Source organism: Sciurus carolinensis, chromosome 5, assembly GCF_902686445.1.
Source record: "Sciurus carolinensis chromosome 5, mSciCar1.2, whole genome shotgun sequence".
NCBI lineage: Eukaryota > Metazoa > Chordata > Mammalia > Rodentia > Sciuridae > Sciurus > Sciurus carolinensis.
The window spans coordinates 123,816,647-124,092,950 of NC_062217.1; the positions used below are offsets into that span (position 1 = coordinate 123,816,647).

Here is a 276,304-nt window from a genome sequence, read left to right on the forward strand (position 1 = left end):
GGTACCCAAAAAAGTCTTGAGCAAATGTTAAAAGTGGCCTTCTAAACTTTTTTGACTTATGTTTTTATTCATTTAATCAAATCAACTATTTATTAAACATATTTATTAATTAAGAAACTAATATCTCAGGGCTTCTTTTCTTCCACATACTCATCCTGGGTGGTATTGTCCACTCCTATGACCTCAGTTACCAACAATCTGTATGCTGATGACTCCCACATCTATTTCTAGAGCCTGGATGTCCTTCAGAGACTTAGAGTCAAACATCTAACTGCCTGATGAGTATTGTTGCTCAGATATCTCAAGGCACCTGATAAACAATATTTTAAAACCTAACTCATCCTCTTTCTCTAACAAATCATTTCTTTCCTCTTCTTTCCTCTTTCAGTGTATGACATCCACCCAGTTGCCCAAGCAAAACACCTAGAAATCTTCCTCTATACTTTACTCTCTTTCATCTACTCCCCCACCATATCCTCATCAATCACCAATACCTTTTTTTTAGTTGACAGATAAAAATCATATGTCTTTATCAGGCACAACATGATGTTTTGAAGTATATATAGTGTAGGATGGCTTGATTTAGATAATCAACCTATGTATTACCTCACATATTTTTGTGGTTAGAACACATACCATCCACTCTGTATTTTCAAAAGTACAATATATTGTTATTAACTATAGTCAGTGTGTTGATCAGTAATACCTTTTGATCCAACTTCGTACATACAATATCTCTCAAATGATTCTATTCTTTATTTTCCCTTAGCCAATACTACAACCCATACCAGGGGCATTTCATGCCTAGATTTCCTCATTGCTCTCTCTCTGCCTTTAGTTTTTGCAGTCGCCAGTCTAATATCTCCGTTTTATAAGACCCTTTAAGACTTCTCTTTGGGTAAAGTTCAGATTCCTTAATATAATCCTGTATAACCTATTCCTGTTGCATCTCTGGTATCACAACTCAGAAGGTTCCCTTGCCATTTACTCCTGATGGTTCAGCTCTTGACAAATATTGCTTGCCTGGAGGTGATTTCCCTGATCCTCATTTCTCAGTTAAGTGCCCTCCAGCTTCTCTAATCTCTTATTGTCACATGTTAAGCTGTAATAATGAAATAATGAATTTACTTTCTCTCTCTCTCTCTCTCTCTCTCTTTTTTTTTTTTTTTTTTTTTTTTTTGGTGTGGTACTAAGAATTGAACCCAGGGCCTTGTACATACTAGGCAGGCATTTTACCCCCTAGCTACATCTCCAACCCTTTTTATTTTGAGACAGGCATCTACTAAGTTGCCCTTACTGGTCTTAAACTTCTGGGCTCAGTGATCCTTCTTCCTCACTCTCCCTAGTAGTAGGACTATAAGTATGCACCACCACACCCAGCTTCAAATCTTTATAATCTTTCTCACATCCTCTTAATTTGGTTCTATATTATGGGATGTAATAATAATGGTATTTCCAAAATAATTCAGCATTCTGTTAGGACAGTGTCATATGCTATCTTGGCTTTAGAATCCAGTGGTTTTATGTGAAAATTTTCTCTTCTTGACAGTAAACAAAGGTTTTGATTGAATAGACTACTTCTATTGAACATGCCTAATTGCTTTGGGGCCTTAAAGTAATGGCATCTATAGATGCCATAACTCCACTTAAATTTTGTCATCCTATTGGGTTATTCCCCCAATGCTGACTAACCCTAAGAACCTGATTTAACCTAAGATATACATTTTAATGAAGCAAGATATGAAAAAAGTAGCACAATGTCTTTTTATAATTCCCTAGGACTGAAGTTTAGTTGACACTCTAGACGGTGAATTATCTAGAAACTATTTAAATAGAATTGTACCCTATTACATCTTCTTAGTAATGTTGGATGGGGTAATTATTACATTGGTAGATGTTTAAAATTTATGTTAATTCTCAGAGATTACTCAAGGGAGCTTTCATCCTTTTAAATTGTATATAAATGTTGGTTCATAAAGTTATAGGAAAATTTGATTCCTTTTTTTTTTTTTTTTGGTACTGGGGATTGAACCCAGGAAAACTCTACCTCTGAGCTACACCCCCAACCCTTTTTAAACCTTTTTTAAAATTTTGAGACAGGGTCTCACTAAGTTACTGAGCTGGTCTTAAACTTGTGATCCTCCTGTCTCAACCTCCTAAGTCACAGAAATTACAGGTGTGCACCACAACATCCAGTAGATTGATTTCATTTCAAGGTCAGGGTTAGGATGGTTAAATAAATGTTTCAGAAAAAGAAATACATATTATAGGGAATGCAAGTTTTGGAAAATTCCTCCTGTCATGTATTGCCTGGTACCTACTAAGCTACCTACTAAGCATTCAATATATTTTTTAAAATTGTGTGAATGAATGAATGAATTGTATTCACCTATGTTTTGTCCTACTCATCCAAATTCTAAATTAATAATAATTATTTCTGAGCCTCCACTCAAATTTTAGATAAGTTTGCTCCAAGTTTTGGCAGCTGAATGGCTCTTAAAGTGCTTAATTAAGAACAATTTGTTAATGATTATCATCTCTGAATAATTTCTTCCTCTTTCATTCCTCAAGCTGTCTTTACACTTTCCATATCTTAGGCTAGTTTTATTAAATAAAAGAGAACAAAGCTTTTTTTTCTTTCTGTCTTTTAATAAATAGGACCCTTTCTATCATTCTTTCTTTGATCCTTTCCAAATCAGCAGTGGTTGCCGTAAGTGACGGCTGAGAGACAAGATGCCAAGTGCAGTGGCTAAATTTAAAGAGCAATGTTCGCACCTGTTGTTAACTGGCAATGACCAATCTCCCGCCCACAGTTTCCTCCACCCCTGCCTCCCGCCAACTGCAACCCATATCCCATAATCCCTATGTGTTCATGTGTAAATAAGTACTGATGAAGCATCTATAAAAATATTGAGAACCTATATAGCATTTTGACAGTAAATTAGCTTGGTTTCAGAGGAGCTGAAATTTGGGCCCAGTTTAGCATAATATAAAGATGTATCTGACCTTGAAGTAGGCAGACTCACGTGGCTAGGTATCACCTCAAAATTATTCTTTTTAGATTGCCATACTTTGTGAAATTCTTCTATATGTCAGCATCAGAGGTTCCTATAAATGTCTGTATTGTGCAAAAGAGATAATCTAAGGAATAATTGACATAATCTAGAGTTAGCTTCAATTTTTTGCCAAATTGGTAATTCTAACCTAGAAGAGCTCTGTAGGAGAAAGACAGTAACATAAATAATACACTTGGAGTCTTGAGAGAAGGGAGCTGTGGCCCAGCCCACCAAATTAGGCTGATCAAATAGGTCTAATAATAATCATAGAATGGGACAGATCTCACAGACTGGCTTAGATACAGTAACAAACAACTCTGATGGAAAGTCAAACAACAAATTACCAGAGCATGGGAGGAAAGTTTAATTGTATCTGGACACTGATCACAGAGGAGACTGAGCTGGTATTCAAAGGCAGAGTAGGACAGATGGTTATAGGGCAGTAAGGAGCAAAAAGTTTGAGGTTGTCAGTTCTGGGGGATGTTTGGGGTATGGAGAATAGAAATCTAGCAAGGAGATTGATGAGAAAGGTGAAGTACTTTACCGATTTGAAATTCTGTTATAGTCCAGTCCTGTTAGGGAAAGTTCTTATTGTCTCTTGGCACTTTTGAATACTCTGGAATGGGTTGGTGTTGGGTTCCATAAGAATGGAGTTGAATTCCTATGCACTTAGGAGGTATAGTTTGAGTGCAAAATTAGTGTCCTGACTCTTTGGATCACTTCAGATAGTGACAAAAGACTTTCTAGAACCAAAATCCAATAGATAGCAAAGGCCATACAGGTTTGCTGCTACCACCTTTCAGATCTGTAAATACATGAACAAAGACAATCCTACTTAAACAAGCCCCGCCCTTCCCAACTTAACTTCTGCTCTTTACAGAAAAGACTTACAGATTGGATGTTCCTGACCTAAACTGATATTAGATTGTAAGGTCATTGGGTTATAAGATGAACATGGAATCAGTCATCCTTGGGAAAACCAGACATGTACCTCTTGTAACACAAAAAGTTTTAAAGGGAAAATGTAAATGTATCTCTGATCTCAAGTGTTAAGAGAAAATGAGAGTGTTGGAGGAAGAAAAAAAGAGAAATAAAAACGAGGAAGGAAAAAATGAGTGCATGTTTGTGTATTTCATGAAGTGAGAATAGATAAAGATATAAATAGGAAAAGATATGTAGTGGGGTTTAAGAGTAGCTGAGGGTTGAGGTTGTGGTTCAGTGGTAGAGTGCTTGCCTAGCATGCGTGAGGCACTGGGTTTGAGCCCCAGCACCACATTAAAAAAAAAAAAAAAAAACCTAAATAAACAAAATAAAGGTATTGTGTCCATCTGCAGCTAAAAATATATTAAAAAAAAAAGAGTACTTGAATTCTTCTCAGTTTCTCAGCCTAGAAATGTTTGTGATGCAGAAAAGCTGACAGAAAAGAGCACAGGAACTAGGAAGTCATGGGAACATGAATGGTAATGATGGAGAGATGGTTGTAGATGGGTAGGTGTAGAGAAATGGGAATAATGACATCTGGAGAAAGAGTGAAGGAAGAATAGCCAGCAAACAGGCATAGGCTGTGGCTCACCATAAATATTTGAAAGCTATACCCTTTCCATTTACCTTCCCCACTCATACACTTTTTTCTTCTTTAAGAACCATTGATCTCACTTGAAGAATAATTCACATTATCGGTAAACCATGAAACACAGCCCCCAGACCTCTGAGCAAATTCCTTCATGCTTTTTTGCTCACGTCAATGAATTGTGTGCATCACCTACACACCCTAGCTATTCTGGAATGCTTAGGCAAATACTCCATTGAGTTGAGTCATACTTGAGAGCTGACTTCAGTGTACATTTTAGAAGGGAAACTAGTTAAGGTTTCATGCTCCAGGAAATCTTCTCTGATTAGTTTTAGCTTACTTGTGTGTGTGAGAGAGTGCTGGGAATCAAACCCGGAGCTTTGTGCATGCTAGGCAAGTACTCACTTGAACTATAGCCCCAGCCCTGAGCAATCTGTTTTTGGTTTGTTTGGTACCAGGGATTGAAACCAGAAGTGCTTAACCTCTAAGTCACATCCCAGCCCTTTATTTAGTTTTTATTTTGAGACAGGGTCTCACCAAGTTGCTTAGGTCCTTGCTAAGTTGCTGAGGCTGACTTTGAACTTGTCATCCTCCTGTTTCAGCCTCCGAAGCCACTGGAATTACAGGCATGCGCCACTGCGCCTGTTGCAAACTGTTTTTAAGAATGGGCTCAGAAACAATTATGCAACCATGTGAGTTTTACTGATCATATTTTTATAACCATAAAAATAATATGTAGATAGGAATAATTTAAACCATTCAAGAGGGTAGTGATCCCTTAAAGCTTCCCAGAGATAACATGTTTTCCTATTAATTCTTCCAGAAATCACTATCTAAATTATATATTTGTATATACATGCACACACAAATATAATATGAATGAAGTAAGAATAAATATAGATAGCAATAGGAAACCATATATAGTGGGATTTAAGAGTAGTTGAGCCCTTCTTAGTTATAATGACTAGAAATATTTGTGATCCAGAAAAACTGAGAAAAAGGACAGAAAAGATCACAAGAACTAGGCAAATACAATATATGTATATGTATACACACACACACACACACATATGTATATACATCTATATATGCTAAGTTGGTGAGGGTTTTGCTAAGTTGCTGAGACTGGTCTTGAACTTGCAATCTTCCTGCCTCAAGTTCCTGAGTTGCTGGGATTACAGGCATGTACCACTGAACCTGGTGGATAGTTCCTTTTTAAATGGTTGAATAATAAAACAATTATTTTTAAAATTTTTTTGTGTTTTATTACTTTGTCATTCTTTATGAATATGAATATATTATCTCTAGAATGATCGGTATGTCTGTGGCACATAAATTCCATACTTGGAAAAACAGGAGAAAGACAATTACGGTAAAATTTCTCAAAGCACAAAGTAGGGTTGGAGGGAACAATCTTGGTTCATAACCAGATTCGACAAAGGCACAGAAGACAAAAACAAAATTAAAATCCCTGATGATCTTAGTAAGAAGGTGTGAAGGGGTGAGAGAGAAGGAAAAAATGGCACAGCATGGACAAATACATAGAATGCAGTTGGGATAAAAATAGATAGGTGGAAAATGTAACTGAAATTGCTCCAGGAATGTCAAGGATTTCTAACATGGGGTGGAGCGGAGAGAGGGTGTTATTCTGTGCAGCTGTTGAATGGGGTGATCATTCCTGAGTTTTCAGTTTCCACTTGTTGGGCAGTAAAGCTTTTTGGGTGAGTGGCATGATAGTTTCACCCAGAGAAGTCAATCATTTTACTGTTCTAGGACTGGGCTTAAGAATAAAAGGGAAAGTTCCACTTTATTATTTGGTTATTCATTTTTTTAATTTTTTTTTTTTTTAGTTGTCAATGGACCTTTATTTTATTTATTTATATGTGGTGCTGAGAATCAAACCCAGTGCTTCACACATGCTAGGCAAGCGCTCTACCACCCAGCTATAACCCCAGCCCTATTTGGTTATTCTTTTTTAAAAAATATTTTTTAGTTGTAGATGGACACAATATCTTTTTTTTTAATTTTATTTTTATGTGGTGCTGAGGATTGAACCCAGTGCCTTGCACGTTGGGGGTAAGCAGTCTACCACTAAGCTATAACCCCAGTCCCCTATTTGGTTATTCTTGACCAAGAAATTACCATTTAGGAAAAACTTTAAAGAATATTATTAGAACAAGTGGTAAAATTTTCTTTGTGTGCTTTTGTTGCTAGTTGTTTGGTTTTAATTTCACCTAAGGCTATTTTACAAATTAGTTTTCCAAAATTTAGGATAATACTTGTATTTGCTTTCATAACTGTTTTTGTTTCAGATTTTAAAAGGAGGTATGATAATTAACCAGATCATAATAATAAGCAGATAGCAAGGAAGTCTCTTCTGAGGAAATTCTGAGTCCATATTATGAACTTGTTTCTTGTGGAAGGAAATATTTTCAAGAGAAAGTGATTAGGAGTTATTCCAAAGACCATCTTAGCAGAATTATGAAACTCCATTTAAAAATCTTTACATGGTTTTTAATACATTATCAACTGGTCCTTTCTATAGTTTAAAAAATGCACACTGGGTCAAGTACGTGAGATACAGAGTGCTGCTTCTGGAGAGTGTGAGAATATCAGTATAAGGATGCTGTAAAACAAACTGAGTATTCGAAGTGTATGTAGTCTGTTGGCATGTACTTATTCTGGGACTTCCGTATTGAAATCATTCTATTCCTCCTGTATTATGCTACACATCACAGTCATCAGACCATTTTATGCTGTAAAGTTAATTTCAGTATATCCAAATACAACCAATTATGAATTCTAACTCTGGGCATGTCGATGAGAGTTACAGCATACCCAGTTAGTGGTTATCAATTTGGTACCTATTTGCTAACTTTGGAAGACTCACAACTCAACTTGGAACAAAGCTTTGCATAGATATCTATTTCCCTAGTTACCCTTATCCTAGCTCTATCTTGGTGAACATTAGCCAAATCGAACATGTCATCTCTTATGGCTCTATTATGAGGGGCTCGGGTGCCAATTACCGATTCCCTAGAATTTGCCTGTAATTGACTATGTCCCACAATAGGTAACTCTGGAAGTGACAGGCAGCCTCAAGTGTGGTTCTCCCGCCAGTCCATTGGGCTTTGCAGGAAGCCCCGCCTCATCAACTCAGTCTAGGGTGGTAGTTGGCCCGGGGTCGGTGAGTGGCGGGTCTTAGCTCCGCCCCAGCCGTCCGCTGCGCTGCCTGGGTCGGCGCCGTTTCCAGTTGAGAGATGGCGGCCGCCGCAGGTAGATCGCTCCTGCTGCTCCTCTCCTCCCGGGGCGGCGGCGGGGGCGCCGGCGGCTGCGGGGCGCTGACTGCCGGCTGCTTCCCCGGGCTGGCGGTCAGCCGCCACCGGCAGCAGCAGCACCACCGGACGGTGAGCGAGCGCGCCGGGCGGCTCCGGGGAGGGCGGGGCGGCGCTGGCGTGTCGGAGCCGCTGGCGGGCAGGCCGCCGGGGCAGCGGGCGAGTTACCTCAACTCCCGGCCGTTCCCGAGGTTGCAGGGCACAGTGGAGCCGCCGTGCCCTTCAGGCGCCTGCGGCGGCGACCAGGAAGGGAGGGCGGGCGGGAGGAAGCCAGGAGGAGGAGGAGGGGCGACGGCGGGGATGTTCCCGCAGGACTGGGGACACCAGGGCGGGGAAGGGACGGGACTTGAACCTCTCCCTGACCCGCCTCCGTTCTCGGTCCCTCCTCTCTTCTTTCTTAAGAGCTCTGCCCCAATGCTCCTAACTGAGCCCCATGCAAGTTGTCCCCTTCCCTCCTCCTCTTGGCGGGTTGGGGTGCCCTAAGTTGCCGCGGCTGCCTTGTGTATGTGTCAGAAGAGTGGCAGTGCCATGCTGCTGGAAACTGTCCCCGGAGAGCAACCCAGGACCCCAGCGGGGCTGCTCACTCGTCCTCTCTCGGCCCTAGGGGAACGACCAAGAAGGAAAATCAAACTTTATCCCCCTCTCTGACTTCCTGCATATGTGTGTGCACGGGGACCAGCTTCCTCGAGATGGATGCTGCATTGCTTCAGGAGACAAGCTACATCCCCTCGGGTCCTTAAAGGTCCTCAGTGATTCTTTCCGAGGGCTGGTTTTTAAGCTTCAGGAGTGCCTGAAGAAGGAAGGATGGGCAGCCGGCACAGGGGAAGAGAATATGACAAGTTGTTCCAGAGGCAGAGATTTGGTGGTTGTATTAACCAGTTATTGCTGGGTTTCATTGGCTGGCAATGAAAGGGCGTTTCTATTTGAACAGCCTTGGGGTGTGTGCCGGGAGGGATGGGTAGGAGGGAGAGGGTGAGAGATTTCTGTTTTCATTTGCAAGAGATCAACTTGGCATGGAGTTCATGACCTAACAAGTCAGCAGGTTCCCTTCCTTTGGACTTTCTAGACCCATATGTGTTGGGCTCTGGCCAACTCTGAGAGAATGAGTGTAGATTTTATGTCCTAGGGCTAAGTTGTGTAGTGTGGTAGTTAAAAAAGAACATCACTGCAGACAGCTTAATGGGAGGAACTAGTGCCTTCAGCTCTCAACAAACACATCACCTGTCTTGTTCTGATCACATAGCTCTTAAGAGGACAAAACTGGATGTTTTCAAAGAGGAAATCCTTAGACCCACGATAGTATAAATTGTCTGAAAGAGCTATGAAAAGAACTGATGCTCTGCAAATGCAAGAGAGTATTGCCATTATTAGTCATAGTTATGGACCCTATCTTCATTCCTGTGAGAAAATTGCACTTTTTCATGTTTGGCATACAGGCATATTGCTTTGCTGAAGCTTTTGGGTGAGAGCCGAGCTTTTTCTTTAGTTCAGTTTAGATTTGCGTGTTTCATAGCCTTGAATTATGTGTTTTGTTCTCTTAAAAACATAAGGCTGCCCCAAAATCTGATTGCATTCCTCTCTCTCCCAAACTATTTAAAGACTTCCCAAGTTGTCTTTCTCTCTGTTTTTTGATAAGATATCTTCTGACTTTGCACCGTTTGTTTTTAATACTGTTTGGGTGTGGTATTCACGTAGCCTTTTAAAATTGTGCCTCATGGATTTTCTACTGTCTGAATCCGTCAGGCTGTGAGTGTCTTCCTTGTGGGGATACTTCATGAAAGTGTTCTTCTGTGCTATTCTGGGGTGGGTAAAACTGATGTGCTGAATTTGTAACTGAAAGTACATTTACAATGAAGTGTTATTTCTGAAGGACAGAAGTGTTGTCATGGGAATGGTGACTTGTAAATGAACTTAGAATTCTAAGATTTTGAAAAAAGTTGAACCTTTTTAAAATGTGTAAATGGATTTTTAATTTTTCTGTACTTGCTCTGAAATCGTGTGACCAGTTGTCTCCATCTATTCTACGATTCCTCACAAGACAATTTGAGAAGTATCTGTTAGAGATTAAATTTTTGGTATTTCTTGCCTGAAATTGAGATCCAGAAAGGCTAGAAACTTGGCCAAGATTAACATAGCTGACATATAACAGTTTTAGGACTCCTACTCACTCCAGATATTATGACCTCCTTGTTGTGTTTTTTAATATGACTGCAATTGCTCCTTTCCATCTCTGACCTCTGTTCTAAGATTAACTAATTGTTTGTTACAAAATTATTGGTATTTCGAAGTCCCATGAGTGGGAATTCTGTTAGTAGGTGTGATTTGAGGCACATGTGTTAAGTGAATTTGGGAATAAACAACTTTCTAGAAAGAATAGATGTTCTTATAAAGGTACATGAGAGACACTAAGGTTGATTCTTGCACAGGAGACATCCTGTGTGTGTGCAGCAGATGGCACTCTGCATTGGCCTGGATCACAAGTCCAACTTGTGCCACTTTTGTTCTGCCGTAGTAGGTATGGTAAATTAGAGCAGGGGGACATAATCGATTATAGTACTGCTTACTTTTTTGTCATCCTTTTGGAAATACATCTTTTCTAAGTTTGGAGAATGAGTTCAAAGCAATATAGTAGTTCAGCTAGTTGGTAAATGCAGTTGTAAAGTTAGAAACATAATTTACCTTCTCCCAACCTTCATTAAAACATCTTTTAAATTTATTTTTCCAGTACTGGGAATTTTACCCAGGGTGCTCTATAACTCAGCGATACCTGTGCCCTTTTGTTTTTTATTTTGAGACAAATCTTGATAAGTTATCTGGGCTGGTCTTGAATTTGTGATTCTTCTGCCTCAGCCTCCTGAGTAGATGGGATTATTGGTTAGTAGCTGGGATTACAGGTGTGTGTCACCATGCCTGGCCTTTTTTTTTTTTTTTTTTTTTTTTTTTTTTTTTTTTTGAGGTGGTGTCCATTAGATGTTTGAGTTGTTGCCCATGCTGGCCTCAAACTCCTGGGCCCAAGAGATTCACCTCCCTCCGACTCCCAAGTAGCTGTGACTGTAGGTATGTGCCACTGTATCCAACTTTAAAAAAACCTTTCAATTGAGTACAGTGACTTTTTCAATATTTTTAGCACCATCTAGTGTAATTTTCTCCTTCCTGTGTGAAGAACCTGTTATTGCTGTCCACATTTTGACTGTAACTGAGACTGATATAAAATGTTTGCTGTTTGCCTGTCTGTATGGTAAGTGAAGGTGGCTGCTGTTTTCAAGGGAAACTGCCTTTCATTGTAGGCTGAAAATTCTTTGCTAAATCAAACTGTCTCATCTCTGATTATGACAGTGTGACCATTGGCATTTCCTAGTGATCCACTGCTGTGTGTATTACTAAATCTCTTACTTAAGTCTGTCATTGTACTGTTACAGTTTGTTGCTGTCCTCTACTCTTTGCGGTTTTTTGACAGTGATACTGTTTCAGTTTAGACTGAAAGTTTTAATGAGTTTATGTTGCCTGACACCAATCCGAGTTCTTTATTGCGTTTTCGATGGTCTGGCCCAATCGACCTCTGCAGCACAGATCCTCCACTGTACTCAAGCCAATCTCTGCACTGTCCCTTACGTTCATACTAACAGTTTATGTAGTTTCTGTAGCTTAATTTCAGTCTTCATCACTCTTAATCTCTCCTCAAACCTCTAATGTCTATTTTAGGGTAGAGACTCTGACCTGCAAATTCTATTTTGGTTTGTTTTGAGACAGTCTATGTAATTTATTTTGTCCAGACTGGCCTTGATCGTCCTGCTTCAGCCTACTGAGTAGCTGGGACTACAGGTATGCACCTAGATTACAACTCCTTTCAAATCTAACATTTTCGCTAATCCCGTTAGGTTATGTTTGTGGTTCAAAACAGCTAGGACTAAAATTCCTTTAAGTAGAGGTGGGTTCACAGTTCTAGTCTGAATCTTTATTTGTGTGATTCCTGGCTCTTTTTTTTTTTAATCTTTGGTACTGGGGATTAAACTCAAGAGTGCTTTTACGTCTGGGCTATATTCCCAGCCTTTTTATTTTTTATTTTGAGACAGGTTCTTACTAAATTGTCGAGGCCGGCCTGGTATTTGTATCCTCCTGCCTCAGGCTCCTGAGTAGCTAGGATTACAGGTGTGCACCATCAGGCCCAGTGATTCCTGCCTCTTAATTCCTTTTTTTTCCTGTTCTGTCTTCTCTGAATTCTGATGGGATTTATTATCTTCAGGACACAGATTGACACTGTCGTGTTCTCTCTTGGCATCTTATCTTAGTGGGGAGATAAAACAAAGATTTGTATCTTACCCCTCTCCCCAACTTGTTTAATAGTCTTTTGCTTAGGTAGCCAAATTTTGATAATTGCTTTAAGCTTGGTATTGCCAGTGCTATCTTTGGTTGTATATTATACTTCTTTAGGTTGAATTGGTGGAAAGAGGTGGTACCATTGGATTAGTTTTATAGTGTTCACAAATTTTCTGTCTGTACTCAGCAAAAGTATGATAATTACCCAGGTTATTATAAATATATACTTGAATCAAATTCCAAATTTGTAATAGGATTTTGAGGGCTGAGGTTGTGGCTTAGTGGTAGAGCATTTGCCTAGCATGTCTGAGGTCCTGGATTCAATCCTCAGCACCACATATAAATAAATAAATGAAATTAAGGCATAAAAAAACAGTAACTACAAAAAATATTTTGAGGGTCAAGATAAATGTTTAATACATTTTTTTAAAGAAGCAAACATCTTTTTATTCATCTTAAAGTCTTGAAAATATTTGAGTGAATGAACTTGGATACATTCAACAAATTCTGATTATTTGAAGTTTTCTGAGTCTTAAAGGACGCCTATGCTTTTTATGGAACTCTAATGGGAAACCTAAATAGAAAATCCAGGACTGGAGTTGTGGTTCAGTGGTAGAGTGCTTGCCTGGCATGTGTGAGGCCCTGGGTTTGATACTCAATACCACATATAAATAAATAAAAAATAAAAGATCCATTGACAACTTAATATATATATATGTATATATACACATATATAATATGTATATATACATATAAAAAAAAAAGAAAACAGCAGCAAGAATAGTGTAATTAACTAGACATGTTGGCACATGCCTATAATCTCAGCAGTTCAGGAGACCTAGGCAGGAGGATTGCAAGGTCAAGGCCAACTTCAGCAACTTAGCAAGACCCTTTCTCAAAATTAAAAATAATGAAGGACTGGGGCTATATCTCAGTTGTAGAAGGCCCCTGGGTTCAATTCTCAGTACCCGGACAAACAGACCCAAACAAACAATGGTATATTGGAAATTGGGCATTGTGGTGTGCTTCTGTAATCCCAACTATTTGAGGCTGAGAAGGAGGAGGATCACAAGTTGAAGGCCTGGGTAATTTAGTGAGACTGTTTTAAAAAAAAAAAAAAAAAAAAGGTTGGAGAGTGCTTAGCTAGCATATGCAGGGCCTTGGGTTCAATCCCCAGTACTACAAAAACAAACCCAATAACAGTACATTGACAGCCAATCGTTTTCTGTTTTGGGGACTGCCTCCCTGTTTAAATCAAAGCTTTCTACAAGATCTTCATTAATGCCATTTTAAGAGTAACTTCTGGGATGCTGTTTTTATTCCTTTTTGCATTCTAGCTTTGTGCCCCTACAGGTTTTCTTAAAAATTGTTTTTCTGTGATTAAGGTTAAGATTACTTTTTAATATCTTGGAATATCTTCTCAGTCTCAGGTTTTGAATCCTTTATTCAACTGATTAATGTCCCACCAGGGTTCAGGGAATGTATTAGAATTACTAGAATAACATGTTGTGAGGAGGGGCTGGGACTGTGACTCAGTGGTAGAGCGCTTGCCTCTCATGTGTGAGGCACTGGGTACAATCCTCATCACCACATACAAATAAATAAATAAAAGAAAGGTATTGTGTCCATACACAACTGAAAATATTTTTTTAAAAAGAATAACGTCCTGAGGAAAAGGAAGATGTTACTGTGGAGAATGTCTACAAAATTCTAGAATTAGAGCTCAGTGACTTTTGAGGAAATGAGTGCAAGTGTGATGAGATGGCTTCTAGTGGAGCTGAAAACGGACCATACATCTGGTTTTCTCAGTTATTTTCTTACTAAATTACACAATACTGGGTTTAAAAAGAAAATTTTAAAAGTCAAGTTCTTAGAGTAAGTACCCGTGTTAGTCAGCTTTCCATTGCTTTGACAAAATACCTGAGAAAACCAACCTAAAGGAGGAAGCGTTTATTTTGACCCGTGGTTGCAGCCCTTGTTTACTTGTCTCCATTGTTTCTGGGACTGTGGTGAGACAGTACATCATGGTGGCAGAAAAGGGGGGATAAAATATATAGCCAGTAATTCACTAAGCCCCACCTTCTTAAGTTTCCATTGCCTCCCAGTAGCCCATCGAGGTATAAATTCATCCAAGAATTCAGCCATCGGTGAAATTAGAGCCACCATGATCCAGTCATCTCCCTGAAGGCTCTACTGCTGCTCTGGGGGCCAAGGATTCAACACACAAACCCTTTGGGGAACATTTCATATCCAAACATTTCACCTGTGTACCTAAACTCAAACTCAGTCTTGATAAGTATTTTCTGAATTAGATCAAGCTGACTGACACCTGTTTAAAAAAAAAAATCTGCCCTCTGCAGGTTGAAAACAAAAGGTAAACAATTCATGTATTTCATTGCACTTTGTTAAATGCTTGCAGTGAGACAGCCTGTTTGAAATGAAAGTTGACTTCAAGCAAATTAATTTAAATTAGTGAATTATTGACCCACAAACCATGTATAGGCTTGACTCTTTTATGTTGATGAAAATATAACTTGGTAAATTTTGTCACCAACTGGGCCTAATAGCATGCTAAAGCTAAACTTTTTCTGATACAGTTCTGGAATAACTGGATAATATGACATTGCATTATGCCACCTCTCTTAAAAATAGTCTTTTCCAAAGTTTTTTTTAACAACATCAGTCATATTTATTAACTTGAAAGAGTGGAGTGTTTACTTTTCATGCTTTCTTACTTAAGTTTTCAGTTTTTACATGTTTTTTTAAACTTGTTATTTATCATCCTTTTTGAGGAATTCTTGTAAATCACTGGAAAATTGCTGAGGAGTCCATTAGGTATATGGTGTTGTCCAGAGGACAGTCAAAAATGTGCAGTCCTGAACTATATTGCCTTACAGCTAACAAGATCCTTTAAAAATTCCTTTTTCACCTTCTAAGACAGATCTTCGTGTGCTTCTTACTTAATCTGCAGTAAGTAATGTTACAGGATATTTAAGAGGATTAATGTCTGCTTTAAATTTTAGTTCAGAGAAAGTTAATGTGACTGATAATTTGTCAGATAAGAAGAGAGCAAATTTGTTAGCTTGAACTACCTGATCTCTATAAACACAGGCACATTGAAGAAAGCATCTAAGATCTGAGGGCATTATTCTTTTAATTCTCATCATAACCTTAGGACAGGTATTATTATCTTCTTTTTATAGATGAGGAAATTGAGGATGATACAGATTCACTTGTTCCTAAGTATCATGAGCTGTTCTAGTGCCAGGATGCAAAGATGGACAGGACAAATGGCTTTGGATTTAAGCCAAGGTCTGGCAAGAACTAAAGCTATACCATACTGAGTGTCAGTGTGAGTCCTCCTTCCTCTTCATCTGCTCCTTCACCCTCGTTTCTTTTTCAGGTATCTACTGCAGTTTTCTTCCAAGAGATATCCATGTACTGACTACATTTCTTTAATCTCTTTCCTCATCCTCCCTTGGAGAGTGGGGGGTCTAAAGTATTTCCCTCCTGGGGATCCTGGTAGTTAAGTTTGGAATACTAAGCAGTCCCAGTAAACCTGTATTGCTTGAACACCAAACATTTTTTTTAAAATCACTTCTAGTGTATTTCACAATCCCTTAGGCAAAATACTGCTCTTGTACAGATGAACAATGAAGACCTAGAAAGGTCCAGTAACCTGGAGTTACTCATTCAGAAAGTATTCATGGAACTCATCCTTTTATGAGACATTGTGCTAGGCACTGGTACCATAAGACTTCACAGTTTAGCCAGGGGACATTGTGAATCAGTGTAACTGTATTGCTGAATTTTTTTTTTCCTGATGGAGGCTCTTGGGGAGCATTCAGAGGGCCCTGTTGGAGCTGTGGAAGGACTCAGAGGAAATATTGCTTGAGCTGAAACATGAGAAAATACAGCACGTGACAGACTGGAAAAGTGTGGTTGGCATGAAGGAGTAAGATGTATTTGAGAAGCAGTCAGTAGTTTGTTACATGCAACCAGATTATGGGCAAGAATAGTTGGAGATTAGGCTGGATGGTAGTAATGATATCAGTGATAGTTAATATTTATCAAGTACACAATGTGCCAAGCTCTTTACATTGGTTATCTCCCTTAATCCTTGCCTTCCCCTATGGCATGGGTGTTGTTATTATTCTCATTTTACCTCAGATTGTTTAAGTGATGTGTGTAGGATCGCAGCTGGTAAGTGACACACAGTAAATTACTTGTCCAGGATCACACAGCTAGTAAATAGCACATCTGACATATTAACCCAAAGAGTCTGACTCCAGAGTCTGACAATTCACCCCTGTACTGAGGGGGAGGGATCAGACTGTGATAGTGAAGGAACTTGTAAAGCAGTTGAAATTTTGTGTGATGTGTCAGTTTTTCAAGCCACATAGAAGTACATTTTGCATTTTACATTAGGACCCATTATGTGTGCACATTGTGTGTAGGTAAAACTAAAGAAAAGTCTCAAGAAAGTATGCATGAAGCATATATAGATTCTGTTTTATTGAAGAAATACTGGTGGGGCTGCCCCCTAAATTGATTTTACAACTTAATCTACCATCTGAAAAAAATACCTCTTGTCAGTAGATGAGCTGTTGAAGATTTTAAGTAGGAGAATCACTTGATTTAGGTTTGTACTTTTAGGTAGGTCACTCTGTCAACAGGTGTGAGGGTGGGCGGAAAGGATGGGACCAAAGAGGCAGAAGAGAGCAGTAAGGGGCAGCTCAATGGATCAGGTAAGAGATGCCTGAATTAGGACTGTAGCATTGGGGGTAGTGAAAAGGGAATAGAAAAGAGAGAGTTTTCAGAAATAGAATTGATAGAACTTGATAATTGGATATGGACTAGCTCTTAGCTAGTACCAGGGAGAAGGGCAATTCAGTTTAAGATCTGACTTTATTACTCGGGCTCTGAAACTTTATTTCTTGACCTTCTTTGAAGTATTCCTTTTTATAGTAATGTTAAAATGCTTTATTATTTTCTCTGTGCCTCTAATTTTATATTTTAAAATGTACTGTTGTGCTTTAGTTATATTTAAGAGATTTAAAAATTTATGTATCAAATCAGATGCCCACCTTATTCTCATGTTCCCACCTCCTCTCCGTTTCCCCATAGAATTTGGAAGATTTGCACAGCAGTGAGAAAAGGTACACAACATGAAAAGCACTCAGCAGATCATCATTGAAGGAGTGCATTATACATCACAGTCTTCAAAGCTTGTGTAGTAGTTCTTAATATTATGTTCATTGACTAGAGGAATGCTTTTGAGTAATTGACTTTGTTCTTGTTATTCTCCATTTTTGTAATATATGAGTTGATAAAGAGCTCTAATTGCCTTGTTTTGATTCACTTTAGGAAATATTGACCTTTTTTTTCCTTTTTAATTTGTTTAATTGACACATAAAATTATAATATTAATGGGGCACTATGTGATGCTTTGATCCATGTATACGTTGTGTAATGTTCAAATTAATGTAAAAACATCCATCTCTTCAAACATTTATTCTATGTGGCAAAAACATTCCAATATTGTACAATATTTATCTACAGTCACCCTACTTTGTAATAGGACACCATTTCTTTCTTATTTTAAGTAGATTTTCCTAAGTATGCAACCTTTTCTTCCTAAAAATGTATCCATCTTCATTTCCACATTAGAAATGTAAATATATGAGATTCCTATTGCTTCTGCCATCCCCGTCTCTTAAGAGGTATAAACATTAAAATAAAATGATTTGGAGTGATTCTTTAGCATTTTAATTGACTAGGTACCTTACTGGATTGGTTTATTTAGAAGGCATAAATTCTTAGTCCTCTAGGCAGTATAATACAAAAATAGCTGTTTCTTTGATAACCATGAGTTTTTAAGAGACATTGCAGTATCTGCTCTACCAGAAGAGGTTATATTTGCAATTTAGTTGGTGAACCTTTTGGAATCTTATGAGTAAAGGATTGCTGTACCATCACAGAAAATTTTTGTTAGTTCTAAAATAGATAAATAAATGAAGAGGTGATAGTTGTGAGTGGGGTGTGTGTGTGTGTGTGTGTGTGTGTGTGTGTAATTGAATAAAACAAAAGTAATTGAAGAGGATTAGGTGACATATGGTATAATAAATAGTCAGGAATCTGAGTTCTGTTCCTCTCTCTTCCATTAACTTGGTATTTGATCTTGGGGGCTGGGGTATAATTCAGTATTAGAGCGCTTGCCTAGCATGTGCAAGGCCCTGGGTTCAATTCCCAGTACCACAACAAAAATAAAACAAAAAGAGGCTATTTGATCTTGGGTGAGTCACTTAACCTTTTTGGGCCTTATTATTTTTGTCAGTTAAATAAGGATGCTTGATTAGGTGAACGTAAAGAACTTACTTCTTCAATTTCAAGTTACCTTTCATTTTTTATAATGCTTTATAAGTATCTTTTATATTATTTAATTGGGTGGCTTGCATGAAGTCATAAACCCGGATATCATGTATTTGCTTATTTGTACAAGGATCAAGAACTTGAAGAAAGATAAATAGCCTTCCAGTTCCTTTTCAGGACATTCTCCTTAATTGCTTCTGATTCCTTGATGAACAGTTTATCCTGTATTCATTCACCTTTAAATGGTTCATAATCCTTTAGTCCCATCTTTTTTTCTTTGTCCCAAACTACTAAAGGAGTGGAGGAAGAGGTGAAAATGTGAGTTGGGAGAAGAGACAAAGGAGTTATGGTTGGAGTGTTGAAGTGAGATTGCATTGTATCGATAAATTAATTGAGTTGTGGCTTACCAGACTGAAGTAGAAAATGTTTCTGTTTTCTTTTGTAGTTATGCTATTGGAATTCTCAGGGTAAAACCTTAGTAAGTGGTTAGTTGCCCCTAGTACCTTACAGGCATAAATCATTCAGCTCCATGGAGCCCAGTACAGTGTCAGCTTGTAGACACTATCAGTGTTGGATGGTTTATCAGAATTGATGAGTTAAACAGTCCTAGATACCACTGTCTAAATCCTTCAACTCTTGGGAAAATACAGCTGTAAATCATATTGTTCTCTGAGCCCAGACACTACAATGGCAGAGATGATAGAAATGTCAAGAAGGAATAACCTTTGTCATTCACACAGCAGCTAGTAGTTTTTTAAAAACAGTTCACATAATGCTGAAACAAGCTGGACTACATAAAAAGCCTAAGTAACAGTAGTCATGAGAAATTATTATAAAGTGGTTATTTAAAGGCAGGCTAGGGATGTAGCTTAGTGGTAGTGTGCTTGGCTAGCATGTGCAAGGCCCTAGATTCAATCCCTAGCACTGCAAAGAAAAACCAACAAGCAAACAAAAATTGAAAGCAATTTAAGGAATGATAGAATAACATATACCTGGTATGTATTGGTGGGGGTTGGGCAGTGCTGGACACTACAAGAGAGAGAAAGGAACTATTTGAAAATAGTACTGCCAACTCCAGATTCTTTACATATATATAGTTCCAAAGATGACAGATTTTTGGAGGTGTTTATTTTCTTTCTTTCTTTCTTTCCTTACTTGCTTACTTATTTTTTAAATGTGGTGCTAAGGATCAAACCCAGTGCCTCACAGGTGCTAGGAGAGCACTCTACCGCTGAGCCACAACTCCCCCCCCCCCCCCCATGGAGGTGTTTATTTATTTATTTAATTTTTTTTTTTGTTTTTTTTTTTTAAGTTGTCAGTGGACCTTTATTTTACTTATTTATATGTGGTGCTGAGAATTGAACCCAGCGCCTCACACATGCTAGATAAGCACTCCACCACTGAACTACAACCCCAGCCCGGAGGTGTTTATTTTTTATTTTTTTATCTAACCTTCTGAATTTCCATTCTGCCATTACTGTATTCTGTATCTTGTACTGCCAGAATTCTGCTCACTGCCATGAAGCAGTGCTGTGGTAAGTGACATTACATGTGTACATATTATGTACATATTAGTACTTTGGCTTGCTTCTTTATTTTATGCCTTTTTTTTTTTTTTTTTTTTTTTTTTTTTAGTATTGGGAATAGAACCCAGGAATACTCTACCACTGAGCTACATCCCAAGCTACACACCAGCTGTTTTTTATCTTGAGACAGTGTCTTGCTAAGTTGCTGAGGCTGACCTTGAACTTGTGATCCTCCTGTCTCAGACTCCTCAGTAGCTGGGATTTCAGATGTTGGCCATCACATTTTATTCTTTTTTTTTTAACACCCCCCCAAAATGAAATATTAAACAAAAATTTAAAAATTTCAGTTCTGACTTAAGCATCAAAGCAATTGTTTAAGCACAGTTGAGATTATAAAACAGTAATTTAGTATATCATGGTATTATAGAGTTTTGGAAAATTCATTTATTTTATAGAGAGCCAACTCTAGTCAGTGCTTTCTTTAGTTTTACTATCTCATTCTATATTGGTCTTTGATTCAGAATGAATTCAGGTTTTTAGTATGACCAAGTGCCACAAAGTTGGATGAGCTTTAAATGTATAATGACTTTCTTTTTAATGATTGCTAGAGCTGTTAGCAGTAAAAGGAGAATGAAAGGGAACTATAATAGATTTCTTGTCTAAAATGAGTATTCTGGGTGGATTAAAAGCAGAGAAGCTGTGGCTCTGAGTTATGGATCTGAAGGTCACATCACAGCCAGGATCAGAAAATCATGGCATGGGCTGGGGATATAGCTCAGCTGGTAGAGTGCTTGCCTCACGAGCACAAGGCCCTGGGTTCAATCCCCAGCACCGCAAAAGAAAAAAAAAAAAAGAAAAAAGACAATCATGGCACTAGTGGAAGAAAAGACGGAAGAAAAAAAGACAATCATGGCACTAGTGGAAGAAAAGACGGAAGAAACTGCTGATGAGCATGCTCTCAAAGGAGAGCACTTGGAAAGGCCATTCTATTACCGGAGGGTTTTTTTTTTTTTTTTTTTTTCTTTTAGGGGTGGAAAGGAAATGACATTGTGTACAGATAAACATACAAGGGGAAAAGTTGTCTTTTTAAATTATAAAGTATATCGTGTATAAAAACAAGTGGAGTAAGATAACGTATGTCCTCTAGCTTGAGAAACACCGTAATTGTGTCCCCAAGTACTCTTCCTTAGTCCTCTTTCCTGTCCTCTTTCCCAAAGTAACATTCTCTTAAACTTGGTGTTTACCCTCCATGTATGTATTTTTCCTTTTGCTGTATATGTTTGTATCCATAAGTCTTTATATAGTATTGTAAACATGTTTTACAACTTTATTTAGAAGATATTATACTATGTATCCTTCTGTAGTTTATTCTTTTTGCTTAATATTTAAAATATAGTTGATACATGTGGTTCTGGTTCATTCATTTTTAACTACTTTGTGGCATTTCTGTTTCTATTCCATGTATTTAATCATTATCCTGTTGTCTGAATGTATTTTTAGCTGAATATTTTGAGGGACAGGAAAGGGAAATCTATTATATCATTTTTTAAGTTGGATAAGGAATGTTGTTTTGACTTTGAGAAAAGCCAATTTCCATTTTTGGTGTGCAGTCCCGTTTATCAGAATCCTGGGAAAACCCTTTGTACTTCCCCCAGAGGAGGCAGAGAAGGGTAATGTTTCATTACACAGATGAATATGTCTTGCACAAAATGCAGAAGAGCATCTGCTATAATACAGCAAGCTCATGAGGGATTGAGCTGCTGCAGCAAAAGCTTGGTTTACTCCACTAAAATCCTCAGATTTTTCAAATCAGACAAGCTGTGAATGGAAACTTGTTGGCATTAATTCATTGTTTCTGAGTGTTTGGAATTATCTGCTATTTGGATACTATCTGCTTAGTTTGTAAAAGGATATGTGCCTATTATGGTAAAAAGATTGTTCTTGAATTGTGTTATAGTTTTATGGAGCAAGCCAGAGGAAAAATGAGGTCTAGGAAAGAGGAGAGATAGTTGGTGTGAAATAAATATTTGTTTTAATAATAAACATATATTAATCCATGTTTATTCTTACTTTGTAGTTATTGTTTTAAAAAGACAATCTCTGATAAATTTTATCTTCTTGATTTTATGCTGTTGTCTTTCTTTTGCAGCATCCTTGATAATGGTTTAAGCATTTTTACAGAATACATAGTGCAGAGGTTCATTCAGGTTGTCCCGCCAAATGATTTGCTATATTGTGCATTAACCAGAAATGCTGAGGCAGCTAGGGAAACACTAATAAATGGGATGCTTTCCAGGCATGGTAGCTAAGGCAAAGCAAACACAAGCCAAAAGTAAGAAGAAAATGTTTCTTAGGCATTCAAACTGTAGTCTGGCCAGATATGCCATTAACACTGAATATCTTCTTCTAATTAAATTAATTGGGACCTGGGCAGTTTGAAATACCAGATTGTCTGTTAAAAAGAGTGGCCAGTTTTAAGCATATTAGAATTATGGATCATGCAAGAATAGTCTTTTGGTTAAAACTTACTGAGAATGAAAAATTGTCTTTGACTTTTTTTTGATAGATTCTGGAGCCTCAAGAATGATTAAACTCAGGGACCTATTTGTTTCTTCCATAGTTTTGAGAGAAAGAGTACTGAATGCACCTGCAGCAAAGGAAGAGTCTTTTTTTGGTTGTTGTTTTTGTTTGTTTTGTAGGAATGATTACATGGAGGAGAATGATTAAGAATTAAGAATGATTTTTTTTTTTTTACTGTTGTTTTTCTTGCTAATCACACTTTTTTTTTTTTTTTTATAACCCATGCATAGTGTAAGTGTGAAGAAAGGAGACAGTGGTATGGGAAAGATGTCTTTTATTTTTGTTCTTGTTTTGGAATGATCTCCAGTCTTTTCAAACAGAACCCCTATTCTACAGAGTTGTAATGATTAGGCAAGTAAATTGGATTTTTTTCTTTTTAATGCACCAAGATTTCTCTTGGAGCTTCTCTGGTTTGTAAATGAATTTGAATAGCCCAAGGGCTTCTGTTGTCAAAATTCCTTTTACTTAAAATTTTTTTTTTCCTTTGTTCCTCAACATTTATTAGAGTTCCATCTTTTTTTTTTTTTTTTTTTTTTTTTTTTTTGTAGATAGGGTGAATTTTTTTTCAAGGGTTGGAAATATAGATCAATGGTAAAGCACTTGCCTAGTGTGCATGAGGCCCTGGATTCCATACCCAGCACTGCAAAAATAAAAACAAAAACAAAGCAACAAAAAAGCTAGTTAAGATATTTCTAAAAGTATTAGTTTATGTACTCACTTTGGCAACACACATATACTAAAATTGGAACAATACAGAGAAGATTAGCATGACCCCTGTGCAAGGATGACATGCAAATTTGTGACGTGTTCATATTAAAAAAAGAAGAGAAAAAAAGTATTTATGAATTGTTGTTCTCAATTTTTACATTTGCTTGGGTTTACCATGTGATAATTTTGAGAAATAAAGTGTATAACAGTTTCTCATAATCAATCTGGATTAATTCTAGGTTACAGTTTATCTTCTTTTAGAAGTACCCTCTTGTCCTAAGGGTCACTGTAATAACTGGTAGCTAAGAATAACCTAAACAAGGTTTTTCAGATTTTCTTTTCTTATCTGGCATTATATGCTTTGGTACCCATGTTAGCAGGCTCAAGAGGGCCTTTACCTTTGACATTGACTTTACTTTTTTCTGTTCTTTTAGGTCTTTCACTACCATTCCTACAGTGGTTGGCAAGATATCGTTTCCACCTCACTCTCCATGTACCATGCCAGTGACATCTTAGCTGCTAGAGTGTGGAGCTGGCCTGTGGGAGTCAAGTAAGTGCCTTTTTTACTATTTGGCATGGTTTTTGCTTACTTTGCAAAGCCATGTAGAGACATTTCTTAAGATTAGTTTTTAAAAAGGCACTTGCTTGATCCTTGTGGGTTGGCTCTTTGCTCCAGCCTGCTGTTGAACACCTGGTAGCTAACTTGGAGCTAAGTTTAGTGTGGTGACTATTGCAGAATGGAACATTTTTGCTAAGGTATACCTGAATGGATGATAGATATGATCTTGGATTGAACATTCATACTATGAACAGCCCCATTCCAGAATAAATCAGAACTGTTAGCTTAAATAGTTAGTTACTCTGGCCTCCTGGAAGTTTAACAGGTTATGAATGAACAAGAGTCTGTTGACCTAAACCAACTGGGTTGTATGAAAACAGAATAGCTCTTCCAGGAAGCCAATGACCTTGATATTTATCTTAATTATCTGGCTCAATATATGGAAGAAGTCATAGTTAATTAATCAGGTTTGTGTTTCTGTGTTTGTTGCTAAAGTTGCTAAAACCTGGTATTTTACTTTTGCAGGTCATCTTGTAAATTTTGCCTATATAAATTAACACATCCCCTGTTATATCATAACAACCATGTAAGGGAGAGTGTTTTCCTGCTCTGTCTTAGGTATTGGTGATGTGACCTGTTCATGCAGGGGAAACTTGAACATTTGCAGGTATGTGAAGATCATAATTCATAAGCATTTTCTTCCAGCAAAAAAACAAAAACAAAACAAAAAAGTTTATTTTAGTGTGAACTTATGATGTGGTTTTACAAAAACTGTCTTTCCAGTTGATTTTCCTGCCCCCTTTGAGTGTAGTACTGAGATTGGCAAATGATAGCTTAGACTGCTGCTTGTTTTTGTAAATAAGCTTTGATTGAAACACAGGTTCATTCAATTTCATTGTCTGTGGCCTTCCTTGTATTACAACAGAGCAGAATTGTTGCCACAGAGATCGTATGGTCTCTAAAGCCTAAATATTTATTATCTGACTCTTTAATAAAGTTTGTCAACTCAACTGTAGAAGAACCAAATGTCCAATTTTTTTTAAATATAAACTTGCTAGAATCACAGTTGAATAGGCTTCTCGGACCTATGTCAAAATGCTGTTGACTAGCAAATAGATATTTTCATAGTGGTATGATTACTAATACATTCAAAAGCTATGATGCAGCTGAGCTTATCTTTCATTCATTATATTCTCTCTTTATTGGCATTCAGTGGTAGGGTATTGTTTTTTACATCCTTTAAAGGTTTTGTAGAATAGAAAAGGATAAAAGATTTAACTAGGATATTTGGTATGGCCAAGAAGTGATAATGGAAGGACCTTCTAATTCATTTTAGACTTATTATACTTAAAATAGATATGCAGTCTTGGATATTGAGGACCAGAGGTGTTTAAGGATCACAGAGTAAATCAGTGGTAGAGCTGAAACTACAGTCAAAGTTGCCTGCCTTCTTGCTCATGTTCTTTCTATTAGGTCCCACATCATATTAGTGGCTGCTTGTTTTCTTTACTAGCTGAAAGGCACAATCTATTTCTTTTCCTTTATTTCCCCTGAAGTAAAAGCAGACTTGATAATTTAAACCACAAAGTTAGGACTGTTGAAATGTTGACCTTATTTGGAATTTGGATGATTTTATTTTATTGTTTGAAGATTACTGGAGGATTTCTTCTTAATGAATCATTAAATGCTTTTAGTGTATACTCAGAAAGCTTAGATTAGATGGCATAAAAAAGGAATTCTGAGCCTTCTTCATAATTTTATAGTTAGGTAGGTGCAAACCTTAAATTGCTTAGATAGAATGTTCCATATATTTATCTATGTATCTAAGCCTATAGATGGAAAGTGTGTGTGTATGTGTGTGTGTGTGTGTGTGTGTGAGAGAGAGAGAGAGAGAGAGAGAGAGAGAGAGAGAGAGAGAGAGAGAGAGTTATAAAGTTCATATGGATTGCATTCTGAACAAGTTTAGCAGGTGCCTTGCAATCTTCAGTTTGTGTTGCATGGTTTAAATGGACATTTAAAAATAAATTTTGTTTTAGAACAGTTTTAGACTTACAGATAGCAAAGTAGAACACAGTTTCTATACCCGCCTATCTTTCCTGTTATTAGCATCTCACATTGCTATCGCATATTTATCACAATTAATGAACCAATCTTGATATATTATTTTTATTAACTAAAGTGCATACTTTACTCAGATTACTTCAGATTGCCTTTCCCAATTCCAGGGTTAAATGATTTCCTCCTTTCTTTCCTTTTGGGATTGATAAATCAATTTTTATTAGCATGTTCATTGAGGTAGAAAGCATTTATTTGATCACTTGAAGGTTAGATTAATTCTGAAGTTTACTTCAGTTTCTAAGATTTGGTTTAAAAAGAGTACAGCCTTAACTACTGCAAAGTTCTGACTTGTAACATTTATATTCTCCTGCAACATGATCTAAAGTTGTTACTTTACCTTATTGATAGTAATGGCTCTTCAGTTGTTTGTTTCTAAATTTTAGCATCATCAGTTCCAGAAAAGACAAGATAAGCTTGGTTACTTCTGTTATTAAATGTCATAGGATAAACTGCTGGTAGAAATATTCTAAGTAAATTGCCTCCTTTGGGAACCATGTAGATCAACTATTCTACTTCAGTGTGCATTTCTTCCTTCTGAAGAATCATTAGTCATTCACATTTCACTATAAAGTTCTTAAAATATTTCTTTCTTAAATGTTCTTTAGTTATTTACTAAAGTTGAACACATGCGTGCCCTATGACTCAGCAGTTCCATTCTTAGATTTATATACAACAGAATTGTGTGTACATAGTCACCAAAAAACATGGATAAACGTGTTCATGGAAGAACTAATAGTCCAAACTGGAATTCTCCAAATGCTTATCAACAGTAGGATGGGTCAATAAGTTGTGACATAATCACACAAGGAATACTAAACAACGACTAGAATGAACAAACTACAGTTACATATAAAAATGGGTGAATCTTACAGATATAATGAACAAAAGAAGCTAGATACTAATAGTGCATACTCTGCAATTCCATTCACATCAGTTTCAGAAAAAGGGTAAAAGTAATCTCTGTTATCAGAAGTCAGAAGATTGATTATCCTTGTGAGGTTTGGGGAAGTGTTTGGAATGGGGTATGAGGGAGTTGCTGGGATGCTAATAATTTTGTGTTTTTTGATTTAGGTACTAGTTACATAGGTGTTTTCATCTTGTGAAAAATAAGCTTATATACTTTTTTTCCCACTTTTTAAATTGTGCATTATAATTGTACATACTGATGGGATTTGTTGTTACATGTTGGTACATGAACACAATATCCAGTATAACAATGTTATTTGGACAATATTACAAGTGTATATACTTTTCATGTGCATGTTATTCATCACAGAAAAAAAATACACAAAAATATTAGAGTATTAGTAATTATAAAAACCACAAAATTTCACTGTGAACATTTAAGGGATGTATAGAGAACAAGTTAAACAAATTAATCTTATGTCTTAGAATAAATGGGGACAGAATTATGAATTATGAATGGTACCATTGTATTACTGAAGCTGTTCCAGCCCTATTTGTGTTATAAGATAAATAAAGTAGGTAGTGTTTATGGCTTTTTAAAAATTCTTCTTGTTCTCGGGTTTTTGATGCTTCAGAAGAGGACTTCTTTTCTTCTTGGTCTGTGTTAAGTAGAGTCACCAAGTAACAATGTCCATCCACTCTTTTACTACAGTAAAATCTGATACGTCAGGTAGTTGTGACTTAGGTGTGTTAGTATGTACATGCATGGTGGGGTGATCTCCTTCCTGCTGATTGTCTTTGTTATATCAGTGAGTGAGCTTCAGTCTTGCCCCTGTGTATATTTTAAATGTTCTTTTGACTTACGGCATCACTTCACACCTCACAGAATATAGAGTCCTTTTTCTAAAGGGAGCTCTTTATGACTTTCTTACTGGTGCCTTTGGTTTTCCCAGTTATTGGAGTTAAAATTAATTTTAGCATTTCCATTTTCCTTTGTAATCTTTTCATACGCCTTCTTTTAAAATTGTGGTAAAATAATATAACATTTACTATCGCTATTTTTTAAATGTTCCGTTCAGTATCTCACCCTTCGATTTAGTAACTATATCCTTGTCTGTTTTTCTTCTCATTTATCTTGCATTTTGCTTTCTGATTATCAATACTCTCCCCATGTTAAGTTTTTTTTTTTTTTGGTGTGTGTGTATGTGGTACTGGAGGTTGAACCCAGGAGTGCTCTACCACTGAGCTACATTCCCAGCCCTTTTTATTTTTTGAGACAGACTCTCATGGAGTTGCCCAGTCTGGCCTCAAACTTGGAATCCTCCTGCCTCAGCCTCCTGAGTTACTGAAATTACAGGTGTGTGCCACCACTCCCAGCTCCTCTTGTTTAGATTCTTACCATGTGTCTAGACTGTTGCTTAAATAGGATCCCAACACTCAGTGTTTCTTCTGTAATCATCCTGCCAGATTTATCTGAAACCTCACTTAAAAAGGACTTGGAGTATAGCTCAGTGATAGTTCACTTACTTAGCATGCCTAAGGCTGTGGATTTAATCCCCCAGCACCACACACACAAAATAAAAAAGTAAAACCCCACTCACTATCTCATTTCTCCACACAAAACTATGGCTCTACTACCTGTAGAACTTAATGTAAATTCTTCCTTAGTCTGATATTCAAGGCTTTCTGTAATTGAATTCCAATCCATTTCCATCTTTCATAGTAAAGATTATGTTTTCGATAAGCAATGACTGCTTGTTAACTTCCAAGCTGATGTGGCAATGTAAATGTATGATTTTATTTATCTGTTTATCTATTTATTTATTTGGAATGCAAGAACTTTGCTGAAAGAAAAGTGCAGTGAAACTTGTCAAGAGCTCAAAAGAACAGGGGAACTTAGACACCTCCCCTCAAGCGCAGGACCAAATGCAGAGGGGACTCCTTGTGGATGTTGTCATCAGACGGTGTGCCTGCTTCCAGCTGTTTGCCGGCAAAGATCAACCTCTGCTGGTGGTAGGGGAGTGCCTTCCTGTCTTGGATCTTTGCCTTGACATTCTCAATGGTGTCACTGAGCTCCACCTCCAGGGCGATGGTCTTGCCAGTTAAGGTTTTCACAAAGACCAGCATTGTCGGCGGATACAGCATTCTGTAGCAGAGCAGCAACAAAACATCCAGCCTCGATGGAACTAATTTTATTTATTTTGAAGAGCAGTCTTTTAAAAATTTTTTTTTATTTGTTCTTTTTAGTTATATATAACAGTAAAATGTATACATGGAGTATAACTTCCCATTCTTGTAGTTGTGCATGATGTGGAGTTACACTGGTCGTGTGTTCTTTTATGAACAGAGGAACTTTATGTCTGATTCATTCTACTTTCTTTCGCATTCCCATTCCCATTTCCTCCCTTCCCTTCCCTTCCCTTCATTCCCCTTTGTGAATAGCCATCTTTTAAGGTAGGTATTATAATTACTACTACTAAGGAAACAGAGGCAAGAGCGTTCTAAATAACTTGCCCAGGCTAGTAAGTGGTAGAATTAGGGGTTCAAGTATATGTGTACATACTCCTCAGTTGTAAACTGATCCTCTCATGGTCTTGGGGTGTTGGGGATCCAATCTAGCGTCTCCCACATGCGGGGCAAGTGCTCTACCACTGAGCTATGTACCTCCAGCCCTGCCTTTTTTCCTTTTCTCTCCCCGTCTCTTTTTCTTGAGATTTTATGTCAGTACTCAAAATCCTCCTGCCTTAGCCTCCTGTACAGCTGGATTACAGGAGGCACACCCGCACCTCCCCATGCTCGAGTGCCTCATGTAGGGCGCTCCTTTACCCCAGACGCACTCTCACCTGTATCTTAGCTCCTGCACTCTGCAGATCCACTGCCTAGTAGGCCTGCCCTTGTTCCTTTCTTCCCTCTTAAATTCTCACTTTCTTCATCCTTGAAGATATAACTGAAGTCCCGTATGGACAGTTTTTTGTCCCTCCCTCTCCAATTTACAGAATACTCATTGACCTTCCCACACATTTTTTTTTTTCATTGTCTCAATTGTGCATTTTTTAAAAAATATATGGATGATTTACCTTAGATTTTTATAGGAACCTCCTTGAGGAAAGGGTTTGGGCTACAGATTTTTTTCCCCATCTTCTGCAGGGCTTTATATGTAGAAGCTGTTAAAGAAATGCATGTATTTCTCAGTTGAAATGATAATAGAACCCTTAAATAACTAAAGAGACAATGTACTTCAAAGACTCTTGGTTCTTTGAGTATTTTTCTCCTCCTCCTTCTCCTTCTTTTCCTCCTCCTCCTCCTCTTCCTCCTCCTCTCTCCTCCTCTTCCTCCTCTTTTCTTCTACCATTACTAGACTACTACTGCTAGCAGCAGGAATTGAACCCAGGGACGCTTAACCACTGAGCCACATCCCCAGCCCTTTTCTTATTTTTATTTTTTAAATTTTGAGACAGGGACTCACTAGGTTGCTTAGACCCTCACGAAGTTGTTGAGGTTGGCTGCAAACTTGCAATCCTGTCGCCTCTGCCTCCGGAGCTGCTGGGATTACAAGCGTGTACCACTGTGCCTGGCATTATTGTCATCTTTTTGAAACAGGATTTCACCTCAGTGCCCAGTTTTCTGTCCTTGAGCCTGTGACTCTTGTCTTACCCTCCTGAGTAGTAGGGATTATAAATTTGTACTGCCACACATTTGGGCTTCTTGAAGTATGAGTCCAGCTATCCATCTTATTTTAGAACCAGGACTGAGATGCTGAGGTGAGATGATGATAATAACAAGTATTATTATTAATAGTTTTTAATATTAATGTAACTATTATTATTGTCATTTTTTGAGATAGTGTCTCACCATGCTGCTCAGGCTGGCCATGAACTTTTGGGCTCAAAAAGTCTTCCTGCCTCAGTCTCCCAAGAAGCTGGAACCACCTTGTCTGGCTAAAGTTAGATATTACTGATTTGTAGACATAAAGCTTTTTAATTATTGCCATATACTGATTCAACTCAAAATATCTTTTTATATCTGGAGTTTGATTACATCTCACTATCTCACCACAAGCACTTTGGTTCTAGGTACCAATATATTTTACCTTGTTATTTTAACAACTTTCAAATTAGTTGCTCTGCTTTGTTCCTTTTTCCTGATGGTCAAAATGCAGTGGTGGTGCCAGGCAAAAGACCCTTCCAACAACTTTGATCTCACTCAGAATGAAAGACAAAATTCTTAAAGTGACTTATATGTAGCAACGATAAGCTGATTTTCTGGGGCAGGCAAAGCCTCTAATTTATAGCATGTTCTTCTTTTCCTAGTATGATTACTCCCACACTGACTGATTCAAAGTTCTAGAATGTACAACAGTCTGCTCTCCAACCATTGTCAGCTTCAGCACACCACTGCGGAACATTTGGCTCTCTGACTCCCATCTGCCGCCACTCTTCCTCATACTCACTCTGTTCTTGCAATGCTGACCCCCTTGCTGTTCCTCAAACATGCTTCACATGCACCTACCTCACAGGATCTTCGCATTAGCAGTTTCCTGTAATTAAAATACTCTTGTCTTAAACACACGTAGGTTTGCTTATTTCCTAGCTCCCTCAAGTTTTTGTTCAAATACCATATTCTCAGTAAGGTGACCTTTCTGTATGAAAATTTTATTTTACTGGTTGGTCTGAGATGATTTCTAATATATACCTCAGTGTTTTTGTACCTGCCTAATGTCTTCCTGTAGTGATGCATTATTGCTCTTTCTAGGCAGTGTTATCTATAGGTGGGGATAATATTTGTATTTGCTGTTGAGGCTGAAAAGAAGCTTTTCATTTTTGTTGAAATGAAAATATCTGTGATGCATATAAATAGTTTGGGCCTGTTATTGTTATTCAACTTTAAATTTCTTTTTTCTTTTTTTAAAATATTTTTCAGTCATTGATAGACCTTTATTTTTAATTTTATTTGTGTGTGGTGCTAAGATCGAACCCAGTGCCTCACGCATGCTAGGCAAGCTCTCTACCACTGAGCCACAGCCCAGCCCCTTTTCCTTCCCTCTTAAGTATTTTTTACAAGTAAACTCTAACCAAAGTTGAAAACATGATAGCCAGAGTTACTTTTTAAAAACTTAATCTTTAAAGCATAATCAGAATAAATTGTTTCTGTTTTAGATTTGATTAACAGAGGTCAGAGAAGAGAGTAGCTTGAACTAAAAGTTGTCACTTCTGCCCAAGAAGTAATTAAGAAATAGAGAAAAAGTCTGTTTCTTTCTTTTTGGGGGTTAGTGGTGCTGTGGATGGAACTGAGGGACTTGCACATACTAGGTGAGCACTCTACCACTGAGCCACATTCCCTCCAAGTGTCTCTCTTTCTCTCTCTTAATGAAAGATTTGTGTTATTGTTAACTAAAGTTTTCTTTATTTCTTCCCTCAAAGCAATAGAACACTGGAGAAAAAATATTCTTCCCATATCAAAGATTAATTGACTTATCTATTTTTAAAAACTTTTTTTCCTTATTATAAAAGAAATACTATAGAAAAATTAAGAGGTACAGAGAAATAGAAGGGAGAAGAAAAACATTTCTTGGAGATCACCATTGTTAACATTATTGTGTATTTCCCCCCAGACCTCTTTTTATGAAGTTTATTTAACTTTTGAGTTTTGGTTTTATGTAAATAAATATAAATATGAACTATATAAAACCAAGTAAGTGTATTTTGCTTCCTTTGCTTAGCATTGTCCAAATATTTGATAAATCTGTTGTACACATTTAATGGCAGCATAATATTCCAAGAAGTGACTATATCACTGTTTGTGTTTGTAACATACTTTTCAAAAGAGGTTTTGTGGGGCGGGAGGTGTAGCTTAGTGGTAGAGCCTATGCTTAGTGTGAACAGACCTTGAGTTCAATCTCCAGCACCAGAAAACAAAAACTAAACAAAATAGACTTTGTTTTTATCTGTACATTTGAAAATGATAAAGATGGACATTCTTTCCCTATATTTGCTTGATGATACTTTTATTTTATTACTGTGTAAATGGAACTAGCTACTGCCCTGACAATGTTTTTATGCACTCATAAGTGACAGGCACAAATCACAGTAAAGGTGTTCACGGCATCATCAACAGTTCATCCACTCGAGATGCCATTCTTGAGAACTCTTCCATTTCAATGAAAACTGTGGGAGTCTTCTAAGGCTTTTGGAAAGCCCATCCTCCGTCTGTAGATTTAGTAACTAAGAATATTAAGAAAGAAGCTTATGATTCTTTCCTATAGGTGTGTGGATACACAAGTTGAGTTTCCTACTCCAAAAATCTGAAATCCTAAATTCTCCAATATGAAACTTTTTTGAGCACTGACATGCTGGAATGGAAAATCCCACTCCTGATCTAATGTGACAAATTCCAAGTATACACATGCATTAAATATATGTAAAATTGAGTTGAGGTTGTTCTTTGAACTCCTACCAGTACCACCCAGATGGCCTCCCCATACTGTGACCCTGCTGCCACCAGTATCTTTGCTGCTTATAGAGAAACTGAGCTAGTGGGGTTGCTGCCTGGGGCCTTATGAACAGGAGGCTACAGCAGGAGTTGATGACCCTCATAATGTCTGGTGACAAAGGAATTTCTGTCTTCCTTGAACCGGATAACCCTTCCAATTGGATAAGGACCAACCATGGAGCAGCTGGCATAGTATGTGAAGACATGAAAATACTCTTTCCCTAGAGTTCCTCAGTGGCTACCCTTATACTGTGCCTATGGTGAAGTTTCTCACACCCAGCTACCACCCCAGTGAGGACACCCAGGGTACCATCTGAAGGATAATTATCTGCCTTATATGTGTCAGGACTATCATGCTGTTAGGATAACTCATCATCCATAGCCCTTTGTTTGTTTTTTGAGGTACTGGAGATTGAACCCGGGAGTGCTTTACCACTTAGATACATTCCCAGCCCTTTTTATTTTGAGACAAGGTCTTGCTAAGTTACCCAGGCTAGCCTTGAACTTTTTTCTTGCCTTAGCCTCCACCCACTGGGTTGACTGGTGTGTGCCACCATGTGTAGCAGCCTTTAACTATTAACCAGTTACCCATACAGTATGTGAATTTCTTCCAGCTAGTTCCTGAGCACATATTTGCTTAGCAGGAGAAAATGTTTTTCTTGAGTATCTCTTGTATGTGAAGTGCTAAATACTGGGTTTATAGGAATAAACAAGATATACAGTGTCTCTGTCCTCATGGAGTATATATTCTTGTGGGGAGAGTTGACCAATAAATGAAATAATTAACAAGACAATATCACATAGTAAGAAGCTCATGAAAAATTTTATGCCAATTCTTTGTGTTTTGAGTTGCAATCTTTTTCAAGTTTGTCATTTTTTAACATTGTAAGTCCTTTATGTCTGAATCTACACATACAACTCTTGGATGCATTTTAAGGGCTGTATTATATATGAAAGTAGGGAACAATGTATAGTGTTAGTGAATATTAGTCCTGGAAATATCTGAAGATAGCTGTTTAGATGAAGTTCGATTTAATTCATTCCTTCCCTTTATGAAGAAGCATATTCAGCTAAATATGTGGAAGAATTTTCTTTCATTGGATTATCCCTCGTAATTGATGGATTTTTTGTTAATAGATCTGTAATTGGAAAGGAGATTCCAACCCTTTTCCCAGTTCATTACACAAAATAGGCACTATTCAGTGGTGTTGAATAAATGAATCTCTGGATCATTTAGAAAGTTGAATAAACTGGTTTCTAAGAACTCTTATTTTCATATTTGTATTTAAAAATATTAATTTCTATATGTACATATGACTTTTATATAACTGAATTTTCTTTCTGTATCTTGCTTAATTACCTCTCCCTCTTTCCAACTTGTTCAAAGATAACTGTGATATATATATATATATATATATATATATATTTCCCCTATACTTAAATATTTTCCCCTATACTTAAATAATGATCTTACCTATTTTTTGTCTGCCTGTCAACACACTTCTTCAGGCACATGTTATATATATTGTTTATAGTTTTATAAAACTGAATATATTCTGCATTCTGTTCTGCATATGGTTTTTCTCAAATAGTAATAAGTAGCAGAGCTTTATGTAATCCAATAATAGCTCTAAGTTATTCATTTAGTGACTGTGTAACATGCCATTATGTATGGGATTATGCCATGCTATGACTTTACCCTTATTTGACAGATTCTTTACTAATTTACTTTTTAAAAATTTTTTAAAAAATTTTTATGTGTTCTAGTTAGTTGTTCATGACAGTAGACTGCATTTATACATTTTGATAGATCATACATAAGTAGAGTGTAATCTCTCTACCAATTTACTTTGTTTCCCATTTTGTCACTGTGTACATCATAGTAAGTACCTTGTTCATATCCTTATATACTAGTACATTTATTTTATGACAGTCACAAGTGGGATTACTGTTTCAAAGGATATATACATATGCACATTTAATAATTACTGCCAGATTGCTTTCTAAGACCAACTTAATCCATTAAGTCCCAAGTTTTCAGTTCTGAGAATACATCAAAATTGACACAGATACATTAAAATAGGTTGGAAATCATAATCTAGAGCTCATATATATGTAAGTATATTAAAATTATATCAAAAATTATATTACTATATAATTATATTTTTATTTAATTATACTACATATTATATAATTTTGCGTTATATACTATATTTAAGTTTTATAGGTATTCCACATCTTGTATGATGGGACAAAATAGGTTAAGAATCTTTCTAAGGTCCCTTCGGTTCAATGTAAGACCATAAAATATAATTATATAGCCTTTTAATGGTTGTTAGTTATAAGAATTGTTGGATTCTTAAAAGAATATAAAGTGTTCAGTTATAAAATTGATCATCTTTCTGTGTTTGGAGTGGTCATGTTACTTTAAGCAAAATAAAAATTATTTTGTCAAAACTCTAGTTTACATCCTTGGAACCAATGTAATATTCTGATAGACTAAAAGGTAAATGGAGTTAAGAGAAATTTTAAAATTTGACTTTGAGGATGGGGTTTGGGAAATAAAGGTCATTTTGGTAATAGATTTTTATTTTTAAATTGAGTATTAGCCTGGTTGTAAGAGAATTAATTATAAGAATCTCTTTCTCTAGTAGTCTCTCAGCTTGAACAGATAAATATAGAGCATCAATGTTCAGAGAGGGAACTCCATAGAAAATGTGTGGGTAGCTGTTGTAGTTTTACACAGCAGATAACATCTAGAATAAAGAACAGATGAAAATACTCATTGAGGATTAGTGTTCTTGAAAAATCATCATACAACATTCCCCAGGTCTAGCGTTCAGGGCCATTTATAATCTTGCTCATCGTGCATGTCTGTTATTTCCTACTAAGCCCAGGACTTTCCCCTAATCCTGTATTTCTCTGTTTGCCACACTCATTCTTGGTGCCATGCTTTAGTTTTTGTCCCTTGGAAGGCATGTATCCTTCTTTTTACACCCCTGATTGCAGTCATCTTTTCAGTATTCCATGCAAGTGTCAACTCCTTCATAAAGCCAGTTTGACTTCTCTGGTCTACACTGTTGCTTTTTATCTCTTAATTCCTTTAGCACTGATGTTTTGAATTTCTTCCATCTGGTTCCTGAGCATATCTTTGGCATAGCAGTAGAAAATTTGAGTTTTTTCATGAGTATCTTTTGTATGTGAAGTACTAATCCTAAATACTGGATTTACGGGAATAAACAAGATACACAATGTCCCTGTCCTCATGAAGTATATATTCTTGTGTGGAGGGACCACCAATAGATGAAATTATTAACAAGACAATAGTATGTAGTAAGAAGTGGATAAAAAAATTTATGGTAGGTGCAGTGGTGTGTACCTGTAATCCCAGTTACTGGGGAGATGGAGGAAGGAAGACCACAGTTCAAGGCCATCCTAGGCAACTTAAAACTATCTTTAAAAAAAAAAAAAAAAAAAAAACCTGGGAAGAATATAGCTCAATGGTAGAGTTCTTGCCTAACATGTATAAGGCCCTGGGTTCAATTGCCAGTATTGCAAAAAGAAAGAAAGGAATGAAGGAAGGAAGAATCAGAGCTCATTGTAAATGGTTGAACCCACTCACCCCACTCTAGTTAATGTAAGCAGGAAAAAAAAAATATACACACACACACACACACACACACACACACAAACACATTTTTTCTTAAAATAAAAATATTTTTAAGAAAAAAAATATTTTTCTAATCATGTTAGATAGCTGGCAGAGTCTTCAGAGAAACCAGAGAATTAGTCTTATAGTCTGCTTATCCAGAAACAATGTCCAAATTATACCACTGGACTAAAACATTGGAGGCTCTACTGCTTTTGCCCCTGGGAATAGGTTCTAGAACTTACTCTCTCTGCTAAGCATGAGATGCAATTGCCAGAATCTCTGCCATTTTTGCTTCTGAAAGAGAGCTGTTATCACTCTGAAATGTTCTTCAGAATGGATTCCTCATGATGGCTCTGTTATATCATTTTGTTTCCTAATTGAAAGATCATGTCAGTGTGTTTGGCAAAACACAGACCACATACATGCTTCTTGTTTGCAAAAGAGGCTGCTGGGAAAGTGGATTTTTGACTTCTATCTTGGGGACCAGGCTTTATGAAATGAGAAATTCTCCAAACAAGGAAGGCTATTTAAAGGTACTGAGTACTTAAAAACCATGGGAAATTTGATATAATAGAAAGTGATTGGATTTAGATTTAGTAGTCGGACAAGGCTTCTCTAAGGACAAGTGATTTAAGCTGACCAATGACAAGGAAGGTTATGAATGAAGAATATTATCAGCGGAGGAAACAAGTGAAAAGCCCTGGTTTGGAATTGGGGTGATGCATAGGATGTTATATGAGCTTGGTCTGTTGGAGGAAGAGCAGGTTGGCTGGTGTACTGTGGCTGCAGTGTGAGTGTGAGGAAGTTAGGAAGGAACACAGGAAGGAAGGTTTGATGAGCGTTTGAGGACCCTCACTTCTTTTTTCTTTCTCTGAGATGCCCCCCATTGAGAGTAGGGATGTAATAATAGGTGTAGTGACAAGAAAGGCTGTTGGATGCCCTGGAGTGACCGAAATTATTTATATATTATTCAGGAGGAGAACAGCATGAGGGGATCTAGAAAAAATAATACTAGAAAGATTGTGGCTAGTGAGTAGGGGTATAAAGCCTTCTGCTTTTATTCCAGTGTGTTATCCTGGTGGGCCTTGAAAGAACTCTCTTCGTTTTTCTTTCTTGATGTCTGGAAACAGTGTATTGTGGTTGCAGTTACTTGTACTGTGCTAATTCTCATGACTGTATCTCAAAAGACTTCAGCCCCAATGTATACTGATAAATCTTTCCTATTAAAGCATCGCATTATATAGTTGAAAGCACCCAGAAACCACTTCAGACGTGAAAACTCAAGGAATAGATTTTATTAAGCAAACAGGCAGAGTTTCTCCCTGCAGGGAGAAAGAGAGAGAAAATGAGAGGAAAAGAGAGAGAGAGAGAGCGTGTGCACGCAAGAGAGAGAGAGTGAGAGCCAGGAGGAGAGAGCATGAAAGCGAGGAGGAGAGAGAGAGAAAATGGCGGGGGAACTATTCTTAAGTAGTTTGTAGGCTAATAACAGACCAATGACTGAAGAGAATGTTCACAGGCTGACAATCTGGACCAGTGACTGCTAAGAATGTTCACAGACTGATGAGTGGACCAATGACTGGCTAGGATGTTCACAGGCTGACAATCTGGACATGACTGCCAAGAATGTTCACAAGCTGATGAGTGGACCAATAGCTGGTTGGGATGTTCACAGACTGACAATCTGGGTTATAAAATGGTGTGGGGGAGGGAGAATAATAACAGATCTGATGCCAACAATAGTGAAGTAAAAAAGAAATCAATTCCACAATCAAATGAGTTAATTTTATCTTTGGAATGCAGAACAATTATCACTCTGAATATAGGGGACTCTGCTTCTTCCTCACTCTCTTCTACTTGTGAAACTCTGCTTCTAACACTAGAACACACAGTCCAGGTTTATCTTAGTCTCATATTGCCAAGTGGTATTTACCTTAGGTGGCAATAGTTACTCATTCTTGGCTCTGCAAATATTTTGTGTCAGATAATTATTTGTGCTTGGGAGCCTCTCTTGTGTATTGCAACATGCTTAGCAACATCCCTGACTTCTACTCAGTAGGTGCCTAGCTTGTTCCTCTCCAGCTGTGATAACCAAAAATGTCTTTAGACCATTGCCAAAGATCACCTGTGTTTGAGAACCAAAGAGACTGTATCTCTTTGGCCTTCTTTCAAAACTTACTCTTCTGTTTATCCTTTGTAATGATATCTGATGACTATACCCTGTAAATGCAGAAAATGACTCCATGTGAACACTTTCTGAGTATGACCTCTCTGTCCTACCGTTTCATTGTTGTTTTCTTTTGAGAGGTGGGATTGGGGAGGACAGAGCTTGCTATGTTGCTCAGGCTGGTCTTGAACTCCTGGGCTTAAGTGATTCTCCTACTTCAGACTCTGGATAACTGGAACTATAGGTGCACACTGCTGCCCCTGGCTCCAAAAACTTTAAAATGTTTTAAAATGAGAAGACAAGGGTTGGGGATGTAACTCAGTGGTAGATCACTTGCCTCACATGTATAATGCCTGGGTTTAATTCCCAATACCACAAAAAGAATAAATAAAATGAGAAGACAAAACCCCATTTTATTATGTATGTATCACTTAGAATTTTCCAGTAATACTTTTGTAAGCTCAAATAAGATAACCTATGCAAGAGTGCACTGTGGGTGATGTAATGAATAAAATGGTTAATTCTGGAAAAACTATTTAGCCTTGTCTCCATTGTGCAGCAGCCACATGGTTTCTGACTTTGACCCTAGCCTCTTGCGTAAGGTTTCATTAGCTAAGCCAGTCAGGTTGAATGGATACAACCTATTAAAGGATCATAAAATCAATTTATTATAGTGGCAACCAACAATTTTAATAAGTAATATTAAAAATATCAGAGTTCATTGTGTTAAGTGTTAACTATCACAAGGGTAAGTGTTGTTTCACAGAACATGCACTTCTCTGCATTTGTGTGTGTGCTGAGTCTTGTAACAGTTATATACTGTATAACAATATTTTGGTCTGTGACCAATTTCATGTACAGTGGTGGCCCCATAAGATTGTAGTGACATTGTAGCTGTCTTAGTTTGTGTAAATACACTCTGTGATGTTCACACAACAATGAAATCACCTAACTTCAATTCTCAGAATGTATACCCATCATTAAGCAGTGCATGACTGTTTATTCTTATTGTGACTTTCAGTTGAAAAAGAAAATCATTGGTCTAAGCTAATCATGATAATTCCATGCTTGCCAGTGATTGATTCAGGAGCCCAAATAGAAGCCAATCTGTACATGGAATTCCCTTAGTGCAGTTATTGATTCTGGAATGGGCATATGATCTAAGCCTAGTCAACCTGAAAGAAAGGACTTAGGGCAAAGGAACATCCATTCTGCTTAATTTGTACAGAGAAACTGGTAAACCCAGGTCTGCTGGTTTCCACCTTAAAACCACAAGAAAGAAATAGCTGATGATGTTAACCATGAATGTAACTTGGGCAATCCAGAGGCAATTTGGAACTGCTATGTTCACTAGCTTTAAAGCCTACCCCTTCTTGTCTTCCAGAGACATTTTCATAGTGTTTCAACTGCTTCTGAGATTTTTTTCTGTTTGTAACTTAAGAAGTACTGATTGATGGGTATAAAGGAGGGTAGTGGTGTTTTGGAATAATTGCTGAAACTTTTCTGTTTTACACCCTGGATTAAAATCATACTTGATCCTCTTTTCTCATCCAATATTTGGACTTGGCAGTGAGTTACTTCAGATCTCATTTAAGACAGCTGTGTTGAATGCAATATTTAATATTTGTAGAAAGTGCTACTTTATGAATCCTGAACATATTATATATAAAATCTCATTTTAAGGACTCTATTAGCCATACGGTTTTTGTTTTTTTCCTATCATTTATTGGGTTTGAAACTCCATCTCTAAAATTTCCTTTTCATTTGTTCTCAGAAATGCTTTTGTTTTCTGAGCTCAAAAGAGCTATACTTTTCTTTTACTGGTGTGTTTGCATTTATTTCTCTGCAGAATATTCAAAAGGAAAAACTCATTTGCCTCAATATTTTTAAAGGACCTCCCTCCACCCAAAAAAAAAAAAAAAAGAGAAGAGAAAAGAAAAAGTTAAGGATATATAAATAACAACCAGTGAGAAACTTAAAAACACTCTCTTTGTTCAGATTTAGGGCCTTTAATCCTTTCTTGTCAGTGCGCACACAAGAAGTGGATATTGGAAAGCTGTAACTTGTCACAGGTTCACAATCTTTTTTTTTTTTTTTTTTTTTTTTTTTTTGTGGTGCTGGGGATTGAACTCAGGGCCTTGTGCTTCCGAGGCAAGCACTCTACCAGCTGAGCTATCTCCCCAGCCCTCACAATCTTTTTTTTTTTTTTGGAGGTGCTGGGGAATCGAACCCAGGGCCTCGGGCTTGCAAGGCAAGCACTCTACCAACTGAGCTATCTCCCCAGCCCCTCAATCTTTTTTTTAACAGCAGTTTTATTGAGGGTTAATTCATTACAGTATAACATTTACCCTTGTGTAAAGTATGCAACTCAGTGGTTTTAAAGATACTTAGAGTTCTGCAGTCATCACCATTATTTAATTCCAGAACATTTTCATCACCACAGAAAGAAACCCCCCTGCCCAATAGCATTCACTCTCCCTTCTCCACTCCATCCAGCCCTTGGCAAAAACTAATCGATCATATTTCTATGGATTTTCTTCTTTTGGTCATTTCATTTGAATGGAATCATAATATACTGGCTTCTTTCATTTAATGTAATGTTTACAGGGTTCATTCATGTAGAATGTTTGGCACTTCCTTCTTGTTTCCTGCTAAATGATATGTCATTGTACGGTTATATACATTTTGTACTCACATTGTACGTGATCATGACATCAACTGCTGTCATGTTCATCAGTTGATGGACATTTGGGTCATTTCCTATTTTTTGTTATGAATAATGTTGCTGAGAACATTTGTGTACACATTTTTTGTGGACATGATTTCATTTTTCTTAGGTGTATACCTAGGAGTGGGATTGCTGAGTCACAGGGTTATTCTGTGCTTAGCTTTGTGAGGAACTTAGGAACTATTTCACAAAATGTTTGCATCATTTTTTTTAATCCTACCAACAACGTATGAGAGTTCTAGTTTCCTTATATCCTCATCAACACACTCATGCTTGTCTTTTAATTAGTCCTCATAGTGGATGTGAAATGGTATCTCACTGTGTTTTGTTTTGTTGTGGTCCTGGGATAAACCTAGTGCTTTGCATATGCTAATGAGCACTCTTTCTGCCACCCGTCAGTGTGGTTTTGATTTGCATTTTCCTAGTGACTAATGATGTTGAACTTACTCATGTGCGCAACTTGTAGCTAGTAAAAATATACCTACTTAAAACCTTAGCCCATTTTAAAATCAGATTGTCTTTCTATTGTTGAGTTGTAAGAGTAAGGATGTCTTTTTTAAGCTTCCTTTTATTTCACTATGAATCTAGCATCCATTCATTTATTTGAACTGATAACCCATAAAATCTTTTTTTAAAGAAGGCAGTTGTGTGTCCTTTTCATCTCATTCATATTTTTTGAATGCTTATCACCAAGATAGTGGCATAATTTTAAAAAATTGAAATGAAGATTATTGAGGTGCAAAGACAGGTAAGTAGAAGAAATGATAAAGCACTGCTAACATAGTTCAAACTAATAATATAAATCCCCTGATTGAGCAGGGAATGGCTGCTGAATGACCAGACAGCTGTTGTTGGTCTCTGGCATACTCTTTAACCCATTAAGTTCCAAGTTTTCAATTCTGTGAATATTTCAACAAAAGTGATACAGGTGCATTAATATAGCTTATATATTATTATATTAATTAATATTAATTTTTTTTGTTGTAGATAGGCACCATACCTTTATTTTATTTATTTATTTTTATGTGGTTCTGAGGATCGAACCCAGTGCCTCTCAGGGGCTAGGCAATTGCTCTATCACTGAGCTGCGGGTAAACTTGGTAATCCTCCTGATGCCAGCCTCTTTATCTGCTGGGATTACAGATGTGCACCACTATGCCTGGCTAGGTTTTATAGGTGTTCCACATCTGAGTTGATGGGAAAAATGGGTTTTAAGCATGTTCCTTCTCAGGAATATAAGAAATGCCTGTACCTAGTATTGCAAGGTTTTGTGCACAACAGTTTGTGTGTTTGTTCTACCTTCTGCCATTAGGAATGTGGATATTTAAATAATTCATAATTGGTTTAATGAGATCATGAGAATGGTTTACATAGCCATCATAATTCCAACTCTTATGGTAGCAAATGTAGGCTATTGATTGGCTTGATTAAACTGTAGAAGAGAGCATCTATGAGACCAAAACGACCCTTATGAATGCTTTTTCTATGTGTAGTGGTGTTAGTATGGTTTATACTTTCTGTAAGAGTATTTATGCCTGATTAATATATTAAATGGAAAAAAAACTATGTAAGAAGAGTATGTGGCGTATATGTAAGAAGTGCTGAAGGAAAAGTAGAGTGGGTTGGAAAGAGCACAGGCTTTGGTGCCAGACTGGGTTTCAAATCCTAACTCTCTTATTTCCCTGTAGGTGACCTTGGTGAGTCATTTTAATCTCTCAGATCTTTAGTTTTGTCATTTATAAAATGGAATGGATAAAATCTATCTTGAAAAATTGTGAAGGTAAAACAAGGCTTGTATGAAAAGCATTTAGGCTAGTGCCTGGCATAATAGGCACTCATTTGAAGGTACCTGCTATACAAAATGTTTCAAGTTATTTTTTGGGAAAGTTCAGATAATTTTATATTGTTTAAATTAGAGCATCTACTCAATCTTAAAAGCCTTTCTGGTAATTTAATTCACAAAAGGTTATATAAAGCAAACCTGATTCTGTTTTTTTTTAAAGGATTAACTTTTTATTATAATGATATGCTTGTTAAAAATTATTTAAAAATTATACTTTGCAAAATTCAGAAAAAGATACATAGGACTATGAACAGAGGCTTTAAATGTGAACGTGGTCCAAGTAGACAAAAGTCCCTCAGAAAGGAACAATAATTGTGATAACTGGAATTTATGAGTAAGAGCTGGAGGAAGAGTCTGTAGAGACTGATGAATACCATGAAAGAAACATGCTTTACTAAGAGCTAAAATGGACATTTACAAAAGACCAATCAGAAGACTATACTACAATCAAGAGTTACTTTATTATCAGAAAGGACTCCAAAGGAGATAAGGCTTCTAAAGATTATTCCGCTAACAAAAATTTTTTAAATTGTAGATTAAAAGGAATAGGTAAGGATAGGATTGCTACTTATATTCAGTGATGTTAGATAGCAAGGAAAGCACAATTCCTTACTCTTATTCACATTCCTGATTTGGAACTTCCTTTTCCTTGAAGAATGGAAATGACACTTAAAAAGAAGATGATAATAATAATAATAAAGAGTAGCCTAATCTTGGAATAGTAAACAGCCTTATAAGGAAACATAGAGCTAACCCAGAAAATAAACAAACAAAACAACAAAAAAAACTATAGTACTTGAAGCTTGCATATGAGATTGTGGTCTCTGAGAAATCTTAGAAAATGAGAGAAGTTATAGAAAATTTAAAATTAGTCTGAAAACAGGGAGAAAGTAGATTTTAGACCAAAGAAAGACTAGTGACAAGGCAGGATTCTAGAATCTGATTTAAAATGAATTTGAACCTGGTGTGGTGGTATATGCCTGTAATGTCATCAACTTGGGAGACTGAGACAGGAGGATTGCAAGTTTGAGGCTAACCTCAGCAATTTAGTGAGGCCCTAAGGAACTTAGTGAGCTCCCATCTCAAAATAAAAAATAAAATAAAAAAGGACTCGGGATGTGGCTCAGTGCTAAAGTGCCCCTAGGGTTCAATCCCCAGTACCAAAAAAATAAAACAATAATAACAATAAGTGAATTTGAAAAGTCTTAAATATTAGTAGGGTGCATGCTTGTTGTCTCAGCTTCTTGGGAGACTGAGGCAGGATTGCTGGAGTGCAGGAGTTTGAGACTAGACTTCCCAAAGGAAAAAAAATTATAAGTGTTGGACTGGTTCCGTGGTAGAGCTCTTGCCTAGCATGTACCAGAGCCTAGGTTTAATTTTTTTTTTTTTAATCTCTCTGTCATTTTTTTAAGTTGGCAATGGTCCTTTATTTTATTATATGCGGTGCTGAGAATTGAACGCAGTGCTTGCATCTGCTAGCAAACGCTCAGCCACTGAGTCACAACCCCAGACCCTAGGTTTAATCTTTAACATTGCTGAACTCACACAAAAAGTTGTGTTTTTGAGGAAATGAAAGTTGCAGAGTATCCTAATATTCTTTCTAAACAGAGTTGTGAAACCATTTGTAGAGTGAGATGCTATAACCACAATATAGTAGTACTTAACCATATGTGACTTGAAATGTACCTAGTTCAAACTGAGATGTGTTGTAAATCTAAAAGGCACATTGGATTATTCATATGTTGAAATGAGAATATTAATTATGTTAAACAAAATTACTATTAAAATGAAATTTATTTTTATTAATGTGACTACTAGACTAAAATGTGACTTTTTTTTTCTTCAGTGCTGGGTATGGTACTCAGGGCCTTGGTCATGCTAGGTAAGCACTCTGCTGCTAAGCTGCATCCCTAGTCCATCACATTATATTTCTATTGGATAGCGCTGTGCTTAAGGAGTAGTTAATACTTTAAAATAGTAGTTATTCTTTAAAATATGGAAATTTAAAGTTAAGATATTAGATATTGAAAAAAGGTTTTAGCAATTTCCTTATAAACAAGAATTGTACATTCTTATACATGAATGAACTTATAATTGGTTGAAGACCAAAAGAATTCTAATAAAAAAGATGCAGATGTCCAATGGTGGAAAGTTCTAGTGGTAGTGACCATGGTCACAGCAGACAGTGGGACATGGTAGCAATGGGTCAGACACTATACCATCTTTTGTTCACACTTTTAAAAAAATTAACTTTTAATTTTGAGATAATTATAGATTCACATGCAAAATTGTAGGAATTACTATAGAGAGATCCAGTATGCCCTTAACCTAGTTTCCCCCAGTGGCAACATTTTGCCAGGCTGTTGTTTATCACAGCCAGCATGTTGACATTATCTACAGCTCTTTTTGGATTTTCTCAGTGTTACTTGTACTCATTTGGGTGTGGGGTGTGTATTTAGACCTCAGTGCGTTTCTGTCACACGTATAGGCTCCTATGTCCAGCACCATAGTGAAGACACAGAGCAACTCAGGGATTTAGTCTTTTGCCTTTTTATAACCATGCCATATTTTTTCCAGCTCCAACCCCTGGAAACTGCTAATCTGGTCTTCATTTATATGTATAAATATAAATATATATATAGTTGTCATTTAAAGAATGTTATGCAAGTTGAATCATGTAATATGTAACCTTGTAAAATTAGGTTTTACACTCAGCATGATAGCCTTATAGGTTTTTTTCTTTAAAAAATATTGTAAAACATATAACACAATATTTAACCAGTCATAAGTATATAATTCAGTGATAGTAAGTGCATTTATAAGGTTGTGTAACTGTCACCTTTCTGTATACCTAAAATCTTTTATCATCCCCAACAAAAACTATTAAGCAATTACTCCTTCTTCTCCTAGTTCTTGGTACCCTCTACTTTCTAGCTCTGTTAATTTGTCTTTTCTGTGTATCTCATATAAGAAGAATCATGCAGTATTTCTCTGTGTCCAGCTTAATTCACTAAGAATAATTTTCATGTGACTTGGGTTGTGGCTCAGTGGTAGATCTCTTGCTTAGCTTGTGCAAGGTACTGGATTCGATCCTCAGCACCACGTAAAAATAAATAAATAAAATAAAAGACCACTGACAACTATAACTAAAAGTATTTTTAAAAAATAAGAAGCAAAATGTTTAAAAAGAATAATATTCATAGGCTCCATATATATTATTGCATGTAGCAGAATTTTACTTTTTATAATTGATTATAAAGTTCCAATTGAGTATTTTTGTGTTCAGTTTTTTATTAATAACTTGATGGGATATTAATGACTTGGTTAGGAATCCATTGTATGACCTGGAGTTGGAAATTATAAGTCATAGAGTGTTTTTCCAAGGAAGGATTGAAAGTAGTTTTCAGACTGAACTGATCAAGATCTTTTCATCATTGATAAGTGTAAAATTCCACACATTCAAAAAACAATATAATTGTAGATGGATGCAGTGTGGTTTAATAGCAAGTATCATGAAACATAATTGAAGTGTTTCAGTTGACAGCATGTTCAATGTGAATCTACTTTATGATTTAGGCTCTATTAATAGAAACATAGCATCCAGAATGAGGACTAGGATTGTTCCAGACTATTGTGTGTTCATATCTGTGTATCTTATTTTAAGGGTATACATTTAAAAATAGAGGTCTATTCTAGGGAGAAACCAGGATGATCTGATAGGAAGGTGATAGCTATTTGGTATTGGAATAAAACCTCCTTAAGGAGTGGACTTCCTTGGGAGATAATCAGGCCCTTATCACAGGATTTGTTTAAGTGAAGGTTGGATGAATTCTTGGCAGGGACATTTAGAGAATATTTTAGTATCACCAGCTTGGGGATATAGAGGTGAAGAAGGTATTTGATTATTCATAATACTGTTGTGAATTCTTCACTTTGATATATCAGAATACTGAGCTTAAAGTGTTAATAGTGGTTGTGTTTGGGGGATTAGACGGCAGATTACTGCCATTTTCCATGTTATGTTTCTATGTTTAATTTTAGCTTTTACAATGAATATGTATTACTCTCTAAGAAAGAATTTGTAAACAAATACTCTTGACACAAATTAATTTTTTTTCTTGGTCTAGCACAAATTTTTTTTTTTTTTTTTTGTCCTGGGGGTCAATCCTAGGACCAGTGTATACTAGGCAAGTGCTCTACCACTGAGCTACATCCCCAGCCTCCCAATTCTATTTCTACATGACTTTCATGCTTCATTGTTTCTAAGCATAAAAATGGATACCTCTGTGCTGAATGTGGTACACACTTGCAATCCTAGTGATTTGGGAGGCTAAGGCAGGAGAATTGCAAGTTGGAGGCCAACCTGGACAACTTGGGGAGACTGTCTCAAAATAAAAAACAAATAAATGAAAATTAAAAAAAAAAGTGAAATAAAGAAAAAGAACTGGGGATGAAGGTTAGTTTGCTCTGTCTTTGGATCTTTAATCATGTACAGGTGTGATCAGATTAACTTGTTATGCTTTTCTTTTGTCTTTTGGTATAGGGGTTTAACCCTTTATGATGGACATGAAGGAGATCATCCCCTTTTCTGCCCCTTCTCATGTACTGAGACGTGTATGTGGAGGTTGGATGTGTGGATTTTTATTTATGTTTTGTCTTTAGAAGACTGATGTGCTTGATGTTTACTGTTATTCCTTTCTGTAGCTCTCTGGATGGTGACAGGGAAATTTCATTGGGCTTTGGCAGACCATTCTGCTTGCTCAGATTCCCCTTCAGCCTCCAGATTTTAATTGTTAGAAAAACTAAATAATATAATCCTGACTAACTTCTGTGATTCATTTTTTCCTTTGACTGCTACTGCCTAGCACCCCCATCTAAAAGCTGTTCTAAAAAGAAGCGGGAATGGAAAAAAATATGGCATTCTCTGAGGAAAATATTTGCTTCTAAACCAGATATCTTTTGTGTTCCTTCAGGTGGTCTGTTATATACCCCAGAGACCATGGGGCCTTGTGCTTACTAAGAGAGCCTGCCGTCCCACACTTGCCTCCTGTGTTTAGAAGCGTTGCTAAGCAACTTTAGTAAATAGGCGGTAACAAAAACTCAGAGCCACACTCCTCCCTCCATTATTATCTTAGTAACTGTTAGTGTAGAATTTTCATATTTAATTCACTCAGTTTTCTTACATCCTTTTATGTATATTGTTCCTTGACTCAGGAATTAGAAATTGAAATGGTGACAGTGACAAGTGGTTGGAGTGAACAGAGCTCCTGAGAGTTCTGCAGTGTGACTGAGAGCTTGGAAATGTGTTTTTAATAAGGAGGTCTTCACATTTATTAAGTAGATACAGAGATTAGGATTTTCCTGTATCTGCACAGGATGGACAAATAAACTGACAGAATAGAGTTTATTATCCCATATCAATTTTCAGTTTTCCCAGATACTCATCAGACTCTTTCAAAATGAAGATATAGATTTTTTTCTGAAAAGCTTATTGGATTATAGGTTCATCATTTAAAAAATGTAAGTTAAATTTTAGCAATACATAAAAATTATGGGGACTCTCACATATTTTTAAAATCTGTAACATTTTGTCAGAGATTTATACACACATACATACACATATACATACTGGGTATTGAACCCAGGCCTGCTTTACTTCTGAGCTAGATTCCAACCCATCTCCCCCCACCTTTTTTTTGTTTTGTTTTGTTTTCATTTTGAGACAGGGTCTCACTAAGTTGTGAGACTGGCCTCTAACTTGCCATCCTTCTGCCTCACCTTCTTGAGTTGCAGGGATTACAGGCATGTGCCACCATAGGGCACCAAAGAGATTTTTGATGTGTTTCCTGTGCCATGGCTTAACACTGCTCTTTTGATGATTTCTTTTTGACCCAGGCATTTAGCAATCTGAATGATGGACAATCTTGGATACCGTTGCTTGATGTCAACATAATACAGTTTGGTATTTGACAAGGTAGTGCTAGGAGAAATTGTTCTGTTAGCATTTGGTTCGTTCAAAGAGCTTTCACAGACCGATTTCATTCAATATTTATAAAGTTTCTGCTAGACTCTTTATAATTCACTACAGTGTGCCCCAAAACTTTGTGGTCTTGTTAGTGAACCATGTGGGCATATAATTAACAGCTTAAGCTCTGAATGGCTGTAAACATTTTCTTCAGTATGACTCTTCGTTTGTTTTCTTTAAATTTCAGAAGTTCTTAGTTGGTACCATAGTAGTTGTTAATACCATAGAAATTGTATAGTCTAAATTTTCTAGTCACCAGTTTGCATTCTCAGACACATTTGTTTTTGTGTTTTTGTGGGGTATTTTGATGCTGGGGAGGTTTTGGTGCTAAGCCCAGGGCCTCGTGCATGCTAAATGTACATGCTACCACTTAGCTACACCCCCCAGTTGTTTTTTTTCTTTTAAAGTCTAACAGTTGTAAGTATGACCACAGAGTGTAAAACCATCATCACAATTAATTTCAGAACATTATTATTACGTAAAAAATTCTAAGCCTGACATGGTGATGCATGCCTATAATCCCAGCTACTCAAAAAGTTGAGACAGGAGAATTATAAGTTCCTGGTCAACCTGGGTAATTTAGCGAGACCCTGCCTTAAATTAAATGGGGGGAAAAGGGCTGAGGATACAGCTCAGCGGTAGAGCACTTGCTTACCTGTGTGAGGTCTTGGGTTCAATCCCTGATACCATGTATACACATGCAAAAGAAACTCCATAATCATCATAGTTACTACCCATAGCCCTCTCCCCTGCCCCAGTGTCCCGGCAATCACTTACCCGCTTTCTGTCTCTATGTTTGACTATTCTGGACACATTTAAACAAATATTCCTCCTATCTAACTGTAATTACATTTCCTTTGAACAGCATCTCCCTGTTCTTCCCTCCCTGCTTACCCTCAAAGCTCCTGATAATCACCATTCTACTCTGTACTCCTATGAGGTCAGCTTTTTAAGATTCCACATAGGAGTGAGATTGTGTGGTATTTATCTTTCTGTGCCTGGCTTATCACTTAATGTATCCTCCAGGTTCATCCATGTTTTTAAGTAGTATTCTTTTGTGTGTATATACCACATTTTCTTAAGTGCATCTGTTGATAGACACTTGGATCGGTTCTACCTCTTAGCTGTTGTGAATAGCACTTGCCATACCTATGAGTGTAGGTATCTCTTAGACATACTGATTTCATTTCCTTTGGATATGGTCTGATATTAATAAGTCTTTGAGGTAAGAAAACAAATAAAGAAGGTATAGAAGCAGAAGCTTTCTGTTAGAACAATATAGGAACAAAAGTGGTAACAGATGAGCAGAGGCCTCAATTCAAGAAATATTTATTTTTGTTTCATGTTTAAAAATTCTTTTTCTATTACTTCTGTGAGGTCCCATTGCTAGTCACAGATTTCAAACAGCATATAGTGTAGTTTTAAGAGATGTATAATTTAAAATTTTAAAGGGAAGGAATGGGGAGGGAACCCTTATCTATTATGACATCCTATGTGAATTTCTTACAAGGAAGGCTGGTGGTGTTTTCCCCTTTCCTGTTTCTTACCTGAAGTTCAAGAGTGGACTGTCACTGGATGTAAGCATCAGGGCAGCAAGCTGTCTATCACATCCACAGCAACTCTGTGTTATTCTCTTGCTTTTAAGTTGGCATGGGAGCAGGGATGAGCAGCAGCTTAAATGGGGGTTATCTTTAGGTACACTTGCTGCTTTACTAGTCTTTAGAACTTACAGGCTTCTGGGAACTTGTGCAACTGGAGAAATATTTTTAAAGAATGAGGACACCTAGACTGGAGCGGAGGGAAGAGGTACATTCTGGTATAAATAAAAACAACTGGAAAAGCTTTCTAGCTCTGTTAATGGTATAAAGCTCAATTATAGAAATCAAAAGAATTTGAGGAAAGCAGAGGGGAAGTTGGAGTAAAGTTATATGAATGAGTGCCCTGGGGGCACTGAGAATTCTCCCCACTCTGCCTCCTTAGTCCTACATTCAACAAATCAAAAATAGCTTCTTGGAGTAAGGAATAGAACCAAATGTGTACAGTAATGGTGCATACTCTTATGTGCTGGATTTAGCTTGAGGATTGAGCAAATGTTAGAAAAGAGTCATAGTCCTCTGGTTCATGCTATTTGTTTTAGGTAAAATGGGGCAGGAAGACAAAGAGCCTTTCTAGAAAGTTTAGGCTAAGCAAAATAATGTGGATTCTTAATAGACGTGAAAAAGAAGATGATGTGTGCCAACAGCCATGACACTGACATCTGAGCCTCTCATCTGAGGAGTTAAGGTTATAAATAACAAAACATAAGGAAACGTTATGTGAGACTTATACTTTCTTATCTGTGGAAATTCTATATTTGACACAGTTTATAATGGTCATCCTTCTGTTTAAAATCCTTTGCTGCCTGTTGCCTGGAGAATAAAAGCTTAAAATCTGTGAGCTCTGGTATTGAAAGCCCTTGGTGGTTTGACCCCAGCCTGGCCTTTCAGGCTCCTTTTTCCTTTTGGCATCCTAGGCCTTTGCTGTGCTAGTTTCCTGAGACAGGCCTGTGGTTCTCTGTTTTTGTTCATTTCTTTTTATGGTAATGCCCTCCTATTCCTTTTCTTCTGTGAAAATGCTATTCATTCTTCAAGGCCCCAAGCCTTTTGTCTATACCATTATCAGAACACTCTTCTCATTATTTTATTCAACTAGAGCCAAAGGTGTGTTCGGATATGTATTGGAAGACAAATACTATGTGCATCTACACAGTATAAATACTATGGCTTAAATGTCATGCCACAGTGTTGTTGGACGTATTAGATGCATAGCAAATTATATTTAAATTACTGAAGTAGAAACTATGACTTGGAGGGTCTAGGAGTCATTTTACCCTAAAACCTTTTTGACTAATGACTAGTTTACTGATTCCCAAAAAAGAAAAGTTGGGAATGACCAGTATACATTGCAGTGAAGCTCACATTCAAATTTAAGATAGATTATTCCCTTTTACTTGCTTTAAAAATACCATTTTGGATTGTGCTTAGCACTTAAAATTTTTTTTTAATTGTAGATGGATAAGGTACCTTTATTTTATTCATTTATTTTTATATAGTGCTGAGGATCGAACCCAGTGCCTCACATGTGCAAGGCAAGAGCTTTGCTCCAGCTCAGCACTTTTTTTTTTTTTTTTTTTTTTTGTACTGGGGATGGAACCCAGGAGTGTTCTATCTCTAAGCTACATCCCCAACCCTTTTTATTTTATTTTGAGGCAGGGTCTTGATAACTTGGCCAGTCTGGCCTTGAACTTTTGATCCTCCTGCTTCAACCTCCCGAGTAGCAGTTACCACCTTTCCTGGTTTACCACAGTTTGAGTCTTGCTAGTATTGCATCATGTAGGATTTTTAAAGAAATCTTGTGCTGGAAATTGGAAAGTGATAAAGTTAGACTGTGTAGATGCTTTTCCCCTTTGAATTCTAGTTTAAAGGTGTTAAGTTCCATTCTAGGTGAATGGAGCATTTTAATAGCCTCTTGGAGCAGTCTCTCTATGAAACAGAGGAACATTTTCCATTTTAAAGAATGCCACCTTCGTAGGCTCCCACAGTCTGACCTTGTTGCAGGAGTAGGGTTTGAGATGTGTGGTTAATCAACCCCTTTCCTCTGAAAGTAGGCTTAGTATATGAAGTTGGCCAGGAGAGAAAATTAAGTTTGATTCTGTGCCTCCATTTCAATCTGATTAGTTAGTGTCTCTTCCCCTTGTTGGAGTAATAACTTTCTTGCTTGCTGTTCTGTGGCCAGCTGGAAAAGAATTCTGCCCTCATCATCTTCTCCTTTCTACTGTGAAGCTTTCTCTTCTTTTTTCTGAAAACAGAAAACTCTAATTTCTGTGAGAGCATAACAGGGAAATAATTTTCTATTAGAAATGATTTTGTCAAGTCGAACTTCTTACTAATTTTGTTGGAATGTCTTGAACAACAGGCTTCAAAATTGTGCTTTTTAATTCTGTGTTTCTGACTGCTATTCCCATGTGTATTTTGCACACTGCTTGTTTTCTGGATTTCTGATTTCCATTCCAGAAAGGTCATAAAAGCTAATGTAGTACATGAATGAGTTTGAGCCAACAGGTACTGTGAGTCATTTGCTCCTTTGCTGGGGCAGCCAGTGTGCTGCTGTTAGGTGTGGTTGTGCCTCTTAATGAGCTCTGTGTCACAACAGATCATTTCAGTCCAGTTGTAGCAGTGGGGAAATGAGGCATGGTTTTGAGATAAAGGCTTTTCAGATCTAATAGGCAAGACTTCTTGAATATGTGAAAAAATTCTAGCTGTATTTGACACCATGTAGGCTATTCTAGGCTATATCAGTAGTTGTTAATAAAAAAATTAATGTATTTATTCATATATTTAATTGTAACAATAATTTTTCCCCTTCAAATACAGTAGTTAATGACCTTAATAATTGAGCTTTTGAAAGGACAGCAGTTAGTTGTCCATGACTAGATACAGGTTTTATTTGGCATAAACAAATTATGTTAAAAATATGAACTGGGCATGGTGAGGCAGGAAGATCACGAGTTCAATGTTAGCCTCAGCAACTCAGTGAGGCCCTAAGCAACTCAGCAAAACCCTATCTCTAAATAAAATGTTTTTAAAAAGGGCTGGGCTGTGACTCAGTGGTTAAGTGCCCCTGGGTTCAATCCTTGGTACAGAAAAAAACCCAAAAAACCAAAAGAAGTCCCTGTGATTTATAGATGTTTACTAAAAAGAATAAACACATGGGAACAGTCTTCTTTTGATAGCAGGAGGTATTTCCATACCGGGAGGAATGAGAAGCATCTGTTCTGTGAGAGGTATCCCATGTCCCTGTGGTCAGTGGTTACTAATGTTGACGTTTTCTGTTTTGCTTCCAAGTTGACTTGTGGATTTTTTGTATTTAAAACTTCTATTTCCTGCTTTCTGCCTTTAGCCACCTGAGTAGCTGGGATTATAAGCCTGTGTCACTATGCCTGGGCATCATAAACTTGCAGTTATATTTTATATATACTCTGTTTTGTTACCATTTTCCCTCATAGATTCTCAGCAATTTTATATGCTCTTCAGTGTTCTTCTTCCCCTTCTTCCTTGGTTTCTTCAACTTCTGACCTGTGAGTAGTAAATAATGCCCAGAAATGAATACAATTCTCAGAGTCACAAGTTCTGGCCACCCCTGGTCAGTGTCTTCAGGTATAAATTAGCACCTACAGTTTTCTTGTGGTTCTCGAGTGCTTGCCTGTTCATTGGCTGGAGTGGTTGTATGAAAATCTTACCTAGTAGCAGGCATATAGGATTGAGTAGACAATAAGCCAGACTTATGACTTCTCCTAAAACTTTTACACATAAAGGTATGCCATCATAGATTTTGTTTTGAGGCAGGGTTTTGCTGTATCTCTCAGGCTGGCCTCAAATCCCTGGACTTAAACAGTCTTCCTAAGTTAGCCTCTCAAGTGGCTGGGACTACAGGTGCATGCCACCATACCCAGCTGAGGAATCATTAAATTTAAAAGAATTTATGGCCCATGGGCAGGGCCTGGGCTTTAGATAAATTATGAGAATTGATTTTACTCATTTGAAGAGGCAGAAAGCTCCAGAGAACCCAAGTTAGGAAAGGTCTGTCTCCTAAAGATGTAAATAGAAGGGCAGCTTGCTCTTTGCACAATTCGTGGGGCTACAAAGCTATAAATACCACTAGGGGTTTTAGTCAAGGCAGTCAGGGAAAGGGGAGAAACAAGTACCCTGTGTTGGATTTTGTGTGTGTGGTGGGGAAGTGGGGAATGTAACTTGATCATTACATTGAATTTATGACATTGTTTAGTGATTAGCTGTCTAGGTGAGGGTTTTTAGAGTTTCTTTAATATGGGCATCTTTACGAGGTGGAGATGGTAATCTTTTATTCATTCAGCGAATATATATTGAGTGTCTACTATGTGTTGGGAATTGTTCTGATTATTGGAAGCATATTTTTCTTGTACTTATTCATTTAAGGTGCTAAACAAGTCATGTTTCTCCTAGAAGCTTGCAGTATATGCACAAATTACAGTATTATGAACTTAGAAGCAAATGAAGAAAAACTTTGAGTACACATTCATTTTGTGTGATTACCTAGAGGGGTAGATGCTTTCATTGGAAGAGTGGCTATGAAGAAATCATGAAAGATTTATATGCATGGTGGAATTTGAGACCAACTAATTAGACTTGAAAATAGCCTTAGTTCTATGTAGTACCTTTACTACTACTTGAAATTCTCAGTGCCTGATGGCAGCTGACTCTGAGAAGCTGAGCAAAGTACTGTTCTATATATAATTAAATCACAGCTCATTCCCCAAATCCAGCCATTATTTTTGGTAGGTTTTGCTGTAGCTTATCATCTTTATTTCTCCCCCTTAACTCTCTGAGTATGTGCATAATTGGATTAAAATAATTTTCATATGTAGATATTTTCAAATTTCCTTTCCTTTTCCAACCCACTTAACATAGGAAATGTTTTCTATATATTTTATACATTCTTTGTGTATATTATGAAATAACTGTGTAGTTGATCTTTTGGCTTCATTTTTCCTATCCTGGATCTAAAGTAGCTTTTTTTAAAAAAAGATTTTTGAATGGTTAACTTTTGGAAAACCTTAGCAGAAATAGAGCATTCTTACTTGGTGACAGACTGAGTGCAGACTTGATCACTGGACTCATTTCATTTTGCCCGTTAACTCCTTCGATGCAAAAGGGTTTAGAGGAGAGGAAAAAAGCTAGGATTTTTGGCTGATTGGTTGCAGCTTTGGACAGAACATACAACAGCAAGGATGGACTGATTTCATTTTGCTAACCAGTTCCTTAAGTTCAAAAGAGTTTGATGGGAAGTAGAAAATGGTAGAATTTTGATTGAGTGGTCACAGCTTTTAGATAGAACATAAAAGCAAGTCTGGTAGTCATTTGAAGAAATAGGCCCACTCTTCTTTCCTAAAAACATCTAGTTCTGTCAGCTTTCCTGAGTCACCATGTAGACTTATTACTGCCAGATCTGTTGTTGGAAAGCATTGCAGGAATGTTTAGATAGACCTCTAGGTCAACAGTCAGTCCCCACATCACAGTTGAGGTTTCATATTTTCTTTTAACCTCTGAGTGTTTAGTGTAAGATGAGTTTTCTTAACATAATCTGCCTCTCATCTTTTCTCTTGAATGTGGATAATAAGATCTGTACATTTTATCATATTTATACTATAAATTATTTTGAGATTTGTCTATGTGAGTTAAAAATCTATTTATAAAATTGAAAGACTTACAGAAAACATAGATCAAAACAATTTAATTCAAAATTTTTTAAGGCAAGCAGATTTATTTCTAAAGGTTCAAATTCTATGAGCCTTTAGAAATAAAGGTAGTTATAGAACCTAAGTTTTCTTCCAGCAGAATACTGTTCAGTGTTTTATATATAAACAGCTACCTACAGCATGCCACTTTCATCACATAGATGTGGCAAAGGCAGATATTTTGTTAAACAGAATATCCTCGCCATACAACGTAAGAGTTTTTACTGGTGCCTTATAATTAGACATAACAGTAGGATTCAGAGCCGCGTTCACATGTGCACATAACATAATTTGATTAATCTTTCCCCAGTACCCTTCCTTTCACTTTCCTTCCCCCTCCTCATTCAGTTGCTCCACTCCACTGCTCTCCCTTCTGTTTTTGCTGTTGTGGTTTAAATTAGTGCATTATATATATCATATATAATCATAAGTATGTATATATGATTCACTGTGGTATATTCATACATGGGCATAGCATAATTTGGTAGATTTCATTCCTTAGTACTTCCCCATGCCCTCCCCTCCTTGCTCCCTCTTGATCCCCTTCTGTTCTCTATTGGTCTCCTTCTATTTTTGTGAGATCTGCCCCCCCCCCTTTTTTTTCCCTTTTTCCTCTTTCTCTCTCTCTTTCTCTTTCTCTAGTTCTACATATTAGGACCTTCAACCCTTGACTTTCTGAGTCATACTTATTTCATTAAGCCTGATGTTCTCTAGTTCTGCCCATTTACCAACAAATGATATATTTTCATTCTTCTTTATGGCTGAATAAAACTCCGTTGTCCACATTTTCTTTGCCCATTTGTCAGTTGATGGACACCTAGATTATTTCCATAACTTAGCTATTGTGATTTGGGCTGCTGTAAATATTGGTATGTGTTACTATAGTATGCTGATTTTTGATCTTTTGGCTAAATACAAGGACTGGGATAGCTTATCTTTTGATGGACTCTCCATACTGCTTTCCAAAGTGGTTATACTAATTTGCAGTTCCACCAACAAGGTATAATACATAATACAACTTTTTAGTAAGAGCCTTTTTTTGTAAAATATATGTTTTAGTTGTAGATTGACACAATACCTTTAGATTTTATTTTTTTTTGTGGTACTGAGGATCGAACCCAGTGCTTCACATGTTCTAGGCTCTATCACTCCGCTTCATCCTCAGCCTTTAGTAAGATAAGAGTGAAGTTTTTTTGCTTTACCATGTATCATATTTTACATGGCCAGAATTTCTTATCACAGCCTATCTTCTGTGAAGTCTATGGTAAAATATATGTAACATAAAATTAATCGTTTTCACGATTTAAAAAGTATCAAGTTCAGTGTTGTTAAGTATATTCACATGGGTTGTGAGCCATTATCCATCTCCAGAACTCTCTAACATTTCCTACTGATGACGATTTTTTAGTGTTTCTTGGTCTAAGGACATCCTGCCTCCTTCTGTCTGTTTTTGTTTCCTTGCATCCAGTTTTTTTTTTTTCAGTCTGATAGCAATGAACTTATTTCCCCTCTGATTTATTCAACCCCCAAAATATTTTTTGAGCACTGTTTGTATACACAGTAGGGCATGTTGAAACCTAAAGTGGTAAAACTATCAGCTATACTATTTGCAAACAGGATTGTCTGATATCAGCTACCCTGGCCTCACTGTAGTTTTTCAAAAGTCACAAAATATTCAAATTATGGTCAGACTTAAAAGAAAAAAAAAATACTGAGTCAGAAGCTCCAAGTCACATCACATACTTGGAGAAACCAGATTTTTGAATGGTTGTTTAAAAAAAAAAAAAAACTCTTGTGCAAGTGTACTTGGATACTTTGTTAATTTTAAGTATCAAAAAGACAAAGGATCTGGAAGAGGGAGGTGACTCATGAATGTAATCCCAGCTACTCAGGAAGCTGAGGCAGGAAGATTGCAAGTTCCATGCCAACCTGGGCAGTTTAGTTACACCCTGCCTCAAAATAAAAATAAAGGACTGGAGATGCAGTTTGGTGGTAGAGCACTCCTGTGTTCAATCCTCAGTACACACATACAAAATACATAAATGTCAGTTGTGTCAATATAAATATTACCTCCCTTTAAAATTAGATAAATCTTCTAGATAGATTTAACATTTAAATTGTATCTATTGGAGTAGTGTTTGTCATAAGCAAAAAACCTGAAGTTCATTATTTTCAGGCCTCTTACCAGTTTTAGGACATGTAAGAAGACTTTAGTGTTTGAAACAATCATGTACCACACAATGGTGTTTTGGTCAATAGTAGATTACTTCTAGTAGTCTCATAAAATTATATCACCTAGTGATATCATAACTGTCATAGTTTGTGTAAGTATATTCTGTTAGCACAGTGCTGAAAGGGTCTAATGAAACATTTCTCAAAATCTCCATCCTTCAGAGACACATGACTGTAATTGAAATTACATCCAGAGATTACATTAACCCTTTTGTATTTGGGGATTTTTTGCTAATTTATAATTGTGACATTAAGCAGCCATCTGAAATATAAATGTAATGCAAAATTTGTCATAACTGTTTCCAAGTAAGGTAAACCAGGGTACAGAAAAAAGAATTTATTTGGCTCTTCTAATGTCAACTCTGACATATCAAGATGAGTAGTCATTATGTAGGGGATTGGGTGGATATGTTTCAGTCTGCTTAGAAGTTTGATAAACATTTAATGGCAAGTTGCTAAGTGTGAGAATTTAACCTCTTTGAAATTTGGAAATATAAAGGTAATTCTGAACCTAACAGTAAAACTGTTTGGGCTTCTTCAGCCTAACACAGGAGATGTGACCCAAAACTGCTAACAGTATAAATCCAAAATATAAGGAAATGTTTGGGGAAAGGTGCTTATTTTATTTTAGTCACTGGAGATTGCTCCCAGGGCCCCGGGCGTGCCTTTACCACTGAGCTACATCACAGCCCTGAAGATGCTAATTTTTACTTGGGTGCTACCTACTTGCTGCTTTTAACCTTAGTTCAGGACCTCTGTTTTCTTCCTCATTCCTCCTTGTACCTCTCTGGTGCTATGGGTTTTCCAGGCTACACTGTGTTCTTCTAAACTCTACCATTGGTTACTTTGAGATATTTCAAGGATCATACAATGTCTGTACAACAGTTAAATTAATAACTCAAAAACTGAATAAAAATGGAGGAGTAGCACGTTTAAAAAGCATTATGAGGGCTGGAGTTGTGGCTCAGTGGTTGAGTGCTTGCCTAGCCTGTGTGAGGCACTGGGTTCAATCCTCAGCGCCATGTAAAAATAAACAAATAAAAGTATTGTGTCCATCTACAACTAAAAATATTAAAAAAGAAACGTTATGAGTTTTGGCTTCAGTTTTCTTTTTATTCTTAAAAAAAAAATCTGTTAAGAGGGCTTGGTAGAGCACTTGCCTAGTATGTGCAAGTTTCTGGGGTCCATCCCCAGAACTACAAGAAAACAAAATGAAACAAAATGAAGCCATTTAGTGTCCTTCATGATGAAAGCAAGGATACCTAGTTTGTATTTTCTGATTTTCTGCTTCAGCAATCATTCCTCAATTTCTGCCTTCTTAGAGCTTACACACTATTTTGTTTTTATTATTTATTTTGATATGGGGGTCTCACTATGTTGCCCAGGCTGATCTTGAACTTGGTGGGCTCAAGTGATCCTTTTGCCTCAGACTCCTCAGTAATCTGGACTAAAAGCACGTGCCTCCACACCCAGCTTGTTTTGATGTTTCATGGACTGAATGTGTTTTCTATGTAAATTCAAGTTGGTGGTAAATTTCAGCTGTTGAAACATTTAGTAGTTTAAAACCAAATCAACACATACTTCATCTGTAAACCCTATATCTTGGTTGAGCAGGCAGTTTTAACTTTGGTATACCGTATCAAGGTTAGCAAAATTCAGTACCGATAGCAATATGTTTGTAGCTGCATAGTACATAAGTGTTTAACTTTGGAATTATGATTTTTGAACTCTGTTTCTGGGTTCTTCTTAGTCTTTTAAAGCCTGTTGGGGGGGTTATTTTCTTTGATGTATCTTAGTAATGAGGCACCTTAAATAAAGAAAATAATTTGTAGGTAAATGTGGTTAAGTGCACATTAGTAATAGCCATTTAGTGTTATACTGTCATCGCTTGATCATGATATAGGAAGCCTTGTCTTTGGCAGATTATTTTGCCAGATGTACAGTATTTTCTTCCCAAATGGATCAGCTCAAGTCACATGAGTCTGACCTTGATCTTAATGGAAGTCAGTTTATATAGTTTGTAAAGCTGCTAAGTAGAAACCACAGATTTCATGAAGATAGTTCCTTGCAGTTAGTTCCTTCCTTCTTCCTTTTTTCCTTCCTTCTTCCTTTTTTCCTTCCTTTCCTTTCCTTTCCTTTCTTTTCCTTTCCTTTCCTTTCCTTCTTTCTTTCCACCCCTCCCTTCCCCTTCCCTCTCCTCTCTTCTCTTCTCTAGAGATTGAACTCAGGGCCTTACACATTATAGGCAAGTAAGTACTCTACCACTGAGCCATGTCCCCACCCCTCCTTGCGGTTTCTTATGGGACAAATTTTTTCCTTTTGCACTGTTGTACAGTGTTCTTAGATAGGTAGTGAAGAAACTTGAGAAGGGATGGTTTGTTGTAATTGGGAGTTTGTTCTGTCTCAAGGAAGGCAGTGTATTCTAGGAAAAAGAATAATGAATTTAGCCTTTTTTGTTTTGTTTTGTTTTGTTTGTTTGTTTGTTTGTTTTGTTGGTAGTGAGGATTGAACCAGTTTTTGCTGTTCTTATTTTGAGACAGGATCTCACTAAGTTGCCCCTGCTGGGCGATAACTTGTGATCCTCCTGCTTCCGCCAGCCTCCCGAGTTACTGGATTTGTAGGCATGCATCACCACATTGGGCTCTAATTTAATTTTTAAATTCCATATGTGTAGGCCATTGCCCAGACTTTTCTCATTTGTTAAATGGAGATATCTCTTGCCCTGAGCACCCCTGGGAGATGTTAGACTAGATAGGCAGACTTAAGGCTCCACATTTACTGCCCTTATAGGAATAGTAGCATTTGCTGCATAAAATGCTACTCAACAAGCCAAAGGAAAGCAGCAAGTATTGCCAAACAGATATTATTGATGAAGCTTGTTTATTCCACTCTCAATACTTATGCTTCCACAAGTTTTCAAATGATGGTTTTTCTTTTTCTCTTTCTTTCCTTCTTTCTTGACAAGGTCTTGCTTTGTTGCCCAGTCTACCCTCAAACTCATATTTGTGATCCTCCTACCTCAGTTTCCCAAGTAGCTGGGACTCTAGGTGCTCACAGTCATACCCAGATTAATTATGGTTACCTTATGAGTGAGTCATTTGTGTGCATCACCTCTATAATACTATGATAATACTGCTCTAATAAAATTCTAAAAATTTAATGATGTATTTTATAAGGCCTTGCATTTGTAGAATATTTCTATTCTTTGAAAGCATTTTGACAACTTTTGTTTAAAGTGTGTTAAGGGAACTAAAGCAATGATTTTTATTTTATTTATTTATTTATTTATTTATTTATTTTTGGTACTGGGGATTGAACTCAGGGCCTTGTGCTTGCGAGGCAGGCACTCTACCAGCTGAGCTATCTCCCCAGCCCTGTTTTATTTTTTGTATAACAGTATTGGTAGAAATAATTATTTCATTTATAAGTTAATTAAAAAATTTCCTTTTTGTGCAGTATCTCAGAGAAGACCCATACAAGTTAAATGATATGCTGAGGACATGACACTATTTAGTGACAGGTCTAGATTTGAGTCCAGAGCTTCTTGGTGTCCACCTCATCAATAAGAATGTTTAACGGACTGAATAATCTACAGTAAATATGGAATGTGCTTTATGCCTGTGTACTAAGAATATGTAGGCATTGATAAAGTTGAGAGACTGTTTTTGCCTTAGTACCGTATCAGTAAATGTATAGTTAGCTTTCTGGTGGTGATAATAAATATGAATAGCAACAATACAACAACAAAATTTGAGAGTACATTTTGGAAGACAGAGAGACATGAAGGATATACAAGATCTGATACTGGTCTTGGATGTTTTGTTTCTTACCTGCTGACTTGGTCATAGTAAGCTTCATTCATTTACGGTATTGGAGGCCTATTGAAACCTCTGCTCTGCAGGCCTATGGTAAATGTGTGTTCCTTACAACCGACATATGGCTGCTGTGAGACTATAAGCTTGGAATTTATGGCACTAGTTTTAAATATCCCATACATTATAGTATGGGTGGAAGGAGACTTTTCTTTAGGGCCTGGGGTCAAATAACTTTTTTGAGTTTGAAATGAATTAAACATTTTCTGAAGAATGCTGTTTTCAAATGCTACTCTGTGTAAATCTGGTGGTTTGAGTGTGTTGTGTGGATATAAGACATAGTCTGCTATTGAGAGGTTCTCATTTTAAGAAAGAAGGCTCAATGCCTGAGCTGACTTTTCTTTTTTAAGTTAACCAAACCTGATAATTGATTTTTTTTCTTAGATTAGATACAAGTTGGTCTTAGACCCCTTAAATTTTCATTGTTTACAGATCTCTCTAATGAGAGATAATTTTTCTCTCACAATTTAAAACAATCCATGAGCATGTTATGTAGCTCAGTGGAGTGCTTACCTAGCATGTGCAAGGCCCTGGGTCATTCCTAGGACTGCAATAACAAGCAAACAAACAAATAATGAAATGATCCATGAGTACTATTGTCTTCCTTAAAATAAGGTATACCCCAAACAAGAATATATTATGTAAAATTTTGAACATGCTGATAATATTAATAGCAATAATATAATTTAGCATTCATTGCACATTTACTAAGAGGCACCAAGAACTTTTTGTATTTACTAGTTATTACATAGAGCACTATAATTTATAAAAACGCTTCCTGTTATCAGCAAATTTATTTCAACTAACCAAGAAATGTCTTTTTTTTTTTTTTTTCTTTAGAGTTGGGGATCAAACCCAGGACCTGTGTATGTTAGTAAGCTCTCTACCCCTGAGCCCCCAGAAATGTCTTGCGAAGTAGATGGTATTTATTTTAGCAAACGAGGTTCAGAGAGATGGTGATATTAACAGTTAAAGTTTATTGTGAGTTTATTAAGTGCACCATGGGAAACACTTATATTGTGTCATTCTATGCAAGACTACACTATGAGGCAAGTGCTGTTTTCAACCGTAGCTTTCAACTGAGGAAACAAATGGTTACAGTGGTTAAGAAACTTGCCCTAGATTACAAAGCTAGTAGTAGGTAGTAGCACAGGTAGACAGAGTCACCTTTACCGATGAGACACTTTTGTTTGAATTGGAAAAAGGTAACCCGTGTGGTGAACCGATTAAAAAGCCAAACTTCCACCAGCGAAACTCCACATCATGTACAACCACAAGAATAGGATTCTAATTAGAATAAGTTATACTCCATGTGTATATAATATGTCAAAATATACTCTACTGTCATGTATATCTAAGAAGAACAAATAAAAAAAATCAATACAAAAAAAAAAATGACCAAACTTCCTCTGGTCTGGCATACCACCCTAAGCGTTACTTGGGAGACTGGTTAGCTGCCCCTTCTTCTAGCACATGTTGCCTCCACTCCAGGTTGGATGTCATTATGGTCTAAATCTCAGCCCCATCTTGCTTCCTTAATGCCTTTCTACTATGCAAAAACTGAACAGTCTTAAAACCAGGATTGTAGTCCAGGTCTGACTCCAGAGCTTGTCTTCTTTTTAATAGCATGTGGTAAATTAATGACAAAATTAAAACTGGAACCCAAGTTTTTCTGATGGTAAACATTTTCCTCTTTCTCTTTTGTACTTTTCATGTTGGTTGAATGATACTGGAGTTCTGTACTAAGCCACATTTAGTACCTGGGTAGACAGACATATACCCACTTGTTGTGTGTTAGCATTTGACCTTTGTTTTTTTTGGGAATTGGCTTACTTCACTTAGCATGATAGTCTCCAGATCCATTCATTTACCAGCAGAAATCATAAAGTCATTCTTTTTTATGGTTGAGTAATATTCCATTGTGTAAATATACCACATTCCTTATCCATTCATCTATTGAAGGGCCCCTGGGTTGTTTCCGTAGTTTAGCTATTGTGAATTGAGCAGCTATAAATATTGATGTGGCTGTGTCACTGTAGTATGCTGATTTTAAGTCCTTTGGGTATATACTGAGGAGTGGGATAACTGGCTCAAATGGTGGTTCCATTACAAGTTCTCTGAAACCAATTCTTAAAAAAGATTTCCACAGCCACATGGTGTTCTCTATTCATTTGTTTCAAAACAATAAGGTTTGTACTGCATGGTGAATAGATCCATGTTTGGATTGTTAACATTTAAGGACTGCATTTTCAACAGATGCTTTATGATATAGCCTCTATAACAATTATTTATAATAATTTAATTTATAATAATAAACAATTATTTATACATAAAATTTGGGGGGTCTTTAGTACATTTGGGGAACCTCTGAGGCAAAACTGTATAATTCACTGGGTGAATGGGCATTTCCTGACTCTTGGTAGCTATGATAGTAATGATTATTGCTTCTGTCTTCGTATCAGCCCACCTTCTGAGCTGTTTGTAATAGTACTTTTGCTATTGTCAAAGAACAGCTCAAGCTGAAAGGCTCCCCGGTTTACCTTGATTAGGTTGAAGATAGCATATTTCTTAGCATATCTAAGAAACTTTTGTCATCAGTTTTGTACTCTGACCTTCCCTGTCCCTTTTTCTCCTCTCCCTGCTTCTTTTCCTCATTTGAGCATGTGCCCTGAGAAGTCAGTTTTGATCTCAGACCATGACCTCAAGTTTTTGCTTTTTACTTAAGAAACAACTATATGAAAGCAGGTAAGTATATGAGAAAGTTAATGAATGTTTCAAAAAACAGTGTTTGGTCCATTGTCAAGTAAGTGGTTTTCATTAGTCATAGTCTCTAGGAAAATAGAATCCATTTCAGATATTTGCAGAAGAAGGAATTTATTACAGGAAAATTATAACAGGTAATATAGGAGCTGAGAGCCAAGTAGGAGATGGTGAGGTAGTTTAGAGGTTAGCAATAGGATGTTACCACTGTCACCACTTCCAGCTGAAGAAACACAGGAAGGTGCAACATTATTGCACAGGAAGTGCAAATGTTGTTTCAGGAGAAAATAATTGTAATTTGTTTGGGTAAAGACAAACACAATGTGTTCCATCTTTGTCTTTCTCCTCTCACCCAAAGAAACGTTCAGAAAGCTCTGTAAAAATTGCTATTTTTGAATATAAGCGTTTCACTTTTTTCACTGAGGTGCCAGCCTGTGCATCAGTGCTAAGGAATAAAAGTTGTTTTTAAAAAAGTTGTACAAATTAGAATAATATGTAGTTTTTACTTTTTTTTTTTTTTTTTTTTTTAATCTCTGAAGAGAAGGGAAGACTTTATGCCTGACTAGCAAAAGTGGTCTGAAGAGATTATTCAAAGAGGTATTTGGTGACATCTACCACATATAAGCCAGTGTTTCCCCCTCACCAAAGAAGTCTGCCCCTCACCCACATGAAGCAACCCTCTGCTCTGTATCATGTCCACAGATATTCTTATGTACTAACACATACATAAGGTCTCTGCCAGCCAAAGAAATATAATTACTAGAGCAGTCTATTCCTCTTTTCTGAAAGCATGAGTAGACAATTTTCAATTATTGGCAATAATTTCTTTACTTCAACTTACTGTGCTAGATTAGGTTCACTGATGAATGTTGGTTAAGAAATAGGTCAATTATTTGGCTAAATGTGCCAGTTTTTTGACTTTCTCTGAAAGCAAAAAGGAAGGGATTTACTACAAGAAAATTATAACACGATAAGGCTAATTAAACTGTTTTTCAAGGCTCTATTTTCTTGACTCTGAAAAATTCATTAGTTTTGTTTTAAAAAATATCTTTTGTATACTATTTAAATTTTCTACTTGAAAACAGAATTTTAAGATAGATTTAAGAAATGATGTGAGAAAACAATGATAATACGTTTGGAAAAGAAGTTTTTAAGAGGCAATATTTAATGGAATGAGCATCAAAGTTAAAAGGCTCAAATTTGTCATTTCTGTTGTGTTAATGTTTGTTCCTCAAGTCTCCGTGTAGGATAATAATCCTACTCATTTTAGGAACTTAGCATGAGGCTTATCATTTTATTTATTCATTTATTTTAGCATGAGGTTTTAATGAGGTCTATAAAATTTTCTTTAAAATATAAACTTCTCAGTAAAAAATCAGGTGATACTCCTCTTTGTTAGAGACTCAATGTTTGTGTTCTTCCCCAGATTCATACTTTGAAGCCCTAACCCTCAATGTGACTATTTAGAGACAGTGCCTGTGAGGTGATAGAGGTTAAATGAAGTCATAAGGATGGGGTCCTTATCTGATAGAGCTAGTATCCTTTTTTCTTTCTCTCTCTCTCTCTCTTTTTTTTTTTTTTTTTGATACCAGAGGTTGAACCCAGGAGCACTTAACCACAGAGCTACATCCGAGCCCTTTTTTACATTTTATTTTGAGACAGGGTCTCACTGAGTTATTTAGAGCCTTGCTAAATTGCTGAGGCTGACTTTGAACTTGTTATCCTCCTGCCTCAGCCTCCTGAGTTGCTGGGATTACAGGCATGCACCACTGTGCCTGGCTAGCTGGTATTCTTTCAAGAGTAAGACACACCAGAACTCTTTCTCTTTGCCACATGAGGACACAGCTAGAAATTGGCTGCCTGCAAGTCAAGAAGAGGGCCCTCATTGGAAATGAACCCCACTGGACCTTGATCTGAGACTTCTAGAGCCCAAAATTTGAGAAAATTAATTCCTGTTGTTTAAGTCACCCACTCTGGCGTTTTGTTATAGCACCCTAGGCAAACTGAGACATTTTTGATATTTCATTAAGTTTAAATCCTGTAAAATTTTAAAATTAGATTCAAGAAATGGATTCCTGAGAAAAACATGTTATAATGTTTAAAAGTTACATTTTAAAAGAAAGGAATATTTAGTGAGCACTACTCAGTATCACTTATTTATTTATTCATTGTGCTAGGGATTGAACCCAGGACCTTGCACAGGCTAAACACATAGTACCATTGATCTACAACCCCAGCCCTACATGCATTTAAAATTTAGTCCTCACAAGAATTCTAGGTCATAGTTCTTTTTGTCCTTGTTTTGTAGACAGGGCAACTAAGGCTTGCCCAAGGTCTTAGTAAGAGATAGTGCTGATATTCAAACATAGTTCCTCAAAAAGCTTTTTAGTTATGCCCTTATTCCTTCTGCGAGTTGTATTAGGCTCAGTAGAATGCTAGGTAGAGGCAAAAGTTAATGCCGTCTGGCAGCATTAGCATTAGGAAAAGATTTTAGACTTCATCTAATCCAACTTTCTCATTTATGGAAGAGAAAGCCATGGACCAGAGAATTAATGAACTGGCTTAAGATTATAGAGCTAATTAGTGAAGTGTGAAGATCAATACTGCTAATGTTTTGCAGTTCATTTTCTAGCCTGTTTAAATGCCAGCCATTAATAATGAGAGGCATCAAAAGATGTTGTATAAGAGATTTGAGTTGTAAGAATGAGGGAAATTTCTCCTCTATCGTCTTGAGATTTGTTGAAATGATCTGATAATAGGTTAACAGGAGAAAAAGCATCCAGATTTATAACATACATGGGGTCATCATAGGAAGCTAATGCCTAATAACTCAGTGAGATTTAGAAATTCATACAGTCTTTTCATAAAAGAGAAGGAGATGGAGGGATGAAGGCATTTTGAAGGATAGTAAATTATTTTTAGGGGACTTCAATGGATCAAAGAAACACATAGTAGTTTATAAATTATTCTCTATGGAAGTTGAATGAACAGGTAATAACTTGTACCAGAGTTGGTCTAGGTATGATGACCTGCTTCTGCCTCCCTTCCTATGATATGAGTTTAATCTTCTCTGATTAATATAATCTCAGGAAGAGGATTGAAGGCAATTGTGTTCCTTTTTTGGTGGATACAGTGTTTAGGTAGTATTTGCTTATTTTCTAGTGTATGTTGATCACTAAGGATGCTTAATTAAAAATAGCATACCAGGGTATCATTTTGGAGTGACATTTCCTGGACTTTCTCAAGTTGAATATGGAACCAACCTTAATCCACAGAATGAAGCTAAATTTAGAATCTTTCTACTTTGTGTCTCCCAAAGAATGGAAGTAGTGTTTGGTGAGAAAGACACCCAAGACTGGTATGATTTATAAACTCATCTTTATCTTGGAAAATGGATTCTAAATTACAAAGAAAATGAAGTTATCTTATGACCAGAATACCTTTTTTCACATTGTCACACTTTCTATTATTTTATGATTGTCACTGTTTTGCCTACATTGTAGGTATCTGTCACAATGAGAGTTCTTTGTCAACTGTGAAGACTGACTTTTCTCAGATTTCATTTTTGGTTAGTAGAATAAGCTATATAATTATTATGATCTGAGAAATTTACTTCTTTTTACTCCAGTTGACTCACTCTGAACTTCAACTCACAACTCCATTGCTTTCAAGATACTTAATGCCTCTCAGTCCCCCATCCCCAATAGGGATAATATATAGAGGCAATTTTATAGGATCATTATAAAGATTAAGATGCTTATAATACAGTTAATTAGCACAGAAATGAGCACATATTATTACCTGCCAAGACTGTTAGCTGATGTAATTGTGAACTGTAGTATTGACTCTGCCTTTAAAGAGAGGAAAATAATGTCAATCGTAGAGGGTTATGAAATAGCACTTTGATACTTTCTGAATATTTCTAAACTCTCAATTCGAGGAATTTAACTTTAATACTTATTTTGTGAGATACTTAGGAGACCTAAATTATAAGTGATATGAATAAGTAAAATAGTTCTTAATGATCTTAGAACTGATAAAACTAAAAATGTTTCTAATGACGGTATATATTGTGATTTAAAAAAATGGAATCTGATATGAAACAGGAACATCATTTTTTTTGAAAACTATATATGTGTAAGTTCTGTGGAAAGACTGTGTCATGTTGACTACTTACCTGATAATAAAAGAGGCAAACCAGAAGAAGTGGACTAGTGCTAATAGATCTCTGCCCAGAGTTACTGATGAGGAATGATATTCCATATTGCCAATTAAGATTTTGAATTAAAGAAAAATGTTTTTGTTTTAGTAATAGGATCTTTGGAATTAAATTATGAACTTGTGTCAATTCTGAAACACTATTGAACAGTTCTGTAGACAGTAAATATACTGAGAATACAATTTTAAGTAAAATAGGGTTCCTATCCTCAATAATATTATGCTTTATTCAGGGAGCAGACAGAGCAATATTATAACATCACACAACTGTCTCCAGATGTGTTAGTTTTTTATTGCTGCTATAACAAATTATCAGAAGCTTAGTGACTTAAAATAACATGAATTTATTACCATGTAGTTCTGTAGGGTTGTGGAATTTTAGAGGATCATAAGTCTGACAGGGTTCTCACTGGGCCAAAATAAAAGTATCATCAAGGCGCTGTTCCCTCTGGATCTTTTAGAACACAGTATGTTTCCTTGTCTTTTCTGGTTTCTAGAGGTCACCTGCATTCCTTGGCTAACTATCCCTTCTTCATCTTCAAAGCTGGAAATTATGGCTCTTCTTAGGCTGTCATCTCTTTGGTTCTTTGCAACTGGGAAAGGTTTTCTGATTTAAAACGATTAAATTAGACTGGGCCCACCTCGATTATCCTGGATGAAGATTTTAAATCCTCATCTCAAATACTCAATCATCACCACATTTGTACAGTCCTTTTTGCCATTTATGATAGTATATTCACAGCATATATTTAATCTGAATATACAGAGCATTGATATATTTTGGGGCTCATTATTTTGCTTACTACAACAAGAAAGTTCAGAAAATTCTGCACCTAACCTGGTTTAGGTGTTTAGGAAATACTTGCAGGAAGAGATCATCTGAGTCTTGAATTGAGTGATATGGAGTGATGGCTGGTGGTGGATATCAAGATGAGTGTAGGGGAAAAGCATTCGAGTGAATGGGACTGTAGGAGTATGCACAGAAATAGGAAATGGAACTGACTTCTTAGAATTTATTAAGGAACCAACCACACATTTATTCAAATATAATGTGAGATAGTGGAATGGAGATAGAGATGGAAAGAAAGGCTTGATTATGGAAGACTTTGCATATTATGCTTTAGAATTTCAGACAGTTACATGGCATTAAAGGATTTGAAACTGGTAACATCTGAGTTACTTGAGATCATTTTCAACTGTGTTTTTGGGAATAAGGCTGGAGGTGAAGAGAGCAAAAAGGCTGTCAGCTTTTTCACTGCTGTGACCAAAACACTTGCCAAGAAGAATTAGGGGAGAGGACCCATGGTTTCAGAGGTCTCAGTTCATACATAGATGGCTGACTCCAGTCCTTGGGGCTTGAGGTTCGGGAGAACATCATGGCAGAAGTGAGTGGTGGAGGAAAGCCCCTCAGGATGATGATGATCAAGAAGCAGAAGGAGTGCTCCATTCATAAAGGTCAAAATATATACCCCAATGCCCCCAATGACCCGTCTCCTCCAGCCACATCCCATCTGCCTATAGTTAAGACCCAGTTAAGCCTTATGAGAGGATTAATGCACTGATTAGGTTAAGGTTCTCGTAGCCGATCATTTCACCTCTTAGGTTTTATTGTATTGTCTCACAAATGAGCTTTTGAGGGATACCTCTTATCTAAACCATAATAGTATAGTTCAGGTATCTCTATTTATAATTCATTTAATTAAGTTTTTGGCTTAGATGACTGGATCATACCACAATAGGAAAATATAGAAAGAAAAGCACAAATTATATAAGGTAATAATAATACTCTCCCTCCCATCAATAAGAATCTTATAGTCATTAACCTAAATTGATCATTTTCTTCTTTAAAAAACTAGCCATTTACCATAAGTAAATAAGCAAAACCGTTTAAGTTGAATTGCTAGATTTTCTGTTCCAAAGAACAAACCTCCCCTTTGGCATCCATTCCATATTTACATAATGTTGACTGGACACATATTTTCCTTTTCCTGCCCTGTAGCTTTCAGTTCCATTCAATGATTTAAGGAATCAGAGCATTGTAGAAGTCTATTTTAGATAACTTTCTCTTCCTTCGTTGTGCTGTGGTGATTGAGCCAGTTTTGGCTTGCCAAATCGTCCATTATTCAATTTAATGGACAGTATAATCTTGGCTATCAAAAGAACTTGTTACTTGACTATATAAAAAATATTCAGGGGAGGTGCTGCTGATCAGGAGTGGAATTTACATGTAGACATGTTAATATTTTTTTCCTTGTGATTACACAGCATTTTAACATATTGCCTAACTAGGAATTTCAGCTAGTCTGAGTTGGTCTAGTAGCTGAAATATAGCATAACATGCTGTAGTTTGTTTCCAAATATTTTCTGTTTACCAGCTGGACTAAGAATTATTGTATCCTACTCAAACTATAAAACATTTAAATGGCGATTATACTTTTTCATTAGGAAGACCAAACATTAGGGGATTATTATAATTAGAATTTAAAAGAGTTGCATTCCCCTACACAGATTTGGGGTTATATTTTTGGTATTTCTAATTGAAATATGGGCCACAGTGTACTCAGAATAACTAAAACTATAATTGGTCATGAGTTTCTAAGTAGATTTATGACTTTTTGACTATATGAAGAAAATTAGCTTTATGGATGGCTTGAATTCTTATAGTACAAGTTGATTGTATAATATATTTGAAAAATGTACTATATAAAATTATTATGACCACAGATTTGTAGAGTGGGAAAAAATGTGACATATTGATATGATTTTTGCCTTTAGAAAGAATTGAATATTAAGACATATAGAATGAAGTTCCTAATAAAAACATTGTGTTTTGCACAATGACCTCAGTCCATAAGAATTTAGTTGTTGCTAGCATAGTATAATTTATGACTGTTTGTTTACAAATGTATTAATTAAAAAAGTTTTGTCCATAAAATGTTACAAAATCTGCAAGTCGGTTTCATTAGGGGTGTTATAAAAGATGAAAGTGATGAAGGACGGCACTCTGAGTAGTAGAGAAAGGTTGATTAGCTTTTTGTTCTGCTTTATTCCAGCTTCTCCTGTTATTTCCTGGGACATGTTTTATATTTCAAAGATTATTATTTTGATAACCTGCAGGATTTTCCATTACAGATATTATTAAGGCTAATATCTCCATTAAGAATAAGGAATCCCTTTTCTCACCAGTGAATTACAGTAGCTCTAAAACTTCCCAGAAAAAAAAAATTCAGACTGTTTTTCATTGCTTGAAGTTTATATGCAATGGAATAAAATTAACAGAAGATTGGAAATGACATGCCATTTAAAAAAATTATTTATAGACCTTTATTTTATTCAGTTATTTATATGTGGTTCTGAGAATCGAACCCAGTGCCTCACACATGCCAGCAAGCACTCTATCACTGCCATACCCCACCCCTTGAAATACCTTTTGTGTAACTTTTTCATTTTCTTTCTTTTTATATCCAATAGAAAAATTATAACAAGACTAGATATTCTTGAACCTCAGATTAAATCCAGTCTCAGCCATTTAATTTGTATTACCAATTTTTGTAAATCAAGGTTTGCAACATTCTTTGAAGCTCAAATATGAGCTTTTTATGATGGCCTCTTATATTGCTAAGTACAAAATATGCAAAGCATGTTTATTCACTACATTTAGATCACTGAAGTAATAAATTAGCAATCTGTCAAGTGTAGGGCTACTTGGACACCTGGAACTTAGAATTCTAGGAATGTATGAGTATTTTTCAATTTTACTTCTATATAATTTTTAAAATAATTCTTTTTTTCACATGTACTTTTTAGGAGACTAGATTCTTGTGGGTAGGGTATTAAAAGGGAATGTTCAATGTTTTAGTCCATTTCCTGACACTTTTATTTCTCTGTAAAGTTGGTCCTTCATAAATTCAGCACAGTGGCACATGCCTGTCCTCCCAGCAACCAGGGAGGCTGAGGCAGAAGGATCACAAATTTGAGACAAGCCTCAGCAACTTAGCAAGACACCCATCTCAAAATAAAAAATAAAAAAAGGGCTGGGGATGCAGCTCAATTAATAGAGCACTCCTGGATTCAGTCTTGAATAAAAAAAAAGTTCCTTTAAAGCCTTCTGGTTCTATATTTCAGACACTTTCTGATCAATTATGGTTGAAAGCCAGGTTATTTAATATTGTGGTTCTTAAAATGAACTTATATGTACTAATAGCTATTTGCTTTTGATTTAAATACAAGTCATTAAACACTTTCCCCAAGACCAGTAGGTATGAAAGTGATAATTCAGAGATTGTTCTTCTGGGGGAACTTTTATAGAATTTGGCCTTAATTTTGAGTTTTAATCCTTTTAAAAATCAACTTACTGATGATATATAATTTACTATACAATGAAACCTGTTCCACAGATACAAGTAATAAGTTTGACAAATGTGTGTGTATCCACGTATCCACTACCACAAATTCCTGTCACCCTGGAAGTTCCCTTGTGTCCGTTTGCTGTCATTTACCCCTGACCTGCTTTCTGCCATTACAGATTAGTTTTAGATTCTGTGTATAAGAAGCATTATTTCAAGCAAGGACTATTTTATATCTTCGTTATTTTAATGGATTACTTTGGTTTAGGACTTCAAGGTTTCCAAATCAGAACATTTTCCTTCTGTTATCTTGTTCAGTGACCCTCTCATTTTTGAGATTGTCTAGGAAAGGTATTACCTGCAATTAACAGTTAAAAAAAACAAGGCACAGATATTGCAGGTTTAGTGTCAAACTGGCTCACTCAATTCAGTTCTTTTGTCTCTGGCATATTAGATTCTGACAAATTTATAAGGGATGGAAATTAAGGAATTAAGGTTTGTGTTTGAGTGCTGGATTTGTCCATTTTTTTAAGTGACATTGGTCAAAAGGTTTAGTTATTTAAGTTTTTTTTTTCTCTCTCTCTTCTTTTACTGTGGGGGAACTGGAGATTGAATTCATAGGCACTTTGCCATTGAGCTACATTCCCAAGTTCTTTTAAAATTTTTTAAAATTTTGAGATACAGTCTTGCTGAGTTGCTGAGGGTCTGGCTAAATTGCTGAGAGTGGCCTTGAATTTGGGATCCTCCTGCCTCATCCTCCTGAATGGCTGGAATTACACACGTGAGTCACCATGCTCTGCGGTTATTTAAGGTTTCTGAAATAAAAATTCGGAGTTGTTATAGAAATTAAAAGGGAATGTATGAATGGAAGTTCATTTGATTCTGGGAAAGATTGTGCTGGTTATTTCATGTTGTTAGTCTCTTGACTTTTAGGCAGATGTTACATGATTGGATCAACTTGAAAAAATAATTTAAGGGAACATAGAAAATGTCAAGATTCTCAAAATGACATGTACTTTCTCTTGGAATGAAAAGTTTCCAAGAGGAAAAAATAGGATTGGGAGATAAAGAGCAGTTCACTTTGAAAAGAAAAATAAAATAGAAATGATTTGTAATTCTTTTTTAAAATTGTGTTTTTTTTGCATAAAATAAAATTTGCCATATAATATTTCTTAAGTTGTATCTCTGGAATTTCTAGAATCACTTTAGGTGAAATTATTTGACTATGAAGTCACTTTCATATTTTAATAATAATTGCTTCTTGTCCAGGATATGAGATAGATATGTCATCTTTAAAAACCTGACTTGTTGGGGTTGGGGTTGTGGCTCTGTGGTAGAGCACTCACCTAACGATGTGTGAGGCACCTGGGTTCCATCCTCAGCACTACATAAATATAAATAAATAACAGATATTGTGTCCATCTACAACTAGAAAAAAAAATCTGCCTCATAGTCAATAATAAATAATATGGTTCCAAAGAAGTTCTAAACAATGGCTTCTGGAATATATTTCTTGTTTTAAAAACTTATATAATGTCAGTTAATTTAGAATTTAATTTTCATGTTAGAATTCTGAAAAGTTAGAAATTGGGCAAGTCAGTGTTGAACTCTATGTTAATAGTGAATGTATCAAACCTGTTTTATAGTATCGTGTATCTAAATAGCAATTGTAATGTTGACTCTGAAAGTAACTTGGAACTTTTTTTTGGTAGGGTACTGGGGATTCATCCCAGGGATGCTTTACCATTGAGCTACTTCTCTAGTCCTTTTTTATAGTTTTTAATTTTGAGATAGAGTCTTGCTAAATTGCTGAGGGGGTAAGCCTCGAAGTTGTGGTCCTCATGCCTTAGCCTCCTGAGTCTCCAGAATTACAAGGGTGTGCCACTGTGCCTGACTTGTTGCATGGAATTGAAAAGATGACAATTGTAGCCTCTTAAATAGTTTAGTCCACTCACATCGATTATTATTAATAATGTACCATATTTCATTGCCCTTGACCCATTTTATCCCATTGTCCCAGATGTGGAACACAATATACAAACTTAAATATAGTATATAATATAGAACATAATTTTACACCAATAAGAATGTAATTATATTATAATATAATAAGTTAATAATATATAAGCTGTAATTATGGTTTCCAACCTATTTTAATGCACCTGTATTAATTTTGTTGAAATATTCACAGAATTGAAAACTTGAGACTTAATGGGTTAAAATGCCATCAGTTGTAAGATACACCATTATTTTGTGTTGCAGCATGAAAAATTATTAAAATATAACAATGCTTTATCATACCAATTTTTATCTTAAATTTATTGAAAATTTTATTTATAGTTTAAAAAATTCATATTCCAGGGATGGTGGTATAGTTTAATGGTATAAAACTTGCCTAAAATGACAAAGCCCTGCGTTTGCTCCCTAGCACTACAAAAAGAAAAAAAAAATACATATTTACAAATCACTATTGACACACTTAAAAATGAACATGTAAGTGAAATAAATTGCTAAGGCAATTCAAGTCTCATGATTCACATTCTCTCTCTCTCTTTAAAAATGACTATCTATTTTTCCATGTAGTGTAATCCTGTGTTTTTGGAAAATGTACTGCTGCTGACACCTGTTCTCCACTTTTTAATGCTGGCACTTTCTTGATTTCAGTGTCAACGGGATGTCCAAACAACAAATAACTTTTATTTCTTCTGAAAATAACATTAAATGGTTTGTTGAAGAAAATGAAAAGGTTTACAGTTGACCAGTTATGTCAGGAAAGACAAAACCAAGATCCTGCTCGCATAGGCAGCAGTAACTGTCTCAGCTGACAGCTTTGTTGTCAGAGATTCCATTGAGGGTAGCTAACTGCATCTTGATTTCAAAGTTGTTAAATGGGTGGGGGAAGAAGGTCTTACTTATTTTTATTTCTATTAACTTGTTGACTTTAACAGTTTCATTGAGATGTAATTACAAACCATACATTTTATGCATTTAAAATGTACAATTCAACAGTAATTCACAGAGTTGCATAGATATCACCACAGTCGATTTTAGAGCATTTTCATCACCCCATAAAAAGACTCTGTACCTATTAGCAGGCAACTGTTAATCTAATTCCTGTCTCTGGATTTATCTTGTATGGACGTTTCTACACTAGAATTTGCTCTTGAGGTGGAAGTGTAGGTTATCAATATGAGATTTTCTTTTTTAATATAGGTGTTTATAACTATAAATTTCCATATGAGCACTACTTTGACTGTATCCCATAAATGTTGTTATGTTCTGTCTTCATTTTCATTCATTTCAAAGTATTTCCAAATTTCTCTTTTAATTTTTTTCTTTGCTCCATTAGGAGTTTCTTCATTCCCACATATTTGTGAATTTCTCAAATTTCCATCTGTATGAGTTCTAATTTTATTCTGTTGTGGTCAGAAAGCACATTTGCTATGGTTTCAATTATTGAAATCATATAATCAATTTATTAAGGTTTGCTTTTTGGACTGGCATTTGATCTCTTGTGTTTTTGTCCATTTTTCCTTGCTACTTTTGTATGCAATATGTTAATGTTTTCTAGTGTAACATTTTAATTCTTCTAATGAGTTTTTTCACTAATTATTTGAACTATTTTCTTGCTAGATGCTCCAGGACTTACAATACATCTTAACTTATAAAATCTATTTCAGGGCTGGGGAGATAGCTCAGCTGGTAGAGTGCTTGTCTTGCAAGCACAAGGCCCTGAGTTTGATCCCCAGTACCGCAAAAAAAAAAAAAAAAAACTATTTCAGATTTATGTTAATTCCACTGAAGTACCAACATATTACTCCTCTTTATCTGTTTCCTTTTTTCCTTTTGTGCTGTTATCTTTCATGCTGTCATTATTGTACATCTTATACCTGCATATGTTGCAGACCTAACAATGTTTTAACTGTCCCTTTATATTATTTTATACTTTTTTAGAGAAACTGAGAGAAGAATGGAGAGCTAGTATCTTTTTAGAGTTTGTTATATTAACCTTCTGATTTACAGTTACTGTTTGTCTTGCATTTTTCCAATGACCCATCAATGAAATCAGTAGTGGAATTTCTACTTGTGGTATCATTTTAGAACTCAAAAATTTTGAATTTTGGAGTATTTAAGATTTTAGATTTTTGGATTAGGGATTTCAGTCTGTATGTTTCTTTGTTGAAAGATTTTTGTTTCAGCACTTAGAATATCATACCACTGCTTTCTGGTTTTCATTACTTTTGTAAGTCTGCTGCTAATTTTTTTTTTTTAAGTTCTCTTAAGTGATGGATTTTCTCTTACTGTTTTCAAGATTTTTCTGTCTTTGACTTTTACCAGTTTAACTGTGATGCATCTTCACGTAGATCTTTTTGTGTTTATTCTATTTGTAGTTTTTTGGGCTTCTTGGATATGTGGTAGATTGTTTTAATTAAACTTGGATACTTTTTAGCCATTACATCTTGAAATAATTTTCCTGCTTCTTTCTCTCTACTTCTGTGGAATAAAAAGTGTTCTCCTTTGTTGCTGTCATGCACATATTGATATGCTTAATGGCCTTGTTTTTCTCTGAGACTGGTAACATATCCTCATCCTTTTTTCTCCATGTTCTTCAAGTTACATAATCTCTATTGATCTGTGTTCCATTTGCTCATTTTGTTGTGTTCTAGTTCATATCTGCTGTTAATTCCTGCTAATGAATTCTTCATTTTGGTCATTGTATTTCTCAACTCCAGAATTTCCATTTTTAAAAATAATGTCTGTGTCTTACTGAAAGACATTTATTATTTTTATTTATTTGTTTGTTTGTTGAGCCCACAACCTCACACCTGCTAAGCCCCTGGTTTAACATTGCATTCCCAGCCCTTCTTTGCTTTTTAAAGCAGTGTTTTCCCTAATTCTTTGAACATATTTGTAATTGTTGCTTTGAAGACTTCGCCTATTAAGTCTGACATCTGGGCTCTCTCAAAGGCGATTTCTGTTGCTTGCTTTCCCCTCCTGTGTACGGGTTATCCGTTCCTGTTTCTTTGCATGTCCTACCATTGCTTTACATACATTTAGATAACCTATTGTAGCAACGGACGATATTGATCCACTCTCAACTTCTACACCCAGCTGGTTTGTTGGGTGGTTTGTTGTTTACTTGTTTGTTTGTTTAGTGATTTGGCTGGATCATTTTAATGATTTTCTTTTTTTTTTTTTTTTTTTTTTTTTGTAGTTTGTAGCCTCTGAGATTGTCCCACAGGAGTTTGACTGTACAAAGTTGCCTTGGGGATGATGGTGGTTTTGGCAGGATTCTCTCTGGCTGTCTCTGTCCCTTTTTTTCCTCATAAGTTGCTGGCCTATATGGGCATGGTACCCAGCAGTAAACATCCACTAATTGCCAGCTAATTGCCCTGTTGTTATCACTAATGCCAGTGGCATTCATTCTTCCATACTCTGATGCAATTCAATTCAGGACTCATTGCAGTACTTTAGAGACCAGCCTTTGAGGTTTGTTCTGAACCCAGGGATACTCTTCTTAGCTTTCTGTTTCCTGGTTTCTCTGGTGAAATCCTAGCAGTTCTATGGTTTAGTCGTTATTCTCCTCTTAATTGCTCACCACCAAAATCTCCATTGTTTTTCCACAGTGCCCATATGTTTGATCCTTTCCTCACTTGTGTTCTAAATCAATTCAGTTCCATTGGGAAGATTCAGGTTTTTTGCTTTCGCACAGAGATTTGGTGCATTTTCTTGAATAAATGTGTTCTTCATCTGCTGTATGCTTTTTAGGACAATTTCCAGAGTTTAAATCATTGTGCCTTTTTTTCTCCCATTTTCAGTTATAGTTATTTTGTTGGGTAGATGGTTCACAGAGCTCCTCACATTGCCATTCTAGAGATTATTTCCATTTCCATTTATTTTTACCATCTTATACTTTCTAATTTCCCAATTATTTCTATGCTTTTTTCCCCCTTTTTGGAATACTGGAGTACTGGAGATCAAACCCAGGGCACTTTACCACTGAGCTACATTGCTAAGGCTGGTCTCTAACTTGTGACCCTCCTGCTCAGCCTCCCAAGTTGCTGGGATTACAGGTGTGTGTCACACACCTGGCTCTGTGCTTGTTTTTTTTTTTTTTTTTTTTTTTTTTTTTTTTTTTTTTGTCTTATGCTTTTCTCCTTTCTTGCGTTTTCTTTCTAAAACTATGTCCTTTATGGTCATTTTCCTCTTTACAGGTTTAGAAGTTATATGTTCTTTATTCTATTTATATTTAACCTTACAATTTTACCACGTGTTCTGATTTTAAAGTCTAAAGGTAATCTGTGTCTGCCTTTACCTTTCCCCCTTCACCCGGAGACCTCAGTATGCTTTTTACATGGATATTAACATTACCACGGGAACGCTTTTGAGCGTAAAACCTGTTGGCGTTGTTGTGCAGCCATCGCCCCCGCCCGTCTCCAGGCCGGCCTGTCTCAGAACTTTCAGAAAGGGCTGGGGATGTAGCTCGTAGTAGAGTGCTTGCCTGGTCCTGTGTGTGAGGTCCTGTGTTCAATCCCCAGTACCGTAAACCAAAATAACTCCCATTACCCTTCCTGCTAGCCTCTGGTAAACACTTGTTCTACTTTCTGTCTGTGAATGTGAGCATTTTAATTGCCTCCTGAAGTGGAATCATGCAGTATTTATCCTTTGTCTGGTTTCTTTCACTTAGCATGTTTTCATGGTTCATCCATGTATAAGGCTGGATATAATTGAACGCATACATTGTATTTGTTTACCCACTCATCCATAATGGACATGGGGACTATTGTGAATAATGCTGCTGTGAACATCAGTGCACAGATACCTTTTTTAGTCCCTGTTTAAAAACCCCAGCCTGGATAATCATCCAGACTGGGGGACAACTTCATAAGGACTCTGCTTTTCACTTCTCAATTCACTCTTATCCCCAGGGGGATTTTTCTGATTTTCTTATGTGCTGGTCTATGCATTTTGAAGGATATTTGTTACATTCTTATTCTCTATGTTTTGTAGTAAAGGGTTTTAGTTTATGTAATCTAAAATATTGATAAGAACAAAAGTACTCCTTGTTCTAATTTTGAATATTTTGCACATGTGAACTACTTCTAGTTTATATCAAGGGTGTAGTGATACCCTTTTAATCCTAGGATTAAAGAAATCTTCCTTAATTTATAATATTCCCTTCTTTGGATGGCAGGTAGTTGCCATAGGGTGAGAAAGGGTTCAAATTCAATTTAAGCCATGTTCCCAGTACTAAACAGCCTTCACCTGAGAGAAAGTAAATTGATAGTATATAAAATTTCTTTAGCTGGGTGTAGTGGGACACACCTGTTAATTCCGTGACTTGGGAGGCTGAGGCAGGAGGATCACAAGTTCAAAGCCAGCCTCACAACTTAGGAGATCCTGTCTCAAAATATAAAGGACTGAGGATGGAAGATGTGACTCATGGTTAAGTATCCTGGGTTCAATCCCTGGCACCCAAAAATTCTTTTTAAAATAGTTTCTTACAACTTATTTACAAATTTATAGGACACAATCTATTTATAAGCTGTATAATGATCTTCTATTATTTTTTTACATTCCCGACAAAAGTATAGTAATATGAGGATGGTGTAAGATGGGAAGAATCTCCTTATTTATTTAAGGATTTTTATTTTTACATATGCTGTGAGCTCATAAAGAACATAAAGCAAATACTGAGAGCATATATATAGCTCACTGTTTCCCGGTATGCCTTTAAGCTGAAAATACTGGAAATATATAACCATTTATCTTTGGAACTTGTAGGATATGGAATGCAATGAAGTAAATTTTAGATTTAGGGCACCTGTGATTAGCTCTTAACAGCATTAGTCTATTTACTGCTATTACTTTTTGTCAAATAGAAAAAGCCTTTAGGCGTAAGCAGCAGTAGGTGAAATACTCAGCTTCATTACTTCCAGAGACTTGATGGCAGTGTATTTGCACATTTCATGTTGAGTCACAAATCTTTGCCACTCTTGAACTCTTTAGCCACTTGTTTTTCCAGAGGCATTGACCAACCAAATGTAGAAGTATGTAGTGCTTTTAAACAGATTATTTTCTTTCTTTGGATATACTTATTGCTATTGCAGGAAATGGATGAGAAAATTTGGACTTTGAATGCCTAAAAAGCTTTTTGAGTAATGATCACTAAAACTATCCCAGATTGTCAATTATGATAGGCTGAATAGTGTCCCACAAAGACACTCATGTCCTAATCCCTGAAACCTAAAAATGTTACTTTATATTGCACAGGGTGTCACCTTCCTAGTGATCAACCCCCATCCTGAAGTTTTCTAGGGGCCACCAGTCACCTCATCAGAGTATAAAAGAAATTCCAAGGGTTTTAGAAGCTGTGTGCCAGGGGCAGAAACCAAGTGTACTGCTCTTATACCACAATGGCATATTGAAGGAATACAAGTGACATCGCAGGTTTGTGAGAAAAAATGCTTTTCTGTGTGATTTCTCCATTTGGCAAGGGCATAGGGGAAGAATGCACACTCTGTTCTGATGTGATGTAGTGAAACAGAAATTGTTTTGCTTTGAGGAGTGTTTTGATTTCGTTCATGCTTTAAATCTACTTTACCTTTACATGAAGAAAATCAGTTACACCTACTTGTACCCTCAGTTCATGGCATGTCGTTCTGTGTAGTTCTTAACCTAGATCAGGATTTGTTACCTGACATGGCCCTAAGGTGATAGACAAGACAGTTTGAGAGAAACAGCAATGAAAGTTGTAAGGGAGTCTCCAATCCCCCATCCATTCTCTACCTAGTTGTCTTTTGTACCTTGGAGGTTATGAGATGTTGGATTTACTTTGGTGAGAAGCCCAACATTGAGGGAAAACAACCCCATATTTTCCTTGCTCTATGTACTTCTAAGTTTGATATTTTTGGAAAGAATACTCTTCTGCCATGTATTTGTCCATGCATGGTAAGAGGTATTAAGAAACTTTCAAAAGTGATATTATAAAGGTTTCATTTATTCACTAATTAAATTAGATTTTTAAAAAATTCTATCCCCAGCACTGAAACAAAAGCAAAAAAAAAAAAAAGTGAAACATATATTTAGTGTAGTAGTCACATTAATAAAATTTTTAAATAAATCAAATTTTAATAACATTTTATTTAACACAATAAATAAAATATCATTTCAACATGTAAAATACTCCAAGGTGTATTTTAGACTTACAGCACATCTCAATTTGAACTAGACACATTTCAAGTCACATATGGCTAGGTACTACTATGTTAAATGGCACAGTTATAGCATTTCACTCCAAAACTGGTTTCACAATGCTTTTCAGAAAGAAAATTAGAATACTCTGCAACTTTCAATACCTCAAATATACAGTTTTTTGTTTTTTTGGGGTGTTTGTGTGTGTGTGTGTGTGTGTGTGTGTGTGTGTGTGTAGTGGTGCTAACAATTAAATCCAGGCCCTGGCACATGCTAGGCAAGTACTCTACTACTGAATTATACCTCCAACCTGATACTTATGATTTTTTTTTTCCTGTGAGGAGGGATCTTACTACAATATGAAGCTGGCCTGGTACTCCTGGACTCAATTGATCTTCCTGCCTCTGCTAGGATGATAATAACATTTTTTATTGTATTATTATTGTTGTTGTCACTAGATTGCCTCATGCATGGTAGGAAACACTCTACCATAGAGCTCCATCCCCAGCTCCTCGTTTTTTTTTTTTTTTTTTTTTTTTTTTAATGTAAGTTAAAGACAGTAAGAAAACTACCCAGTGGAAAACATTTAACATTTAGAAAAATAACTTCTGAACAGAAGTCACAAAACCTTGAAATTCATCTTCCAGCTACCTTTGGCTGTCAGCCCCTAATGACTCTTGGAATTCTACACTTTTTTCTTTAGTAATCTTCAGATACAGAAAGAGAGGTTATTATATCCTAAAGTCAGTGCAGGACACATTAAAAAGGACCATTCAGAAAACCAGAGAGATCTTAGAAATTAAAAGTATGATAGTAAAAGTATTCTGTAGAAGTTTTTAAGTGATCAAGAACATAAAACTAACTAAAAGATAAAACTAAAGAGACAAATATAGGAAAATTACAAGGCCAGTTTAACTAGTTCTTAATCAAATGAAGTTCAAATAATCGGAATTCCAGAAAGAAAGAACAGGAAAAAAAAAAAAAAAAGGAAAAGAAATTATCAAAGAAACAATTCAAGAAAACTTTCCATAACTTAAAGACAGGTTTCTAAATTGAAATGGTCTACCACTTGACAAGCATAGTAAGACACAGATCATCTTTGTGAAGATTTTTAATTATGATGACAGACAGTTATATATAATTTAAGAGAATAAAACATTTCATAGAAAGGATCAGAAATCAGAGCTCCAGTCTTCTCAGCAGTTGAAGCTAGTAGACAATTGAGAAATTTCCTCTAATTTTGAAGGAAAACTATTTTTAATCTAGAATTCTGTGTTTAAACTTTGAGATAGGGTGAAGGAGACTGAAAACATTTTCAGGTATGTAAAGTCTCCAGTTTTTCATCTCAAGCACTCTTTTTCAGGAAGTTACTGGAACACGTGTTCTGTATTCCTAGAAGGAGATGGAAAAAATAGGATCTTAGAGGTGAAAGAAATCTTTAGAACGGTCAAATGTACATTCTGAAATGATAGGTATTCATTAGACCAGTCCAGGTTGGAGTGGTTTAGAGAGCTTCAGAAGAGATTTCTTTAGAAATCTTTAGAATACTTAGTGTTCAGATGTATTGAGAAGAGATTTGCGTAAGAAGAGAATTTTGGGTAGAACTAATGGCTTAAATACATAGAAAACTAGGCCAAAAAATAACTAAAGAAACTAAAGTTGTGCAGAAAAGAAAATGTAATCCTAGGGTACTGTGTGGAAATGTAAATGTTTGACATTTATATAGTCAACATGATGAAAACGGAATTCTGTCATAACTATTTAGATAGGACAAGTTGAGTGCTTCAGGTGGGATGTACACAGGTGTGAGGGAGCTGATCTTTATTTTCCATAGTAGGAAGTCAGTCAAAACCAAAATGTTGAGAGCTAGAACTATTTAGTGCTATGAAAGAAAATTACAAAACATTCAGAGTGATCACCTGTGGTTATTAGGAAGATGCAAAATATGGGGTTTAGAGGTGGGTGGAAATGATGGTCATAGATTTCTGGTTTTTACAAGTTTGCAGATTATGTGAAGTTTCAAATTATGTAGACATATAATTGATGAAAAAGAATAGTTAAAGTGAATTTGTATTTAAAGACCCGTGTGGGTTAGGGGTGTAGCTTAGTGGTAGAGCTCTTTCTTGGCATATGTAAATGTGTAATGCCCTGGGTTTGATCTCCAGCACTAAAAATAAAAAACAAAATAAAACAACAATAACAAAAACCCAAACAAGCAAAAAACAAACACAAAAAACCATACCAAAAACAGTGAGGACCATTAACATATCTAGACATAAATAAATATCAGTTCTGTTATATCTGTGGCCAAAATTAGCTATGGAATTAATGAAAGTGTAGGATTTGTATACTGAAAACTAGAAAACATTATTGAAAGAAAGAAAGCCTTAAAATGAAAAGCTATTTCATGTGCATGGATCAAAAGATTTAATATGGTTAAGATGGCAACATTCTCAAAAATATTCTCAAATTATTCTACAGATTCAACATGATTGCTATTAAATTCCTGCTCCTTTTTTGCATAGGTTGATAAACTGATATTAAAATTCATATGAGAATTCAAGGAACCCAGAATAACGAGAGACTTTTGAAAAAGGAGAACAAACTTAGAGGACTCAAGCTTCCCAGTTTCAAAGCTTACTACAAAGCAAGAATAATGGAGACAGTATGGACAGATGATAGAATAGAGAATACAGAAATGTCATTATGGTTATGATTAATTTATGGTTAATTGATATGCTAGTTTTTCATTGCTGTCAAAATTCCTGAGAAAATCAACTTTGAGGAGTAAGGATTTATTTTGGCTCATGGTTTCGAGGTTTCAGTCCATGGTCAGTTGGCTCCATTGCCACCAACCTGTGGTGAGCCTGAACATTGTGATAGGGCACGGGGAGCAGAGTAGCTCATCTCATGGTTGCTGGAAAGGAAGAGAGGGAAGGGAATAGTATTCTGGAGGAAAGTTAGGGAAATTTTTTATGTAGACTCTGGCATATTGTTATTGGTAATCTTGTTATTCAGTTTGGTAATTGAATTATTTGAATTTGGTAAGGAGTTTGGGAATAAAAAAATGTTGAGACTGAGTGTTTGATACCAGAAGGGACCTCTTTGTTTAAACTTTGTATAAACTGATTATGTTCGTAGTGGGCCTTAGGCTGTCAGAATTTTCCCCGATGCTTACTCTGCCTGCTGTCATTTTGTTTTCTGATAGAGCTTCCACAGTTTCTTAGATTAATTTTAAATGACTTTGTGGACTCAAAGTCAATTTAAGATTAGTTGTGTTAAGGGTGGTGAGGATTCTCCAAAGTAAAAAATTCATGAAGTACACCCTGTGAGCATCAGCCAGTTATTCCATTTTTGGTTAGAGAAACCTTTGGGAGCTTGGAAATTTCTGGTTGTTTACAGAAACAGATGGTCATGTGGTTGTGCACAGGCAAATGTTTTGTTTTCCTGAGAATTAGTTGAGACTACATAGGAGAGCTTAACCTGAGTTAATTCCTAGGCGAAGGACAGTGACTAGTCGCTTAATTCACAAAACATGCTTCAGAAAAATAGGAACTTACTTTCGTGTCAGTTCCTTTTTCCACTTCCCTTAGTTGCTGTGATAATATTTAAAGTCTTTGCAGTTTGACCAACGGGTAATGATCCTGGAATTCATTTTAGTGACACGCTTTGTGTAGAAGATCCAAATAGTCAGTTTTCAACAGAATAAGGACACTGTGGTTTATGACCAAGTATAGGCCATACTCCTTTTTATCCTTATCGGGTATTTGGAATCATTTCCATGAGAGAAACCGTGGGTGCTGCCAGACTGTGCAGAATCCAGTCTACAGTCCCTGGATCAAGGTTCTCTATACTCTGTCCCTGAAACCTCCTTCACTGTTGCTGATTCCTCAGACGTATCCTGTGCACACATTCAGGTGGGGGAACACAGAATTTGACACTATTAAAAGAATGCCTCATCCCCTCTTAGCCCACCTGAAAACTCCTTTGTGGAGTGCCTATAGAGAGATAGCCCTGCTTGCACTTGTGCATTTTCACTTATAGAGTGCCCACTACATTTTTACCTTCACTGTGTTTTTTCTCTCATCCAAGCTCTTCCAAATGCTCTCTTGTTCTTTTCCATTTAAAAATCCTACTTATTTTAAGAAGTCAAACTGAATTTGAACTACTTCAGTGGAACTCATTTTAACTTTCATTTTCTTATTTAACTTTACATGGATATGTGTCTAGTTTCCCTTACTGGCTTATAAGTTTCTTGCATATGGCTTCAAATATTAATCATATCTTGGCTGACAGGTAGCAAGACCAGGAGTAGCAGAGGTTATTGGGACTAGTGAAGTTGTCTCCCCATGAGCCAACATCCTGCAGAACTATCCAAGGCTTTTAGAAATATTTGTGACTGTGATGACTTTCACTGAGCTTAAGGCAAACCTGCAGCCTGCAGTTCTATAGGAAAATGTGAAGGGAGTTCCCAGTCATAAAAAAGGAAACAATAACTCAATTGATTTGAATTTTTTGCAGAATGCACTTTAAGTATAATCAATATTCACCCTAAGTACTTCATTAAATAGTTTGAGTGAAACCACTACATTGCATATGGTCCACATTGGCTAGAAAATGTCAATGTGTAGACTGTTTTCAAATTGGATTTTATTACCTGGCATAGGTAATAAACTACCTATACCTATACTACAATGTTGGGATATCTGTTCATTTTCTTGCAAAGGAAAAACAGGTCAAGTTGAAACTTCCAGGATAAAGAGAGAGGATTTGGGAAGAGGGAGCTGTTATAGTCAAAGTGTTAATATGGAGCAAATACAGTTTATTTTCTCAAGGAAAAGCAGAGAGCAGAGATCATGCCAAGAAAAGTGCATAGGTTTGGATGGAGTGGGGAAGAAAATGTGACAAGTCCCTAAAATCAGATGCATGTGGGAAGGCTCTTTGCTATGATTAGCTGCACATGGTTGTTGGTTTTTTTTTTTTTTTTTTTTTTTTTTTTTTGAGGAGAGGGGATGCATTTTGTGGTATTGCCTTTCTGCCTTTCTTAATGTCTTTGTCTCTTGTTTTTTTCTTCTTTTACTTTGTTCTCAACTCTTTAATTTCAAAAGCAGTTGAAAGAAAAGCTTATTAGAAAGTCTAGAGCCATAGACATTATAGAAATTACCAGCCCCCCAAATCAGTATCCAATTACTGTATTGTTTTGTTGGTTCCACATAATTAACCCTGCTGCTTAGGCAGCTTGATTCAAGGGAAGCCCAGTAAGACCCAGCATGTAGTTCCCTGTTTAACCCTTTGAGTTTGTGCTGCATTTACCTGGATCTAAGAGAGGGTGACATTTTCCAAAGAGTTCCTTCCCGTCTCCCTCAAGAGCCAATGTGAAGAATATGCCTAATTCAGATAGACAGACCGAGGGGCAGCACTGACTGCTCCGAATGTGACTGAAAGGCGATTGCAAAGCATTTTCTTTTCTTTGCTTTTACTTTTTCAGATCCCATTAAATCAATACTGCCACATTTGGAAAGTGTTGCTTAGGTTTCTTGATCTCCTGAAGCAGGTCTCTTATGCAGATAGTAATTGTGGTTTTTAAAGCTAATATAAATGTGATTTATTTACTTAAAATCAAGCCACCTTGTAGCTATGCATGATTTTCCCAAGCATTCTGTTGAAAGCAAATGCAATTTTTAATTGACTAGATTTAGTTGTAGGAAAGGTTAAAGCATTTAAGTAAGCTTGCTTGCTGAAAAGTCCCATAAAGCAATTCAAGGCAGGGATTAAATCTCTAGATGTCCTTGTCTGTCAGGAAAAGCCCTCTGTGTTCCCAGTAGCTCCTGTAAATGTTAATGTGGCGCGGTGCGGAGGCGTGAGGGAGCAATCTCATTTCGGTGCACGGTGCTGGGGAAAGCCTGCCCCTGGGTGTGCGTGGGCGTATGTGAGGGCCGGCTGTGCCCGCTCCCTCTCTGGCTGAAGTGTATTGCAGAACAGCTTATGCCTTTTCAAGGGGATCCCTCCTACCCAGAGCAATTTGGTAATTCCTACATGCTCATCATGCATTTTCAGCTCTAAAATAATAATGCCCTTCTTGGAGTAAGAAATGGCACATAGGAAACGATCTTAAAAACACTAATCAACCAGTTCGTAGTTATATCTTTTACTCGCTTGATAGAGGTTCAAGCAGAATCTTGCTGTTGTCAAGGGAGTTGGGATTCCACACCATACGGGGGATGCTTTTCTTTTCCTTTACCCAGGGCTGCTCTGCCTCTAGATGTTTAGCATGCAGATGTGGTTTCATGATCCAGCAGGAGACTCTTCCCAATTTCCACATATATCACATAGTCAGCAAAGCAAGTGGTAGAGGTGGCTGCTCCAGACAAACCTGATGGTGCTACTGCCTGCAGTTTTCTAATAACCTTGGTGCCTCTGCAGCAAGGTTAGTGGTTGTGCTTACTTGAAGCTACAGCTCTTACTTCTTTCTCTGCCTTATTGCTCTCCACACTGCCTTCCCTGCTGCCCCCTACCATTTAGATTAGTAAACTTGCCTTTGGTATGTAGAGACTAGACAACACTTAAAATGACATATAGAAATATATGCATAATAGAAATATATCCCAAAGTCCAAAAACATTCTGTGATCGTCACAGTTAGTGGCAGATTAAGGAAACAGAATATAAAATAGCCAATTGTATGCTAGAAAGTCATGCTTATTGAGTAGGCATTTATCTGACAGATTGAAATGATCTTCTTTTGTGTGTTGGCATATAGTCCAGAACTGCAATTTTTATTCACTTTTAGTGTTTATGTAAAATTCTTCTACTGACTCATTTCATGAAAATGAAGTCTCACTTTATCTCTGACCTGGGTATATTGTAAGACCCTACCAGGGAACAATTTTCATCTTAGTTTAATTTCTAAGAGAACATAATTTATGTATAACCACTTAATTTAGTGTCAGTTGTCAGTGCAATAATAGAAGTGAGTGAAGAGAATCCTTTTGGAAAGTAAATTTTTATAGAAATCAAAGGAGTGTTGCTCAGCAACTCTTAATTAATAGGAGTTTCCTGAATATATACTATGGGAATATATTGAGCATTTTAGAAATTCTAAAGAAGAATAACAGTATCCTTGCCTACAAGCTGTTTCTTACCAGTTGAAGATGAAAGTTGTCCATGTAACAGTTAGTGAACAAGAATGTATTAAATAAGGTATTACACTGTGTACTAAAAGTTCAGAAATATAATACATAATGTATCAATTTACCTAAAGATAACATTTTATTAGATGTAAGGTTAGTGTTCAGAGATGTCACCCAGTTTAATTAATGTAGTTCTGGCTAGCTGTTTGGGAGATTCTGGCTTGTTTGTTTCCATGTGCTTTCCGGTCTTGTGTTTTTTTTTAATACATCAGGGTGGAGTGAGCAGCCACTATTTTTGCTACCTGAAAATGAGTCACACAGTAGAAAGAGATATGTGTAGCATCAGATATTTAGATCATAGTTGGACTGATCTTGGCTTTGTGACCCTCTCTGAGTCTCACTTTTCTCATCAGAAGAGTGGGGATAATATTAATTCATAGTGCGTCGTAAGTAGTTGACTTATGGACAGAGGCTAGCCAGCCAGTCTGTCACATCTCCTGTTTTAAAAGGTACTGCAGTGGAACAGGTGGTTTGTTGGAGTAAACCTCGCATTTGCTAAGTAAGGACTACAGAGTGTAATGGGTAAGTATGTCAGAATCCTATCCTAAAAACAGTTTAGAATGAGGTGTGATGTCTTGGAACCAATTTTGCTGTTTTCACAAATCTCTTACATCTTATCTTTTTCTTTGAGTGAAAAAATAGGGCTCCACTTAGAGTTCTGGCACTAGTTTACTTGTGCTTTCTTGAATGGTTGTTGTATCTACTCCTTGAGACTTGTAAGGAGAGAGTTTGGAGTATTAGCTGAGTTTAAACAGAGAACAGGCTTGTAACTTCTCATTCTTTTTCTTTGGGTGACTTGACAGATCTAAGAAGGGCACTGAATGGCTGGAGACTTTGAAAACAGCTAAGATACTTAAGAATAGTGTGTAGACCCTCTGATATCTAATAGAGTTAGTTGGCTTAGATTTGAGGAGTTGTTACATATTCATGACAATATAGCATTTCTCATATGTTTATAGCTTCTGTGATACATTTAGAGCTGCATTAGCTTTGGCTTCATGTCAAGTTTAGGAGCTTATAAGAATTTATAAGGCTAGCTTTTTATCAGTTTATAGTCTAATCTTGTTTTGAGCTCTCTCTTGTTTTGTTCCATTCTCAAAGTACATCCAGATAAAATAAGATTAAACCTTATCTGACATACAATATTAGCTCTTCTTCTTACCCCTTCTACTGTAAGATCAGTGAACTTTATCTCTAGGATTCCCAGCTTTTCCTTTCCTTTTCCATGCATCCCTGTTAAGACACACTCCTACTTTATTCTCCATCAAATTTGTGCCTAAGTAAAAGACTATCAACATGTTAATATTTGTAACACTGCTAGACTTCTGAATTAGATTCATATTTCTTATCATGGCACAAAAGTAGTTTTAAAGTCATTTCAGGTTTGACCAAGCTGCTTAAATCATACCATGAGATATGGAACACTGGAAAAGAAATTTGAAAACCACCTTAGTATCTTGAAAAGAATGTTATTTTCTCTTCTCACTGCATGGCCTACCACCTATTTTTGTTTTCACACTTCTGATATATTTGGTAGCTTTGATTCTGATTTAAGCAGTGGTTCTATTCTGCAGACTTATGGGAACCTGTTCTGTACCATCAAATCATAGAATACTTAAACTGTAAACTGTAGGTCATAATTCTGAACTCTGAGTCTTTCTTGACCCTACAGCATTGCAGTCCTGACATCTGCATTTGGTCTAGTCTAGTATTTGTCTTTTGTGTTGCAAAATTCAGCAATGGATATGGGAGGAAAAGATATTCCCTGATCTGTATCCAGTGAATGTGGACCTTTTCCAGAGAGAAAGGAAATAATTTTTAGGCAATTCCAGGGCCTTCTATTCTTCTTCTTCCACCCCCAGTTGAAGGTAGAGGGAGAAGCTACATAGGAAGTCGTGTGTATTTTATTCCTTCCAGAAACCTAAGCAAATATATGAAGATTATTAACTGAATGAGATCCAAGGTGAATCATATGCACTCCTCTTCGAAACTGTGGAGCCTCTGCAAGATGATTCTGATATGTTCTGGTTTTTATTTCTGTTGTTTTGCAGATGAATGGAAATGAGAGTGTAGTAGAAACAGAGTTGAATATACATCTCCTATTAAATTGAATATCTGTTTGCTTGATGAAATAACTCTGGGTATACCCGGGAGTCCCTGGTGCTTATTTATTTATAGGTCTGTATCTAGGGAAGGATGCAGCTACATAAGAAAAGCTATGAGGCATGCTGTATGCCACTATGCTCAGAAGGCTTTAATTACAGAAGTACCTTTGTGAATAACAGCACTTCAGTTGAAATGGAATCTCCAAGGATCTCAAAGCCAGTATATATTTTAAATCATAATAGTGCTTTTCATTTTGATTATAGAGAAATGAGAAACAAAGAAATATATTGTGATTTGACACAGATCAGATATTTGGAGGCATTTCAAAATATTGAAAGCCTTGCTCTGTTGGTGTACACTTTTAGTGGATACTCTTCATAGTGATTGATTCTGCCCAGAAGGAATAGTGTTCATATGATATACTCTTGTTAGCCTTAGTAGATGAGGGGAAGGGGTGGCAAGACCATATTAAAATTTGAAGGGAAAGAGCTCTTCACCATCAAGAGGTAAAAACTGGTGGTGCATTTTGTCTTTGTTGCCCTGCCTTGTCCCTAGTGGTTTCAAACTAGTGTTGGGTCTTATGTCATTTTAGATTCTTTAAATGATGCAATGCCTATTATGCCTTAAAATCAAAATGTAGGTCTATAAATTTCAGCTCCTGTGTATCTCTTACCATACTTAGAAGTTGTGCAAAATGGACAGAATAGAATTTTTACTTGCCAGGTACAGTGGTGCACACCTGTAATCCCAGCAACTCTGGAGGCTGAGGCAGGAGGGTTGCAAATTCAAAGGCAGCCTCAGCAACTTAGCAAGGCCCTAATAAGCAATTTAGCAAGAACCTGTCTCAAAATAAAAAAATAAAAAGGTCTGGGAATGTGGCTCAGTGGTTGACCACTCCTGGGTTCAATCTCTAGTACACACACCCACACATTTAACTTAATGTTGGGTGTGGGCTGCAATTAATCACTGGTATTTATCATTTTACTTCTTGCTGAGTTTTAACTCTCTTTACAGCCTCCTCATATAAACCACAGCCCGGGATATGGAGTCAGTTTTTCTGGGTAGCCCTTGGATGAATTCTCTTATATAATGTTTTTCTCCTTAAAAAACAATGTTGAAAAGGCTGTACCTTTTCTTTCTTGAAGCTTATTTTTAATTATATTACCTATTTAGAAATGGAAGTTATTTTTATTTTTATTTTGTTCCATCAGGAAGCCTTTCAGCCCAATATTGGTTCTCATAGTTATTGAAATGCCACTAATCACCAGATATAACGGATCTGAATGATTACTATTTGAATGTAGATGTATTGGTTGTAAAGTTATCTCTGCATTTTTATGTAAGAATATGAAATTATTTAAATCCATTTAAAATTTTCTCCTGAGCATTTTCTTTTCTTTAGGATTTTTTTTTAAATGACAAAAAGCTAGTACACATTTTTAAATGACTATATCTAAAAGAGATTGCTACATCAGTCCCCTTTATCAAAAGGACCCACATGTATAGTAATTTTAGAGTGGAGCCCTTGAAGTCAGGTTGGAACCATGGCTCTACCCCTTCTCATGTATTTGATCTTGGCATAGTCATTCAGTATCTCTGTGTGGATTTAAGACTAATGGTAATACCTCGTTAGGTATTTGTTTATAGATTAAATGACATCAGTACATGTAAGGTATAGTACATTACAAGGTTAGTGTCCAGTAGAGTTGGTGGCAGTAATGATTATGCTACTTTTCAAGAATTATTGCTAGGCTTGTAGCCAGGTACCTAGAAATATGCAGTCACAACGGTGAGACAGAATCTGCCCAGACCCCTCACTTAGGCAAAATAAAGCAACAGATGGGAAGCCAGATGCTGAAACCATTTGAAAGGAGAGCACAACAAACAAAAAAGAAGAAATGGAGGAATTATTAAAACATTTTTGTAGAAGCTCAGTAGTCTGGGACCTTTGTGACCATAAAAGTTTACTTTGTTAAAAGAGAGATCTTCAATCTGGTTATCTGTTGCTCTGTAACAAATTAAAATTAGAGACTTAAAACAACATTTTATTATTACCTCTTACTGCAGAATTTTTTTTGCTTGGGGAAATCACATGTGTTTGCAATCAGATAATGGTTGGGACTTCCTTTACCATGTCTGGCTGAGGCTGGCTGTTATATGGGACCTCTCCTGGGGCTACAGGCTGGAATATTTCTACATGTGCTGTTCTTGTGCAAGTTAGATTTTCTATCTGCATGGTGGCTAGTTTCCAAGAGTGAACATCCTAAAAGAACCAGGTCAGATTGTGTTTGCCTTTTATTACCTAGACTTAGAAATTATATATTATTATTTCATCCACATTCACAGGCCTACCCAGATTCAGGGAATTACAGACCCACATCTTGATGGGAGGGATACTAGCTTCATCATATTGTCAGAAGAGCATATGGAATGGGATCCATTGAAGGCCCTCTTAGGAAACACAATCTGCCATCTATCCTCCGGCCATGAGAATTCTCAGATCTCCTGCATACAATATACATTCTATCGTTTTAAGACTCCCAGTGCTCATTCCATTGTACTACCAACTCCAAGTTCGTGATCTTTTCATCTAATTTAAATACATGCATGGATGAGACACCAGGTGCAATTCCTTACTGTCACTAGCACGTCGTAACACTTGCGGCCTGTACTGGATCGGGAACCGGGTAGGAATAAGATAACACTCACGTAGCCGGTCGTTGGTCCTCAGATGAGGTTTTATTGATGCTTGGTTCACAGCAAACGGCAATCAGTCATCGGAGTAACAGCATGCAGCGACCAGGGGCCTCGAGCTGGGGAGCACTATCTTGTCACTTGTCAGAGGGACATAGTGACAGACTTTGTCGGTGGAGTAGTGCCCGCTCGCTCCTGATCAGTCTGCAGTTTATATAGTCACATCAAAACAAATTCACACATTACCTCATTTGTTTTTCAAGTCCTGAATTCTGCAAATTCATCTAGTAAATATTTTTACCAGTTTTACCATTAAAACTAATGTAAATTTGGTGTAAACAAACTGCCAAATGTTTTTCTCAGTGACTGCATAGTCACTGTGTGCGTCACTGCTCGTGACTTTACTTATCTTAATGCTACACACACATTTTGTTTTGATCTATCACAGCAAACAACATGTTTTTTATAAGTTTCACAAAATGGGGTCAGAAAGCAAAATGGGAGTTGTTTGGTTCACTTCAGCAATGTTCCATACACTTACATCCAGCTCCTCAGAGCTATACCTTTTGATTTGAAGACTTGTTAAGGGACAAGTTATCTGTACCAGATAAACATGACATACAGTGGTGGGACAGCTTAGGACAACCAATATACATCCTCCTATTTTTTTTTTTTTTTCATCCTTCTGTTCTTGAAAAGGGAAAACAAGATATTCATAGCAGTTACTGAATGATAAAAGTTCTGGAATCCAGCCAGACAATACCAGTTCTTTGAGGGTTCATTTTTCGAGTCCAGATTGTTTGCTGAGGTTCTTGGCTCTGTTCTTTGGGCCCTTTATTCTGCTGAGTCATCCTTGCTTTTGCATGAAAGTAGCCTGTTTTTTTGAATAGTTTTCTTGACCCATTTTTTTGCCTCTACAAGTTTGGGAGGTCCAAAGGCTTTCCTTCATTTTGTGGCCCTTTCATTCCACAATGATACAATTTCTTTTAAACCTTTGTGGGTTTCTTATGAATCAGTTTATAAGTTCATTCCATTAGACAGATCCACACCCACAGATCTCAAGATAAGCCTTCTTTATCTTGAGCTTTTAAGCTCCCTGTAAGATTCTGTGGGACAGCACCTTTCAGTTTTTTAGAAATCTTATTGTATAGTGGAGACTATCTCTGAGACATGTCCTTAAGATGTTTAGATAGCCCTATTCTTCTCTTTGAGAAGGTCCATAAACCACTACTATATATCTTTCTGAGGTCTTAATGAAAGATCATAAAAGGCCCACTTTAGATCTGATATTTACCTAGAACCTATTTCTTCATTTGAGAATAGTTCGCCTTTCAAGAGACTGAGAATGAGAAAAAGGTTTTCCTGGTTTTTGTTTTGCTTTGTTATTTGTTTTTCTCCTTCCCCATATCCAGCATATTCTAGATGATTTATATTTCCTCTAAATTTTCCTTGAAAAAAAAAAATGGCAGGCTTCTTTGTTTGCTTGCTTTTGTTTTATAACTTATCTCTTCCACTTGTATTTTATTATAGACAGATGGAAGAAAATGAGCAAAAACTTCAAACTCTACCCCAAAATGTCTTCACCTAGACTATTGAGTTCATTAGGTCCATTTCCTATTTTCCACATTACTAACATCCAATTAACATGTTACGCACTTTCCTATAAGTCCTGACAAGCACCTTCCTCAGGCCCACACTGCCTCCACCCACCACCCCATCCCAGAATCAGAGCCACACGTCTGAAGTTCTTGATTTGGCAGTACCCTACTTCTACAATTATTGACTCTGGGTTACCACAGAAAAGTAGTTTTATATTCAATATGCCTTAAGAAATATGAGTAAATTTTAGGAAAAATTTTCATGAAAACTGTGAAAAATTTAAATGTGTATGTGATCTTATGATTCTGTTCTTAATCTTATTTTTGAGAGATAGTGAACTATTAGTGCATAATTTGTAGGCCTTCCTTCAGAATAATACATTAGTGGAGGAAACGGGGTATGTGTACAAATGAAATAAGATAAACCATAAGTTGGTGTTGAATCTATGGAATGGGAGCATGGAGACTCATTATACAGTGTATATGTATGTATTTAAAATTTTTCACAATATAAAGTTAAATAGTTTCATGGAAAACTCAGCTATGTGGAATATTCAGTATGTGACAATGCCAAGTAAATAAAATATTATATGGTACTTTTAGCCATCTATAGTTATACATTGAAATATTTATTCCTTTAAAAAAAAAAGTTTATGATTATTTTGCCCACAATACCTACCACAGGGACTGAGTTTCACCTGGCATCATTACAAAAAAAGTCACTATAGAAGGTGACTTTCAAGCTATTCTAAAGCACCCTTACTTCTGAGAGAGAGAAGTGTGGGACATCCTTAGCAAGAGTGAAATTTCTTTGAAATTCCATGTTTTACATTTGAACCTTGCATACATATTTAATTCCTCTATATAGCAAACATACATGTTTATTATAATATTAAAATGGCTTCTATCATAACTCCAGGAAAAATATATACTCTAAAGAGTTGTGCCAATCCTCTAACACCAAATAAGTAAACAGCACACTGTTAAATATTTATTTCCTGATTTGATCACAGCTCCTGATGATAGAAATGCTGGCTTCCGAGGAGGCACCTATGATGTGGTGTCCATTTCTTGGCACAAATGAAGAGTTGTAAAAATGCCACTCTGTAACTATTAAGGCTCATTGATCCACCAAGAGTTTTTACAGAACAGCAGAAAACCCAGGTTTATGCTGTCAGAACCATTGCTCTAAACTACATGCAGTACTTTTAACATTTCTCACATATAACCTTTTAAAAGAATTAGAGAAACTTTCTGTCCTATCATATTCAAAGCCAAAGCTTCAGCAGGAAAATGTAGATAATCCTATTTCATTTTTGACTACAAACTCTTTAATAGTTTAAAAATTTCCAGGTAGAGCAAAATGCCTTGTTTTTTATGAATTTCTAGTTTCCTTGTAATATGACTAAACAATGTTTATAATTGCTACTTCTTAGAACGTACTGAGATTTTCTTTATGACTTAAATGTGGTCAATTTCAATACACATTCCATAGGCATTTTTTGCTTTTGAAATTGCCAGGGTACAGAATATACCCACATACCCATAATCCAGTTTATCATCTAGATTGTTTAAGTGGCCTCTTCCTTATTGTTTTTGTTTACTTGAACCATGGTGGTTTGACAAGTGAAAATCTCTTGTTATATTTCAGCATGTTATACGTTGTCCCTCCTGTTTTTCTACTTTATGATAACTAGCAGATGTGCTGTTTTTGCATAGACATTCATAATTTTATCTCTTAGTTGTGTATGATACCTCTGAGGGGGCTGCCTTAGAGATCCCCTTATTGTGTGACCTTGTAAGTTGTCTAATCTCTGTGCACTTCAGTTTGACAATAAAACATTACTACTACATACTTCAATATGTAAAAGTTTTCATTTTTTTATTATTTGGCCTAATTACAAAAGTAAGACTGATATATAAAATTTGCATAGTACATAAATGCACAAAGAGAAAAAAAGTACCTATAATGCCTAAAAGAAAAAGAAAACTACTCAGCCTGACATCTGATTATAGTAAACTAGTGTACAAAGCGGGGAAAAATAATTACCCAAAATCCCAGCATCCCAGTCAGGTAACTACTGTATTTTTATTCATCCCTCCAGTATTGGATGTGTTTAATTATTTTTAATGTTCACAAATGTTTTATTAGAGAACCATGTGATATTTGTAAGTCAGACATTGTGGAAGTGTTACAGAAAAAGTGAAAGGCCTCTCTCCTTAGAGATAATGCTATTAATAGTTTGATATAGATTCTTCCAGATTTTGTGCATTTGAGATACATGGATATAGTTTAAGCACAAATACTGGATAATACTGTATTTTAAATACAAATGTAAAATCAAACTATTTTATTTGATAGCTTATAAAATTATATCTATAAAAATTTTTAAATTTATCACCTGAGGTCTTCATGGTAACTTTCATAGATTTACTTATGGCTCAACTTCATTATTTTTAATAACCATGTAGTATTTCATCGTACAGAGGTATAATCTATTTAGGTAGTTTCAAAATATTCATAGTTTACGGTGTTAACAGTGAACATTCATTCATTCATTGAATAAGCACTCAGTGTATGCCAAGCACTATTTTTGGTGTTGAAAACATTGTGGTAAACAAAACTAAGTCATAGCCTTCGTGAAGCTCTTGGTCCTATAAACATCATTCCTTTGTATACTTTTGACAATTTCAGTACGGAACATTTTTGAATTGTTAAGCAAAGATGTCACATTAGAAACTGCTAAATCCCTTTAATCTGTTCTAATCTGATAGAAAAATACCCAACTTCTCTAATTGTTTTTAGTAATTGTCATTATTAAGATTGAACATTTTAAAGACATTTTCTTCTTTTATAAATTACCTATTTTTGTCTTAGGGATTGTAGGGAATATGATAAAACATTTACGTGATAAGAGTATAATAATACATTGCATTTAAGACATTAGACATCTGACATTTGGTTGAGTGATTGTAGTTTCTATTATTACTAGCAATTTTTTATAATCAGTCTGACAAATAATGTAAAAAAAATGGAAGTCCTCTTTTCCATGTGTGAGATTTATTTACTGAATGACTTAATGAGTTCATATATCTTTTTAAAAACCTGTCTAAAAATTACAGCCTTTGAATGGTTCTGTTCATCTGAAAGGCTGAAAATCACTGATAACAAAAGCAAACATCCTCTAACAGAAAAACTAAGTAAAAACGTTGTACTTTCCTAGAGAAATCTTGGAATTGAATTGTATTTGGATGATTTTTATTAACCCTGCCAGCATGGATTTTTTAAAAATTGAGATAGAGTTTGTATACAATAAAACACACAAATCTTAGGTTTTGGATTATTTTTCAAATAATTTCACTGAAAGGAGAAACCAGATAATTTAGCATATTATCAATAATTTGAAAGGATGAGTTTGGATGGAGACCCAAAGTATTATATTCATAGCACTTTGAAGAGTTTAGTCTAGAAAAGTTGTAGTACTTTTAGTACTGTGATACTAATACTGTGATACACATACTAATGTAACTATTAGTATGTGATAGAAACTTAAAATACTTTAGAAATGATGATGATTCTAATAGATTCAATAATGTTCAAGATAATTAGTATTAACTCATAACATTTTCGGTCCTTCTTGCTGAAAGTTTTTTGAAAAGATAATCAGTTCTATTGATTTTATAGGTATAGGGTAGCGAATGTTATTCTTATTTGATTATATTGCCAGCTGCTTCAGGAGCATCATTATGATTATAAATTTATTTTAAAATAATCTGGGATTATAGTATAAAAACCGTAAGAACAGAAATGTTCGTTACCATTTTCTAGTCAGGACTTTTAAGATCATATAATCCAGTCTTCGTATCACAAAGGGAGAAACCAAAGGTCAGGAAGAGGTGAGAGATTTGAAGGAGGTCAGTACTGGAACTTTCTGGCCTCTGAATCTAGATCCTTGTTCTTCCCATAAGCTCTACGTCCTCTTGACAAACTTGGATTAACTAACCACACACTTCTTAAAGGACCTGTGATACTTCTTTGTCATTTTGTTTTCTTAAAAATTGCTACTTTCCTTTAAAAGCAGAAAATAGGGCCATACTCCCTGCCCCCACCCTACCTACCTCCCTTGAGATAATCATCTCTCCTTGCTTCAGTAACTTCAGAGTTTTCAGTGTTCAAAAGCGGAAATTTCCTGGGCTGGGGTTGTGGCTAAGTGGTAGAGCACTTGCCTGGTACATGTCAGGCCCTTGGTTCAATCCTCAGCACCACATAAAAGTAAACGAATAAAATAAAGGTCTGTCAACATCTAAAAGGAATGTTTTAAAAATGTAAACTTCTACAGTTGGAAGGTTGGTTCACTGTACTCTGAAGGCCTAAGGCATTTCCTGGTGGCCTTTTGAAGTTTAACCTGTACCTTTTCTGGAGGCAAATGGCTCTGGAGGCAGGCTCTTAGTGTATGGCCTCCCTTTTTTGGCGGTGGGAGATTCTGGGGATTGAACCCATCACCTCCCACATGCTAAGTACCTGCTCTACCACTGAGCTATAACCCTGTCAGCCTTTGAGATAATCTTTTATCATTGCTCTATAACTTAAGCATTTTCAGTATTTGAGTAGTAAGACTAGGGGTAAGAATAGACAATTTTTATTCTTATTTTTTATTCCCTAAAATAATTTTGTACTTAATTGAAATGCAAACCAACCTTGTTTGAGTTTCTTTAAAGAAGAGAAAAAGAAAAAGAAAGAAAGGTTTAGAAGTTACTCAAAGCTAACAGCTCTGGCCAAGGTTTCTCTACAACATCTTCAAAGTTCTTCAGTGAACCTGGCAAGAACCTGAAGGAGGCCTAGAAGTTGCAAGTTAAATCAGAAACTGAATGAAAGAAAAATTACTATAAAGGCAAATACTTAACTGCCCTCTGCTCTCAGAGCCTGCCCCACACAAATGCATTAAATGTGTACATATCTTCAAAATATGCAGCCTTTGCTTTAGAAAGAAAACACATTGATTCTTTTATTTAACCCTTAAAGCTTCACTGTTTTTTGTTTTTATGCCTTTATTTGAACAGTGAAACTGTTTATTTTCCTTATTCTGTAAATGTCTATGAAAAGTGATCTGTTAAATCTTTCACCAAAACATCACCAAACTTACTTTGAAATATTTATAACCCCTGAGTAATTGTGTTGGGGCACTTCTCAGTCCAGTTTAACCAAGGGTGGTTTCATTCCCTGTACAACCTCAGGTCATGAACCAGAGAATTGTATCTTATTTCATTTGTATTATTCATGACTCTGTTTCTGTATTTCTCTAATAATAGAATAATACTCTTTCCCGCTTCACCTTTGTGCGGTTTGTTTTAAGAGGAGATAAGATTAACATGGAATACTTTTCAGGAGCAGAATTAGGTGGGGTTTTCCATGGAGGTGATCCATCCTGGCTTGTATCGTTGTGGAGAATTTAGCTTGTAGAGTACCTTTTTCTTTGGGTTTCCCTTGCTTGTGCATTTGTTTCAGAAACCATTTCTTAAGAAAATCAGCAGCCATTCTCCCCTCATTTTTCCTGTGTTGCTTCATCCATATGGCTCTCATCTCCCTACCTTCTGCTTCCCCATTGTGATAGATGCTCAGTGAGCCCAAGGAAGCTGCCAGACTTCCTCTTAATAATGCAGTAGTGCAAAGAACTGACAGTTACTTGCCACAAAGGAAAAAGAAGATACAGACTCATAAATCTGGCCTGCTTATTTGTTTCTCAGTGGCATCTTTGGTTATTCATTCATTTATGCAAGCTACAATAGTCTGAAAGAAAAGGGATGTGTTTCAGTACTTTTCAATTCTTATTCTTTATTTTTTGGGCATAAACTTCCATTTTATGTTCTCAATATTTCCTTGTGAAATTTGAAAACCATTATGAAGATTGAAGGAAAAGTAAAGGTAAAAACAAAACAAACCCAAACAAAAGTTTGGAGGAATTGTGTAAAGACTCCCATGTTCCTGTTACCTCACTTCTTCAGTTATCAACACATGACCAGTCTTACTTCATTTTATTCTTGCCCACACACAATTGTTTTATGCACATTATTTATCCTACCATTTTTCTGTAAGTGCTACAGTGTATTTTTCTAACAGATAAGGATAGCCACACTACCATCATTGAGTCTAAAAATATCAACACTATTACAAATAGCATCAGATATCTAGTAGTTGTTCAGATATTCCTGATTGTCTCATAAATGTTTTCACTTAGTTCATTTGAAATAGAATCCAAATAAGGGCTTTATAGGAAAGTATGTGGAGGCCTTTTATTTATTCATTCAAATATCCAGTGATTATTTGGAAGACTGTCTTTTGTGTGCGGGGCACTGCTCTTGGTGCCAGGAATGTAGAGTGGAACCAGTTCTGGACCTTTTCATTCTAGTGATGTACATGTAGGCAGGAGGAAGAGGGTGGAAAAGTTAAGGAAATCAATAAAAAAATTATTTCATAGTAAGTTCCAAGAATAGAATAGACCTGAATGTTGTGTTCAAAGCAACTGTTGAGGTACTTTAGATTGAATAGAGAGGATCCTTCTGAAGAGGTAATATTTAGTGAAACCTGAAAGATCAGAAGCAGCCAATCGTGAAAAAATCCGTGGACAGAATATTTCAGGCAGGAAAAAGAAACGTTGTGAGGCTATAAGGCCGCAGCAAGGTTGGCCCTTTCAAGGAACTATACATAATGAGTGAGGATGCAGGGGTTCAAAATAAGGTTGGAGAGGCATTTAGCTCCTATATAGCTATAAAACATATTCTTTTTTTTTTTAAGTATTGGGGTTTTTTAAAAATAATATATATATTTCTTATTTGTAGGTGGACACAGTGCCTTTATTTTACTTTTATGTGGTACTAAGGATTGAACCCAGGGCCTCAAGCATGCTAGGTGGGCACTCTACCACTGGGCCACAACCCCAGCCCCTAAAACATATTCTAAAATTAGTAAAATTCAAATGGCCTTATGGTTTTTTGATAATATTTTGCTAGAATTATGAGGCCAACTTGAAATATTACCACTGCTCAGATTCTTTTGAGTTTAGCATATATACATTACTATGATGCAATGATTTGATTCTCGTGGTTTTTATTTTTCCTATTTTTAAATTTACACAAAAGCTTTGTACAGTCCATTGTGATAGCACTTGGCCACACAGAACTTCTTGTCATTAACACAGTGTAAAACACAAATGTGTAGGTGAGTTTTTTGCAGCATTACTCCAGTTTATCCAGATTGAGCTTCTTTACAGTTCAGATAGCACAGCTCTAAAGGGGCACATGTGCTGTGGTGTTTAATATGATTCCCTAAATTGATGAGAAGCAATAACTATTGTATTGATTTTCACACGTAGTAGTAGCCTTTTCATTTATTATTTGGAGGTCTAGGTGAAACTAAAAGACTGACTATGGCTGCGAATAGATTACCTTATAAAATGGTATATCTGTAACAAAAAGGGAGAAAGAAGACACTCTTAACATTAATTTACAGTAACTTGGAACAGATTGAACATTCCTAATCTGAAATCCTAAATGCTCCAAAACTTGAAACTTTATAGTGCTAGCCTGACACCACAAGTGGAAAATTCCATGCTGACTTCTTGTGATGTCACAGTCAAAACACAGGCACAACAGAATTGTGTAAATTTACCTTCAGACTGTGTGTATAAGGTATATATGAAACATAAATGAATTTTGTGTTTAAATTTGGTTCTGTCCCAAAGATATCTCATAGGTGTATGCAAATATTCCAAAATCTGAAAAACAAAACAAAAAGCAAATCAAGATCTGAAACACTTTGATCCCAAGCATTTTAAATAAGGGATACTCAACTTGTACTGTTAGTTGATCTGAAATTTAAATGAGAATTTTTAAAATTTTTGTTTTAGTTGTAGGTGGACATAATACCTTTACTTTTTATTTATATGCAGTGCTGAGGATCAAACCCAGGGTCGAGTGCTCTACTGCTGAGCCACAACCCCAGCCCTTAAATGAGAATTTTGAGGACTCTGTTACCCGATGTTGATAACATTTTAAAGATGACTTCCATTGTGTTGAATACACTTGTTCTGAAATCTTAAAAAAAAAAAAAAAAAAAAAAAAAGAAGAAGAAGAAGAAAAGGAAAAGGGAAAAAAAAAAAAAAAAACCCTTAGGGGCTTCTTCTTGGAACTGATAACTTTTTAATGTGTTTTATGCCAAGAAAACTAATGAAATTTCCTTAATTTCAGTGAGTTCTTTTTTATTTGTCCTTGTTATTAGACAAAGAGGTTAGTCATCAGGATATAATCAAAGACCACATTTTGTGTCCCAAGTGACATAATTCTGAATTGCTCATTGAAACTGTGAATCTAATACTTTGTTCTGCATCCTTCTACTCCAGGTAGATAGATATTCTCTCTTCCCGTCTTCTCCCTCCTTATACATTTAAGCTTTGCTTAGAAAATGGACCTGATGGGCTGAAGATGTAGCTCATCCTCGTGTAGGTAGAGTGCTTGCCTAGCATGCAGGAGGCCCTGGTTCAATCTCCAGCACCAAATTCATTAATTAATTAAAAATAAAAAAGACCTGATGGATTTTTTTTACTTCAGTTTTGATTGGCTGTATTAACAGATAGCCACCAAATGAGAGGGCTCTGAGAATCTTTTTTCTCACTCAGAAATGTGTATTATTAATAAAAAATATTCTGTTAAGATGTACTTATAAATCATTAGCAAGGTAAACTAAGAGAATAAAAAAAAAAGCAGAAGGAGAATCATTGATCTCCGTCCAAATTCTGTTTACTTAAACATTTAATTACTTTTCCAAATAGTCCAGTTACTTAAATACAATCTAGTCAATAAGCAACATGAAATAGGAAACTTTGTAACAATCTATTGACAAGCTAATTTTACTTGATGCCAGATAGTTGATTTCTTTAAGGAACATTTAGTTTGGGGAAGAATAACCCAAATTTAAAGAATAGTTTGTTTTTTTTTTTTTTTTAACAAGCAACACAGTGGATATTAGGTTTCTTTTGTTATTACATTCAGTACCTGGCCTACCTTTCCTTCCACCTGCTATCTTTGAAACTCTGCCAGATTCTCCTGCTTTGGCTTCTAATACAGAGCTCATTACTAGCCAAATGAGAAAAGATTCAAGTGAATGTTTGCCCTTAAATTAGACAGTTCTTACGTAGAAATTTATCTGTGAGACAGGAACAAGCATGGGCATCTGAAACACTCACTTCAAAGGATTACAAAATCCTAAGAAATATTTTACAGTTTCTTCTTTTAAGAATGATATTCCCATAACATTTTATTGAATTTTCAGGTGAATTCTTTGTATTTATAGGGTAGATAGCTGTTAACATGGGAAAAAAATAAGATTGATGATATTCTTTTAAGGTCAGTTTTAGAAGGAAGCATCTTTTGAGTACCTTAAAGAAGAGTTGGGATTGGTTTATTTCTGGAAAGTCTTGAAAAATTGTAAGAGTTTATGGCTTTATTCTTCAGCAAGTAAGTATCAGTGAATGTTTTGAAGAAAGCATAGTATTATCCAATCTTTATGGAGGGTGACTGGATACCCTGATGAATATATCAGAAGGACAGAAGATCAGAGGCTATTGCAGTAGTTTGAATGCCAAGCACTCTCTGCTTGGTGCTTTAAATTTGTTAGTACTTTGACAGTTGTCAACATCTATATTTATAGATGTAGAAACTAAGGCTTGAAGCAATTATAGATTGCTCAAAATCTCAAAGCTAATAAGTGGGGGAACTGAGATTCAAATCCCTATGTGACTTCAGGGCTTGTATCCTTTTTTGTTTTCCCATGCAGATAGATAGCACATTTTAATAGCTTTTTTCCCAGTAATTGTGACTGTTCTTATCTGATACTACACTAAAACTTGATAAAATATACTCTTGGGTGGGCAAGGGGGAATAAACAACAGGCCTCTATTTTCTCATCCTGGTGGAGCCTGGTAGCCCAAGATCAAAGTGCCAGTATTACTGATTTCTCAAGAAGTCTCTCTGGTTTGTGGATAGCGCCTTCCCACTGTACCCTCATATGACCTTTTCTTTGTGCAAGTCAGAGAGCAAAAGCGAGATAAGGATATATTCTGAAAGGTTAGTTGTATGTAACGTTGAATCCAAAACCAAATTACTAAACTTTTTTTTTTTTTAAACTGGGTTAGCTTTCTATCATTGTGACAAAATACCTAAGATAACCAAATGAAAAAGAAGACAAGCTTGTTTTGGCTCACAGTTTTGGAGGTTTCAGTCCATGGTTGGTTGGCCCTGTTGTTTTTGGTCCTGTGGCCAGGCACTTTATCACAGTAGTAGTGTATGGTGAAGGAAACTGAGAAGCACTTCCTGGTAACCAAGAAGCAAAGAGGGCTTGTGTTTTAAACCACTGAATTACCCCAGTGTTGATGGTGGGGCAGACAGGAAGAAACAGAGAAGCTAGAAAGGTGTTGGTAGATTGGATGAGGTGTGGAGTTGGCTGAGTAGGAAGTGAAGACTCTAAGATGGTTATGAAGCTTAAGTGAGGGATTGACCAAAAAGTTGGAGTTATAATTAATCAAAATACAAAATACTGGAATAGAACAAGCTTGTTACTAGAACTAACTAATAAACAAATAGAAATCTAAATCTAAAGATCAATACAGAAGGAACTCAAGATGATATTTTTTAAAGTATTCTTTTTTATAAAATGATTTTTAAATAACTTTATTTTATTTATTTATTATTATGTGGTGCTGAGGATCAAACCCAGTGCCTCACACATGCTAGGCAAGTGCTCTACCACTGAGCCACAACCCCAACCCAAGGTATTATTTTTATTGAGACAATAACTTGAAGATCTGGGGCTGGGGTTGTGACTCAGTGGCAGAGCACTTGCCTAGCACATGTGAGGCACTGGGTTTGATTCTTAGCACCACATACAAAAATAAACAAATAAAATAAAGGCATGCTGTCCATCTACAACTACAAAAAAAAAAAAAAAAACCCAAACCAAAAAAAGTACCTTGAAGTTCTAAGAAAGATTGATCTCTCTAAATAGAATGAAGACACTTCACAGAAGATATATCAAGTGATCAATACATATGTGAAAAAATGTTCAACATCTCTAGTAATAAGAGAAATGCAAATCAAAAATACCCTAAAATTTCATCTCACCCCAATTAGAATGACTAGTATCAAGAATACAAGCAACAATAGGTGTTGGATAGGAAGAATTAATATTATCAAAATGGCCATACTTCCAAAGGTGCTATACAGATTTAACGCAATTCCAATTAAAAACTCTATGACATTTCTCCTAGAAACAGAAAAAGCAATCATGAACTTCATCTGGAAGAACAGAAGACCCAGAAAAGCCAAAGCAATCCTGGGCAGGAAGAGTGATGCAGGACGTATCACTATACCAGACCTTAAACTATACTATAGAGCAATAGTAACAAAAACAGCATGGTACTGGCACCAAAATAGACAGATAGACCAATGGTACAGGATAGAAGACAAGGAGACATACCCACATAAGTACAGTAACCTCATATTAGACAAAGGTGCCAAAAACTTACAATGGAGAAAAGATAGCCTGTTCAACAAATGGTGCTGGGAAAACTAGAAATCCATATGCAGTAAAATGAAATTAAACCCCTATCTCACCCTGTACAAAACTCAACTTGAAGTGGATCAAGGATCTAGGAATTAGACCTGAGACCCTTCACCAAATAGAAGAAAAAGTAGGCCCAAATCTCCATCATGTTGGCTTAGGACCAAACTTCCTTAACAAGACCCCAATAGTGCAAGAAATAAAAGCAAGAATCAATAAATGGGATAGATTTAAACAAAAATTTTTTTTTCTCAGCACAGAAAACAATCAATAATGTGAAAATAGAGCCTACAGAGTGGGAGAAAAGCTTTTCCACACACACTTCAGACAGAGCACTCATCTCCAAAGTTTATAAAGAACTTAAAAAACTTCATACCCAAAATACAAAGAACCCAATCAATAAATGGGCTAAGGAAATGGGCAGACACTTCACAGAAGAAGATATACAGGTGATCAACAAATATATGAAAAAGTGTTCATCATCCATGGTAATTAGAGAAATGCAAATTAAAACCATCCTAAGATTTCATCTAACTCCAATTAGAATGGCTATGATCAAGAACACAAGTAAAAATAAATGTTGGTGTGGATGTGGGGAAAAAGACACACTTGTGCATTGCTGGTGGAGTTGCAAATTGGTGCAGTCACTCTGGAAAGCAGTGTGGAGATTCCTCAGAAAATTTGGAATGGACCCACCTTTTGACCCAGCTATCCCACTCCTCGATTTATACCCAAAGGGCTTAAAATCAGCATATTACAGTGATGCAACCACATCAATGTTCATAGCTGCTCAATTCACAATAGCTAGATTGTAGAACCAACCGAGATGTCCTTCAACTGATGAATGGATAAAGAAACTGTGGTATATATACATAATGGAATATTACTCTGCCATAAAGAATAAAATTATGGCATTTGCTGGTAAATGGTAAATATCATGCTAAGTAAAACAGGCCAAGCCCAAAAAACCAAAGGCCGAATGTTTTCTCTGATAAGTGCATGACAATATGTAACAAGGGGGAGTGATGGGGGGAGGAGAAGAATGAAGGAACTTTAGATGGTGTAGAGGAAAAAGGAGTGGGAGCGGGTGGGGATGGAAAAACAGTAGAATGAAACAGATAGTATTACCCTATATATATATGTATGTTTACATGAATGGTGTGAATCTACATTGTGTACAACCATAGAAATGAAAAGTTGTACACCCCATTTGTGTACAATGAATCAAAATGTGTCTGTAAAAATAAAAAAATATTTTAATTTAAAAAAAAAGAATACAAGCAACAATAGTTGTTGGTAAGGATGTGGGGGAAAAGGCACACTCATACATTGCTGGTGGTATTGCAGATTGGTGCTACCACTCTGGAAAGCAGTATGGAGATTCCTTAGAAAACTTGGAATGAAACCAGCATTTGACCCAGCTATCTCACTCCTTGGCCTATTTAAAATCCGCATACTACAGTGACACAGCCACATCAATGTTTATAGCAGCTCAATTCACAGGCGCTAGATTGTAGAACCAACCTAGATGCCCTTCAATAGATGAATGAATTAAGAAAAACTGTGGTATAGATACACAATGGAATATTATTCAGCCATAAAGAAGAATAAAATTATGGCATTTGCAGGTAAATGTATGGAGTTGGAGAATATCATGCTTTGTGAAATAAGCCAATCCCCAAAAACCAAAGGCTAAATGTTTTCTCTGATAAGTGGATGCTGATACATAATGGGGGGAGGGGTAAGGGAAGAATGGAGGAATGTTAGATTGTGTAGAGGGAAATGAGGGGTGGGGAGGGGGCAGGGGAAAGGAAAGATAATGGAATGAGACAGACATCATTACCCTACATATATGTATGATTACACAAATGCTGTGATTCTACATTATGTACAACCAGAGAAATGAAAAGTTGTACCCTATTTGTATACAATGAATCTAAATAAATAAATAAATAAATAAATAGAATGAAGTATGAAAAGAACAGGGCAAAGGATAAACCTTGAGGGAGGAATATCTTGGGGACAGCAGGAAGAGCAAGAGTAAATAAAGGAGACCCAGAAATGGTGAAAGACACGTTAAGGCAAGAAGTAAAATTAGGGATTCCTGGAGTGTCATGGAATTCAAAGAAAATTATTTCAAGAGGAGGCGGTAGTCAGCCATATCATATTCCCAAAAGGCATGACAATGTGAGAAATCATGTAAAAAGCAATAGAAAGTAAAACTAAATTGAAAAGTAGGATCAATAAAGCAGGGGTTGTGAGTAAGCATGTGGGGCGAGTGTAGGTGCAGAGCTAGACGTTTTTAAGGTTGGAGAAAAGAGCCATTGAAGTTGGAGATGTAATACAGAAGAAGAGTCGAGTGAAGGAGTAAAGGATGACTTTAAAGGAGCAGGGATACTTCTTCTTCGGGGATAGAATAAAAGAAGAGAAAAAAGGAAAAGAAAATTGAGAGAAACTTTGCAGTGGAAGAGAGAGAAGTTGTGGGAATGATTTCAGAAGAAATGTCTCATTTTACTGGCCTCAGTAAAGGAGGAGGGGAGAGGCCAGCGGCAGTTGTGAACAGCTGCGGGGGAGAAGTCTGAGAGCACACTAGAAGTGTGTGAAAGCATCCAGCGCCTAAACCTCATGGTCTAGCCCAGGCCGGTGGCATCGGTTACGACACTTACCACCCCCTCGGCCCCACATAGCCCTTGCCTCATCCCACAACTGGTATCGATGAAATTGAGGTTTACCAAAAAGGAAGTATTGCAAAAAGGGAGCTCAGGAGGTCAAGGAAGCTAAGATGCTAGACAACATCATTAAAGTAAGGCTTGTACTGAGAAGGGAGGTGGTAGAGCCGGGAGGACAGACCTGGATGTGTTTAAGGAGAATATTGGAAAGACTCAGGTCACTTCCTGTGGTTACACCCAGTGAGAAACCTCAGAGCTATTCAGCACGTGCTTTCAGAAACAACTATTTGTGTGTATTTTATTAGTTTACGTCTCAGGGTCACATTTTGAACCAACATAGTTTAAACTTAGATCTTTTACAGTTAGTTTCTTTTATTTTTATTTTTATTTTTTTATTTTTAGTTGTAGATTGACACAATACCTTTATTTATTTTTATGTGGGTCAAGATTGAACACAGTGCCTCACGCATGGTAGGCAAGTGCTGTACCACTGAGCCTACCCCAGCCCTACAGCTAGTTTCTTTACGTGAAAATACATAGTTTATAATATAGGAAAGATAGACTGTCAAATTATTGCTAATACATAAGTCCAGATTGCCTTTTCAGTTTTGTTGTGTGGTTATTGCTTTGAGAAAAAGGTTATTGATGTTAAAGGAAACTTGCATTCTAAGACTCAATGAGCCAAAATAGCATTTGTTGAGATCCTGTTGAGGGGTGCATTTGTGTTTCTGAACTGAGTTGGCATTTTTATGAGATAGGCATTTTCGTGTGCCTGCTGTCGTCATTTGGGTGGAAGAGATCCAATGTAACCAACAGACTTGGCCTTCTCACAATGGGGTTACTAAGATTCATATTGTAAGATCATTTGATGTCTTTCAGATTATTCTTACAATTGGAGTTTGTTTTCTTTTCTTAACTAAGCAGTTACATCTTTGCTTTCCTTTCAGCCAACACATTAGAATTCCAGAGCAGGACGAAAGGACTCTTTCACTCAGTTTAGTTTCATAGAAAAGGCCCACTGTTAATTAAAAGTTGTCTTTGAACTTAACAGTTTCCTTCAGTCTCAGTACAGAGGGTGAACATTCATGATGTTTTAAATTTTTGAAAAAGCAAATTTTATATTAACCAGTTTATCTTTGAAGACAAATTATAATCTCTTAATAAAACAAAATTTAAAAGATTTGTAGCAAAAGATGCTTTGGGCTTTTTCAGTCTATTTAGGTACCTGTAGAATTCTAAGTGATATCCTTTCACAAAAGATATCTAAGTGATATCTGATATCACAGATATATTCCACCATATCTAAAACATTCCCCCCATATCTTCCTTTCTTTTTAGTAGAAAAAAGATTTTCAAACAAGCCTGTGTTTCTTGTCACTTAATTCTATGTATGCACAAATAGACTTGAAAGCAGTTTCCTATGTAGAACATAATTAGGGAATAGTATTATTTTGGATGTTTATAGTGCTTTTTAAAAAAAGGAAAGTGCAATGCTTTTAATTTGTAATTTCAAGATTTCTTATTTTCTTTTTGCATTGTTTGGGGATCAAACCCAAGGTCTTACACACACTAGGCAAATGCTCTACCACTGAGCTATAGCCCCAGCCTTTCAAGATTTTTTATCCTTATGAGATGGGCAGAGCAAGAGACAGAACAAATAGAATAAAGGGGGCCTCTGGTCTAGTGACCAGAGAGAACAGAATTCTGTAAGGAGATAAGAAGTTTGAATATATGATGCGAAGGGCCCCAGGAGCTTCAGGGATGGTCCCTGGTGAGTAATCTTTAACATTCATTATCAAGGTATGCTTTAAAATGGCATTGGGAATGAGGGACTTTCTCACAATACATAACTTTGTATTGAAATTTGAAGCCAATTTGTTGTTGCAAAACAATATAAAAAGGAAGCAAACTTTGTTCTCATTACTGTTCTGTGTAATGTTTTGTTAAATACATAGGTTATGTTACCTATTAGTGTCCTGTAGGAAGTTTGTAGAGAAGGGGTATCTAGTCTTTGAGTGAATTCAAAATCTGCCAGTTGACAGGTCACTCATATCTGTGGCTTGGAGATTCAAGATGTGCTTTAACTGTCACATCTGCTTCTTGGATCCCTTTCATCACTGTCATTTCTAAGGTGTACTAAACATTAAATAGCATGAGGGCTCACTGTTGCCAGCATTTGGAACTCAGTCTAATTTCTAGTCCAGTGTCTTTACCCCACATTCTGGATATTTTGTATATTGAGGGTGACTTATGGCAGGAATCCAAATAGATTCCCCAAGGGAGGCTGAAATGAGACAACTTTCCTTGAAGTGTGTAGAACCCACTAGAACTCAAATTCAAACAATATAGCCAGCTGTGGACTCCAGTGAGTGGCAGTTGACCAGCCAACTTGGAAATGAACATTCAGAAACAGAGTGTCTTTTATGAGCCAAAGCATCAACCAGCAATGCGATGTAAGGTCCAGGGCTATAAACAACTCTGAAAACTGCAGAAACCCAAACCTTTAATGATAGGAAGTGATGGAAAATCAAGCAAAACTTGGAAAAGAAGTGTAAGAAGATATGTAAATTTGAATACCATCTCTCTGGACGTCTGCACTCTAGATAGCATATTTTTGTGATTTTTTTTCTGATTGGAAAATAATATGGGATTACTGCAAATAATTTGGCAACTGTATAGAAATAATCCTATGAAGCTATTTGGTATATGTCCTTCTAGTCTACACATGAATATTTTTAAAAAATTCAGTTCCATATTTCGTGATGTATATTGAAACTAACAGAATAATACTTTGATGCCTAGATCCAAAAATTTTAAACCTAATCTAACCTCCTGAAATTAGAGAAGATATTTGAACCCAAGTGGCAGAAGATGGAAGAGGAAAGATAATTATACATATATAACATGTCAACAAATGAGGGCCAAATCAAATGGAAGACTACAGCGAGGGACGTTAGTGATGGCCAGGTGAAACTGTTAATCCTAATCCAGTAAACTGGTGAAACCTGCTTGCAAGGCACCAGGGAAGTCTTTACAGTACAGCATTCTGCAGCTCTCTTGATGCAGCTGAACTGACACAGCTCACCTGGCTGGCTGCTTGAGCAGATCTCCAACAAATGTTGTTCCTGGCACAGCCTTTCTCTAAACTCTTCTTCCACACTGCTGATGTTGGTGTTTAATCTTTCATTCCCTGATGCATTAAAACCTATCAAGCCTGTAATTTATTCTTTTAAAGATTAGTTCCTCTCAAAATTTAATGTTTGAGGAAGAGACTTCAATTAAAGGTAGTGAAGTGAAGGCATTTTTACTGTTCCCCTCTCTTTTGAAACTCACGAAAAGCAAGAAGTTAGAAGAATGGATGTTCCTCATTAGTGAAACCAGGCACAAAACTAAGCCCTAAAATATAAATAGTGAAGCAAAACTTGCTGAATCCAAGGCTGAATCCCTTCAGGACTCTCAAGCTGATATACAGATTTCTCTAAAAGTGTTATATTACTTTAAAGATCTATCTAAAAGTGTTATATTACTTTAAGATCTAATCAGAGAGCCTTTACTAGAGTTTTGGCATTTAGTTTTTCATAGACTCACAAAAATTGTAGACATGATCTGGGAGAAAATAACAATATTTTTAAAGAACTTGTCTGACACAAGTTTTAAGCAGAGACAATAGGATGATAGGAGATGAAAAAACAGTGGACAGACCTCAGTGAGGGTTAAAAAGAGGTGTAAAAGAAAACAAGGGTTAGAGAAATGAAACCCACGTTAGAAATAACAACAAAAGTAAACGTTATCAAAGACATGGCTGAGAGGTTTGAGGAAATCATATAAACAAGAAACTATGAGATATAAAAATTAGAAAAAGGAAACCTAGAAAACACGTGAGGTCAGCGAACTTTCTATAAAGGGCCAGAGAGTAAATATTTTAGGCTTCACAGAGGGGCTAGAGTGTGCCTGTGCTTGGTTGCCGATCTCTGTTCTTGGAGACTGCACCTGGAACCGACTTAACATTTAGAACTGTAATAGGAAAAAAATTCTCTGAAATAATTAAAACTTTGGTCCATGAACAATTGATATAGAAAAACTGATACTAAGGCATGTCTGGTAAAATTATAAAACTGGAAGAATTATCTGATCGTCTAGGTAGTAGGATAAGGGGCAGAAGTTGGACTCACTTTAGCTTTCTCCTCCAGCAAAAAGCAATGTTAGAAAACAATCGAGGGGGCTGGGATTGTGACTCAGTGGTAGAGCGCTTGCCTGGCATGTGTGAGGCACTGGATTAAGATCCTCAGCACTACCTAAAAATACATAAGTAAAATAAAGGTATTGTGTCCATCTACAACTAAAATTGTTTTTAAAAAAGAAAACAGAAATGTCTGCCATGTTATAAGGTTAACCCAGGTTTTTTTGACCAGCCAGATACTTTTAAACATAAATACAACACATGGTCCTGCTGTAGTATGGAAAAACTCTACAAAACCCCCTAAGATCTTAATAAATTATGTCAGGATAAAATCTGCCTTATCAAAAGATGAATCAAAATAAAGAATTCAGAAATAATCCATGATAATAAGTGTGATAGGAATTAAATGTATTTCATTACAGAGTTCATACATTTCAGTGAAAACTATAATTTCTTAATAGATTTTAAATTTATGAACCTAACATCAAATCATGTGGGTAAGGAAGCTAAGTTAATGTGTCCCATTCTTCAACATTGTGAGGTTACTGAATTTCTGATTACAAGGAATCAAAAAATACTCTTGGAGCTGAACATGGCTAAAAATTGTGTCAGCTCTTAAGATTTTTTATAATCTTTTTTTTAACTTGAGAGGGATCTTTTATAATCTGGTATTTCATGATTTAATGCTTATTAGCAAGTCTTCCATTTTATATCACATCCTTTTTTTTCAGACACTTCAATGAAAAACTTTTAAAATATTCTAAAATTATTTGGGAAAGGGAAAAAAGAAAAGAGATTTAGTCAACTGTATAATAGCACTTTTAGTAAGCATTAAAACAAAAGGAAATTTCCTCTGTTTTCCTGCACTTCCATAACTGAAAACTATTCCCTTCCAGCCATTTGGTGTGTTTTAAGTAGCTAGTACCAACTGGTTAAAATGAAGACCTAATCAGGTAAAGTGCTGAACTTTATTCAAAAGAACCATCTAGGCAGCCAGGAAGATCAGCATGTTTATATGAACATGATGAGTGAGAACATAATGTCTTTTATTTCAATAGCTGGCATTTAACAACTTAATTAACTAATAAAAAGTGTTATGTGGCTAACTCATTGCTAAATATTTTTCTGTTCCTTTTTGTTAGTGGCGAATTTGTAATTACTTACTGGGGTCATTTCTTCATACTCCTCCCCTGACACACACGCTAAAAACAATGGAATATGGAGGATCAAGGTGAATAGTCATTGGTTGGTCGTTTCCCTTCAACTTCAGTTACTCGTTCCAGAACTGGTATAGCATCAAACATAAGGCCTTTCTATTGAAAAGCAACTGCCTTGTATATACGCGTTCCAGACTGAGTAGTACAGTGACCGAGCACCTCCTTCCTTGGAAGGTAGACCCTCCGCACGTTTGTTTCTTGCCATTGTACTTGGCACCACTGACACAGTGCAGTAAGAGGGTCTGTCAGTTCTGGGCAGTTTCATCTCTATCACATATCCTTTCCCTGCAGATTATCAGTTTAACTTTTATTGACCTTACCATCTTCTTATAGAGCCTGAGTTTGCTGGCTTGTACTATATAAGGAAACATAGTTACTTTGGATAAGCCTGTGAATCCGTTCTTTAGACTTGCTTGCAGTAGCAAATATTAAGTATTAGGATTACTATTTTCTTTAACATAACTGTTATTAAATGGTTACTGTAAATGATCATTAGAAGAAGAATATGGGGCTGGGGAGATAGCTCAGTCGGTAGAGTGCTTGCCTTACAAGCACAAGGCCCTGGGTTCGATCCCCAGCACTGCAAAAAAAAAAAAAAAAAAGAAGAAGAATATGATGCCATTTCTGTTTTCAAAGGACTTACAATCTAGCCCAACAAGTATTTTAAGTGTCAGTAATAGCTGGAAGTATCTAATTTTGTATTAGCAAAGTGACAAGGAGACAGTAGTAGACACTTTAATGAACTTCAGTGACCTAGAGGGCTCTGAGTTTTGTCCCAAAGGAAATTAACATTTATTGAATAGTCTTGAGTGTACTAACTACCTTAAGAAAATCCAATCAAGTACTAACTCTTAATCTTTGAATGTGGCTATTTTGACATGGGTTATTTATTATTCTTTTAGAATTTGTAAAATGGAAAAGAACTGCTTGAAAATAGGCAAAATTGACAGTGTTCAGTTTCCCTCCTGGAAAGCAATTAGATGATAAGAAAATAATAGATAACTCAAAAGCCTTAAACAGCTTGTAATTAAGCAACTATTCTGGCTACACTGGATTTTTAAAATATGATTTAGAACAAAAAATTCCTCTGGACAGTCTAGGTCATTATCCTCTCGAGGGTGACTTTTCATGTGCTTCAAGGTAGGATTAGCGGGAGGAGATGGGCTGACTGCTCTGCTGAGGTAATGATGTCACTCGGTGTTGAGCTAGCTCTGAGAAGCCACTGAAGTTCTTTGCTTTCTTCATTTCTGTCATTTACATTTAGAACCTTGAACTCCTTTAACATACCCTGGCATTAGAATTTACTTGTAGCTCTTACTTGTTGCAGTTGTTACTGAAAATTAGTTATTGAATTATTTAGTAGTTTTGAATATAAAGAGGGAGGAGGCAATACTGGTCATCCTCAAAGACCTTGTGTTGTCAAGACATATGAAAAGTGCTGTTGGAGAGGGTTGTTAATGATGCCATTCAGTGGCATTAAATGTGGTGGCACTTGCTTTTATACCCTGGAAATAAAAGTTACTTCTAACTCTTAAAGCTCTCAACCCTCCTTTTATAGAAACATTAATTCACTGTGTAAATAGATGCCAGTTTTGACTTTGTTGTGTCCCTGTAATGCTTTCTTCTGCTGGACAAGGTAGAAAAAGATATAAAATGTTGGCTGTTTGATGACATTTGAAAATTTCAGGGGAGAGAAGCCTGTGGAGATGTTTCTAAAAATCAGCAAGAGAGAAGAATTTGGGTTCATTTTCATTTGACAAATTGGGATGATCCAGGAACAGCCGTATGACTTGCAAGTCTTATATAGTTTAATTAAAGAGCTACTTGAAGAAGTAACTTTTGTGGTCAAGTTGTACATTTTGGTAGGGAAAATTTTGGAAGGGAGTTAGCAATGGAGAAAGAAAGGAGAAGAGAAAGCTTTTTTTTAGGCATATACACAAACATGTCTCTTTTCTATATTTGAAACTATGTTGTATGATTGTGTATTCATTTAACAAACCATAGGCCTCCAGGGTTCAGAGAGCATTTCCTTTAGAAGCACCAAAGGAAATGCTGGAGAGCCTTTTTCGTTGGAGGGTGGTGGGAGTCTGAGCCAGCCTTCCGAACCAATGCCAGGAGGCCTCCACTCTCAGTATTGCAGGATGTTTTTGACCAACAAAATAGCCCACTTTGACTCTTGGAGCTCCCTACCTAACTTTGATAATAAAAGAATATGTTACCTTCTTCTCCTCTGCCTAGGATATTGTCTTGGGGTATTGAAAATCTTAGCAATTCCCCAAATTAAGAACCTATTTTTTTAGACAAAAGTTTTGGCAAGAGTTAAGACCCACACCTACAGATGTGCACAGTCAATTAAGACAAAACTGGTAAGACCTTTTATTAACTGCTGCTATTCCCATTTCCTACTCTTCTTTCCACCAGTATGCTAAATACCCTAAGTTTAGATGTCAGCACACTCTAACTATAAAATGGGACTCAGGATTTTGCATTATGGAGCTATAATATTCTACGTATTGAGCACCTTGTAATTCCCTGGTCTATAATAATTCCATCTACCTTACCATTTTGGGCTTTTAATAAATTCTTTCCTTGTTACCTTTTTATTTTGAAAATTTTCAAATCCACAGAGAAGTTGAAGAAACAGTAAAATAGACATCCACGTTCCTTCTTCCTAGATTTGCTGGTTAACATTTTGTTATTATATCTACTGTTTTTTCACTGAGCCTTTTGAGAAATCATTGACATTTCATCCATAAAAGATTCTACCTATGTCACCTACAGACAAGGATATTGTTCTACATAACCATGATACAGCTGTTCTACTCAAGAAATTAATGATCTGGGAATGGAGCTCTGTGGTAGAGCATTTGCCTGGCATTTGAGAGGCCCTGGGTTCAATCCCCAGTACATCCCCTCCACCCCAAACAAAAGAGAGTGAGAGAAGAAAGAAGACATTTAATATACAGTCTACTGAAAATATAGTGAGATAGTATTGTTGACTTCCAGAAAAATGTTTTTTCCTATTCACTTAAGTGAAGAATATATTTTCCCCCTTGAAGAGAAGTCTGGGGGAAAGTACATACCATTTACTCTGTGAAATTCAGTGATATGTATCTATTGCAGGGCAGCAAGTGGTAACTGTGATGTGGATATCTTTCATTAATGGGAATGTGTTGAAAAGATGACAACTTCCAGCATAGTTATTGTATTGAAAAGACATCCATTTACTTTATACTTGTGCTTCAGAGAATATTTCATCTGTGCTATGCATGTGTATAATATATATGTGCTTGCCTTGTGTTCTTGTTGCTCTTGCTTGCTAACATTTCTAGAGATTTTGGCAGTAAGAAATAATGGATTACGTGCCATGTACTCTGGGAGCTATTCAATTTTATTTTATTTTATTTATTTTGGTTCTGGAAATTGAACCTGAGACTCTTTACCATTGAGCTACATCCCCAGACATTTTTATTTTTTATTTGGAGATATGGTTTCACTAAGTTGCTAAGACTGGCCTCAAACTTGTGATCCTCCTGCCTCAGCCTCCCAAGCTGCTGGGATTACAGACGTGCACCATCACACCCAGCCCCCTCCTTTCCTTTTCCTTTTCCTTTTCCTTTTCCTTTTCTTTTTCCTTTTCCTTTTCCTTTTCCTTTTCCTTCCTTTCCTTTCCTTCTCTCCCCACCTGGGGGTTTTTTAGATCTTTGTCTTATTTATTTTTATGTGGTGCTGAGGACCAGACACAGTGACTCACTTGTGCTAGGCAAGTGCTCTACCACTGAGCTACAACCCCAGCCCCCAAATTTGTTTCTTAATTATTTTTTCCTGTTAGACAACCCTGCACTCATGAACTGTCTAACTTGTTGGAAGCAAATAACAACTTCGGCTATTTCTTGGTTTTACCTTTTTTGTGTGTGTGATACTGGGGATTGAACCCAGGGCCTTGTGCATTCAAGGCAAGCACTCTACCAACTGAGCTATATCCCCAGCCCAGTTTTACCTTTTTTTAAAAAAAATAATTTAACCTTTTTAAAAATTTCTTTATTTTTCTTTTCTTTCTTTTCTTTTTTTTTTTTTTTTTTTTTTTGTGGTGCTGAGGATCAAACTCAGTGCCTTACCCATGCAAGGCAAGTGCTCTACCACTGAGCCACAACCCCAGCCCCTTGGTTTTACTTTTGACTTCATACATGTAGCAGCTGGAGGGTGAATATTTAGGTGATTATTTGCCATACTTGCTGTACCTTTGATTTGAAAGAGGAATAACAAGGAATTACTGTTTTGCTGACAAATGATCAGATATATATCCTTTGGGATTTCATAGTCCATTTGGTTAGAATTTCTTAATTGAACAACATCATGAAGATGAAAGTGTTTTGGTCAATATTTATTCCCTTCTATGTCCATATATTTAATCTGTCCTTTTTTTTTTTTTTTTTTTTTTTTTGCGGTACTGGGGATCGAACTTAGGGTCTTGTGATTTCGAGGCAAGCACTCTACCAGCTGAGCTATCTCCCCAGCCCTAATTTGTCCTTTTAACAACTGTATATTGAGACTTGAATCTGAGCTTTGTATTCTGATTGTATTCCTAGATTCATGCCCATTCTGCCAGCTGAAATTAATTTTTCCTTTTTTTTTTTTTTTTTTTTTAATCTCTAAAGCATTGTCCCATTTTTTCTATCTTCTTCTTGGTCATTACTCCTGTCTGTGAGAAGTGTGATGGGTTCCTATACTGCAGGAAACAGACTAGAAGGGGAACAAAGATTTATGAGGAAAGTCAAAAAAATTTATTGGTTTCAATTTTTTTCACACTAAAACATTTGATTCCCAAAGCCTACATGAAATACAAAGATTGGCATTTTGCTAATGAAGTGCTGTCCTGGTGAAAATTTAGTGTTTAGAGTGACAGCATATTATATTTGAAATGTTCTTTATGACCATTTGTTGAAGAAGATATTGGCATTCCAGAGGTAGAATAGCTCTCCAGTCAGCTAAGAAAGAAAGTTAAGCCCTTTAATTATCACAAAAAAACGTTAATTTTAACTGAGCTTGTATTAAAATCCAATAGTAACATCACATCCAACAATTGTAGGATACTTGCTGTTCTCAAGTGCACATGGAACATTTTCCAAAATTGATTTCAAGCTAGGCCATAAAGCAAATGCTAATAGATTTCAAAGGACTGAAATAATGCAGTGTTTTCTTTAACATGGTGGAATTAAACTATAAACCATTACTAACTGGCATAATGAATCATTTTCACTGGGAAATCTTCCAATATTTGAAATGTATATTAAAGAAGAAATAATAACCAAAACTAACATTAATTAAAATAGACACAGTTTTTCAATATAAGGAACAAAAAGAGGGAATTTCACTATAAATCCTACAACCATTAAAAAATTAAGGTGTTTGGAACAATTTTATGCCAATGTGAAATTTCACATGAAATGAACAAATTTCTAGAACCACATGACTTACCAAAACCAATACTAAGCTTAATTTTTAAAAGACAGCCCAGAAAAAACAAATAGACAAAGATTCAAGTAGATATTTTCCCAGTGAAGATATAAAAATAGCCAATAAGTGCTTGAACGATGCGAAGCATTTGTAGTCATTAGGAAAAGGAAAATCAAATTCATAATGAGATCCATTTTACATCCACTAAGATAGCTTTAATCAAAGAGATAACTGTTACAAGTGTTGGTGAAGATGTAGGGAAATCAGATGGAACTTTAAAGACTGCCAGAGAAAAGCAATAGGTAACATTTAGAGGGAAACCAGTCTGATCACAGCTAATTTCTCAACCCAGACCCTCAAAGCTAGGAGGTCTTGGAATATAGTATGTACCAAGTTGTGAAAGAAAATGAATGCCAGCCAAGAATACTATACCCAGCAAAATTAAGCTTCAGAATTGGTGATGAAATAAAAACCCTCCATGATAAACAAAAGGTAAAAGAATTCATAACTAGAAAACTTAAACTGTAAAACATACTCAATAAAATATTTGATGAAGAAGAAATGAAAAATAAAACTGAAAAGCAGCAAAGGGAGGAGCTACACTAGAAGAATAGTCAATCAAAGGAGAAACTAATTCAAATTAAAAACCAGAAATAAATCAAAGTAACAGGAATAAAAATCATATCTCAATAATAATGTTAAAAGTAAATGGCCTAAATTCATCAATCAAAAGACTTAGAGTGGAAATTTGGATTTAAAAACAAGACCCAACAATATCCTGTCTCCAAGAGACTCACCTCCTAAGCAAAGACATCCACAGACTGAAGGTAAACAGATGGGGAGAAAACATATCATTCACATGGAGCTTGTAAACAAGCAGAGGTTTTTATCCTCATATCAGATAAAGTGCACTTCAAGCCAGAGTTAATCACAAGGGACCAAGAAAGTTGTTTCATACTGCTTAAGGTAATTATATATCAACAAGACATAACAGTTGTAAACATTTATGCCCCAAACAGTGGAGGACTGACATATATCAAACAAACCCTTCTTAATTTCAAGAATCAATAGACTGTAACACAATAATGCTGGGTGACTTTGACACACCTCTCTCACCACTGGATAGATCCTCCAAACAAAAACTAAAGAAGCCATAGAACTATAAATACAATTAATAATTTAGACTTAACAGACATATATAGGATATTTCATCCATCAAGGACTGAATATACTTTCTTCTTAGCAGCACATGGAGTCTTCTCTAAAATAGACCATATCTTAGGCCACAAAGCAACTCCTAGCAAATCCAAAAAAAAGAATATGGAATAATACCTTGCATTCTATCAGATCATAATGGAATGAAATTAGAAATCAATGATAAAATGTAAAATAGAAGTTACTCTAACACCTGGAGACTAAAGAATACATTTTTTTCCTCTTGTTTTGTACTGGGGATTGAGCTCAGGGGCACTTAACCACTGAGCCACATCCTCAGCCCTATTTTGTATTATTCTTAGGGACAGGGTCTTACTGAGTTGCTTAGTGCCTCACTTTTGCTGACACTGGCTTTGAACTCACAATCCTCCGGCCTCAGCCTCCCAAGCTGCTGGGATTACAGGTGTGCACCACCACACCCAGCTAATAATATGCTATTGAATGACCAATAAATAGTAGAAGGGATGAAATAAAAAAATACTTAGAGATAAATGAGAATCATGACACAACTTATCAAAATTTCTGGTACACTATGCGGTCAGTTCTAAGAGAAAAGTTCATTGCACTCAGCATATTAACTTAAAGAATAGAAAGTCACCAAATAAATAACCTAACCTTACATCTCAAAACCTTAGAAAGGGAAGAACAAATCAACACTAAAAAACAGTTTTTTAAATAACTAAAATCAGAACCAAAGTCAATGAAATTGAAACCAAAAGATTTTCAAAAAATAGACAAGTTAGTTCCTTGAAAAAATAAAGAAAATCGATAAATCCTTTAACCAAGCTAACAAAGAAAAAAAAGAGCAAAAACTCAAATCACTAAAATTCATGATGAAAAAGGCAGTATCACCACAGACACTACTGAAATATAGATGATAATCAGAGACTACTTTGAAAATCTATACTCCAATAAAAAAATCATGAAGACACCGACAAATTTCTAGAGACATATGACCTACTCACACAGAATCAGGAGGACATAGAAAATTTAAACAAATGAATTTCAAGCAGTGAAATTGAAGACACCATCAAAAGCCTACGAAGAAAAACCCAGGACCGATAGATTCTCAGACAAGTTCTACCAGAATTTCAAAGAAGAACTTACTCCAATACTCCTCAAATTATTGCATGTAATAGAAAAGGAGGGAACCCTTCCAAACTCATTCTATAAGGCTAGTATCAGCCTGATACCAAAACCAGATAAAGACACATCAAGGAAAGAAAACTTCAGACTAATATCCCTGATGAACATAGATGCAAAAATTCTTAATAAAATCCTGGCAAATTGCATACAAAAACATACTAAAAAGGCCTGGGGTTGTGGCTCAGTGGCAGAGGGCTTACTTAGCATGCATGAGTCCCTGGGTTTGATCTTCAGCACCACATAAAAATAGATAATAAAATAAAATAAAAATTTAAAAGCATACTAAAAAGATAGTTCACCATGATCAACTGGGATTCATCCCATGGATACAAGGTTAGTTCAACATATGGAAAACAATAAACATAATTCATCATATTTGTAGACTTAAAGACAAGAACCGCATGATTATCTCAATAGATGCAGAAAAAGCATTGACAAAAGTCAGTATACATATTCAAAATACTAGAAAAACTAAGAATGATAGGAACATTGTAAAAGCTATATATGCCAAACCATAGAAACAAAAAGTAGGTTGGTGGTTGTCCGGGGGTTAGGAGTAGGGAGAAATGGATTGCTGATGGATGGATGTGATTTCTTTTTGGGGTGATGAAATGTTCTAATATTGATTGTGGTGATGTTTGTACAGTATCATGTAGATGTTAAAAACCACTGGATGGTACACCTTGAATAAGCAAATTATATGGTATATGTATTGTATCTCAATAATGTTATTTTTAGAAGACCCTCTCCCAAAGAAAAAACAATGCTAGGAGAAATAGAAAATCTAATTAGTCTCATATTTATAAGAAAAATTTAATCTGTATTTAAAGTCTTCCCACATAGAGGCTTGGGGAAACAATCTCCAAAGTCAAATATGTCTTCACTGGGGAATTTTTCAAAATGTTTATGGAAGAAGTAACAGCTATCTTTATCTCTTTCAGAGAATATAAAAAGTGTGACTACTTTCTAATTTGTTTTATAGACAACAAGGACCTTATAATAAATGTCACCTTCTGTGTGAAGATGGATACAAACATTTAAAAAAAAAACAATCACCAATAGATGGGAACTCCCTTAATCTGATAAAGGGTTTCTATTCAAAATTATAATAGGTATTATAACTAGTGTTGAAATATTAAAAGACTTTTATCTAGAGATTAGAATCAGAACTGAGATAAGGATTCGTGTCACCATTATTTACTATTAGATTGTAAGTTCTAGCCAATGCAACAAGGGAAGAAAAAGAAATATGAGTCTTAGTTTTGAAAAGGGAGAAATTAAACTGTCATTGGCAGACCACGTAATTGTTTATGTTGAAAGTCCAGAAGAACTTGCAAATAAAATACGAAAGTAAACGTGAATATCAGAGGGTGACTGGAAATTAAATGAGTGCACAAAAATCAACTTTATGTTGGACATGATCAGTTTGTGAAGATTCACCAAGCTATATTTATGATATATCTATGCAGAAAAGCTGCATAATATATTTCAATGTAGTCTTAAGTCAGTTGTATTTCTGTATGCCAGAAATTAGAAGACAAAATATGAAAAGTGAAACTATAATATCATCAAAAACATAAAAATAGTAATAAATCTAATGAAAGGGTGTGCCAAACCTCTGTAGAGAAAATCACAAGTGAATGGAAGGATAGACCATGTTTATGCGTTGGAATACTCAACATTGTTTAGTTGTCAGGTCTCCCCAATTTGATCTAGATATTCCCCATATTCCTGGTGGGAGAGAGGATGGTCTTTTCAGTACCGCTTGCAGGATCTATTTGATATCACATAGGAAAAGTAAATTAATCTCAACTTCACCTCATATCAGATAAAACCTTGTAAGCAAAATATATAAATGTAAAAGAAAACAGGAAAGCCTGTTAGGGACAACATAGAAGAACCTCTTCATGACCTTCAGGAAGGAACAGAAAGCACTTCAATATATAGGAAAAAGTTGCTAATTGTAGTACACTAAGAATGAAAATTTTTTGTTCATCAAGTACCATTAAGAAATAAGAAGCAGACTGAGTGGGAAAGATATCATATGTGTGTTTGTGTACATATGAGCATCTGACAAAGGGCTCATATCCTAACTACATTGAGAACTTTGATAAAAAAAGACAGTCTAACAGAAAAGTGATCAAGAAACTTGAGTACTCACAAGAGGATATCCAAATGATTGAAAATATTTCATTCTTATTGATGATCAAGAAATAAAGCTACTTGAGGAGATAACTCTACGCACCTACCAGAATGACCAAAATTCAACAAAACTAACAATGTCAGGTATGCATAAAAATGTGGAGCATCTGAAACTCTTAAATACTGCTAGTATATGTATGAACAGGCACCTGCCACTTTGTAAATCTGACAGTATCTGTTTAAGCTGAATGTAGGCATGCACTATGAGCCATCAGTTCCTTTCCTAGCAGTAAACTAAAGGGTATGAATATGTACACCAAAAGACATAGAATGTTCACCACAGTGTTATTAGCCAAATCTGGGGAAAGCCTAAATGTTCATTTTGGAATATTCATATAATGAATGCACAGGTATGCAGCAATAAAATAGGACTAACTACTGCTACCCTCAACAACATGTGATGCTGAACAACAAAAGCCAAATTCAAACCAGTAGATGCTGTGTAGATTCCATTTGTATGAAGTCCAGTCCCTTATCAGAAAATAGAATCTCTAACTTTTTTCTTTCCAGTTCCCATGAAAAAGCCTAACTGGTAAAACGGTTTATAGAAGACTGTTTAAAAGATAAGCATTCTTTTTTAAAGAGTCGGGGGGGGGAGGGAGCAACTTAGAAATATCTGTAAAAAGAAAGAAAATTACAGAGAATTATATAACAAATACCCATATACTCATCACTTTTCACTTAAATATTCACATTTTGTTATATTTACTTCAAATCTTTTATTCTAAGAAAAAAAATCATTATGATATAGTTAAAGCTACCTTTGTTCTCATCCCCAATTCCCAAACCCTTTCTCTCCAGAGGTAGCTATCATTAAAATGATAATTACCATAAAGATACATATTTTCCTACATTTTTAATTTTTAAAATGATTCTTTTTTTTTTTTTTTTTGGTACTGGGAATTAAACCCAGGGATGCTTTACTACTGAGCTACATCCCTAGACCCTTTACTTTTTATTTTGAGACAGCATCTTGCTAAGTTGCTGAGGCTGGCCTTTAAATTTGGGATCCTCCTGCCTCAGCCTCCCAAGTAACTGGGATGACAGGCAGGCACCCCTGCACTTGGGTCCACAACATGAATTTTTATCTCATAGTTCATTAGGTTAGAAGTCCTGTACAGGTTTCACTGAATTGATATCAAAGTATCATCAAGGCTGGGTTTCTTTATAGAGACTCTAGAGGAGAATCTGATTCCCTACCTTTTTCACATTCAGAGGCCACCCACTTCCTTGACTCATGGCTTCCTTTCTTCAGCAACTTTGGGAGTATCCTGAGTCTCTCACACTGCTGTTCATCTGGTTCTCCATAATTGCATCTTCCTCTAAATTTTTTAGGGACTCTATGATAACATTGGGCCTATGCTGATAATCCAGGATAGTCTCTATATTTTAAACTCAGTTCATGATAGCCTGAATCCCTCTAGAATCCTCATTTCCTTTAGCCTATAACATAGCATATCCATAGTTTCCAGAAAATAGGATATGGAAATCGAGGAGGTTATTATTTTGCCTACCATAGAGGCTTAGAGGGAAATTCAGACCTTCATATAGCAATTTTGAAGGTTTTGATGACCACATATTCTTTTTCCCTAGTCTTCATTTTCTAGTTATAGCTTCATTTTTCTTGGTCTTGGTTTTTAAATTTTATTTCAGAATTTTTTTTAAATGCACCACTGATTTATGGTACACTTTTTTTTGTGGTTATATTTACTTCAGATACTTCGCAAAACAGGCTAGGGATAAAATCACAATTTGATAAACTGAATCCTTTATATGCTTAGAAAATGAAGAGGATGGGAGCAGTGTTAGTAATGAGAATCTTTCTTTACGTGTGAATACAGATCTGCCAGTGTCTCAGACTGTGTAACGTTGTGAGCAGAATTTCATTCTAACAGACTGTTCTCCATGTGATCCCTAAACAGGAGCAATCGGCTAGTTTCAGACAGAGTGGGCTGAGGACCATTCTGGATTGAGCTTTTTAGTTTTGAATAATGTATGAAAATCATATTACTGTCTTATTTGATCTCCCCCTTTGAACTGCACATTAGTGATTTAACCCTTTTAAGGACTTATTCTTTTATAATAATTTTAAGTAATGTGTTCTTTATCTAAAGTTATACATTGGAACACCTTTGTAAAGGATATTTTTTTAAAATAAAGCAAATTAAAATCAATCACCTTAACCTAAGGTACACAGAAGGAAGTTGTTGAAATTTGTGCATTTGTATAAAACCAGAATGTTACCAAAAAACAATTGTGTGAATGGTTTTAAACCTCTAATTAATTAAAGGTGGATTTGTCGTTCTTATGATATTCGTGTTGGATGAAGTCTGGAAGGACTGAAGGAACATTATGAGTTCGCTGGTACATGATCCTATTACTAGTTTTCCAGTTTGCGATTTCCATGAAGGACAGTTATATAGGAAAAGTAAGAAGCATGTTCATTTTGTTTTTAATTAGGGAAACTAATAAATGAAAAAGGAATTCTAAGAAAACCAAGTACTTTGCTATAACTTTCTTTTTATGTCTTGCTCTGTGTAAGTCCGTTACACTTACACAACACGTGGGAGGGCGGAGAATGATTTTTTATAGCAGCTGTTGTGTCCCTCTTGTTGCAGAGAAATAAGAAAGGCCTGTAGTTATTTATATTCTGAGTGGTAACTGCATTCTTTTCCAATATTAGCTAAAGTTAGAGCAAAAATGAAAATCGCTCAAGGCCTCCTTGGTTGGAAGTTGTTTACTTCATTAATATAGGAAAGATGTGAGATGATCTCTCACCTTCATTTCTTTCCCCCTTTTAGCTTATGAAAGAAAAAGTTAAGAAAGCCCATAAGTAAAGATCAAGATAAAGAACCAACCTGGGATGCAAATTATTGGAATTTGCTACTCACTATTTTTTCTCCTTCTGTTCTAGCTTTTCTGATGCATTTTAAAGGTTACAGAAAAATAAATGAATCTGATATATTTTACCTTTGGGGAAAAATATAGACATATTAGGTCAGAACATATTTTCTCCCTCAACTTTTTATTTTGAAGGATTTAAAACCAATACAAAAAAATTGCAAAAAGAATGTAGTGTATAGCATATACTACGATTCATCACCTATAATTTTTTTGTTTTATTTCTGTCTGCATACATAAAAATATAAATATCTCCATGCATCCATGCATATTATTTGTATTTTTTATTGACCCATCAAAAGTAAATGTTAGAGCTGGGCGCAGTGATGTACTTCTATAATCCCAGTGACTTCAAAGGCTAAGGTAGGAGGATCACTGGTTTGAGGCCAGCCTCAGCAACTTGGTGAGACCGTGTCTTAAAAGACCTAAAAAGAGGAACTGTGGTTGTGGCTCACTGGTAGGGCACTTGCCTGGCACATGTGAGGCACTGGGTTCGTACCTCAGCACCAAATAAGGATGAAATAAGTAAATAAAGATATTGTGTCCATCTAAAAAAATTAAAATATAAAAAAAATAAAAATAAAAGACCAAAAAAGAGCTGGGAATGTAGCGCAAAGAACACCCTGGGTTCAATCCCCAGTACCACCACCAAAAAAAAGGTGTTAGACATGATTTTTACCTCTAAATACTATAGCCATGCTTTTCCTAAGAACAGCAACATTCTCCTGCTTTTGTGCAAAATACAAAATCTGTTTTTAATTTTTCTGGAATCCTATTACTTATGTTTTTATCAGTATTGGAGAACAAAGGAAGCAGTAAGGAGAATTATTAATAGCATCCACCCACTTCCTAAGTTATTCACCAGCGTGAGTCTTCCAGAAACCACGTGTGAAAACGAAAGAGGTTAAGTTTCAAACCTGAACAGCATAATTGATAGATAAGTCCTGGAATATTAAATGGACCCAGTTTCTCAAAATCACATAATGATTGAGCCGTTTCCCTAAACTACCATGTAGTGTGTGACAGTGTCAGGAAAGAATACATTGCTGTTGATTTTCATAACTTCTTAGACTTTAGGCATTGGAAGAATCTTCCAATGTATGTTGTGTGATCCATTCATTTTACAGATGAGAAGAACTAAGATTTGAGGTCATGAAACTGGGGATGAGACTAGAATCTAGCCTTGCAAACTCTCAATGCAGTGTTCTTTCTGTTTTGTCACCTTCATGAGCCCTAGTAGCTTATACTAGGAACTTGAAGAGAAAGGTAAAGGGTCTACAGTACTGGTAACTACCTAATATGCCCCCTTGAATCTCATGCGCGTGAACTGCACCAGTGCTTCTCAAACTTTAAGATGTATGTGAATTTTATAGTGACCTTGTTAAAATGCAGGTCCTGGTTTAGTGGGTCTGAGGGGTGACCTGAGAATCTGATTTCTAACAAGCTCCTGGATGATGCTGATGCTGCAGATTCATGGACTACATTCTGAGTAGCAGTTTTGTTTTTTTTTTTAAGTTTTCTAGAAGCACGAAATTTTCATTGCCCCAAGGTGTCATCCAAGTAGGAAAAAGTAACTTTAAAAACGTTGTTGTTTTATAAAGTATAGAGAATAATATAACAGATACCTTTTTACCCATCATCAAGCCAAAATGAAATATTTTGAAAAGTTGTTTCCATTTTCTGACATTTATGCCACGTTAAAGAAGGAAGTTTTTAGTTTGGTATGTTAATGTGTGATGTAGCTCTCTCTCCTATATTATGTCTATAGACTTAATTGTACTAGAATAGGAAATATGAATTCAAATTATGAAAAAAAAATTGCCAAGTGGAACTGTCTATCAAAAAGAGCAAACAAATGAAGTTCCATTTATTGTTATTTGTTTCCTTCTTTCTTTCTTTTTGGTACCATGGATTGAACCCAGAGGTGCTCCATCACTGACCTGCATCTCCAGCCCTTTTTATTTTTATTTTGAAGCAGGGTCTCCCCTGAGTTGCTCAGGCTGCCCTCAAACTTGCAATCCTCCTCCTCAGTCTCCCAAATAGTGTGTGTGCCACCATGCTTAGCTCCATTTTTACTTTTTTTTTTGGTACTGGGAATTTAACCCAGGGACACTTAACCATAGAGCAACATCCCCAGCTCGTTTTTTACTTCTTTATTTTGAGACTGGGTCTTGCAAATTGCTGAGGCTGGCTTTTAACTTGGAATCCTCCTGCCTTGGCCTCCCAGTCGCTGGGATCACAGGTACGCGCTGCTGTGCCCACCTACTATTTTTACTTTCAATAAAAACATCTTTCAAGCCAACTGCATTTATTCTTTTAACAAATACTAAGATTTGTATTAACATTCTGAATTTATTCCCTTACATATAAATATGTTACTTCAAATTGTCCAGGTGATTATTTAAAAGTATAAATGCTAGGATATTTATGTGACATTGAACTTTTTAAGGATTTTTCTTTTTTGTTGTTGTTTAAAAATAATAGGCAATAGTACATTTAATAACCATCTCAATTCAACATGGAATGCATTTAAGCCTACAGCAGACAAAAGTAAAACAGATTATATGCATATATATTATACATGTATGTAATGTGTGTGTGTGTGTGTGTGTGTGTGTATATATATATATGTATATATATATATATTTGCACTTCAAATATTCCCCAAATGCTTATAGAAATCATGATGATCATGATTTCTTCCTTATTTCTCAGAGCAATTTAGCAGTAAAATAACAAATTTATGTTAATTCCTTGAGGGAAAACTGGAACACAAAGTTATAAAGCTTGTCAAAGAAATTAAGGCATAAGGAAAAAGATAAAATAATTTAGTTAAATAGATATTTACTAAATTTCTACTTTCTCCTTGTGTATTGGAAGATACCAATGTGTAAAGAAATTGATTCAGTCTTCAGACTGATTATAACTCTGAAGGGAAGGCAGACTCTAAACAGGTAATTAGAATACAGTGTGGTAAATGAGAAGGGATATGGATAAAGTCTAGAAGCAATGCAAGAAAGTAGAAAAGAAAATGGAACTGGGAAGTGTAATACATTTTAAAAGGAGAAACCGTGGGAAAGGATTTCTATAAAACAAGATGGGTAGAGTAGAATCTAGGTAAAGGGTATAAAGATATTCACTGTAAAATTCTTTGCAGTAGGTTATAACAGTTTCATAAAATGTTAAATAAAAAATACTTGTAAAAAACAGATGGAATGATATGAAGGAGTCACGAAGCACAATTTCACTTTTCCTTGTGAATAGTAGATTCATAATAAATAATAGAAAAGGAATGAAATAGAGAAGAATTTTCCAATTTTATGTGGATTAAGTTGTCATTTAAGAAAAGCAGATGTTTCTTGCTCTGTTATCACTAACAGTTCTATTCTGGGATCCAGGGGTAAAGTGCATCTATAAAACAAAATGTAGTCACCATAGGGTATACCTTTGTTTTTTTTTTTTTTTTTTGTTGTTGTTGTTGTTTTAGTATTAGGGATTGAACCCAGGGGCGCTTAACCACTGAACCATATCAAGAGCCCTTTTTATATTTTATTTAGAGACAGGGTCTTGCTGAGTTGTTCAGGGCCTCTCTAAATTGCTGAGGCTGGCTCTGGACTCTCTATCCTTCTGCCTCAGCCTCCCAAGCTGCTGGAATTACAGGCATGTGCCACCGTGCCCAGCTACCATAGGGTATAAAAACATTCCCAATGTTGGTGCAGACCTGACTCAGATCCAAGGGATCTAGAGTGTGCAATGAATTTGCACTATGGTTCTTGTACAGTATTAACCACATCCTGTCATTTGGGAGTAATACCAAAACGTCTAAGATAAAAACATTGTTAAATTAAAAGTATGAAAAAAAGAAGAAAAAATAATGATATGTACATTTAATCATGACTTCTGTTAGAACCTTACAACATATTCTAATGGGGAAAATATTGGCCCATGTTATAATATAATACAGTAAACATCTTAGGTGAATAACTTTCTAATATTAAATTATATAATTTAATTCACAAAATATCAATACTACCTTAAATTGCATCAAAAACTTTGTCTCCTTGGTGACACATGCCTGTAATTTCAGCAACTCTGGAGGCTAAGGTAGGAGGATCACATTTGAGTCCAGCCTGGGCAGCTCAGCAAGACCCTGTATGAAAATAAAAAGTTAAAAAAATAAAGGTCTGGGAATGTAGTTCAAGGGTAAAGTGTCGATGGGTTCAATCTCTGGTACCACCCAAAAAAAAGGAAAAAAAAAAAAAAAAAGAAGAAGAAAATAAAATAGACACTCATTAGTCTAACTGTTCAACTCTTTTATGGTGCCGTAGGAAGAGATGCTCTTTTAAAACCTCATATATCTGCCTTTATTGTTGTAAGGTGTTTATACTGCATTATATCTCTGTTTAGAGAGAGTCATGAAATGCCTTATACTTAGTAAATTATTTTCAGTGAGACAATCACTTAAGGAGATTAAAGGTTTATTTTGAGTTCATATTTCTATAGAACATTAAAGTGTTGAACATAAACTGTCATTCAAGTGTTGTTACATTTATATTGTCACATCCTTAGGTGAAATTAGCCTCATGAATAGTTGGTTGTTATTGTTAATTTAACACAAGGGAAAACTGAGTCTCGGGATTGAATCTCAAGATATTGAGTGGTGAAACTGGGCCCACTCCTTTAACTCCAGTGTCTCCAGAACTCCAGGGTCAGAGGCCACAGTGCTTGCTTACTTAGTATTTTGACAGATGAGAGGTAGTAAAAAACGGTTGCTGATGCGATCCTTCAACGGTTTTATTATATCAAAAATATGGAGAAAACTGACCCCGTGATGTAGAAGTTGTTGTATGCTCATCTTGGTGGAGACCAGCTGAGGTAGTTTCACTCTGTCAACCACAGAATGCTGACAAGCTCAGTGCCTGGAGATAGAGTTGACAAAGTTGATGAAATGTGGGTACTCTGGTCTTTACAAAGAAATTTTTGGAACAGTACTAAAAGAATCCATTTTTGTAAGCATTTCATGTTTTACTAAAGGAAATGTAACAGGGAACTATTGTTTGATTGATCTAAATTTGTGGCATTGTGAAACTGTTTACAACAAGGTTTCATCCTTGGACAAACATATATAGTAATTCCATCTAAAGCTCTTTGATATAATTAATATAGTATACTTTGGTATGGCTTGATAAAGTTGTTAGGTATTTGATTCTAATGAAATTAGATCCCAGTATCTTCTTAAATAAAGGGAACTGAATTAATAAGGAAATAACTCTTTCTCCTCCCTCTTTCCTTCCTAATGTTCTTCCCCTCCTCTTCCTTTCTTTCACCTCATGTCTAATTGGCCATGAATACTTTGGGGATATTGACAAGTTATTTAAACTTGACAGCCCTTTCAAGTTGTTGGCAGAAACATACTGCTGAGTTTGCTCTTCTGAACTGTGAAAGGTGAATGTAGGAAAAGCTGCATAATTTTTAATAGTAGTAAAGGATTTTAAAGTAAGATGTTTTGTTTTGTTGTGTTGTGTTGTGTTTTGTGGTACTGTGGATGTAGCCTAGGGCCTCACAGATGCTAGGCAAGTGCTCAACTATTTGACTATATCCCCAACCCTGAAAGTTTAAGTTTTGGCTTGAATTTAATAATTTGACCTGAGGACATGAACTGTCTCTTTATAATATTAAATTTTTATTTTTTTAAGTTGGCCTGAATCCCATGCTTTGGGGAAATTGAGCACAGTGTTTTGGAGTCTCACTCTACATTGATGATGCTGGCTTTTTCTTTTCCTGGGGTTAAGGTTGTAATACAGGTGGACATTATACATTCCTCTACTTTCACTCCCGGCCCCTGCTTCTCTTTGAAGTTCTCAAGTTACCAAAGACACAAACTGTTTTTACCAAAAGTATAAACTTGTATTTTCTTTCAAAGGGACTGTGTTGATACCACAGCACCTTGTTCATTTGGCATTAATATTGCCTAGAGATTTATCCTTTCTCTGATTATCTTTGTATATTCAAATACTTCCTTAATCTTGATTTCTACCTTTGAAATATATGAATAAAACATCTGATTTGCCTAAATATTTTTGCTGCTTTTTAAAAAAACTTGTCATATTTTTAAAACTCTCAGCATAAGTCAAGTATTTATTAAAAGTTTGCTATTAAATATAAAAGAAGGGGCTGGAGATGTGGCTCAGTGGTAGAGCGTTTGCTTGTCATGTGCGAGGCCCTGGGTTCAATCCTCAGCACCGTGTATAAATGAATAAATAAATAAAAAGATCCATTGACAACTAAAACAAATTTAAAAATAAAAAGTAAAAGAAAAAAACTAAAAAGCTTACTACTTGCTTGTGACATTGAGAATAAAATTGTACCCTTGAAATATATTCAACTAAGGGGAGTCATGGAAAATGGGAATAGAAATGCTTCTTTGGTCTTCAGCACTTAAAAATATTCCCTGGTTCTTTGTTGTTTTGTCTTTTTTGTTTTTCCCTTGGTCATGTTTGTTTTCACTATAATTCAAGAGAAAAGGCAAGAGCAAAATAATTTTTGTTTTCATTGGCTTTATGAGACTGTAAGGTACTAGAAGATTTAAAGAAAAGGACCTATATTTGTGTTTGTGAACACTTAAATAATATATTGTAATTGTCAGTGTCCTTATAGAAATGGACAGGAAAAGACTTTGGAAAGCGAATTTCTCAAAACTACACAAATTTTTTCTACAACAAGGATCAGAAAACATAAAGGACCAAATTATAAATATTTTAGCTTTTTTGAACCATATGGTCTCCGTATCAACTACTCAACTCTCTCTAAATATGCAACTGTTGAATTCTGGAGTGAGAGAGTATGTTGACCAGCAGTAGATAGGAAGTAAACGAATGAGCTCTGCTATGTTCCAGTAAAACTTTATTTACAAAAACAGGTGGCAGCCTGCTGACTCACATTCTGTAGCATCTAAAAAATATGATTCATAAACAACCATGTATTGATGCAGTTCTCTGTTCCACAAAACATCTCTTATTATTGTTAGGATAATGTGTAAAATCATGGCAGACAGAGGACTTCTGGTTTTAAAATGCTCCAGTAGGTGTATACCGAACTATTTTTAAAAATTTGTTCTAATTGGTTATACGTGACAGTGGAATACACTTTAACACCTTGTACACAAATGGAGCACCGCTTCTCATTCCTCTGACTATACATGGTGCAGAGTCAACCACTCATGTAATCTTACATGTACGTAAGGTAATAATGTCCATCTCATTCCATCATCGTTCCCACCCACAAACCCCCTCCCCTCACTCCTGTCTACCCAATCCAGAATTCCTCCAGTCTACCTCCCCTGCCCCCATGGATTAGCATCCAATTATCAAAGAAAACATTTGGCCTTTGGTTTTTTGGGTTTGGCTTATTTTGCTTAGCATGATATTCTCCAGCTCCACCCATTTACCTGCAAATGCCATAATTTCATTCTTCTTTAAGATTGATTAATAGGGGCTGGTGTTGTAGCTCAGTGGTAGAGCTCTTGCCTAGCATGTGTGAGGCACTGGGTTCGATTCTCAGCACTGCATACAAATAAATTTCAAAAATAAATGCCCATCAACAACTAAAAAAAAAGTTAAAAAAAAGATTAATAGTCCATTCTGTATATATATCACATTTTCTCTACTGAACTATTTTTAAGTGAAGTGATATGAGGGTTGGATTTGCTTTAAGAAACTCTGAGGGTAGGGGAAGGGAAACTGAGTGTATATAGATGAACTGAGTTTGATAAAATATTGAGATATGTTTTTTTTTAATTTTTAATTTCTTAATTTTTTGGTACTGGGTTTTGAACCCAGTGTGCTCTACACTACACTACATCCCCAGTCTTTTTTATTTTTTTATTTTGAGACAGGGTCTCGTTAAGTTGCTGGGGGTCTTGCTAATTTGATGAAGTTGGCCTCAAACTTGTAATCCTCCTGGCTCAGTCTCCCAAGTTACTGGAATTAAAAAAAAAAAAAAAAAAGATAAAATATTGAAGCAGGTGACAGGTGCATGGGATTTCTTCACACTTTGCTCTGTACGTCTGGGAGTATTTGAAATGTTAATATTAAAAAATTACTATATAAACTAATAATGTCCCAGTAAAGACAGGCGTTTCTTCCTTCTCTTTCACATACCTTAGAATAGGAAGGAGAATAAAGAACAGAAATATAAGCTCCATCTTTAGTGTAACCAGAGAGATCTCTGCAATTCCAAATCAAAGTATATAAAGAAAGGGTTCCAGATCCAGTAAAAGTCAAGTAGGTGTGTGGGACGACGTGGAGATGCTATCTATGGTAGCAGATCTCCAACAGAGTAGTCAAGCATGGTTCTCCAAAGGAAGCAGATGACCTCAGACTTCTCCAAAGCAACATTCAGTGGTGACACTTGACCAAGCCCTCAAGGCAAGACTAATTTAGGAATTAACATGCCAAACTTCAGGAAATGTAGCTCTTAGGGCCCCTTCTGCAAGAAGTTCAGCCAATGAAGAAATTAAAGGAGAAACTATAGCCAAAGAAAAACTGGCGATGATGGTGGACATCGATCCATAGAATGAAAACAAACAGATGTGGGTATTAGGGTTACAGAGTAAAATGTACATCTTTAGAACCTCGATATAAATTAATGGAAGTTAGAATGAGAGACAGAAATGACATGAAGTAATATGTATTACGTATTGGGATGGAGGGAAGTAGGTAGATGGACTCAGAGTTGATATGTAGCTGAAGTGAAGGGTCCATTCTAAAGGAAGTAATATAATGAACTAAATTGGATGGCGAAGGGGAAGAATAAAAGCATAATTATTAGTTCATCGTTGCTCATAATAAAGGATTTTTATATGTTAATATAAGGTATATTTTATACAAAGTTACAGTTATCCAGATTTACTTACTCAATAAGTATTTGATGAGGACTTATTATTTGTCAAGCATTGTCAGTGACCAAAACATGTAAAATTTTTGCGTCATGAATTGAGGAGGTGGTGACGTGGAGTAAACATAACAAATAAGTAAACAATTTGTTCGGAGGTGTTAAATGTATGGGAGGTGGGGGAATACAACATAAAAGGGGTCAGGAATACCAAATGACGGGGGCACTATTTTAAATCGTGTGCCCAGAATAGGCCTCACTTAGATTTGAAGGAAATATCTGGAAATATTTCAAGCAGTAACTATGCAAAGATTCTGAAGCAAAAGTATAACTGTTCAAGATACAGGGATGAGTTTAGAAGGGCTAAAGTTCAGTGATTAAGAGGGAGATTGGTAGCAGAAAAACTCAAAGAGATAAGAGGACCACTTAAAAAAATTGACTTTTACCTGAAATAACTAGTAGAACAAAAAAGTAAACCTTCCAAATTATCAGAGGGCATATATGCATAATAACTAAAACACAATAAGCATAAACCATTTTAGTAAATTATTTTTAAGAAGAAAGCAACAAAAAAGCATATCATAAAAGTTTATAACTGAAAAATTAAATATGTATATTATATGAATATAAATAAATAAATGTAAATAAGGTAAACTTTCCTATTAAAATATGTCCAGATTAGATCACATAAGAAAGCTGTTTAGCTGGATAACTGGATACGGTGGTGCACGCCTGTCATCCCATTGACTCTGAAAGCTTAGGCAAGAGCATTGCAAGTTCAAGCGCAGCCTGGGCAATCTAGAGAGATCCTGTCTCAAAATAAAAATTAAGAAGGACCAGGAAGTAGCTCAGTGGTAGAGTGCCCCTGGATTAAATACCCAGTACCATAAAAAATAACAATAAAAAATACCACCACCACTCTCTCTCTCTCACACACACACACACACAAACACACACACACACACACACACACACCCTAAAAAAACTATTTACAGTCATTTCTACAACAAAGAAACTCAGGAAGGGTAATGAAATTAAAGTACAGGTGCAGATATAACAGGCACATGTAAACTAAAAAAAATGTGGGAGTTGTCTTATTATTGGACAAGACAGTACAAAGAACATTCCACAAGGAAGGAGAACATACAAGATCTATATGAAGAAAATTTTTAAATGCTTCTTAGGGATACAAATAGAGACTTAAATGGAAAGACTTACAATGTTGTTGGGTAAAAAGACTCAAAATCATATAGATAATCGGTTTTCCCTATTAATCCATGGAGCTGATGTGGTCTCAAAATAGTAGATAACATTGATTGAGCACTTAGTGTATGCCTGCTACTGTTCTGAATGCTTTATATGCATTACCTGTTTAGTCCTCACAATTTTATGTGGTAGATATTAGTGGTGGTACATCTTTCCATGTAGAAATCAAGGCACCAAGAGGCTCACAAAGTTGTCCAAGATGGCAGTTAGAGTCAGTTATTAGCCACAATCTGAACCCATGCAGGACAAGTTCAGACTCTACTTTTTTAACCACTGTACCATACCATTGTTACTTTTTTTAACTAATAGGATTAGTGTGCATGTGTGTGTAACTAAATAAACTAACTCTAAAGTTCACATGGAGAAATGGATAACAAGGAATAGCCAAGAAAAAAAGTTAAAGAAAATAACTAGGGGGGCTGGGGAGATGGCTCAGTTAGTTAGAATGCTTGCCTCACAAGCACAAGGTCCTGAGTTCAATCCCCAACAGTGCAAAAAAAACAAAAAAGAAAAAAAAAGAAAAGAACAAGGGAAAACTAGCCCTACCAGATATTAAGGTAGATCATAGAACGCTGAGACAATGTGGTTACTAGGGCACACACAGATCACTAGATAGAACAGAAGTTCAGAAATAGATCCAGGTTCATATAGGTAATTGGAAAATTATGAAGATAGCATTTCTGATGAGTGAGGAAAAGAATCATTCACTATTTGGGACAGCTGTGTTGTCATTAAGGGATATTTGGATTTTTACTTCATTGACTAAAATTAATTCGTAATGAATCAAGTATTTAAACCTAAAAAACTAAATTAGCTATGACCAAGTCTCAAGTGATTTTAAGTTTATTTACATTTTTTATGAATGTCCATCTCACATTTCTATGTGCACTCTTCAGTTGGCAGATGTGAGGATTCATGATGTCCCCACGATGGAGGTTAAGGTGGCACACGCTGGTTGTGTTGGGTGTGCACTGCCATAGTTTCCTTGGGCTGATACAGTGGACAATACAGGATCTGAACCTTCCACACTGGGTTTCAGTTAGTGCCTTCCTCTCTTCTTCCTTTGATACCTTTTGAATCTGGGAAAGTGAAAGGTACAAAGGAATAAATAAAGTTTCTGGCAAATCAAAAAGCTTTAATTATGAGAACCTTAGTTCCAGATCCACACCCACAGAGGCATTTCTCTTTGAGGGGGTGGTAAAGGTGAGTATGAGTATGTTTTTTCCTTCTAACACAAAGAAGTGGTGAGTGAGGACTCCAGAACTGAGGTTGCCTGTCCATATTTTAAAAAAGGAGAGTGAGCAGCAAGACCAGATACCTTCCCAAATAATGGTAAATTCATGATACAGCTACTTAGTAACTATCTTGTACTTGGTAAGAGATAGGAAGGAAATGCAGGTGTGAGGCTAACAAGAGAAATAAGCAAGAAAATGTAGTTTGGACTTGATAGCATATAACAACAATACTAAGTGTTTTCACTTAGTATTGGTAAAAAATGATTCCTCAAGTATAATTCTAGTTTTAACATAACATTTGTACCTACATGTGTGTACCTAAATGTATATGTATATGATCTTGAAAATACACCAAGAAGTTCTTCAATGCTGTTATCTGTGGATGTTAGGCATTTGAAAGTCTTTATTTTCTTTTACCTGAATTTCTAAACTTTTCTACTAAGGATGCACATTACTAATATACGCAAAAGCTATTTTTATTTCCTACATACACTTACTTGTATAACATGTGTTGTTCTGCCTGACAGTAGATGTGTCTTGTTTTTGTAGGTACACCAGAGGCTCTCTTCCTGGCAGAATTTGGGAGTTGTTTATTGCAGTACTGTTGTGCCCTCTGATGGTGAGTTTTGGCAAAGCCATTTTTTATGTCTAATTTTTTCCTTTCTTTTGCTCAATTCCCATTCTCTAGCTGACATATAAACTAATAAATCAAAATCTTTCAGGTAAGGTGGAATTGGATTTCATAGAAGGAAAGATTAAAGAAGGGAAATAAAATTTGGATGACAATCTAGTGAGTTTAGAGGAGAAACTAAGAAGAGAAAATAAGAGGCCCATCAAATCTTCGTAGGTCATTGAATGTCCATTTATGCTTTAAAACCGGGGACATAGTGATGTGAAGATCAAAGAAGCACCATTTCTGGTATTCTGTTTTCACTTTATGATGATCGAACACTCTAGCCCCATCATGGCATCAGAGCCTAGACAGAAGCAATTCAAAGTTTGACACCCTCTGCTCTGGCTTGTCTTTTTCTTCCCTTAGACCGAAGACTGTAATTCTCTTCTTTGATGTAGGAAGGGATGAACAGATGCTTGGGGGATCACATACAGTCCTTTGTAAATGTCTACAATGCTACAAACTGGCTACAGGATCTCAGCTTTGGTTGTTTTTACGCTACTAGAGGGAAATATGTTTACTTTTTTATTTTGGCATTGGGAATCCAACCCAGGCCTCACACGTACCAGGCTAGTGCTCTCCACTGAGCTATATCTCTAGCCCTTGTTTACAACTTTTACTGTCATTGTACATTTATGGTTTAGGCTGCTCAGTTTAGAGGTTGACTGTTAAATATGTTTCTTCTGTGTTGAATTGGGTTTGTTAGAATTCCAATTTCAACCTTATTATTATTCATTTATAAGCATATTATTTTATAAGCATATTATTATTCATTTATAAGCATGGCAACCATTGAAGGAGCATCCTGCAAACTTACAAAGACAATTTAAACTGAAAAATCATGGAAGATGAATCATGAAAATTCTAGAATCCTCTGTCAGTGTAGATATTTGCAAACCTGTTTCTAGACAGTGTGTTCTTATTTGCCATACTCTCTAAACATGAAGGAAATATCCTTTTGTGGTCACTCATTTGTAGTACAGAAAGATTAAAAGAGAAAATAAACCAAAATCAAAACAAGGAAAATAGTAAGATGACTTTCTTTTACCTATCTCTGGAAGATATTTTAAAAACTGCTAAAGTAGTACCAATTACATACTGATATTGTTTATTACATTAAAAAGCAACAGTCCACTTTGTTGTAGCCAAAGGACAGATGTGTTCCCCCCATTAAAGACTCAGGTTGTACCCAGATGTCAGAACTCATCATGTGGCCAAGGGCCAGAAGACTATAATACCACCTACTCCTTTCCAAATTAATGAGTAGGTATTTCTATCCCCTCTGACACTCTTTTGATGCATTACACACCCAAAGGAAGGCTGTCCACATCTATGCCTACCCAACTCCCAGGTCTCATTACCTTCCTCCACGAGCAAAGCATAAGTTTTGTAGTTTCCCACATCCTCCCCAGCACTTGGCATGATCAGCGTTCTTGATTATAGACAATAGTAGATGTGCTGTATTATTTTGTCATGATTTTAATTTGCCTTGTATTGTTGCTTAATGATATTGAACAACTTTTCATATGCTTAGTAATCACTTGTTTTCTTTGGGAAATGTTTGTTCAAACTTTTTGCCCATTTAAAAAATAGAACTGGACCTGGGTTGTGGCTTAGTAGTAAAGCACGTGCTTAGTATGCATGGGGCCCAAGGCTCAATCCCCAGTACCAAAAACAAAACAAAAACAAAACAAAACAAAACTATTGAGTTGTAAGAGTTCTTTATATAAAGAATGAAGAGGACTGGGGATGTGGCTCAGTGCTTAAATGCCTCTGAGTTCTTTATATATTCTAGAGAAGATTTTCATGTTGTTGTTGTTATCATTGTTATGTACTACGTTCTGAGGTTGGCCTCAAACTTGCAATCTTCCTGCCTCAGCTTCCTGAGTCACTGGGATCACAGGCATGCACCACCACACCTGGCCTCATGTTACTTTTAAAAATAGTTTTGGGGGAGGGCTGGAGCACAGTGACAGAGCACTTGCCTAGCATGTGTGAGGCACTGGGTTCCATCCTTAGCACCACATAAAAATAAAGATAAAATAAAGGCATTCTGTTCATCTACAACTACAAAAAAAAAATTTTTTTAATAAAAAGTTTTTGGGGAAAAGAGAAAAAAAATGGAGTCAAGTTGTGTTATAAGTGGCCACTGTTGCACACAGTTGGACATTCTATATTAAGGTCATCATCATATTGAGAGCACAGACATAGTCCACAACTATATATCTTTCATTCTAACTTTTAAGACTTGATAACAAAAAAGAAAAGAAAAGTATGAACCTGTTTAATCACCAAAGGTGATAGGACACAGAGCCTCGGTGTTTTAATGTGCCAAAGTTCTCACAGACCTAAATGTGAAGACATATTTTTCCATTTTAAAGTATATCTGACTGTTTGGACTTTTGGATTTTTGTTTGTTTTGTGGTGCTGGGGATCAAACCAAGGGTGTCATGCATTCTAGACAAGAGCTATACCACTGAACTACACCCCAGCACCAGTTTGGACTTTTTTTGTAAGTAGAAATTTCAGCTTACCAAAATGGAGATAAAATTATTCCATCACAGGATCCTTTTCTTGAAGAATTTTATAAAAGATTGGCTTTTCACATTGCCAAAAAAAGCAGCCACATGAAATTGAAAGACTTTTAAGCTTTATGTACTGACATTTTTTGAACTGGCTTAGTTTGCCATAAAAGTAAATTTATGTCAGATTTTAGGTGATGTAATCTGTTTAGGATTGCTGTCATCTTTTCCAATATTTTGAAGTAAATTTTGAGGGAATTGGAAACTATCTCATTTCTTTCCTGGATACAATTTGATAAAATGACTGATTTTGCAGTTCCTAGTTTTTCTCTATTAGTATGCATAATATTCCTAATATGTGACTGTCTTGTGGAAATTAGAAAAGCTGTTAACATTTATGACTCTTAAAAAGAATGTTAAATTTCTTTGCCAAAATAACCATTGGGGGAAATTTTTTTTTTTGACTGGAAGGAAGATCTTGGTTCTCTCTGCACAGATGGTACATCTTCCAAACTTGGCAACACAGAGATATATACTGCCTCACCCAGGGCACAGCTCTGCCTATTGTAATATCGTATTGCTTTTTTTTTCATTGACACATACAGGCATTGACGACTTCCAGCAGGCCTGCAGGAAATCTTGCCTGCAACCACAGAAGGAGTCAATTTCATGAGAACAAGGTTTTTATCAAGAGAAAGAATCAAAATATAAAATCCATTTTTGCTTGCTTAATTTTTTGACAGATTTACCTTTTAAGAGAAAAGAATTTAGTACAGAAGAAGTTTATTCATGGCTTGATTTACTTGGGGATATTTAGGACTTTATGAGTGTAAGCTGCTCGTTCAACACCTTACAGTCATTATTATGGGCTTGGTAGAAAGATCATAAACCCTTTAGCTAAGCTGTTGCTCTGGGTTAGGTAATTAGAAATGGATAACCTTGTGAACTTTCTACTGCTGGGAGACGTATTTTAGTAGTCTAGTCATGAATGAAAATTTCTGCCAGTTTCTTTGTGGGCATGTAGAAAAACCTCAAAGTGCTTGAAGACTACCTCTCACTGAGAAAACCTCAGAACTGAAACTTGGATTTGTAATCTTTTCATTTGTGATATTGGATGGAAACAGTGTTATACATTCAATTCTAGGAGTCATAGAGAATCTTCAGGTTCCTTATACAAGCCTAGCCTAGCGTCATGGGGCAACGTGAGCTGTGGGAGCTGTGTTTGTTTGTTACCACATATCTTTCTTAGTTTTCATTGCTTCTTTTCATCAAAACATCAATGTACAGCTTTTTAGATACCAAAGATGATATTCAAGTTACCATGATCCCAAAACAAGCTGTTGTGTGACTTCTTTATTAAAGCCAAATAATAGTAACCTTATAATTGAAATATTATTTTGTACAGAATTAAAGTGTATTTTCTAGCCAGGTACAGTGGTACACACCTGTGAACCCAGATACTCGAGGAATTGAATATCACAAGTTCAAGGATAGCCTGAATAATATAGTGAGAACCCTGTCTTAGAAAAGAGAAGGACTGAGGAGTAACTCAGTGATAGAGTACTTGCTATTATGCATGAGACCGTGGGTTCCATCCCCAGTACTACAAAAAAATGTTTTAAATAATTTGTTTAATTTTTACACTTTATTTCTTTTTTTTTCTTTTTTTTCTTTTTTTTTAATTATTGTAAACAAATGGGATACATGTTGTTTCTCTGTTTGTACATGGCGTAAAGGCATACCATTTGTGTAATCATAAATTTACATACGGTAATGTTGTTTGATTCATTCTGTTATTTTTTTCCCCTTCCCCCCCACCCCTCCCACCCCTCTTTTCCCTCTATACAGTCCTTCCTTCCTCCATTCTTGCCCCCCTCCCTAACCCTAACTCTAACCCTAACACTAACCCCTCCCACCTCCCATTATGTGTCATCATCCACTTATTAGCGATATCATTCGTCCATTGGTTTTTTGAGATTGGCTTATCTCACTTAGCATGATATTCTCCAGTTTCATCCATTTGCCTGCAAATGCCATAATTTTATCATTCTTTATGGCTGAGTAATATTCCATTGTATATATATACCACATTTTCTTTATACATTCATCAATTGAAGGACATCTAGGTTGGTTCCACAATCTGGCTATTGTGAACTGAGCAGCTATGAACATTGATGTGGCTGTATCTCTGTAATATGCTGATTTTAAGTCCTTTGGGTATAGGCCAAGGAGTGGGATAGCTGGGTCAAATGGTGGTTCCATTCCAAGTTTTCTAAGGAGTCTCCACACTGCTTTCCAGAGTGGCTGCACTAATTTGCAGCCCCACCAGCAATGTAAGAGTGTACCTTTCTCCCCACATCCTCGCCAACACCTGTTGTTGCTTGTATTCTTGATAATCGCCATTCTAATTGGGGTGAGATGGAATCTTAGGGTGGTTTTGATTTGCATTTCTCTTATTACTAGAGATGTTGAACATTTTTCCATATGTTTGTTGATTGCTTGTATATCTTCTTCTGTGAAGTGTCTATTCATTTCCTTAGCCCATTTGTCAATTGGATTATTTGCATTCTTGGTGTAGAGTTTTTTGAGTTCTTTATAGATTCTGGAGATTAGCGCTCTATCTGAAGTATGATTGGCAAAGATTTTCTCCCACTCTGTAGGCTCTTTCTTCGCATTGCTGATAGTTTCCTTTGCTGAGAGAAAACTTTTTAGTTTGAATCTATCCCAGTTATTAATTCTTGCTTTTATTTCTTGTGCTATGAGAGTCCTGTTGAGGAAGTCTGGTCCTAAGCCGACATGTTGAAGCTCTGGACCTACTTTTTCTTCTATAAGATGCAGGGTCTCTGGTCTGATACCGAGGTCCTTAATCCATTTTGAGTTTAGTTTTGTGCACGGTGAGAGATATGGGTTTATTTTCATTTTGTTGCATATAGATTTCCAATTTTCCCAGCACCATTTATTGAAGAGGCTATCTTTTCTCCATTGCATATTTTTGGCCCCTTTGTCTAGTATGAGGAAATTATATTTGTTTGGGTTTGTGTCCGTGTCCTCTATTCTGTACCATTGATCTACCTGTCTATTTTGGTACCAATACCATGCCGTTTTTGTTACTATTGCTTTGTAGTACAGTTGAAGTTCAGGTATTGCAATACCCCCTGCTTCATTTTTCCTGCGAAGGATTGCTTTAGCAATTCTGGGTTTCTTATTCTTCCAGATGAATTTCATGATTGCTTGTTCTACTTCTGTAAGGTACATCATTGGGATTTTAATTGGAATTGCATTGAATCTGTATAGCACTTTTGGTAGTATGGCCATTTTGACAATATTAATTCTGCCTATCCAGGAACATGGGAGATCTTTCCATCTTCTAAGGTGTTCCTTAATTTCTTTCTTTAGTGTTCTGTAGTTCTCATTGTAGAGGTCTTTCACCTCTTTTGTGAGATTGATTCCCAAGTATTTTATTTTTTTCGAGGCTATTGTGAATGGAGTAGTTTTCCTAACTTCTCTTTCTGAAGATTCATCACTTATGTATAAAAATGCATTGGATTTATGAGCATTGATCTTGTATCCTGCTACTTTACTGAATTCACTTATGAGTTCTAAGAGTTTTCTGGTGGAATTTCCTGGTTCCTCTAAGTATATAATCATATCATCAGCAAATAGGGATAGTTTGAGTTCTTCTTTTCCAATTCGTATCCCTTTAATTTCTTTGGTCTGTCTAATTGCTCTGGCTAGAGTTTCAAGGACGATATTGAATAGGAGTGGTGAGAGAGGGCATCCCTGCCTTGTTCCAGATTTTAGGGGGAATGCTTTCAGTTTTTCACCATTAAGAATAATATTAGCCATGGGCAGCATAGATGGCCTTTACAATGTTAAGGAACGTTCCCACTATCCCTATTTTTTCTAGTGTTTTGAGCATGAAGGGGTGCTGTATTTTATCAAATGCTTTTTCTGCATCTATTGAAATAATCATGTGATTCTTGACTTTAAGTCTGTTGATATGGTGAATTACATTTATTGATTTCCTGATGTTGAACCAACCTTGCATCCCTGGGATGAAACCCACTTGATCATGGTGCACTATCTTTTTAATATGTTTTTGTATGTGATTTGCTAAAATTTTGTTCAGAATTTTTGCGTCGATGTTCATTAAGGATATTGGTCTGAAATTTTCTTTCCTCGATGTGTCTTTCCTCGTTGTGATATTTCCTTGTTCATTCCGAATTTTAGTGATTTGGGTTTTCTCTCGTCTTCTCTTTGTTAGTGTGGCTAAAGGTTTATCAATTTTGTTTATTTTTTCGAAGAACCAGCTATTTATTTTGTCAATTTTTTGTATTGTTTCTTTTGTCTCAATTTCGTTGATTTCAGCTCTGAGTTTAACTATTTCCTATCTTCTACTACTTTTGGTGTTGGTCTGTTCTTCTTTTTCTAGGGCTTTGAGCTGTAGTGTTAGGTCATTTATTTTTTGAGTTTTACTTCTTTTATTAAATGTGCTCCATGAAATAAATCTTCCTCTAAGTACTGCTTTCATAGTGTCCCAGAGATTTTGATATGATGTTTCTTTGTTCTTGTTTACCTCTAAGAATTTTTTAATTTCCTTCCTAATATCTTCTGTTATCCATTCATCATATAATAGCATATTGTTTAATCTCCAGGTGTTGGAGTAGTTTCTGTTTTTTACTCTTTCATTTATTTCTAACTTCAATCCATTATGATCTGATAGAATACAAGGTAGTGTCTCTATCTTCTTGTATTTGCTGACATTAGCTTTGTGGCATAATATATGGTCTATTTTAGAGAAGGATCCATGTGCTGCTGAGAAGAAAGTGTATTCGCTCTTGGTTGGATGGTATATTCTATAAATGTCTGTTAAGTCTAAATTATTGATTGTGTTATTGAGATCTATGGTTTCTTTGTTCAATTTTTGTTTGGAAGATCTGTCCAGTGGTGAGAGAGGCGTGTTAAAATCACCTAGTATTATTGTGTTATGGTCTATTTGGTTTCTAAAATTGAGAAGGATTTGTTTAACATACATGGATGAGCCACTGTTTGGGGCATAGATGTTTATGATTGTTATATCTTGCTGATTTATGCTTCCCTTAAGCAGTATGAAATGTCCTTCTTTATCCCTTCTGACTAACATTGGCTTGAAGTCCACATTATCTGAAATGAGGATGGATACTCCAGCTTTTTGCTGAGTCCATGTGCATGGTATGTTTTTCCCCCATCCTTTCACCTTTAGTCTATGGGTATCTCTTTCTATGAGGTGAGTCTCTTGCAGGCAACATATTGTTGGATCTTTCTTTTTAATCCAATCTGCCAGTCGATGTCTTTTGATTGATGAATTCAGGCCATTAACATTCAGGGTTATTATTGAGATATGATTTGTATTCCCAGTCATTTGGTTCATATTTAAAATTTTATTTATTTATTTTTTGACACATCTTGGTTCCTCCTTCATTTGACAGTTCCTTTAGGGTAATTCCTCCCTTTGCTGATATGCTTCTTTGTTTTTTATCTCTTCCTCATGAAATATTTTGCTGAGAATGTTCTGTAATGCTGGCTTTTTGTAAATTCTTTTAGCTTTTGTTTATCATGGAATGATTTTATTTCATCGTCAAATTTGAAGGTAAGTTTTGCTGGGTATAAGATTCTTGGTTGGCATCCATTTTCTTTCAGAGCTTGAAAAATGTTGTTCCAGGCTCTTCTAGCTTTTAGGGTCTGGATTGAAAAATCTGCTGATATCTGTATTGGTTTCCCCCTGAATGTAATTTGGTTCTTTTCTCTCACAGCCTTTAAAATTCTGTCTTTATTTTGTATGTTAGGTATTTTCATTATAATGTGCCTTGGTTTGGGTCTGTTGTAATTTTGTGTATTTGGAGTCCTATAAGCCTCTTGGACTTGATTTTCCATTTCATTCTTCAGATTTGGGAAATTTTCTGATATTATTTCATTGAATAGATTATTCATTCCTTTGGTTTGTTTCTCTAAGCCTTCCTCAATCCCAATAATTCTCAAATTTGGCCTTTTCATGATATCCCATAGTTCTTGCAGATTCTGTTCATGATTTCTTACCATCTTCTCTGTTCAACTTTCCTTTCGAGGTTAAATATTTTGTCTTCAATATCTGAAGTTCTGTCTTCCAGGTGTTCTATCCTATTGGTTATGCTTTCTATGGAGTTCTTAATTTGGTTTATTGTTTCCTTCATTTCAAGGATTTCTGTTTGTTTTCTTTTCAATATCTCTAACTCTTTATTGAAATGATCTTTTGCTTCCTGTATTTGCTCTTTTAACTGTCAATTGGTGCTATCATTCAATGCCTGCATTTGCTCTTTCATCTCATCATTCAATGCCTGCATTTGCTCTTTCATCTCATCGTTTGCTTCCCTAATCATTTTAATTATGTACATTCTGAACTCCCTTTCTGTCATTTCTTCTGCCATGCTGTCATTGGATTTTATTGATGTAACATCTAGATTTGTTTGGGGCATTTTCTTCTCTTGTTTTCTCATATTGTTCAGGAATCAGTGGGTCATTAAGATATTGCAGATTTCCTCTATCGACTTATAATGTCCCTGAAGATTGCTAGTATATCCCCTCTTATCCTTCAGTAGCCTGAAGTCTTGGAGGAAGTTGATAATGCAGAGCTCCAGGAAGAAGCTGCCTCTCTAGGGGTGGTGACCCTCAGGTGGGGTATATTCCCTGCTAGTGGGCAGAGGTGCCTCCACTTGTTGACCAATGGTCATCCAACGGGGAACTAGTCTGCGGGCTGAGGCAAGTCCTGTTTGTGCCTGTGTCTCTGGTTTTACCGTCCCTGTGGGAAAACCTCACCCGGCAGGGAAGACTCACTCGGTGGGGACGTCTCGCTGATCAGTTCCCCTCCTAGAGGTTCCCCTCAATCTACAACTACCGCCTGGGCTGGGCTGTCTTCCTCTGCAACGTTCCCAGGGGCCCGGACCTGGGAGCCTCACCCTTTGCAGGCGAGTCTCCTTAGGCTGCCTCTCCCAGAGAATCTGCCCGCAGTCCTGGAATCTTCGCTCCGCCCCTAGGCGTGTCTCTGTGCGGCTCTTCCAGCAAGAAGTCACCTAGCTCCTGGGACCCTACTCTGCACCTAATCGCCTGGCTATGCGGCCCCTCCTCTGAGCCGCCACCTGGAGCCCCGTACAATAGCTCCGATACCCAGAGACCCGCCACACACCTCCTCCTCCGGACAGCGGCCGGGTTTCCGACGCAGTCACTAGGCGCCCAAGCAATTCACTTCGCGTCTCCTCCTCCCGCCAACCGCCCGTAGCCCTAGGCAGTCACTCCAAGTCCAAGTGACCCGCCCTGTTCCTCCTCCTCCTCGGGGTAGCCCCCCGGGTGTTCAGGAGCGGTGGCTCCAAGACCAAGTGACCCACCACACTCCTCCTCCAGGCAGGCCACTGGTGTTCAGGAGCGGTCGCTTTTAGTCCAATCAACTCACCACTCACCTCCTCCTCTGGCAACCACCTGTGGCTCTGATGCAGTCACTCCTAGACCAAGCGACCCGCTGCGCTTCTCCTCTTCCTCCAGGCAACCCCCCGGTGTTCAGGAGCGGTCGTTCTGAGTTCAAACAGCTCGCCACGCAGCTCCTCCTCTGGCAACCGCCTGTGGCTCTGATGCAGTCACTCCTAGGTCATGCGACCCGCCGCGCTCCTCCTCTTCCTCTGGGCAGTCCCCCGGTGTTCAGAAGCGCTCGCTCTGAGTTCAAACAGCTCGCCACGCAGCTCCTCCTCAGGCAGCCGCCCGGAGCCCTAGTGGTTGCTCCGAATCCAAGCGCTGTGCTGAGCCGCCTCCTCTACGATGATCCCAGTTGTCCGTGTTTACTGCTCCAGTGGGGGGAGGGGCGTCTCACCGAGCAACTCTACTTCACAAAGTTCCCTGCGTTCCGGGGCTACCGCCCCATCCAGGACGCCTCCCCAATGGGAGAGACTCACCCAGCGGCTTTGAGTTGGTCCCAAGTCTCTCACTCTCTCCTCTTTTGAATCTTGCGTCCTGGAGCAACGTGAAATGCAGCCGCCCTCTAGTCCGCCATCTTGAAACTCCCCTACACTTTATTTCTTAAACAAACAAACAAACAAACAGGAAATGACCATTACTTTTGGTCTAAAAATGAGGAAAAGTCTTCAGTTTTTGTAAGTATTTAAAATATGGCAATATGAAGAAATTAAATTTCCAATGCAGTAAAATAAATTATATCTAAATTTTTTATGTATAAATTGTTTGGATTTTTTTTAGGAAATAGGACTTAGGGAGGAATCTCTATAGCTTCATCAGATTCTCAGAGGTCTATTAACCAAAAATATTAAGAAATATCAAATTAACTTATATAACTTATGCTTTTTTTTAAAGACTATTTTTTAGAACTGTTTTATATTCTAAAATTGTGAGAAAAGTACAGGGATAACTCTGCACTCTGTGTCCCCAGGCACGTGCACATCCTCCCCTTTACCAACACCTCCCCCTCAGAGTGGCAGAGTTGCCATAAGTCGATGAACCTACATTGACAAATTTATCATCCACAGTCCATAATTTAGATTAGGGTTCTTGCTGTTTTACATTCCGTGGGTTTAGGCAAAGACAGCTCTCCATCACTGTAGAATCATTCAGAGTAGTTTCACTGCCTTAAAAATCCTTTGTGCTCCACATATTCATCCTTCCCTCCTCCTAAGCCCCTGGCAATCACTGGCCTTTTTTATGGGCTCCATAGTTTTGCCTTTAACAATGTGTCATGTGGTTGAAATTATACAATATGTAGCCTTTTCAGATTTTTTCACTTAGTAATATACATTTAAATTTTCTCCACCTAGCCAGGTGCAATAGCACATACCTATAGTTGCAGCTACTCAAGAGAGGCTAAGGCAGGGAGAGGGCTTGAGCCCACAAGTCTGAGACCAGCCTGGAAACATAGTGATACTACATCTGAAGAAAGAAAAAGGAAGAAAAAATGAAAAGGACAGATGTTTTTCTTAATGTCTTTTCATAGCTCATTTCACTTTAGCACTGAATATTAGTCCATTGTCTGGATGTGCTACAATCTATCCATTCACCTACTGAAAGAGATCGTGGTTGCTTCCAAGTTTTAGCAATTTTGAATAAAGCCTCTGTAAGCATCCATGTTCAAATTTGTTTTTGGACATGAATCTTTAATCCATTTGGGTAAATACCAAGGAGGATGATTGGTAAGAATGTGTTTGGTTTTATAAGAAACAAACTTATCTTCTGAAGTGGTTAGAACATTTTGCATTCCCACCAGCAATGAGTGAGAGTTCCTTGTGGTCCACATCCTGGCCAGCCAGGTTTTTAACTGAGACATTCTTTTTTCTTTTTTGTGCTCAGTAGAATAAGTTAGTTTTGTTCTCTTGACGTTTAAAGAGATGATTGGAAAATTTCCCCTTTTTAGACTCTAGATTTTAGGAAAAGTAAGAGAAACTTTTATACCAGACATCTATCTACCTATCTCTTCCTTCCTTCCTTCCTTCCTTCCTTCCTTCCTTCCTTCCTCCCTCCCTCCCTCCCTCCCTCCCTCCCTCCCTCCCTTTTTCACGGGGAGTACTGGGTATTGAACTCAGGGTAGGGTTGCCTCTGAGCCACATCCCCAGACCTTTTTTTTTATTTTTTATTTTGAGACAGGATCATGTTAAGTTGCTTAGGTCCTCACTAAGTTGCTGAGGCTGCCTCAACCTCCCCAGGTGCTGGGATTATAGGTGTGCACCGCCGCACCCGGCTGTTGATAATTTTCTTTGAATCTTCTTGGGTCTTGTAAGGTATTAGTGTACTTTCATTATAGGTGAGGAAACTGAATTTCAGTGGTATTCAGTAATGTTGCCATAGATTATAGATTCAAGATGTGTCCTTCTGATAGGATTGAGTACTATCAAATCTAAGATTCCAGTACCATAATTTTTCTACTGTTCTCCACTGTCTGTACTTTAGATTCATTTTCAGTTTTTAGCCACCTGGAAATTAAAATAGACCAACAACCAAAGAATAATTGTTATTATTTCTCAGTAGCACCATCAAAAACGTTATTTTTAAGGGGAAAAAAAACTCAGAACAATATATTAGGACAGGATTTCATTTTTATGAGCTAAATTAAAATATTTAATAATTCTTATAATAATACAGGTAGAAGAATGGAAGGTAGGGAGAGAATGACCCTTTTACCCAGCACAAAGACTTTTGACATTAATGATGAGTTAATTATTTTCAGAAACTAATTTTAAGAGAACTAGAAATAGCAGGCTGGGGATGTGGCTGAGAGGTAGAACACTTGCCCAACTTGCAGGAGGACTCTGCCTCCTACAATCCCCAATACCACCAGAGGGGGAGGGGAGGGGGAGGGGGAGGGGAGGGGGAGGGAGGGAGAGAGAGAAGAGAGAGAAAAAAACTGGAATTAGTAATGGGTACATTGAGTTCCAGGGAGGGAGGGAGAGGAGAGGAGAGAGAGAGACACACACACTGGAATTAGCAATGGGCACATTGAATTCCAGGTGGCTTAAGGAGTGTACAACTATTTAACAGAGGAATTTTTAACACCATATATTTAAAATTTATTTTTAAGTACTTTCACAATTCATATCATTTAAGCCTCACAATGACTTCCTGAAAATAGTTTTTACACAGTTCTGTGGATTCAGTTGCACAAATACTGATTCACTTGAGGTATGTAATGAAATATGTAGTTGATTTGATTAGAATCAATTTATATCAGTGGTTAGAAAGACTCAGACAACTGAATTCAACAAACAAGTTAATTTCTAACTTAAAAGTTAAGTTAAAATTTAATGTTTTAACTTATTGATATGGAAGGACATTTTCATTTAATTATTTACATATGTTGCTGTAGTTTTGCTATGACTGTCCCCACAAAAACTCATATTGAGGCTTAATTTCTCAATGCAGCACTGTCAGGAACAACACTGTCAGGAAACGAGACCTTTGGAAGGTGATTAGGTCATGGGGCCACTGCCCTCATGAATGGAATAATGCCTTTGTTAAGGAACTGGGTTAAGTATCAAGAAACTAGGTTAGGTATCTCAAGACTGGATTAGCTCTCATAGGAATGTGTTGGACTTGCAGGACTGGATTAATTATTACAAGACTGAGTTATTATAAAGGAAGGTTATCCCTGGTGTTTGACCTTTTTGATGATATCCATCATATTTTAGCAGCAGGAACCATCTGCCCCATCTTTCCCAGGGGTGGTTTGCTACTGAGCTACATTCCCAGTCCTTTTTATTTTTTATTTTGAGACAGGATTTCATAAAGTTGCCAAGGCTGACCTTGAACTTGTAACTCTTGCCTCAGCCTTTAGAGTCACTGTGTGTGGTTAAACCTCTTATCTTTAGAATGTATCTAACCTCAAGTATTTTGTTATAGCAACACATATTGGACTTAAGACATATGTTTCTCAAACTGATTATTCTTCAAATAATGAATAGCAGTTTTTGAAAGTATATCAAAGTATATTATAAATAAACAAAAATTTAATCCTTTTACATATTTAAGTAAATTATTCTGAGGTTATTTTGAAGTAAGCACATTTTGTTTATATATATGAATTAGAGATATTCTGAGGACATTTTTGTATAATGTACAAGGAAGCTTTTTATCTTCATCAGCATAAGTAGTGCTATTAAAATGGTAATTTTAACAAAAAATGGAGTTTTTGAATTACATTTATGAACGTAGAAGTTACTATTAAAAATAAATTATTTGAAGTTTCTAGGTATGAAACTAGTAAAGAAAGGTAGGACAGTAAGAAGAATAAATTATATTGAAGGACACAGAAAGTAGGAATAAATGTGTAGTTATACCATGTTAATGAACATGACAGCATTACAAAGAATTATTCAGTTCCCCCAAATGAGTATGTAAACTCAATCCATTGCTAATCTAACACTCAACATGAATTTCAAAATTCATATGAAAGAATAAAACTAATACAAACAACTAAGATAAATTCGAAATAGAAAAACAAAGGAGACATGGTTTACCTAAAGCACATATTAAGACATCTTTTTAAAACTGAAATCCAAAATGTGTAATTATAATGCTCTAATAAAATAGAAAGAAACTGTAATCAAAACAATGAAGTATTGGTGCAATAAAGATTCTTGGAGATAGGTGTGGTGGCACATACTTGTAATCCCAGTGGCTCGGGAGGCTGAGACAGGAGGATCACAAGTTCAAAGCCAGCATGAGCAATTTAGCGAGGCCCTAAACAACTTAGTGAGACCCTGTTTTAAAAACAAAAAATAAAAATGGCTGGGGATGTGGCTCAGTGGTTACGCACCCCCGGATTCAATCCCGGTACAAAGAAAGAGGGGAGGGGAGGGAGACTATTGGATCAAAAGAGATAAATCTTATTTATATGGAAAGTTGATATGTGATAGCTTCGGCTTTGTAAATCAGAGAAGAAAGAGCGACTTCAATAAATGGTGCTGTTATAATTGACTTTACTATATCACAAATGTGAATTCTGGGTGGCTCAAGGAGTGAGTGTAAAACACATAACTTGAAAAGTGGGAATCACTTAAGAAATTAAAAACATTGAATAGTGTTGCTAACTCTTAGACTTCTCTTTTTATGTAATAGAGAAAATCTGGGTTTTCAATGGATAAATAATCTATTCATATAATAAAATTCTGTATCAGACTTTAAGTGAATAATATATAAATGTGATTCAGCTTGAATAAATCTGTACACGATGATGAGCATAGAAGGCAGGTTGTGTAAGGTTGTGTACAATGTGACCATTTATACAAAGAATGTCCATGCAGTATGTACTGTCGTCATTTAATACTGTATATCTAATTACTGCAAAGGACCTTAACAACAGCAATCCTTTATTATCGCTTGTGTTTCCCTGGATTAGGGATTCAGGAAAGGTTTAGTTGAGCAGTTTGGAGTCTCACACTGTTGCAGTCCCATGTCAGCTAGCGCACCAATTATCTGAAGACTTGGTGGGGCTTAGAGGATCCAGGTCTAAGGTAGCTCACTAACATGGCTCTTGATAGAAGCACCACTTCATATAAGCTTCCCTATAGTACAGCAGGATTGTCCTCATGGTGACTGGCTTCCCCCAGAGCAAGTAATCCAAGAGAATAAGGAAGAAGCCATAGTCTTTTGTGTGTGTGTGTGTGTGTGTGTGTGTGTGTGTGCTGGAGATCGAACTCAGGGCCTTATGCTTACAAGGCAAGCACTCTACCGACTGAGCTATCACCCCAGCCCCATAGTCTTTTATGACATAGCCTTGGAAGTTACATTCCACCTCTTCTCCCATGTTCTCCTGGTTATATAGAGCGGCCCTGATTTGATGTGGGTTGGGACTACATAAGGGTGTACACAGGCAAGACAGCTGTCATGGAGAGTCATCTTAGAGGCTGACTATTAGAAATACCAGGTGTGTGAGGAATCAAACTCGTGCTCCAATCGCAAGGCAAACTACTTCTGCTGACCTAGCTAGCAAGCAGGCAGTCCGCCTTTTTTATTCCTAACGCATTACTGCCCCTTGCTGTGCTAGGAGCAGCTCCCGGGTAGTCTATGCACTTGGCTAATTTTAAAGTAAGGGAGGGAAAAGGGAAAGGGTATAGTTAAAAGGGCTAGGATGGAATCTTACATCCCAATTAAGACTAAACACTATATTCTGAAAATGGACCACCATACTTTCTATTTCTCATACTATCACAGTAATATATATATTATGCACTGAGAAATACGTGTGTGCGTGCATGTGTGCCTGCCTACCTACTTACATACATGGTGTGTGTGTGTGTGTGTGTGTGTGTGTGTGTGTGTGTGTGTGTGTGATGGGAACAGTAAATAGCATAACTTCAGGATCATGGTTTTCTTTGGAGAAAGACCACACTGCTTCAGTGTGGATAATTGAAGCAGAGCAAGGCTGGAATGAAGCAAAGACTCTGTAAATACAACACAGAGGATAGACGGAAGAGGCGGTGCTAGGCTGGAGTAAGACCGTGAGGATGGGAGTAGAAAGCACTGGCGGGATGAGAGGGGTTTTAGAATGAGTATGAAAAGGCATGACAGCTGGTTAAATTTGAAGAACACCAGGTTGTATCTCTGAGAACAGTCAGAGATGGTAGGTAATTTTCTTGCTTGGGCAAAAAATAATGGTAGTGTTATTGAGTGAGATTACGAATAGTCAGGGGAAGATGGGTTCAATTTTAGGATTTTTGAGTTTGAGGTGTGCCTGTGGGAGCCTCACTGTCCAGCCGACAGTTGAATGCAACTTTCTGATATCATCAGCATTATAGGGTAGTTGATAGTTTGGAAGGATATGAGATTGCCTGGAGGGTAGGTGAACTGAGAAGCACAGAAGCCTGAAACAAAACTTTTGAACATTTTTAACGTATAAATAGAGGAAGAATAACTGTTGAAGGAAAATTAGAAGTTCTAGACAGAAAGGTAGAAAACCAAGTGCAATATTATAGAAGCCAAAGGGAAAGTTTTTTTTATAAAGTGAGGGGATAGTTAGCATCATTAGATGCTGCTAAAGTAAGCAAGTTAAGGGCTAAAATTCCCACTAGATATAGCAACCTGATATCATATCTCACCTAAAAGAAAAAGATTTTTTAGTCAAATGATGAGACCAACATTATGTTTTTTGGACTTATTATTCTTAGCTGTAAAAGAAGAGTGTCTATATGATTTCTTTGGCCTTCTAGCACTGAAATTATATGATTACATCATACATTGGTGATTTAGAATAGTTCCAAAAGACTGGGGGAAGTATGTGGAGAAACAGACAATAGTGAGATGATAAGCCACTGAAATCTTCCATCATATGTAAGGTTCAACTCCACGTAGCTTTGCAGGTAACATCCCATACACACCTCCTTGTTTTACCATGGTCCTTTCACAACAAAGCCTCAAGATATCCTCAGTTCATGTTCATAAAGTGATGTGGAGATTTCATCCTTTATTTAGGTTTTAGTGGAGATTTCACCCATTATTTTGAACAGTAACAAAACCCCCCTATGTGTTTTTACAAGCATTTTTTAAACATCTGACTGCATCACAAGCATTTATATTTTATTAATATTTTCTGTCCTTCTTTCCTCCCTTCCTGCTCCCTTCCCTTCTTCTTTCTCCCTCTCTGTGTGTGGGGAGGGGGGTGTCAGGGAGACATGTTGCCCAGGCTGACTTTGAACCTCAGCCTCCTGAGCAGCTGGAATTACAGACATAAACCCCCACACCCAGCTTTTATGCCTATTTTTCTACTCCCGGTGCCTCAAAGGCATTTTTTAAAGACACATTCCTTCTTCACTCCCAAGTGTTTATAGCCCCTGCACTGCTCTCCTCGGTTTTCATAATCCCGTGGCGTTCTGATTTATACCTACATATGTTGTCATGTTCCGGCTCTTCAGTGTTCTCGTCGGGTGCCTTGCAATTTCAGGTTGCTTTGAAGAACATTGTTGATGAACATACTTATTCTTATTTTTTGATATGGAAATCAAAGCAAAAGATCAAAAAATGTAAACCAAAGAGCAGCTTGATGCAATTTACACTTTAAAAAGACTTTGGCTCTGGAGAACAGGAGCTGACAAGGTCATCATGGTAAATGCCTATTGTGCCTGTTCACTTCAACCAGCCGCTTATTTTATATATTGTTAATCTTGGAGAACTTTGGTAATTGTTCTTTGGTTGCAAGCCAAGAAATTTAACATTTACATTACAATCTAGTGTGTGGGAAGATGACCTGGGGATTTATTTCAAAAGCAATATTATAATAAAGGTTTGTCAGCTGGAAAATGTGTTACTCCTGTAGAGTTGCTCAAAGCTTTAGTATTTCATTCCTTTGAAAGTCTTCATGTTCTTTAAAGGATGAAGTTCAACTGGGTACAAAAGACCTTCATTTTTCTCTGTTGACTTTGTCTCAGTTATTTTAAAACAGTGACCCCTAGGCACTTACCTGTGAAACTGGTGTTTTAGTGAAATCTTCCCAATGTTAGGTGTTTAATACTCACAAATTCTTATATTTTATTTAAATTCATCTCTCTCTACTTCTGGAGATCTGTGGTTAGTTGGTCTTTTTCACATTTAGAAAGAAGATAATCAGGGTAAAAAAGAATACCAAGTAAATAATAATCACCTAATTTTATGACCCCACCATTATTAAAACCTATAGAAGAGAGAAATATTTATGTATGAGGGACTCAGCACTGGATTTATTTCTAAGATTCTTTAGAGAAGAAAGGTGACTGATCTTTGAAATATTGCAAATTTTCAAATACTGCATGCTGTGTATTAAGTTGTTATTGTTACTTTTATTTATTGTTGTTATTATTTTGGTACTAGGGATTGAACCCAGGGCACTTAACCACTGAGCCACATCCCCAGCCCTTTTTTTAAAAAATTTTTATTTAGAGACAGGGTCTCACTGAGTTGCTTAGGGCCTCATTAAGTTGCTGAGGCTGATTTTGAACTTGTGATCCTCCTGCCTCAGCCTCCCAAGTCTCTGGGATTACAGGTGTGCACTATCATGACCAGCCATATTATTATTTTGACCTCTTCTTCCTTAAGAAACACAAATAATGCCATTGGAAGGAACAAGGCAATGGAGAGTCTGAACTTTGCTTCTTTTGGTTTTTATGTAAAAATTCAAATCCCATATTCATGAAGTATTAACTGCTTTGGGAATTTCTATCCTGCTACAAACAACTGGAACATAGATAAAATATCAGAAGCAACTATTTTCAGACACTGTACAATAGGCAGCACAATCCTGTGATTTCCCCAAAGAAAATGTAAAGAAGTGGTTGACCCTTACATTACCTCAGCTTACAGCCTGAGGAAGCTTCCAAGCTGCAGAACAAAGATAGGCACTTTTTTTTTTTTTGGACTGGGAATTGAACTCAGGGGCACTCAACCACTGAGCCACATCCCAAGGCCTTTTTTATACTTTATTTAGAGACAGGGTCTTGCTGAGTTGCTTAGGGTCTCGATAATTTTACTGAGGCTGGTTTTGAACTTGCAATCCTCCTGCTCCAGTCTCCAGAACTGCTGGGATTACAGGCGTGCACCACTACGCAGAACAAGGATAGGAAACAGAGCCCAGTCCCCTAGATGAAATGAAGAAACAAAGATTAGAGCTTATGAACAGCAAGGTACCTGGAATTTGTCGGACAAAAATCCAGAAAGGAAGGAACTATGAAGAGTTTCAGAAATCTGCATTGCATTCCATGAGGCTTTGACTAAAATTTAAACCACAAGACCAGGCTAGAACAACTTCCTAGGAAATTCATTTGTCAGGAACTGTAAAATGAATAAATCTCAATGTTCCTATAGGGCCAGACATCATTTTCTTTCCTTCACCTAGAGTAGATACTTGGCTGTTTATCTTAAAAGTCTACTCTTTTTTAATGTGGTGCTGGGGATCCAACCCAGGGGAGAAACCTCATTAAATACAGGGACCTTCAAACATTCGGGCATTCACCGGATTGGACAGGGTGGAGTGAGGGGAAGGGATAGGGAATGGGATTAGGAAAGATAGTAGAATGAATCAGACATAACTTTCCCATGTTCATATATGAATACACGACCCATGTAACGCCACATCATGTTCAACCACAGAATGGGAAGTTATGCTCCATGTATGTATGATATGTCCAGATACGCTCTACTGTCATGTTTAATGAAAAAGAACAAATTTTTAAAATCCAGGGAACTTCAGTAGAGACTCCGAGAACTGCACCTGGAAGGTGGGGCCAAATTGGTCCTAGAATAAAAGACTCTTTTTACCTCTATCATGAAAGAGATTTTTGAAGTCTTGAAAGAACCAATATAATATGTGTGTAATTTCCCTACATAACAAAATATAACACTCAACAGGGTAAAATTCAAAATGTGTAACCAGCAACCAAAAATGACTATGTGTATGAAGAAGCAAGAAAAGGCACCTCACCCATCAGTCAGTAGAAACAGACATAGAAATGACACAGATGATGAAATTAACAGCCAAAAATGTAAAATTGCTATTATAACTATGATCTTTATATTCAGGGAAGAAATGGAAAATATAAAACAATGGAACTTATATCTGCAATGAAAAACCATGAAGATAGAAACAGAAGATTAGACAATACAGAAGAAAAGTTTTGTGAATATGAAGTAGATAGCATTAAAACCATCCAGAATGAAACTGAGGGGGAAAAGCCTGAAATATATGAAGAAAGCCTCAGTGACTTGTGAAATGACATCACATACTCTAACATAAGTATAATTGGAACCCTGGGAGGAGTGGGAATCGAAAAACTTTTGAATAATGGTTAGATTTTTCCCAAATTTGATGAAAATTCTGATCCCACAGATCCGAAAAACTTAACAGTTTCCAAGCAGAATAATTATAAAGTAAAGCAAAGCCTACCATAATTAAATTGTTGAAAAACCACTAGGCTTGGTGGCACATACTTATAATCCCAGCTGCTTGGGAGACTGAGGCAGGAGGCTAGTAAATTGGAGACCAGCCTCAGCAAGTTGGTGAGACCTTGTCTCAAAAAAATAAAAAGGACTGGGGATGTGGCTCAGTGGTAGAAAGCCCCTGGGTTCAATCCCTAATACCAAAATAAATAAATAAATAAATAAATAAATAAATAAATAAATAAAAGTTGTTGAAAACCAGTAACAAAGAGAAAATGTGAAAAGCAGGCAGAGGAAAAAAGGACAAATTACATAGAGAAACAAAGATAACAATATGCCAAACTTCTTAACTTGTACATGCAAAAAAAGGCAATGTCGTGAGTTTTTTTTAAAATGCTTAAAAGGAAAATAAATCTGTCAGCTAGAATTTTTTGTGTAGTAAAACTATTTTTCAAAAATAAGGGTGAAATAAAAATTTTTCCAGACATACAAAAGCAGAAATAATTCTTGTCAGCATATCTGTGCAACAAGAATTGTTTAAGGAAGTTCTTTAGACAGAAGGAAAATGATACCAGAAGTAAATTTTAGACTCATACAGAAGGGCTAACCAGTATCAAAGGATAAATATAAAAGATATTCTTTCACATTTAAAAATTTCTGCAAAAAATAATCAGTTGTCAAGGCAAAAATAATATGTTATATAGTTTATAATATATGTAGAGGACTGTAGTCATGGCTTAGTGGTAGAGCACTTGCCTAGCATGTGCAACACACTGAGTTCAATTCTCAGCACCACATATAAATAAATGAATAAAATAAAATCCATTGACAACTAAAACAATATTTTAAAAAAATATATGTAGAAATAAAATGTCTGAGAATAGTAGCACAAAGAATGTAGCAGGGGAAATGGAAGTATATTAAATGTCTACACTGTACCTTAAGTGACTGGGTGTCATTTGAAGATTGACTATAATAAGTAGTTGTATATTGTAAACCCTAAGCAGGATTCAGCAAATCATGGTCCACAAGCCAAACCAGCTCATTGCTTACTTTTTGTAAAGAAAGTTTGTTGGAATGCAGATGTGTCTATTTACGTATTGGCCATGGCTGCTTTTGCACCACAGTGGAAGTTTGTAGTTGCAACAGATCCTAAGACCTATGAAATCTAAAATATTTAATACTTAGCCCTTTATAGAAAGAGTTTGCCAACTCCTGCTTGATAGTTACCCTTTTAAAAAAAAATTAAAACAATCCAAGAAGGTATAATTAAAAGCCAATAGTAGAGATTAACATAATCATAAACAATATTCAGTTTATCTTTAAAAAAGAGTATGAACAGAGGAAAGTAGAAAAACAGTTAAGTCAAATCAGAAGTATGCAGCAAGATGGTATGCTTAGCCATACTGACAATTACATCGAATGCATTTTTATACATATTTTAATTAAAACTCAGAGATTGTCAGTTTGGATAAAATAGCAAGACCCAAATGCTTTACATAGGAAACACACTTTGAATTTAAAGACATGGACAGGTTAAAAGTAAAAGGAAGGTGAAAGTCCTTTCTGTGTTCTGTAGGGGATTTGTTTCAGGAAGTCCCTGAGATGCCAGAATCTACAGATGCATAATTCCTTTTGTAGCATGGTGTGGTATTTGCCTCTTACCTACACATCTCCCCTTTATATTACACTTTACATTATCTCCGGATTACTTATAGTACCTAATACAAAGTGAATGCTGTGTGAATAGTTGTTATACTGTATTGTTTATGGAATAATGACAAGGAAAAAAGTACAGGCAGTTTTTTTCCAAATATTTTTGGTATGCATTTGGTTGAATCGGCTAGATACAGAGGACCATCCATATCAAGAAAACATCCACACAAGGACTTCTAAGCAAATAATCATAAAAGCTTTGTTTATAGTAACCAAAGACTAGAAACAACCCAAATGTCCCATCAACAGGTGAATGGATAAAGAATTTTGGTATGTCTACACATAGATATGCTAATCAGTAATACAAACAGATGAGCTATAGTTACATACAACATCAACAAATGGCATAATCATGCTAAGGGAAAGAAACCAGATTCAAAAGGTTACATGCTGTGTGCTTTTATTAACAGAAAATGCTATAAAATCAAATATAATCTGTGGTAACAAAAATCAGGTCATTAGCTGAAATTGACTCTGGGAATTTGGGGGAATAATAGACATGTTCTTTATCTTAATTCTTATTTCAAAACTCATCAAATGTCCATTTAAAATAAGAGTTTTTTTTTTTTTTTTTTTTTTTTTTTAGGGCTGGGGGTATAGTTGAGTTGGTAGAGCACTTGCCTAGCGTGTACAAGGTCCTGGATTTACTCTCCAGAACCAAAAAAAGAAGAATGTATTTTGTTATTTGCAAGCTCTATCTCATTAGGATTATTTTAAAATTCAAATCATGAAAGGTTCTAGTGTGAAGCTTTTTTTAATCCACTGTTAGCCTTATAAATTACTAGATGGGCAAGGAAATAGGATGTAAGTGACAACTATGAAAAGTTTGATGTTTTTGGAATCTCCAAACCAATTAATCTCATGTTTCCTGTAAACTATTTAATTTTGAGGACTATGAATCTACAGGTGCATGATAGAATGTACCTTTTAATTCTTTTTTAAAAATATTTTTGAGCTGTCATTGGTCCTTTATTCTTATTTATTTATTTGTTTGTTTATATGTGGTACTGAGAATCATACCCAGTGCCTCACACATGCTAGGCAAGTGCTCTACCACTGAGCCACAACACCAGCCCCTTTTAATTCTAAAAAGGAGCAAATAAAGAAACATTATCACTTACGTATCAGGCTGTATGCTGTTTTAAATGGTTCGTTTCATTTATTTCTCACAGTGGCTCGGTGAGTAAGTGATTAAACCCATTTTATATGTGAAAATGTGAGACTCAGAGAACTTACATAAACACCTAAAGATACAGAGCCAAGATTCAACCCCAAGTTTCACCCCAAAGCCTCTTTTTTTTTTCTTCTTCTTCTTTATGCTAACAGCAACTTTAAATGTTTAGTTGCTTATGTGAAAATTTCTGGTTTAAAACTTTATTTTAAAAATTCATTTGAAAATTATTCTGAAAGGATATTTTGACGTTCATTTTACTAAGACTCTGTAAATCAAGACTACTAAGGAGAAAAGGAAATAAGAATTTTTTTGCCATTCTATTATAGAAGATCCCTTTAATTCTATAATTTATAATATTTTCCTTCCTAACTTTTTGTTATAAAATCCTGAATAGTTGAGTTATGCCTTCTGGCTAAGCTCAGGATGATGTTCCAAAGGACGTGAAAGGAGTTGGTTTTGGTAATATCATATGTCATAATATCATAATATCCACATTGTATAAGAGAATGCTTCTTCGGCACTTTGGAATAATATTGTACTCTAAATAATGAGTTTACCATCCTTGAGCAAGAGTCTTACTTATTAGTGTAGTTTAAGAAGATATCATTCCCTAGCAATTTTCTAAAGCTCTGTAGTTCAAGATCCACCTCTTATAGGCTGTGGAGTCTGACCTTGCAGTCTCTGGCTACTTCATAAAATGTTACTGGAACCAGGATTTACATTCACCAGTGCCAAGAACTCAGCCTCTTATTCCTGGGAATGCCTCTGTTTGACACCCAAAAGACAATTCCATGCCTGTTTTTGTTTGTTTCTTTGTTTTTTCATATCCAAAAAATAAATTCCTTAGGTCTCTTTGATCTTCCATAGCCAGTTCCCTGTCTAACCTACAACTAAAGCTAAAGGTCATATTCTTAAACATTCTCTGAAAACATTTTAAGCCACACTAATAATAATAGACTCCCATGTAAAAAAATAGTAGTGATATGGCTTTAACTTATATAATAATTTAATTATCATGTATTTGTGTGTCTTTTTCATTCAGATGTGACAGTGGTTTATCAAAATGGGTTACCAGTGATATCTGTAAGACTACCATCCCGGCGTGAACGCTGCCAGTTCACACTCAAACCTATCTCCGACTCTGTTGGTGTGTTTTTACGACAACTGCAAGAGGAGGATCGGGGAATTGACAGAGTTGCAATCTACTCACCAGGTATGGTCACCTTCATTTTTAATTTTCACCTACTCTTATTTCTCCCCAAACTATTTCTAGACGCACAGACACAGGTCACTACTAAAGTATATCATACTGTTAATTTTAGAAAACATTTTTTTTGCTTAGCAAGTGCCAGAAAAGATGGATTTTTCTCCCAGTAGTTCTCAGGGTATAGTTATTCAGTTTTAGCAAATGTACATGCAGAGGGAGTCTCATTCCAAAGCACCTCACACATAGTGCCGTGGGCAAGGATGAGCAGTCAAATCACATTTTATGTTATTGAGACCTTTTGTCAGTACTTTTGGTATGGAATAAATTTTTCTAGTAGTTGAACCCTCATCTCTGGAGAAATATTAGATCTTCTTTTTAGATTTTTTTTTTCACATAAATAGAGTATACAATTTGAAAAGAATATAAAATAAGGTGCTAAAAATTCCCATTTGGTATAACATGTTTAATTTAACTAGTTTTAAGTGCCTTAAATTTTTTTTCTTTTGAAAAATTTCAAACCTATTTACCCTTTACCTGGATTCACCAGTTATTAACAATTGCCACATTTCTGTTTAGGTATTTTAAATATATGCCTAATTCACCTAGTAATGTAATTAGACCAACTTGGTGTACTTAACTCACCATATCATCCATCCCTGCTGAATCAATTAGCAACTAATCATGAGTATGCAGAAAAGCACCATATGCTAGAAAACATTGGTTTTTTTTTTTTTTTAAATTAACTTAGCCAGCTTCCATCACAGACAAATGTAATAAGTCCATACATCTCTCTCAATGACCCTAGATGTCCAGTGGACACCTAAAATATATAATCTGAAATTATTTCACTTGTTAATACAGTTGCAGGAAAAGCGTTTTATTAAATCTTTATCTTAGAGGCAAAGAGCTTCAGATAATCTAAACTTTGTTGAGCCTAGAACTGGAATATGAAGCAAAAGATCAATTGAAGTTTAAAAGGGAAGAGATCATTTTTTAAATCTGCTTTGAGAATTGCTTTTTCCTGACCATTCTTGAATAATTATGAGCATATGACAAATTTCATTTAAAATTTTCACAGATGGTGTTCGAGTTGCTGCCTCAACAGGAATAGACCTACTCCTCCTTGATGACTTTAAACTGGTCATTAATGACTTAACATATCACGTACGACCACCAAAAAGAGGTAAAAAAAAAAAAAAAAAAAAAGTACCGTTCATAAGGCCATAGGAAGGGAGGAAGGGTGTTTGGGAAGAACTTTATTTTCCCCTAGGTAACTTCGAGATAGACATACTTAAAGAATACTGAAAGTTACATAGTGATAGACTCTATTTCACTTGAAGAGCTCATTGAATACCTGACACTTGGCTAGTACAGTAAAACCACTTAGATTGTACATAGATTCTAGAATGCTTTGTTATCTGGTATTGCCAGTTTTTCACATAAATGGATATTCTGCTTAACTCAAACACCTTCCCTCCATAAAGACTAACAACCATATTATTTTTGTAACATTAAAATAATACAAGATGGCTCAGGATGTAGCTCAGTGGTAGACCATTTGCCTAGCATGTGCAAGACCCTAGGTTTGATCCCAACACCACACACACACATACAAAAATAATAATAATGATAATAATTTAAGGAGACTGGGGATATGACTCAGTGGTGGAACACTACCTAGTATTTATGAAACCCTGGCTGCTATCCCCAGCACCACAAAATAATAATGAGGAAAGTCTTAAAAAATTGGTTATAGGCTTCCATGTTCTCTTAAACATTATAACTGGCATTAATCTTTTTATTCTTTTTTTCTTTTTTTTTGGAATTGAACCCAGGGGCTTGGGCATGCTAGGCAATCACTCTATCACTGAGCTACATCCCCAATGCTTTTTATTTTTCTTTTGTGACAGGGTCTTTCTACGTTGCCCAGGCTGACCTAGAACTTGGCCATCCTCCTTGCTCATCCTCCGTGGTAGCTAGGATTATAGATATGCACCACTGCACTGAACTCTGTTGTTTTGAAAAGAATATGAAATAAGATACTAAAAATTCCCATTTGATATAACATCTGTTTCATTTATTTTTTAAGTGCCTTAATCTTCAGCAGTCTGAAAGTCAATTATTGTACAGATGCTCCTTGGTCTACAGTGGGGTTTATAAACCTATCCCAAAATTTGAAAATACTGTAAATTGAAAATGTATTTAATACACTTACCTACTGGACATCACAGTTTAGCTGGTCTACCTTAAACACGCATATTAGCCTACAATTGGGCACAACCATCTAACACAAATCATGCTTTATAGTAAAATGTTGACTGTCATGTGCACACACAGATGGGCGTTTTAGACACAACAGGATGTAAAAACCCAAACACAATATCCATAAAACAACAACACAATAGACTGTAGAGTGTGGGTTATTTAGCCTCGTGATCACATGACTGACTGGGGGGATGCCATTCACTGCTGCTGCCACCCAGCATCACAGGAATATATCCATTGCATATCACTAGCCCAGGAAAAGGTCAAAATTCAAAATGTGGCTCCTACTAAATGCATATCATTTTTGCACCAACATAAAGTAAAAAAGGACCCTTTTTACAATAGTAGTCATCAGGAACTTTTGAATGTATGCTTTTGTATGAAAAAAGTAAGGTACTTACCTAAGGTACAAATTTTAAAAGAATAGTGTCTTTGGTCTTTAATAATCAAGATAAATAATATTTTAATCTCCCTTTTTTTAAAATTTCTTCCCTTTTATGTTTGTTTGTTTTGGTTATATTTTGGGGGGGAGGGTTTGTTTTGTTATTTTAGTACCAAGGATTGAACCTAGGGGCACTTAACCACTAAGCCACATCCCTAGCCAGTTTTTATTTTCTATTTTGAGACCCTCACACATCTCTATGTTGCCCAGGCAGGCCTAGAGTGATCATCCTGCTCAGTTACCCATGGAGCTACAGGATGTGCCATTTCCTACTTAAAAATCAAAAACAAAGTTAGTGGAAAAAAAAAAAAAAAAATCCATGATAAGCAAAATACAAAAATTTAGAAGAGTCAATATTACCATTTTTCTTTTCATCCTAAGCTCCAATATGGCTCTGCACAGTATGGATGCTAAATAACCCTCTAAATTATCATTTTGAGTTTTATCTTTTTGGATCACTTCTCTCTTTGCCCTGGATATTCACTGTCACTTCCTACTACTTCCACATTGCCACTATGCCTTCCATCAGCCCTTCTAGGACTCTCTTGCTTTCAAATCTGCTTTTAATAACTGGATCTAGCCAGGCCTACTGGTGCATGCTTGCAGTCCCAGCATTCAGGAGGCTGAGACAGGAGGATCATATGAGCCCAAATAGGAAAAGTTGTGAGTAAAGGCCTACGTTTTAAGTACCTCTGTAGTCTGGTCATTCTCTTTCCAGTTGTCTGCCTTTCCTCCTTTCTGTATTGCTTTGCTGTTTTCTGAAATGTCACCATTCCTTTGTCGAAGATGCCTTTTTCCTCCCACTTCCCCACTCCTTATTTTCTCATGTCAGAATCATCAAAGTCAGCTCCTCCATGACATCTTGAATGACTCTATTCTTTCTTCCTCTGGCTCCCAACCAACCAGAAGTGGTCTGTCTCTTCTCTCAGTTCTGCTTGAGCTCTGTGACTTGTCTTCCCTGTCAACTTGAGGTGATCCTTCCATGTTGAGTGAACGAAACTATTAACTGATAGCATTTGGTTGTTGAGAGACCAGATTCTCTTCTTTGTTCCAGCTGGTTGAGTCGGGTAACTAGATGGGGAAAAGTATACTTTCAATAATAAGACCTCACTGAATCAGATTTTAAGTTGGAATAACTGAACATGTCGACCAGGGATTGCTAGCTGTCAACTGTGCTTATGTGTTATCCTTCTTTATTCCTAGAAATTCTCTAAAATAACAGAAGTACAGGTCCTGTTATACTCAGTGTTTTTGTGCAATACCTAAAGAATTCATTCTGTTTAGATTTGCTTTTGTATTGCTAACATTTTAACAGTTGACCAATACACTCCTATGTGTAGTGTAACAATCAGGAAAATTAAGATACAACCTTCCACTTGTTATGTTGTCAGAAACTGAAGGTATTTTAAACATGACTGACAAACTTTTGTTTAATATTGTGTTTTTCAAACAAAAATGAATGTTTTCGTTTTGTTTTTTTTGGTTTTTTGATAGACTATCACCAGGGCAAATAAGGAAAGATAAGGTAGAAAATGAAAATGGAGGAATTGTTTATATTTGATTACTGGTATTGGCAGCCCTAACAGCTCTTGTTTTGTATCTCAGAATCCTCTTTTATAGAACTAGATTACGGTGTGAAGTTTGCAAGTGTCAAAAGTCTGCAATTTATGTGGAAAACTGCAAATTGAAGGGCAAAATTTGGTGAACTCAGTAGCAATATTCTTGTAGAATTTTAAAAGACGTTTTACTTATGTATGCTATTTTTTTATTTACTTATTTTTGCATTGCTGAGGATCCAACCCAGGGCCTTGCTCATGTTAGGCAAGCACTCTACCACTGAGCTACACCCCAATCAACTTTAAAAGACTTTTTAATATTTAAATTCATACATCAAAATGCTCTTACCTCTATTATTAGCCTATGGGAGATTATACCATCAAATACCATCTTTCATAGACACTCAAATAATATTAAGTCCACACTTTGTTTCCCCTGATTTTTAAACTATATTAAAGAAAATAATTTTAATAAACTACAAAACGAGTTTTAATTTTGCTTGTACCACATTCCTGTCTCTTACTGAGGGAGCTGTCTGAGGCACCACCAATCTTTTTCAACTGAGTACAATAAAGTAAGAGAACAGTTTGAATTTCTGTATTTAAGAGGGCTGCAGAGCATTCTGATGAGTAAGTAGGTTCCCCTTCCCCACATTGTAACTTTTTAGAGAAGGCTAAATGGAGGAAAGAAATAGAAGGCAGTATAAAGGCTTTGGGTGTCAGATAATGAAGATTAATACTAGAGGGTTTTATATACATGGATCTTGCCAAGTTGCTGTGGCTGCCTTTGAACTTGTTATCCTCCTGCCTCAGCCTCCCAGGACTCCCTGGGATTACAGGTATGTGCCATCTCGCCCAGCACATACCTACCTACTACCTTTCTCTTTCTCCCCGCCCCCCTCTCATTTGTTTTGTTTTGTTTTGTTTCCCCTGTTTATGGGAATCTTGGAACTACAAATACCCTATGAGTGTTGTATATACTATAATTTCCCACACTATACCAGGCACTGAGGACAGAGGCTTATTGATGTAGAGTTTAATATAGCAACATTCCATGATCATGGGAGATTGGCAGTCTGTAGGTATGTGGATCCTTAAGTGTTGACAGCCTAACCCCAAAATTGGAACAAGGGAACATGTCACAACAGTAAAGCTAGTTGCAAGCTCCATAACATTCTTTTAGTACATAGCTGTGTTTAACTCTCTGACCACTGCAGGGTTAGAGGAGTAACCTATATTCTCAATTAGGTGGTTCCATAATTTAGTTAAACCTAGAATGGAAGAAAGATTATAGAAAGGAGCACAAAAAGCCCTTTACCCCAGTCCATATCACAGTAATAATTAACTACCTTTCTCCTGTTCTTAGACGAGAACATAACCTATATGACTTGAAGATAGAATTCTGTGTGTGCACGCACACGCGTGTGTGCGAGCGCGTGTGTACGTGCACATGAAAGAGAAACGAACACCCAGGACTTCGTATATCTGAGAATATAACTTTTTGTGCTAGGGTCAGTCATTTTGATTGGTACCAATAAAGCCCTGCTCCCATTTACCCATCCAGAGGATGTTGGAGACCTGTTTCCCTCTTTTTTTTTTTTTTTTTTTTTGGGTGCTAGGGATCGAACCCAGGGCCTTGTGCTTACAAGGCAAGCACTCTAACGACTGAGCTATCTTCCAGCCCCCTGTTTCCCTCTTAATAATATAAATTATTTGAGCAAAGAGGTTGCATGGGCAAACCAAATACCAACAATAATGATTGCCTTATTAGAGCCCAAATACCCCAAATCCTTCCCAAACCATGTTTGTGGCTGAAAAAAAATCCAATACCCATTATATTAGCATGTCTCCCCTGTCTTTCTGTACCTTAATTATTCTGGAATAAATGGCCTATATAGAAGCATTAATAAACATCTAATTGCCTTTTAGTGAAGCATAACACTAATCATCCCAAAGTGCTATTTTTAAGCTGTTTTCAGATTTACTTTCCCTTTTCCTATAACTTCATCTCTAAATATGTGGGCAGATTTTTCAGGGCCACGGATTTGTGATTATTATTCTCCTCCACCATGACAGTACCTTGGAAGCATTTTGTTCCTGTCAAGAAAAACTGACAAAATACAGTGTACACTCTTGAGTCTGCCAGGGCTTTATTGATACACAATCAGAAAGATAACAACTGTATATTCAGCCAGGTCTAGAATTGGACATCTGTGAGCTATCATGTGATTTATCATTTTCTATTTTTCATTGCTATTACACATTAATTTTTTTATTTGTTTAGAATGATAGTATATTTATAAGGTTCAACTCCCAAAGTCTAAAAGGATTTGGGGGAAAAAATCATCTTTTTCCTATTCCCCAGCCACCCATTTTTCCTCTGCATCATCAAGCACTGTTTTTGGTTTCTTGAGTCTCCTATCAGGTACTCTAAGCATTTGTAGACAAATATGAATCCTTGTTTTTTCTCTTTTTATGCATAGTCACATACCATACACACTGTTTCTATCAGTCAGGGTTCAATTGGGAAAACAAAACCACATGATTATTATGGAATAAAATATTTATTATGGGAGTAAGACCTTGTACAGTTGTAGATGAAGATGAAAAAGTAAGAGTCTGAAAGGGAGAACTTGGACAGTCAGAGAAAGGTCAATTTTCAAGCAGTGGCACAGGTGGACAAATCAAAACATGACAGGGAACCTGGAAATCCAGGTACATCCAGTTTTTAGGGTAGGACTGTAATGAAGTGCTGAAAGAAATTCTTCAGTGTTATCAAATAGAACTTTCTGTGATGTTGGAAATGTCCCATTTCTGCATTATCCATTAGTCACATTTAGTTACTGAACACTTAAAATGTGGCTAGTGTCACTGAGGAACTGGATTTTTTAATTTTATTTTAACCAACTTAAATAGCAACATGTAAGAGGTTGAGGAAATGTTAGTCAAAGAATACAAAATTTCAGTTAGGAGGACTAAGTTAAGAGATCCATTGTATAATGTGGTGACTATAGTTAACAACAGTGTATTCTCCAAAACTGCTAAGAGAGTAGATTTTGCGTTCTCGTCACAAAAACAAAAACAAACCCCACAAAAAAGTACATTAGCTCAATTTAGCCATTCCAAAATGTATACGTATTTCAAAATAACATGTACATGACAAATATATGTAATTATTATTTGTCAATTTAAGATAAATAATAAGTTGAAAATAAATAGTAGGGCGCAGTGGCTCATGCCTGAAATCCCAACAGCTTGGGAGGCTGAGGCAGGAAGATCGTGAGTTCAAAGCCAGCCTCAGGAACTTAGCGAGGCCCTAAGCAACTAACTCAGCAAGTTCCTGTCTCTAAGTAAAATATTAAAAAGGGCTGGGGATGTGGCTCTGTGGTCAAGCACCCCTGGGTTCAGTCCTTGGTACCAAAAAATAAAATAAAATAAAAAATAGATAAATAAATTGCAAATGTGGCTAGTGGCTACCATATTGAACAGACATCTTTAGAAGGTTGCTTCTCAATTTGGCCCTATTTTGCTGTTAATCGACAGAATTAACATTTGGAAAACAGAGCTGGACACAGTAGAAAGGAGAGCAGGCACAGCTGATATCTGCAGACACTTCTGCATGTCTCACTACTAAACACCCTTCAGGTTTTATTTCACTTGCACCTCCCAGAGTCTCCCCTGAATTTCTCTTTTGCTTAACCCTGATTCAGAACAATACAGGGAGAATATTCTAGGAAACATAATACCAGTTTAGCAGATTAACAATGTTTAAAAACCATTAAACTGCCAGACTTGGTGGCGCATGCCTATAATCCTATAATCCCAGTTCTTGACTGGCTGAGACAAGAAAATGACCAAGTTCAAGGCCAGCCTGGGCAAATTAGTGAGATCCTGCCTCAAAATAAGAACAACAACAAAAGACTGGGGGTAGGGTACTTGCATAGAACGTGCAAGAGTCTGGGTTCTAGCCCCAATACCACACACCCCCACAAAATAATACAAAAACAGTAAACTATTTTTCTCACCTAATGGTAGACCATGAAGGTCTTAACATACCACTACATAAAGAATTCCTCATGCTTTTCCACAGCTGCTCTGTTGTATATTGTATGAATATCACCTTTCATTTAACTGCTTATTTTATAATTTACTGACAGATTTTGTGTTGTTTTCATGTTTTAATATAGTCAATAAGCAGCATCAGATAACTCTGAATGTATGTCAGGAAGCACATACATGCATACATGGGAAAATAAATCTATCTCTAGAAGTGCTATGTCAAGGGTTATATAGATCAAAAACTTAAATTTTAAAAAAGAAAAAGATTAAAGTCATTGAAAGAATGAAAAGAGAAGTATTTTTTACAATCTTGGAGTGAGAAAGAACTTTCTGACTATAACATATACCCAGAAACCAAAGAAAAAAACTGACAGAAAAAAATAAACTTTCCACACAGTAGAACTCCTACTGTGAGAATCTTTTAAGAAGTCTTCAGTGAATGGTAGTCTAATAGGAGCTTCACTTCCCTTGTGACACAAATGACAAAGCCGAGTTCTGATTTTGTAGAACCTCAGTTTGTCCATGAATCTTTGGTCATTTTTAACATTTCCATGCTTCCTTAGGAAAAGGAGAAGAGAGTGTGTTTCGTGTGGTTCATTCTTCTCTCCCTCCTCTCCGCCCTCAGATTTCCAAGCAAAGGCAGTGTGATCGTGGCACCGAGAACTGAAATGGGAAAAGGGCGGGCAGAGAGTAGGAAAGTCATAGCACCACCAGCCAGATCTTGTCCCACCCCCTCCAGGCTCTTTGTGAATCATTGTAGACCTTGTTAGAGAAAGGGACCATCTCTTACTTGATTTCTTTCCCCCTCCGTAGTGAGGAGATCAGTACCTAGTACAAAAATGTTTCTTAATCTTATCTTGCTAGGATTCCCATTCCTCACTCCTACATTGTGGGCATCAAGCTTACTCCTGCTGTTATCTGGAGGACAGCCTGGGAAAATATCTGTGAAAGGGTCTTGTCCACCATAGGTCATTTACACCTGCTTCAGGAAGTTATCTTTTTGACAGGGAACTGAGCAGTAGGAGAAATACAAATATCCGTATAGTAAGTGTAGTAAAAGCACTGGAACTGAGCTCCAGGTCTGGGAGTCAAGAAACGTGGACTCCACCACTTCCCACCAACAGTCTGGATAATTTCCTTTTCTGGTAACTTTGGAAAGTTTAAATCATATGTAAATGTGAACTACAGCTGTGGTACAAAGAAGACCTTGTTGACTTAGGTGACCTCTGCAACTCAGAGTATTCTTGCTTTTGTCTCTTCCTGTTACTTCAACATACATTAATTGAAGCATGCAAGATGCTGTGCTAAGTGCTTTATCCCGTTTTACTATGTCAGCTCTTTTCTAGTTGTATTTCTACCCTTATTCAGATTTTCGTATTGATTGAATTTCTGTGATAACTATACTAAAGGACATCCTTGAAGAATATTTAAAGTATATGGTTAATTCTGACTGTGCCTTAGAAGAGGGCTGACCTTATGCTATGCCTAACAAAATGTCACTTTTAAAGCTAATATGAATCTTAAACAAAAACTTTATATCTGATACTTTTAAAATTTTTTGATAGTTTAGATCACTGAGTTTTTTTAGATTTTCAGAACATAACTTTTAGATTTCTGAAAGAATATACTACTAACAGTAGAGAATATTGAAACAAAGAATTTAATCTTTTGCTCTTTAAATTATTCTTATAACTTCTTGCCGCTTAGGGTGTGATATTGCGGTCCATACACTTGTATATGTCTTTTTCAACAGGAATAGAAGGTGGTGTGGTAAGGGGAAGAAGCATGGGGGTTAAGATTATTATGATGATATATTTTTATTTATGCCTTTGTATTTGCAAATTTGAAATACTATATAATTTTTCTCAGGAGTTTCTAAAGGAAAAAATAAATTAAAATGGGAAGACCACAGATAAATTATAGATTAGCATTTATGTATGTGTGGAAAGATACCCAGGACTGAACCCAGGGCCTTATGCATGCTATGCTAGCACTCTACCACTGAGCTGCCTCCTCAGACCTTTTTTATTTTATTTTTGAGACAGTTTTCATTCAGGCTGGACTCAAACTTGGATCCTCTTGCCTCAGCCTCCCAAACAGCTGGGATTACAGTTGTAGTGCACTACCACTTCTGGCTATAGGTCAGCATTTTAAGAAGCATGATAATCAGATCAACCCAAAACCTCTCTACTAGTTTTTAACATTTGTTTTAATTTTATCTTACCTAATGAATATTATTTGTGGTGCTGAGGGTCAAACCCAGGGCCTCATACATGCTAGACAAGCACTCTACCACTGAGCTACATCCCCCACCCTGAAGACTATTACTATTGGCATTATTCGTCTTTATATTTTCCTTAACTAGGTTTCCAAGAATAATGGTGACTATCACTTTCAAAATTTCTTAGTTACCTAAATATGAATTTACTTTCTAGATTTGTGGCCAGTTTATTGTTTAAAAATAACTGTTACTTTCCTTTAGTTTAACACTGAAGGTAGGACATCTATAATGGATGAATCTGCCTTGTAATCTTGTCATGTTTAAGGCATAAATGTTTTAAGAAAATTTAACCCCTTTCTTTCAGACCTCTTAAGCCATGAAAATGCAGCAACGCTGAATGATGTGAAGACACTGGTCCAACAGCTCTACACCACGCTGTGCATTGAGCAGCACCAGTTAAACAAGGAGAGGGAGCTTATCGAGAGATTAGAAAACCTCAAAGAGCAGCTGGCTCCCCTGGAGAAGGTGACCATCGAAATCTCAGACCTTTCACCTGCAAATATACACACGCATTTGTTTTTTCCTCTAAGTTTCCTGTAATTGAGTCATATCTGTCAAATTAGCCCACTAGTTTATAAGGCTGAAGCTTAAAAGTTCTGATTAAAGCTAAGAAAGGACTGAAATAGAAATAGTTTGGAGCCTTGATAATGAATAGTTAGAGCTCCAAAGTCTAAAAGTGCTGCCTTTAATCAGATTTACCATCTTTGAAACAAAGATTGCAATAATTTCTGATCAGGAAAGGTTTTGAGTATAGAAGATAAACTAAGAATGAATTAGCTAAATTAAGCTAAATGAATATTCAGATTGCAGCTCAGATTGTAGAGTATTTGCCTTGCACATGTGAGGCACTGGGTTCACTCCTCAGCACTACATAAAAATAAATAAATAAAGATTTTTTTTTTTTAAAGAATACTATGTGGAATATTATACAGCTCTTAAAATGATTATGTAAATCTAATTTACTACAGAAAACATTAATGATTATGGAAAGTAAATTCTAAACCAACGTGTATACTGTGATCTAATTTTAAATGTATTATGCATATAGCTATATTGTATATATATCCATATTCACAATCAGAAAGAATGTATTTCAAAATGCTAATACAGTAGTAGGATTATGACTGATTTTTCTTAATATTTTTTAGGATGTTTTACACAGAGCACATTACCCTTAATTTTTATGATGATGCAAATACAGTCATGGTTTCTTTAATGACAGGGCTAAATGTGTCTCCAGGTGATTTCATTGTGAGAACATCCTAGAGTGTCCTTACACAGACCTCAGTGGTTTAGATCAATCACGTAACATGGCCTCTTGCTATAGTCATGAGATGCCTGAGGTGGCTGCTGATGTAACTGTAATATTTTTTGTAGGTAGAAGGAATAGCTTTGAATAATGTTTACAAAGTAAAATTTACTGGGCTGGGGATATAGCTCTGTTGGTAGAGTTTGTGCCTTGCATGCACAAGGCCCTGGGTTCAATCCCCAGCACCACCAAAAAAAAAAAGGTATAATCTAGCAAATACATAAACCGACTGGTAACGTAGTGAAATATCATCATCATGTGGTATGCACAATGCACAACTGTATTACTGTACTTTATACAACTAACAGTTTACACCAGCCTCACCACACACATGAGTAATGCATCGTGCTGGGTGTTACAGCAGCCATGCTGTCAATAGGGGATGGGAATTGTTCAACTCCACTATTTCCTTTTGGAACCACCATCATGCATGTGATCCATCACCGAAACACTGTTCTACAGCATGTGACTATATTTCCGTTGAGAAGGAAGGGGATAAATACTTGTAATATTGTGCTTTTTCTAATATCTTACAAATATTTCGCATATGCCATGAATTATACTAAGTATCTTTACCTGTATTCCTTTATTTAGTCCTCAGGACGACTCTGTGATAAAGTTGGTGGTGTTCTACAGATCAGGGCCCTGAACTCACCCACCCTGAATCTAGACTCCTTGCTCTGATTTACCCTGCTATTCTGCCCCTAGTGTAGTACTTGAGTTAAAACTGATAAAAGGTTAAATCTTGTACACGACAGTGAGAGACCTTTGGTATGTTTTCATTTTCCTCTTTCAAAGAAGATAATCCCATGGTTGAATGAAGAGCTATTAAAACTCACCCCTATATTTACACTTACTATAGGGTGAAATTTTAATAAAATACAAAAACCTTAGTTGTCCCTGTAAGGTATTTTATTCAATGAAAACTACAGTTGCTGTTTATTAGAATTGAGTCTAACTTGTGTCTTGATTATAAGTCCTTTTTATGTAACAAGCAGAGGATACTTTATAAAAGACTTTTATATTGGTTCCATGTCAAATGACTACAACTGAGCATGTTTGCCCAATAGGTACGAATTGAAATTAGCAGAAAAGCCGAGAAGAGGACCACTTTGGTGCTATGGGGTGGCCTTGCCTACATGGCCACACAGTTTGGCATTTTGGCCCGGCTTACCTGGTGGGAATATTCCTGGGACATCATGGAGCCAGTCACCTACTTTATCACTTATGGAAGTGCCATGGCAATGTATGCATATTTTGTAATGACACGCCAGGTAAGAACTCCTCTTCAAATAACTTTCTATGAGACAGTAATAAAGTCTTGATTGTCAAAGTAGTTCTTTTTTCTCTTATAGTCTTTCCATGACCAGTTCTCTTTAAATACTCATTTATCATGCACACACACACACACACACGTGCACGAGTACATGTGTGTCACTTATGTATCAGGCACTACTGCAGGTGCTAAAGCTGGGGAGGTGGGTATGTGGCATGGCTTCTGCCTCTCATGGAGCTCACAGGTCGTTAAGATAGCCATGTGTGCCATTGCATTCAGAGAAATAGAATCTAATAAGAATGAATTGAGAAGCAAAGGAGAATGCCAGTGTGGATCCTTGTTCACTGTGTTAGGCTTTTGTGTGTGTGTGTGTGTGTGTGTGTGTGATTAATTAATTGAACAGTTGGATGTCACACTTTTTATTGAGTTCTTGGAATGGAAAGTCAATGATAAATAATCAAATACTAAACTAAACCCTGAAATACTTCTATGTATATTAAAGGGTAAATGTTTTCTTGTTCTTTTTACTTCATGGTCGAGAGGTGAAAATTAGATACCTCATCACTTCACACTCTTACTCTCTTCTTTATCAGCCAAGGCTTGTTTTCTGAACATAAGAATCTAATCTAGACCAAATTTTCATTGTCAGTGCTAGTTTAAGTATCTTAGAAATCCATATTGTCACTTTGGAAAATATGAGAGATTTATCATCTTTTGTGTGTGCGTGCCACTGGGGATGGAACTCAGGGCCTCCCGAGTGCTCTGCGCCCGAGCTACAGCCCCAGCTCCTGTCGTCTCTTCTTGTATCTGCCATGCCATCACAAATCCAACGTGGCGCTCCCTTGAATGACAGACATTTAAAATCACTAAGGCACATGAGAAATGTTTTCCTTTCCTTATGCATCAGCAGAAAGCTGAGGGTTGCTTCTCGGTTTTTTTGTAGCTGCTATTGAACGTGGCATTTTGTTTCTGTGGTTAGGTCTGTGGTCACAGGCCTATTTATGTGGGGGGGAAAACGAAAGCACAAGAATGTTATTGAACCTTTCTGGGCCTCCCAAACTTGTCTAGTGAAGAAGAGAGAAAGTAAACTGCTCATGTCCCTCTCACATTGGCCCAGAGTCTGACGCATGTAGTCCCTTGCCTGGTTTATATTGTCACCTGATGAACAAAACTGAACAGCCACATCATTCCTTCCTAATCACAGTTCGGGACCAGGCTCCCATCCGTCTCCACTCCCTCCTCTTCTGTCTGGGAACTTCTAGCTGGTCGCTCGGTCCTTTCAAATGATTCTCAACTCCTCTGTGTAGGTACTGTGTATTTTAAACAACCAGATTATGGTCTCTGCCCCCCCAACATGTCCCGAGTCCCTGCCACTTCATTCCCACTTCGCACCATTCTTTCAACTGAGAAAGTCCCCCCTGTGATTTCTTCCTGTCATATTTACTTAAATGCTGATCTTTTGTGAACTTTTGACTAGTTCTCTCCAGCTGACTCTGTCGCTCCTTCTGAATCCCTGCGTCACACCATGCCTCCCACCTCACTCATCTCACAGCAGCTTTTCCCTCTGTCTAGATTCTGGTATCTTTTGAGGCTGGGCATTTGGTTTTATTCAGTGTTTATTTCCTCACCATGTAACATGGTACCTTACATCTGGAAGACTCTGAGTGAACTGAACATATAAAATAAATGACAGCCATACCTTCAGCCACAAACTAGAGCTTCTCCAGTTACACCCTGAATGTAGGCAGCACCTTTGATAGATCTCTCACCCATTAAGAGCAAAATGGTATTTCCTTGTAGAATTTGCATTTTCCTTGGTTACTGAGATGATTAAGCATTCTTCTGTGAAATGCCCATGACTTTTACTTGATCATTACTATGAGCTATCTTTTCCTGAGGTTAATTATGTGTCAGGCATTTTACATATGTACATAAGTATATTTCATCTCAACCTTGTAAGTATATACCCCCATTTTAAAGATGAGGAATTGAGGCTCAGTGAGGATGAATAATCTGTCTAAGTAGTATGTGTAGTAAACTATAGGACCAGGAATTGAACTCAGGAATGGCCTCATAGGCTGTTCTTTCCACTCAATTATCATACTATCTTCTGTTAACTTTATTTATGAGTAGTTACCTCTGAAAACCATAATTAATCTGAATCTAGAATGCAAATAGAAACATGTTGGAGAAATGATTACTGCTGATGAAAAGTGTTTTGTGAATGTTTTCTTGAACTACAGATTAATGCAAGGTGTTAGACTTGAACACAACGTCAGCACTTTTTCTTCTCATTATCACGTGGTAGGATCTTTATTTAATACCTTATCTGTCCTAAATGTTCCACTTCTGTGCTTCCCAAAACATTGTTGCTGCCCCCAAGTGACAAGCTGCAAAATAGCAGTAGTGAACAAGTTAGCCACTACTCAGTTATGAACCAGAAAACAACAACCAAATAAAAGGTAAATATTAGTTTCTTATGTTAGATATTCTTTTGCCTCACTGCTATTGTAATTGACACCATGAAGCACAGTGCCTGTCGTGCCTGTTCAATAGCATTTAAACTCTTCTAACCTGTTGCAGTGAGATGCTTCATTTCTTAGCAATCTAAATATATCCCAATAGTATATCGAGCTACAAAAAGAATATATGATGGCCAGTTCCTTGAAATAATAAAACCCAGTGGAATGTCGAGTGCCTGAGTACCACCTGAGTGCCAGGAGGAAGAGAATTGACGATCGGCATGCATGTAGCCCACCCATCCCACCTACCAGCCTGTGCATCTGCAGCAGAGGGGATGTTGCCCCTGGGCGGTTGTTCTGGGGGAGTAAAATCACCTCAGTGTTACAGTACATAAAACGATATACATGTAACTATGGCATTAAATCTGCTTGGGGAAACGAGCAATCAGGAAAAAAAAAAGTCTAGAAAAAGATTCTTGGGGGAGAGGGGACAGTAATGAAAAACAGAGTTAAGCAACAATAGCCTAGCATTTAATATCCTCCTTCTTTCAGTTTTTTCAGCCATCATTTGTATTCTGCTCCAGCAAACCACCTCCATGGCCATCCAGGACCTTCTTTGCTAGAACTGGATCACCTCTGATATAATCAGTGTACAAATTTGTGATCACAGTTTCTTTTCTTTCAAGCCCTTTTATTCCCTCACTCTCTCCTTTGACCTCATCCAAACTTTTAGGCTACTGACATCTTTTTTTTTTTTTTTTTTTTTTGCAGTGCTGGGGATTGAACCCAGGGCCTTGTGCTTGCGAGGCAAGCACTTTACCAACTGAGCTATATCCCCAACCCAGCTTCTGACATCTTTATGTCAACTTTTTACCACAAAATACTGTCTGTATTGCTTCCTTTTCTAATTTAAACCAATTGCCAGTCTCTCCGTATCCTAGAGTCCCTGCCCCTTTACCTTCCTGCTGTAAGTATGTTACTGACTCCTAGTTTGGAGTGCATCTGACCCTTTATCCTGTACCCAGGCCAAATATTGCTAGAAAAAAACATCATATCATAGTGTAGAATGGGCCACTGCTTCTGCTTATTTTTTTTTGTTCCCTGTTTTCAATCAATCCCTTTCTGCCTCTCATAACTAAGCTATGTCGTTTTTTTTCTTGAAAAAATAAATTTTATTTTTTATTTTTTTTTTAATTTATTTTTATTATAAACAAATGGGATACATGTTGTTTCTGTTTGTACATGGAGTAAGAGCATACCATTTGCGTAATCATACATTTACATAGGGTAATGATGTTTGATTCATTCTGTTATTTTTTCCTTCCCCCCCACCCCTCCCACCCCTCTTTTCCCTCTATACAGTCCCTCCTTCCTCCAGTCTTGCCGCCCCCCCCCCATTATGTGTCTTCATCCGCTTATCAGTGAGATCATTCGTCCTTTGGATTTTTGAGATTGGCTTATCTCAGCATGATATTCTCCAATTTCATCCATTTGCCTGCAAATGCCATAATTTTATTATTCTTTATAACTGAGTAATATTCCATTGTATATATATACCACAGTTTCTTTATCCATTCATCAATTGAAGGACATATAGGTTGGTTCCATAGTCTGGCTATTGTGAATTGAGCAGCTATGAACATTGATGTGGCTGTATCTCTGTAGTATGCCAATTTTAAGTCCTTTGGGTATAGGCCAAGGAGTGGGATAGCTGGGTCAAATGGTGGGTCCTTTCCAAGTTTTCTAAGGAATCTCCACACTGCTTTCCAGAGTGACTGCACTAATTTGCAGCCCCACCAGCAATGTATGAGTGTACCTTTTTCCCCACATCCTCTCCAACACCTGTTGTTACTTGTATTCTTGATAATCGTCATTCTAATTGGGGTGAGATGGAATCTTAGGGTGGTTTTGATTTGCATTTCTCTTATTACTAGAGATGTTGAACATTTTTCCATATGTTTGTTGATTGCTTGTAGATCTTCTTCTGTGAAGTGTCTATTCATTTCCTTAGCCCATTTGTTGATTGGGTTATTTGTATTCTTGGTGTAGAGTTTTTTGAGTTCTTTATATATTCTGGAAATTAGTGCTCTATCTGAAGTATGAGTGGCAAAGATATTCTCCCACTCTGTAGGCTCTCTCTTCACATTGCCGATAGTTTCCTTTGCTGAGAGAAAGCTTTTTAGTTTGAATCTATCCCAGTTATTGATTCTTGCTTTTATTTCTTGTGCTATGGGAGTCCTGTTAAGGAAGTTTGATCCTAAGCCAACAAGTTGAAGATTTGGACTTACTTTTTCTTCTATAAGATGCAGGGTCTCTGGTCTGATTTCAAGGTCCTTGATCCATTGTGAGTTGATTTTTGTGCAGGGTGAGAGATAGGGGTTTAGTTTCATTCTGTTGCATACAGATTTCCAGTTTTCCCAGCACCATTTGTTGAAGAGGCTATCTTTTCTCCATTGCATATTTTTGGCACCTTTCTCTAGTATTAGAAAATTGTATTTATTTGGGTTTGTGTCCGTGTCCTCTGTTCTGTACCATTGATCTACCTGTCTATTTTGGTGCCAATACCATGCTGTTTTTGTTACTATTGCTTTGTAGTATAGTTGAAGTTCTGGTATTGCGATACCCCCTGTTTCATTCTTTCTGCTAAGGATTGCATTAACTATTCTGGGTTTCTTATTCTTCCAGATGAATTTCTCTATTTCTGTAAGGTACATCATTGGGATTTTAATTGGAATTGCATTGAATCTGTATAGCACTTTTGGTAGTATGGCCATTTTGACAATATTAATTCTGCCTATCCAAGAACATGGGAGATCTTTCCATCTTCTAAGGTCTTCCTCAATTTCTTTCTTCAATGTTTTGTAGTTTTCTTTGTAGAGATCTTTTACCTTTTTGGTTAGATTGATTCCCAAGTTTTGGTTTTTTTTTTTTTTTTTGAGGCTATTGCAAATGGAGTTCTTTTCCTCATTTCCCTTTCAGCTGTTTCGTCGCTTGCATATAAAAATGCTTCAGATTTGCGTGTTGATTTTATAGCATGCTATTTTGCTGAATTCATTGATGAGGTCTAGAAGTTTCCTGGAGGAGGTTTTTGGATCCTCTAAATATAGAATCATGTCATCAGCAAATAGTGACAGCTTAAGTTCCTCTTTTCCTATTCATATCCCTTTAATTTCTTTAGTCTGCCTAATTGCTCTGGCTAGAGTTTCGAGGACAATGTTGAATAGAAGTGGTGAAAGAGGGCATCCCTGTCTTGTTCCCTTTTCTAAAGGGAATGGTTTCAGTTTTTCTCCATTAAGAATGATGCTGGCCATGGGCTTAGCATAAATAGCCTTTACAATGTTCAGGTATGTTCCTACTATCCCTATTTTTTCTAGTGTTTTCAGCATGAGGGGGTGTTGTATTTTGTCAAACGCTTTTTCTGCGTCAATTGAAATAACCATATGATTCTTATCCTTAAGTCTACTGACATGATGGATTACGTTTATTGATTTATGGATGTTAAACCATCCTTGCATTCCAGGGATGAACCCCATTTGATCGTGGTGCACGACTTTCTTAATATGTTTTTGGATACAGTTTGCCAATATTTTGTTAAGGATCTTTGCATCTATATTCATCAAGGATATTGATCTAAAATTTTCTTTTCTTGATGTGTCTTTGCCTAGTTTGGGTATGAGGGTGATATTAGCTTCATAGAATGAGTTTGGTAGGGTACCCTCCTTTTCTATTTCCCGGAATACTTTGAGAAGTATTGGAATGAGTTCTTCTTTGAAGGTCTTGTAGAACTCGGCTGAGAATCTGTCTGGTCCTGGGCTTTTCTTGGATTGTAGATTTTTTTATGGCTTCTTCTATTTCATTGCTTGATATTGATCTGTTTAAATTGTGTATGTCCTCCTGGTTCAGTTTGGGAGGAGCATATGTCTAGAAATTTGTCAGTGTCTTCGGTAGTTTCTATTTTGTTGGAATACAGATTTTCAAAGTAGCTTCTCATTATGTTCTGTATCTCAGTGGTGTCTGTCGTGATATTTCCTTTTTCATCACAAATTTTAGTAATTTGAATTTTCTCTCTCCTTCTCTTTGTTAGTGTGGCTAAGGGTTTGCCTATTTTGTTTACTTTTTCAAAGAACCAACTTTTTGTTTTGTCAATTTTTTGAATTGTTTCTTTTGTTTCAATTTCATTGATTTCAGCTCTGAGTTTAATTATTTCCTGTCTTCTACTACTTTTGCTGTTATTCTGTTCTTCTTTTTCGAGGGCTTTGAGCTATAATGTTAGGTCATTTAGTTGTTGACTTTTCATTCTTTTCTGGAATGCGCTCCATACAATGAATTTTCCTCTTAGTACTGCTTTCATAGTGTCCCAGAGATTTTGATATGTTGTATCATTGTTCTCATTGACCTCTAAGAATTTTTTTTATCTCCTCCTTGATGTTTTTTGTTATCCATGTTTCATTCAATAGCATATTATTTAGTCTCCAGGTGTTGGAGTAATTTCTGTTTTTTATTTTGTCATTGATTTCTACTCTCAGTCTAGTATGATCTGATAGAACACAAGGCATTATCTCTATTTTTCTGTATTTCCTAAGGGCTGCTTTGTGGCATAACATATGGTCTATTTTTGAGAAGGTTCCATGTGCTGCTGAAAAGAAAGTGAATCTGCTCGTTGATGGATGGAATATTTTATATATGTCTATTAAGTCTAGGTTATTGATTGTGTTATTGAGTTCTGTGGTTTCTTTGGTTGGTTTTTGTTTGGAAGATCTATCTAGTGGTGACAGCGGTGCATTAAAGTCACCCAGAATTATTGTGTTGTGGTCTATGTGATTCCTGAAATTGAGAAGGATTTGTTTGACATACAGGGATGCACCATTGTTTGGGGCATAAATATTTACTATCGTTATGTCTTGCTGATTTATGGTTCCCTTAAGCAGTATGAAATGTCCTTCTTTATCCCTTCTGACTAATTTTGGCTTGAAGTCCACTTTATCTGATATAAGGATGGAAACCCCCGCTTTTTTACTGAGTCCATGTGCGTGGTAGGTTTTTTCCGTCCTTTCACCTTTAGTCTGTGGATGTCTTTTTCTATGAGATGAGTCTCTTGCAGGCAGCATATTGTCGGGTCTTTCTTTTTAATCCATTCTGCCAGTCTATGTCTTTTGATTGATGAGTTTAGGCCATTAATGTTCAGGGTTTTTATTGAGATATGATTTGTATTCCCAGTCATCTGGCTTATTTTTGGTTTTTAAGTTGGCTTGGTTTCTCCTTTGAGTGGTTTTTCTCAAAGGTAGTTCCTCCCTTTGCTGACCTCCATTGTTGTTTTTCATTTCCTCCTCATGGAATATTTTGTTGAGAACATTCTGTAGCGCAGGCTTTCTATTTGTAAATCCTTTTAACTTTTGTTTATCATGGAAGGATTTTATTTCATCTTCAAATCTGAAGGTTAGTTTTGCTGGGTATAGGATTCTTGGTTGGCAACCATGTTCTTTCAGAGCTTGAAATATGTTGTTAAAAGCTTCTAGCTTTTAGAGTTTGGGTTGAGAAGTTGGCTGCTATCCGTATTGGTCTCCCCCTATATGTAATCTGATGCTTTTCTCTCACGGTCTTCAAAATCCTATCTTTATTTAGAATGTTAGGCATTTTCATTATAATGTGCCTTGGTGTGGATCTGTTGTGATTCTGTGCATTTGGTGTTCTGTAAGCCTCTTGTATTTGATTTTCCATTTCATTCTTCAGGTTTGGGAAATTTTCTGATATTATTTCATTGAATAGGTTGTTCATTCCTTTGGTTTGTATCTCTGTGCCTTCCTCAATTCCAATAATTCTTAAATTTGGTCTTTCCATGATATCCCTTAGTTCTTGGAGATTCTGTTCATGATTTCTTACCATCTTCTCTGTTTGGGCAACTTTATTTTCAAGATTAAATATTTTGTCTTCATTGTCTGAGGTTCTGTCTTCCAAGTGGTCTACTCTTTTGGTGATGCTTTCTATTGAGTTTTTTATTTGGTTTATTGTTTCCTTCATTTCAAGGATTTCCATTTGGTTTTTTTTGAGAATCTCTACCTCTTTGTTTGAAATTATCTTTTGCTTCCTGCAGGTGCTCTTTCAGCTTATTGGTATTATCATTCATTGCCTGCATTTGCTCTCTTATCTCATCCTTTGCTTCACGAATCATCTTAATCATGTATAATCTGAAGTCCTTTTCTGACATTTCTTCTAACATACTGTCATTGGATTCTATTAATATAGAATCTAGATTTGTTTGGATCATTTTCTTCCCTTGTATTTTCATGTTGTTCATGTATCTTCCCCTCTAGCAGTGCAGATCTGGGGTATTGCAGATTTCCCCCTATAGGCTTATAGTGGCCCTATAGGTTTCCAAAACCCTTTCTTTAAGGGGGATCAATATTAGCAGTGCCCAATTCAGACACTATGCAATCCTAGACCAAATAACCCCTATGAGGACAATAACAAAATTGTCATAATAAACAGAATGAGTTCAAATATTAACGTCAATAAAACAAACAGATTTGCAATAAGGTCTGCAGTTTCAAATGGAGGACAAAGAGGATGCAGAGGGATGTAGAATGTGGCTGTTAATGGGATAAGAAAAGAATATACAGAAGTTCTAGATAATAGAAAGGGTGAGAGTGTGATCAAAAGAAATTGGATGTTAGCATGCAAAAAAGGGAGAAAGAGACTCTGAGGGAACAAGTAAACAAAAGGAAAAGAGAGCCAAAAGAAGTAAAGAAATAAAAACTTAAAATTGTTCAATAAGGAGAAGAAAGAAAATCTACACTGTAACAGTCATATAATATTCAAACCTCCCAGTCTTCAGTAGCCTGATGCATGAGAGGTACCTGACAATGAGCTTCAAGTCTCCAGCAGGCGTCTCAGGATGGGTTTTGCCCCACCTAAAGATCAAAGCTACTGCTTCCAGGATTATCCAAGATGGCCGCTCTGTCTTCAAAATGTGTTGGCAAATGGGGAGTTGCAGCTCAGGGTATGGCCGTGGTCAGGCAGGGGTCCTGGAGGTCAGGTGTGTTTGGTGTGGTTGTGGGATCCTGGAGGCTGGTTGCAATCAGTCGGTCTGGGGTCCCGATGATGGTCTGGGGGTCCTGGCGGCAGGGAGCAGTCAGTCAATGTGAGGGTCCCAGAGGCAGGGAGTGATCGGTCGGGCTGAGGGATCCTGGAGACAGGGCTTAGTCAGTCCGGCCAGGGGTCCTATGGGGCCTGGCTGTTGTCTCAAAATGGCGGCAGCCACGTGTAACCAAACCTGCAGGTACTGTAACAGTGAACTTCCAGGCAGCAGCAGGCAGCTGGTGCTCCACTGGCGGTCAGCGATCAGTTTGCTGACTGTTGTCAGAGGATCGGGAGGTGAACCTCGTGCGTTGGGTGATGGATAGGTGTAAGGTAGGCGATGGACAGGCTGAAATATCCAGTACTCTAGAGGCTAATGCAGGAGGATCACAATTCTATGGCCAATCCAAGAAACTGAGCAAAACCTGTCATTTCCTGGTGCTCAGGAGCCAGCCTTTCTCTCCAGAGACCTTCAGCACCTGCACAACAGAGCGACCTGGGGCTCCCAAGTAGGAGCTAAGCTGTGTCTTTTTTAAAAAAAAATTTTTAGTTGTATGTGGACACAATATCTTTATTTATTTAATTTTATGTGTTGCTAAGGAACAAACCCAGTACCTCACATGTGCGAGGCAAGTGCTCTACCATTGAGCCACAGCCCCAGTCCCTAAGCTGTGTCTTTTTACATAAATAGTCAAATCATGAAATTTGTAGAAGAGATTCTAGCCTGTAGTTGCTCAGTTAATGCTTGATGCCCAAAAGAGAGAGCACAGAATAGATTTGAATAAATTTAGCTTATATTTCCATTTACATCCTAAACAAAGAGAGGTAAGCAACCTAGTAACAATAATTTAGGTGACAGTTATTCCCCAATGTTAGTGATTCAGACCTCAGTTTCATCCATTTTTAAAGGCTTCCACAGACTCTTTTTCTACCATTCATTCAAAATCCATCCTCATCAATAACTAAATATTTACTTCTGGTTGCGGCCTATGAGGTAATGACATGATACCATTAGTGTAAGTTAGAGTTGTTAGACAAAACATAATACACATCTGCCTGAAAATAATAGGGAACTAACCAAATGACAAAAACAAGCATCAAGGTAAGAAGAAGAGGAGTCTCAAGAAGGCAGACCTGGTGTTCAGGTGGGCCTCTTGCTCTGGGGACTTGTACAGATTAAGGAGAGTATTATGGAGAAACCAGGAATCTGAGCCATGCTTGGTAACTGTGTTAGTCAGCTTTCTGTTGTTTTGACCAAAATACTTGGCAAGCACAATTCAAGGCGGAAAAGTTTATTTCGACTCACAGTTTCAGGGGTTCAGTCCATGGTCAGCTGACTTTATTACTCTGGGCCTGAGGTGAGGTGGAGCATCATGGCAGAAGGACCTGGAAGAGGAAGGCTGCTCAGCTGGTGGCAGCTAGGAAGCAGAGAAGAGGAGGAGCCAGGGACAAGATGTGATCTCAAGGGCATGTCCTTAGGAACCTGCCTCCTCCAGCCATGCCCCACCTGCCCACAGTTACCACTCAGTTAGTTCATTTGAATTACTAATTCATCAAATGAATTAATCCACTGATTAGGATACAGCTCTTGGAATCTAACCATTTCACCTCTGAACATTCCTCCATAAACACAGGAGCTTTGGAGGGAGGGGACACCTCCTATCCAGACTGTTTAACAATAACCTTGAGGGACCAAAGCCACAGAGACTGGTGTCTAGGGCTCACTTAACATAGGTAAAACACTCTTGCTTTGGTTTGGAACCTCTGCAGGTCCCATTGCAGAAGGATAAGACTGTGATAGGCCCTCTTGGAAACCACACCTCCTCTTTCATTTATTTTAATCCTGTAAGTTTTGAGGTAGTCATAGGATTTTGGTAGCCTCAGAGTGCTAGTGCTCACAGGTTCTAGGCAGAAGTAACATAAATCATCTCTGGGAGGAGATTACATTATCCTAAACTTTAAGCTATTTTACTAATAACTTGGTAAATGCAAAATCATACAATAAAAAATACACAAGGAAATTTCTATAGAAACAACAAACATTAGAAGCAGACACAGAAAAGGGATTAGATATTGGCATTTTCAAATATAGCCTTTAAAATAGTTATACTTACTACATTTAGGGAGCTGAAAGTCAAGGTTGAGCACATTGGCAGATAATTTTCTTTTTAATGAACCAAATGAGTGGCTGGTGGTGTGGCTTGGTGGTAGAGCACTTGCCTCACACACGTGAGGCACTGGGTTCAATCATCAGCTCCACATAAAATAAGTAAAGAAAGATATTGTGTACATCTACAACTAAAAAATATTAAAAAAAAAAAGAACCAAAAGACAGAAATAGAGACCTGGAGTAAATCAGAAACTATTCAACTATATAAATGTGTGTGTCTGTGTGTGTGTGTTAACTATATATAAGAAACTATTCACAGTGATGTATCAGAAGACAAAAAGATATAAAATACAGGAAAGGGTAAGAGACACAGGATATAGTGGAAAGTTCTAATGTGAATTTAATTTTATTGGAGTCTTGAAGAAGAAGAAGAGAGAGAATGAGAAAAAAAACATTTTAAGAGCTAATGGCTGAAAATTTTCCAAAATGATGAAATACATCAGTTTACAGATTTAAGAATCCAAACAAACACCAACCAATATAAAGAAAAACAAGTCCACATCTGGACCCATCAATAAAAAAACTTCAAACACCAAAACCAAAGGGGAAATCTTCAAAGTAGCCGAAGGGTAACGGAAAAGCTGGTTTTCAAAGGGCTGTGTGCTGACTGCCCAGCAGCAGCACTGAGCCAGAAGTCAGTGCGTTGGCGACTTCAGTGTGTGGGAAGAAAATAACCAGGGGAATTCTGTGCTCAACAAAATACATCCTTTCAGAACAGGGGTGCAATAAAGGTAGTCTCGGACAGAATCTGACACCATCAGATTTGTACTAAAAGAAACACTAAAGGGTGTCTTCAGGCAGAAGGAGGAAGCTCACAGATGGAAAATGAGAGAAGCAGGAAGGAAGAGCAATAAGAATGACAAGTCTGTAAGTGGATCTAAGTGAATATTAGGTGTATGAAACAATTATAATTAACTCATGGAGTTTAAAGTAGAGAGAATGAAAATATTCAACAATGGCATGTAATTCTAGCATGGGCAAATAGACATAAAGTGTTCTAATATCCCTTCATTGTTTGGGATGAGGATTCAAATTTGAACAGGAAACCATAGCGGGAAGAAGACAAGGAAAAATATGAAAGAAAACTGACATTATTCATAGATTTTCTACATAAAATAATTTTAAAAGGGCTGGGGGTATCACTTAGTATAGAGTGCTTGCCTAGCATGTGTGAGGTTCTGGGTTTGCCCCACCTGCACCCCACCCAGCACTGCCAATTTTTTCTAATTAATTAAAAGAAATGTACAGATAATTAATTAAAATTCATAAATAAATTTCATGAGGTGACCAAGTACAAGGACAATGTATGTAAATCAATTGCATGTCTCTACAGTAGCAACAAACATAAAATGAAAAATTTTAAAAGAACTTAAAAAGATTTTTTTTTTTCTTGTTTTAGGATTTAATCCAGAACCTAGTGCTCGGGCCTCATGCACACTAGGCAAACACTGTACCACTGAACTACCTCCCAGCTTTTTAAAATATGTAGAAATAAATCATGCAAAATATGTGCAAGGCCTCTTTACAGAAAAACATAAACGAGACCTAATAAATGAAATGATGCTATAAATATTGCCTGAATGTCAGTTCTACCCAAACTGATCTATTTGATTCAATGCAATTCTAGACAAAATCTCAACAGATTTGGGGATGTAATGAGAGATTGGAATAAGCTCCTTCTAAAATTTATACAGAAATCTAAAGGACTAAGAAAAACCAAAACTTTCGAAGAACATCTAGGGGAGAACACTGGCTTCGTGACGTAGGAAGACCACACTTCAGTAATTATGACAGTGGCTCAAGGGTAAACAGAGACCAACAGAAAATGTGCAGAATCAGATCCCGTCTAAGTGAACTTTATGATTTAAAAAAGATGGCACTGAGAAGAGAGTCTTGATTTGTTTTGTTTTGTTTCTTCCCCGGTGCTGGGGAAGGAATCCAGGTCTTCATGCTTATCTAGTCCTCTACTCTCCTACTGAGTGCTGAGCTACATGCACCCCAGCCCAGGAGAGTCATTTTCAATAAATGGTGCTAGGGAATGGTTCTGTGGATATTGAACATCCATATTACAAAAATGAAATGGCCCTATCTTTATACCTTAAACCACAAAAAAATGAATTCGAGATGGATCATAGATCTAAATATGAAAAATAAAACAGTTAAGTTCTTGGAAAATAATATAGGAGAATCTTAATGACTGTGGAATAGAGAATGACTTTTTACACAGAGTGAAAAATGCTAACCATAAAGGATAAGAATGAAAAGTTAGGATACATTAAAATTCTGATTATTAAAGGACACCACAAAGAGGGTGAGTGTGGGAAATTCACAGTATATATATCCAATAAGAAGCCATACCGTACAGATCAGTAAGAGGATAGCCAGTGCAATAGGAAAAAAAAAATGGCCAGAGATGTGAATAGCACTTCCAAAAGAAGATTAAAAAGGCCAGTAATAATTCAGTCCTGAGTTTCATGAGTGATTAGAACAATGCTGTATATCTCCAAGAGAAATAAAAACGTAATATCTACACAAAAACTTGACTGTGAATGTTCATGGCAGCATTTTTCATAATGGACAAAACATGGAAACAACCCAAATGCAACCCACTGATGAATGGATAAATGTGGTATATCCGCGCAGTGAAATAATATTTGGCAATGAAAAGAAATCAAATACTGACATATGCTATAAATGGATGAGCCTTGAAAACATTATGATAAGTGAAAAAATTCAGACAGAAAAGATCACATGTTGTATGATTCCTCTTATATGAAAAATCCAGAATAGGCAAATCCATAGAAACAGAAAATAAATTAGTAATTGCCTAGAACTAGGGTGTTAGGGAAGATGAGAAGTGACCATTAAAGGATATGGGATTTCTTTTTGAATATAAGAATGTTACTACAACATTCTTAAAGTTGTAGTAACAGTTGCAAAACTATGTGAAAATACTAGTAACCATTGAATATTATACTTAATAGGGTAAAACATGAATTATATCTCAGTAAATCTGTTTTTTTTTTAATAAAATAATGCCACAATACACACTAGAATGACTTAACAGTTTTAAAACCAGCAATACCAAGTATTGGCAAGGATGTGGCATGATGGTGACCCTCATGTATTGTTGATGGGAGTATAGTTGGGACAATCTTTCTGGACACCTGCTTAACATCACTAACTAAATTTGTACACATGCATACCCTATGATCTAGGATTTCAATACCTACATACATGCTCAACAGAGGAGAGGAGTCCAGAAGAGTTCTTGGAAGCATTATTTATACTAACCCAAACTGGGAAACAACCCAATAGCCTATCAATAGCAGAATGGATAATAAATCGTAATGTAATCATATAACATAATATAGCATGGCAATGGAAATGAATAGATCAGAGCTACAGAAGAAGAATCTCAGTCTGCTGCAGTGACATAAGCTGGAAGTCCTAGCTAATGGGGAGGCTGAGGCAGGAGGATCATGAGTTCAAAACCAGCCTCAGCAACTTAACGAGACCCTAAGCAACTCAGTAAGACCCTATCTCTAAATAAAATACAAAAAAAGGACTGGGGATGTGGCTCAGTGGTTAAGTGCCCCTGGGTTCAATCCCCAGTACTAAAACAACAACAACAAAAAAAAAAAATTTTTTTCAGAAGCAATTAAACAATATAGCACATTTCATTGTGTCTTTAAGCATATGTATTGAATCTAATTAGTTAGTAAATGCTTATTTTGTGAGCATAGTATGCTAAAGACTAATAATTTAATTTTCCTTAATTTTTATAGGAATATGTTTACCCAGAAGCCAGAGACAGACAATACTTACTATTTTTCCATAAAGGAGCCAAAAAGTCACGTTTTGACCTAGAGAAATACAATCAACTCAAGGATGCAATTGCTCAGGTAAGTTTTGTAAAAATTAAATCCCAACCCCATCTTGTATGACCTTATTATTATCCATAACCACAGTACTTCATATGGATAAACAGAAAGAGTGATCCAACCAACTTCTTCCTGTATAAATTACTCCTCAGTTAATAAAAATGACTATTTTAGCAAAAAGCACCGCTGTAGGTTTTACAGCACAAGCAGTTGAAAAGATGGTACTTACCCTGCTAACACTTAGCACATGGAAAGTTTTAACTTTTCCTACCATAACTTTTGAAAAGTTTGTTTCTTTTGAGTGATCTGTTTTTCAACTAGAACTCTCCACTTTTCTCTCTTCTTTTTAATCTTTCTACAATAAAGACTTCTCACCTAAAACATGTGATAGTAATGGGGCAAAAATCCAGATAAGAAGGACTGTCAGGCACAGGTCAGAATTTATTGAACTAGAAGATGCTTTTTAAAAAGAGCAATGTATTTTATTTTTCATAGAAGCTACCTCTTTGAAACTTCTGGGTGTACCTCCTTCAATCTGATGTCTTTGATTTTGGTGAATAAATGCTCATTCCTAATCCTCGTTCCTTTTCCCCATAATGTTTTGTGACCTTAGCAGTTTTTCAGCAGTCCCTAGAAGAGCTTCCATCTCCTCTTCAATGTTTTAGTTGCTTTCCTTGGGACCTTCTCTGCCTTTTTTTTTTTTTGGGGGGGGGGGGTCCTTTCTGGTGATGAGATGCTTTGAATAGACTTAATCCATCTTCCTGCTTCAGCCTAACTGCACTTTGTCTTCTGTTGCTGCCTCTGATGGTTCTCAGCTCACACGCATCTCTAGAGCTCTTACAACTACAGATACTTCAGTGCCACCCAGGCATATTAATCCAACTCAAGGGTGAGGTCCAAGCATAGGGGAGGTTTTGAAAGTGCTGCAGTTGATGGTACTTCCTTGTTTTAAAATTAACTAAGTAGAAAAAATTTAACTAATATTAGATATATAAAGTCTCTGGATAAATAAAAATCTTGGAAATCACAAAATGTTACAGAAAAATGGAATGAAGACGTATTCATCAAAATCAAAGTTTGGTTCCTTGCAAAGATTTGTGGGTGGGCTTCTCACTGGAGAACTGCAATCAACGTGTGTGTTTCGATGTTCCCCGGGAGCATCGGCGTCCTCCCGCGTCAGTAGCGCTAACTTTTCTGGAGACTCTGTGGAAGCTGAAACTGCCAAGGACAGACTTGTTTTGGATTCTTTGTTGTCCTCTGATTTTCAGAAATTGAGATGATGTCTTTGACTCAAAGTAATAGAGGAAAGAGTCTTCTTTTCTCAGTAGGCAATAATGTCATTAAAAGCTTCACTAGCCAGTTTTCCTCACCTTTTGTTTCTATTTTAGGCAGAAATGGATCTTAAGAGACTGAGAGACCCATTGCAAGTGCATCTTCCCCTCCGACAAATTGGTGAAAAAGATTGATCTGCAAAGAGCCTGTGAATCCCAGCAGAAAGAACACCTGTTTATAACTCTTGCCTTTTTAATTAAAGCATTGCAGGTGGAAGCTGGGAGCCATGTGGGGGTAGAGGGTTTTTACCTTTAATTATAAAACAAAAAGGATCTTAGAGAAGAAAGGAATGTTAAAACCTGAGGATCAGGCATCGTGGAACATAAGCTCCAAGGGCTTAGTGAATATTGTCTTAATCAAGCATCTCAGTTTCTGGATGAAAGTGATGCAATTATATAGTTGAGAGATTCACAAAGAGAAAACAGTGCTGGGGGTGTTGGTTTCTTGCATCTTCTTTGCAGGGTCAGCAAAACAGTAACACACCAGCACCCCACCCAGCTCTATTTTTTTTTTTTTATTTAATGTTTCTTATTTTTGACATAGGAATAAATAAATATACCTGAAAAACAAATCCTCATGATATGTGGGTGGCAACAGAGTCTGAGCCCATATCATTAGCATTTATTTTAAATTGAACCCAGTCTCTGCACAGTTACCAGGAATCTCTCTCTCCAGTACCCCTTTTCTGACCACCTACCTGTTGGTTACACTAATTTTATCCAAATGATAATTGAAACCGACTATGACTGTTTGATAATTAACACTTTGGATTATCCCTTAATACCTTCTTAAATGTCTATATATCCCAGTGCTCTGGATCAGTATCTAGAAATCATTGGCAATACTGCATGAAGTTTCTCTGTTTTGTTTTGGTTTTTACTATAAGTCTTTCAGAGGAGGAAAAATTTCCCTCCTTTACATACCTATCCCATTGGTATCCACAACTCAGATCAGAGGAGGGGTGTTCAGCTGTATTACCAAATCAGGAAGATGTAAGGTTTACAAATTGGCTAAAAATCATGGCTCTGTAGCCACTTCGGAACCAGAATAATCTCATTGCTGTTAATCTGCTTGTGTGACAGTTCTGGGCCGCCCAGATGGCACTGCCGTGTCTGGGGGCTTTTAATCTTGAAGGACACACTTCCACACTGTTTGTGAGCTCTCCCACCTCCGCCACCCGGTCGTTATAAATCAAGGTGTGGACCTCAAAGAGTGCAGTTGACCTTTATACAGGAACACATTTCTATGGCTTCCTCCAGCCTACCCTCTATACCCTGTTTTTTCTTAACTTAAAATGAGAGAAAGAAAAATTGATCTTATACTCTATCAAAATGTTTTCTACCACATTTCCAGATGACATCTGCACGTGAAGAGTAAAAGGAATCTGTGTGCTATATCATGTTTTTAACTACTGTGGGGACAGGATGGCAAGGAGGACTGGGCTTGCTACACGGCTGATTGTCTCTTTCTTTCATATGACTCATCCCTCCTCATGTGGCAAGAAGTTTCTTTTTCTTCCTCCTTTGGGATCATTGTGTATGAAAAGAAAACCTTTAAATGACAAACCCAGACTCCAGGTGCCTTGCAGAGGTCAAAGGCCAGCCAAGACTGCTGCTCCCGCCACCATCCTTCACTGGCATGAGGAATGAAAGGATGCATGCCCGCTCCCCAGCCCGCCTCCCACTTCCTTCCCTGTCCTTCAGCCCCTCCCCCATTTATTTTTGTTGTGTGGATTATTTTTAAACCATTTATCCTGTTTGTGTGCAGGGTTTTTAAGAAGAAACAGCACAGTGCAATGAGCAAATCCTTTTGGGGTGTGTGGGAGGAAGGGAGGGAGGACTCGGAGAAAAGTCCTTTAAACAAATAGCAAAATATTGAACATGTGTAAAATCCTGTATCATTTATGAAATATGTATAAAAAGCAATGTACCTTCTGGAACAATAAATACTTATTCAATTTTTGAACTATAGCATCTTATTCTTTAAAACAAAACCAGAAAGGAAGTTATTTTCCTGTGATTCCAGGTGGAAAGCCTTTTACTTCTAAAATTAGTTTTATTAAAAATTCCATTACTAAATTTTCTTCTAAGACCCTTTATTTCAAAAACAGATATTTCACTAACTCTTCTTTTACTTAAGATGGTCATAACTTTCCAGAACCACTAATAAATCAAGTGATTTCTATAATCACTAACAAAGTGAACAGGAGGTGAGGATGTAGCTCAGTTTAGAGCTCAGGCCCGGCATGCACACGCCCTGGGTTCCATCCCCAGTGCCATGAATAAATGAAGTCCACAACAGTGTTAAGGACAATACCCTTGACTCCTGGCCTATAGGAAAAATCTCCATTATATCAGAACACCTTGCTGGCCCTTATTCAAGAATAAATGAAGATTATTGTTTTCAGGACTTGAATCAAGTTTACACACTATCCAGTCAGGATATTAGATGCTGCCAAAGTTGGAAGGTCTGTCAAAAGCATGTAGTAAGTGTCTGATGGCTTTAGTGCAGCGTGTGGTAATACTGAAAGAGCTTGCATAGCTGTGGTCCTGCCCCCAGGCAGCTTATAACAGCCTAACAGACAACCCTGAAATATATATAAGGTATGAAGAGATAGAATTTTTATTCAACAAACACGATGTATATACTGTACGCATTCTGTTCAACTTTGCAGGGACTTTTTTAAAAATATTTTTTAGTTGTAAATGGACACAATATCTTTTTATGTGGTGCTGAGAAATGAATCCAGTGCCTCACACATGTGACACAAGCACTTTACCACTGAGCTGCAGCCCCAGCCTGGGATTTTATTTTATTTTATTTTATTTTTAAGCAAAGAAAACAAATGATTCCTGTCTGTAAGGAGCATAAAGTTTAAGACAGTGAACTCAACAATAAAAAACAAAACTGAAAAATGAGCAATAGCCTTGAGTAGACATTTCTCCAAAGAAGACCTATAGGTGGGTTTCCAACCCTCTGGAAGACAGTGTGGTGGTTCTTCAATGAGTGAAACAATGACCTCATGATTCAGCGATTCCACCTCTGGATTTATGCCCAAAAGATTTGAAACCAGAGGGACTCGATTAGATAGCAGTACCTAACAGCATTTTTCAACACAGCCCAGAAGGAGCAACCCAAGTGTTCTTGGGTTGAAGGGATAAACAAAGTGTGGCATGTGCATACAATGAGCTATTTAGCCATAAAAGAATGAAATTCTTGCTGGGTATGGTGGCATTTGCCTGTAATCCCAGTGGCTTGGGAAGCTGAGGCATGAAGATCCAAGTTCAAAACCAACCTCAGCAATTTATGGAAGCCCTAAGCAACTTAGTAAGAGCCCTGTCTCAAAATAAAACATAAATAGGGCTGAGGATGTGTCTCAAGAGGTTAAGCGCCCCTGGGTTCAATATACAATACCAAAAAAAGAAAGAAAAAAAAAATTCTTGACTTACGTTATAACTATGAATGAACCTCAAAGAAATTATGCTAAGTGAAATATGTCACAAAAGGACAAATACTTTATAATCCCACTTTAAATGAAGAATTTAGTCAAATTCATAGAAATACAAATGATGGTTGCTAGACAGAGGAGAGTTATCAGGTAATGGGGTAGAGTTTGGATTTGGGAAGATGAAAAAATTCTGGAGATGACAGTGGTGATGGTTATACCATAATGTGATTGTACTTAACACCACTAAACAGAACACTTAAGATTGGTTACTGTAGTGAATCCTATGTATATTTTTCAATAAAAAAAAAAAAGCTAGTGAGGGCTGAGGTTGTGGCTCAGTGGTAGAGCGCTTGCCTCGCCCATATGAGGCACTAGGTTCGATCTTCAGCATCACATGGAGATAAAGATATTGTGTCCATCTACAACTACAAAACTAGTGAATTTTCACTAGAGATAGATTGTGGTCAGAGTTGAATCTAGTACTGAGTGTGGTAATGCAATTTTGCTGAGAGAACATGAACTTTTTTAGAGCTGGAAAAGGTAGAAGGGTTCTGAATGTGTTGTCCCAAGCAGTAGTAATGCGTCTCCTGGGAACTGTGAGACATGCCAGTTCTTGGGTCCTTATTGAGTCAGAATCCAGGAATAAGATCAGCAACCTGCGTTTAACAGGCCTTGATAGTGATTTTAATGAGAACCATTGATCTAGACAAACCATTGCTTTAAAGAGCCGGAAACAGAGGCACAGAGAGGCACTTGTCACAACTCATCTGTCAATCCTGAAGTCAAATCCCTGACTGGCTGGAGAACTCGTGAGTGCAGTGACTATAGTAAATAGAACAGATGTAACCTGGGCTCCTGACTCATGCTACTGAGGTTTCCTGCTTGTCAGGGTGTCGTGGTAATCACGTAGATGCTTTCAAAAACAAATAGGTTGAATTTTGTGATCTATCTGGGAGAATTTCACAGAAAAGGGAAACTTTTTAGACTTTGGAGTTCATTTGCACAAAAGCTAAATGTTATTCATTGTTATCACTTCTAACAACCTTTTCTGTGCAAATGGGTTTCCAACTCTCTGAGTCTTCCATGACACACTTTGTGATTATTTCCTTAGAATAGATGTGAGGGTTAATTTAAGGGATGCTGTCGAATGTAAAGTCTCCCTTTATAAATTTTCATTTGCATGTGTTTTGTGAATGCATCCTGAGCAACACTTCCTCTGAAATGCCTCCACTCCCACGACTCCATTCTTGGGCTTCCTCCCATAAATCTGCCTCGTTAGTCTCCTTTAACACATCCTGTTCTGCTGCCCACATCTTGATGTTAGGCTTCCCTGAGGTTCCACCTTCGACCTCACTTTCCAGGATGATCTCACCCACTCCGGTATCTCAGTTACCATTTATGTATGGTAGCTTTCAACTTGTCATTCTAGCTGAGATCTCCCCAAGACAGCAGATTGCTTTAGTCACCTCCCAACTGATCTGTTTCTGGCACTGCCCTGTGTACACTGACTTACTGACTTCCTTCAGTATCACCAGAGTATTTCTGGTTTTAAATTCTTTTTTCTTTTTCTTTTTTACTTTCTTTTTTCTTTTTCTTTCTTTCTTTCTTTTCTTTTTTTTTTTCTTTTTCTTTTTTTTTTTTTTTTTTGGTACTGGGATTGAACACGGGGATGCTTAACTACCGAACCACATCCCCAGCTCCTTTTTATATTTTATTTAGAGACAAGGTCTCGCTGAATTGCTTATTGCCTCACTAAGTTGGTGTTGAGGCTGGCTTTGAACTTGCAATCCTCCTGCCTCAGCCTCCTGACCACTGGGATTATGAGGTATGTGCCACCACACTGGCTGTTTTTAAATTCAAATAACACATATTTTAGAAAATTTGGAAAATATGAACAAGCACTAACATTAAATACAAGGGTGAGGTGACTCAAAGACACCACAAATAAGCCATCAGCCAAATCCAAAATGTGGGACATTGCAAAGGACGAGCAGTTGGGTTTCTTCAGCAAACGATATGGGACAAAGGGAGGGAAGAATGTTATACATTACAGGAAATTAAAGTGACACACCAAGTGCAATATATGGTATAAATTGTGTTGAATCCTGACTAACACCAGCAATAAAAAATATTTAAAACTATTGGGAAGTTTTAAATATGGACAGAGTATTAGATATTAAGAAATTATTAGTTTAGATATTAGGGAATAATTGTCATAGTTGTAGTAATGTCATCATGACTATGTAAAAAAGGTCATATCTTAAAAATGCATAGTTTTTATGCATAAGATTAACAAAATGTTAGTAATTATGCAGGTGGGTGTTCATTATTCCTTTGACTTTTGAATATATTTGAAAATTATCATCATTAAAAAAAAACGGGCAAGTCAACTAAAAAGGAAAAAATAGAAATAAGAAAAAAAAATCCTACTATCCTGGGAATTCTTGTTTACAGAACCAAAGGGCTATCTGGTAAAAGTCCTTGACTCCAGCAATCAATCCTGGCAGCAAATCTGGGTTTATCTCATGCACACGTCCTCTGTTTCTCTGCAACACATATGAAGTAGTCAGATGGCTTCTCAGGGACAGGAAACTGGGGTTAGGCCTTTTTTGTTAAAAGCACTGAGACTTTAGCAGCACTACCCTGCAATAAAACAGTTCCAGAGTCTCCGACTGCTGCCATCAAACCACAGCTTAATAAACTAATGCTCAAATTACCTGTGTTCCAGCACATCAGTGAGAAAGTAGCTAACTGCAAACTCAGATCAATAGGAATCCCTTGGTAGACTAAACTGCTTGCAGGGACCATTTTACCTTAGTCACTGTCAAAACCTGGTGATTAGCATGGCACCTGGCCCCAAGTAAGCACTTATGTTTAATTGAACTGATGTCTTTAGAGGAAAGAGGCCACAATAATTTGAATACCATTGAGTTCAGGGGAAAAAAAAAAAAAAACATGCTAAGAGATTATGAAAACAAGTTTAGGGACCACTTCCCAAAGACAGAATTCTTTCCCAGTCACTAAAAATCTAGTTATTAGAAGTATCAGCCAAGGGGAGGGGGTATGAGAGAAGGAACAAAAGGGGTCTAAAGTGTCAGGTCAATGTAAAATTAAGAGAGAAGGGACTGAGGATGTAGCTCAGCAGTAGCGCACCTGCCTGCCATGTGCTAGGTCCTGAGTTTGTTCCCCAGCGTGCACGCGCACACGTGCACAAATCTTGTTTCCCTCAGATCTTTGTTTAAAATAGTATTTAAAAAAAAAAAAAAAAAAAGCCTCTTCCTACCCTTCTTTTTATCCTTCCCCTTCACATTGTCTTCAGGAATCACGCTTGCTAATAGTCAGGTGTCCCCCACACAGGACTACCAGGGAACTGGCAAGCCCTGCACCTGCAATCAGCTTGGCATGTCTGGTGACAGGTGATATACAGCTCCCTATATTTCCCCCCTTTTGTCTAAAAAAATGAAACTCAATAAATTTGGACACTTCCGAAAAGACTTCCCAGAGTATTGTTCATTTAACAACTCCTAAATTTAAGTTTCTACTCCTGTCTTAGTGTGAGACTCAGTGGAATAAATAATACTGAAGCATTTGAAGACTTTTGGAAGAAAGACACTATGGAAACATGAGGAATTACCGCTTGAATTGGTAAAAGCACAAGTTAAACCTTGTTTCTTTAGAAATTTTGAGATCAGAGATAATAATAAAATTGACGTAGGAGCATGTTTCCAGAGACTATCTAACCCATCCCAGATCCGTCTCTATTTTTTTGTCAGCTCACTGACCATCTGACCATGACGCTTTCTAATGACTAGGTCCAAAAATTCAGCCTTCTCCCCTTCCCAGGCTACTGCTGCCACATCGTGAAGTCAATTCCTAAAAGTCACAAAACAAGATTTTGACGTGAGGGGATGTCCCCCATTTAGAGTTCCCTCTAGATAAGATACTGGAGGTTTCATTCAGGGAATTCTTGAGAGAAAACAATAGGAGGATGAAGGACTGCAAGGATCCCCCACCCCCAAAGAAAAATATCAATAAAGTGACCCTGTTGACAGTGCAAAGCAGTGCTCCAATCTGGGGTCAAGGCCAGAGCAATGGACACCTTATCCCACTCATCCTCATCCTCTTCCTCCGATAAGGGCCCAGCGCATACTGAGCCTTTCTTCATGAGAGCCTAGAAGTCTTTAAAAAAAAAAAGCGATTGAAAAGGGGACAAAGGAAAACTGGTACTAACAGGACTTTCCAGTCTGTTTCTGGCGGTGAGTCCAGAAAGATGCCTCAGGTCCCGCTGTTCACCTGCCTCTTCATTACGGTCACCCCACTGTCATCCCTGGGTGAGTCTGGTGTCAAGAACTTGGCACAATGTACTTGTCGTTGTTGCAATTTGCTATTTTGTACAGATTGTTAAGAACTAGGTTCCAGCACTTCAAATACTGTTTCTAGATTCGTGTCAGAAAAGTCACTCATAATTTATGAAACTTTACATGTTCCATTAGCCTCTTGCCTAGGCACCCAGAATTCCCATGGGCCTGTGGTCTCCAACACCTTTCCATGAACTAATTATTTACTGGAGTATATGTAAGAGAAATTGTAACCTTTTTGTATTCTAGGCACTTTTACAGTTCTAACTTTAAGAGTGAAAAAAAAAAAAGATTTTTAGATTTAAGGATAAAATTTTCCTGTAACGAATGCAAGACACTAAATGCTCTGTGCTTTGAAGGGCACAGGTCTGGATAAAGCAAACTCATTAGTTCTGACCTTGGAAAATACTGGTGACTTTTTGCACAGACCAAGCACCTTTTAAACTCCCTCTGTCCTCAGACTTGGCTCCAAATTAGCCAACTAGGCAAGGGAAGGTCTCAGTTCCAGCTACTGACAGATTTCTCCCTTATTTCTTTCTCCAACAACATGAGTTCTAACTGGAAGAGAGTGCAGAAGGTGGGATAGAGAGAAGCAACCTTGGCACTCTTGTGTAGCTCAGAATTCCACACTGATTTCTTTGAGGTCACTTGGGCTGTGCTCTGGCATCTTTAAGGATACACATTAAAAACTAGATTTGAGCAAGTTAGCAAGTCCCTAAGCAACTTAGTGAACCCTGTCTAAAAATAAAAAATAAAAAAGGCTGGGGATGTGGCTCAGTGGTAAAGCAACCCTGGGTTCAATCCCCAGTACAAAAAAAAAAAAAAAAGAGAGAGAGATTAGGTTTGAGACCTTAAGGAGGCATGGAAATTGAATGTAGTGCAGTATAGTGGGTGGGATCCTGGGGCAGGCAAAGATGTAGGTAGAAACTAAGAAAATATGAAAAAAATGTGGACTTAAGTTAATAACTTCTCAGTGATTCTTTTACAGTGGCAAAGACACCACACCACGTGTGTGTATAATGTATGTGTGAGGGGAAACTGGCTGCGGTGTGTGGGGGATCTCTTCTCAGTTATTCTGTAAATCCAAAACTGTCCCCCAAAATAGACTTGAGCCACCTGTCGTTCAACACCTGTACCTTCTGTCAGTAACTAACCAAGAGTTGCTCAGGCCTGAGGGGCGCCCTCCCAGCGCCTCCCTCGGCCTTTCCTTCCACTCTTCCGGTTAACTCTCCCTCGGGCACCTCCCACGTCCTCCCCTTACCCCCACGCCCTTTCCAGATCCCCGACCCTCAGCCCCAGCGCTTCTGGGATGTTGGACTCAATGCCAGAAGCCAGGTGTAGAGGGGACCTTTGGGGCGGCGGTGGGCGCTTGCCCTGCAGGAGAGGGGAAGCGACAGACGACTGGGCGAGAGAGGAGAGGCTGGAAAGGAGAGGGAAGGGGAAGGAGAAGCCGCAGGGACCAGTGGGGCCTGGGAGGGAGGGAGAGGGTCGGAGGGCAAGGGCTTCCCGACCGCGCTGGGGGACGGTTTCGGTTCGGCCGCCCAGGGAGGCGCACCTCGGGCCCCACCCGTGTGCCCTCTGCGCCGCGGCGCCTCCTGCGTCCCGGAGAAGCGCGGGGTCGCGACCCCGGGTCTCAACCCCCTGGCGGGAGGCCGCCCAGGCTGGCCTTCGGGAGGCACTCCCGCCGAGGAGTCTTCACCCCATCGAGGATCAGTATGCAAAATACTGATTCTGGCTCCAAATTGAGGCTGAAAACGGGGTTTAACACCAGCGGCCAGATTATTAAAGGACTGAATTATGGCCTTCGAGGGGGATGGAAGCGTTCGATGTCAGCATGTGCGCAGTGGTGCTGGGCGAGGCGGCGCTCGCCCGGCGGCAGGTTCGAGGCCAGCCTCAGCAATTTAGCGAGGCCGTGTCTCAAAATAAAAAATAAGAAAGGAGAGGGCTGGAGATGCAGCGCAGTGGTAGAGCGCCCCTGGGTTCAATCCCCAGTTTGAAAACAAAACACACAAACCGAGCGAGATAGATAAATAGATGTTATTTTGCAGGGGTTGTGGGTAAATTTCTCTTCATGCCCCAATTCCCTGCCACTGGAGAGGAAGTGAACCTTTAACAGCGCAGGAACTCACAGCTAACTTTAAGGGAAAACTTTATAAATCATGGAATAGTCATTATGAGAACTTCTGTAGAAGCCATTAAAAGTTGAGTATCTAACCATTTCTTATAAAATTACAGCGAGGGAAGTGAGCGAGATATTTCTATGAATTTGTAATTACCTGTGAAATTGCTCTGGAAATCTTGCTTGGCAAGAGAGCAGGCCAAAAGAAGGGAAGGGGATTGAACTGAACCCAGGACCTTCTGCATGCTAGGCAAAGGGCTCCACCACTAAGCTACACTCTTAGCCCACTGTTTTTTCACGTGTATTGTTTTTTTTTTTTTTTTTTTTTTTTTTTTTTTTAAAGAAGAGAGAGTCTGAGGACATTTCTTCCCCTCCAGGGACATTAAACTAGTCTAGGGCTCTGTCGAAATACCTCAGGGACATTTTAAAAGAAGGTTGTTCCTGCCATCTGCCACTCTGTGAATGTGTTATTTCCAAAAAATGCAATATCCCACTTATTTTTTGTCCCAAACTGTCATATTATCTCTGGGAATCACTTGCCAGTACACTGTGTATTTTAGAGCAGCTGATATGTGCCTGAGGCCTTTTCCTTTTCAGTGGAATGAGCTTAACACATTCTTTATCAAGTCAAATCTCCACTAATGCAAAATTCTATATATAATCTTCTTTACACGTGGCCATCCAAATTTTTTGTTTGTTTGTTTTAATTTCCAAAGAACACTGTGATACGGCCTCTCCCATGACTGGATAGCAGAACTGAAATGTGCTTTCCCATAACTGTTTGTTATTGTAATAAAACACCTAATTCCTCTTCCATAAGACAGTTCCAGTTTTTTTAAAAACTGATGTCTTCTTCAGTCTTCTTTTTTCCCCACACTGTAGTCCTCAACTTCTTCTCCAGTGACTAATGTTTAGGCCCTCTTCTAGAACTGTTCTACTTCCTCTGGACAAATTAGTCAATTACTTTCATTGAAAAAAAAAAAAAAAACAAGAAAGAAAGAAAGAAAATGACCTCCAGATGTGAACACAGTTCTCAAAATGTGGTCTTCCCAGGGCAAAGTTCACTGAGTAGAATCCCACCCTGCCCCATGGGAGTGACTATCCTCCCATCAAATGATGACTGGATAAAAAGCAGAGTTTGATCTAACACTCAGCCTTACCTGGGTTTCAAATAATGTTGCAAATCTATAAATGTATGAAGCGTGTTTAACTCCAGTGGAGGAATCTTACACAGCTACTTTTGGGGACTTCAGATCATTTTTTTCTTGAAATTAAAAAAGTCAAAATGTGAGTCCAGGAAGGTGGACTCAGGCTGTCGAGGTGACCTGAAACATCAGTAGGTGACTCTGAGTGCCCTCTCCCTTTCCAGCCCTCGATCCTTGTTCTGCTTACATCAGTCTGAATGAGCCCTGGAGGAACACGGACCATGAGCTTGATGAGTCTCAAGGTCCACCTCTGTGTGACAACCACGTGGATGGGGAGTGGTACCGCTTCACAGGCATGGCAGGGGATGCCATGCCCACCTTCTGCATACCAGAGAACCACTGTGGGACCCACGCACCCGTCTGGCTCAATGGGAGCCACCCACTACCAGGCGATGGCATCGTGCAACGCCAGGCCTGTGCAAGCTTCAAAGGAAACTGCTGCCTCTGGAACACCACTGTGGAGGTCAAGGCTTGCTCTGGGGGCTACTATGTGTATCGACTGGCCAAGCCCAGCGTCTGCTTCCATGTCTACTGCGGGCGTGAGTACTGCCTGTGTGCCTTCCTCCCCAACAAGGCCACGGTAGAGTCAAAGAGAAAGGTGCCACAGGAAACCCAGTTACGGTGACAGCAGTGTCTGAAAGTCTGAACAATACTGATCTGAGATCAAAGATCCCCCCAGACTGTGATTTTCCTTCCCCTTCCCTTCCCTTCCCTTCCTTTAGGGACAAAGTCTCTCTAAGTATCCAGACTGGTCCCAAATTTACAGTCCTCCTGCCTCAACCTCCTGAGTTGCTGGGATTACAGGAATCTGCCACAGAGCCTGGCCAGACTGTGATTTTTGAGATCTAGTCCTAGAATTTTTGAAAAATTTCTGAAAGAAATAGAAAGGGAAAGGAATCATGACTTTGAACTGTTCTGGTTTGTCTTTTATTCCATTCAAACAAAACATTAGAAAATGAAGTGTTGATTTAGGTCATTGAAATGGTGGACTTCCGAACTTTATGAGTATGGAGGACCCTTTTTTTTTTTTTTTTTTTTTTTGGCTAGGTACTGGGGGTTGAACTCAGGACCTTGTGCTTGCAAGGCAAGCACTCTACCAACTGAGCTATCTCCCCAGCCCTGGAAGACCCTCTTAAAGGTGTCTGTATAGATCAACCGATCAATCGACAGATAGATGTTCAGACCTCCAATTGGCAGTATTGTACTTAGTTAGCATCCATTGATTTGTTAAAATGATATATAATAGAAAGAAGCCTCTTGAGGTCAGTAATGTTTTAGTGGGAAGAAGCCACTTGAGGTCAGTAATATTTTTAAGTGAATTTCTGTATTAATACTATCAAATCTGTGTACTTTTTAAAAGTTTGTTGTGCTGGGGGATGGACCAGGGGCCTTGCACATACTAGGCAAGCACTCACCACTGAGCTACACCCCAGCCACATATAGGTTTTTAAAAGTACAGAATAGGACTTAATATTTACTTGGCCTATAACTCATGTTCGGTGGCATTTTAGATTTACAGAAAACCTATGGCCACCCAAGGGCCTGTCTAAAATTGGGAGTCGATCTAAATGATGGAAGATGCCCTGAGCACCTTTCCTTTGGGTTATGAAAACCCTGAGCCAGGAGAACTTCCTTGATGGTGGCTGGGCACTTGTGCCGGGTGACTGCACTCAAGAGACTCCTTCAAGAGTGAGTGTGCTCTGGTGGTGGCACACGCCGTTATCCCAGCAGCTCGGGAGGCTGAGGCAGGAGGATCAAAAGTTCAAAGCCAGTCTCAGCAACTTAGAGAGGACCTAAAGCAACTTAGAAAGACCCTGTCTCTAAGTAAAATATAAAAAAGGGCTGGGGATGTGGCTCAGTGGTAAAGCACCTGTGGTTTCAATTCCTTGCATCAAAGAGAGAGAAAAGATCTAGAGAGAGAGGAAGAGTGTGTGTTCCAGTCTTCACCTCTCACAAGAGTGATTTTATCCTTCCACAGATTTTTACGACATCTGTGATGACGACTGCAACGGCAGCTGCTTGGACACCAGCGAGTGCACGTGCTCTCCCGGAACCGTGCTGGGCCCTGACGGCCAGACATGCTTTGGTAAGAAACTAGACAGGAGGGAGACACGGCTACTAGGACTGAAGGGGTCAGTCAAAGTCTCTTCCTGCCTCTGAGCGCCAGCGTTTCCCAGGTAGTGTTTCTGAACACTTGCAACAGCATTTGCCTTTTTAGTTCAGGACTAAAGCTCAAACCAAATTGATGCTGTGATAGCAACAGTCTAGAACTGAGCAATAGAACTGGGCTCTCTGCATTGTAGGCCTAGCTCATGTGGCTATGTGGGACTTGAAATGTGGCTGGCATGACCCAGGACTGAGGATCTAAATTTTAATTTTATTTAATTTTAATTTAAAACTTATGCTTGATTTAGTCATTGGAAAACCAAAAATGTCTGGGACAACGTGAGGAACTATAAATTTTATCTGTATTTACTAACTATCAGTACAGATTGAATATTTCTGATGAAAATCTGGCATCCAATTTGAGATGTGCTATAAATTCATCTCAAAGTGTGTTCCAAAAAACTTGTATTATTTTCTTAAGTATGCTTCCAGGGTTTCTTCAGGCAGATATAAACATATAAATAAATATGTGTTTGTTTATTGACCTTTTATTTTTACATCAAAGATGGCCTAGCATATACCCATCTCATCCTTAGCAGTGTGTCTTGGACATCTCTGCCAATCGAAGCCCCAAGTCCCTACCTGGGGCCTGTGGGCTGCAGAGAGATCATGGATCACCTAAATTATAGGCAGATTTTCATGCTTATGTGCATATGTCAATTTTAGTTATTATTTAGTTTCCAGTTAAACATAACAATTTAAATTACTTATTTTAAATTATAGCTGGGTGTGGTAGTGCAACTCGGGAGGCTAAGACAGGAGGATTGAGAGTTCAGAGCCAGCCTCAGCAATTTAGCAAGGTCCTAAGCAACTCAATGAGACCCTGTCTCTAAATAAAATATAAAAAGGGCTGGGGGTGTGGCTCAGTGGTTAAGTGCCCCTGGTTTCAATCCTCAGTACCCACCCCTCAAAAAAATTACATAATTTTTTCAGGCAGAGAGAAGACTGTAAGAAAATAATATAACAGATACACCCATACCCAGATTTAAATTTTGCTTCCTTTTAAAAATGTAAGTACAGTTTTGCAAATAGAAGTCATTGCTCTCCATCCCAGTTTTCTCCCTCGCCCTCCAGGGGAAATCACGGTTTTGAAGTTAGCATATGTTCTTCTGGCCCATGTGTTGTAGGTTTTCATCGTTTATGCTTGTCCCCACAACACTGGACTGTATAGCATTGCTTGGTGTGTCCCTAGAATTCACATGGGAATGCCGCCTTGTGCCTTAGGGGAGATTTTCTCTGGGGTGCACCTTAAGAAGTGAATTCATTGTGTAGAGTAACTGGCTGTAACAATCAACTCCAAGTGACAATGGCCTATGTAAGTAGAAATTTAGTTCTTCCTCATATTAAAAAAATCAGTCCCAAGGTAAGTAGTCCAGGTTTGGAACAGAAGGTTCTAAGGAGCCCAAGCCCAGGTGTGGTCACATACTATACCCAGGGAAGATGCTGGCCTCTGCCCACACACTTTACAGGTCGTAGGAGGTTGGGAAAGATGGGGTCTTGTTAAGATTCTCCTCTTCTGATTGTATGTTTCACGTCTACAAGCTTTATGTGTTGGTTTGGTTTTGATCCCGCCTTGTCTTTTTATACACTCATTTTGGTTAGTATGCTTTTATTTTATCTTTGGTAATTAAAAAAAATACTTGTATCATAGATTTCTGGATTATTCTGTTATCTCTGGTTCAAAGTCTCCTGTTATTTTTTATTTTTATTTTTTGGAGGGGAGTGGGTAGCGGGGATTGAACTCAGGGGCACTCTTCCGCTAAGCCACATCCCCAGCCCTATTTTGTATTTTATTTAGAGACAGGGTCTCACTGAATTGCTTAGTACCTCGCTTTTGCTGAGGCTGGCTTTGAACTCAGGATCCTCCTGCCTCAGCCTCCCCAGCAGCTGGGATGACAGGCACGTACCACCACACCCAGTTAGAGGGCAATTCTGATCATGTTCTAACAAAAGACTCTCACAAAATATTTTATTGGATATTTTCTTCTGCACTAAATTAAAACACAATTTCGTGATTTAAAACAACTAGACTTATAAGTTTGTATTTATTTAGCAACTTTTCAGGAACTCATGAGAAAAAGCGAGATTCACCAATACCAATTAGTAGGTGTATTCAGAACACAAACGCCACTTCATTTCCCACAGTTTTTCCATTAAGAGGAAGTAGTTGGCAAGTAATTAGACACCTTCCACTCAACAGAGGACAAGTGAACCCACGACTTGGTGGGGGAGACCGTGTTGACAGAAGTGATGATGGAGGACCACAGTGGGTGTCATGCACCTGGGGTGATGGTCCTGGAGATTCGCTCGAGGGCTGGGGACCAGATCAATGGCTCGGCAGCATGGAAACGGTGCGCTTCTCTTCCACAGATGAAAATGAATGTGAGCGCGACAACGGTGGCTGCAGTGAGATCTGCGTGAACCTCAAACACGCCTACCGCTGTGAGTGCGGGGCTGGCCGCGTGCTCGCCAAGGACGGCAAGACCTGTGAAGGTGAGAGCGGGGCGAGGCCGGCCCAAGCTCCAAACCCGCCTTAGATTAGAGACTGAGCAGGGAGGACGAACTAGGCCGCTTACCCGCAGGGTGCCCACGATGTGGACGGAATTCAGTGACGATTTGATCTCCAGGATCTGACAGGAGGGGATTGTGCAAGAAAGCTACGTTTTTACCAGGGAACCTAAAATAGGGTATTTCGTGATTCTCACACTTGAATGTGTCCATGAATTGCGTAGGGTTTTGGTCAAGTGTGATTCGGAAGGTCTGGGATCAGGTCACGATATTGCATTTCTAAATAACTTCTAGGTGACACCTGTGATCCCTCCAAAGAGCATACCTGGAGCAGCAAAGCAACCAGGCAGGCAGCACGAGGGGCCCCTAGGCTGCTTCTCAGCCTCCCAGCTGATGAGAACCCCGGGCCTCTACGCTCATCCCTGCGGAGGCTCTGCCGCAGGCTGGGATGGGGTCTTAGCGTCCACGTATTTAACTTCCACAGATGATCCTTACCGTCTAGGAATTTAGAAAATTGGTTTACATGAAGCCATTTCCCCCTGTGTGCTTTGTTTTTACTGAAGATAAATATGATTTTTGGAAATAAAAATTTCGTTTAATTTTAACAGCTGAGATGCACAGTTTATATGACAAAGTAACAAAAAATCCTAATGTATATCAAATAATCGAAATGAAAATTATCTATTATTATTTTTGTTTTTTAACTTGAAAATGATTATACATATTGATGGGATGCCATGTGATATTTTGATAATCTGTTTGTGAACCTTAGAGACTTCCCTTCTCTAAGGCACGTTTACCTTTGTATATGATCACAGCTAAAATCTCATCACTTCTGCTTCTGTAAATCTGAATTCTCTAGACACTCTTAGCAGAGTGTGTGATGTTGATGTGGAGAGATAAATGACTGAGTTGTTATTATTTACAGAGGATATATGATTTGTCCCACAGAATAATCGAATTTGTAGATTAATAGAGCTGTGGTACTGCTTACAAGAATTCATTTCATTCTTGTTACATTCAAAATGATAAAATACTAACCCAGAAGGAAAAATTATGACTGGTGCCCACAATTTATTTTTTGCAACAAGGTTTACTTATTAACTAAGGGAACATTAACTGAAATTTTAAACTGCTATCCCTTATAACAAGACTAAATGTATTTAAATTTTTATTGAATGAGGATAATGTCCTAAATTCTCCCTAAATCCTATTTTATGCAATATTTTTTGCATATTTGAATATTAATGAAATGGACCATGAGGAACATTTGTAATTATTCATGAGCACTTTATTGGAACTATTACAGTTAATCCTCTATAATCTTAAAAGCTAATAACCATAACTAAAAAATATTTAGGGAAAGATAAAAATTATATATGAGTGACACTTCAGAATTAATATGCCTATTTGTAACCCTTACATTTTAGTGATAGTCTAAATGTATTAGTTTCTTTAGTGGGACTACTAAATAATTTTCTCTTTAAAAAAATGAACAGCCTTTTTAAGTTTTAAAGTAATTTTTATTGTTTTATTTTATAATAAGAGTGTAGGAAAAATGTAGAGGAATAAAAGGAAGATAATTAAAATGACCTACAATTCCCCTTGCTAGATATGTCCATTTTCAACATTTTGGTATATCCTCCTGAGAAACTTAAATTCTTTAAGGCAATTCAGATTTTCAATTTATTTTGGCTTTGCATTTTTAGACCTGAAAGAATCCCAAGTGAATATTACAAATATTGAAACAACTCAGAGAAATAAAATGATTTGAGAGAGGTTGTTTGGTCAGTGGTAGAGTACTTGCCTAGCATGTGTGAGGCCTTGAGTTCAATCCCCAGTACTGCAGAAATAAATAAGTAAAATATTAAAAATTGTTTAAAAATAGAAAAAAGGTCATTTTTAAGGAAAAATTCCTACAAATTTTGATTTTAATATAACACTTTATGCTTTCTTCTGCACTATTACTTGTAGTTTCAGTTATTTCAAAAGCCCATAAATGGTGCTTATGTTCTTTTAAAATATGCAGATTTATAAATAGGTGATAACTAATACCTTTAAAATTTTTTTTTTTTGGGTGCTGGGGATCGAACCCAGGGCCTTGTGCTTACAAGGCAAGCACTCTACCGACTGAGCTATCTCCCCAGCCCCCCTTTTAATTTTTAAAATTATTTTTTAGTTGTAGATGGACACAATACCTCTATTTAATTTACTTTTTTTTAATGTGGTGCTAAGGATCAAACTCAGTGCCTCACACATGCTAGGCAAGTGCTCTACCACTGAGCCACAACCCCAGCCCTACCTTTTAAGTTTTGTAAAGTTTAATTCATTGCAAATTTATTCTCTCTATACAGTTTCACAAAAATTGAGGTATCCCAAGTTAATTTACTTATGTTCCAAAGAACTAATTTTTTTTTCTTTTTTGGTACTGGAGATTGAACTCAGGGGCACTTGACCACTAACCCACATTCCCAGCCATATTTCATATTTTATTTAGAGACAGGGTCTCACCGAGTTGCTTAGTGACTCACTTTTGCTGAAGCTGGCTTTGAACACCAGATCCTCCTGCCTCAGCCTCCTGAGCCACTGTAGTTCAATACTCAGGATTGAGCCTAACCCTAACCCTCACACATGCTAGGCAAGTGCTCTACCACTGAGCTACTTTCCCAGCCCATAGACAAAACCAAACTGAAGGCTCTTCTACAAAATTCCTGACCAGCTTGAGAGAGTAGAGCTGTGGATATTGAAAGATCGCTCTTTATAGTTATAACATTTAATAAACATTTTTGTGTGGGCTTGCCTACATGTCTCAGTGCCAGACTTCTTAGGGAAGAGGATCACTAATGATTCCTTTCTCTGTTTCTACTGCAGATATTGAAGGATGCCATAATAACAATGGTGGCTGCAGCCATTCTTGCCTTGGGTCAGAGAAGGGCTACCAGTGCGAATGTCCCCGGGGCTTGGTGCTGTCTGAGGACAACCACACTTGCCAAGGTAGTACGTGGGCCTCTGCTCTGAGCTATACTTCCTCCTGCCCTGGACCCCTCCCTCCCCCGCAGTGTGTCAGATCCTCATCTTTCAGAACAACATCCTTTGAGCAATTGTGTGCTCCTGAGTCATCATTCCGGAAGATTTCACAAGAGGAGATCTCTAGGAAAAGATTTCCCCAAAGCAAACTGTCCTGTGCTGTTTCCCTTTGATTTTCTCTTATTTCTGTGGCTAATAATACAACTACACATTTGGAAGTGTAAGACATTAAGCAGTTCTCTTTTGTAACAGATAACATAGGCAAAGCTACGTTGAAGCCCCAGAGAGTGGGTTCTTCTCCCATCCACTGTTCTCTGAGAACCACTATCTGAAAATTTACTTCTTCATGTCCACAATATTAATTCACTAATCTAGCAAATATTTAATGAGCATCTATTTCTTATTTCTTTATATATTTCCCATTGTTCTGGTGTGTCCTCACATACTGGATTTTGATAGGACCCATTAAGTATTTGTAGAGTTTGGAAAAATGAACATGGAAATGTTAAGGAAAAGCAATCTTTTTAATATTAAGTTAAAGTGGAATTTACAGTCAGAGTTTATGGTTTACTGAGCAATGCAGGGACAATTTGGAAGCCTTTCCCAAGTACACTGTGTTTATTACCTCTGTTTTATGGGGCAATAATTTACAGTAAAATCAAAGTAGTGTCATTGTGTCATTTAAGCCTGTATCAAAGCAGCGCTTTTCTGTATTGCCAATAAATTGTGTTGGTGGTAAAAGTTAACACTCTAGATGTTTCACTTTATGGAGTTATGCTAGCCACATTTTGAACCAAATGTTTGCTGAGCTGACACCCAAATATGATAGTTCCTATTTTGAAGAGCAGTATATTTGAGAAGCATTATTTGTCCATAATCTTGGGAATTAAGAATCCTGGTTTTATTCACCAACTTGTTTTGAACCTCATTAATTTCAGAGCAGTTTATATGAGGGAGAAATTGTTTTCCCCAGAAACCTTCCTTACCTTTTCTCCCAATTCAAGTTTCAATTTTTTGTTTTGTTTTGTTGTACTGGGAATTGAACCTGGAGGTACTTAACTACTAAGCCACATCTCCAGCCCTTCTATGTTTTATTTTTTTGAGACATGGTATTGCTAAGTTGCTTAGGTCCTTGCTAAGTTGCTGAGGCTGAGTTTGAACTCTTGATCCTCCTGTCTCACCCTCCCAAGCTTATGGTGTTACAGGCGTGCATCACCTCGCCCCACTGGGTCACAGTTTTAACAGTAGCCCTCTTTCATGCAGTCCCCGTGTTGTGCAAGTCAAGTGCCATCGAAGTGAGCGTCCCCAGGGAGCTGGTTGGTGGCCTGGAGCTCTTCCTGACCAACACCTCCTGCCGAGGAGTGTCCAACGGCACCCACGTCAACATAGTCTTCTCTCTCAAGACGTGTGGCACAGTGGTCGATGTAGGTTCCCCCGTGGGCACTTGGGAAAATATCAAAAGCCAGTTTCTTGGGAGGGGTTGTCAGAGCTATGCAGTACGACTTGTCATAGATGAGATATCTCCACGAAAAAGAACCGAGCTCTAAACATCGATGTCGTTCAGTTCATAAACACATTATCAAACACGTGCTGTGGAGCTGTCATGCTGAGGAATGGAATTAAGAATTCTGCCCTTCCTGTTCTCACACAGCCCTCTATCTCCCATCCATGCAGATATTTCCCTGCATGCACCAGCACCAGTAGTACTAGGGGCCTGGCTCTGTCCCCTCTGAGCAGTCATTTTATTTGAAGAAAGTGACTAATTGAGATGATGGTGTATTTGTGATGAAGTGAATGATTTCAAGTATTGAAGCAGGTGGAGGTAAAAAGGTTTCTACCGGGCCGAGGCTATAGCTCAGTGGCAGAGTGCTTGCCTAGCATGTGTGAGGCACTGGGTTCGATCCTCAGCACCACATAAAAATAAACATATAAACCAAAGGCATTCTGTCCATATTACAACTACAAAATTTTTTTAAAAGGTTTATACTTTCATCCAAAAATTTCACACAGCCCCCTGCCGGACAGTCTGAGGGGTATTGAGATAAGATGCCTGTCTGGTAGGAACTTGCACGGCGACCCTGAGATGACAACACATAAAATATAAATAAGAGATGAACCATGAGACAGAAGACAGGGCCTCTAGGAGCTCAATAAAGGAACAAGTGGGACTCGGATCAGGGTGGAAATGTGTGCAGGACTCGCACATAAGCAGAGGACAAGCAGGAAGCTTTTAGATGGGAACAAAGGAGGAGAGTCAGAGAGGGGAGTATTCAGGCCTGTGCCGAGGTGAATGGGCGTGCTGCCTCCCTGCAAGGCGTTCATGCTGATGGTCCCACTTTAGGCAGGTTGTGTGGATTCTTTCTGTGGATAATAAAGGAGATGCCACATGATAGGCTGGCCCCACTCTGGAGCACAGCAGAGCAGACAGCATTGGAGATAAAAAGCTGGAAATCATCTGCACCGTGTGAGTGCTGACCCAGATTGTGCTTGCAGCTGGATTGACAGGTCCAGAACCCCTGAAAAAATAACTCGCAGACGCCATCCTTTTCTAAAATACCAGAGCTTGGAATTTGCTGAATGCACACGGATCAGGTTTTATGAGCAATGCTCCAAAGGAACGTTGGGTTGACCAAGCAGTAGTATGTGAAATTCTTACAGTCAGGTTGTCTCACTAATACGGCAACAAAAGATCCATCCTCCAGCTTAGGCCACCAAACTGTTTTGATGTAAACAGATGTTTGGAGAAAGTTATGTGAGGAGGGGACAAAGCTCTGCAGAAATAAACAAAATCTCTTCCTCTCCTTGCCCTGGCCTGGCTCAGGTGGTGAATGACAAAATCGTGGCCAGCAACCTGGTGACAGGTCTACCCAAGCAGACCCCAGGCAGCAGTGGGGACATCATCATACGGACCAGCAAACTGCTGATCCCGGTGACCTGTGAGTTCCCGCGCCTGTACACCATTTCGGAAGGATACGTTCCCAACCTTCGAAATGCCCCGCTGGAAATCATGGGCCGGAATCATGGCATCTTCCCGTTCACCCTGGAGATCTTCAAGGACAATGAGTTTGTAGAGTCATACCGGGAAGCTTTGCCCACCCTCAAACTTCGCGACTCCCTCTACTTTGGCATTGAGCCCCTGGTGCACGTGAGCGGCCTGGAGAGCCTGGTGGAGAGCTGCTTTGCCACCCCCACTGCCAAGGTCGACGAGATCCTCAAGTACTACCTGATCCAGGACGGGTAACTGTGCTGCTCCTGCCGCTTCCTTAGTCCCAGCCCATCACCCGCCCCAGATCGAGGACATGCGCAGTCAGTTCTTAAGGCCGCATGGGGCTCTTACCTGCCTTTTATTAGTTCAGGACCCATTTATTAATATCTTGGAGGTAAAGACATGTGAGGGAGAGGAAAGTTAAAAATGATATTGGGCACAGGGTCTCACGCCTGTATTCCCAGCGACTTGGGAGGCTGAGGCAGGAGGTTCATAGGTTCAAGGCCAGCCTCAGTACTTAGCAAGGCCCTGTCTCAAAATTGAAAATAAAGAGGGCTGGGGATGTCGCTCAGTGGTAAAGTACCTCGGGTTCAATGCCCAGTACAAAAAAAAAAGAGTCCAAAGTGACTAACTGGTACCATTAAATCAAGACAAAAGACATACTCAGAAAAGCTGATTTGAGATATAAATATTGAATTTGATCAAACAATAGTATACTGAATAATATTACATTTTGAATACTTGCAGGATACCTAGGAAGGGAAAGTCGTGGGCAGTTGGATATGTGTATCAGGCTCAGGAACAAGGTCAAGACTAGATAGTAAGGAAACAGCTCCATTTATAGCTGGAACTGTAGGATCAGAGAAGGCCCGGGTGTGTGAGGTGGGGGCTGAGCCTGTTCAGGCGCCTGAGGTCACGTGGACAAGGGGAAGTGAGGCTGACACAGGAACCGGGAAGTTTTGACCCAATGACAAAAGAAATTAAATGAGACCCAAGAATTTGAGGAGTTTTCACTCCAGGAGAGGGGAAACAGCACTAAGGGAGGGAAAATTCAGGCCACCTGTTAACAAAGGAAGGGACTGGCCTTTTATGAAATAGCTGAGCTGGAAGCTCCTTGGAGCCAGCTTGGTGCCACCCTACACCTGGTCCCTACGGTTGGTTTAAGAATAGGAGGGTGAGAAAAGACATATTCCATACACTGTAAGGCCGGGAGTGGACCAGGTTATGAATTCAGGCCTGCCAGTGCATCCACCATTTTGCCCCGGTTCTGGTCCTTGCCTGTCTCAAAGCAGCAAGTGTAGACTACTCTTTTAATAAGTTTGATACTGAAGAAGAGAGAAGAAGTACTTGGTAGGTTTTAGGAGAAGAAAAGATTTCCATGGAATCTCCTGAGGAGCCTCTGACTGAGTTCTGTAGGTGCGTTAAGGTATCATTGAAAATTCCAATTGCTTACATTCCCCAGAAAATTACAATCACACCCCAAACTCAGAGTTGTCTCAGTGTTGTCTCTTGAATTTCTTCCTTTCTAAATGTCAGTCGGGACGAGTCCCACACAAAGGTCAGGAGCTGCTGCGGCCCAGCCTGGGAAGGGTCCAGTAAGAGCCACTCCGGTGTGCCTCAGGTTTTTCCCTTTGCTGGTGGGCCAGCAGACCCTTGGAAATTTCTAATTTGCTTTAGCAAACGCTCACCACAGCCTTCACCTTCTGCTGCCAATCCCTTACACAGTGATTTTTCAACCCTTGATGCTGTTTAGGATCAACTGAGAAACTTTTTTTAAAAAAGCAGTGCCCAACCCAGGCCTCTCTGCCACTCTTATTGTCTTAATTCTAGCCATGGACCAGGAAAATGGCTTCCTAAACCCTCCTCACAAACCTCAGCTCCAGGAAGCCCCCTGGGAATCCACTGGAAAGGAAAATATGATCTCATCACAGCCCTCCTGAAAACCTTTCAATGGCTCCTTCTTACCTTTGGTGGGTCAATTCAGCTGTTTTCCAGGAGGGTTTTCAGCCTCAGATTCCTGCAGCCTTGTCATAGGCTCATGTTCACAGTAGGGAAAATCCATCATTCTGAGCAGCTTTGGGAGGTCAGTCACAGTGGGGACTGTAATGGAGGGGCTCTGTAACCCTTTGGATTTCTAGTCACAGTGAAGTAATTTCCAGAATTTTAAAAATGAAAAGCAGAAGCATCATTTTCTTTCTTTCTTTCTTCTCTCTCTCTCTCTGTCTCTCTCTCTCATACTTAGTGCTGATTAAGGATGACTTTTGCTTCTTTTTAATTTTTTACTGCCTTAATGGAATATTCTTCAACTATAGTAAGTGAAGACACTTGAAGTGTACAGTTTGCTAGGTTTCAGCATAAACACTGCAAAATCAACCCTGTAATTAAGATCATGAACATTTTTCTCACCCCAGATGTTTTCTCCTGCCCCTCACATGTACTTTTTAAGAAAGTATATAATCATAACTCATGTACTGGAAACGAGCAACCTGCAGTCTCAACAATGCCTGTGAAATTTGCTTGTATACTTGTTATTCAGACTTTTTGTTTTATATAGTTCTAAGACTCTGCCCTATTTATTTTTCTAACCATTAGAACATATAAGGGAGGAAAAATAAATAAATATATATAGCAAAAGAAAAAGGCATATGCAAGAACTGAAAACCACAGGTGTGCGGGCCTGTTTTGTGGGCAGGTGAATAGCACCAGCACAGGGACGAGAGGGATAGACAGGGAGATAAGCCTACTCAGCAGGGCTGCGGCCCTCAGCTCTGACCTGGGCCTTCTCCAATTTCTGCTCCTGCCAGATGGAGTTACTAGCAATTCAAACTGGAGTACCTTGTCGCCTCCTGATGTGGCATGTGCTGTTTCCTCTGCCTGGAATCTTCTTCCCACCTTTTTTTCTATCTCATTCTTTCTGGCCCTTCAAGATTGAGCCGGGTTTACTTCCTCCTTGAAGCCTTCCCTGATCTGTCCCATGGTGATCTAAAAGTCCTCTTTCCCTTTCCTTCTTCCTCAGTGCTTAGCAGAATTGGTGGGGGGGCATCATTAAATATTTGTTAAGAGAATTATAAATGAGCATACCAGTAATTGGGACTAGGTCGCAATCTTAAAATAAACATAATACACTTTACTTGTATTCATAAATTATTTGATTATTCATTTAAAAAAGTATTCATTGCCTTTAGCTTAAATTTAAATCAGGCTGGAACATATCCAATGCACTTCCCACTGGTTTTAGTTGGTATACCCTGTGGAATGCAAAACAATTTAATGCTAGTCTAAGAAAAATATAATTAGAAAGTGAATTTCAGAAAAAGAAGCATTGGATTCTGAAGTCAAGTGTTGAACAACACTTTGGTAAATAATCATTTTGGCTTCTCCTATATCATTTTCTTTTAGGATTTGAACTTGGAATTGTCAGAACTAGCATTATCTAATCACAGCAAACATAAGCCAAGAGTCCAAATTTGTCCTGGATTCTATTCAGTGATATTATCTTATAATAACCTTTTCTGACTCATTTTCTCTTTTAAAGAAGAAATAATAGTATTTCAGATAGACAAATGGAAAACGCTGAGGGCATTACATGAAAATCATGATTTTAATATTGTTACTATTGTTAGCCTAGATACCCAGATACTAGGCTAGCATGGATTTCTTTTTTTTTTTTTAAGTACTGGGAAATGAACACAGGGGCACTTTACCTCTAAGCTACATCCCCAAACCTTTTTATTTATTTATTTTTGTTTTTATTTTGAGACAGCATCTTGCTAAGTTGCTCAGGGCCTCACTAAATTGTTGAGGCTGACCACAAACTTGTGATCCTCCTGCCTCAGCCTCCCAAGTCTTTGGGATTATAGGCCTGTGCCACTATGCCTAGCAATATTACTCTTTTTTATTTTTATTTTTTGTGGTGCTGGGAATCAAACCCAGTTCTTTGCACATGCTAGACAAGCACTCTGCCACTGAGCTACAACCCCAGCCCCAGTATTGCTCATTTTGATATCCTCTGCAGCACCCAGCAGAGGGTCTTGCATGAATTAGGTGTGCAAACAATACTTACAACATAACTGGAAGATCATAGAAATTACTTTTACCTCAAGAAAGTAAAAATTAATAAATATTTATTAATAAATTAATAAATAGATACAAAAAATAGCAGAAACTAGATCATCTGTTTAGATCCTCTCCAGTTTGGTGGAATAAGGTACCAGTTGTAATATAAGTCGAGATTCCTTATTTTTAAATAACCATATGAAATTTTTCAATAGCACCAAAACAGTAGTTAGCAATAAACTACATTGTGGTTCTTGAGCATATGGAACTGGAACCTCATTTCAGAGACTTTTGTTTCTGAGCCCCATTTTTTTATGGGCCTAGTATCAAACTATGAGACACCCATAAAAAGGCAATTATGCCCAGGAAAAAAAGAGTCCCTTTAGCATTTAGAAGGGTACAAATAACACAAGGGTGACCCTTGACCTGTAGAAGAAAATGTTCATCTGAAACTAAAACCATGACAGTGGAGCATCGTAATGTGTCTTTCCCCAGCTAACCCGGAGGTGAACCCCAGACCCTGCCCCATTACAGCTTATCATTACATTCAGAAGAGGAATTAAAACAACTGGAGGTGAAAGACTTCTCCCCAGTTATTCCCTAAGAAAGTTAAATATGTGCCAGTTCTTCAATGCTTGGACTGTTATATGTTCACTTTTGTATCCCCTTGGTGTCTATTAGGTGATCTGTAAATATTTATTAAATCTTAGAATACTACAAAAAGTCAGAATTCCTGCAATATATTACAAATGAAAAGACAGCCTTACCAGTCAAAGATCTTTTTGACACAAATGTTACTGACGTGCTAATACTTAAACACATTAACCCGCAGGAAATGCTGGGGCCAGTTTGTAGGCTCATCAGACAAAGGCCCGGTCAGACTCCCTCAGCCAGCAGCTGTGCCTGCAGACGCCTCCACAGGGAGGGAATTACATTTTCCTTCCTTAAAAAGCTTGAGCGCAGCCCAGCCCTCCCCACCCACTTTGCCTCTCCTTGGGCCAGATGACTTGGACAGGGTAGTTTTTCCACCTCTGTGGAAACGATCAAGTCTTAAGTGCTGTTGTCCTACTTTCAGCTGCGTCTCAGATGACTCCGTGAAGCAGTACTCGTCCCGGGATCACCTAGCCAAGCACTTCCAGGTTCCGGTCTTCAAGTTTGTGGGCAAAGACCACAAGGTGAGCTGAACACTTTTTTTATCCTGTCACCCCAGACCTGAGCTTCCTTCATGATGTCCCAGTGTGTTGACCTTCTAGGAGCCCATGATTAGGATCTGAATGAACCCTGAGAAAATACAGTGAAACTGGCCACCAAGAAGCTTAACATCTCCATGCATGTCACAGGTGCCTTGCTCCCAATAACTGTGCTGTTCAAAGAGAATATACCATAGGACTGGAATTTGAAATCTGTGTGGGCAGGTGTGGATGAAGAAGCCAGTGTAGGGTTCAACTGCAGGCAAGGGACATGGACAGGAAACTCACAGAAAAGACAGTGAAATGGGAAGTGAAAATAGTACCTAAGATGCCAATTGTAAGACACCATGTAATTTAAAAAAAATTTTTTTAGTTGTAGATGGATACAATACCTTTATTTATTTATTTATGGTACGGAGGATAAAACCCAACGCCTCACACTTGCTAGGAAAGTGCTCTACCACTAAGTCATCCCCAACCCTATTTTGTGTCTTATTTAGAGACAGGGTTTCACTGAGTTGCTTAGCGCCTTGCTTTTGCTGAGGCTGGCTTTGAACTCCGGATCCTCCTGCCTCAGCCTCCCCAGCTGCTGGAATTATAGGTGTGCACCACTGCACCCAGCTAAAATTGTAAAAATTACAAATTAAAACACTTGGACAGTTATAAGGAGAAGTATACAGTGGTCCTACAAATTGGCACACTTTCTGGAAAGTTATCTGATAATATGTAATTATAACAATTAAACCGTCATATTCTTTTATCTAAAAATTCTAATTCTGGCAGTTTCCTCAAAGACAAAACCAAACAAACAGGTTTATTGTGTTTGTAGAGAATCATTTTAAGGAAAGAAGGAAGTCCACAAACTAAGCTAAGGGCTATGGTATATAAATTTAATTCAATATTAAACAGCTAGTAAAATGATAAACATGAAATATTTATGTGCATATTAAATATGTTACATTAAATACACACACACACACGGATAAACTTTATAAGAGTTTATACCAAAAAGGTTATGCAGTGTAACAAAGTGGAAGTGTTTTTGTCATCTACAGTTATTGAAGTGTTTAAGACAGAGGGCCAGGCAAGGTGGTGCATGCCTGTAACCCCAGCAGCTCTGGAGGCTGAGGCAGGAGGATCACAAGTTCAAGGCCAGCCTCAGTAACTTAGTGAGGCCCTAAGCAATTTAGTGAGACCCTTTTGCCCTGGGTTTAATCCACAATGTAAATTAATTAATTAAGTAAGTAATTAAGGGACATCAGAGGGCGACATTCTTTCTCGCGCTGCCTGTATGCGAGTCCCTGTGCTTTCCTGCCGCAACCGGCATCCGTCTTCCTGAAGGGCTGCTGAAGTGATGGTAGACCCTCCTCGCCACCTCCTCTAGGCAGTGAGCCTCAGCAGCTTCTCATAGAGAAGACAGGTCACTACGGAAGCGCAGCGCCAGTGTTCTTCCCAGACCTCAATGTGCCCTGGCCAAACACAGAAGTTACAGGTGTGGGCTTTAAATCATCCACGTGACTCAAACTCCAGCTGCACCACATTATTGAATGTGTGAACTGGAAAAGTTCCTTATTCTAAGGATCAGTAAAACAGGGACGGTCATGTCCAGCTCAGAGTGTGCTGTTAGGACCGAGACGACGCTGGGGACATTGAGTGCTGTGTCAGGCTCCCCTGGGTGCCCACAGGGACATCTGGTCTTCTTCTGGGGGGTGGTGGTGCAGGGGATTGAACCCAGGGCCTTGTCGCTCACAAGGCAGGCGCCCTACCACCTGAGCTATATCCCCAGTCCTAGCACTGGAATCTGTTTTTAATGAGGCTCATTATCACCTTTTCAGGAGGTGTTCCTGCACTGCCGGGTTCTTGTCTGCGGGATGCTGGACCAGCGTTCCCGTTGTGCCCAGGGTTGCCACCGGCGAGTGCGGCGCGCGACAGAGGAAGGAGAGGACGCTGCGGAACTGCAGAGCCACATGCTTACCGGTGGCCCTATCCGCATCGACTGGGAGGACTAGTTGGTTGCAATACCTGAGTCCCTGCCTTGGGCTACTCTCCTTTCTGGAACTTCCCCCCACAACCTCTAAAAACATCCCAGAACCTCCTAGAACACCTGCCTGCTTTAAACCGGGTATTTTGGTTTTACACAGACTCCCAGAAGGACTCGCTAATTCTGGTTCATTGGGTCGGAAGAGGTCACAGCGCTGCTGACCAGCGCAGCCTGGGTGGGGCTTCAGCTTCCTAATGTAGAAGGCTCAGCAGTCACACGGAAGGCTCCTCCCATCCCTTCCGTTTCTTTCCCACAATTAAATAACTCATGTATGACGCAATAGGGCACTAAAATCAGAACCTGGGTATGATGTTTGGAGTTAGAAGCCTAAAAGAAACTAAATAGTTACTAAAAGTATGTCCTAAATACTGAGACTCCCTAAATATGTAAAAATAATTATACCCTGAAAACTCAATTCAAATAGACTTCAAATAGAATAGAGGATTTGGAAGCTCATCAATAAAACAATGTGTAATAAGAACATGCTATTTGGTTTTTCTCTTGCATAATATTTTCTTTTTGATGTTTTATATTGCCTTAAGTGGAATATTTTTACTTAATAGATATTAATAAATTCACCAACAGGCATTGAAGTGGTTTGGTAACTGAACTATAAACAAAATTAGTTTAGTATCATATGTCCTGAGAATTGGTATTCGATGCCCTTAGGTCAGTAAGACAATAGAAAAAGGTATAAAATTATATCATACTCTATTTCATAGGTGCTTAATCAATTTTATTGAAATAAACATCATAAACTACAAAGATAAATGTTATCTGCATCAAATCCACTTTCTTGATATGTCACCTAATATTATGACTTTTTATGTTAAGATCAAGAAAAGTGTTTCTTCTTTTTCTTCTTAAAAGAAGCTACAATTGGGCTGGGGTTGTGGCTCAGGGGTAGACTGCTTGCCTAGCATGTGTGAGGCACTGGGTTCCATCCTCAGCACCACAAATAAATAAATTAAAGGTATGGTGTCTGTCTGCAACTAAAAAAATTTTTTTAAGTAGGTACAGTTGACAATTCTTAATGGAGCTGGTAGAACTAACAAAAGGAGTAAAATGACTTGTAACAGAGGCAGGCAACCTTTCAGGGGACACTTGGTAAATAAATGTTTTAGGTGCTCTGGGTTCTTTGTCACAACTACTGGGTTCTGTGGTTACAGTGCAAAAGCAGCAATAGACAAATACAACACAGGCTTAAGCCAGGTGAGTGTGCTGTGTTCTGAAAAGCTGTAAAAAAGCAGGCTTTGAGTACAGTGTGGTAGCACAGTCCCATAAACCCCAGCTATCGGGAGGCTGAGGCAGGAGGATCCTAAGTTCAAGCCCAGCCTGGGCCACTGAGATCCTGTCCCAAAATTAAAAATTTAAATAAGGGATGGGGATGTTGCTCAGTGCTAGAGCACTTGCCTAGGATGCAAGAGGCCCTGGGTTTGATCCTCATCACTGGACAAACAAACACACACAAAAACAAAACAACAATAACAAAAAACAGGGATGGACCGGATTTGGCTTGTGGGACTTACTTTGTTGACCAATTCCTGATCTAGATTAGTGGTCCTCAGCCCTCCTTAGGCATCAAAATCACCTGGGGAGCCCTTGTAACCTGCCAGTGTGGGGGCATCAGTGCCCGAGGCTTTTTGGCTTGATTTTAATCCAGTCACAGCTGGGAGCTCCCGACTACAGGTGGCAGGAACTTCCCTCAGTTCTTACCAGGTGCAACTCAGACCTAACCGCACTTAACATCCGGGGATACCACAGGGGCAGGCCACTAGGACAGACTGGCACCTCAGAGCTCTACTTAGCCTCTGGCCCTGTCCCCTGTTTCAGTCTCTTCAGCACTAGTGGAAATCACTGTTGTCATAGAGAAACTTACCGGTCTGGGTTCTGTTCTCTTCTAAGTGAAATAGAAAGATAAGTGATAATGGAATTCATTCATCTCTTTTCAAATTTTCTAAAAAGTACACTTTATTAAACATGAGGTGCTTGCTGGCAACTGAAACATGGGCCAGAGGAAAGTCATTGCTTTGCAACTGGTTGGATTCCCCAGAATTTCACGTATGAATGTCATGATCAGGTCCAGAGATAGAAGAGCTTGTTTGTAGTTTCATCTTTAAGCTGAGAACTGAGTTTCCAGGCACACGTGCCTCGGCTGCGAGATCAGAGTTCAAGTGAAGTACAGCCTTCAGTCTCTCCACATCTCTTTCTCAACTTTCCTCAAGTGATTCAACTTGCTGTTTCCTTTCTCCTGCTTTATGGTATCCAAACTGGTGGAAGAAAGGCTGACACACATCTGCCGTGTCAGCCTCTCTGAGACTGACGGCTGTGATGTCACTCGGAACCAGGAAGGAATCGCCTCATCCTCATAATTCTTCTTTCTCCTCTTCTGCACAGATGCACGCTGCACGTTGGCTATTCATAAAGGGTCGGCAGCCCAAGGTCCATACGGTATTGAACACGGTGTCAGCCAGAGAATCACAGGCTACTTGAAAAAGAAGAAGAGATATATAAAGGTGAACACAGAGGACTCTCCCTAGTGGTATCATTGTGAGGAGACAGGGTATTTTCAAGGATGACATGATACCCAAGCAGGAGTGGGGCCAGTCATCCGAATACAGAATTAAAAGGAAAAGCACGCATTTAAGACAGACTTTTTAAAGAAAAACTACCATCCAATCCAATAAAGTAGAAAACACTTTGAGGTGCCTTTCATTTGTGGGACCCCCTGATCAAAATAGTGGGGAGTAATCAGAATCTCCGGTCCTGCTCAGTTCACTGCCCCACAGGATACTCCCTCGATGACACGACCACGGTTCCCTGCAGCTTTCCCTGTTCGAGTACACTCAGTCATTCCCTGATCGAAAAACACTTGAATGTGAGCGTGTCGGTCAGCCATTCTCTTAGGTGCCAGGGGTACAGAGACAAAAGGCATCATCCCCAACTCAAGGACCCCACCAGGCGGTGGACAGGATGGGCAGGTCCATAGGGAGTTCCACTACACCATGACGACAGTAACCCCAAGGAGGTGGGGGAGCCCCCTGAAAAGGTCTCTGATCCTTTGGGGCAAGGAGTCTTAGGAAAGGCATCTCAGAGGAAGTAAGATATCTGTTTCAACTTCAAGAATGATCAGGAAAATAAAGTCCTGAGACATGCTACAACTTGGATGAATCTTGAAAATGTTGTGGGAAGTCAAAGAGGCCAGACACAAAGGGTGTGATCCCACTTACATGAAATGTCCAAGGTAGGTCATGCAAAAAGGCAGAGAGCACTTGCCGGGGCTGTGGAGGAGGGCAGTGAGGAGTGATTGCTAATTTCTTTGGAGGTTAATGAAAATGTTCTGGAATTAGACTGTGGTGATCACGCACAACTCTTTAATGAATACATTAAAATCCACTGAATCATACACTTTAAAAGAGTGAATTTCATGGCATGGGAATGATATACTAATAAAAATTAGTTTATTGAAAAGAGCAAAAAGTGTTGACAAACTTTTAGCTAGACTGACAGAGAACAGACTCAAATTTCTATATTCAGGAATTAAAGAGGAATATCACTGCTAATCTTACAGAAATAAAGAGGATTGTAAGGGAATACTATGAATAATTGTATGCCCCAAATTACATGACTTAAAGGAAATGGATGAAGTCCTGGAAAGACATACATTGCAGAAGCTGACTCAAGGAGAAATTTAGAAAATGTGAATAGTGGGGCTGGGGAGATAGCTCAGTCCAGTAGAGTGCTTGCCTTGTAAGCACAAGGCCCTGGGTTCGATCCCCAGCACCCAAAAAAAAAAAAAAAAGAAAAAGAAAAAAAGAAAATGTGAATAGATTTCTAGTATATATACATACAATTACTAATTCAAGTTCTTGAATCAGTCATTTAAAAATTCCCACAAATATACCACTAGGGAATTTTGCCAGACATTAATAACAATCTTTTCCAAACTCTTCCAAAATTTACTAAAAGAGGAACTGTTGCCCAGTGAGGTCAATATTACTCTAATACCAAAACCAGACAAAGACATCACAAGAATAACAAACTATCCTGCAATATCTCTTAGGAATATAGGTGAAAATCTTCAGTCAATAAACTTCAGTCAACAATCTTCAACTAATAAACTGAATCTAGTATAATATAAAAGAGCATTACAGCACGACCAAGTGGGGTTTATCTTAAGAATGCAAGGTTGGTTTAACAGACCAAAGTCAGTTAATACAGACTACAAGTCAGTAGAATAAGGGACAAATAGCACATGATGCAGAAAAATGTGGGAAAAAATTCAACACATTTTCATGATGAAAACACTCAACAAACTAGGAAAGAACTTCCAAAGAAAAGACAAGCTAAAATCCCACTCCATGGGAAAAGACTGAATGCTTTTACCCTGAGGTGAGGAAGAAGACTAGAATGTCCACTCTGAACACATCCTCCTAACCAGTTAGAACTAGGCAAGAGAGAGAAGTAAAAGGCACTCAAATTAGAAGGGAAAATAACATGTAGATGACTGTGTGTGTATATATATATGCAGGAAAAGCCTAAGGAATCTATTAAAAATCTATTAGAACTAATAAATGAGTTCAGCTAGGTTGCGGGATATAAAATTAATTTGTAAATATCAATCAATTTTATTCCTATGCATTTTTAGTAAGTGCTCTGACATTAAAATTAAAATGACAATTCCATTTATAATAGCATCAAAAAGAATAAAATAGGCCAGGTGTGGTGATGTACACTCATAATCCAACGACTCTGGTGGCTGCGGAAGGAGGCTTGTGAGTTCAAAGCCAGCCTCAGCAACTTAGCAAGGGTCTAAGCAATGTAGTAAGACCCTTCTCAAAATAAAATATAGAAAAGGCTAGTGATGTGGCTCAGTGGTTAAGCACCCTTGGGTTCAATCCCCAGTACCAAAAAAAAGAGAATAAAACAGGAATGAATTTAATAAAAGACGTGCAAGACTTGACCACAAAAACTGTAACATGTTACTGAAAGAAATTAAGGGAGACCTAAATAAATAGAAAGAGATTCACATTCCCTGATCAGAAAACATAATTTTGTAAAGGTGGCAATATTCCTCAAATTGAGTCAACAAAAGCTCTATCCGTACAGTTATCCATTTCTCATAGAAATTAACAAATTGCTCCTAAAATTCAATGGAAATGCAAGGGAACCAGAGTGTGCAAAATAATCTTGACAAAAATTGAGATTTAAGGATGCTTCTTGATTTCAGGATTTATTATAAATTTATGTTAATAAAGACAGAGTGGCCCTGACATGGATCAATGGAATAGAATTAAAAGTCTAGAAATAAGTCCTTACATTCATTATCATTTGATTTTTGTCAGAGTGTGGGAAAGAACAGTCTTTTCAACAAATGATGCTTAAACAGCTGAATATCTACATAGAAAAGAGTGAAGCCATGTTTGCATAATGTATCAAAATAGATTCGACCGTCATGTATAACTCAAAAGAACAAGTAAAGATTTTGAAAAGAGAAAAATCAAAATAAAAACTATAAAAAAATTAAAAGGACTTTGAATGTATCTCAATGGTAGATATATATATATATATATATATATATATATATATATATATATAAACTGTAGTGTAGATGTTTTGTTAGATGAAATTCCTCTTTACTTTGTTGAGGTTTTAAAATCATGAATACTTGGATTCAAATTTTAATAAATCAGTGAGTTTATACTTTTTAAGAAAAAATGAAGCCAGATTCTTGAAATGGATTATAGACCACAGCTAAAACATATATCTCTCTAAAAAAAAAAACCAAAAAACAAAAAACCCAGTAAATCTTCTGGACATGGGGTAGGCACACTTATTACTATACAGGACACCAAAGTACAAGTGACAAAAGAAAAATAAATAAATAAATGGAACTCAATCAAAATTAAAACTTCTGTGCTGCAAATAATACCATAAGAAAATGAGAAAAATACCAAAGAAATTAAAGGGATAAGAATCAGAAAAGAAGAAGTCAAGCTACCACTATTTGCAGATGACATGATTCTACATTTAGAGGATCCAGAAAACTCCACCAGAAAACTTCTAGAACTAATAAATGAATTCAGCAAAATAGCAGGATATAAAATCAACACGCATAAATCTAATGCATTTCTATTCATAAGTGATGAATCCTCTGAAAGAGAAATTAGGAAAACTATTCCATTTACAGTAGCCTCAAAAAAAATAAAATACTTGAGAATCAATCTAACAAAAAAGTGAAAGACCTCTACAATGAAAACTACAGAACACTAAAGAAAGGAAGAAAACCTTAGAAGATGGAAAACTCTCCCAAGTTCTTGGATAGGCAGAATTAATATTGGCAAAATGGCCATACTTCCAAAGGCACTATACAGATTTAACACAATTCCCAATGACATTCCTCATAGAAATAGAGAAAGCAATCATGAACTTCATCTGGAAAAACAAAAGATCCAGAATAGCCAAAGCAATTCTGGACAGGAAGAGTGATGCAGGGGGTATCATTATACCAGATCTTAAACTCTGCTATAGAGCAATAGTAACAAAAATGGCATGGTACTGGCACCAAAATAGACAGGTAACCAATGGTACAGGATAGAGAACACGGAGACACACCCACATAAGTACAGTAACCTCACACTAGACAAAGGTGCCAAAAACATACAATGGAGAAAAGATAGCCTCTTCAACAAATGGTGCTGAGAAAACTGGAAATCCATATGCAGTAAAATGAAACTAAACCCCTATCTCTCACCCCACACAAAACTCAACTCAAAATGGATCTAATGAATTAGACCTGACCCTTCAGCAAACAGAAGAAAAAGTAGGCCCAAATTTCCATCATGTTGGCTTAGGACCAAACTTCCTTAACAAGACCCCCAGAGCATAAGAAATAAAAGCAAACCAATAAATGGGATGGACTCAAACTAAAAAGTTTTTTCTCAGCAATGGAAACAATCAAGAATGTGAAAAGAGAGCCTACAGAGTGGGAGAAAATATTTTCCACACACACTTCAGACAGAGCACTCATCTCCAAAGTTTATAAAGAACTTAAAAAACTTTACACCAAAAATGCAAAGAACCCAATCAATAAATGGGCTAAGGAAATGGGCAGACACTTCACAGAAAAAGATATACAGGTGATCAACAAATATATGAAAAAGTGTTCATCATCCATGGTAATTAGAGAAATGCAAATTAAAACCACCCTAAGATTTCATCTAACTCAAATTAGAATGGCTATGATCAAGAACGCAAGTAAAAATAAATGTTGGCGTGGATGTGGGGAAAAAAGGCACAATCGTACATTGCTGGTGGAGTTGCAAATTGGTGCAGTCACTCTGGAAAGCAGTATGGAGATTCCTCAAAAAACTTGGAATGGACCCACCATTTGACCCAGCTATCCCACTCCTTGGTTTATACCCAAAGGACTTAAAATCAGCATATTACAGTGATGCAGCCACATCAATGTTCATAGTTGCTCAATTCAGAATAGCTAGATTGTGGAACCAACTGAGATGCCCTTCAACTGATGAATGGATAAAAAAACTGTGGTATATATACACAATGGAATATTATTCAGCCTTAAAGAAGAATAAAATTATGGCATTTGCTGGTAAATGGATGTAGTTGGAGAATATCATGCTAAGTAAAATAAGCCAAGTCCAAAGGTCAAATGTTTTCTCTGATAAGTGGATGATGATACATAATGGGGGTTGGGGGATGGCGGAGGGGGCAAGAGAAGAATGGAGGAACTTAGAATGGTGTAGAGGGAAATGGGGCAGGAGGGGATAGGGGAAGGAAAGATAGTGGACTGAGACAGACATTATTACCCTATGTACATGTATGATTACATGAATGGTGTGAATCTACATTGTGTACAATCATAAAAATGAAAAGTTGTACCCCATTTGTGTACAATGAATCAAAATGCAGTCTGTAAAAAATAAAAAATTAAATAAAAAGTTTAAAAAAGAAAATGAGAAAAATAGAAGAAAATATTTGCAGATCATATCTGTCAAAGAACCAGGAGAACTTTTACAACTCAAAAATAAAAAGATTAAAACTCAATTTTAAAAGGATCAAAGAATCTGAATAGACAGTTCTCCTAAACATATATGCAGTGGCCAATAAGCACAGAAAAAGATGCTCAACATTATTAATTGCCACAGATATGCAAATCAAATCCACAGTGAGATACTACTTCACAAGCACTAGGGTCTATAATTTAAAAAAGAAAACAGATAATAACAAATGTTGGTGAAGATGCAAAGAAATTGGAACCTGTGTACATTGCTGGTAAGAGTATAAAATGGTGCAGTTATTTGGTAAGACAGTTTGGCAATTCTTCAAACAATTAAACATAGAATTACCATATTACCAAGCAATTTCTCTCTTAGTTTATACCTAAGAGAAATTAAAACATAGTTCCCATAAAAACTCATACATGAATGTTCATGGCAGCAGTAGCTTAGCCAAAAGATGGAAATAACCCAAATATCATTCAATGGATACATGGATTTTTAAAAAAAATGTTAAAGTCATACAGTGGAATATTATTCATCAATAAAAAGGAATGAGATAGATTCAGAATAGACAAATCTATTGAGTAGATTCTTGGTTGCCTTGAGCTGAGCAGGCAGTTTGGGGGTGACCACTGATAGCTATGAAGTGCCTTTTGGGGATGATGACTATGTTCTGAAATGTATTATAGGGCTGATTGTGTAATTCTGTGAACATATTAACAAGCACTTAGGTGAGTGAGTTGTATATGAACTACAGCTTAATAAAGCTGTTTCAACAACACCAACAGATAGATGGGCAGGGTGTTCCAAGCAGAGGGGCAGAAAGGTTTGGGTCATTAGTCCAAGTGGTTTGCAGGGGCAACTGTCAGGAGAGAAATCCTAAATATCCAAGGTGATGGTGGAAGAAGTAAGCCAGGGTCAAACAGGAAAGCACCTTACATTAAGGAAGAGAAGACTACTGAATGACTTTAACGGGGGATAGAGATGATCAGATTCACGTGGTATTAAAAACGTAGCTGGTCCCAGTGGATAGAATAGATTGGCAGACACAGAGACTGGGCTAATCTGCAGCAACCAGGTGAGTGGGATATCAAGGAGATATTTTTAGGAGAAAAAATCAATAGGACATGACTTGGAGACAGTCACTTGACCCGACCTTAGATTAACAGCAGGGTTTTTTTCACCCTTTGTAGATACAGGATAGAGTGACTGTCCCTTTTACAGGGGCCGATTAATTATTCACGGTTTCAGGTCCTTACACTTCCAATCTGGGGTTGCCCTCCGGACACTGATCCGAGAGTCTTTCTCCAGCTGCTGTTCTCTGTGGCGTGGGGCCAGCTCTTTATAAGCCTGCATTTCAACCTTTACCATCTAAAACTGTAAAATAGTAATGCCCGGATGTAATGTCCTGGCTTCAGAAGCTAAGAGATTAAAACTAGGGAAATAAAAGTACAGAGTCAGTGCTGGAAACTGAGTAGCTAAGTAGTGTTTTAAAATAATTATTCTGAAGTACAGAGAAGCCTTTAGACAAAAAAAAGTTTTCAAAAAATTCCTACCCTGTCAACAAAATACATACATATACATACACATATATGTGTGTGTGTATATATATATATGTGTGTGTATACATATGTTTATATATATATATATATATATATGGGCTAAAGCAAATCAGTGGTCCCGTTATGTAGCATAACTCTTGATATGGAAAATTATTTAGTGGTGGAATGGATAACTCAGGCCAGTTGGGCAACTCTTTCTTCTGTCTTCAAGGACGGTTTTTTATTTCTCTGGGAAGACTTTGGTGTGGTCCTTTCCACCAGGGGCAGTGCCAGCAGCCCATGGGCAGGACCCAGAACTTTCCTGAAGGGGAGCCCAGAATCTTCCCTCAGCCTTTCCTGCCTGGTCCTAGTGTTCCAGAGAGAAAGCTCCCTGAGTTCTGGCAATCTCTTTGAGTAAAGGGGGCTCTGGCGACCTCACTGTGTGAAAACAAGACCGAACCCTGTCACCAGCCAGTGTCCTTAGGATACCTACCTTCCACTTTGGAGACAAAGCCCAGGCTCCGCTTAAGGTCGGAGCAGATCGAGTGGAGACACCATCGGAATTTAGCATCGCAGCGATATTTGTTGGCACCACAAGTGTCGTAGCAGACGTCCAGCTGGTTGCAGCACTTGGTCATGGCCGGAATGCCCAAGTCCATCTGTAAAAGGGAAGAGAAAGAGAGAAGGAGAAAAGTGCCACGTTTAGACCGGAGACCTTAGAAAACCTCACCCAGCTTGGTATTTATCCAGTTCTCAAATGCCGTTGTGGATTCAGATGATTCAGAGGCACCACCGCTGGGCAGGGTAGGCTGAGGGGCCCTGCTGCTAGGTTTTGATTATTAGTCGCTTAATAGTATAACAAACGACTCCAGCCCAGTTTTCACTGAGATGTCAGTCATTTTCAAACCTGCAGGCAGCTTCGGGGATGAAAATAGAGGCCAGAGGGAGGCCAAGAACACAGAGCCGCAGGACCTCCAAATTCCACGAACACTTAGGCTAACATTTCCATCTGAGATTCTGTTTGAGGAAACTCAGAGAGTAGAAAAAGATTCATCCTTCAAGAGATCCTCAGCCAGGGGAACTCCACATCACGTACAACCTAATTAGAATAAGTTATACTCCATGTATGCATAATATGTCAAAATACACTCTACTGTCATGTATATCTAAAAAGAATAAATTGAAAAATAATAAAGGAACTTTGAGAATCAGAAGAAAAAAAAAAAAAAAAGAGAGAGAGATCACCAGCATTTCTCAGGGACCCACCCATCCCATATAGCACCGTCTTAAAGGTGTTGTTCCATATGTGTGTCGGGGAACAGAGTGGGGTGCAGAACACACAGCTGTTGACCAAACCACATCACACACACACACACACACACACACACACACACACACAGAGTTCTATAAATAACTGTAAATGTTGTGGCATAAACTGAGTAACTAAGATCATAGAATACCACCCTGACCGTTATGAAACAGGAATTTATTTTTAGGTGGTTTTAAGAGAAGATAGAAAGGATTTTTTAGAGATGAGGACTGACTTAGGATACAGCAGATAGATAAATGAGCAGATCCTATGTGAGCAAATCAACTTAGTGTTTCAAACATCTTAGCAGGGAGAGAACATGTGCAGGTGTATAGGTGCATGTGTGTACTTAGACAACTTTTTCAGGCTTGGGGATTGGGTAGCTCAGTACTAGAGAACTTGCCTAGCATGTGTAAGGCCCTGGGTTCAATCCCCAACACCACAAAACAAAACAAAAGTAGTTTTTTGGGTTTTTTTGCTTTTTAATTAGGGAGAAGGGCAAGTTGATAAATGGCTTTGACTTCCAAAGTATCTAGTTAGATTTGGTAAGGAATCTTGAGCAAGGAAGAGCCATGATTACAACAGTAACCCAAGAAGAGTAATCACTGTGTTGTATATAAAAGATTGGAAAGAGTGGGTCTGGATGTAAGTAGAGCATCTTAGAATCTTTTGCAGTTTTCTGATAACTTAGAGTTGGATGGGGCTGGGCAAATCTGGCTCCAGAGTATGGGTGAGGAATGAATATCCAGTGATGATAGATCCTTTCCTCTAGGTGTCTTTAAATGTTCTCTTATTTAAAATTTTTTAAAAATATTTTTAGGTGTAGATGGTTACAATACCTTTATTTTATTGATTTATTTTTTTATGCAGTGCTGAGAATCGAACCCAGCACCTCACATGTACTAGGCAAGTGCTCTACCACTGAGTCACAACCCCAGCCCAAATGTTCTCTTATTTGATTTTTTTTATTCCATTTTCCATATCTAAAGCAGCATAAGGACTTTAATCATTAAAAATGCCCTTTTAGGGCTGGGGATATAGCTCAGTTGGTAGAGAGCATTCCTTGCAAGCACAGATCCCCAGCATGGAAAAAAAAAAATTGCCCTTTTAGGGTCTGGGGTTGTGGCTCAGTGGTAGAGCACTTACTTATCATGTGTGAGGCACTGGGTTCAATTCTCAGTACCTCATATAAATTAATGGATAAAATAAAGGTCCATCAACATCTAAAAAATATTTTTTTTAAAATTCATTTAAAAAAATGAGGCAAAGACCTGGATGCTATAATTCTGGAAAAATTCCCATTATCTGATACCTAAGGTAAAAGATTTTGCTGTCCCCGTCACCAGAACTAAAAGTACATAAGATAGAGGCAGCTGGGATTAGATGAGTATAGTAACCATCATTCAATTTGATTTAATTGGAAATTCTTGAACTAGTTCTAAATAACAGAGTGCATACCACTTGAGTTTTTTGCTACTTTTTAAAATTGGTGCATTATAGTCGTACATAATGACAGGGTTGTTGTTTCTCATTCCTAATGAGCACAATGTAACAGTATCAATTGGGTGGATGTCACTCCCCAGCACTTCCCGCTCCCTCCCCCTCTCCCATTCCCTAGTCCCTTTCCTCTACTGATCTCCCTTTGATTTTCATGAATGCGCCCCACCCCCCACCTTTCTTTCCCTTTTCCTCTCTAGCTTCCACATATGACAGAAAACATAGGACCCTTGACCTTCTGAGTTTGGCTTATTTTGTTTAACATAACGATCTCTAATTCCATTCATTTTCCTGTTAATGACATGATTTTCATTTTTCTTTATGGCTGAATAAAACTCTTTTATCTGTTCATCCGTTGACACCTGGGCTGGTTCCATAGTTTGGCTATTATGCATTGTGCTGCTGTAAACATGGGAATGCGTGTGTCACTATAGTTCAGAGACTAATTCATTAGGATAAATACCCAGGAGTCGGACTGCTTGTTTTTTAGTCATCAGTTCTATAAAAAATTGTGACCCATTTCCTACCTATTAGATTGATAGCCAAAAATGCATGGTTTCTCTAATATAAATTTATATTTGAAAGAATTTTCAAAGAAAATTTCTAAGAACATTGGTGTCCGTAACTTTCTAACGATTGTAGACAAGACTGAGCATCCAGGTTGTGCAGGATACAGGGTACACATCTCTAAGAGGATACCCTCCCCAAGACATATGGATTTATACGTTTATTAAGAAAATCTGGGGGGCTGGGGTGACATGCATGAGTCACTGGATTTGATCCTCAGCACCACATAAAAATAAATTAAATAAAGATATTTTTTAAAAAAGAAAATATGGGCTGGGTTTGTGGCTTAGTGGTAGAGCACTTGCCTAGCACCATAAATAAATAAATAAATAAAATAAAGGTATTATAAAGAAAGAAAGGAAATCTAGCCAATGGCAGTCAAAATTCTTTTTGTGGGCTGGGGAGATAGCTCAGCTGGTAGAGTGCTTGCCTCGCAAGCACAAGGCCCTGAGTTCGATCCCCAGTACCACAAAAAAAAAAAAAAAAAAAAAAAAAAATTCTTTTTGTAACAAAATTAGTATATTAAGACACACTTCTGACATATAGATGAAAATCATCTTGAGGGAAAGGAATCCTCTTATAATTTGCATGAAATGTCCCACATGTGAGCAACATTTTAGTTAAAAGAATAAACATTATGCTGCTTAGAAAATTACTGCAAAGTAGCCAAGCGCAGTGGTGCACACCTGTAATCCCACTGGCTCAGGAGGCTGAGGCAGGAGGAACACAAGTTCAAAGCCAGCCTCAGCAACTTATTGAAGTCCTAAGCAACTCCGTGAGACCCTGTCTAAATATACAAAAGGTCTGGGGAATGTGACTCAGTGGTTAAATGCCCCTGAGTTCAATCCCTAATACCAAAAAAAAAAAAAAAAAAAAAAAAAAAAAAATTGCAAAGCAAAATCTTTGAATCAGTAGTAAAATCAAGTGACCTTATTAAGACACTATTCAAAATCATAGTTTATAAGGAAATCCCTCCAGCTACATTTTACATGAAGTTTCTATTTTACAGTGAAGAAGGTAAAAGGGCTCCCAAATCTTAAAGGAAATGTAGGGAGTCCAACAGTTCATGAAAGAATCAGCGATGTGCTAATAAACATTTAGCAAGCAGCTGGGGGGTGTGACTGCGAATATCTTTGATGTCAATCCTCCAAACATAGCTGAGTTGACACTATCAAAGTGAAATTCGTGGTTTGCAAAAGTCAGACTGATATAATTAAAATAATCAGCTCTCAGTGGCAGTACCAGCACATCACTGAAATGGCTCATTAATTTAAATAAGTGAAACTTGTCAGACTTATTTTAAATGATGTTTTGATACCCCAAGTGTTGGCAGGTGTTTGCAGTGGTGACTTCAAAGTTCTAATCCACTACCAGGGGCTTATCTGAGGGACATCGATCTCTGAGAAAAGGAAATCAGATATCTTCTATGAGAATTTTCTCCCTTCCCCCAGATCTAATTTAAAATACCTAATTATGTTGCTCAGTAAGACTTCATAAATGATCACTTCCATCAGTGATAACTCTTGGATTACTCTTAGTTAAAACCAATTAACCAAGAATGTAATGCTCGCAGTACATACACTTTCTGGTACCTTGAGACCCAGGAAATAGGAGCTGCAGCCGTTGGGCTCCTGGGGTTTGTAGCCAGGTCTGGGCATTGGTGCCTTTCCTAGCAGAGGGAAGAGAGGAAAGAAGCAGGAAGAAATATTTAGAAATCAAGCATTCGGGAACATTCCTCAGGCAAAGATTTTCTAAAAGCATATTCTATTTTCCCTTTAAAAATCATCATTCCTCACCAGATATTCACATGAAATAGGTGGTGACAAGGATGATGTCATAAAAGAACAATAACCTTCAGACAAATTTTCTCCTAACCTCAAAGAATTTTATGAGCACTTATTTAATAACAATTTTTAGTTCTAATGTGTCTCCTGTGCATGACCTTGGAAGGCTTACGGCAAAAGCAAGCTAAACTCATGGCTTTATATTCCTCAGGCTGCTGTAAACCCGTAGGCCATGGGGCTGGGATTGGGGCTCAGTGATAGAGCGTTTGTCTAGTATGTGTGAGGCACTGGGTTGGATTCTCAGCACTGCATAAAAATAAATAAAGAAAATAAAGATATTGTGTCCCTCTACAACTAAAAACAAATAAATAAAAAGAAAAATAAATAAGCCATAGTGAGTGGAACACCAATTTGTCACACACTCATGGAATCAGAATCTTTTTTTTTTTTTTTTTTGGTGGTACTAGGGATTGAACCCAGGGCCTTGTGCTTGTAAGGCAAGCACTCTGCCAACTGAGCTATATCCCCAGCCCCCAGAATCAGAATTTTAACAGTATTGCAAAGGCATTTAAGACTGACTTGAGGCTAGGCAGGGTGACACATGCCTGTAATCCCAGAGACTCCAGAGGCTGAGGCAGGAGGATCGTGAGTTCAAAATCAGCCTCAGTTGCTTAGAGAGGTCCTCAGCAACTCAGCAAGACCCTGTCTCTAAATAAAGTATAAAAATGGGCTGGTGATGTGACTCAGTGGTTAAGCACCTCTGGGTTCAATCCTCAGTCCCAAACAAACAAACAAAACAAACAAACAAAAAACACTGACTAGAAGGAAGTTTAGCAAAATTTCATAGATATATACAAAACATTATTAATCAAAGAGCAAAGAAAACACCTGGTGCAATATTTTAGGCATCTGAATCATTGAACTAAGCAGAAACAATCTGAAAGCTCTTTCTTGGCTTCTCCTACATGGTTTTGAGTTGTTCTATGATCTTGTAAATGTGTAGAGAGAAGCTTTGTCGCTTGTGTCAGTGGTGATCATCACACGGAAAGATAACCTTGACCTGAGGTGACCTCAGGACAACCATCTGCAGTGGGCATTTTATCCCATTATTCCAATAAGGAAAAGGAAGAGTAAGACGTTGCATAGTTATCTAAGGTCATGTAGTAGGTAGGGGAAATAGGTATAAATTTAGATTTCCTGTCTCCAAAGCCCACATTCTACTTCCGTGTCTCTGCCTCTTTTTAGGAGATGCAAGATTAAGCACAAGACTGAGGAAACACCATAAGAATCAAACCTCAGAGTGAGGCACATGGTATGTTCGTTGGTTTTCTTTAATCTTCTCCTACCAAGGATTTTATTTTTAATTATTCATAAACATATTTATGAAATGTTTCAAAACTGAATAAAAATCAGAGAAATAAACACTCATTTGCTCAGTATTACAAACATAATGCACGTTAACGTTTGCTGAATTTGTTTCAATTACGGTTTGGGTGCAGGTCTGGGTACAGTTGAAGCCCCTTGCACCCATCTTCCTATTTTAATTTTAAATAATATGTCTGTGCTTTAAAGTCCTCCCTCCTTAATAGTCCTCAAAATTGCATTATTCTTGGACCTTCACTCTAGCATGTGAAGTTTAAAGTCAACTTAATAAGTTATACAAGAAATAGTGTTAAGACTTTGATTTAAAAAATCCATTGAATTTATAGATTAATTTGGAGACAACAGACTTTTTAGGCTATTCAGTCTTCCTAAACATGGGCATAGTACTGCCCTGTATTTACTTAGTTCATCCTTTAGTCCTTCAATAGAGCATTACGATTTTCTCCACACATCTATTTTATCTCCTATATACTTGTATTTTTTAGGGCCTTACTCATCCAGGAGTAAGGCTCATAAGGCTAGTATGGGAAGTTTGCACTTTTCTGGAACCCAGGATGCGTCTAGATTTCTGGTCTACCAGACTTAGTATGTAGCCCTGGCTCTCTAGTCCAAAATGGTACCTTGCCCCCTCCTCCCCTATCCATATGACCAGCAACAGGATGGAAGGAGTTAGAAGGGTTCAGTTCTTCTCTTTAGTAAAGACACTTTAGAACATTACATACATCACTTCCTCTTCCTTCCCTTTGGCTAGAGCTTCATCCAATGTCATCTCCTAGTTGGCAGGTGGGCTAAGAAATGAAGTCTTTATTCAATGTGAACAGCCAGGAACCTGGCAGAAAAGTGAGAGGAGGATCTTATCACTAAAGAAAAGGGAAGAATGGATATTAGGGGACAACAAGCAGTTCCTGCCACGGTATGCTGGGGTATTTGTTGCTGTGGTACAACGTGTGGTGTAAGATTATAGACCAAGACAACCCAATGATCCCCATGTTCTGGTGTTCATACCCTGTGTCTTGTCACAGAATTGGTCTGTGTGACCAAGAGAATACAGCAGAGTTGGAGGTATGTTGCTTCTAAGATAGGTTATAAAAGACTGTGGCTTCTGTCCTAGGCTCAAGTAGTTCCTCTCTCTCTCTCTCTCTCTCTCTCTCTCTCTCTCTCTCTCTCTCTCTCTCTCTCTCTCTGTCATCATCCACTCTGGGGGACGATAAGTCATGAACAGCCATATGGAAAGGCCATGTGGCAAAGAACTCAAACCTCCTGCCACTAGTCATGTGAATTGAAAGGGGATTCTCAGCCCCACTCAAATCCTCAGAGATGGCGATGTCTCTGGCAAACCTGGCTATGACCTTAGGAGAAACTCAGCCACAGCTACCCAGTAAAGTCACTGCAATTACCTGACCCTCAGAAACTGTGCGATATCACATTTGCTATTTTAAGCTGCTAGGTTGTGGGTAATTTGTTACTCAATAACATATAACTATTGCAGTGGTCATTATGATTTGGACTTTTTTATTACATTTTTTCTATGATTGCTTGATTGAAATATAATTCACATATCATACATTCACTCATTTAACATGTATAATTCAATGGTTTGGGTATATTCAGTGTTGTGCGAGCAATACCACGATCTATTAGAACATGTTTATCACCTCAAAAAAGAAACCCGGTATCCATTAGCAATTTCTCTTCATCCCGCTGCTCTAGCCCTGGGCAATCACTAAATGAACTTTGTGCCTCAATAAATAATCCAGCCATCTCACATAGACTAGACCGTACAGTACGTGGCCTTTCGTCTCTAGCTTCTTTCCCTTAGAATAATGTTTTCAGGGTTCATCCACATGGTAGTATCAGTACTTCATTTCTTTTTATTGCCAAAAAATATTCCAGTATATAGACAGACCATATTTTGTTTATTCATTCATCAGGTTGTTTTCACTTTGGGCTATAATGATCAATACTGCTACAAAGCTTGGGATACAGAAAGTTGTTCACAAATGTTTGCTGGATAGAATTTTGATGTACCAAAATATTTTTAGTTATCTTTAGAAAAGACAGGAATAACCCCAGTTCAGGAAGCTTGACCTTTCCCTTATGTCATCTGGTATACTTTCAATATCAACCTTTATAATTGATTGCTTTCAAAATTCAAAGAAATTACAGTATTGGGAAGTGATATAGGTCAAGTTACACTGTTATATTGTGTGCATGTACAAATATGTAACAATAGATCCTATCATTATGTACAACTATAATGCACCAATAAAAAATGTGGGGAAAAAACATTAAAAAAATACTGCTACAAATATTTAGATACAGTTTTTAGGGGACATACACTTCTTTTTTCCACAGGTGTGGGATTGCTGGGTCATATGGTCACTGTTAAACATTCTGAGTTACTAACAGACTGTTTTTCACAGTGATTACTTCCACATTCCCATCAGCCACATATGTGGGTTTCAATTTGTTCACATGCTAACACCCATTTATTATCTGTCTTTTTGATAATAGCCACCCTAGTGGGTGTGAAATGGTATTTCATGGTAGTTATGATTTGCTTCTCCCTAATGATTATGTTGACCATTAATATATCTTCTTTGGAAAAATGTTTATTCAAATCCTCTACCTGATCTATAATTATTCTATTTTTTTTAACTGTTGAATTCTCAGAGTCCTTTAAGTACACTGGAAACAAGTGCTTTTCAGATATATGGTTTGCAAATATTTTCTCCTATTCTCTATGTTTTTTTAAAACTCTCTTGATGAAATCTATTTTTATTGAGTTGAAATTCACATAGAATAAAAATATCATTTTAAGGAATACAATTCAATACATTCACAATGTTGTACAACCGTTTCCTCTAATTCCAAACATTTCCAGCATTCCCAAAGGAGACATTGTACCATGAAGCAGTTATTCCCCATCTCAGTCGATTCGGGCTGCTATAATAAAAATGACATAAAAAATAAAAGTTTAAACCGGATGGCCTAAACAACAGAAATTTATTCCTCAAAATTCTGGAGGCTGGGAATTTCCAGGTCAGTGCCCAGCAGACTCTATGTCTGATGGCGCCTCTTCCTGGTTTGAGGATGGCCATGGTCCTCTTGTATCCTCATGTAGTAAAGAGAGAGCCAGAGTCTCTGTCTCTTTTAAGGACACTAATCCCATCTTGGGGGGTCTTACCTCCCAAAGGCTGTGCCTCAGAATAAAACCCCACTGGGGATTAGAGTTTCAACATATGAATTTGTCAGGGACACATAAGCACTTCATAACAAGCCTCATTTGCTTCTGCCCCCAACCCCTGGAAACCACTAATCTGCTGTCTATCTCTGTGGATTTTTTTTTTTTTTTTTTTGTACCAGGGTTTGAACAGGGGCCAGGGTGGGGGTGGGGGTTACCACTGAATCACATTCCCCAGCCCTATTTTTTTTAATTATTTTATTTTAGAGTTGGATTCTTGCTCAGTTGCTAAGGGACTTACTAAATTGCTGAGACTGGCTTTGAACTCTCAATCCTCCTGCCTCAGCCTCCTGAGCCACTGGGATTACAGGCATGTGCCACCGTGCCCTGCAGATTTATCTATCTTGATATTTCAAATAAATGAAATGGTACAGTGTATACTCTGTGACTGCCTTCTTTCACTTACCATAATATTTTCAGAGTTCATCTGTATTGTAGTATGTATTAGTACGGTTGACTAATATTCCATTTCATAGCATTTACCACAGTTTATTTATTCATTAAAGGACATTTGGATTGTTTCTGCCTCTTGGTCATTGTGAACAGTGCTATTATGAAAAACTGTGCAAAAGTTTTGTTTAAATCTTGGTTTTCAATTCTTTGGAGGTACATATCTACAGAACAGAATTCCTGGCTTGTGAGGTAATTCTGTTTAACTTTTTAGGAGCCACTAAACTGTTTTCCATAACAGCAGTACTGTTTTTTATTCTTACCAGCAATGCACAATGATTGCAAGTTTTCTACATCCTCATAATTTCATTACAGTGAATAGATGTGGAGTATTTCTCCTTATCCTGCTTGGAACATTCTGAGGACTTGAGTTTCTTTTAATTCTGGAAAATTTGCAGTCACTGCATAAATATAAATATTTCTTTTCCTCTTTGTACTTAGTTTTTCCTCTTTCAGAATGTTCAATCTTTTTTTATCCTGTCCTTCATGTGTCTTAATCTCCGTTTCATAATTTTCATCTTTTTCATATGTGTACTTTCATTTTTTCTCTGTGTATTGGCAATCTTCATGAAATCCTTTTTCCATTTTACTAGTTTTCTTTAAGTTGGTTGATCCTGCTAGTTGGTCCATCCACTGAGATTTTTCTTTTAAAAGTTATAACTTTCTTTTCTTAGAGTTCTATTTGGTTCTTTTAAATATGTGTACTCATTTTCATTGAATTGTTAAAATCTAATTTCTGCTCCTCTTATTTAATAATTTCAAATATTCTTGTTATGTCGTTATCTCCAATCCTTGGGGAGCTAATTCTCATTTTTAGTGTCTGTAGATTCTCTGTTTCATGGTGGATTATTTGTTCGCATGGGTGTAATATTTCAGTGAGAGTTCATTTTCAGTCGGCTTGGTTTTCCGGGGAACTACTGTGCCCTGGGTCATCTAGGGAGTATTCCTCAAAGGCTTCTGTGGCTCCAGCATGCCCAAGGTAGTTGTGACACCTGTATTTATGTTCATCGCTTGGCTGGGCATGCTCACACCAGGACACTTTTCCATTCCGTATGGATTCAGACTCCTCACGTGCCTGCATATGCTTGGGGGAGTGACTTTTGTTGGTGCTTTTTATTCTACCTGCAGCCCTAAGGGGGTGGAAGGCGTTGCTTGGAGCAGGGTGGAGCTTTTCAACCGGCTAGGCTGTGCCTCAGTTGCTCAGCTTCCTGCCGGCTCTTCCGTTCCCATGGGTGAAGGTTCCATTTCCACTGAGCAATACAATCCCATGGAGTCTCCCGTGTTCCCCGACGAAAAACCCGAGGGGCGCTGCAGCTGCCTCGCTGCTCACCAGCTCGGCTTTTCTTCTCCTCTTTGTTTGGGGAACTTGAAGATTTCCCTTTATTTCATACTAGTTTGAGTGTGTATTGTTTTTTTTTTTTTTGTTTTGTTTTGTTTTTGTTTTGTTTGTTTTTTTATGTTTAATTTCCACCCAGCATTTCTTGTTATTGGTAATGAATTTAATGATGGAGTCTGCCAGCCCTCCAACCATCCCAGTGGTACTTTTTAAAGTTGAGAACTGTCGTTTGCCATTGATAATGCCATTAACCTGCCGTGTGTGTGTGTGTGTGTGTGTGTGTGTGTGTGTGTCTCACAGGTAGAGTGTATTAAGCAACATTCATAATCAAATTGCACACATGAAAACAATCACACCATTACCATACAATTAATGTGATTATTTCTTGGAAGTGAGACTACAGTGATTTTAATTCTTAAAAATTTCTTCAGATTATTATTTTATAAATAGTCTACATATACTATGTTTATAGATATCAGGAAGAAAATTCTAAGTTTTTTGTTTTGTTTTGTTTTTAAGACAGGGTTTCACTATATTGTTCAGGCTGGCCCCTAACTCCTGGGCTTAAGTGATCCTCCTGCCTCAGCCTCCCAGGTACCTGGGAATACAGAAGTATACTGTCACACTTGGCAGGAAGAAAAATTTAAACAGAGAAACAAACGTCTAAATTTGATGATGTGACATCTTTTTTATTTAATAGCTTTGCTGGTAAAGGGCATTTGCAGCAGACTCCTGCAGCTTCCTGGGTTACCCTCTGCCTTTCTGCACCTGAGAACTCACAGATAAAACTCTGATATCACAGTTTGAATGATAATGGAATGAAATTCCTATCTGACCTGCAGGTGGTGAAGGTTATTTTTATTATATTTAATATTTTACATTAACTATAGAAATTCTGCTTAAGAGAGTTGCTTGTAGGGTAAAAAAAAGAAGTGATGTTTTGAGTCTAGGCAGAAATAATATACCAGATCCTCAAATTATAGTTTAAGTTGTTTACAGCTTGGTGCTTTAAGTCTAGGCATCAATAATGTGCTATGTCCACAAACTGCTTTTATCTTCTGACTTGGACTGTTTGCAGGAGCAGTAGGCTGACAACTTGCAGTTCGACTTTTGGGGCTGGCAAATGGTGGCTATTTTGGGTAACCTGCCAACTCAAAGTGGTTTTTATATTTTTAAATGGTTGGGGGGGTAAAGTCAAAACAAGGATAATATTTTATGACATGTGAAAATTATATGAAATTCAAACTTTAGTGCCCATAAAGCAATTGTATTGGAACGCAGCCACACTCATCTCTTATGTATCAGCTAAGGCGCAGAAAAAAAATTGCAGTGTTGTTATGATCTTGAAGTGAGGATGGTTTTGTAATCAAGACATAAAATTCAGAGGCCGTAAAGAAAGAGACTAACAGATTTGATCTCATAAAGTTGAAAACCTTCTGAATAAAGTGAAACACCATAAAAGACTTGAAAGACAACTAGGAGGGAGAGAGGGGAGCAGAGTTAGCCATGAAACCGGGGCCCTCCTCCCAGCCGCGCACACTGCCTGCTGGGCCAGCCTTTCTCCAGTTTCATCACTGAAATGAACAGTAAAAACTTGTAGGACTTTATGTCCTAGGTCAAGGGTAGGGACCGTGACCTTCCAGGAGGGTGGATCCATTCTCCCCACCCAGCTGGTTCCCCCAGAGGTGCTCGCGAGGACGCAGGTTTCTTTATATGAAACGCATGCGCACCTCATGCGCCGCCTGCCTCCAGAAGCGCTTAAATACCTGAGCCAGTGATGGGTCAGAGCAGACACATGGACTGTTTCAGTTGCTAAAATGGATTAAGCCTGCATGAGGTGGGGTGACCCACTTGTCCTGGTTTGCCTGGAACTGTCCCTGCTTAGTACTGAAAGCCCCACATCCCAGGAGCTTTCGTCTACCTCCATCCTCAGCAAACTGGGAGGTTGGTCATCCTAGCCTGGGGCAATGTATGTGCTTCCAAACCAGTGGCAATATTCTTTATTCAGGCTATGAATCCCCTGGAGAATCTTTTAAAGGCTGTGAATTCACTCCTCCTAAATATACGAACTTGAATTTCATAAAAATTTGCTCTAAGGTTTCAGACATATAAAACTGTCTCTGAAAAAAACAAGATAAAACAAAAAGACTGATTTACAACAAACCAAAAAGCTTCTGGACAGCAAAGGGAACAATTAACAGAATGGAGAGACAATCTGTAAATTGGGAGAAAATATTTGCAAGCCATACATCTGATAAGGGGCTAATATCCAAAATATATAAAGGAATCCAAACAACACAAGAATGGGAAAACAAATAACCTGACTTGAGAATGGGAAAAGATCTGAACAGACATTTCCCAAAAGAATGGTCAACGAGTACATGAAAAGATTCTCAGCCTCTGCAGTCATCAGGGAAATACAAATTACAATCACAGTGCAGTAGCTAAAATGGCTATCATAGAAAAGACAATTGATAACAAGTGTTGATGAGTATATACACCATCAGTGAGAATGTAAATTAGTGCAGCCATTTTGTAAACAGCATGGAGTTTCCTCAGAAAACTAAAAGTAGAACTATCATATACTACTAGTATATATCCAAAGGAATTGAAATTATCATGCTCACTACAGCTTTATTCACTATAGCCAAGATGTGAAAGCAAACAAAGTGTCCATCAACAGACGCTGGGATAAAAAAATGGTGCATATACATAATAAATATTATTCAGCTTTATACAAGGAAATTCTGTCATTATTTACAACATATATGAAACTGGAGGACATTACACTGAATAAGCTAGAAAGACAAAAACTATATGATCTTACTTATATATGAAACCTAAAAAAAATTGATCTCAAGAAGCAGAGTAGAAAGGAGGTGACCAGAGGTTGCAGGGATGGGGGGCGGGGGAGGAATGGAGAAAAAGGAGATGTTGATAAAAGAGTACAAGTTCCAGTTATACAGGAGATATCTTTTAGTGATCTATGATACTGCTGGATGACCATGGCTAATGACAATGTACTGCATATCTCAAAATTGTGAAAAGAACAGATTGCTAATATTCTCACCATAAAAAAATAAGTTGGAGAAGTGATGGGTTATGTTAATTAGCTTGATTACAAGCTAAAAGAAATAGAAATAGATCAAATAGAATGGAAATTGGTCAAAACATCATATTGTATTTCATAAGTAGACACTATTATTATTTGTCAATTAAATTTTTTTTTTTAAAGATTGATACTTTAAGATACTTTAAAGATTTTTTTCCCCTTAGAACTAAATCCAAGAAGAATTCATCTCAAGGTCTTTTTCAAAAGTGGGACAGTGCGGACAGTATTTACAAGGCACAGAAACTCTACTCCAAATTGTCTGAGAGTGACATCTTGGGGTAGTGCTCCTTTACCTTGTCTGTACTCCAGAGAACTTTGTAGGGCAGAGAACACTTAGATACCTCTTCCAGAAGCTGAGAGGATGCTGTCCAGCCACTGGGACTTGGGGAAGAACCTGACTGCAGTGAACCTTTTCGCTATTGTCTTTGTGGTGACATTTATAAAATGTTTTGGATACCTACCATTCTCCATACATACCACTAATTCCTGATATATTGCCTTTAATTCTCACAATAACCGTGTGAGATAGGTGATACTCTCAATGTTCTTTTAATACATATGAGGAACTGAGGTTAACAGAGTCAGGCAACTCACCCAAGGTAACAAGCAATGGGATTTCATCCCCAAATTTCAAACTCATAGATTGTTTATTATTAGGATTTCTCAAAGTTTGATTCAAGGACCACTGTTACAGTGCAGCTCCATGAAGTTAGGGGTGTAGCTCAGTGGTAGACGACATGCCTAGTCTGTGTAAGGTGCTGGGTTCCATCCCAAACACCAACACCCCCCAAAAAAAGAGGGGCTTCAGGGTCATACCATAGACCCACAGAATCAGAATCTCCAGTATGAGAAAAGAAATGTGTATTTCCAAAAATGATTCTCAAGGAGATTTTGTCTCCTGGCAATAGCTCCCTTAATACCAGCTGTGTAGTTACTGAATCTCATCATATTTATAGCCCAATCCTTTAAGCACAATTTTTGTGTTGACATGAAAAATGAATTGCTTTAACTATATGAAGTGTGGAAAGCTGTCTGGACAAGCTGCAACCGGGCTGCCAGGATACAAACCCACCTCTGCCAGCCAGAATGATTTAAAGTAGGGGCTGAAATTGTCTGAGAGTGACATCTTGGGGTAGTGCTCCTTTACCTTGTCTGTACTCGGTAGTCACCTGGACAACTAACCACCAATTAAAATGCTGATGTCTGGGTTCACCCACAGAAGTTCTGATTTAAATGGTTGGTGTCAGGACTTTAAAAAACTCCCCAACTGCTCTCTACTTCCTGATCGTAATGTGAGCTGCTTGCCACTGCCACACTCTCCTGCCATGATGTTCAGCCTCATCTTGAGCCCGGATGATTGGAGCCAGGCTTCCCTGGACTAGGACCTCTGAAAATATCTACAAGAGATGTCCAAAGAGTGTTTGTTCTCAGCCTCAGCTCAGTCCTCAGCCCCCACTGTCAGGAAGTTGCCTAAGAGTGACATCACAGCTCTCAGCTTCTGTGACAGAGCTGTCCTTGGACTCGGTCGTGTAAGAACATGAGTTATCCAGTGGAAAGGAAAAGAAGCACTCCACGTTCTAGACCATAAAATTAAACTGGTAGAAGATCCACCAGGACACTCCAGGCCCTAGGAGAGACAGGAGGCTGGCTGCTGCGCGTGGTGCTGCAGATCCCTGCTGAACAGGAACACCTGTGTCAGGTTTTGTGCCAGCCAGGGATGAAATTTTAGTTGACTTAGCCATTTTCACCTTTAATTGCCGGAGGGAAAGGGGGGAATATTCAGGGAAAGAATGGTGAATGACAAGATAGAGTAACTTGAATCAGGGAGGAAGGAACAGAAATGTGTCTGGAAATGTTGGTGGACTGAGGCATATTAGAAGTAGGCAAGTGGATTATCAGGACTGTGAGTCTGATGCTAGGCCGTGAGGAGCAGATGTGCCAGGTCAGCCAAACGAATGATAAGAGTCGCTGGAGGAAAACCGTACCAACACTGAAATTTTTCAATAACTTGGAACAGAATCTTCCTTTGAAGTTAATACACATTCTAAAACTCCAGCCCTAACTGGACATGCGTGCTCACCACCCTACCATGTAAAACTTAAAATCACGTGGTCTTAGTATCTAACACATCTCCAACTAGAAAAAGGTTTCTACTAAGACCCTGTTTTCAGGTGACACAAGTCAGAATTTTAATTGGCATTTACTTTTCCCTTAAACATTTTGTAGTCAATGAAAGAAAATATATTTTCCAGAAGCCATTAATTTGGGAGGGCCTCTTCCTGTTGTACTTAATTTGTGTGACTTGTATGTTTATTAAATAAAAAATGTAATAATGTTTTGATTGGAAAAAAAAAAAACCCTCCCCGCTGATTCTAATGTGAAGCCTGGTAGAGAACCTATGCTTCACATAAGCACCTATCGAATGTAATTTTTTTTTTCTGGTACACTGTTGCTAAAATGTTCCTTCTGGTGAACTTAGTTATGAAAGTAGATTTTTTTTGCAGTGCGGACCCAGGACCTGTATCAGGACCATCTGACGTGCAAATCCTTAGAAACGCAAATTATCTGACCACACCCACCCATCAGAAACGTGAGCGGGTGGGGCCAGCAATTGTTTAAATAAGCCAGGGGCCGAGGTGTGGGACCTGTGGAGGCAACCCAGAGCTTGAGAGTTACGGCTTCAAAGTGAGAAGCTTTGTGCACGAGTTATGTCACAAAGCAAACCAGAAGGGAACTGGGACACAGTGATTTCTGTTTGATAGATTGCTTGATTCACAATCAGCTTGAGAAGATGTTTTGTCCTGTTTGGGCAGTCTCCCGGTTCTTGGCTCCCCCGGGTTCCAAAGGTAACAAGGCTTACACCCCTGTTTTCCTAAGTGGCTTTCAGGCCCCTCCTTGAGCGGGTTCTGTTTTGCACAGAGTGAGCGCAGTTATTTGCCTTCCTGTTATCTCTCTGTTGACTGTTCCCATCCCCCACCACTTGCTGCTGACCTGGGCCTAGGCAGGCTACAGGCTCTGCAACCAAAATGTGATAAAATCTTTGATACCATTTTGCTAGAGAAGAAAGAAGAGGGTTTGGTTCTAGATATCCTAAAGGGAGGGGGGGATGCTGTTAGCTCTTTGCTAGCACAGATATTAGTGAAAACACCTGTGTTGATTCAAACCCCTGAAGTGAGTTAACCCTTTCCTGCCTCATCAATACAAACTGGACTGGTGTAAACAAACCACCTGGCTTCTGCATTTCTTCAACCCACCTCGGATGAGTTTGTGACTCAGGGTCCAGGTGGGTGCATGTGCAGACCAGGCTGCTAGCCTGTGAAATTTTCACTGAAATGCAGTGTCCATTTTTCAGTTGTGTCCCTATATGGTTAAAACGTCTCTACTACAGAACTCTGGGTTCTGAAGCTATGGCTAACCATTATCTCTCAGTCTCTTTTAAGTGTGTACAGAAACCATCTCTCCTGCTAGTGGTGAATCCAAGTATGTAGCTTTTTGTTTGTTTCTGGAAAGCCGAGTTTTATCCATTGAGTGTTTGGGGAGAATATTTCTCAAGTGCATTTTGCTGCTAGGCTAAATTATTGGCTTGCCATTTTCAACTCGAATCCCATGAGGGAACACTGGATAAATGAAACCATCAAACTAATGAGACTGTACACTCGAAAGCATTCTCAGGCTGAGAGTACAGCTCAGTGGTAGAGCTGTGTTTAGCAAGCGAAAGGCCTGGGTTCAATCCCGCACACCATGTTTAAAAACATTTTCATCCACTAGGGAAATCATACCATGTCACCTGGGTGAGACCCAGGGCTCTGCATTCTGTTTCCCTTAACTGACTTCTGAACAGAGTGAAGGGGGAACCGGCCCCAGGGGCTTCTCTTGGGAAGCTTGATATGTACCCTGGCTTTCCATTCACCCTCTTTGCAACTCAGGTGAGAAAGGGGTAGGTGCTCCCACTGGCTCACGATTCTGCCTCTGGTGTGTGGTCTGAGGAGCAGCAGGCTGTCCCCAACCCCTGCTACCATGGCTGACTGGGGCAGCAGTGCAGGGACCCCTACTTCTGGAGAGTTGAGCAAATTGATGCCCATCCCAGGCTGGCAGAGCCCAGAGGAAGGGGTGAACAGCAGTAGGGGAAGGCAGAATCTTTCCCAGGCTTTCAGAGTCACAGAACAGGAATCACTCCCTGGCAGAATTTCCAACCAAGGTGCAGCTTGGATTTTCTTCCTTAAGAACCCCTCATAGACCCTCAGCTCTTTTTTCCCCACTCCCTGCCACCTTTCCTCTGCCTCCCAACAAGCCACGTCAAACCGACCCTGGGAAGGCTTCACTGGGAAGGCTTCACAGGAAGCTCAGTGAAATGCGAGTTCCCGATAAACCACGGGTAATTTCTCAGGATAAGTAGATCCCAAATATTTCACTGGACATACTTGTCCTAACAAATTAGTTGTTTATTTGAATTTCGGATTTCTCTGGGTGTCCAGTATTTTTGTTTGCTCAATCTGGCCACACCACCTAAGAGGTAGATTACACGAGACAGAGTGTGTGACAGATTGTGACCCGTGGGGGCTGCTGATGGATCCCCCTGACAGGTTTTTACCAGAAGCGAAACCGCCCACTCACCGTATCGGCACCTGTATTGACAGACTCCGTTCTTCCCTCCCAGCAGCTCCAGGAAGGAATCAAAGTAGCTGTTGACAGATTCGAAGCTGCCCCGGAGGTGCCGCAGGCCCCAGTCAGAGTAGGACTCCTCTGCTTTGGGGCTGGGGTCGCTCTGAGCCAGGCCCCCTCCCAGGCCGAGCCACAAAACCAAGAAGCTGGTGGCTAGCTTCATCTTGCAGACAGGTAGGTACGGAGCCCTGTCCTCAGACCCCAGCCGGTGTCCCAGGAAGTCCAGGTACTCAGCCCCCCGGGCCGGATGTGAGGCAGGACAGGAACGGGATTATCGGGCACACTCAATCTGTGTTCCCCAGAGGTGGACTTTAAACACAGCTATGGAGCCGGGATGAGATCAGGGCAATTAGAGGGCAAAGGTGAGGCAGTGGGAGGGCCTGTCTGAGGGATGGCCGGAGAGAGAGAACACTTAAAGTGGATGCCACCGCTGGGCAGCCGGGAGATGCCTGCAGGAGCAGGAGCAGCCCTTGGGAGCACGTTCCCGCGCTTGTGAACCTCAGGGCCAGACTCTTGACCCAAGAGCTGGTGCCAAGCTTCCTAGCCACACCCCTAAGCCAGTCTCTGTACACCTGGTCTCTCTCGGGAGATTCAAGAGGGTGTGTAAAGGACCCAGGTGGTTTGACAGGGTCACCTTTCCCAACAACAATCAAGAGTGTGTTGCCCTAGGTGGTGTTAGGCAGGACTCGGGATCTGAGGCCCAGCTTCCCTCCCCGGCTCTCAGATTCATAAATCTGCGAATGCGGCAAAGGTCCTACATGTAGCCATCCCAGTGCTGGTGCATTGTGGTCACTGTTTGCAGCACATTCTGTTTATACTCAGCAGTATTAGATCATAAGATCCTGAGATCTACTTGTGGCCAAAGAGTGGTTCTGGGGACACTCAGGTCTCCCAGTGGTGTTTTTTCTTTAAGTGACTTTACAGTCCAGGGGTGTGGGCTGGGGATGTAGGTGAGTGGCAGAGCACCTTGCCTGACAGGAGAGAGGCCCTGGGTTTGATCCCCAGCACCCCCTGGGGTGCGGGGGTGGGGGGTGTCTGGAGTGTATTAACAAGACTATGAGAATCTAGGCTTTACAATTGTCAACTGAATCCTAGTGTTTTGGCATCATTTTCAGCTTAGAGTTTGCTTTTAGTCATGTGAAGAAATAACCATCTACATGATCACTAGTCTGAAAACATGATACTTTATAAACAAAATGAATCATTTTAGTTTCTTTCTCAAATATCTGGAAAGCCCCATAGAAAATAACTTTTTGGCCAACATCACTCCCTAGCACTTCTTCTCTCCCTCCTCCCAGCATCCCATTTCTTGGTCCCTTTTCTCTGATTTCCCTTTGATTTTTAAGGAGAGCCACCCCTATCTTCCTTTTTCTTTTTCCTCCCTAGCTTCCGCATATGAGAGAAAACATAACAACCCTGAACCTTCTGAGTTTATTTCACTTAACATGATGGTCTCTAGTTCAATCCATTTTTCCTACAAATGACATAATTACTTTTTTTTTTTTAATGACTCAATAAAATTCCATTGTGTATATATATACCACATTTTCTTTATCCCTTACATCTCTTGATGGCCACCTAGGCTGGCTCCATAGTTTGGTTATTGAGAATAGTGCTGCTACAAACATGGGTATGCATGTATCACTGTAGGATGCTGGCTTTAATTTTTCTGGATAAATATCAAGGAGTGATATGATGGCTCCATGCCTAGTCTTTTGGAGCCTCCGTACTGATTTCCATAGTGGTCGTACTTAATTTACAGTCATATCAACAGTGTAAAAGTGTTCCTTTTTCTCTGCATCCCCTCCAGCATTTATTATTTGTATTCTTGACTGCCATCCTGACGGCCGTAAGATGAAATCTCAGTATAGTTTTGATTTGCATTTCCCTAATTGCTAATGATGATGAACATTTCTTCATGTATTTGCTGACCATTTGTATTTCTTCTTTTTGAGAATTATGTTTAATTTGTGTGCCCATTTATAAACTGGATTATTTGATTTTTTTAAAAAGTTTTTGACTTCTCTATATATTCTAAATATCAGTCCTCTGTCAGAAGAATAGCCAGCAAAGATTTTTTTCCCATTCTGTAGGTTCTCTCTTCACATTCCTTATTGTTTTCTTTGCTGTGCAAAAGCTTTTTAATTTGATGCTGTCCCATTTGTTAACTCTTGACCTCATTTCTTGAGTTTTAGAAGTCCTACTGAGAAAGTCATTGCTTGTGCCTAAAAGTTGAAATGTTGACCCTACATTTTCCTCTAGGAGTTGCATAGTTTCTGGTCTAATTCCAAGGTCCTTGATCCATTTTGAGTTGATTTTTGTGCAGGGTTGAGAGATAAGGTCTAGTTTCATTCTTCTGCAGTTGGATACCCAGTTTTCCCAGCACCATTTGTTTAACAAGACTATCTTTTCTTCGATGTATGTTTTTAGAACCTGTGTCAAGGATCAGATGACTGTAGATGTGTGGGTTTGTCTGTCTTCTGTTCTCTACCACTATCTGTCTTTATGTCAGTACCATGCAGTTTTTGTTACTATACCTCTGTCGTATAATTTGAAGTCAGTTGTAGTGATACCTCCAGGGTTGCTTTTTTTGGCTTAAAATTTCTTTGGCTATTTCTGGGTCTTTTATTCTTGCAAATGAATTTTAGGACTATTTTCATCTAGTTCTGTGAAGAAGTCATTGGTATTTTGAGGGGGATTACATTGAATTGGTGTATTGCTTTTGGTAGTATGGTCATTTTAACAATATTAATTCTGCCTATCCACAAACATGGGAGATCTTTCCATCTTCTGAGGTGGTCTTCGATTTCTTTCTTCGTTGTTCTATAGTTTGTATTGATTAGATTTGTTCCTAGGTTTGTTTGTGGGTTTTGTTTTTTTTTTTTTTTTCTTGGTTTTGAGTCTATTGTGGATGGAATTGTTTTCCTGATTTCTTAGAAGATTCATTGGTAAGTTTTTTTTTTTTTTTTTTTTTTTGTATGCCGAACTTATAATCTGCTTTGCCAAATTTATTAGCTCTAGCGATCTTTTGGTGGAGTTTTTAGGATCTTGTAGGTATAGGATCATATCATCTGCAAACAGTGATAATTTGACCTCTTCCTTTCCTATATTTATTCTTTTATTTCCTTCTCTTGCCTAACTGCTCTGGCTAGAATTTCTAACACTATATTAAGTAGGAGTGGTGAGAGTGGACCTCCCTGTCTTGTTCCAGAGTTAAAGAAAATGCTTTGCTTTTGTTAAATTTACTATGAGATTGGCTTTGGGTTTTTCATACATTGCCTTTATGATGATGAGGTAGGTTCCTTCTATCCCTAGTTTCTTCAGTGTTTTTATCATGAATGGATGCTGAATTGTTGAAGGCCTTCTCTGCATCTACTAATTCCTAAGTGATTTTTATCCTTAATTCTGTTTATGTGACATATTACATTTATTGATTTGCATATATTAACCCATTCTTGTATTTCTGGCATAAAAACCAACTTGGTTGTGGTGCAAAATCTTAATATGTTGTTGAACATGATTTGCTAAAATTTTAAGTATTTTTGCATTTAATTTCATCAGGGATATTGGCTGTAGTTTTCTTTCCTTGATATGTCCTTATCTGGTTTTAGTATGAGCATGATATTGACTTCATAGAATGAATTTGGAAGTGTTCCATCCATTTCTATTTCATGGAATAATTTGATGCATTAGTTATTCTTTAAAGATTTGGTGGAATTCAGCTGAGAATCCATCTGGTCCTTGGCTTTTCTTTTTTGGAAGGATTTTTATTACTGCTTGTATCTCATATGTTATTGCTCTGTTTAGGTTTTCTATGTCCTCTTGATTTAGTTTTGGCAGACTATATTTGTCTAGAAACATATCCATTTCTTCTAGGTTTTCCAATTTATAGGAGTATAAGTTTTCAAAATAGTCTCTAATGATCTGGATTTCTGAGATGTCTGTGGGATTTCTCTTCTTTCATCTCTAATTTTATTAATTTGTGTTTTCTTTTTTCTTTTGGTTTAACTAAGGGGTTATCAATCTCATTTATCTTTTCAAAGAACAAATCTTTGTTTCATAAATCCTTTGTATTTTTTTTTTTTAAATTATCAAGTTCATTGGTTTAAGCTCTGATTTTAATTATTTCCTGCTACTGGTTTTGGAATTGGTTCTTTTTTTTAAAGGCCTTGAGATTTACCATTAAGTTGTTTGAGCTCTTTCTGATTTTCTTATATAGATATTGATAGCTATAAACTTTCCTATTAGAATTGCCTTCATAGTGTCCCACAGATTCTGGTATGTTGTATCACTATTCTCATCTAAGAATTTTAAAATTTCTCCTTTGATTTCTTCTATCACCCATTCATTACTCAAGAGTGTTGTTCAATCTCCATTTGTTTATATAGTTTCTGTAGGGTTTTGTTGTGTTCATTTCTAATTTCATGGAATTATATCCATTTTTTGTATTTGGTAAGAGTTGCTTTGTGCCTAAAATATGCTCTATTTTGGAGAAGGTTCCATGAACTGCTGAGAAGAAAGCATTCAGCTGTTGTTGGATAAAATATATTCTGTCTGGTCCATTTGATCTATATTATTTTTTAGGTCCAAAGAGTCTTTACCAAGTTTGTCTGGATGACCTATCTAATGGTGAGAGAGGTGTGTTGAAATCACCCAGTATTTTACTGGGGTCTATCTGAGGCTTTAATTTGAGTAGTGTCTCTTTTATGCAGTTAGTTGCACCTATGTTTGGAGCATAAATATTTATAATTATTATATCTTGTGGATTGTTCCCTTTATCAATATGAAGTGATCTTCTTTGTCTCTTCAGATTAATTTTGGTGTGTAAATCTGTTTTGTCAGATATGAGAGTAGCTACTTTTGATTGTTTTGGGTCTCCATTTGCATGGTATATCAATTTCCATCCTTTCACTTTCAGCCCAGGGTTGTCTTTGCTTGTACGGTGTGTCTCGTGCAAACAACATATCGTTAGTTCTTTTTAAATCATTCTGTCAGCCCATCTCTTTTAAATGGAGAATTGAGACCATTTGCATTCTATGTTGTTATAGAGAAATGTTAGTTAATTCCTGCCATTTTGATTTATTTATCATGTTATTCTGGTCCTGTTTCTTATTTGCTTAGCTATTCTTCAGATGAGATTTATTCTTTTATGAGCACTGAGGTTTTTTTGTTCTTTTTTTTTTTTAATTCTCTCTAGTAGTTTTTTAAGTTCTATAGTGCTGGTTTAGTAATCATGAATTATTTTAGTTTCTGCTTATCTTGGAAGGTTTTTATTTCATCTTTTATTTTGAATGATCGCTTTGCTGCATATAGCAATCTTGGCTGACAGTTATTTTTGTTTCAGAACTTGGAACATATCATTCTAAGCCCACCTGACTTGTAGCATTTGTGCTGAGAAATCAGAAGTGATTCTGATAGGCTTGCCTCTAAACGTGTCCTGAAGTTTTTCTTTTGAGGCTTTTAAAATTCTATTCTTGTTCTGTATGTTAGGCATTTTAATTATAATGTGTCATGGAGAGGTTCTTTAATTTTGTCTATTTGGGTTTCTGAATGCCTCCTGTATCTGAAAAAATAACTTATCAAGTGAATTAAATTTCTTACCTGTAGCTCCTTGATAGAACACTTGTCTAGCATGCAGGAGGCCCTGGTTCCATCCCAGTATCCCCTCTCCCTCAAAGTAAATATAATTCCCATTTGAGAAGCAAGAAAAACAAATCAGAGGTTAAATGGCTTGGTCAAAGCTAGGCAGGCTGTCGATGGCAAGGCTGGGACCTGGGCCATTTAAAACAAAATTACAGAGCTTCTTTTAAAAAACCAGGGAAAAGATCCCATTAATGATACTATAAATAGAAATATTTTTCCTTTAAAAATGTCTTTTTTGGGGAATGGGGCTGTAGCTCTGTGGCAGAGTATTTGCCTAGCACATGTGAGGCACTGGGTTTGATCCCTAGCACCACATTAAAATAAACAAATAGAATAAAAACATGCTGTTCATCTACAAAAACAAAAAAAAAAATTTTTTTTTAAATGTCTTTTGGAAACGATTTAGGATACTAGTTACACATAAATAATAATATAAACAAACATTAAAAAGTATTTTTGATGTTATAGTTTTATATAATACAACATATATACTAATATGTGATATCTTGATTATAAGATTTGTGTGCTTTTTGAAAATTCATTGAGATTATCAAATTTATATTTTAGTTTCATGCAATATAATTGAAAATTATTTCAGTTGCTGATGACAATCAGAGTTGGCAAACAAAATTAGACAATATTTTGTTTTGGGAAGAGACCTTTTTGCTGATGTATCTGTGAGAGGAGCTATTAAGGATATTTTCTTCCCATTTCTTGATGCCTAAATTTTTGTGTGTGTGGTAAAACAAATGTTAACATAGTATCCATTTTATCTGTTTCTGAGGGTATAATGCAGTGGCAATAAGTACCGCCATCACCACCATCCATCTTCAGAACTTCTTCATTATCCTGAACCCACTAAACAATGACTTCTCCTTTCTCTAGCCTTTGGCACTTTCTTACTTCCCATTCCTATGAATTTCCTAGTCTATTATATTCTTCATATAAATGGAATCATGCAGCAGCATGTATCCTTTTGTCTGACTTATTTCATTTAGCATGTTTTCAGTTTATCCATGTTGTATACATCACTACTGCATTATTGTGGATAATACTACTATGAATATTTGTGTACAAATACTCATCTGAGTTCCTGCTTTTCAATTCTTTGGACTGTATCTCTAGGACAGGACTTTTTAGATCATATGATAATTTTATGTTGAATGGTGTGTGTGTGTGTGTGTGTGTGTGTGTGTGTGTGTGGTCCTGGGAACCAAACCTGGGGCTTTGCACATGCTAGCCCTGTTTAACTTTTTGAAGAAATGTCATAGTAGCCACACCATTTAAATTCTCACCAGTGATAAATAGGATTCCAATTCTTCCACAGTTTTGGTGGGTGGTTTTTGGTACCAAGGATTGAACCACTGAGTCGCACCCCAGTCCTTTTTTGAATTTTATTTAGAGACACGGTTTCACTGAGTTGCTTAGGGCCTCGTTAAGTTGCTGAGGCTGGCTTTGAGCTCTCGATCCTCCTTCCTCAGCCTCCCGAGCCACTGGGGTTACAGGTATGCATCATCATGCCTGGCTCTACATTCTTGCTAATGCTTACTACCTTCCTTTTTCTTTTCTCCCCCCTTGATAAGTTTCCTAGTGGGAGTCAGTTAGTATCTCTTTGTGGTTTTGACTTGCATGTACCTAAGAATTAGTGATACAGGGCATCTTTGCATGTGTTTGACCAATTGTATATCTTCTTTGGAGAAATGTCTATTCCTGTCCTTTGCCCATTTTTAAAAAAAAAAAAAAATTTTTTTAGTTGTAAATGGACACAATACCTTTATTTATTTATTTGTATGTGGTGCTGAGCATTGAACCCAGTGCCTCACATGTGCTAGGCAAGCTGTCTACCACTGAGCTACAACCCCAGTCCCCTTTGCCCATTTTTAAATTGGGGTTTTTAGTTGTTGTTTAGTTTTAGAAGTTCTTTATGTATTGGTTTCTTATCAGATATATGATTTGCAAATATTATCTCCAGCTCTGTGAGTTACCTTTCACTCTCTTGATTGTGTTCCTTGCATAAAATTTTTAAGTTTTTGTGAAAAACAACTTCTTTGTTTTCTGTGCTTTCTATGTCAGTCATATCCAAGAAAGCAAATCCATGGTCATGAAGATCTTCCCATTTTCCTAGGAGTTTTATAGTTTTAGCTCTTTTTTTGTTTTTGTTTAATAGTATGAAAGTTTCACTTACATTGCTGGGATTAAGGTCTGAGTATTTTTATTTGGAATTGTGGATCTTTGGGGTTGGCAGGAATATTAAAGTTCATCTTGTCCACAGTTCTTCTGATGTTTGAGTCTCCCCACTACGTCCCCTCCTAGAATTGATCCATTTTCTTGGTTGCTTCAGTTAGCTATAATATTTTTAATGTGTAAGCAGGGAGTGATTATTTAGTTTGAGAATTTAAACATGCTTTCTCTTTACATAAATTTTAGCCCATGATCAACTAGGAATTTTTCTCAGAATTGTAAAGAATAAAGTAAATATAATCCTGCTGTAAAAGAATTGATAAGCCCAAACTTTTAGATGGAGAGATCTGTGAAATAAAAGGGTTTATTGGGGGCTGGGGTTGTGGCTCAGTGGTAGAGTGCTTACCTAGCATGTGTGAGGCACTGGGTTTGATCCTTAGCACTGCATAAAAAAAGGCACTGTATTCATATACAACTTAAAAAAATAGAAATTAAAATTAAAAAGGGGGTGGTTTATTGAACAGTTATGGATGCTAGCCAGTAAAAGGACCAGGTCCTGGGACAATTTCCCCAACTATCTGCAGCAGAGCTGAGATGCAGGACATGTCTTTCAAACCTGGAGCTCAGAGTATCTCTATAAAATTTGAGGAAGGAAAGTATAAGTTGTTTACATTGAATCCACACAGGCTATAGGGGTGGGGCAGCTTAGCAGGAAGTGGGGAGTGCTTTGGGAGAGGAGGCAGTCCAAAAGAAACCTTTGTTGCTTCAGGAGTGGTTAGGGTTAACAGGGAAGTTTTTACGTAAGCACATATCATGAACCCCATGGGATTTAAGTCAAGGTTTCAACATACATTCAGGAATGCAAAACAATCTTTGTTGGATTCAGTCTTAGCTGTAAACTGATTAACTTCCCTTATCTCTCTCCAGAATTTTTATCAGAATATGCAACACTCCTTTCTTTTCTAACTTGTTTCTATCTAGATTCTCAGGTTGGCTTCTACAGTTATGTGATGCATCACTCTTGTGACAAGAGATAGTCAATTTTTGAATGAGAAATAAAAGATGGTTGTTGGAACAGATGAAAAACGAGTCACTTATTTACAAAAGGCTTCTTACTCAATAACTTGGAAGAAATGCAGAGACAAGAACAGAATAATTCAGAATGTCAATCCCAGGAATTCTAGTCACACTTTCCATCTCTTTCCATCAAACCCCTGAGTTCCAAATGTTTTCATCCCTTCACAAATTTTTCTGCCCCCTCTTACATCCTATAGAAATTGTCAGAAACCCTTACAATATATATGAGAAAGGATTAAAAGTAATGAGACCACAGATCAATTTCATCAATACTGCTCATGATTCACCTTTAAAATTAGTCAAATGAGGGATCCAGACAGTTATCCTGGTGCTAAAAGTTGGTCAAAAATTTTCAGAACTAGTTCATGAGCCAAGTATGCTGTTCTCTTGATCAGTGGGGCTAGATCTGTGCAGAGTCCAGGTTCATTTCTAGAAACTAATTGGTAAGGGAGTTGCTCCATTTTGACTTAATTTTTCTTTGTGATATATAAGGGATCTAGTTCATTTTTTTTTTGCATAGGGATATCTGTGGGAAGCCATCCTTATTTAGCAGAACCAGATTAGGTCAAGCCATGGGATGCAGATGCCTGGCTTCTAGGAGCTGCTGGGGAAGCTTGTGGCTCTGCATGGGAGTGGTTCCCTGTCTCCTTCTGGAATATTCCCCCCTTCTAGAAGGGCTCCCCTAACTCCACCCTATCCTGACCATCACAGAAGAAGCTCTTCCTGGTCCTGGCCCCCCTTTACCTGTGTATTATAAATAAGAGTTGGGTGACTCCAGGTTGTTGTTAGAGGCCAGAGCTGCTATAGCCAGACCAGTCATGCCCCCTCTCATTTAAAAAGCATATTGGCTCTTGTGTGTCTATTGAATAGATAAGTTTTTTGGGTAATAGAAAAACGGTCAACACCATCCTCCGGCAGTTAACCCTTTTCTCATCCATGTGGATGTGGCAGAGAGGCCCCCTACAGATATCCACTGTTCCCATTTGTTAAGACTGTCCTTTTGGGTTGGGGTCATAGCTCAGTGGTAGAGCACTTGTGTAGCATGTGTGAGGCACTGGGTTTGATCCTCAGCACTGCATAAAAATAAATAAAGGCATTCTGTCCTTATTACAACTACAATTTTTTTAAAAAAATTATTTAAAAAAAAAACAAACCTGTCCTTTGCATCACTGAATGATCTTGGCACCCTTGTAAAAATCATTTGACCATATATGCATGGACCCTTTGTTCCATTTAATTTCTCTGTTTATTCCTAAGCCAACACCATACTGTTTTGATTGCTTTAGGTTTGTAGTAAGTTTTGAGATCACATTTATGAGTCCTTCAATTTGTTCTTTTTCAAAAATGTTTTGGCTACCACGAAATGGTTTATCTGTCAAATGCAGTTTCTGTGTCAATTGAAATGACCATATTTATTTTCCTTTTTCTATGACTATAGTACATTGGTGTATTCCAGGAATAAATCTCCCTTAGTCATGGTATATAAACCTTTTAAATTTGATGTAGAGTTTCATTTGCTAGTATTTTTTATCAGGGATATTTTCATCAATGTTCATGAGGGATATTGGTTGGTAGTTCTCATATTTTTGGCTTTGGGATCAGAGTAATGCTGTACCCTTGGAATAAATTAGGAAGTGTTCCCTCCTCTTCAATTTTTGAGAAGAATTTGAGAAGGATTGGTATAAATTCTTTAAATGTTTTGTAAAATTCATCCATGAAGACATCCGATCCAGGGATTTTCTTTGTTGGAAAGTTTTAGATGATAGATCTATTCAGATTGTTTCTTCATTGTTCAGTCTTGGTAGATCTTGTGTTTTAAGGAGTTGTACCTTTCATCTAGGTTATCAAATTTGTGTACAGTTGGTATTTCCTATAACCGTTTTTATTAAAATCAGTAGTGATGTTCCCATGCTTGTTTCTGATTTTAGTAATTTGTCTTTTTTCGTCATTCCAACCAAAGAATGACCATTTTTATTTCTATAGAACCAGCTTTGGTTTTGTTTTTCTGTTTTTCTATTTGTTATTCGTCTCTGTCCTAATCTTTACTATTTCTTTCTTCCTGCTAGCTTTGGCTTTAATTTTTTTCTAGTTATTTAAGGTGTAAAATTAGGTATTAGAAATCTTTCCAGTTTTTTTTTATAAGGATATGTTTGTAGCTATAAATACTCCTCTTAGCACTGCTTTTTTTGTTCCCATAAATTTTGGTGTATTTTGTTTTCATTCCTCTCAAGGTATTTTCTAACTTCTGTTGTGACCCATTGGTTGGTTAAGAGTGTGTTAATTTCCATACATTTGTGAATTTTCCAGTTTTTCTTCTGTTATTTCACTTCTTTTTTTGGTACTGGGAATTGAACCCAGGGGTACTCAACCACTGAGCCACATCCCCAGCCCTTTCGTGTATTTTATTTAGAGAAAGGGTCTCACTGAATTGTTTAGGACCTCGCTAAATTGTGAAGGCTGGCTTTGAACTCATGGTCCTCCTGCCTCAGCCTCCTGAGCCACTGGATTACAGGCGTGTGCCACAGCACCCAGCTCACTTCATTTTGATTGGAAAAGACACTTGGTATGATTGCAGACTTTTAAAATTTAAGACTTCTTTTGTGGCCTAACATATGGTACAATGCGGAAAATATACCATGTACACGTGAGGAAAATGTGTATTGTGTTGTTGGCTAGAGTGTTCTGTGTTTGCCTGGTGGGCCCAGTTGTTTCATAGAGCTGTTCAAGTCCTCTGTTTCCTTAGTGATCTTCTGTATGGTTTTTCTATCCATTACTGCAATTACCACAATTGTAGAACTTTCTCCTTTCAATTCTGCCAATGTTTACCTTTTTCCTGAACTCTTAGGTACATAATGTGTATACTTGTTACAGCATCTTAGTGAATTGACTCTTTTATTAATATGATGTCCTTCTTTATCTCTTGTAATAATGTCTTATCTGGAATCTATTTTGTCTGACATTAGGATAGACATCTCAAATCTTTTATTTGCATGGAATGTATTTTTATATTCATTTATATTCATTTTTAACCTATATTTGAATTTTTTGATTTTTAGTGTTTTATAGTTGTACATCATAGTGGGGTTCATCTTGACATATTCATAAATTCATATAACATTTTTTGTGGGGGTACTAGGGAATGAAATCAGGGGCACTTAACCACTGAGCCACATCCCCAGCCCTATTTTGTATTTTATTTAGAGACAGGGTCTTGCTGAGTTGCTTAGCACCTTGCTTTTGCTGAGGCTGACTTTGAACTCGGGATCCTCCTGCCTCAGCCTCCTGAGCTGCTGGGATTATAGGCATGCGCCACCGCACCCGGCAACATTTTTTTTCCATTATAATTGACAGTACTGTCCCTTTCCCACCTCAACTCCCTTCCCCCATCCCCTTCTTCTATGCTATTATTCTATTTTTAATTGGCACATTATAGTTATATATGAAATTGGAATTATTGTGATATTCATTATGCACATAGCATAATTTGGTCAACTTTATTCCCTGGTTCTTCCTATTTTCCTCCCCTCCCTGTTATCCCCCACTTTACTCTGCTGATCTCCATTCTGTTTTGCAAGATCCCCCTTTATTTCTTTTGTCTTTCTAGTTTCTACATATGAGAGAAAACATTCAACCCTTGACATTCATTCTGAGTCTGGCTTATTTCACTTAGCATGATGTTCTCCAGTTCAGTTCATACCAGAAAATGACGCAATGTCATTCTTTATGGCTGAGTGCAATTCCATTGTGCACATACCACATTTTCTTGTCCATCTATTGATGGGCTCCTATGCTGGTTCCATAACTTGGCTGTTGTGGATTGTCCTGCTTTATTGGTATGTTTGTATTGCTATCCTATGTTGACTTTAGTTCTTTTGGATAAATACCAAGGAGTGGGATAGCTGGGTCACATGGTGGTTCCTTTCCTAGTCTTTTGAAGAATCTCCATACTGCTTTCCAAAGTGTTTGCAATCCCACCAACAATGTATTAAATGTGCCTTTTCCTCCACATCCTCACCAGTAATTATTATTTGTATTCTATTCTTGATGATTGCCATTCTAACTGGGATGAGATTAAATTTTAGTGAAGTTTTGATTTGCATCTCCCTTATTGCTAGGGTGTTGGATATTTTTTTCATTTGTTGCACATTTGCATTTGTTTTTTTGAGAAATTGCACTTTAGAGCTTATGCCCATTTAGTGAGTGGGTTACTCATTTTTGGTGTGTTTTTTTTTTTTTTTTTTTTTTTTTTTTTTTTGTCTTTTTTGGAACTGGGGGGGTCAAACCCACAGCTTTGAGAATGCAAGGCAAAATGCTTTGCCACTGAGCTACATCCCAGCCTGGCTTATTCATTTTTGAGGGGAGTTTCTTTATTAATCACATGTCAGAAGAGTCACTGGCAAAGATTTTCTTCCATTCTGTCAGTTCTCTCTTCACTCTAATTACTCCTTTGAGTTTTTTAATTTGTTGCTGTTACACTTATTGATTCTAGATTTTATTTCTTGAGCTTTAGGAGTTTTATTAAGAAAGTCAATCTATTTTTGTCTTTAGACTTAAAAGAAGTCTCTTATAGACATCATATACTTGGATCTTTGTTTTTTAAAACCCATTTTGTCAATCTTTTGTTTTTTTGATTGGCATGTTTAATCCATTTACATTTAAAGTAATTACTGATAAGAATTTATTCATGCTATTGTGCTGTTTAAGTATGCCTTATAGTTTTTGGGGGGAATTACGTATAACATACTAAAGTTATAGTAGTATAATTCAAATGATAATACCGCTTCATTCATATACAGAAACACTCATTTTCAGCTCTGCTTCCCCTTTATCAATGTCACCAGTTACATCTTTATGTATTTTATACCCCAAAACATAGATCTATGACTTTCAGGCATTTGTCTTTTAGGAAATAAAAAGTGAAGTTACATATTTGCCCATGCACTTACTTTACCTGAGATCATTCTGTCACTACATGGCTTTAAGTTATAGTTCAGCATCCATTCATTTCATCCGAAGGATTTCCTTTTAGAATTTCTTACAGGGCAGATCTAGTGGTGATGTATTTTCTGGCTTTTTCTAGAGGATGACATCCATGAAGCTGGCTCTATCTGGGACCAAAACCTGGTTGTCTCAATTCATAGCCTCACATACTTTCTCTACAAGAAGTAGCACAGCAGCTCTTCAATTGACATCTCAAGTGGAAGTAAACTATATTAAGTATTTCTTATCCTTATGTTCAGGCTAAAATAGTTCATTGTTTAATGTATTTGAGTAACAAACTTACAGAAATAGTATGGAAGATAGCTAATATTAAAAACACATTGGGCTGGGGTTGTAGCTCAGTGGTGGAGTGCTTGCTTTGCGTGTGTGGGGCCCTGGGTTTGATCCTCAGCACCAAATAAATAAAATAAAGGTATTGTGTCCATCTGCAACTAAAAAACAAATCATGTACTTGCATGTAGGACAACTTGATTAGAAAAGATTAGTGAATGAATGGAATCTACCATATGATAAAAAATGCTACAAACACCAATCAGTTGCCATCAATAAGAAATTTGCTTGATTTTATTTTTATTTTGTGCTGTACTGGGAATCGAACCCAAGGCCTACACATGCTAGGCAAGTGCTTTCCCACTGAGCTATATTCATGGCCCATTTACTTTAAAAAAAAAATCCATTGTACAGGCCTGGTGCAAGGGTGCACACCTGTAATCCCAGTGACGGGAGGCTGAAGCAGAAGGGCAAGTTTGAGGCCAACCTCAGCAGCTTACTGAGGCTCTAAAAAACTTAGCAAGATTCTGTCTCAAAATAAAAATGACTGGGGGTATGGTTCAGGGGTAAAATGCCACTGGGTTAAATCCCCAGTTTAAAAACAAAATTCTGTTGTTCAGAAAATTTTATTTCTAATTGTTATATAGTTATATGCTAAAACTTGTTTACTAAAACATTTGCAATAATGCTTTATGTCCTCAAATTTATATTAAAAATTTATGACAAATGAAAATGGAAAAACTGCCAATTGATTTCTGTTCCTATTTTTCTGCTTAAAATCATACTTTCAACATCATGGTGGCTGGCGGGGGGGGCAAGAGGGGGTGGACGGGGAGTGGGGGGAGGACCTAACATTTAGAACCACCAAACAGGAAAAAAGGGGGAAAGAATATTTTTCCCCATAATGAAATGTCTTCCCATCATAGTGGATTTTAAAGCATGTTCTCCAGGTATGTGGCATGCTTTTTGGATTTCTATATATTTTTTTGTCCTAATAGTTACAGGTTTGACATGGACAGCTCACAGGCTGGTATCTTCAAAAAAGTCAACCAGGTAGGCTTCAGTTGCCTCCTGCAAAGCACTGATAGCTGTGCTTTGGAAGGGCAGATTCATTTTGAAGTCTGAGTAATTTCTTATACTATATGCTGGAAGGGGAGTGTGCAAGTCTGCTGGGGAACTCAGATGTCTAATGCCTGGGAGTGCCACAGTACAGGCCTGGAATGGTGAGGTTTCTTCATCTCTCCAGCAGGGGGCGCTTTTTGTGAGCGCCATTTGTAGCCAGTTGCTCCCTGGACATTTTAACCATTGGTTGACTTGTGGGCATTTGGCTTTGTCTGAGCCCTGATACAGAGATCTACTTCCTTCTCCTGGAGCTCAGTAAACTAGAGGTGGCATTGGCATTAGGTGTGATGGCAACACCTTGGCAACTGCAAACACCATTCTTATGTTTAAAGTCAAGTTTATAACAGGGAACCTGATCACTTAAGGTTTTTGCAAGATTCAACTCTTAAGTATCATTGCATCTTTGCTTCATACAGCAAGTTTACTTCTCATATGAAGTCCCTTGAGATTTGAGCAACATGGTTGCTCAACATGGTTTTGAGTTATATATTAGCCTACTAGGACTGACTGAGTCAAAGCTGTGTTTCTGGGGCATAAGATGCAAGTCTCTGCTTGGCCCCCTGCTCCCTCAGATTCCCACCACAATTTTCCAGAGCCAGGTGTGTGCACACCTATGTGCATGTGTTTGCATGTGCTCATGCACCTATCATATTCAGGATGTTAGTCTGTGTTGTATGAAATAACCCCTACTGTGGCTTTGCAAGCCTGCTGGGAGATAGAACACCAGCAAATGGAGAGGCAGGATGAAATGACCATAGGAATCCAGAGATCCCTCTGCAGGTCAAGGTGAATGGAGAAGATAGGCTCACATGGGTCCTACTGGGAAAGGCCTACATACATGGCAGAGAAGGAAGCCAGTCAGAAAGAAGAAAGCATAGCATACTCTCTTCATCCCTGCTCCACACTCCCCTGTGCTAGGGATGGACCCCAGGGCCTTGCACAGGCTAGGCAAGCTCTCTATCGGTGGGCTACAGTCCCAGCCTCAACAGTCTTTAATCACAAAATTCCTCTTCTGGAAAGCCTTCCTCCGCCTGGTCAAATCTGACTTATCCTTTGTGACTCAGTTTGATTGACTTATTCTTATATAAAATTTAGCTTAACTATAACAGTGACCATCACTTACTGAGCATTTGCTCTATGCCTGCCCTGGTGCTAACTGTGTTCTACTTAAATTTCCAAGAGTAATTCTCAGAGGTCTGTGACATAGGTGTTATTACCATTGTACTTATGAAGGTAATGAGGCTTAAAAGCTGGCTGAACAATTTGTTCAAGGTCAGATTGTGAGTGGTTAGACCAGGACTCAACTTTGGGACTGCCTAATTCCAATGCCATTCTCTTAATCAGGACTACTGCTCCTAGTTTATTGTTGCTGCTCCAGCCCTACTGTTGCAGGTCTCCTAACTCCTGTAAGCTTTGGTTTGTCTGCTCCAGGGGAGCAGCAGCTGTCAGTGTCTCCTGCTGTCCATACTCTTCAGTCAGACAGCGCAGGCTCGTCCCAGCTACCAGCAGTCATGTCTTTGCCTAAAGGCTTTCTCGGATTGCCTGACCTCCCGGCTCTATCGGGGTACAGGTGGCTGGAAGTATCTCAGGGAGTAATTATCCTGAGGCAGCCCTACCAAATGCATGATGGCAGCTGGTGTCTTAAAAACCCTGTTCCTTTGCTGTGTGCAGGGAGACGGGATTCTGGGATGTTTTTTTTTTTTTTTTTTTTTCACTGTTCCTGGCAATCTCCTCCATTTGCCCAGGTGCCCACAGTAGAACATACCATTTTACTGGCTTCCTTTTCTTCCTGTCTTCCCCTCTCCTGAGGCCACCTCACAAGTATATAAATGGCAGCCAAATCCTCCTCCTCAGGGACTGCTTTTGGGGAAATTCAAACTAAGACACTCATTTTAGTGTTATCCCTAACCTTTATTTTATTTAGACCTTCTTTGTGTTCATGTTTTCTCTACTAAGGCAGACATGGCCTCTAAGCCTTGTCACTCCCCTTCCCTGCATATTTAGCAAGGGGTTGGGAATGAGGTAGGTGCTCTTAACAAACCCACTCATTCGATTGTCAGGCTTTGTTCCAATAATTTCTGGTCTGGGAGCTTTCTATGCAGTGGGCCCCTGGAAATGCTATGGTTGAATCGCAAGGCAAGCACCATAACAGGTCCTAGAGGAATGTCTGATCTGTAGGTTTTACCATAAATCCAGGTTTGGAGCATCCAAATCAAATTTGGGACCTGGATATGTGTTTGTTGACTCTGATCTGGGCATTCAATCTGAAACTACCACGAAGCAGTCGAGGGCTTCTTTGGAGAGACTGAAAGCACAGACTCCCCTTGATATGAGCAAAGGGACTAAGGTAATGCATGTCCTTTGCAGGCAATGAACTATGATAGAAGTGAGGAAAGGCTATTTAATGTTTGTTTAAAAGACTGTATATAGAGGCCTCTGGGGAAAGGGTGACCTTGGTAGTATTTCCCTCCTTCACATACTCCAATACCCACAAGATTCCTCAGCAGGATTGTTTTTAACTTTTAGAATGCTGAGTTCTACCAGCACTGAGTTCTACCAGTGTATCTTTGGAGAAATGTGCCCATTTTCAAGTGTTTTTTCCTTTGTTTTTGAATTGGGATTTATCTCCTTGCTTGTTCTTCTATTCCAGTTGTCTGTCTTGCTAGCAGTATCACACTATTTTGATGGCTGACTTTGAAGTACATTTTGAAGTCATCGTGAGATTTCTACTACCCAAGACTGTTGGCTATTAAGATCCTTTGAGATTCTTTATTAATTTTAGGAGGTGTTTTGATATTTCTGCAAACCCCCCACTGGGACTTTGGTAGGGAATAATTATTTCCATCCTTTCACTTTCAGCCTGTATCCTTAGCTCTATAGTGAGTTTTATAGATAGCATATAGTTGAATCCTCTATTTTTATCCTTTATGCCAATCTATGTCTTTTGACAGGAGAATGTACTCCATTACATTTAAAGCAATTACTTTTAGGGAAGGATTTTTGTTTTGTCTTACAGCTTTTTCTCCCACTCCCCCCCCCCCATTAGTGGCTTCCTTTGTGTTGACTTTTTAAAATGATAACGTTTTGGTTCCCTTATTTCCTTTTTGTGTATATTCTTTGTGGTTATCATGGGAATTATATGTAACATCCTAATGTTATAGCAATCTAACTTGAGCTCTGGTGTGCTACTACTCTAGTGAGTGAATTCTTCAATTTGGTTACTATATATTTCAGTGCCAGAATTTGTTTAGCTCCATTTTACATATTCTTGTTGATAATCTCGTTTTGTTCATGTAACACTTTTCTGACATCTGTAGTTCTGTCCATGTTTCTTTTTAGTTCTCTGAGCATACTGCAAACAGGTGTACTAAAGTCTTGTTTTTTTGGTCTGTCTTCTGAGATGGCCTTCACCAGTCTTTCTCCCTTTGAAGGTAAGCTTTGTTTCATCTTTTAGTTTTCTGGTTGAAACTTAGAGAAAACAGTCATCTCTCCTGTTCTTTGCCGGCTGCATTCATGCCAAGGACAACCTCTGCTAGTACCGGGCAATGTCCTGAGCCTTGAGATTAGCCTGGGGTGATGGCCTGAAGTCCTGCAGGTTTTCCCCAGCGGCTTCCTTTCTTCCTGGGGTAGGTCAAACAGACTAGTCCTTTAGGCACCTCCCAGACAAGTCAGAATATTAAAAATAAGTTCTGCTTCGTTCCCTCTACCTCAAGGAGGGAACTGGGAATTAAGCAATTTTACTTTAAAAGTGATGGTTTTCAATGAAGTAAGTTTTTCCACAATGTAAACAACACACTGCTTTCTTCATTTAGAAAGTCTTGCTATGGGGTGGGGGGAACTAAACTATATGTGTTCTTGATGTAGTTTAAATTTTGATGTAAGGTCCTTAACACACTGTAGACCAATAAGAAACCCATGGCAGCTCATTTGCAGATCACACTCAGAGAACTTTTATTATTGCTTTACTTCAATTTTCCATACTTTTCCCCATAGTTAAAGAAATAAAATGGGAATATGGGAAAGAGAGCACTGATTATTTTTAGTTAGGACTTTTTTCTATCTCATGGTAAAAGTCTAAAAGGTATTTCATATCACAGAACTTCAGTTTTTTTTTCCTTTTAAAAGCAAAAATAGAACATAACTAAATTCAACTACTATGTAAGTTATTTCATCTTTTAAGATAAAACAATGGCCTTATTATATAGGCATCAAAGGATAAGACTAATACCTGTTAAACATTATGTAGTTATTTCATATGTTTTAAATAATATCTAAACCCATCTAAAACCTACTTTGCAATGGAGATCAACTATACTTATAACTTCAAAGTAGATGGGTTAATAATTCTGACTTTGTGGACTTTAAGTGAATGCCTTTCCCAAGAAAAGGTAAACTTCAAACTGTCCTCTCTAAAAAGCACTGAAATGTAAAGTACCTCTCACTCTATATTTAAAATGTTTTATTCTGAATTCTGTAAGGTGCTTAGACTAAAACAGATTTATATTACAAATAAGCCTAATGGGAAATTGGAAGGATCAAATGACAGAATTTAGAAAAGTTTTTGAGTTTATCTGTGATTATCTTGCTTTGTACAATTAATTTCAATAGAATAGTACTGCAAAGGAAGTTCAAGAAGGCCACAAAGAGCAGAAAAAGGTAGGCTCAGGGTTAGTGAGGAAACCAGAGTTTCCACTCCACTGGTTTCTTTGACTTACCATCTGCTTGTACATTTAGTAAGTTATAAAACATAACAGTAGGCTGTCTTATCAGTCTTTCTATCTCAAAATTTATATTTAACTGAAGGCAATATTTATATAGAAAATGAACTTAAAACCCCTCAAGTTAGAGTAAGCAGCCAAGTACTTGTCTGCTGTGGTTAAATTTTGCAAAACACCATCATAGTGGTAGGACAGTATTCAAGGACATTAAGAGAATATGAAATCTACATTTTTCTGATAGATCTGGTAATTCATAATACTCTAGTTTTGGTAATTCATTCCTCTAACTTACCCAGTATTCCTTCTAAAACACTTACTTTAACAGAGTAGAAATAGGCGCTACCAAGAGAAAAGAGATGTTTTTATGTTGCTAATCAGATCAAAATATCATTTTTCTGTTCTGCTTTGTCCTTACAGTCTTTATTTCACAATTATCTATTCTTGCTCAAATGATCACAGTTAATTACGAGGGTGTTTTGGTGGTGTTACACTGTTTCCCATTCAACTATTTAGCCCAAGATGTATGGCCTGTAAGTTCATTTTTCAGTTATCTGGGAGTAAATAGACACCTGGCATGCACCTTACATACAGTGATTGATGCATGCCTGTACATAGATATTTAGAATCTTAGCAGTAAGATTTCTTTCATATACACATAAAAATCAGGTGATAAATTACATGTTACTGCTTACAATAACTCTTCTCAACCCTCTTCACATATAATAACCTTACTATTACTATTACTGAAGTAAATGGCTGATTGCTTCTTTCATTATTATCATTAGCTAAAGAATCCTAAAGTTGACTCATTCTTTTACTAGGTTGTTGCCTACTTATCATATTCACATATTCTGCTGTTTTGGATGTTCTGATGGATATATCAATTAACTCCATATTGGTAATAACTGCAATTTTTTTAATAATGAATAATGAAATGTCTCAATTTGAAGGATAGGCCTAGGGTTGTTGAGGAAACCAGTTTCCACATTTTCCAGGAGAGTTCTAGCTCATTAA

The 276,304-nt window shown here is 37.5% G+C and overlaps 3 protein-coding genes and 3 non-coding genes across 11 annotated transcripts; 3 read left to right on the plus strand and 3 right to left on the minus strand.

Annotated features, from left to right (window-relative positions):
* The first annotated feature begins 7,864 nt into the window (after window positions 1-7,864).
* On the plus strand, window positions 7,865-199,227 carry Mcu (mitochondrial calcium uniporter). 4 transcript variants are annotated; one of them, XM_047553696.1, is made up of 10 exons: window positions 7,902-8,033; window positions 23,899-24,014; window positions 24,549-24,690; window positions 142,011-142,080; window positions 166,991-167,161; window positions 168,234-168,338; window positions 178,063-178,223; window positions 180,138-180,341; window positions 195,838-195,954; window positions 197,322-199,227. In XM_047553696.1, the coding sequence occupies exons 3-10, from the start codon at window positions 24,664-24,666 to the stop codon at window positions 197,397-197,399; spliced, it is 933 nt and encodes a 310-aa protein (XP_047409652.1). In that variant the 5' UTR covers window positions 7,902-8,033; window positions 23,899-24,014; window positions 24,549-24,663; the 3' UTR covers window positions 197,400-199,227. The 4 variants fall into 4 exon arrangements, with proteins under 4 accessions (XP_047409650.1, XP_047409651.1, XP_047409652.1 ...); XM_047553698.1 differs by having other exon boundaries at window positions 24,642-24,690; XM_047553694.1 differs by lacking the exons at window positions 23,899-24,014; window positions 24,549-24,690 and having other exon boundaries at window positions 7,865-8,033.
* Window positions 23,467-23,575, plus strand: LOC124985966 (U6 spliceosomal RNA). Its single transcript, XR_007108901.1, has one exon. It is a non-coding gene; the product is annotated as a U6 spliceosomal RNA (small nuclear RNA).
* Trnas-uga (transfer RNA serine (anticodon UGA)) lies at window positions 121,061-121,134 on the minus strand. The gene has a single exon. It is a non-coding gene; the product is annotated as a tRNA-Ser (tRNA).
* A 5,684-nt stretch (window positions 199,228-204,911) lies between the features above and the next one.
* Oit3 (oncoprotein induced transcript 3) lies at window positions 204,912-227,293 on the plus strand. The gene is made up of 9 exons (XM_047553235.1): window positions 204,912-205,044; window positions 208,560-208,934; window positions 210,374-210,481; window positions 212,932-213,054; window positions 215,941-216,063; window positions 217,360-217,520; window positions 218,918-219,333; window positions 224,214-224,313; window positions 226,164-227,293. The coding sequence occupies exons 1-9, from the start codon at window positions 204,984-204,986 to the stop codon at window positions 226,335-226,337; spliced, it is 1,641 nt and encodes a 546-aa protein (XP_047409191.1). The 5' UTR covers window positions 204,912-204,983; the 3' UTR covers window positions 226,338-227,293.
* Window positions 227,294-228,332: 1,039 nt separating this feature from the next.
* Window positions 228,333-255,576, minus strand: Pla2g12b (phospholipase A2 group XIIB). 3 transcript variants are annotated; one of them, XM_047554071.1, is made up of 4 exons: window positions 255,231-255,576; window positions 240,900-240,976; window positions 236,428-236,593; window positions 228,333-228,857 (listed from the first exon to the last, which is right to left on the minus strand). In XM_047554071.1, exons 1-4 carry the CDS (start codon window positions 255,439-255,441, stop codon window positions 228,736-228,738), a joined length of 576 nt encoding a protein of 191 aa, XP_047410027.1. In that variant the 5' UTR covers window positions 255,442-255,576; the 3' UTR covers window positions 228,333-228,735. The 3 variants fall into 3 exon arrangements, with proteins under 3 accessions (XP_047410027.1, XP_047410026.1, XP_047410025.1); XM_047554070.1 differs by having other exon boundaries at window positions 228,333-228,854; window positions 240,888-240,976; XM_047554069.1 differs by having other exon boundaries at window positions 240,888-240,976.
* On the minus strand, window positions 241,547-241,619 carry Trnav-uac (transfer RNA valine (anticodon UAC)). Its single transcript has one exon. It is a non-coding gene; the product is annotated as a tRNA-Val (tRNA).
* Window positions 255,577-276,304: the final 20,728 nt, after the last annotated feature.

What these genes read in the sequence shown, in the direction of transcription:
- Mcu (XM_047553694.1), top strand. Translation starts at nt 7,887, where the DNA reads ATGGCGGCCGCCGCAGGTAGATCGCTCCTGCTGCTCCTCTCCTCCCGG. An exon ending in AGCAGCAGCACCACCGGACG is followed by an intron (nt 8,034 to 142,010) that starts GTGAGCGAGCGC and finishes TTGTTTTTGTAG; the next exon opens with GTACACCAGAGGCTCTCTTC. An exon ending in TACTGTTGTGCCCTCTGATG is followed by an intron (nt 142,081 to 166,990) that starts GTGAGTTTTGGC and finishes TTTTTCATTCAG; the next exon opens with ATGTGACAGTGGTTTATCAA.
- Oit3 (XM_047553235.1), top strand. Translation starts at nt 204,984, where the DNA reads ATGCCTCAGGTCCCGCTGTTCACCTGCCTCTTCATTACGGTCACCCCA. An exon ending in CACCCCACTGTCATCCCTGG is followed by an intron (nt 205,045 to 208,559) that starts GTGAGTCTGGTG and finishes CTCCCTTTCCAG; the next exon opens with CCCTCGATCCTTGTTCTGCT. An exon ending in GGACGGCAAGACCTGTGAAG is followed by an intron (nt 213,055 to 215,940) that starts GTGAGAGCGGGG and finishes TTTCTACTGCAG; the next exon opens with ATATTGAAGGATGCCATAAT.
- Pla2g12b (XM_047554069.1), bottom strand. Translation starts at nt 255,441, where the DNA reads ATGAAGCTAGCCACCAGCTTCTTGGTTTTGTGGCTCGGCCTGGGAGGG. An exon ending in TCAATACAGGTGCCGATACG is followed by an intron (nt 240,977 to 255,230) that starts GTGAGTGGGCGG and finishes TCCCTCTGCTAG; the next exon opens with GAAAGGCACCAATGCCCAGA. An exon ending in GTCTCAAGGTACCAGAAAGT is followed by an intron (nt 236,594 to 240,887) that starts GTATGTACTGCG and finishes TCCCTTTTACAG; the next exon opens with ATGGACTTGGGCATTCCGGC.